Below are 287,225 nucleotides of genomic sequence, written 5' to 3'. Positions count from 1 at the left end.
ACTGACTGCCCTGTTTCCAGGGCAACTGACCGCCCTGTTTCCAGGGTAACTGACTGCCCAGTTTCCAAGGTAACTGATCACCCTGTTTCCGGGATAACTGACTGCCCGGTTTCGGGGATAACTGTCTGCCCTGTTTCCAGGGGAACTGACTGGCCTGTTTCCGGGGTAACTGATCACCCTGTTTCCGGGCTAACTGACTAACCTGTTTCCAGGGTGACTGACTGCCCTGTTTCCAGGGTAACTGACTGCCCAGTTTCATGGGTAACTGACTGCCCTGTTTCCAGGGTAACTGACTGCCCCGTTTCCGGGGTAAGTGACTGCCCTGTTTCCAGGGTAAATGACTTCCCAGTTTCCAGGGTAACTGATCACCCTTTTTCCGGGATAACTGACTGCCCTGTTTCCGGGATAACTCACTGCCCTGTTTCCAGGGTAACTGATGACCCTGTTTCCGGGATAACTGACTGCCCTGTTTCCAGGGTAACTGACTGCCCAGTTTCCAGGGTAACTGACTGCCCTGTTTCCAGGGTAACTGACTGCCCAGTTTCCAGGGTAACTGATCACCCTGTTTCCGGGATAACTGACTGCCCTGTTTCCGGGATAACTGACTGCCCTGATTCCAGGGTAACTGATCATCCTGTTTCCGGGATAACTGACTGCCCTGTTTCCGGGATAACTGACTAATCTTTTTCCAGGGTTACTGACCGCCCTGTTTCCGGGGTAAGTGACTGCCCTGTTTCCGGGGTAACTGACCCACCTGTTTCCAGGATAACTGATCACCCTGTTTCAGAGGTAACTGATCACCCTGTTTCCGGGATAACTGACTGCCCTGTTTCCGGTAAAACTGACTGCCCTGTTTCCAGGGTAACTGACTAAACTGTTTCCAGGGTTACTGACCGCCCTGTTTCCGGGGTAACTGACTGCCCTGTTTCCGGGGTAACTGACCGCCCTGTTTCCAGGGTAACTGATCACCCTGTTTCCTGGGTAACTGACTGCCCTGTTTCCAGGTTAACTGACTGCCCTGTTTCCAGGGTATCTGACTGCCCTCTTTCCAGGGTAACTGACCACCCTGTTTCCGGGGTAACTGATCTCCCTGTTTCAGGGGCAACTGAACGCCCAGTTTCCAGGATAACTGACCGACCTATTTCCGGGGTAACTGACCGCCCTGTTTCCAGGATAACTGACCGACCTATTTCCGGGGTAACTGACTGCCCTGTTTCCAGGATAGCTAACTGCCCTGTTTCCAGGGTAACTGACTGCCCTGTTTCCACGGTAACTGACCGCCCTGTTCCCGGGTTAACTGACTGCCCAGTTTACAGGATAACTGACTGCCCTGTTTCCGGGGTAACTGATCTCCCTGTTTCCGGGGTATCTGACCACCCTGTTTCCAGGATAACTGACAACCCTATATCCGTGGTAACTGACCACCCTGTTTCCAGGATAACTGTCTGCCCTGTTTCCAGGATAACTGACTGCCCTGTTTCCAGGGTAACTTACTGCCCTGTTTCCAGCGTAACTGACTGCCCAGTTTCCAGGGTAACTGATCACCCTGTTTCCAGGATAACTGACTGCCCTGTTTCCAGGGCAACTGACCGCCCTGTTTCCAGGGTAACTGACTGCCCAGTTTCCAAGGTAACTGATCACCCTGTTTCCGGGATAACTGACTGCCCGGTTTCGGGGATAACTGTCTGCCCTGTTTCCAGGGGAACTGACTGCCCTGTTTCCGGGGTAACTGATCACCCTGTTTCCGGGGTAACTGACTAACCTGTTTCCAGGGTGACTGACTGCCCTGTTTCCAGGGTAACTGACTGCCCAGTTTCATGGGTAACTGACTGCCCTGTTTCCAGGGTAACTGACTGACCAGTTTCCGGGGTAAGTGACTGCCCTGTTTCCAGGGTAACTGACTTCCCAGTTTCCAGGGTAACTGATCACCCTTTTTCCGGGATAACTGACTGCCCTGTTTCCGGGATAACTGACTGCCCTGTTTCCAGGGTAACTGATGACCCTGTTTCCGGGATAACTGACTGCCCTGTTTCCAGGGTAACTGACTGCCCAGTTTCCTGGGTAACTGACTGCCCTGTTTCCAGGGTAACTGACTGCCCAGTTTCCAGGGTAACTGATCACCCTGTTTCCGGGATAACTGACTGCCCTGTTTCCGGTAAAACTGACTGCCCTGTTTCCAGGGTAACTGACTAAACTGTTTCCAGGGTTACTGACCGCCCTGTTTCCGGGGTAACTGACTGCCCTGTTTCCGGGGTAACTGACCGCCCTGTTTCCAGGGTAACTGATCACCCTGTTTCCTGGGTAACTGACTGCCCTGTTTCCAGGTTAACTGACTGCCCTGTTTCCAGGGTATCTGACTGCCCTCTTTCCAGGGTAACTGACCACCCTGTTTCCGGGGTAACTGATCTCCCTGTTTCAGGGGCAACTGAACGCCCAGTTTCCAGGATAACTGACCGACCTACTTCCGGGGTAACTGACCGCCCTGTTTCCAGGATAACTGACCGACCTATTTCCGGGGTAACTGACTGCCCTGTTTCCAGGATAGCTAACTGCCCTGTTTCCAGGGTAACTGACTGCCCTGTTTCCACGGTAACTGACCGCCCTGTTTCCGGGTTAACTGACTGCCCAGTTTACAGGATAACTGACTGCCCTGTTTCCGGGGTAACTGATCTCCCTGTTTCCGGGGTATCTGACCACCCTGTTTCCAGGATAACTGACAACCCTATATCCGTGGTAACTGACCACCCTGTTTCCAGGATAACTGTCTGCCCTGTTTCCAGGATAACTGACTGCCCTGTTTCCAGGGTAACTTACTGCCCTGTTTCCAGCGTAACTGACTGCCCAGTTTCCAGGGTAACTGATCACCCTGTTTCCAGGATAACTGACTGCCCTGTTTCCAGGGCAACTGACCGCCCTGTTTCCAGGGTAACTGACTGCCCAGTTTCCAAGGTAACTGATCACCCTGTTTCCGGGATAACTGACTGCCCGGTTTCGGGGATAACTGTCTGCCCTGTTTCCAGGGGAACTGACTGCCCTGTTTCCGGGGTAACTGATCACCCTGTTTCCGGGGTAACTGACTAACCTGTTTCCAGGGTGACTGACTGCCCTGTTTCCAGGGTAACTGACTGCCCAGTTTCATGGGTAACTGACTGCCCTGTTTCCAGGGTAACTGACTGACCAGTTTCCGGGGTAAGTGACTGCCCTGTTTCCAGGGTAACTGACTTCCCAGTTTCCAGGGTAACTGATCACCCTTTTTCCGGGATAACTGACTGCCCTGTTTCCGGGATAACTGACTGCCCTGTTTCCAGGGTAACTGATGACCCTGTTTCCGGGATAACTGACTGCCCTGTTTCCAGGGTAACTGACTGCCCAGTTTCCAGGGTAACTGACTGCCCTGTTTCCAGGGTAACTGACTGCCAAGTTTCCAGGGTAACTGATCACCCTGTTTCCGGGATAACTGACTGCCCTGTTTCCGGGGTAACTGACTGCCCTGATTCCAGGGTAACTGATCATCCTGTTTCCGGAATAACTGACTGCCCTGTTTCCGGGATAACTGACTAATCTTTTTCCAGGGTTACTGACCGCCCTGTTACCGGGGTAAGTGACTGCCCTGTTTCTGGGGTAACTGACAGCCCTGTTTCCTGGATAACTGATCACCCTGTTTCAGAGGTAACTGACCACCCTGTTTCCAGGGTAACTGACCACCCTGTTTCCAGGATAACTGACTGCCCTGTTTCCAGGGTAACTGACTGCCCTGTTTCAGGGGTAACTGATCTCCCTGTTTCCCGGGTAACTGACCGCCCTATTTCCAGGGTAACTGACCGCCCTGTTTCCAAGATAACTTGAATGCCCTGTTTCCAGGATAACTGACTGCCCTGTTTCCAGGTTAACTGACTGCCCTGTTTCCAGGGTAACTGACTGCCCTGTTTCCAGGGTAACTAACCGCGCTGTTTCCGGTGTAACTGATCTCCCTGTTTCCGGGGTAACTGACCGCCCTGTTTCCAGGATAACTGACCGCCCTATTTCCGGGGTAACTGACCGCCTTGTTTCCAGGATAACTGACTGCCCTGTTTCCAGGATAAAAGACTGACCTGTTTCCAGGGTAACTGAATGCCCTGTTTCCACCGTAACTGACTGCCCTGTTTCCGGGATAACTGACTGCCCATTTTCCAGGGTAACTGATCACACTGTTTCCGAGGTAACTGACTGTCCTGTTTCCAGGGTAACTGACCACCCTGTTTCCGGGGTAACTGACAGCCCTGTTTCTGGGATAACTGACTGCCCTGTTTCCGGGGTAACTGACTGCCCTGTTTCCAGGATAACTGACTGCCCTGTTTCCGGGGTAACTGACTGCCCTGTTTCCAGGGTAACTGATCACGCAGTTTCCGGGATAACTGACTGCTCTGTTTCCGGGATAACTGATCACCCTGTGTCCGGGGTAACTGATTAATCTGTTTCCAGGGTTACTGACCGCCCTGTTCCGGGGTAACTGACTGCCCTGTTTCCGGGGTAACTGACCGCCCTGTTTCCAGGATAACTGATCACCCTGTTTCCGGGGTAACCGACCACCCTGTTTCCAGGGTAACTGACCACCCTGTTTCCAGGATAACTGAATGCCCTGTTTCCAGGGTAACTGACTGCCCTGTTTCAGGGGTAACTGATCTCCCTGTTTCCGGGGTAACTGACCGCCCTGTTTCCAGGATAACTGAATGCCCTGTTTCCAGGATAACTGACTGCCCTATTTCCAGGGTAACTGACCACCCTGTTTCCGTGGTAACTGACTGCCCAGTTTCCAGGGTAACTGATCACCCTGTTTCAGGGGTAACTGACGTCCCTCCTTCCAGGGTAACTGACTGGCTGTTTCCAGGGTAACTGACTGCCCAGTTTCCAGGGTAACTGATCACCCTGTTTCTGGAATAACTGACTGCCCAGTTTCCAGGGTAACTGACCACCCTGTTTCCAGGGTAACTGACTGCCCAGTTTCCAGGGTAACTGATCACCCTATTTCCGGGACAACTGACTGCCCTGTTTCTGGGATAACTGACTGCCCTGTTTCCAGGCTAACTGACTGCCCTGTTTCCAGGATAACTGATCACCCTGTTTCCGGGGTAACTGACTAATCTGTTTCCAGGGTTACTGACCGCCCTGTTTCCGGGGCAACTGACTGCCCTGTTTCCGTGGTAACTGACCGCCCTGTTTCCAGGATAACTGATCACCCTGCTTCCGGGGTAACTGACCACCCTGTTTCCAGGGTTAATGACCACCCTGTTTCCAGGATAACTGACTGCCCTGTTTCCAGGGTAACTGACTGCCCTGTTTCAGGGGTAACTGATCTCCCTGTTTCCCGGGTAACTGACCGCCCTATTTCCGGGGTAACTGACTGCCCTGTTTCCACGGTAACTGACCGCCATGTTTCCAGGGTAACTGACTGCCCAGTTTCCAGAGTAACTGATCACCCTGTTTCCGGAATAACTGACTGCCCTGTTTCCAGGTAACTGACTGCCCAGTTTCCAGGGTAACTGATCGCCCTGTTTCTGGGGTAATTAACCGCACTGTTTCCGGGGTAAGTGCATGTCCTGTTTCCGGGGTAACTGACTGCCCTGTTTCCAAGGTAACTGATCACCACGTTTCCGGGATAAATGACTGCCCTGTTTCCGGGATAACTGACTGCCCTGTTTCCGGGGTAACTGACTGCCCTGTTTCCAGGGTAACTGATCACCCAGTTTCTGGGATAACTGACTGCACTGTTTCCGGGATAACTGATCACCCTGTGTCCGGGGTAACTGACTAATCTATTTATAGGTTTACTGACCGCCCTGTTTCCGGGGTAACTGACTGCCCTGTTTCCTGGGTAACTGACCGCCCTGTATCCAGGATAACTGATGACCCTGTTTACAGGGGAACCGACCATCCTGTTTCCAGGGTAACAGATCACCCAGTTTCCGGGATAACTGACTGCCCTGTTTCCGGGATAACTGATCACCCTGTGTCCGGGGTAATTGACTATTCTGTTTCCAGGGTTACTGACCGCCCTGTTTCCAGGGTAACTGACTGCCCTGTTTCCGGGGTAACTGACCGCCCTGTTTCCAGGATAACTGATCACCCTGTTTCCGGGGTAACCGACCACCCTGTTTCCAGGGTAACTGACCACCCTGTTTCCAGGATAACTGAATGCCCTGTTTCCAGGGTAACTGACTGCCCTGTTTCAGGGGTAACTGATCTCCCTGTTTCCGGGGTAACTGACCGCCCTGTTTCCAGGATAACTGAATGCCCTGTTTCCAGGATAACTGACTGCCCTATTTCCAGGGTAACTGACCACCCTGTTTCCGTGGTAACTGACTGCCCAGTTTCCAGGGTAACTGATCACCCTGTTTCAGGGGTAACTGACGTCCCTCCTTCCAGGGTAACTGACTGGCTGTTTCCAGGGTAACTGACTGCCCAGTTTCCAGGGTAACTGATCACCCTGTTTCTGGAATAACTGACTGCCCAGTTTCCAGGGTAACTGACCACCCTGTTTCCAGGGTAACTGACTGCCCAGTTTCCAGGGTAACTGATCACCCTATTTCCGGGACAACTGACTGCCCTGTTTCTGGGATAACTGACTGCCCTGTTTCTGGGGTAACTGACTGCCCTGTTTACAGGGTAACTGATCACCCTGTTTCCGGGATAACTGACTGCCCTGTTTCCGGGATAACTGACTGCCCTGTTTCCAGGCTAACTGACTGCCCTGTTTCCAGGATAACTGATCACCCTGTTTCCGGGGTAACTGACTAATCTGTTTCCAGGGTTACTGACCGCCCTGTTTCCGGGGCAACTGACTGCCCTGTTTCCGTGGTAACTGACCGCCCTGTTTCCAGGATAACTGATCACCCTGCTTCCGGGGTAACTGACCACCCTGTTTCCAGGGTTAATGACCACCCTGTTTCCAGGATAACTGACTGCCCTGTTTCCAGGGTAACTGACTGCCCTGTTTCAGGGGTAACTGATCTCCCTGTTTCCCGGGTAACTGACCGCCCTATTTCCGGGGTAACTGACTGCCCTGTTTCCACGGTAACTGACCGCCATGTTTCCAGGGTAACTGACTGCCCAGTTTCCAGAGTAACTGATCACCCTGTTTCCGGAATAACTGACTGCCCTGTTTCCAGGTAACTGACTGCCCAGTTTCCAGGGTAACTGATCGCCCTGTTTCTGGGGTAATTAACCGCACTGTTTCCGGGGTAAGTGCATGTCCTGTTTCCGGGGTAACTGACTGCCCTGTTTCCAAGGTAACTGATCACCACGTTTCCGGGATAAATGACTGCCCTGTTTCCGGGATAACTGACTGCCCTGTTTCCGGGGTAACTGACTGCCCTGTTTCCAGGGTAACTGATCACCCAGTTTCTGGGATAACTGACTGCACTGTTTCCGGGATAACTGATCACCCTGTGTCCGGGGTAACTGACTAATCTATTTATAGGTTTACTGACCGCCCTGTTTCCGGGGTAACTGACTGCCCTGTTTCCTGGGTAACTGACCGCCCTGTATCCAGGATAACTGATGACCCTGTTTACAGGGGAACCGACCATCCTGTTTCCAGGGTAACAGATCACCCAGTTTCCGGGATAACTGACTGCCCTGTTTCCGGGATAACTGATCACCCTGTGTCCGGGGTAATTGACTAATCTGTTTCCAGGGTTACTGACCGCCCTGTTTCCAGGGTAACTGACTGCCCTGTTTCCGGGGTAACTGACCGCCCTGTTTCCAGGATAACTGATCACCCTGTTTCCGGGGTAACCGACCACCCTGTTTCCAGGGTAACTGACCACCCTGTTTCCAGGGTAACTGACTGCCCTGTTTCAGGGGTAACTGATCTCCCTGTTTCCGGGGTAACTGACCGCCCTGTTTCCAGGATAACTGAATGCCCTGTTTCCAGGATAACTGACTGCCCTATTTCCAGGGTAACTGACCACCCTGTTTCCGTGGTAACTGACTGCCCAGTTTCCAGGGTAACTGATCACCCTGTTTCAGGGATAACTGACGTCCCTCCTTCCAGGGTAACTGACTGGCTGTTTCCAGGGTAACTGACTGCCCAGTTTCCAGGGTAACTGATCACCCTGTTTCTAGAATAACTGACTGCCCAGTTTCCAGGGTAACTGACCACCCTGTTTCCAGGGTAACTGACTGCCCAGTTTCCAGGGTAACTGATCACCCTATTTCCGGGACAACTGACTGCCCTGTTTCCGGGATAACTGACTGCCCTGTTTCTGGGGTAACTGACTGCCCTGTTTACAGGGTAACTGATCACCCTGTTTCCGGGATAACTGACTGCCCTGTTTCCGGGATAACTGACTGCCCTGTTTCCAGGCTAACTGACTGCCTTGTTTCCAGGATAACTGATCACCCTGTTTCCGGGGTAACTGACTAATCTGTTTCCAGGGTTACTGACCGCCCTGTTTCCGGGGTAACTGACTGCCCTGTTTCCGTGGTAACTGACCGCCCTGTTTCCAGGATAACTGATCACCCTGCTTCCGGGGTAACTGACCACCCTGTTTCCATGGTTACTGACCACCCTGTTTCCAGGATAACTGACTGCCCTGTTTCCAGGGTAACTGACTGCCCTGTTTCAGGGGTAACTGATCTCCCTGTTTCCCGGGTAACTGACCGCCCTATTTCCGGGGTAACTGACTGCCCTGTTTCCACGGTAACTGACCGCCCTGTTTCCAGGGTAACTGACTGCCCAGTTTCCAGAGTAACTGATCACCCTGTTTCCGGAATAACTGACTGCCCTGTTTCCAGGTAACTGACTGCCCAGTTTCCAGGGTAACTGATCGCCCTGTTTCTGGGGTAATTAACCGCACTGTTTCCGGGGTAACTGCATGTCCTGTTTCCGGGGTAACTGACTGCCCTGTTTCCAAGGTAACTGATCACCACGTTTCCGGGATAACTGACTGCCCTGTTTCCGGGATAACTGACTGCCCTGTTTCCGGGGTAACTGACTGCCCTGTTTCCAGGGTAACTGATCACCCAGTTTCTGGGATAACTGACTGCCCTGTTTCCGGGATAACTGATCACCCTGTGTCCGGGGTAACTGACTAATCTATTTATAGGTTTACTGACCGCCCTGTTTCCGGGGTAACTGACTGCCCTGTTTCCTGGGTAACTGACCGCCCTGTATCCAGGATAACTGATGACCCTGTTTACAGGGGAACCGACCACCCTGTTTCCAGGGTAACAGATCACCCAGTTTCCGGGATAACTGACTGCCCTGTTTCTGGGATAACTGATCACCCTGTGTCCGGGGTAATTGACTAATCTGTTTCCAGGGTTACTGACCGCCCTGTTTCCAGGGTAACTGACTGCCCTGTTTCCGGGGTAACTGACCGCCCTGTTTCCAGGATAATTGATCACCCTGTTTCCGGGGTAACCGACCACCCTGTTTCCGGGGAAACTGAATGTCCTGTTTCCGGGGTAACTGACTGCCCTGTTTCCTGGGTAACTGACCGCACTGTTTCCAGGATAACTGATGACCCTGTTTCCAGGATAACCGACCACCCTGTTTCCAGGGTAACTGACCACCCTGTTTCCAGGATAACTGACTGCCCTGTTTCCAGGGTAACTGAACGCCCTATTCCCGGGGTAACTGACCGCCCTGTTTCCGTGGTAACTGACTGCCCAGTTTCCAGGGTAACTGATTACACTGTTTCCGAGGTAACTGACTGCCCTGTTTCCAGGGTAACTGATCACCCTGTTTCCGGAATAACTGACTGCCCTGTTTCCAGGGTAACTGACTGCCCAGTTTCCAGGGTAACTGATCAGCCTGTTTCCGGGGTAACTGACTGCCCTGTTTCCAGGGTAACTGATCACGAAGTTGCCTGGATAACTGACTGCCCTGTTTCCGGGTTAACTGATCGCCCTGTGTCCGGGGTAACTGACTAATCTGTTTCCAGGGTTACTGACCGCCCTGTTTCCAGGGTAACTGACTGCCCTGTTTCCGGGGTAACTGACCGCCCTGTTTCCAGGATAACTGATCACCCTGTTTCCGGGGCAACCGACCTCCCTATTTCCGGGGTAACTGACCACCCTGTTTCCAGGATAACGGACTGCCCTGTTTCCAGGGTAACTGACCGCCCTATTTCCGGGGTAACTGACCGCCCTGTTTCCAGGATAACTGAATGCCCTGTTTCCAGGATAACTGACTGCCCTGTTTCCAGGGTAACTGACCACCCTGTTTCCGTGGTAACTGACTGCCCTGTTTACAGGGTAACTGATCACCCTGTTTCCGGGATAACTGACGTCCCTCTTTCCAGGGTAACTGACTGGCTGTTTCCAGGGTAACTGACTGCCCAGTTTCCAGGGTAACTGATCACCCTGTTTCCGGAATAACTGACTGCCCTGTTTCCAGGGTAACTGACCGCCCAGTTTCCAGGGTAACTGATCACCCTGTTTCCAGGGTAACTGACTGCCCAGTTTCCAGGGTAACTGATCACCCTGTTTCCGGGAGAACTGACTGCCCTGTTTCCGGGATAACTGACTGCCCTCTTTCCGGGGTAACTGACTGTCCAGTTTCCAGGGTAACTGATCACCCTGTTTCCGGGAGAACTGACTGCCCTGTTTCCGGGATAACTGACTGCCCTGTTTCCGGGATAACTGACTGCCCTGTTTCCAGGCTAACTGACTGCCCTGTTTCCAGGATAACCGATCACCCTGTTTCCGGGGTAACTGACTAATCTGTTTCCAGGGTAACTGACCGCCCTGTTTCCAGGGTAGCTGATCAACCTGTTTCCGGGATAACTGACTGCCCTGTTTCCGGGGTAACTGACTGCCCTGTTTCCAGGATAACTGACTGCCCTGTTTCCGGGGTAACTGACTGCCCTGTTTCCAGGGTAACTGATCACCCAGTTTCCGGGATAACTGACTGCTCTGTTTCCGGGATAACTGATCACCCTGTGTCCGGGGTAACTGATTAATCTGTTTCCAGGGTTACTGACCGCCCTGTTCCGGGGTAACTGACTGCCCTGTTTCCGGGGTAACTGACCGCCCTGTTTCCAGGATAACTGATCACCCTGTTTCCGGGGTAACCGACCACCCTGTTTCCAGGGTAACTGACCACCCTGTTTCCAGGATAACTGAATGCCCTGTTTCCAGGGTAACTGACTGCCCTGTTTCAGGGGTAACTGATCTCCCTGTTTCCGGGGTAACTGACCGCCCTGTTTCCAGGATAACTGAATGCCCTGTTTCCAGGATAACTGACTGCCCTATTTCCAGGGTAACTGACCACCCTGTTTCCGTGGTAACTGACTGCCCAGTTTCCAGGGTAACTGATCACCCTGTTTCAGGGATAACTGACGTCCCTCCTTCCAGGGTAACTGACTGGCTGTTTCCAGGGTAACTGACTGCCCAGTTTCCAGGGTAACTGATCACCCTGTTTCTGGAATAACTGACTGCCCAGTTTCCAGGGTAACTGACCACCCTGTTTCCAGGGTAACTGACTGCCCAGTTTCCAGGGTAACTGATCACCCTATTTCCGGGACAACTGACTGCCCTGTTTCCGGGATAACTGACTTCCCTGTTTCTGGGGTAACTGACTGCCCTGTTTACAGGGTAACTGATCACCCTGTTTCCGGGATAACTGACTGCCCTGTTTCCGGGATAACTGACTGCCCTGTTTCCAGGCTAACTGACTGCCCTGTTTCCAGGATAACTGATCACCCTGTTTCCGGGGTAACTGACTAATCTGTTTCCAGGGTTACTGACCGCCCTGTTTCCGGGGCAACTGACTGCCCTGTTTCCGTGGTAACTGACCGCCCTGTTTCCAGGATAACTGATCACCCTGCTTCCGGGGTAACTGACCACCCTGTTTCCAGGGTTACTGACCACCCTGTTTCCAGGATAACTGACTGCCCTGTTTCCAGGGTAACTGACTGCCCTGTTTCAGGGGTAACTGATCTCCCTGTTTCCCGGGTAACTGACCGCCCTATTTCCGGGGTAACTGACTGCCCTGTTTCCACGGTAACTGACCGCCATGTTTCCAGGGTAACTGACTGCCCAGTTTCCAGAGTAACTGATCACCCTGTTTCCGGAATAACTGACTGCCCTGTTTCCAGGTAACTGACTGCCCAGTTTCCAGGGTAACTGATCGCCCTGTTTCTGGGGTAATTAACCGCACTGTTTCCGGGGTAACTGCATGTCCTGTTTCCGGGGTAACTGACTGCCCTGTTTCCAAGGTAACTGATCACCACGTTTCCGGGATAAATGACTGCCCTGTTTCCGGGATAACTGACTGCCCTGTTTCCGGGGTAACTGACTGCCCTGTTTCCAGGGTAACTGATCACCCAGTTTCTGGGATAACTGACTGCCCTGTTTCCGGGATAACTGATCACCCTGTGTCCGGGGTAACTGACTAATCTATTTATAGGTTTACTGACCGCCCTGTTTCCGGGGTAACTGACTGCCCTGTTTCCTGGGTAACTGACCGCCCTGTATCCAGGATAACTGATGACCCTGTTTACAGGGGAACCGACCACCCTGTTTCCAGGGTAACAGATCACCCAGTTTCCGGGATAACTGACTGCCCTGTTTCCGGGATAACTGATCACCCTGTGTCCGGGGTAATTGACTAATCTGTTTCCAGGGTTACTGACCGCCCTGTTTCCAGGGTAACTGACTGCCCTGTTTCCGGGGTAACTGACCGCCCTGTTTCCAGGATAACTGATCACCCTGTTTCCGGGGTAACCGACCACCCTGTTTCCAGGGTAACTGACCACCCTGTTTCCAGGGTAACTGACTGCCCTGTTTCAGGGGTAACTGATCTCCCTGTTTCCGGGGTAACTGACCGCCCTGTTTCCAGGATAACTGAATGCCCTGTTTCCAGGATAACTGACTGCCCTATTTCCAGGGTAACTGACCACCCTGTTTCCGTGGTAACTGACTGCCCAGTTTCCAGGGTAACTGATCACCCTGTTTCAGGGATAACTGACGTCCCTCCTTCCAGGGTAACTGACTGGCTGTTTCCAGGGTAACTGACTGCCCAGTTTCCAGGGTAACTGATCACCCTGTTTCTAGAATAACTGACTGCCCAGTTTCCAGGGTAACTGACCACCCTGTTTCCAGGGTAACTGACTGCCCAGTTTCCAGGGTAACTGATCACCCTATTTCCGGGACAACTGACTGCCCTGTTTCCGGGATAACTGACTGCCCTGTTTCTGGGGTAACTGACTGCCCTGTTTACAGGGTAACTGATCACCCTGTTTCCGGGATAACTGACTGCCCTGTTTCCGGGATAACTGACTGCCCTGTTTCCAGGCTAACTGACTGCCCTGTTTCCAGGATAACTGATCACCCTGTTTCCGGGGTAACTGACTAATCTGTTTCCAGGGTTACTGACCGCCCTGTTTCCGGGGTAACTGACTGCCCTGTTTCCGTGGTAACTGACCGCCCTGTTTCCAGGATAACTGATCACCCTGCTTCCGGGGTAACTGACCACCCTGTTTCCATGGTTACTGACCACCCTGTTTCCAGGATAACTGACTGCCCTGTTTCCAGGGTAACTGACTGCCCTGTTTCAGGGGTAACTGATCTCCCTGTTTCCCGGGTAACTGACCGCCCTATTTCCGGGGTAACTGACTGCCCTGTTTCCACGGTAACTGACCGCCCTGTTTCCAGGGTAACTGACTGCCCAGTTTCCAGAGTAACTGATCACCCTGTTTCCGGAATAACTGACTGCCCTGTTTCCAGGTAACTGACTGCCCAGTTTCCAGGGTAACTGATCGCCCTGTTTCTGGGGTAATTAACCGCACTGTTTCCGGGGTAACTGCATGTCCTGTTTCCGGGGTAACTGACTGCCCTGTTTCCAAGGTAACTGATCACCACGTTTCCTGGATAACTGACTGCCCTGTTTCCGGGATAACTGACTGCCCTGTTTCCGGGGTAACTGACTGCCCTGTTTCCAGGGTAACTGATCACCCAGTTTCTGGGATAACTGACTGCCCTGTTTCCGGGATAACTGATCACCCTGTGTCCGGGGTAACTGACTAATCTATTTATAGGTTTACTGACCGCCCTGTTTCCGGGGTAACTGACTGCCCTGTTTCCTGGGTAACTGACCGCCCTGTATCCAGGATAACTGATGACCCTGTTTACAGGGGAACCGACCACCCTGTTTCCAGGGTAACAGATCACCCAGTTTCCGGGATAACTGACTGCCCTGTTTCTGGGATAACTGATCACCCTGTGTCCGGGGTAATTGACTAATCTGTTTCCAGGGTTACTGACCGCCCTGTTTCCAGGGTAACTGACTGCCCTGTTTCCGGGGTAACTGACCGCCCTGTTTCCAGGATAATTGATCACCCTGTTTCCGGGGTAACCGACCACCCTGTTTCCAGGGAAACTGACCACCCTGTTTCCAGGGTAACTGATCGCCCTGTTTCTGGGGTAATTAACCGCCCTGTTTCCGGGGAAACTGAATGTCCTGTTTCCGGGGTAACTGACTGCCCTGTTTCCTGGGTAACTGACCGCACTGTTTCCAGGATAACTGATGACCCTGTTTCCAGGATAACCGACCACCCTGTTTCCAGGGTAACTGACCACCCTGTTTCCAGGATAACTGACTGCCCTGTTTCCAGGGTAACTGAACGCCCTATTCCCGGGGTAACTGACCGCCCTGTTTCCGTGGTAACTGACTGCCCAGTTTCCAGGGTAACTGATTACACTGTTTCCGTGGTAACTGACTGCCCTGTTTCCAGGGTAACTGATCACCCTGTTTCCGGAATAACTGACTGCCCTGTTTCCAGGGTAACTGACTGCCCAGTTTCCAGGGTAACTGATCAGCCTGTTTCCGGGGTAACTGACTGCCCTGTTTCCAGGGTAACTGATCACCCAGTTGCCTGGATAACTGACTGCCCTGTTTCCGGGTTAACTGATCATCCTGTGTCCGGGGTAACTGACTAATCTGTTTCCAGGGTTACTGACCGCCCTGTTTCCAGGGTAACTGACTGCCCTGTTTCCGGGGTAACTGACCGCCCTGTTTCCAGGATAACTGATCACCCTGTTTCCGGGGCAACCGACCTCCCTATTTCCGGGGTAACTGACCACCCTGTTTCCAGGATAACGGACTGCCCTGTTTCCAGGGTAACTGACCGCCCTATTTCCGGGGTAACTGACCGCCCTGTTTCCAGGATAACTGAATGCCCTGTTTCCAGGATAACTGACTGCCCTGTTTCCAGGGTAACTGACCACCCTGTTTCCGTGGTAACTGACTGCCCTGTTTCCAGGGTAACTGATCACCCTGTTTCCGGGATAACTGACGTCCCTCTTTCCAGGGTAACTGACTGGCTGTTTCCAGGGTAACTGACTGCCCAGTTTCCAGGGTAACTGATCACCCTGTTTCCGGAATAACTGACTGCCCTGTTTCCAGGGTAACTGACCGCCCAGTTTCCAGGGTAACTGATCACCCTGTTTCCAGGGTAACTGACTGCCCACTTTCCAGGGTAACTGATCACCCTGTTTCCGGGAGAACTGACTGCCCTGTTTCCGGGATAACTGACTGCCCTCTTTCCGGGGTAACTGACTGCCCAGTTTCCAGGGTAACTGATCACCCTGTTTCCGGGAGAACTGACTGCCCTGTTTCCGGGATAACTGACTGCCCTGTTTCCGGGATAACTGACTGCCCTGTTTCCAGGCTAACTGGCTGCCCTGTTTCCAGGATAACTGATCACCCTGTTTCCGGGGTAACTGACTAATCTGTTTCCAGGGTTACAGACCGCCCTGTTTCCGGGGTAACTGACTGCCCTGTTTCCGGGGTAACTGACCGCCCTGTTTCCAGGGTAGCTGATCAACCTGTTTCCGGGAGAACTGACTGCCCTGTTTCCGGGATAACTGACTGCCCTTTTTCCGGGATAACTGACTGCCCTGTTTCCAGGCTAACTGACCGCCCTGTTTCCAGGATAATTGATCACCCTGTTTCCGGGGTAACCGACCACCCTGTTTCCAGGGAAACTGACCACCCTGTTTCCAGGGTAACTGATCGCCCTGTTTCTGGGGTAATTAACCGCCCTGTTTCCGGGGAAACTGAATGTCCTGTTTCTGGGGTAACTGACTGCCCTGTTTCCAAGATAACTGATCACCACGTTTCCGGGATAACTGACTGCCCTGTTTCCGGGATAACTGTCTGCCCTGTTTCCGGGGTAACAGACTGCCCTGTTTCCAGGGTAACTGATCGCCCAGTTTCCAGGATAACTGACTGCCCTGTTTCCGGGATAACTGATCACCCTGTGTCCGGGGTAAGTGACTAATCTGTTTCCAGGTTTACTGACCGCCCTGTTTCCGGGGTAACTGATCAACCTGTTTCCGGGAGAACTGACTGCCCTGTTTCCGGGATAACTGACTGCCCTGTTTCCGGGATAACTGACTGCCCTGTTTCCAGGCTAACTGACCGCCCTGTTTCCAGGATAATTGATCACCCTGTTTCCGGGGTAACCGACCACCCTGTTTCCAGGGAAACTGACCACCCTGTTTCCAGGGTAACTGATCGCCCTGTTTCTGGGGTAATTAACCGCCCTGTTTCCGGGGAAATTGAATGTCCTGTTTCTGGGGTAACTGACTGCCCTGTTTCCAAGGTAACTGATCACCACGTTTCCGGGATAACTGACTGCCCTGTTTCCGGGATAACTGTCTGCCCTGTTTCCGGGGTAACAGACTGCCCTGTTTCCAGGGTAACTGATCGCCCAGTTTCCAGGATAACTGACTGCCCTGTTTCCGGGATAACTGATCACCCTGTGTCCGGGGTAAGTGACTAATCTGTTTCCAGGTTTACTGACCGCCCTGTTTCCGGGGTAACTGACTGCCCTGTTTCCTGGGTAACTGACCGCACTGTTTCCAGGATAACTGATGACCCTGTTTCCAGAATAACCGACCACCCTGTTTCCAGGGTAACTGACCACCCTGTTTCCAGGATAACTGACTGCCCTGTTTCCAGGGTAACTGACTGCCCTGTTTCCGGGGTAACTGACTGCCCTGTTTCCGGGGTAACTGACCGCCCTGTTTCCAGGATAACTGATCACCCTGTTTCCGGGGTAACTGACCACCCTGTTTCCAGTGTAACTGACCACCCTGTTTCCAGGATAACTGACTGCCCTGTTTCCAGGGTAACTGACTGCCCTGTTTCAGGGATAACTGATCTCCCTGTTTCCCGGGTAACTGACCGCCCTATTTCCAGGGTAACTGACCGCCCTGTTTCCAGGATAACTTGAATGCCCTGTTTCCAGGATAACTGACTGCCCTGTTTCCAGGTTAACTGACTGCCCTGTTTCCAGGGTAACTGACTGCCCTGTTTCCAGGGTAACTAACCGCCCTGTTTCCGGTGTAACTGATCTCCCTGTTTCCGGGGTAACTGACCGCCCTGATTCCAGGATAACTGACCGCCCTATTTCCGGGGTAACTGACCGCCCTGTTTCTAGGATAACTGACTGCCCTGTTTCCGGGATAACTGACTGCCCATTTTCCAGGGTAACTGATCACACTGTTTCCGAGGTAACTGACTGTCCTGTTTCCAGGGTAACTGACCACCCTGTTTCCGTGGTAACTGACTGCCCTGTTTACAGGGTAACTGACCACCCTGTTTCCGGGATAACTGACGTCCCTCTTTCCAGGGTAACTGACTGGCTGTTTCCAGGGTAACTGACTGCCCAGTTTCCAGGGTAACTGATCACCCTGTTTCCGGAATACCTGACTGCCCTGTTTCCAGGGTAACTGACCGCCCAGTTTCTAGGGTAACTGATCACCCTGTTTCCAGGGTAACTGACTGCCCAGTTTCCAGGGTAACTGATCACCCTGTTTCCGGGAGAATTGACTGCCCTGTTTCCGGGATAACTGACTGCCCTCTTTCCGGGGTAACTGACTGCCCAGTTTCCAGGGTAACTGATCACCCTGTTTCCGGGAGAACTGACTGCCCTGTTTCCGGGATAACTGACTGCCCTGTTTCCGGGATAACTGACTGCCCTGTTTCCAGGCTAACTGACTGCCCTGTTTCCAGGATAACTGATCACCCTGTTTCCGGGGTAACTGACTAATCTGTTTCCAGGGTTCCTGACCGCCCTGTTTCCGGGGTAACCTACTGCCCTGTTTCCGGGGTGACTGACCGCCCTGTTTCCAGGATAACTGATCACCCTGTTTCCGGGGTAACTGACCACCCTGTTTCCATGGTAACTGACCACCCTGTTTCCAGGATAACTGACTGCCCTGTTTCCAGGGTAACTGACTGCCCTGTTTCAGGGATAACGGATCTCCCTGTTTCCCGGGTAACTGACCGCCCTATTTCCAGGGTAACTGACCGCCCTGTTTCCAGGATAACTTGAATGCCCTGTTTCCAGGATAACTGACTGACCTGTTTCCAGGGTAACTGACTGCCCTATTTCCACGGTAACTGACCGCCCTGTTTCCGGGATAACTGACTGCCCATTTTCCAGGGTAACTGATCACACTGTTTACGAGGTAACTGACTGTCCTGTTTCCAGGGTAACTGACCACCCTGTTTCCGGGGTAACTGACTGCCCTATTTCCAGGGTAACTGACCACCCTGTTTCCGTGGTAACTGACTGCCCAGTTTCCAGGTTAACTGATCACCCTGTTTCCGGGATAACTGACGTCCCTCTTTCCAGGGTAACTGACTGGCTGTTTCCAGGGTAACTGACTGCCCAGTTTCCAGGGTAACTGATCAGCCTGTTTCCGGAATAACTGACTGCCCTGTTTCCAGGGTAACTGACTGCCCAGTTTCCAGGGTAACTGATCACCCTGTTTCCAGGGTAACTGACTGCCCAGTTTCCAGGGTAACTGATCACCTTGTTTCCGGGAGAACTGACTGCCCTGTTTCCGGGATAACTGACTGCCCTGTTTCCAGGGTAACTGACTGCCCTGTTTCCAAGGTAACTGATCACCCTGTTTCCGGGATAATTGACTGCCCTGTTTCCGGGATAACTGACTGCCCGATTTCCAGGCTAACTGACTGCCCTGTTTCCAGGGTTACTGACCGCCCTGTTTCCGGGGTAACTGACTGCCCTGTTTCCGGGGTAACTGACCGCCCTGTTTCCAGGATAACTGATCACCCTGTTTCTGGGGTAACTGACCACCCTGTTTCCAGGGTAACTGACCACCCTGTTTCCAGGATAACTGACTGCCCTGTTTCCAGGGTACTGACTGCCCTGTTTCCACGTTAACTGACCGCCCTGTTTCCGGGATAACTGACTGCCCAGTTTCCAGGGTAACTGATCACACTGTTTCCGAGGTAACTGACTGACCTGTTTCCAGGGTAACTGACCACCCTGTTTCAAGGGTAACTGACTGCCCAGTTTCCAGGGTAACTGACCACCCTGTTTACGTGGTATCTGACTGCCCAGTTTCCAGGGTAACTAATCACCCTGTTTCCGGAATAACTGACGTCCCTCTTTCCAGGGTAACTGACTGGCTGTTTCCAGGGTAACTGACTGCCCAGTTTCCAGGGTAACTGATCACCCTGTTTCCAGGGTAACTGATCGCCCTGTTTCTGGGGTAATTAACCGCCCTGTTTCCGGGGTAACTGAATGTCCTGTTTCCGGGGTAACTGACTGCCCTGTTTCCAGGGTAACTGATCACCCTGTTTCCGGGATAACTGACGTCCCTCTTTCCAGGGTAACTGACTGGCTGTTTCCAGGGTAACTGACTGCCCAGTTTCCAGGGTAACTGACTGCCCAGTTTCCAGGGTAACTGATCACCCTGTTTCCGGGAGAACTGACTGCCCTGTTTCCGGGATAACTGACTGCCCAGTTTCCAGGGTAACTAATCACCCTGTTTCCGGGATAACTGACGTCCCTCTTTCCAGGGTAACTGACTGGCTGTTTCCAGGGTAACTGACTGCCCAGTTTCCAGGGTAACTGATCACCCTGTTTCCAGGGTAACTGATCGCCCTGTTTCTGGGGTAATTAACCGCCCTGTTTCCGGGGTAACTGAATGTCCTGTTTCCGGGGTAACTGACTGCCCTGTTTCCAGGGTAACTGATCACCCTGTTTCCGGGATAACTGACGTCCCTCTTTCCAGGGTAACTGACTGGCTGTTTCCAGGGTAACTGACTGCCCAGTTTCCAGGGTAACTGACTGCCCAGTTTCCAGGGTAACTGATCACCCTGTTTCCGGAATAACTGACTGCCCTGTTTCCAGGGTAACTGACTGCCCAGTTTCCAGGGTAACTGATCACCCTGTTTCCAGGGTAACTGACTGCCCAGTTTCCAGGGTAACTGATCACCCTGTTTCTGGGAGAACTGACTGCCCTGTTTCCGGGATAACTGACTGCCCTGTTTCCGGGGTAACTGACTGCCCTGTTTCCAGGGTAACTGATCACCCTGTTTCCGGGATAACTGACTGCCCTGTTTCCGGGATAACTGACTGTCCTGTTTCCAGGCTAACTGACTGCCCTGTTTCCAGGATAACTGATCACCCTGTTTCCGGGGTAACTGACTAAACTGTTTCCAGGGTTACTAACCGCCCTGTTTCCGGGGTAACTGACTGCCCTGTTTCCGGGGTAACTGACCGCCCTGTTTCCAGGATAACTGATCACCCTGTTTCCGGGGTAACTGACCACCCTGTTTTCAGGGTAACTGACCACCCTGTTTCCAGGATAACTGACTGCCCTGTTTCCAGGGTAACTGACTGCCCAGTTTCCCGGATAACTGATCACCCTGTTTCCGGTGTAACTGACTGCCCTGTTTCCAGGGTAACTGATCACCCAGTTTCCGGGATAACTGACTGCCCTGTTTCCGGGATAACTGATCACCCTGTGTCCGGGGTAACAGACTAATCTGTTTCCAGGATTACTGACCGCCCTGTTTCCAGGGTAACTGACTGCCCTGTTTCCGGGGTAACTGACCGCCCTGTTTCCAGGATAACTGATCACCCTGTTTCCGGGGTAACCGACCACCCTGTTCCCAGGGTAACTGACCATCCTGTTTCCAGGATAACTGACTGTCCTGTTTCCAGGGTAACTGACCACCCTGTTTCCGGGGTAACTGACTGCCCTATTTCCAGGGTAACTGACCACCCTGTTTCCGTGGTAACTGACTGCCCAGTTTCCAGGGTAACTGATCACCCTGTTTCCGGGATAACTGACGTCCCTCTTTCCAGGGTAACTGACTGGCTGTTTCCAGGGTAACTGACTGCCCAGTTTCCAGGGTAACTGATCAGCCTGTTTCCGGAATAACTGACTGCCCTGTTTCCAGGGTAACTGACTGCCCAGTTTCCAGGGTAACTGATCACCCTGTTTCCAGGGTAACTGACTGCCCAGTTTCCAGGGTAACTGATCACCTTGTTTCCGGGAGAACTGACTGCCCTGTTTCCGGGATAACTGACTGCCCTGTTTCCGGGGTAACTGACTGCCCTGTTTCCAGGGTAACTGATCACCCTGTTTCCGGGATAATTGACTGCCCTGTTTCCGGGATAACTGACTGCCCGATTTCCAGGCTAACTGACTGCCCTGTTTCCAGGATAACTGATCACCCTGTTTCTGGCGAACTGACTAATCTGTTTCCAGGGTTACTGACCGCCCTGTTTCCGGGGTAACTGACTGCCCTGTTTCCGTGGTAACTGACCGCCCTGTTTCCAGGATAACTGATCACCCTGTTTCTGGGGTAACTGACCACCCTGTTTCCAGGGTAACTGACCACCCTGTTTCCAGGATAACTGACTGCCCTGTTTCCAGGGTAACTGACTGCCCTGTTTCCACGGTAACTGACCGCCCTGTTTCCAGGGTAACTGATCACACTCTTTCCGAGGTAACTGACTGACCTGTTTCCAGGGTAACTGACCACCCTGTTTCCAGGGTAACTGACTGCCCAGTTTCCAGGGTAACTGACCACCCTGTTTACGTGGTATCTGACTGCCCAGTTTCCAGTGGTAACTAATCACCCTGTTTCCGGAATAACTGACGTCCCTCTTTCCAGGGTAACTGACTGGCTGTTTCCAGGGTAACTGACTGCCCAGTTTCCAGGGTAACTGATCACCCTGTTTCCAGGGTAACTGATCGCCCTGTTTCTGGGGTAATTAACCGCCCTGTTTCCGGGGTAACTGAATGTCCTGTTTCCGGGGTAACTGACTGCCCTGTTTCCAGGGTAACTGATCACCCTGTTTCCGGGATAACTGACGTCCCTCTTTCCAGGGTAACTGACTGGCTGTTTCCAGGGTAACTGACTGCCCAGTTTCCAGGGTAACTGACTGCCCAGTTTCCAGGGTAACTGATCACCCTGTTTCCGGGAGAACTGACTGCCCTGTTTCCGGGATAACTGACTGCCCAGTTTCCAGGGTAACTAATCACCCTGTTTCCGGGATAACTGACGTCCCTCTTTCCAGGGTAACTGACTGGCTGTTTCCAGGGTAACTGACTGCCCAGTTTCCAGGGTAACTGATCACCCTGTTTCCAGGGTAACTGATCGCCCTGTTTCTGGGGTAATTAACCGCCCTGTTTCCGGGGTAACTGAATGTCCTGTTTCCGGGGTAACTGACTGCCCTGTTTCCAGGGTAACTGATCACCCTGTTTCCGGGATAACTGACGTCCCTCTTTCCAGGGTAACTGACTGGCTGTTTCCAGGGTAACTGACTGCCCAGTTTCCAGGGTAACTGACTGCCCAGTTTCCAGGGTAACTGATCACCCTGTTTCCGGAATAACTGACTGCCCTGTTTCCAGGGTAACTGACTGCCCAGTTTCCAGGGTAACTGATCACCCTGTTTCCAGGGTAACTGACTGCCCAGTTTCCAGGGTAACTGATCACCCTGTTTCCGGGAGAACTGACTGCCCTGTTTCCGGGATAACTGACTGCCCTGTTTCCGGGGTAACTGACTGCCCTGTTTCCAGGGTAACTGATCACCCTGTTTCCGGGATAACTGACTGCCCTGTTTCCGGGATAACTGACTGCCCTGTTTCCGAGGTAACTGACTGCCCTGTTTCCAGGATAACTGATCACCCTGTTTCCGGGGTAACTGACTAATCTGTTTCCAGGGTTACTAACCGCCCTGTTTCCGGGGTAACTGACTGCCCTGTTTCCGGGGTAACTGACCGCCCTGTTTCCAGGATAACAGATCACCCTGTTTCCGGGGTAACTGACCACCCTGTTTTCAGGGTAACTGACCACCCTGTTTCCAGGATAACTGACTGCCCTGTTTCCAGGGTAACTGACTGCCCAGTTTCCCGGATAACTGATCACCCTGTTTCCGGTGTAACTGACTGCCCTGTTTCCAGGGTAACTGATCACCCAGTTTCCGGGATAAATGACTGCCCTGTTTCCGGGATAACTGATCACCCTGTGTCCGGGGTAACAGACTAATCTGTTTCCAGGATTACTGACCGCCCTGTTTCCAGGGTAACTGACTGCCCTGTTTCCGGGGTAACTGACCGCCCTGTTTCCAGGATAACTGATCACCCTGTTTCCGGGGTAACCGACCACCCTGTTCCCAGGGTAACTGACCATCCTGTTTCCAGGATAACTGACTACCCTGTTTCCAGGGTAACTGACTGCCCTGTATCAGGGGTAACTGATCTCCCTGTTTCCGGGGTAACTGACCGCCCTATTTCCGGGGTAACTGACCGCCCTGTTTCCGGAATAACTGAATGCCCTGTTGCCAGGATAACTGACTGCCCTGTTTCCAGGGTAACTGACTGCCCTATTTCCACGGTAACTGACCGCCCTGTTTCCGGGATAACTGACTGCCCATTTTCCAGGGTAACTGATCACACTGTTTCCGAGGTAACTGACTGTCCTGTTTCCAGGGTAACTGACCACCCTGTTTCCGTGGTAACTGACTGCCCTGTTTCCAGGGTAACTGACCACCCTGTTTCTGGGATAACTGACGTCCCTCTTTCCAGGGTAACTGACTGGCTGTTTCCAGGGTAACTGACTGCCCAGATTCCAGGGTAACTGATCACCCTGTTTCCGGAATAACTGACTGCCCTGTTTCCAGGGTAACTGACCGCCCTGTTTCTAGGGTAACTGATCACCCTGTTTCCAGGGTAACTGACTGCCCAGTTTCCAGGGTAACTGATCACCCTGTTTCCGGGAGAACTGACTGCCCTGTTTCCGGGATAACTGACTGCCCTCTTTCCGGGGTAACTGACTGCCCTGTTTCCAGGGTAACTGATCACACTGTTTCCGAGGTAACTGACCGCCCAGTTTCTAGTGTAACTGATCACCCTGTTTCCAGGGTAACTGACTGCCCAGTTTCCAGGGTAACTGATCACCCTGTTTCCGGGAGAGCTGACTGCCCTGTTTCCGGGATAACTGACTGCCCTCTTTCCGGGGTAACTGACTGCCCAGTTTCCAGGGTAACTGATCACCCTGTTTCCGGGAGAACTGACTGCCCTGTTTCCGAGATAACTGACTGCCCTGTTTCCGGGATAACTGACTGCCCTGTTTCCGGGGTAACTGACTGCACTGTTTCCGGGGTAACTGACCGCCCTGTTTCCATGATTACTGATCACCCTGTTTCCGGGGTAACTGACCACCCTGTTTCCAGGGTAACTGACCATCCTGTTTCCAGGATAACTGACTGCCCTGTTTCCAGGGTAACTGACTGCCCTGTTTCAGGGAGAACTGATCTCCCTGTTTCCCGGGTAACTGACCGCCATATTTCCAGCGTAACTGACCGCCCTGTTTCCAGGATAACTTGAATGCCCTGTTTCCAGGATAACTGACTGCCCTGTTTCCAGCTTAACTGACTGCCCTGTTTCCAGGGTAACTGACTGCCCTGTTTCCAGGGTAACTAACCGCCCAGTTTCCAGTGTAACTGATCTCCCTGTTTCCGGGGTAACTGACCGCCCTGTTTCCAGGATAACTGACCGCCCTTTTTCCGGGGTAAATGACCGCCCTGTTTCTAGGATAACTGACTGCCCTGTTTCCAGGATAAATGACTGACCTGTTTCCAGGGTAACTGACTGCCCTATTTCCACGGTAACTGACCGCCCTGTTTCCAGGATAACTGACTGCCCATTTTCCAGGATAACTGATCACACTGTTTCCGAGGTAACTGACTGTCCTGTTTCCAGAGTAACTGACCACCCTGTTTCCGGGGTAACTGACTGCCCTATTTCCAGGGCAACTGACCACCCTGTTTCCGTGGTGACTGACTGCCCAGTTTCCAGGGTAACTGATCACCCTTTTTCTGGGATAACTGACTGCCCTGTTTCCAGGGTAACTGACTGCCCAGTTTCCAGGGTAACTGATCACCCTGTTTCCAGGGTAACTGAATGCCCAGTTTCCAGGGTAACTGATCACCTTGTTTCCGGGAGAACTGACTGCCCTGTTTCTGGGATAACTGACTGCCCTGTTTCCGGGGTAACTGACTGCCCTGTTTCCAGGGTAACTGATCACCTTGTTTCCGGGAGAACTGACTGCCCTGTTTCCAGGGTAACTGACTGCCCAGTTTCCAGGGTAACTGATCACCCTATTTCCGGGGTAACTGACCGCCCTGTTTCCGGAATAACTGAATGCCCTGTTGCCAGGATAACTGACTGCCCTGTTTCCAGGGTAACTGACTGCCCTATTTCCACGGTAACTGACCGCCCTGTTTCCGGGATAACTGACTGCCCATTTTCCAGGGTAACTGATCACACTGTTTCCGAGGTAACTGACTGTCCTGTTTCCAGGGTAACTGACCACCCTGTTTCCGTGGTAACTGACTGCCCTGTTTCCAGGGTAACTGACCACCCTGTTTCTGGGATAACTGACGTCCCTCTTTCCAGGGTAACTGACTGGCTGTTTCCAGGGTAACTGACTGCCCAGATTCCAGGGTAACTGATCACCCTGTTTCCGGAATAACTGACTGCCCTGTTTCCAGGGTAACTGACCGCCCTGTTTCTAGGGTAACTGATCACCCTGTTTCCAGGGTAACTGACTGCCCAGTTTCCAGGGTAACTGATCACCCTGTTTCCGGGAGAACTGACTGCCCTGTTTCCGGGATAACTGACTGCCCTCTTTCCGGGGTAACTGACTGCCCTGTTTCCAGGGTAACTGATCACACTGTTTCCGAGGTAACTGACCGCCCAGTTTCTAGTGTAACTGATCACCCTGTTTCCAGGGTAACTGACTGCCCAGTTTCCAGGGTAACTGATCACCCTGTTTCCGGGAGAGCTGACTGCCCTGTTTCCGGGATAACTGACTGCCCTCTTTCCGGGGTAACTGACTGCCCAGTTTCCAGGGTAACTGATCACCCTGTTTCCGGGAGAACTGACTGCCCTGTTTCCGAGATAACTGACTGCCCTGTTTCCGGGATAACTGACTGCCCTGTTTCCGGGGTAACTGACTGCACTGTTTCCGGGGTAACTGACCGCCCTGTTTCCATGATAACTGATCACCCTGTTTCCGGGGTAACTGACCACCCTGTTTCCAGGGTAACTGACCATCCTGTTTCCAGGATAACTGACTGCCCTGTTTCCAGGGTAACTGACTGCCCTGTTTCAGGGAGAACTGATCTCCCTGTTTCCCGGGTAACTGACCGCCATATTTCCAGCGTAACTGACCGCCCTGTTTCCAGGATAACTTGAATGCCCTGTTTCCAGGATAACTGACTGCCCTGTTTCCAGCTTAACTGACTGCCCTGTTTCCAGGGTAACTGACTGCCCTGTTTCCAGGGTAACTAACCGCCCAGTTTCCAGTGTAACTGATCTCCCTGTTTCCGGGGTAACTGACCGCCCTGTTTCCAGGATAACTGACCGCCCTTTTTCCGGGGTAAATGACCGCCCTGTTTCTAGGATAACTGACTGCCCTGTTTCCAGGATAAATGACTGACCTGTTTCCAGGGTAACTGACTGCCCTATTTCCACGGTAACTGACCGCCCTGTTTCCAGGATAACTGACTGCCCATTTTCCAGGATAACTGATCACACTGTTTCCGAGGTAACTGACTGTCCTGTTTCCAGAGTAACTGACCACCCTGTTTCCGGGGTAACTGACTGCCCTATTTCCAGGGCAACTGACCACCCTGTTTCCGTGGTGACTGACTGCCCAGTTTCCAGGGTAACTGATCACCCTTTTTCTGGGATAACTGACTGCCCTGTTTCCAGGGTAACTGACTGCCCAGTTTCCAGGGTAACTGATCACCCTGTTTCCAGGGTAACTGAATGCCCAGTTTCCAGGGTAACTGATCACCTTGTTTCCGGGAGAACTGACTGCCCTGTTTCTGGGATAACTGACTGCCCTGTTTCCGGGGTAACTGACTGCCCTGTTTCCAGGGTAACTGATCACCTTGTTTCCGGGAGAACTGACTGCCCTGTTTCCAGGGTAACTGACTGCCCAGTTTCCAGGGTAACTGATCACCCTGTTTCCAGGGTAACTGACTGCCCAGTTTCCAGGGTAACTGATCACCTTGTTTCCGGGAGAACTGACTGCCCTGTTTCCGGGATAACTGACTGCCCTGTTTCCGGGATAACTGACTGCCCGATTTCCAGGCTAACTGACTGCCCTGTTTCCAGGATAACTGATCACCCTGTTTCCGGCGAACTGACTAATCTGTTTCCAGGGTTACTGACCGCCCTGTTTCCGGGGTAACTGACTGCCCTGTTTCCGGGGTAACTGACCGCCCTGTTTCCAGGATAACTGATCACCCTGTTTCTGGGGTAACTGACCACCCTGTTTCCAGGGTAACTGACCACCCTGATTCCAGGATAACTGACTGCCCTGTTTCCAGGGTAACTGACTGCCCTGTTTCAGGGGTAACTGATCTCCCTGTTTCCCGGGTAACTGACCTCCCTATTTCCAGGTTAACTGACTGCCCTGTTTCCACGGTAACTGACCGCCCTGTTTCCGGGATAACTGACTGCCCAGTTTCCAGGGTAACTGATCACACTTTTTCCGAGGTAACTGACTGCCCTGTTTCCAGGGTAACTGACCACCCTGTTTCCAGGGTAACTGACTGCCCAGTTTCCAGGGTAACTGACCACCCTATTTACGTGGTAACTGACTGCCCAGTTTCCAGGGTAACTGAACACCCTGTTTCCGGGATAACTGACGTCCCTCTTTCCAGGGTAACTGACTGGCTGTTTCCAGGGTAACTGACTGCCAAGTTTCCAGGGTAACTGATCACCCTGTTTCCAGGGTAACTGATCGTCCTGTTTCTGGGCTAATTAACCGCCCTGTTTCCGGGGTAACTGAATGTCCTGTTTCCGGGGTAACTGAGTGCCCTGTTTCCAGGGTAACTGATCACCCTGTTTCCGGGATAACTGACGTCCCTCTTTCCAGGGTAACTGACTGGCTGTTTCAAGGGTAACTGACTGCCCAGTTTCCAGGGTAACTGATCACCCTGTTTCCGGAATAACTGACTGCCCTGTTTCCAGGGTAACTGACTGCCCAGTTTCCAGGGTAACTGATCACCCTGTTTCCAGGGTAACTGACTGCCCAGTTTCCAGGGTAACTGATCACCCTGTTTCCGGGAGAACTGACTGCCCTGTTTCCAGGATAACTGACTGCCCTCTTTCCGGGGTAACTGACTGCCCTGTTTCCAGGGTAACTGATCACCCTGTTTCCGGGATAACTGACTGCCCTATTTCCGGGATAACTGACTGCCCTGTTTCCAGGCTAACTGACTGCCCTGTTTGCAGGATAACTGATCACCCTGTTTCTGGGGTAACTGACTAATCTGTTTCCAGGGTTACTAACCGCCCTGTTTCCGGGGCAACTGACTGCCCTGTTTCCGGGGTAACTGACCGCCCTGTTTCCAGGATAACTGATCACCCTGTTTCCGGGGTAACTGACCACCCTGTTTCCAGGGTAACTGACAACCCTGTTTCCAGGATAACTGACTGCCCTGTTTCCAGGGTAACTGACTGCCCAGTTTCAGGATAACTGATCACCCTGTTTCCGGGGTAACTGACTGCCCTGTTTCCAGGGTAACTGATCACCCAGTTTCAGGGATAACTGACTGCCCTGTTTCCGGGATAACTGATCACCCTGTGTCCGGGGTAACTGACTAATCTGTTTCCAGGATTACTGACCGCCCTGTTTCCAGGGTAACTGACTGCCCTGTTTCCGGGGTAACTGACCGCCCTGTTTCCAGGATAACTGATCACCCTGTTTCCGGGGTAACCGACCACCCTGTTCCCAGGGTAACTGACCACCCTGTTTCCAGGATAACTGACTGCCCTGTTTCCAGGGTAACTGACTGCCCTGTATCAGGGGTAACTGATCTCCCTGTTTCCGGGGTAACTGACCGCCCTATTTCCGGGGTAACTGACCGCCCTGTTTCCAGAATAACTGAATGCCCTGTTTCCAGGATAACTGACTGCCCTGTTTCCAGGGTAACTGACCACCCTGTTTCCGTGGTAACTGACTGCCCAGTTTCCAGGGTAACTGATCACCCTGTTTCCGGGATAACTGACGTCCCTCTTTCCAGGGTAACTGACTGGCTGTTTCCAGGGTAACTGACTGCCCTGTTTCCAGGGTAACTGATCACCCTGTTTCCGGAATAACTGACTGCCCTGTTTCCAGGGTAACTGACTGCCCAGTTTCCAGGGTAACTGATCAAACTGTTTCCAGGGTAACTGACTGCCCAGTTCCCAGGGTAACTGATCACCCTGTTTCTGGGAGAACTGACTGCCCTGTTTCCGGGATAACTGACTGCCCTCTTTCCGGGGTAACTGACTGCCCTGTTTCAGGGTAACTGATCACCCTGTTACCGGGATAACTGACTGCCCTGTTTCCGGGATAACTGACTGCCCTGTTTCCAGGCTAACTGACTGCCCTGTTTCCAGGATAACTGATCACCCTGTTTCTGGGGTAACTGACTAATCTGTTTCCAGGGTTACTGACCGCCCTGTTTCTGGGGTAGCTGACTGTCCTGTTTCCGGGGTAACTGACCGCCCTGTTTCCAGGATAACTGATCACCCTGTTTCCGGGGCAACTGACCACCCTGTTTCCAGGGTAACTGACCACCCTGTTTCCAGGATAACTGACTGCCCTGTTTCCAGGGTAACTGACTGCCCTGTTTCAGGGATAACTGATCACCCTGTTTCCGGGGTAACTGACCGCCCTGTTTCCAGGATAACTGATCACCCTGTTTCCGGGGTAACTGACCACCCTGTTTCCAGGGTAACTGACAACCCTGTTTCCAGGATAACTGACTGCCCTGTTTCCAGGGCAACTGACTGCCCAGTTTCAGGATAACTGATCACCCTGTTTCCGGGGTAACTGACTGCCCTGTTTCCAGGGTAACTGATAACCCAGTTTCAGGGATAACTGACTGCCCTGTTTCCGGGATAACTGATCACCCTGTGTCCGGTGTAACTGACTAATCTGTTTCCAGGATTACTGACCGCCCTGTTTCCAGGGTAACTGACTGCCCTGTTTCCGGGGTAACTGACCGCCCTGTTTCCAGGATAACTGATCACCCTGTTTCCGGGGTAACCGACCACCCTGTTCCCAGGGTAACAGACCACCCTGTTTCCAGGATAACTGACTGCCCTGTTTCCAGGGTAACTGACTGCCCTGTATCAGGGGTAACTGATCTCCCTGTTTCCGGGGTAACTGACCGCCCTATTTCCGGGGTAACTGACCGCCCTGTTTCCAGAATAACTGAATGCCCTGTTTCCAGGATAACTGACTGCCCTGTTTCCAGGGTAACTGACCACCCTGTTTCCGTGGTAACTGACTGCCCAGTTTCCAGGGTAACTGATCACCCTGTTTCCGGGATAACTGACGTCCCTCTTTCCAGGGTAACTGACTGGCTGTTTCCAGGGTAACTGACTGCCCTGTTTCCAGGGTAACTGATCACCCTGTTTCCGGAATAACTGACTGCCCTGTTTCCAGGGTAACTGACTGCCCAGTTTCCAGGGTAACTGATCAAACTGTTTCCAGGGTAACTGACTGCCCAGTTCCCAGGGTAACTGATCACCCTGTTTCTGGGAAAACTGACTGCCCTGTTTCCGGGATAACTGACTGCCCTCTTTACGGGGTAACTGACTGCCCTGTTTCCAGGGTAACTGATCACCCTGTTTCCGGGATAACTGACTGCCCTGTTTCCGGGATAACTGACTGCCCTGTTTCCAGGCTAACTGACTGCCCTGTTTCCAGGATAACTGATCACCCTGTTTCTGGGGTAACTGACTAATCTGTTTCCAGGGTTACTGACCGCCCTGTTTCCGGGGTAGCTGACTGTCCTGTTTACGGGGTAACTGACCGCCCTGTTTCCAGGATAACTGATCACCCTGTTTCCGGGGTAACTGACCACCCTGTTTCCAGGGTGACTGACCACCCTGTTTCCAGGATAACTGACTGCCCTGTTTCCAGGGTAACTGACTGCCCTGTTTCAGGGATAACTGATCACCCTGTTTCCCGGGTAACTGACCGCCCTATTTCCAGGGTAACTGACCACCCTGTTTCCAGGATAACTGACTGCCCTGTTTCCAGGGTAACTGACTGCCCTGTTTCAGTGATAACTGATCTCCCTGTTACCCGGGTAACTGACCGCCCTATTTCCAGGGTAACTGACCGCCCTGTTTCCAGGATAACTTGAATGCCCTGTTTCCAGGGTAACTGACTGCCCTGTTTCCAGGGAAACTAACCGCCCTGTTTCCGGTGTAACTGATCTCCCTTTTTCCGGGGTAACTGACCGCCCTGTTTCCAGGATAACTGACCGCTCTATTTCCGGGGTAACTGACCGCCCTATTTCCAGGATAACTGACTGCCCTGTTTCCAGGATAACTGACTGACCTGTTTCCAGGGCAACTGACTGCCCTGTTTCCACGGTAACTGACCGCCCTGTTTCCGGGATAACTGACTGCCCATTTTCCAGGGTAACTGATCACACTGTTTCCGAGGTAAATGACTGCCCAGTTTCCAGGGTTACTGATCACCCTGTTTCCGGGATAACTGACGTCCCTCTTTCCAGGGTAACTGACTGGCTGTTTCCAGGGTAACTGACTGCCCAGTTTCCAGGGTAACTGATCACCCTGTTTCCGGAATAACTGACTGCCCTGTTTCCAGGGTAACTGACTGCCCAGTTTCCAGGGTAACTGATCACCCTGTTTCCAGGGTAACTGACTGCCCAGTTTCCAGGGTAACTGATCACCCTGTTTCCGGGAGAACTGACTGCCCTGTTTCCGGGATAACTGACTGCCCTGTTTCCGGGGTAACTGACTGCCCTGTTTCCAGGGTAACTGATCACCCTGTTTCCGGGATAACTGACTGCCCTGTTTCCGGGATAACTGACTGCCCTATTTCCAGGATACCTGTCTGCCCTGTTTCCAGGATAACTGATCACCCTGTTTCCGGGGGAACTGACTAATCTGTTTCCAGGGTTACTGACCGCCCTGTTTCCGGGGCAACTGACCGCCCTGTTTCCAGGATAACTGACCGCCCTGTTTCCAGGATAACTGATCACCCTGTTTCTGGGGGAACTGACCACCCTGTTTCCAGGGTAAATGACCACCCTGTTTCCAGCGTAACTGACTGCCCTGTTTCAGGGGTAACTAATCTCCCGGTTTCCCGGGTAACTGACCGCCCTATTTCCAGGGTAACTGACTGCCTTGTTTCCACGGTAACTGACCGGCCTGTTTCCGGGATAACTGACTGCCCAGTTTCCAGGGTAACTGATCACACTGTTTCCAGGGTAACTGACTGCCCAGTTTCGCGGGTAACTGACCACCCTGTTTCCGTGGTAACTGACTGCCCAGTTTCCAGGGTAACTGATCACCCTGTTTCCGGGATAACTGACGTCCCTCTTTCCAGGGTAACTGACTGGCTGTTTCCAGGGTAACTGACTGCCCAGTTTCCAGGGTAACTGATCACCCTGTTTCCAGGGTAACTGACTGCCCAGTTTCCAGGGTAACTGATCGCCCTGTTTCTGGGGTAATTAACCGCCCTGTTTCCGGGGAAACTGAATGTCCTGTTTCCGGGGTAACTGAGTGCCCTGTTTCCAGGGTAACTGATCACCCTGTTTCCGGGATAACTGACGTCCCTCTTTCCAGGGTAACTGACTGGCTGTTTCCAGGGTAACTGACTGCCCTAGTTTCCAGGGTAACTGATCACCCTGTTTCCAGGGTAACTGACTGCCCAGTTTCCAGGGTAACTGATCACCCTGTTTCCGGGAGAACTGACTGCCCTGTTTCCGGGATAACTGACTGCCCTGTTTCCGGGGTAACTGACTGCCCTGTTTCCAGGGTAACTGATCACCCTGTTTCCGGGATAACTGACTGCCCTGTTTCCGGGATAACTGACTGCCCTGTTTCCAGGCTAACTGACTGCCCTGTTTCCAGGATAACTGATCACCCTGTTTCCGGGGTAACTGACTAATCTGTTTCCAGGGTTACTGACCGCCCTGTTTCCGGGGTAACTGACTGCCCTGTTTCCGGGGTAACTGACCGCCCTGTTTCCAGGATAACTGATCACCCTGTTTCCGGGGTAACTGACCACCCTGTTTCCAGGGTAACTGACCACCCTGTTTCCAGGATAACTGAATGCCCTGTTTCATGGGTAACTGACTGCCCTGTTTCAGGGGTAACTGATCTCCCTGTTTCCCGGGTAACTGACCGCCCTATTTCCAGGGTAACTGACCACCCTGTTTCCAGGATAACTGACTGCCCTGTTTCCAGGGTAACTGACTGCCCTGTTTCAGTGATAACGGATCTCCCTGTTTCCCGGGTAACTGACCGCCCTATTTCCAGGGTAACTGACCGCCCTGTTTCCAGGATAACTTGAATGCCCTGTTTCCAGGGTAACTGACTGCCCTGTTTCAGTGATAACGGATCTCCCTGTTTCCCGGGTAACTGACCGCCCTATTTCCAGGGAAACTAACCGCCCTGTTTCCGGTGTAACTGATCTCCCTGTTTCCGGGGTAACTGACCGCCCTGTTTCCAGGATAACTGACCGCCCTATTTCCGGGGTAACTGACCGCCCTGTTTCCAGGATAACTGACTGCCCTGTTTCCAGGATAACAGACTGACCTGTTTCCAGGGCAACTGACTGCCCTGTTTCCACGGTAACTGACCGCCCTGTTTCCGGGATAACTGACTGCCCATTTTCCAGGGTAACTGATCACACTGTTTCCGAGGTAACTGACTGTCCTGTTTCCAGGGTAACTACCCACCCTGTTTCCGGGGTAACTGACTGCCCTGTTTCCAGGGTAACTGACCACCCTGTTTCCGTGGTAAATGACTGCCCAGTTTCCAGGGTTACTGATCACCCTGTTTCTGGGATAACTGACGTCCCTCTTTCCAGGGTAACTGACTGGCTGTTTCCAGGGTAACTGACTGCCCAGTTTCCAGGGTAACTGATCACCCTGTTTCCAGAATAACTGACTGCCCTGTTTCCAGGGTAACTGACTGCCCAGTTTCCAGGGTAACTGATCACCCTGTTTCCAGGGTAACTGACTGCCCAGTTTCCAGGGTAACTGATCACCCTGTTTCCGGGAGAACTGACTGCCCTGTTTCCGGGATAACTGACTGCCCTGTTTCCGGGGTAACTGACTGCCCTGTTTCCAGGGTAACTGATCACCCTGTTTCCGGGATAACTGACTGCCCTGTTTCCGGGATAACTGACTGCCCTATTTCCAGGATACCTGACTGCCCTGTTTCCAGGATAACTGATCACCCTGTTTCCGGGGTAACTGACTAATCTGTTTCCAGGGTTACTGACCGCCCTGTTTCCGGGGTAACTGACCGCCCTGTTTCCAGGATAACTGACCGCCCTGTTTCCAGGATAACTGATCACCCTGTTTCTGGGGTAACTGACCACCCTGTTTCCAGGGTAAGTGACCACCCTGTTTCCAGGATAACTGACCGCCCTATTTCCAGGGTAACTGACTGCCTTGTTTCCACGGTAACTGACCGCCCTGTTTCCGGGATAACTGACTGCCCAGTTTCCAGGGTAACTGATCACACTGTTTCCAGGGTAACTGACTGCCCAGTTTCGCGGGTAACTGACCACCCTGTTTCCGTGGTAACTGACTGCCCAGTTTCCAGGGTAACTGATCACCCTGTTTCCGGGATAACTGACGTCCCTCTTTCCAGGGTAACTGACTGGCTGTTTCCAGGGTAACTGACTGCCCAGTTTCCAGGGTAACTGATAACCCTGTTTCCAGGGTAACTGATCGCCCTGTTTCTGGGGTAATTAACCGCCCTGTTTCCGGGGAAACTGAATGTCCTGTTTCCGGGGTAACTGAGTGCCCAGTTTCCAGGGTAACTGATCACCCTGTTTCCGGGATAACTGACGTCCCTCTTTCCAGGGTAACTGACTGGCTGTTTCCAAGGTAACTGACTGCCCTAGTTTCCAGGGAAACTGATCACCCTGTTTGCGGAATAACTGACTGCCCTGTTTCCAGGGTAACTGACTGCCCAGTTTCCAGGGTAACTGATCACCCTGTTTCCAGGGTAACTGACTGCCCAGTTTCCAGGGTAACTGATCACCCTGTTTCCGGGAGAACTGACTGCCCTGTTTCCGGGATAACTGACTGCCCTGTTTCCGGGGTAACTGACTGCCCTGTTTCCAGGGTAACTGATCACCCTGTTTCCGGGATAACTGACTGCCCTGTTTCAGGGATAACTGACTGCCCTGTTTCCAGGCTAACTGACTGCCCTGTTTCCAGGATAACTGATCACCCTGTTTCCGGGGTAACTGACTAATCTGTTTCCAGGGTTACTGACCGCCCTGTTTCCGGGGTAACTGACTGGCTGTTTCCAGGGTAACTGACTGCCCAGTTTCCAGGGTAACTGATCACCCTGTTTCCGGAATAACTGACTGCCCCGTTTCCAGGGTAACTGACTGCCCAGTTTCCAGGGTAACTGATCACCCTGTTTCCAGGGTAACTGACTGCCCTGTTTCCGGGGTAACTGACCGCCCTGTTTCCAGGATAACTGATCACCCTGTTTCTGGGGTAACTGACCACCCTGTTTCCAGGGTAACTGACCGCCCTTTTTCCAGGGTAACTGACTGCCTTGTTTCCACGGTAACTGACCGGCCTGTTTCCGGGATAACTGACTGCCCAGTTTCCAGGGTAACTGATCACACTGTTTCCAGGGTAACTGACCACCCTGTTTCCAGGATAACTTGAATGCCCTGTTTCCAGGGTAACTGACTGCCCTGTTTCCAGGGAAACTAACCGCCCTGTTTCCGGTGTAACTGATCTCCCTGTTTCCGGGGTAACTGACCGCCCTGTTTCCAGGATAACTGACCGCCCTATTTCCGGGGTAACTGACTGCCCTGTTTCCACGGTAACTGACCGCCCTGTTTCCGGGATAACTGACTGCCCATTTTCCAGGGTAACTGATCACACTGTTTCCGAGGTAACTGACTGTCCTGTTTCCAGGGTAACTACCCACCCTGTTTCCGGGGTAACTGACTGCCCTGTTTCCAGGGTAACTGACCACCCTGTTTCCGTGGTAAATGACTGCCCAGTTTCCAGGGTTACTGATCACCCTGTTTCTGGGATAACTGACGTCCCTCTTTCCAGGGTAACTGACTGGCTGTTTCCAGGGTAACTGACTGCCCAGTTTCCAGGGTAACTGATCACCCTGTTTCCGGAATAACTGACTGCCCTGTTTCCAGGGTAACTGACTGCCCAGTTTCCAGGGTAACTGATCACCCTGTTTCCAGGGTAACTGACTGCCCAGTTTCCAGGGTAACTGATCACCCTGTTTCCGGGAGAACTGACTGCCCTGTTTCCGGGATAACTGACTGCCCTGTTTCCGGGGTAACTGACTGCCCTGTTTCCAGGGTAACTGATCACCCTGTTTCCGGGATAACTGACTGCCCTGTTTCCGGGATAACTGACTGCCCTATTTCCAGGATACCTGACTGCCCTGTTTCCAGGATAACAGATCACCCTGTTTCCGGGGTAACTGACTAATCTGTTTCCAGGGTTACTGACCGCCCTGTTTCCGGGGTAACTGACCGCCCTGTTTCCAGGATAACTGACCGCCCTGTTTCCAGGATAACTGATCACCCTGTTTCTGGGGTAACTGACCACCCTGTTTCCAGGATAACTGACCACCCTGTTTCCCGGGTAACTGACCGCCCTATTTCCAGGGTAACTGACTGCCTTGTTTCCACGGTAACTGACCGCCCTGTTTCCGGGATAACTGACTGCCCAGTTTCCAGGGTAACTGATCACACTGTTTCCAGGGTAACTGACTGCCCAGTTTCGCGGGTAACTGACCACCCTGTTTCCGTGGTAACTGACTGCCCAGTTTCCAGGGTAACTGATCACCCTGTTTCCGGGATAACTGACGTCCCTCTTTCCAGGGTAACTGACTGGCTGTTTCCAGGGTAACTGACTGCCCAGTTTCCAGGGTAACTGATAACCCTGTTTCCAGGGTAACTGATCGCCCTGTTTCTGGGGTAATTAACCGCCCTGTTTCCGGGGAAACTGAATGTCCTGTTTCCGGGGTAACTGAGTGCCCAGTTTCCAGGGTAACTGATCACCCTGTTTCCGGGATAACTGACGTCCCTCTTTCCAGGGTAACTGACTGGCTGTTTCCAAGGTAACTGACTGCCCTAGTTTCCAGGGAAACTGATCACCCTGTTTGCGGAATAACTGACTGCCCTGTTTCCAGGGTAACTGATCACCCTGTTTCCAGGGTAACTGACTGCCCAGTTTCCAGGGTAACTGATCACCCTGTTTCCGGGAGAACTGACTGCCCTGTTTCCGGGATAACTGACTGCCCTGTTTCCGGGGTAACTGACTGCCCTGTTTCCAGGGTAACTGATCACCCTGTTTCCGGGATAACTGACTGCCCTGTTTCAGGGATAACTGACTGCCCTGTTTCCAGGCTAACTGACTGCCCTGTTTCCAGGATAACTGATCACCCTGTTTCCGGGGTAACTGACTAATCTGTTTCCAGGGTTACTGACCGCCCTGTTTCCGGGGAAACTGACTGCCCTGTTTCCGGGGTAACTGACCAGCCTGTTTCCAGGATAACTGATCACCCTGTTTCTGGGGTAACTGACCACCCTGTTTCCAGGGTAACTGACCGCCCTTTTTCCAGGGTAACTGACTGCCTTGTTTCCACGGTAACTGACCGGCCTGTTTCCGGGATAACTGACTGCCCAGTTTCCAGGGTAACTGATCACACTGTTTCCAGGGTAACTGACTGCCCAGTTTCGCGGGTAAATGACCACCCTGTTTCCGTGGTAACTGACTGCCCAGTTTCCAGGGTAACTGATCACCCTGTTTCCGGGATAACTGACGTCCCTCTTTCCAGGGTAACTGACTGGCTGTTTCCAGGGTAACTGACTGCCCAGTTTCCGGGGTAACTGATCACCCTGTTTCCAGGGTAACTGACTGCCCAGTTTCCAGGGTAACTGATCGCCCTGTTTCTGGGGTAATTAACCGCCCTGTTTCCGGGGAAACTGAATGTCCTGTTTCCGGGGTAACTGAGTGCCCAGTTTCCAGGGTAACTGATCACCCTGTTTCCGGGATAACTGACGTCCCTCTTTCCAGGGTAACTGACTGGATGTTTCCAGGGTAACTGACTGCCCTAGTTTCCAGGGTAACTGATCACCCTGTTTCCAGGGTAACTGACTGCCCAGTTTCCAGGGTAACTGATCACCCTGTTTCCAGGAGAACTGACTGCCCTGTTTCCGGGATAACTGACTGCCCTGTTTCCGGGGTAACTGACTGCCCTGTTTCCAGGGTAACTGATCACCCTGTTTCCGGGATAACTGACTGCCCTGTTTCCGGGATAACTGACTGCCCTGTTTCCAGGCATACTGACTGCCCTGTTTCCAGGATAACTGATCACCCTGTTCCCGGGGTAACTGACTAATCTGTTTCCAGGGTTACTGACCGCCCTGTTTCCGGGGTAACTGACTGCCCTGTTTCCGGGGTAACTGACCGCCCTGTTTCCAGGATAACTGATCACCCTGTTTCCGGGGTAACTGACCACCCTGTTTCCAGGGTAAGTGACCACCCTGTTTCCAGGATAACTGAATGCCCTGTTTCCAGGGTAACTGACTGCCCTGTTTCAGGGGTAACTGATCTCCCTGTTTCCCGGGTAACTGACCGCCCTATTTCCAGGGTAACTGACCACCCTGTTTCCAGGATAACTGACTGCCCTGTTTCCAGGGTAACTGACTGCCCTGTTTCAGTGATAACTGATCTCCCTGTTTCCCGGGTAACTGACCGCCCTATTTCCAGGGTAACTGACCGCCCTGTTTCCAGGATAACTTGAATGCCCTGTTTCCAGGGTAACTGACTGCCCTGTTTCCAGGGAAACTAACCGCCCTGTTTCCGGTGTAACTGATCTCCCTGTTTCCGGGGTAACTGACCGCCCTGTTTCCAGGATAACTGACCGCCCTATTTCCGGGGTAACTGACCGCCCTGTTTCCAGGATAACTGACTGCAATGTTTCCAGGATAACTGACTGACCTGTTTCCAGGGCAACTGACTGCCCTGTTTCCACGGTAACTGACCGCCCTGTTTCCGGGATAACTGACTGCCCATTTTCCAGGGTAACTGATCACACTGTTTCCGAGGTAACTGACTGTCCTTTTTCCAGGGTAACTACCCACCCTGTTTCCGGGGTAACTGACTGCCCTGTTTCCAGGGTAACTGACCACCCTGTTTCCGTGGTAAATGACTGCCCTGTTTCCAGGGTTACTGATCACCCTGTTTCCGGGATAACTGACGTCCCTCTTTCCAGGGTAACTGACTGGCTGTTTCCAGGGTAACTGACTGCCCAGATTCCAGGGTAACTGACTGCCCAGTTTCCAGGGTAACTGATCACCCTGTTTCCGGGAGAACTGACTGCCCTGTTTCCGGGATAACTGACTGCCCTGTTTCCGGGGTAACTGACTGCCCTGTTTCCAGGGTAACTGATCACCCTGTTTCCGGGATAACTGACTGCCCTGTTTCCGGGATAACTGACTGCCCTATTTCCAGGATACCTGACTGCCCTGTTTCCAGGATAACTGATCACCCTGTTTCCGGGGGAACTGACTAATCTGTTTCCAGGGTTACTGACCGCCCTGTTTCCGGGGTAACTGACCGCCCTGTTTCCAGGATAACTGACCGCCCTTTTTCCAGGATAACTGATCACCCTGTTTCTGGGGTAACTGACCACCCTGTTTCCAGGGGAACTGACCACCCTGTTTCCAGGGTAACTGACCACCCTGTTTCCCGGGTAACTGACCGCCCTATTTCCAGGGTAACTGACTGCCTTGTTTCCACGGTAACTGACCGGCCTGTTTCCGGGATAACTGACTGCCCAGTTTCCAGGGTAACTGATCACACTGTTTCCAGGGTAACTGACTGCCCAGTTTCGCGGGTAACTGACCACCCTTTTTCCGTGGTAACTGACTGCCCAGTTTCCAGGGTAACTGATCACCCTGTTTCCGGGATAACTGACGTCCCTCTTTCCAGGGTAACTGACTGGCTGTTTCCAGGGTAACTGACTGCCCAGTTTCCAGGGTAACTGATAACCCTGTTTCCAGGGTAACTGATCGCCCTGTTTCTGGGGTAATTAACTGCCCTGTTTCCGGGGAAACTGAATGTCCTGTTTCCGGGGTAACTGAGTGCCCAGTTTCCAGGGTAACTGATCACCCTGTTTCCGGGATAACTGACGTCCCTCTTTCCAGGGTAACTGAGTGGCTGTTTCCAGGGTAACTGACTGCCCTAGTTTCCAGGGTAACTGATCACCCTGTTTGCGGAATCACTGACTGCCCTGTTTCCAGGGTAACTGACTGCCCAGTTTCCAGGGTAACTGATCACCCTGTTTCCGGGAGAACTGACTGCCCTGTTTCCGGGATAACTGACTGCACTGTTTCCGGGGTAACTGAATGCCCTGTTTCCAGGGTAACTGATCACCCTGTTTCCGGGATAACTGACTGACCTGTTTCAGGGATAACTGACTGCCCTGTTTCCAGGCTAACTAACTGCCCTGTTTCCGGGATAACTGATCACCCAGTTTCCGGGGTAACTGACTAATCTGTTTCCAGGGTTACTGACCGCCCTGTTTCCGGGGTAACTGACTGCCCTGTTTCCGGGGTAATTGACCGCCCTGTTTCCAGGATAACTGATCACCCTGTTTCCGGGATAACTGACGTCCCTCTTTCCAGGGTAACTGACTGGCTGTTTCCAGGGTAACTGACTGCCCTAGTTTCCAGGGTAACTGATCACCCTGTTTGCGGAATAACTGACTGCCCTGTTTCCAGGGTAACTGACTGCCCAGTTTCCAGGGTAACTGATCACCCTGTTTCCAGGGTAACTGACTGCCCAGTTTCCAGGGTAACTGATTACCCTGTTTCCGGGAGATCTGACTGCCCTGTTTCCGGGATAACTGACTGCCCTGTTTCCGGGGTAACTGACTGCCCTGTTTCCAGGGTAACTGATCACCCTGTTTCCGGGATAACTGACTGCCCTGTTTCCGGGATAACTGACTGCCCTGTTTCCAGGCTAACTGACTGCCCTGTTTCCAGGATAACTGATCACCCTGTTTCCGGGGTAACTGACTAATCTGTTTCCAGGGTTACTGACCGCCCTGTTTCCGGGGTAACTGACTGCCCTGTTTCCGGGGTAACTGACCGCCCTGTTTCCAGGATAACTGATCACCCTGTTTCCGGGGTAACTGACCACCCTGTTTCCAGGGTAACTGACCACCCTGTTTCCAGGATAACTGACCGCGCTATTTCCAGGGTAACTGACAGCCCTGTTTCCACGGTAACTGACCGCCCTGTTTCCGGGATAACTGACTGCCCAGTTTCCAGGGTAACTGATCACACTGTTTCCGAGGTAACTGACTGCCCTGTTTCCAGGGTAACTGACCACCCTGTTTCCAGGGTAACTGACTGCCCTGTTTCCAGGGTAACTGACCACCCTGTTTCCGTGGTAACTGACTGCCCAGTTTCCAGGGTAACTGATCACCCTGTTTCCGGGATAACTGACGTCCCTCTTTCCAGGGTAACTGACTGGCTGTTTCCAGGGTAACTGACTGCCCAGTTTCCAGGGTAACTGATCACCCTGTTTCCGGAAAAACTGACTGCCCTGTTTCCAGGGATATCTGACTGCCCAGTTTCCAGGGTAACTGATCACCCTGTTTCCAGGGTAACTGATCACCCTGTTTCCGGGATTACTGACTGCCCACTTTCCAGGGTAACTGATCACACTGTTTCCGAGGTAACTGACTGCCCTGTTTCCAGGGTAACTGACCACCCTGTTTCCAGGGTAACTGACTGCCCTGTTTCCGGGGTAACTGAATGTCCTTTTTCCGGGGTAACTGACTGCCCAGTTTCCAGGGTAACTGATCACCCTGTTTCCGGGATAACTGACGTCCCTCTTTCCAGGGTAACTGACTGGCTGTTTCTAGGGTAACTGGCAGCCCAGTTTCCAGGGTAACTGACCACCCTGTTTCCAGGGTAACTGACCACCCTGTTTCCAGGAAAACTGCCTGACCTGTTTCCAGGGTAACTGACTGCCCAGTTTAAGGGTAACTGATCACCCTGTTTCCGGGGTAACTGACTGCCCTGTTTCCAGGGTAACTGATCACCCAGTTTCCGGGACAACTGACTGCCCTTTTTCCGGGATAACTGATCACCCTGTGTCCGGGGTAACTGACTAATCTGTTTCTAGGGTTACTGACCGCCCTCTTTCCAGGGTAACTGACTGCCCTGTTTCCGGGGTAACTAACCGCCCTGTTTCCAGGATAACTGATCACCATGTTTCCGGGGTAACCGACCACCCTGTTTCCAGGGTAACTGACCACCCTGTTTCCAGGATAACTGACTGCCCTGTTTCCAGGGTAACTGACTGCCCTGTATCAGGGGTAACTGATCTCCATGTTTCCGGGGTAACTGACCGCCCTATTTCCGGGGTAATTGACCGCCCAGTTTCCAGGATAACTGACTGCCCTGTTTCCAGGGTAACTGACCACCCTGTTTCCGTGGTAACTGACTGCCCAGTTTCCAGGGTAACTGATCACCCTGTTTCCGGGATAACTGACGTCCCTCTTTCCAGGGGAACTGACTGGCTGTTTCCAGGGTAACTGACTCCCCAGTTTCCAACGTAACTGATCACCCTGTCTCCGGAATAACTGACAGCCCTGTTTCCAGGGTAACTGACTGCCCAGTTTCCAGGGTAACTGATCACCCTGTTTCCAGGGTAACTGACTGCCCAGTTTCCAGGGTAACTGATCACCCTGTTTCCAGGAGAACTGACTGCCCTGTTTCCGGGATAACTGACTGCCCTCTTTCCGGGGTAACTGACTGCCCTGTATCCAGGGTAACTGATCACCCTGTTTCCGGGATAACTGACTTCCCTGTTTCCGGGATAACTGACTGCCCCGTTTCCAGGCTAACTGACTGCCCTGTTTCCAGGATAACTGATCACCCTGTTTCCGGGGTAACTGACTAATCTGTTTCCAGGGTTACTGACCGCCCAATTTCCGGGGTAACTGACTGCCCTGTTTCCGGGGTAACTGACCGCCCTGTTTCCAGGATAACTGATCACCCTGTTTCTGGGGTAACTGACCACCCTGTTTCGAGGGTAACTGACCACCCTGTTTCCAGGATAACTGACTGCCCTGTTTCAGGGGTAACTGACTGCCCTGTTTCAGGGATAACTGATCTCCCTGTTTCCGGGGTAACTGACCGCCCGGTTTCCAGGATAACTGACCGCCCTATTTCCGGGGTAACTGACCGCCCTGTTTCCAGGATAACTGACTGCCCTGTTTCCAGGATAACTGACTTACCTGTTTCCAGGGTAACTGACTGCCCTGTTTCCACGGGAACTGACCGCCCTGTTTCCGGGATAACTGACTGCCCATTTTCCAGGGTAACTGATCACACTGTTTCCGAGCTAACTGACTATCCTGTTTCCAGGGTAACTGACCACCCTGTTTCCGGGGTAACTGACTGCCCTGTTTCCAGGGTAACTGACCACCCTGTTTCCATGGTAACTGACTGCCCAGTTTCCAGGGTAACTGATCACCCTGTTTCCGGGATAACTGACGTCCCTCTTTCCAGGATAACTGACTGGCTGTTTCCAGGGTAACTGACTGCCCAGTTTCCAGGGTAACTGATCACCCTGTTTCCAGGGTAACTGACTGCCCAGTTTCCAGGGTAACTGATCACCCTGTTTCCGGGAGAACTGACTGCCCTGTTTCCGGGATAACTGACTGCCCTCTTTCCGGGGTAACTGACTGCCCTGTTTCCAGGGTAACTGATCACCCTGTTTCTGGGATAACTGACTGCCCTGTTTCCGGGATAACTGACTGCCCTGTTTCCAGGCTAACTGACTGCCCTGTTTCCAGGATAACTGATCACCCTGTTTCCGGGGTAACCAACTAATCTGTTTCCAGGGTTACTGACCGCCCTGTTTCCAGGGTAACTGACTGCCCTGTTTCCTGGGTAACTGACCGCCCTGTTTCCAGGATAACTGATCACCCTGTTTCCGGGGTAACTGACCACCCTGTTTCCAGGGTAGCTGACCACCCTGTTTCCAGGATAACTGACTGCCCTGTTTCCAGGGTAACTGACTGCCCTGTTTCAGGGATAACTGATCTCCCTGTTTCCCGGGTAACTGACCACCCTGTTTCCAGGATAACTGACCGCCCTATTTCCAGGGTAACTGACAGCCCTGTTTCCACGGTAACTGACCGCCCTGTTTCCGGGATAATTGACTGCCCAGTTTCCAGGGTAACTGATCACACTGTTTCCGAGGTAACTGACTGCCCTGTTTCCAGGGTAACTGACCACCCTGTTTCCAGGGTAACTGACTGCCCTGTTTCCAGGGTAACTGACCACCCTGTTTCCGTGGTAACTGACTGCCCAGTTTCCAGGGTAACTGATCACCCTGTTTCCGGGATAACTGACGTCCCTCTTTCCAGGGTAACTGACTGGCTGTTTCCAGGGTAACTGACTGCCCAGTTTCCAGGGTAACTGATCACCCTGTTTCCGGAATAACTGACTGCCCTGTTTCCAGGGTAACTGACTGCCCAGTTTCCAGGGTAACTGATCACCCTGTTTCCAGGGTAACTGATCACCCTGTTTCCGGGATTACTGACTGCCCACTTTCCAGGGTAACTGATCACACTGTTTCCGAGGTAACTGACTGCCCTGTTTCCAGGGTAACTGACCACCCTGTTTCCAGGGTAACTGACTGCCCTGTTTCCAGGGTAACTGACCACACTGTTTCCGTGGTAACTGACAGCCCAGTTTCCAGGGTAACTGATCACCCTGTTTACGGGATAACTGATGTCCCTCTTTCCAGGGTAACTGACTGGCTGTTTCCAGGGTAACTGACTGCCCAGTTTCCAGGGTAACTGATCACCCTGTTTCCGGAATAACTGACTGCCCTGTTTCCAGGGTAACTGATTGCCCAGTTTCCAGGGTAACTGATCACCCTGTTCCCAGGGTAACTGATCGCCCTGTTTATGGGGTAATTAACCGCCCTGTTTCCGGGGTAACTGAATGTCCTGTTTCCGGGGTAACTGACTGCCCTGTTTCCAAGGTAACTGATCACCACGTTTCCGGGATAACTGACTGCCCTATTTCCAGGCTAACTGACTGCCCTGTTTCCAGGATAACTGATCACCCTGTTTCCGGGGTAACTGACTAATCTGCTTCCAGGGTTACTGACCGCCCTGTTTCTGGGGTAACTGACTGCCCTGTTTCCGGGGTAACTGACAGCCCTGTTTCCAGGATAACTGATCACCCTGTTTCTGGGGTAACTGACCACCCTGTTTCCAGGGTAACTGACCACCCTGTTTCCAGGGTAACTGACTGCCCTGTTTCAGGGGTAACTGATCTCCCTGTTTCCAGGGTAACTGACCACCCTGTTTCCATGGTAACTGACTGCCCAGTTTCCAGGGTAACTGATCACCCTGTTTCCGGGATAACTGACGTCCCTCTTTCCAGGATAACTGACTGGCTGTTTCCAGGGTAACTGACTGCCCAGTTTCCAGGGTAACTGATCACCCTGTTTCCAGGGTAACTGACTGCCCAGTTTCCAGGGTAACTGATCACCCTGTTTCCGGGAGAACTGACTGCCCTGTTTCCGGGATAACTGACTGCCCTCTTCCCGGGGTAACTGACTGCCCTGTTTCCAGGGTAACTGATCACCCTGTTTCCGGGATAACTGACTGCCCTGTTTCCGGGATAACTGACTGCCCTGTTTCCAGGCTAACTGACTGCCCTGTTTCCAGGATAACTGATCACCCTGTTTCCGGGGTAAACGACTAATCTGTTTCCAGGGTTACAGACCGCCCTGTTTCCAGGGTAACTGACTGCCCTGTTTCCGGGGTAACTGACCGCCCTGTTTCCAGGATAACTGATCACCCTGTTTCCGGGGTAACTGACCACCCTGTTTCCAGGGTAACTGACCACCCTGTTTCCAGGATAACTGACTGCCCTGTTTCCAGGGTAACTGACTGCCCTGTTTCAGGGATAACTGATCTCCCTGTTTCCCGGGTAACTGACCGCCCTATTTCCAGGGTAACTGACCGCCCTGTTTCCAGGATAACTTGAATGCCCTGTTTCCAGGATAACTGACTGCCCTGTTTCCAGGTTAACTGACTGCCCTGTTTCCAGGGTAACTGACTGCCCTGTTTCCAGGGTAACTAACCGCCCTGTTTCCGGTGTAACTGATCTCCCTGTTTCCGGGGTAACTGACCGCCCTGTTTCCAGGATAACTGACCGCCCTATTTCCGGGGTAACTGACCGCCCTGTTTCCAGGATAACTGACTGCCCTGTTTCCAGGATAACTGACTGACCTGTTTCCAGGGTAACTGACTGCCCTGTTTCCACGGGAACTGACCGCCCTGTTTCCGGGATAACTGACTGCCCATTTTCCAGGGTAACTGATCACACTGTTTCCGAGGTAACTGACTGTCCTGTTTCCAGGGTAACTGACCACCCTGTTTCCGGGGTAACTGACTGCCCTGTTTCCAGGGTAACTGACCACCCTGTTTCCGTGGTAACTGACCGCCCAGTTTCCAGGGTAACTGATCACCCTGTTTCCGGGATAACTGACGTCCCTCTTTCCAGGGTAACTGACTGGCTGCTTCCAGGGTAACTGACTGCCCAGTTTCCAGGGTAACTGATCACCCTGTTTCCGGAATAACTGACTGCACTGTTTCCAGGCTAACTGACTGCCCAGTTTCCAGGGTAACTGATCACCCTGTTTCCAGGGTAACTGACTGCCCAGTTTCCAGGGTAACTGATCACCCTGTTTCCGGGATAACTGACTGCCCTGTTTCCGGGATAACTGACTGCCCTGTTTCCGGGGTAACTGACTGCCCTGTTTCCAGGGTAACTGATCACCATGTTTCCGGGATAACTGACTGCCCTGTTTCCGGGATAACTGGCTGCCCTATTTCCAGGCTAACTGACTGCCCTGTTTCCAGGATAACTGATCACCCTGTTTCCGGGGGAACTGACTAATCTGTTTCCAGGGTTACTGACCGCCCTGTTTCCGGGGTAACTGAACGCCCTGTTTCCGGGATAACTGACCGCCCCGTTTCAGGATAACTGATCACCCTGTTTCTGGGGTAACTGACCACCCTGTTTCCAGGGTAACTGACCACCCAGTTTCCAGGGTAACTGACTGCCCTGTTTCAGGGGTAACTGATCTCCCTGTTTCCAGGGTAACTGACCGCCCTATTTCCAGGGTAACTGACTGCCCTGTTTCCACGGTAACTGACCGCCCTGTTTCCGGGATAACTGACTGCCCAGTTTCCAGGGTAACTGATCACACTGTTTCCGAGGTAACTGACTGCCCTGTTTCCAGGGTAACTGACCACCCAGTTTCTAGGGTAACTGACTGCCCAGTTTCCAGGGTAACTGACCACCCTGTTTCCGTGGTAACTGACTGCCCAGTTTCCAGGGTAACTGATCACCCTGTTTCCGGGATAACTGACGTCCCTCTTTCCAGGGTAACTGACTGGCTGTTTCCAGGGTAACTGACTGCCCAGTTTCCAGGGTAACTGATAACCCTTTTTCCAGGGTAACTGATCGCCCTGTTTCTGGGGTAATTAACCGCCCTGTTTCCGGGTTAACTGAATGTCCTGTTTCCGGGGTAACTGAATGCCCAGTTTCCAGGGTAACTGACTGGCTGTTTCCAGGGTAACTGACTGCCCAGTTTCCAGGGTAACTGATCACCCTGTTTCCGGGATAACTGACATCCCTCTTTCCAGGGTAACTGACTGGCTGTTTCCAGGGTAACTGACTGCCCAGTTTCCAGGGTAACAGATCACCCTGTTTCCGGAATAACTGACTGCCCTGTTTCCAGGGTAACTGACTGCCCAGTTTCCAGGGTAACTGATCACCCTGTTTCCAGGGTAACTGACTGCCCAGTTTCCAGGGTAACTGATCACCCTGTTTCCGGGAGAACTGACTGCCCTGTTTCCGGGATAACTGACTGCCCTGTTTCCAGGCAAACTGACTGCCCTGTTTCCAGGATAACTGATCACCCCGTTTCCGGGGTAACTGACTAATCTGTTTCCAGGGTTACTGACCGCCCTGTTTCTGGGGTAACTGACTGCCCTGTTTCCGGGGTAACTGACCGCCCTGTTTCCAGGATAACTGATCACCCTGTTTCCGGGGGAACTGAACACCCTGTTTCGAGGGTAAATGACCACCCTGTTTCCAGGATAACTGACTGCCCTGTTTCCAGGGTAACTGACTGCCCTGTTTCAGGGGTAACTGATCTCCCTGTTTCCCGGGTAACTGACCGCCCTATTTCCAGGGTAACTGACTGCCCTGTTTCCACGGTAACTGACCGCCCTGTTTCTGGGATAACTGACTGCCCAGTTTCCAGGGTAACTGATCACACTGTTTCCGAGGTAACTGACTGCCCTGTTTCCAGGGTAACTGACCACCCTTTTTCCGTGGTAACTGACTGCCCAGTTTCCAGGGTAACTGATCACCCTGTTTCCGGGATAACTGACTGCCCTGTTTCCAGGGTAACTGACCACCCTGTTTCCGGGATAACTGACGTCCCTCTTTCCAGGCTAACTGACTGCCCTGTTTCCAGGATAACTGATCACCCTGTTTCCGGGGTAACCGACTAATCTGTTTCCAGGGTTACTGACCGCCCTGTTTCCAGGGTAACTGACTGCCCTGTTTCCGGGGTGACTGACCACCCTGTTTCCAGGATAACTGATCACCCTGTTTCCGGGGTAACTGACCACCCTGTTTCCAGGGTAACTGACCACCCTGTTTCCAGGATAACTGACTGCCCTGTTTCCAGGGTAACTGACTGCCCTGTTTCAGGGATAACTGATCTCCCTGTTTCCCGGGTAACTGACCGCCCTATTTCCAGGGTAACTGACCGCCCTGTTTCCAGGATAACTTGAATGCCCTGTTTCCAGGATAACTGACTGCCCTGTTTCCAGGTTAACTGACTGCCCTGTTTCCAGGGTAACTGACTGCCCTGTTTCCAGGGTAACTAACCGCCCTGTTTCCGGTGTAACTGATCTCCCTGTTTCCGGGGTAACTGACCGCCCTGTTTCCAGGATAACTGACCGCCCTATTTCCGGGGTAACTGACCGCCCTGTTTCCAGGATAACTGACTGCCCTGTTTCCAGGATAACTGACTGACCTGTTTCCAGGGTAACTGACTGCCCTGTTTCCACGGGAACTGACCGCCCTGTTTCCGGGATAACTGACTGCCCATTTTCCAGGGAAACTGATCACACTGTTTCCGAGGTAACTGACTGCCCTGTTTCCAGGGTAACCGACCACCCTGTTTCCGTGGTAACTGACCGCCCAGTTTCCAGGGTAACTGATCACCCTGTTTCCGGGATAACTGACGTCCCTCTTTCCAGGGTAACTGACTGGCTGCTTCCAGGGTAACTGACTGCCCAGTTTCCAGGGTAACTGATCACCCTGTTTCCGGAGTAACTGACTGGCTGCTTCCAGGGTAACTGACTGCCCAGTTTCCAGGGTAACTGATCACCCTGTTTCCGGAATAACTGACTGCACTGTTTCCAGGGTAACTGACTGCCCAGTTTCCAGGGTAACTGATCACCCAGTTTCCAGGGTAACTGATCACCCTGTTTCCGGGATAACTGACTGCCCTGTTTCCGGGATAACTGACTGCCCTGTTTCCGGGGTAACTGACTGCCCTGTTTCCAGGGTAACTGATCACCATGTTTCCGGGATAACTGACTGCCCTGTTTCCGGGATAACTGGCTGCCCTATTTCCAGGCTAACTGACTGCCCTGTTTCCAGGTTAACTGATCACCCTGTTTCCGGGGGAACTGACTAATCTGTTTCCAGGGTTACTGACCGCCCTGTTTCCGGGGTAACTGACCGCCCTGTTTCCAGGATAACTGACCGCCCCGTTTCAGGATAACTGATCACCCTGTTTCTGGGGTAACTGACCACCCTGTTTCCAGGGTAACTGACCACCCAGTTTCCAGGGTAACTGACTGCCCTGTTTCAGGGGTAACTGATCTCCCTGTTTCCAGGGTAACTGACCGCCCTATTTCCAGGGTAACTGACTGCCCTGTTTCCACGGTAACTGACCGCCCTGTTTCCGGGATAACTGACTGCCCAGTTTCCAGGGTAACTGATCACACTGTTTCCGAGGTAACTGACTGCCCTGTTTCCAGGGTAACTGACCACCCAGTTTCTAGGGTAACTGACTGCCCAGTTTCCAGGGTAACTGACCACCCTGTTTCAGTGGTAACTGACTGCCCAGTTTCCAGGGTAACTGATCACCCTGTTTCCGGGATAACTGACGTCCCTCTTTCCAGGGTAACTGACTGGCTGTTTCCAGGGTAACTGACTGCCCAGTTTCCAGGGTAACTGATAACCCTGTTTCCAGGGTAACTGATCGCCCTGTTTCTGGGGTAATTAACCGCCCTGTTTCCGGGTTAACTGAATGTCCTGTTTCCGGGGTAACTGAATGCCCAGTTTCCAGGGTAACTGACTGGCTGTTTCCAGGGTAACTGACTGCCCAGTTTCCAGGGTAACTGATCACCCTGTTTCCGGGATAACTGACGTCCCTCTTTCCAGGGTAACTGACTGGCTGTTTCCAGGGTAACTGACTGCCCAGTTTCCAGGGTAACAGATCACCCTGTTTCCGGAATAACTGACTGCCCTGTTTCCAGGGTAACTGACTGCCCAGTTTCCAGGGTAACTGATCACCCTGTTTCCAGGGTAACTGACTGCCCAGTTTCCAGGGTAACTGATCACCCTGTTTCCGGGAGAACTGACTGCCCTGTTTCCGGGATAACTGACTGCCCTGTTTCCAGGATAACTGACTGCCCTGTTTCCAGGATAACTGATCACCCTGTTTCCGGGGTAACTGACTAATCTGTCTCCAGGGTAACTGACCGCCCTGTTTCCAGGATAACTGATCACCCTGTTTCCGGGGGAACTGAACACCCTGTTTCGAGGGTAAATGACCACCCTGTTTCCAGGATAACTGACTGCCCTGTTTCCAGGGTAACTGACTGCCCTGTTTCAGGGGTAACTGATCTCCCGGTTTCCCGGGTAACTGACCGCTCTATTTCCAGGGTAACTGACTGCCCTGTTTCCACGGTAACTGACCGCCCTGTTTCTGGGATAACTGACTGCCCAGTTTCCAGGGTAACTGATCACACTGTTTCCGAGGTAACTGACTGCCCTGTTTCCAGGGTAACTGACCACCCTGTTTCCGTGGTAACTGACTGCCCAGTTTCCAGGGTAACTGATCACCCTGTTTCCGGGATAACTGACGTCCCTCTTTCCAGGGTAACTGACTGGCTGTTTCCAGGGTAACTGACTGCTCAGTTTCCAGGGTAACTGATCACCCTGTTTCCGGAATAACTGACTGCACTGTTTCCAGGGTAACTGACTGCCCAGTTTCCAGGGTAACTGACTGGCTGTTTCCAGGGTAACTGACTGCCCAGTTTCCAGGGTAACTGATCACCCTGTTTCCGGGATAACTGACGTCCCTCTTTCCAGGGTAACTGACTGGCTGTTTCCAGGGTAACTGACTGCCCAGTTTCCAGGGTAACAGATCACCCTGTTTCCGGAATAACTGACTGCCCTGTTTCCAGTGTAACTGACTGCCCAGTTTCCAGGGTAACTGATCACCCTGTTTCCAGGGTAACTGACTGCCCAGTTTCCAGGGTAACTGATAACCCTGTTTCCGGGAGAACTGACTGCCCTGTTTCCGGGATAACTGACTGCCCTGTTTCCAGGCTAACTGACTGCCCTGTTTCCAGGATAAGTGATCACCCTGTTTCCGGGGTAACTGACTAATCTGTTTCCAGGGTTACTGACCACCCTGTTTCCGGGGTAACTGACTGCCCTGTTTCCGGGATAACTGACCGCCCTGTTTCCAGGATAACTGATCACCCTGTTTCCGGGGTAACTGACCACCATGTTTCGAGGGTAACTGACCACCCTGTTTCCAGGATAACTGACTGCCCTGTTTCCAGGGTAACTGACTGCCCTGTTTCAGGGGTAACTGATCTCCCTGTTTCCCGGGTAACTGACCGCCCTATTTCCAGGGTAACTGACTGCCCTGTTTCCACGGTAACTGACCGCCCTGTTTCCGGGATAACTGGTGCCCAGTTTCCAGGGTAGCTGATCACACTGTTTCCGAGGTAACTGACTGCCCTGTTTCCTGGGTAACTGACCACCCTGTTTCCAGGGTAACTGACTGCCCTGTTTCCAGGGTAACTGACAACCCTGTTTCCGTGGTAACTGACTGCCCAGTTTCCAGGGTAACTGATCACCCTGTTTCCGGGATAACTGACGTCCCTCTTTCCAGGGTAACTGACTGGCTGTTTCCAGGGTAACTGACTGCCCAGTTTCCAGGGTAACAGATCACCCTGTTTCCGGAATAACTGACTGCCCTGTTTCCAGTGTAACTGACTGCCCAGTTTCCAGGGTAACTGATCACCCTGTTTCCAGGGTAACTGACTGCCCAGTTTCCAGGGTAACTGATAACCCTGTTTCCGGGAGAACTGACTGCCCTGTTTCCGGGATAACTGACTGCCCTGTTTCCAGGCTAACTGACTGCCCTGTTTCCAGGATAAGTGATCACCCTGTTTCCGGGGTAACTGACTAATCTGTTTCCAGGGTTACTGACCACCCTGTTTCCGGGGTAACTGACTGCCCTGTTTCCGGGATAACTGACCGCCCTGTTTCCAGGATAACTGATCACCCTGTTTCCGGGGTAACTGACCACCATGTTTCGAGGGTAACTGACCACCCTGTTTCCAGGATAACTGACTGCCCTGTTTCCAGGGTAACTGACTGCCCTGTTTCAGGGGTAACTGATCTCCCTGTTTCCCGGGTAACTGACCGCCCTATTTCCAGGGTAACTGACTGCCCTGTTTCCACGGTAACTGACCGCCCTGTTTCCGGGATAACTGGTGCCCAGTTTCCAGGGTAGCTGATCACACTGTTTCCGAGGTAACTGACTGCCCTGTTTCCTGGGTAACTGACCACCCTGTTTCCAGGGTAACTGACTGCCCTGTTTCCAGGGTAACTGACAACCCTGTTTCCGTGGTAACTGACTGCCCAGTTTCCAGGGTAACTGATCACCCTGTTTCCGGGATAACTGACGTCCCTCTTTCCAGGGTAACTGACTGGCTGTTTCCAGGGTAACTGACTGCCCAGTTTCCAGGGTAACTGATCACCCTGTTTCAGGAATAACTGACTGCCTTGTTTCCAGGGTAACTGACTGCCCAGTTTCCAGGGTAACTGATCACCCGGATTCCAGGGTAAGTGATCACCCTGTTTCCGGGATTACTGACTGCCCAGTTTCCAGGGGAACTGATCACACTGTTTCCGAGGTAACTGACTGCCCTGTTTCCAGGGTAACTGACCACCCTGTTTCCAGGGTAACTGACTGCCCTGTTTCCGGGGTAACTGACCACCCTGTTTCCGTGGTAACTGACTCCCAGTTTCCTGGGTAACTGATCACCCTGTTTACGGGATAACTGATGTCCCTCTTTCCAGGGTAACTGACTGGCTGTTTCCAGGGTAACTGACTGCCCAGTTTCCAGGGTAACTGATCACCCTGTTTCCGGGATAACTGACGTCCCTCTTTCCAGGGTAACTGACTGGCTGCTTCCAGGGTAACTGACTGCCCAGTTTCCAGGGTAACTGATCACCCTGTTTCCGGAATAACTGACTGCCCTGTTTCCAGGGTAACTGACTGCCCAGTTTCCAGGGTAACTGATCACCCTGTTTCCAGGGTAACTGACTGCCCAGTTTCCAGGGTAACTGATCACCCTTTTTCCAGGAGAACTGACTGCTCTGTTTCCAGGATAACTGACTGCCCTGTTTCCGGGATAACTGACTGCCCTGTTTCCAGGCTAACTGACTGCCCTGTTTCCAGGATAACTGAAAACCCTGTGTCCGGGGTAACTGACTAATCTGTTTCCAGGGTTACTGACCGCCCTGTTTCCGGGGTAAATGACTGCCCTGTTTCCGGGGTTACTGACCGCCCTGTTTCCAGGATAACTGATCACCCTGTTTGCGGGGTAACCGACCACCCTGTTTCCAGGGTAACTGACCACCCTGTTTCCAGGATAACTGACTGCCCTGTTTCCAGGGTAACTGACTGCCCTGTTTCAGGTGTAACTGATCTCCCTGTTTCCGGGGTAACTGACCGCCCTATTTGCGCGGTAACTGACCGCCCTGTTTCCAGGATAACTGAATGCCCTGTTTCCAGGATAACTGACTGCCCTGTTTCCAGGGTAACTGACCACCCTGCTTCCGTGGTAACTGAATGCCCAGTTTCCAGGGTAACTGATCACCCTGTTTCCAGGATAACTGACGTCCCTCTTTCCAGGGTAACTGACTGGCTGTTTCCAGGGTAACTGACTGCCCCAGTTTCCAGGGTAACTTACTGCCCAGTTTCCAGGGTAACTGATCACCCTGTTTCCAGGGTATCTGACTGCCCAGTTTCCAGGGTAACTGATCAGCCTGTTTCCGGGAGAACTGACTGCCCTGTTTCCGGGATAACTGACTGCCCTGTTTCCGGGGTAACTGACGGCCCTGTTTCCAGGGTAACTGATCACCCTGTTTCCGGGATAACTGCCTGCCCTGTTTCCGGGATAACTGACTAATCTGTTTCCAGGCTAACTTACTGCCCTGTTTCCAGGATAACTGATCACCCTGTTTCCGGGGTAACTGACTAATCTGTTTCCAGGGTTACTGACCGCCCTGTTTCCGGGGTAACTGACTGCCCTGTTTCCGGGGTAACTGACCGCCCTGTTTCCAGGATAACTGATCACCCTGTTTCCATAGTAACTGACTGCCCTGTTTCCAGGTTAACTGACTGCCCTTTTTCCAGGGTAACTGACTAATCTGTTTCCAGGGTAACTGACCGCCCTGTTTCCAGGATAACTGATCACCCTGTTTCCATGGTAACTGACTGCCCTGTTTCCAGGTTAACTGACCACCCTGTTTCCAGGGTAACTGACTGCCCTGTTTCCAGGGTAACTGACCACCCTGTTTCCGGGGTAACTGATCTCCCTGTTTCCGGGGTAACTGACCACCCTGTTTCCAGGATAACTGACCGACCTATTTCCGGGTAACTGACTGCCCTGTTTCCAGGATAGCTGACTGCCCTGTTTCCAGGGTAACTGACTGCCCTATTTCCACGGTAACTGACTGCCCTATTTCCGGGGTAACTGACTGCCCAGTTTACAGGATAACTGACTGCCCTGTTTCCGGGATAGCTGACTGCCCTGTTTCCGGGATAACTGACCGCCCTGTTTCCGGGGTAACTGACTGCCCTGTTTCCGGGGTTACTGACCGCCCTGTTTCCAGGATAACAGATCACCCTGTTTCCGGGGTAACCGACCACCCTGTTTCCAGGGTAACTGACTGCCCTGTTTCCAGGATAACTGACTGCCCTGTTTCCAGTGTAACTGACTGCCCTGTTTCCAGGATAACTGACTGCCCTGTTTCCAGGATAACTGACTGCCCTGTTTCCGGGATAACTGACTGCCCTGTTTCCAGGCTAACTGACTGCCCTGTTTCCAGGATAACTGATCACCCTGTTTCCGGGGTAAACGACTAATCTGTTTCCAGGGTTACTGACCGCCCTGTTTCCAGGGTAACTGACTGCCCTGTTTCCGGGGTAACTGACCGCCCTGTTTCCAGGATAACTGATCACCCTGTTTCCGGGGTAACTGACCACCCTGTTTCCAGGGTAACTGACCACCCTGTTTCCAGGATAACTGACTGCCCTGTTTCCAGGGTAACTGACTGCCCTGTTTCCAGGATAACTGATCTCCCTGTTTCCCGGGTAACTGACCGCCCTATTTCCAGGGTAACTGACCGCCCTGTTTCCAGGATAACTTGAATGCCCTGTTTCCAGGATAACTGACTGCCCTGTTTCCAGGTTAACTGACTGCCCTGTTTCCAGGGTAACTGACTGCCCTGTTTCCAGGGTAACTAACCGCCCTGTTTCCGGTGTAACTGATCTCCCTGTTTCCGGGGTAACTGACCGCCCTGTTTCCAGGATAACTGACCGCCCTATTTCCGGGGTAACTGACCGCCCTGTTTCCAGGATAACTGACTGCCCTGTTTCCAGGATAACTGACTGACCTGTTTCCAGGGTAACTGACTGCCCTGTTTCCACGGGAACTGACCGCCCTGTTTCCGGGATAACTGACTGCCCATTTTCCAGGGTAACTGATCACACTGTTTCCGAGGTAACTGACTGTCCTGTTTCCAGGGTAACTGACCACCCTGTTTCCGGGGTAACTGACTGCCCTGTTTCCAGGGTAACTGACCACCCTGTTTCCGTGGTAACTGACCGCCCAGTTTCCAGGGTAACTGATCACCCTGTTTCCGGGATAACTGACGTCCCTCTTTCCAGGGTAACTGACTGGCTGCTTCCAGGGTAACTGACTGCCCAGTTTCCAGGGTAACTGATCACCCTGTTTCCGGAATAACTGACTGCACTGTTTCCAGGCTAACTGACTGCCCAGTTTCCAGGGTAACTGATCACCCTGTTTCCAGGGTAACTGACTGCCCAGTTTCCAGGGTAACTGATCACCCTGTTTCCGGGATAACTGACTGCCCTGTTTCCGGGATAACTGACTGCCCTGTTTCCGGGGTAACTGACTGCCCTGTTTCCAGGGTAACTGATCACCATGTTTCCGGGATAACTGACTGCCCTGTTTCCGGGATAACTGGCTGCCCTATTTCCAGGCTAACTGACTGCCCTGTTTCCAGGATAACTGATCACCCTGTTTCCGGGGGAACTGACTAATCTGTTTCCAGGGTTACTGACCGCCCTGTTTCCGGGGTAACTGAACGCCCTGTTTCCGGGATAACTGACCGCCCCGTTTCAGGATAACTGATCACCCTGTTTCTGGGGTAACTGACCACCCTGTTTCCAGGGTAACTGACCACCCAGTTTCCAGGGTAACTGACTGCCCTGTTTCAGGGGTAACTGATCTCCCTGTTTCCAGGGTAACTGACCGCCCTATTTCCAGGGTAACTGACTGCCCTGTTTCCACGGTAACTGACCGCCCTGTTTCCGGGATAACTGACTGCCCAGTTTCCAGGGTAACTGATCACACTGTTTACGAGGTAACTGACTGCCCTGTTTCCAGGGTAACTGACCACCCAGTTTCTAGGGTAACTGACTGCCCAGTTTCCAGGGTAACTGACCACCCTGTTTCCGTGGTAACTGACTGCCCAGTTTCCAGGGTAACTGATCACCCTGTTTCCGGGATAACTGACGTCCCTCTTTCCAGGGTAACTGACTGGCTGTTTCCAGGGTAACTGACTGCCCAGTTTCCAGGGTAACTGATAACCCTTTTTCCAGGGTAACTGATCGCCCTGTTTCTGGGGTAATTAACCGCCCTGTTTCCGGGTTAACTGAATGTCCTGTTTCCGGGGTAACTGAATGCCCAGTTTCCAGGGTAACTGACTGGCTGTTTCCAGGGTAACTGACTGCCCAGTTTCCAGGGTAACTGATCACCCTGTTTCCGGGATAACTGACATCCCTCTTTCCAGGGTAACTGACTGGCTGTTTCCAGGGTAACTGACTGCCCAGTTTCCAGGGTAACAGATCACCCTGTTTCCGGAATAACTGACTGCCCTGTTTCCAGGGTAACTGACTGCCCAGTTTCCAGGGTAACTGATCACCCTGTTTCCAGGGTAACTGACTGCCCAGTTTCCAGGGTAACTGATCACCCTGTTTCCGGGAGAACTGACTGCCCTGTTTCCGGGATAACTGACTGCCCTGTTTCCAGGCAAACTGACTGCCCTGTTTCCAGGATAACTGATCACCCCGTTTCCGGGGTAACTGACTAATCTGTTTCCAGGGTTACTGACCGCCCTGTTTCTGGGGTAACTGACTGCCCTGTTTCCGGGGTAACTGACCGCCCTGTTTCCAGGATAACTGATCACCCTGTTTCCGGGGGAACTGAACACCCTGTTTCGAGGGTAAATGACCACCCTGTTTCCAGGATAACTGACTGCCCTGTTTCCAGGGTAACTGACTGCCCTGTTTCAGGGGTAACTGATCTCCCTGTTTCCCGGGTAACTGACCGCCCTATTTCCAGGGTAACTGACTGCCCTGTTTCCACGGTAACTGACCGCCCTGTTTCTGGGATAACTGACTGCCCAGTTTCCAGGGTAACTGATCACACTGTTTCCGAGGTAACTGACTGCCCTGTTTCCAGGGTAACTGACCACCCTTTTTCCGTGGTAACTGACTGCCCAGTTTCCAGGGTAACTGATCACCCTGTTTCCGGGATAACTGACTGCCCTGTTTCCAGGGTAACTGACCACCCTGTTTCCGGGATAACTGACGTCCCTCTTTCCAGGCTAACTGACTGCCCTGTTTCCAGGATAACTGATCACCCTGTTTCCGGGGTAACCGACTAATCTGTTTCCAGGGTTACTGACCGCCCTGTTTCCAGGGTAACTGACTGCCCTGTTTCCGGGGTGACTGACCACCCTGTTTCCAGGATAACTGATCACCCTGTTTCCGGGGTAACTGACCACCCTGTTTCCAGGGTAACTGACCACCCTGTTTCCAGGATAACTGACTGCCCTGTTTCCAGGGTAACTGACTGCCCTGTTTCAGGGATAACTGATCTCCCTGTTTCCCGGGTAACTGACCGCCCTATTTCCAGGGTAACTGACCGCCCTGTTTCCAGGATAACTTGAATGCCCTGTTTCCAGGATAACTGACTGCCCTGTTTCCAGGTTAACTGACTGCCCTGTTTCCAGGGTAACTGACTGCCCTGTTTCCAGGGTAACTAACCGCCCTGTTTCCGGTGTAACTGATCTCCCTGTTTCCGGGGTAACTGACCGCCCTGTTTCCAGGATAACTGACCGCCCTATTTCCGGGGTAACTGACCGCCCTGTTTCCAGGATAACTGACTGCCCTGTTTCCAGGATAACTGACTGACCTGTTTCCAGGGTAACTGACTGCCCTGTTTCCACGGGAACTGACCGCCCTGTTTCCGGGATAACTGACTGCCCATTTTCCAGGGAAACTGATCACACTGTTTCCGAGGTAACTGACTGCCCTGTTTCCAGGGTAACCGACCACCCTGTTTCCGTGGTAACTGACCGCCCAGTTTCCAGGGTAACTGATCACCCTGTTTCCGGGATAACTGACGTCCCTCTTTCCAGGGTAACTGACTGGCTGCTTCCAGGGTAACTGACTGCCCAGTTTCCAGGGTAACTGATCACCCTGTTTCCGGAATAACTGACTGCACTGTTTCCAGGGTAACTGACTGCCCAGTTTCCAGGGTAACTGATCACCCTGTTTCCAGGGTAACTGACTGCCCAGTTTCCAGGGTAACTGATCACCCTGTTTCCGGGATAACTGACTGCCCTGTTTCCGGGATAACTGACTGCCCTGTTTCCGGGGTAACTGACTGCCCTGTTTCCAGGGTAACTGATCACCATGTTTCCGGGATAACTGACTGCCCTGTTTCCGGGATAACTGGCTGCCCTATTTCCAGGCTAACTGACTGCCCTGTTTCCAGGTTAACTGATCACCCTGTTTCCGGGGGAACTGACTAATCTGTTTCCAGGGTTACTGACCGCCCTGTTTCGGGGTAACTGACCGCCCTGTTTCCAGGATAACTGACCGCCCCGTTTCAGGATAACTGATCACCCTGTTTCTGGGGTAACTGACCACCCTGTTTCCAGGGTAACTGACCACCCAGTTTCCAGGGTAACTGACTGCCCTGTTTCAGGGGTAACTGATCTCCCTGTTTCCAGGGTAACTGACCGCCCTATTTCCAGGGTAACTGACTGCCCTGTTTCCACGGTAACTGACCGCCCTGTTTCCGGGATAACTGACTGCCCAGTTTCCAGGGTAACTGATCACACTGTTTCCGAGGTAACTGACTGCCCTGTTTCCAGGGTAACTGACCACCCAGTTTCTAGGGTAACTGACTGCCCAGTTTCCAGGGTAACTGACCACCCTGTTTCAGTGGTAACTGACTGCCCAGTTTCCAGGGTAACTGATCACCCTGTTTCCGGGATAACTGACGTCCCTCTTTCCAGGGTAACTGACTGGCTGTTTCCAGGGTAACTGACTGCCCAGTTTCCAGGGTAACTGATAACCCTGTTTCCAGGGTAACTGATCGCCCTGTTTCTGGGGTAATTAACCGCCCTGTTTCCGGGTTAACTGAATGTCCTGTTTCCGGGGTAACTGAATGCCCAGTTTCCAGGGTAACTGACTGGCTGTTTCCAGGGTAACTGACTGCCCAGTTTCCAGGGTAACTGATCACCCTGTTTCCGGGATAACTGACGTCCCTCTTTCCAGGGTAACTGACTGGCTGTTTCCAGGGTAACTGACTGCCCAGTTTCCAGGGTAACAGATCACCCTGTTTCCGGAATAACTGACTGCCCTGTTTCCAGGGTAACTGACTGCCCAGTTTCCAGGGTAACTGATCACCCTGTTTCCAGGGTAACTGACTGCCCAGTTTCCAGGGTAACTGATCACCCTGTTTCCGGGAGAACTGACTGCCCTGTTTCCGGGATAACTGACTGCCCTGTTTCCAGGATAACTGACTGCCCTGTTTCCAGGATAACTGATCACCCTGTTTCCGGGGTAACTGACTAATCTGTTTCCAGGGTAACTGACCGCCCTGTTTCCAGGATAACTGATCACCCTGTTTCCGGGGGAACTGAACACCCTGTTTCGAGGGTAAATGACCACCCTGTTTCCAGGATAACTGACTGCCCTGTTTCCAGGGTAACTGACTGCCCTGTTTCAGGGGTAACTGATCTCCCTGTTTCCCGGGTAACTGACCGCTCTATTTCCAGGGTAACTGACTGCCCTGTTTCCACGGTAACTGACCGCCCTGTTTCTGGGATAACTGACTGCCCAGTTTCCAGGGTAACTGATCACACTGTTTCCGAGGTAACTGACTGCCCTGTTTCCAGGGTAACTGACCACCCTGTTTCCGTGGTAACTGACTGCCCAGTTTCCAGGGTAACTGATCACCCTGTTTCCGGGATAACTGACGTCCCTCTTTCCAGGGTAACTGACTGGCTGTTTCCAGGGTAACTGACTGCCCAGTTTCCAGGGTAACTGATCACCCTGTTTCCGGGATAACTGACGTCCCTCTTTCCAGGGTAACTGACTGGCTGTTTCCAGGGTAACTGACTGCCCAGTTTCCAGGGTAACAGATCACCCTGTTTCCGGAATAACTGACTGCCCTGTTTCCAGTGTAACTGACTGCCCAGTTTCCAGGGTAACTGATCACCCTGTTTCCAGGGTAACTGACTGCCCAGTTTCCAGGGTAACTGATAACCCTGTTTCCGGGAGAACTGACTGCCCTGTTTCCGGGATAACTGACTGCCCTGTTTCCAGGCTAACTGACTGCCCTGTTTCCAGGGTTACTGACCACCCTGTTTCCGGGGTAACTGACTGCCCTGTTTCCGGGATAACTGACCGCCCTGTTTCCAGGATAACTGATCACCCTGTTTCCGGGGTAACTGACCACCATGTTTCGAGGGTAACTGACCACCCTGTTTCCAGGATAACTGACTGCCCTGTTTCCAGGGTAACTGACTGCCCTGTTTCAGGGGTAACTGATCTCCCTGTTTCCCGGGTAACTGACCGCCCTATTTCCAGGGTAACTGACTGCCCTGTTTCCACGGTAACTGACCGCCCTGTTTCCGGGATAACTGGTGCCCAGTTTCCAGGGTAGCTGATCACACTGTTTCCGAGGTAACTGACTGCCCTGTTTCCTGGGTAACTGACCACCCTGTTTCCAGGGTAACTGACTGCCCTGTTTCCAGGGTAACTGACAACCCTGTTTCCGTGGTAACTGACTGCCCAGTTTCCAGGGTAACTGATCACCCTGTTTCCGGGATAACTGACGTCCCTCTTTCCAGGGTAACTGACTGGCTGTTTCCAGGGTAACTGACTGCCCAGTTTCCAGGGTAACTGATCACCCTGTTTCAGGAATAACTGACTGCCTTGTTTCCAGGGTAACTGACTGCCCAGTTTCCAGGGTAACTGATCACCCGGATTCCAGGGTAAGTGATCACCCTGTTTCCGGGATTACTGACTGCCCAGTTTCCAGGGGAACTGATCACACTGTTTCCGAGGTAACTGACTGCCCTGTTTCCAGGGTAACTGACCACCCTGTTTCCAGGGTAACTGACTGCCCTGTTTCCGGGGTAACTGACCACCCTGTTTCCGTGGTAACTGACTCCCAGTTTCCTGGGTAACTGATCACCCTGTTTACGGGATAACTGATGTCCCTCTTTCCAGGGTAACTGACTGGCTGTTTCCAGGGTAACTGACTGCCCAGTTTCCAGGGTAACTGATCACCCTGTTTCCGGGATAACTGACGTCCCTCTTTCCAGGGTAACTGACTGGCTGCTTCCAGGGTAACTGACTGCCCAGTTTCCAGGGTAACTGATCACCCTGTTTCCGGAATAACTGACTGCCCTGTTTCCAGGGTAACTGACTGCCCAGTTTCCAGGGTAACTGATCACCCTGTTTCCAGGGTAACTGACTGCCCAGTTTCCAGGGTAACTGATCACCCTTTTTCCAGGAGAACTGACTGCTCTGTTTCCAGGATAACTGACTGCCCTGTTTCCGGGATAACTGGCTGCCCTGTTTCCAGGCTAACTGACTGCCCTGTTTCCAGGATAACTGAAAACCCTGTGTCCGGGGTAACTGACTAATCTGTTTCCAGGGTTACTGACCGCCCTGTTTCCGGGGTAAATGACTGCCCTGTTTCCGGGGTTACTGACCGCCCTGTTTCCAGGATAACTGATCACCCTGTTTGCGGGGTAACCGACCACCCTGTTTCCAGGGTAACTGACCACCCTGTTTCCAGGATAACTGACTGCCCTGTTTCCAGGGTAACTGACTGCCCTGTTTCAGGTGTAACTGATCTCCCTGTTTCCGGGGTAACTGACCGCCCTATTTGCGCGGTAACTGACCGCCCTGTTTCCAGGATAACTGAATGCCCTGTTTCCAGGATAACTGACTGCCCTGTTTCCAGGGTAACTGACCACCCTGCTTCCGTGGTAACTGAATGCCCAGTTTCCAGGGTAACTGATCACCCTGTTTCCAGGATAACTGACGTCCCTCTTTCCAGGGTAACTGACTGGCTGTTTCCAGGGTAACTGACTGCCCCAGTTTCCAGGGTAACTTACTGCCCAGTTTCCAGGGTAACTGATCACCCTGTTTCCAGGGTATCTGACTGCCCAGTTTCCAGGGTAACTGATCAGCCTGTTTCCGGGAGAACTGACTGCCCTGTTTCCGGGATAACTGACTGCCCTGTTTCCGGGGTAACTGACGGCCCTGTTTCCAGGGTAACTGATCACCCTGTTTCCGGGATAACTGCCTGCCCTGTTTCCGGGATAACTGACTAATCTGTTTCCAGGCTAACTGACTGCCCTGTTTCCAGGATAACTGATCACCCTGTTTCCGGGGTAACTGACTAATCTGTTTCCAGGGTTACTGACCGCCCTGTTTCCGGGGTAACTGACTGCCCTGTTTCCGGGGTAACTGACCGCCCTGTTTCCAGGATAACTGATCACCCTGTTTCCATAGTAACTGACTGCCCTGTTTCCAGGTTAACTGACTGCCCTTTTTCCAGGGTAACTGACTAATCTGTTTCCAGGGTAACTGACCGCCCTGTTTCCAGGATAACTGATCACCCTGTTTCCATGGTAACTGACTGCCCTGTTTCCAGGTTAACTGACCACCCTGTTTCCAGGGTAACTGACTGCCCTGTTTCCAGGGTAACTGACCACCCTGTTTCCGGGGTAACTGATCTCCCTGTTTCCGGGGTAACTGACCACCCTGTTTCCAGGATAACTGACCGACCTATTTCCGGGTAACTGACTGCCCTGTTTCCAGGATAGCTGACTGCCCTGTTTCCAGGGTAACTGACTGCCCTATTTCCACGGTAACTGACTGCCCTATTTCCGGGGTAACTGACTGCCCAGTTTACAGGATAACTGACTGCCCTGTTTCCGGGATAACTGACTGCCCTGTTTCCGGGATAACTGACCGCCCTGTTTCCGGGGTAACTGACTGCCCTGTTTCCGGGGTTACTGACCGCCCTGTTTCCAGGATAACAGATCACCCTGTTTCCGGGGTAACCGACCACCCTGTTTCCAGGGTAACTGACTGCCCTGTTTCCAGGATAACTGACTGCCCTGTTTCCAGTGTAACTGACTGCCCTGTTTCCAGGATAACTGACTGCCCTGTTTCCAGGATAACTGACTGCCCTGTTTCCGTGGTAACTGACTGCCCACTTTCCAGGGTAACTGATCACCCTGTTTCCGGGATAACTGTCGTCCCTCTTTCCAGGGTAACTGACTGGCTGTTTACAGGGTAACTGACTGCCCAGTTTCCAGGGTAACTGATAACCCTGTTTCCGGAATAACTGACTGCCCTGTTTCCAGGGTAACTAACTGCCCAGTTTCCAGGGTAACTGATCACCCTGTTTCCAGGGTAACTGACTGCCCAGTTTCCAGGGTAACTGATCACCCTGTTCCCAGGGTAACTGACTGCCCTGTTTCCAGGGTAACTGACCACCCTGTTTCCGTGGTAACTGACTGCCCAGTTTCCAGGGTAACTGATCACCCTGTTTCAGGGATAACTGACTGCCTTGTTTCCAGGGTAACTGACTGCCCTGTTTCAGGGGTAACTGATCTCCCTGTTTCCCGGGTAACTGACCGCCCTATTTCCAGGGTTACTGACTGCCCTGTTTCCACGGTAACTGACTGCCCAGTTTCCAGGGTAACTGATCACCCTGTTTCCAGGGTAACTGACTGCCCAGTTTCCAGGGTAACTGATCACCCTTTTTCCAGGAGAACTGACTGCTCTGTTTCCAGGATAACTGAGTGCCCTGTTTCCGGGATAACTGACTGCCCTGTTTCCAGGCTAACTGACTGCCCTGTTTCCAGGATAACTGAAAACCCTGTGTCCGGGGTAACTGACTAATCTGTTTCCAGGGTTACTGACCGCCCTGTTTCCGGGGTAAATGACTGCCCTGTTTCCGGGGTTACTGACCGCCCTGTTTCCAGGATAACTGATCACCCTGTTTGCGGGGTAACCGACCACCCTGTTTCCAGGGTAACTGACCACCGTGTTTCCAGGATAACTGACTGCCCTGTTTCCAGGGTAACTGACTGCCCTGTTTCAGGTGTAACTGATCTCCCTGTTTCCGGGGTAACTGACCGCCCTATTTGCGCGGTAACTGACCGCCCTGTTTCCAGGATAACTGAATGCCCTGTTTCCAGGATAACTGACTGCCCTGTTTCCAGGGTAACTGACCACCCTGCTTCCGTGGTAACTGAATGCCCAGTTTCCAGGGTAACTGATCACCCTGTTTCCAGGATAACTGACGTCCCTCTTTCCAGGGTAACTGACTGGCTGTTTCCAGGGTAACTGACTGCCCCAGTTTCCAGGGTAACTTACTGCCCAGTTTCCAGGGTAACTGATCACCCTGTTTCCAGGGTATCTGACTGCCCAGTTTCCAGGGTAACTGATCAGCCTGTTTCCGGGAGAACTGACTGCCCTGTTTCCGGGATAACTGACTGCCCTGTTTCCGGGGTAACTGACGGCCCTGTTTCCAGGGTAACTGATCACCCTGTTTCCGGGATAACTGCCTGCCCTGTTTCCGGGATAACTGACTAATCTGTTTCCAGGCTAACTGACTGCCCTGTTTCCAGGATAACTGATCACCCTGTTTCCGGGGTAACTGACTAATCTATTTCCAGGGTTACTGACCGCCCTGTTTCCGGGGTAACTGACTGCCCTGTTTCCGGGGTAACTGACCGCCCTGTTTCCAGGATAACTGATCACCCTGTTTCCATAGTAACTGACTGCCCTGTTTCCAGGTTAACTGACTGCCCTTTTTCCAGGGTAACTGACTAATCTGTTTCCAGGGTTACTGACCGCCCTGTTTCCGGGGTAAATGACTGCCCTGTTTCCGGGGTTACTGACCGCCCTGTTTCCAGGATAACTGATCACCCTGTTTGCGGGGTAACCGACCACCCTGTTTCCAGGGTAACTGACCACCGTGTTTCCAGGATAACTGACTGCCCTGTTTCCAGGGTAACTGACTGCCCTGTTTCAGGTGTAACTGATCTCCCTGTTTCCGGGGTAACTGACCGCCCTATTTGCGCGGTAACTGACCGCCCTGTTTCCAGGATAACTGAATGCCCTGTTTCCAGGATAACTGACTGCCCTGTTTCCAGGGTAACTGACCACCCTGCTTCCGTGGTAACTGAATGCCCAGTTTCCAGGGTAACTGATCACCCTGTTTCCAGGATAACTGACGTCCCTCTTTCCAGGGTAACTGACTGGCTGTTTCCAGGGTAACTGACTGCCCCAGTTTCCAGGGTAACTTACTGCCCAGTTTCCAGGGTAACTGATCACCCTGTTTCCAGGGTATCTGACTGCCCAGTTTCCAGGGTAACTGATCAGCCTGTTTCCGGGAGAACTGACTGCCCTGTTTCCGGGATAACTGACTGCCCTGTTTCCGGGGTAACTGACGGCCCTGTTTCCAGGGTAACTGATCACCCTGTTTCCGGGATAACTGCCTGCCCTGTTTCCGGGATAACTGACTAATCTGTTTCCAGGCTAACTGACTGCCCTGTTTCCAGGATAACTGATCACCCTGTTTCCGGGGTAACTGACTAATCTGTTTCCAGGGTTACTGACCGCCCTGTTTCCGGGGTAACTGACTGCCCTGTTTCCGGGGTAACTGACCGCCCTGTTTCCAGGATAACTGATCACCCTGTTTCCATAGTAACTGACTGCCCTGTTTCCAGGTTAACTGACTGCCCTTTTTCCAGGGTAACTGACTAATCTGTTTCCAGGGTAACTGACCGCCCTGTTTCCAGGATAACTGATCACCCTGTTTCCATGGTAACTGACTGCCCTGTTTCCAGGTTAACTGACCACCCTGTTTCCAGGGTAACTGACTGCCCTGTTTCCAGGGTAACTGACCACCCTGTTTCCGGGGTAACTGATCTCCCTGTTTCCGGGGTAACTGACCACCCTGTTTCCAGGATAACTGACCGACCTATTTCCGGGTAACTGACTGCCCTGTTTCCAGGATAGCTGACTGCCCTGTTTCCAGGGTAACTGACTGCCCTATTTCCACGGTAACTGACTGCCCTATTTCCGGGGTAACTGACTGCCCAGTTTACAGGATAACTGACTGCCCTGTTTCCGGGATAACTGACTGCCCTGTTTCCGGGATAACTGACCGCCCTGTTTCCGGGGTAACTGACTGCCCTGTTTCCGGGGTTACTGACCGCCCTGTTTCCAGGATAACAGATCACCCTGTTTCCGGGGTAACCGACCACCCTGTTTCCAGGGTAACTGACTGCCCTGTTTCCAGGATAACTGACTGCCCTGTTTCCAGTGTAACTGACTGCCCTGTTTCCAGGATAACTGACTGCCCTGTTTCCAGGATAACTGACTGCCCTGTTTCCGTGGTAACTGACTGCCCACTTTCCAGGGTAACTGATCACCCTGTTTCCGGGATAACTGTCGTCCCTCTTTCCAGGGTAACTGACTGGCTGTTTCCAGGGTAACTGACTGCCCCAGTTTCCAGGGTAACTGATAACCCTGTTTCCGGAATAACTGACTGCCCTGTTTCCAGGGTAACTAACTGCCCAGTTTCCAGGGTAACTGATCACCCTGTTTCCAGGGTAACTGACTGCCCAGTTTCCAGGGTAACTGATCACCCTGTTCCCAGGGTAACTGACTGCCCTGTTTCCAGGGTAACTGACCACCCTGTTTCCGTGGTAACTGACTGCCCAGTTTCCAGGGTAACTGATCACCCTGTTTCAGGGATAACTGACTGCCTTGTTTGCAGGGTAACTGACTGCCCTGTTTCAGGGGTAACTGATCTCCCTGTTTCCCGGGTAACTGACCGCCCTATTTCCAGGGTTACTGACTGCCCTGTTTCCACGGTAACTGACTGCCCTGTTTCCAGGGTAACTGACTGCCCTGTTTCCGGGGTAACTGATCACCCTGTTTCCGGGGTAACTGACTAACCTGTTTCCAGGGTGACTGACTGCCCTGTTTCCAGGGTAACTGACTGCCCAGTTTCATGGGTAACTGACTGCCCTGTTTCCAGGGTAACTGTCTGCCCTGTTTCCGGGGTAACTGACTGTCCTGTTTCCAGGGTAACTGACTTCCCAGTTTCCAGGGTAACTGATCACCCTTTTTCCGGGATAAATGACTGCCCTGTTTCCGGGATAACTGACTGCCCTGTTTCCAGGGTAACTGATCACCCTGTTTCCGGGATAGCTGACTGCCCTGTTTCCAGATTAACTGACTGCCCAGTTTCCAGGCAAACTGACTGCCCTGTTTCCAGGGTAACTGATCGCCCTATTTCTGGGGTAATTAACCGCTCTGTTTCCGGGGTCACTGAATGTCCTGTTTCCGGGGTAACTGACTGCCCTGTTTCCAAGGTAACTGATCACCACGTTTCCGGGATAACTGACTGCCCTGTTTCCGGGATAACTGACTGCCCTGTTTCCGGGGTAACTGACTGCCCTGTTTCCAGCATAACTGATCACCCAGTTTCCGGGATAACTGACTGCCCTGTTTCCGGGATAACTGATCACCCTGTTTCCGGGGTAACTGACTAATCTGTTTCCAAGGTTACTGACCGCCCTGTTTCCGGGGTAACTGACTGCCCTGTTTCTGGGGTAACTGACCGCCCTGTTTCCAGGATAACTGATCACCCTGTTTCCGGGGTAACCGACCACCCTGTTTCCATGGTAACTGACTGCCCTGTTTCCAGGATAACTGACTGCCCTGTTTCCAGGGTAACTGACTGCCCTGTTTCAGGGGTAACTGATCTCCCTGTTTCCGGGGTAACTGACCGCCCTATTTCCGGGGTAACTGACCGCGCTGTTTCCAGGATAACTGAATGCCCTGTTTCCGGGATAACTGACTGCCCAGTTTCCAGGGTAACTGATCACCCTGTTTCCGGAATAACTGACTGCCCTGTTTCCAGGGTAACTGACTGCCCAGTTTCCAGGGTAACTGATCACCCTGTTTCCAGGGTAACTGATCGCCCTGTTTCTGGGGTAATTAACCGCCCTGTTTCCGGGGTAACTGAACGTCCTGTTTGCGGTGTTACTGACTGCCCTGTTTCCAAGGTAACTGATCACCCTGTTTCCGGGATAACTGACTGCCCTGTTTCCGGGATAACTGACTGCCCTGTTTCCAGGGTAACTGACTAATCTGTTTCCAGGGTTACTGACCGCCCTGTTTCCGGGGTATCTGACTGCCCTGTTTCCGGGGTAACTGACCGCCCTGTTTCCAGGATAACTGATCACCCTGTTTCCATGGTAACTGACTGCCCTGTTTCCATGTTAACTGACTGCCCTGTTTCCAGGGTAACTGACCACCCTGTTTCCGGGGTAACTGATCTCCCTGTTTCCGGGGTAACTGAAGACCCTGTTTCCAGGATAACTGACAGACCTATTTCCGGGGTAACAGACCGCCCTTTTTCCAGGATAACTGACCGACCTATTTCCGTGGTAACTGACTGCCCTGTTTCCAGGATAGCTGACTGCCCTGTTTCCATGGTAACTGACTGCCCTATTTCCACGGTAACTGACTGCCCTGTTTCCGGGGTAACAGACCGCCCTTTTTCCAGGATAACTGACCGCCCTATATCCGGGGTAACTGACCACCCTGTTTCCAGGATAACTGTCTGCCCTGTTTCCACGGTAACTGACTGCCCTGTTTCCGGGATAGCTGAATGCCCAGTTTCCAGGGTAACTGATCTCCCTGTTTCCGAGGTAACTGAATGCCCTGTTTCCAGTGTAACTGACCACCCTGTTTCCGGGGTAACTGACTGCCCTGTTTCCAGGTTAACTGACCACCCTGTTTCTGTGGTAACTGACTGCCCAGTTTCCAGGGTAACTGATCACCCTGTTTCCGGGATAACTGACGTCCCTCTTTCCAGGGTGACTGACTGGCTGTTTCCAGGGTAACTGACTGCCCAATTTCCAGGGTATCTGATCACCCTGTTTCCGGAATAACTGACTGCCCTGTTTCCAGGGTAACTGACTGCCCAGTTTCCAGGGTAACTGATCACCCTGTTTCCAGGGTAACTGATCGCCCTGTTTCTGGGGTAATTAACCGCTCTGTTTCCGGGGTCACTGTATGTCCTGTTTCCGGGGTAACTGACTGCCCTGTTTCCAAGGTACCTGATCACCACGTTTCCGGGATAACTGACTGCCCTGTTTCCGGGATAACTGACTGCCCTGTTTCCGGGGTAACTGACTGCCCTGTTTCCAGGCTAACTGACCGCCCTGTTTCCAGGATAACTGATCACCCTGTTTCCATGGTAACTGACTGCCCTGTTTCCAGGTTAACTGACTGCCCTGTTTCCAGGGTAACTGACTGCCCTGTTTCCAGGGTAACTGACCACCCTGTTTCCAGGATAACTGACCGACCTGTTTCCAGGGTAACTGACCACCCTGTTTCCAGGATAACTGACCGACCTATTTCCGGGGTAACTGACTGCCCTGTTTCCAGGATAGCTGACTGCCCTGTTTCCAGGGTAACTGACTGCCCTATTTCCACGGTAACTGACTGCCCTGTTTCCGGGGTAACTGACTGCCCAGTTTACAGGATAACTGACTGCCCTGTTTCCGGGATAACTGACTGCCCTGTTTCTGGGATAACTGACCGCCCTGTTTCCGGGGTAACTGACTGCCCTGTTTCCGGGGTTACTGACCGCCCTGTTTCCAGGATAACTGATCACCCTGTTTCCGGTGTAACCGACCACCCTGTTTCCAGGGTAACTGACCACCCTGTTTCCAGGATAACTGACTGCCCTGTTTCCAGTGTAACTGACTGCCCTGTTTCCAGGATAACTGACTGCCCTGTTTCCGTGGTAACTGACTGCCCAGTTTCCAGGGTAACTGATCACCCTGTTTCCGGGATAACTGTCGTCCCTCTTTCCAGGGTAACTGACTGGCTGTTTCCAGGGTAACTGACTGCACCAGTTTCAAGGGTAACTGATAACCCTGTTTCCGGAATAACTGACTGCCCTGTTTCCAGGGTAACTAACTGCCCAGTTTCCAGGGTAACTGATCACCCTGTTTCCAGGGTAACTGACTGCCCAGTTTCCAGGGTAACTGATCACCCTGTTTCCGGGAGAACTGACTGCCCTGTTTCCGGGATAACTGACTGCCCTGTTTCCGGGGTAACTGACTGCCCTGTTTCCAGGGTAACTGATTACCCTGTTTCCGGGATAACTGACTGCCCTATTTCCGGGATAACTGACTGCCCTGTTTCCAGGCTAACTGACTGCCCTGCTTCCAGGATAACTGATCACACTGTTTCCGGGGTAACTGACTAATCTGTTTCCAGGGTTACTGACCGCCCTGTTTCCGGGGAAACTGACTGCCCTGTTTCCGCGGTAACTGACCGCCCTGTTTCCTGGATAACTGATCACCCTGTTCCCGGGGTAACTGACAACCCTGTTTCCAGGGTAGCTGACCACCCTGTTTCCAGGATAACTGACTGCCCTGTTTCCAGGGTAAATGATTGCCCTGTTTCAGTGGTAACTGATCTCCCTGTTTCCCGGGTAACTGACCGCCCTATTTCCACGGTAACTGATCGGCCTGTTCCCGGGATAACTGACTGCCCAGTTTCCAGGATAACTGATCACACTGTTTCCGAGGTAACTGACTGCCCTTTTTCCAGGGTAACTGACCACCCTGTTTCCAGGGTAACTGACTGCCCTGTTTCCAGGGTAACTGACCACCCTGTTTCCGTGGTAACTGACTGCCCAGTTTCCAGGGTAACTGATCACCCTGTTTCAGGGATAACTGACTGCCTTGTTTCCAGGGTAACTGACTGCCCTGTTTCAGGGGTAACTGATCTCCCTGTTTCCCGGGTAACTGACCGCCCTATTTCCAGGGTAACTGACTGCCCTGTTTCCACGGTAACTGACTGCCCTGTTTCCGGGATAGCTGAATGCCCAGTTTCCAGGGTAACTGATCTCCCTGTTTCCGAGGTAACTGAATGCCCTGTTTCCAGGGTAACTGACCACCCTGTTTCTGGGGTAATTAACCGCCCTGTTTCCGGGGTAACTGAACGTCCTGTTTGCGGTGTAACTGACTGCCCTGTTTCCAAGGTAACTGATCACCCTGCTTCCGGGATAACTGACTGCCCTGTTTCCGGGATAACTGACTGCCCTGTTTCCAGGGTAACTGACTAATCTGTTTCCAGGGTTACTGACCGCCCTGTTTCCGGGGTATCTGACTGCCCTGTTTCCGGGGTAAATGACCGCCCTGTTTCCAGGATAACTGATCACCCTGTTTCCATGGTAACTGACTGCCCTGTTTCCAGGTTAACTGACTGCCCTGTTTCAAGGGTAACTGACCACCCTGTTTCCGGGGTAACTGATATCCCTGTTTCCGGGTTAACTGACCACCCTGTTTCCAGGATAACTGACCGACCTATTTCCGGGGTAACAGACCGCCCTTTTTCCAGGCTAACTGACCGACCTATTTCCGGGGTAACTGACTGCCCTGTTTCCAGGATAGCTGACTGCCCTGTTTCCAGGGTAACTGACTGCCCTATTTCCACGGTAACTGACTGCCCTGTTTCCGGGGTAACTGACTGCCCAGTTTACAGGATAACTGACTGCCCTGTTTCCGGGGTAACTGATCTCCCTGTTTCCGGGGTATCTGACCGCCCTGTTTCCAGGATAACTGACCGCCCTATATCCGGGGTAACTGATCACCCTGTTTCCAGGATAACTGTCTGCCCTGTTTCCAGGATAACTGACTGCCCTGTTTCCAGGGTAACTGACTGCCCTGTTTCCAGTGTAACTAACTGCCCAGTTTCCAGGGTAACTGATCACCCTGTTTCCAGGATAACTGACTGCCCTGTTTCCAGGGTAACTGTCCGCCCTGTTTCCAGGGTAACTGACAGTCCAGTTTCCAGGGTAACTGATCACCCTGTTTCCGGGATAACTGACTGCCCGGTTTCGGGTATAACTGACTGCCCTGTTTCCAGGGTAACTGACTGCCCTGTTTCCAGGGTAACTGACTGCCCTGTTTCCGGGGTAACTGATCACCCTGTTTCCGGGGTAACTGACTAACCTGTTTCCAGGGTGACTGACTGCCCTGTTTCCAGGGTAACTGACTGCCCAGTTTCATGGGTAACTGACTGCCCTGTTTCCAGGGTAACTGTCTGCCCTGTTTCCGGGGTAACTGACTGTCCTGTTTCCAGGGTAACTGACTTCCCAGTTTCCAGGGTAACTGATCACCCTTTTTCCGGGATAAATGACTGCCCTGTTTCCGGGATAACTGACTGCCCTGTTTCCAGGGTAACTGATCACCCTGTTTCCGGGATAGCTGACTGCCCTGTTTCCAGATTAACTGACTGCCCAGTTTCCAGGCAAACTGACTGCCCTGTTTCCAGGGTAACTGATCGCCCTATTTCTGGGGTAATTAACCGCTCTGTTTCCGGGGTCACTGAATGTCCTGTTTCCGGGGTAACTGACTGCCCTGTTTCCAAGGTAACTGATCACCACGTTTCCGGGATAACTGACTGCCCTGTTTCCGGGATAACTGACTGCCCTGTTTCCGGGGTAACTGACTGCCCTGTTTCCAGCATAACTGATCACCCAGTTTCCGGGATAACTGACTGCCCTGTTTCCGGGATAACTGATCACCCTGTTTCCGGGGTAACTGACTAATCTGTTTCCAAGGTTACTGACCGCCCTGTTTCCGGGGTAACTGACTGCCCTGTTTCTGGGGTAACTGACCGCCCTGTTTCCAGGATAACTGATCACCCTGTTTCCGGGGTAACCGACCACCCTGTTTCCAGGGTAACTGACTGCCCTGTTTCCAGGATAACTGACTGCCCTGTTTCCAGGGTAACTGACTGCCCTGTTTCAGGGGTAACTGATCTCCCTGTTTCCGGGGTAACTGACCGCCCTATTTCCGGGGTAACTGACCGCGCTGTTTCCAGGATAACTGAATGCCCTGTTTCCGGGATAACTGACTGCCCAGTTTCCAGGGTAACTGATCACCCTGTTTCCGGAATAACTGACTGCCCTGTTTCCAGGGTAACTGACTGCCCAGTTTCCAGGGTAACTGATCACCCTGTTTCCAGGGTAACTGATCGCCCTGTTTCTGGGGTAATTAACCGCCCTGTTTCCGGGGTAACTGAACGTCCTGTTTGCGGTGTTACTGACTGCCCTGTTTCCAAGGTAACTGATCACCCTGTTTCCGGGATAACTGACTGCCCTGTTTCCGGGATAACTGACTGCCCTGTTTCCAGGGTAACTGACTAATCTGTTTCCAGGGTTACTGACCGCCCTGTTTCCGGGGTATCTGACTGCCCTGTTTCCGGGGTAACTGACCGCCCTGTTTCCAGGATAACTGATCACCCTGTTTCCATGGTAACTGACTGCCCTGTTTCCAGGTTAACTGACTGCCCTGTTTCCAGGGTAACTGACCACCCTGTTTCCGGGGTAACTGATCTCCCTGTTTCCGGGGTAACTGAAGACCCTGTTTCCAGGATAACTGACAGACCTATTTCCGGGGTAACAGACCGCCCTTTTTCCAGGATAACTGACCGACCTATTTCCGTGGTAACTGACTGCCCTGTTTCCAGGATAGCTGACTGCCCTGTTTCCATGGTAACTGACTGCCCTATTTCCACGGTAACTGACTGCCCTGTTTCCGGGGTAACAGACCGCCCTTTTTCCAGGATAACTGACCGCCCTATATCCGGGGTAACTGACCACCCTGTTTCCAGGATAACTGTCTGCCCTGTTTCCACGGTAACTGACTGCCCTGTTTCCGGGATAGCTGAATGCCCAGTTTCCAGGGTAACTGATCTCCCTGTTTCCGAGGTAACTGAATGCCCTGTTTCCAGTGTAACTGACCACCCTGTTTCCGGGGTAACTGACTGCCCTGTTTCCAGGTTAACTGACCACCCTGTTTCCGTGGTAACTGACTGCCCAGTTTCCAGGGTAACTGATCACCCTGTTTCCGGGATAACTGACGTCCCTCTTTCCAGGGTGACTGACTGGCTGTTTCCAGGGTAACTGACTGCCCAATTTCCAGGGTATCTGATCACCCTGTTTCCGGAATAACTGACTGCCCTGTTTCCAGGGTAACTGACTGCCCAGTTTCCAGGGTAACTGATCACCCTGTTTCCAGGGTAACTGATCGCCCTGTTTCTGGGGTAATTAACCGCTCTGTTTCCGGGGTCACTGTATGTCCTGTTTCCGGGGTAACTGACTACCCTGTTTCCAAGGTACCTGATCACCACGTTTCCGGGATAACTGACTGCCCTGTTTCCGGGATAACTGACTGCCCTGTTTCCGGGGTAACTGACTGCCCTGTTTCCAGGCTAACTGACCGCCCTGTTTCCAGGATAACTGATCACCCTGTTTCCATGGTAACTGACTGCCCTGTTTCCAGGTTAACTGACTGCCCTGTTTCCAGGGTAACTGACTGCCCTGTTTCCAGGGTAACTGACCACCCTGTTTCCAGGATAACTGACCGACCTGTTTCCGGGGTAACTGACCACCCTGTTTCCAGGATAACTGACCGACCTATTTCCGGGGTAACTGACTGCCCTGTTTCCAGGATAGCTGACTGCCCTGTTTCCAGGGTAACTGACTGCCCTATTTCCACGGTAACTGACTGCCCTGTTTCCGGGGTAACAGACCGCCCTTTTTCCAGGATAACTGACCGCCCTATATCCGGGGTAACTGACCACCCTGTTTCCAGGATAACTGTCTGCCCTGTTTCCACGGTAACTGACTGCCCTGTTTCCGGGATAGCTGAATGCCCAGTTTCCAGGGTAACTGATCTCCCTGTTTCCGAGGTAACTGAATGCCCTGTTTCCAGTGTAACTGACCACCCTGTTTCCGGGGTAACTGACTGCCCTGTTTCCAGGTTAACTGACCACCCTGTTTCCGTGGTAACTGACTGCCCAGTTTCCAGGGTAACTGATCACCCTGTTTCCGGGATAACTGACGTCCCTCTTTCCAGGGTGACTGACTGGCTGTTTCCAGGGTAACTGACTGCCCAATTTCCAGGGTATCTGATCACCCTGTTTCCGGAATAACTGACTGCCCTGTTTCCAGGGTAACTGACTGCCCAGTTTCCAGGGTAACTGATCACCCTGTTTCCAGGGTAACTGATCGCCCTGTTTCTGGGGTAATTAACCGCTCTGTTTCCGGGGTCACTGTATGTCCTGTTTCCGGGGTAACTGACTGCCCTGTTTCCAAGGTACCTGATCACCACGTTTCCGGGATAACTGACTGCCCTGTTTCCGGGATAACTGACTGCCCTGTTTCCGGGGTAACTGACTGCCCTGTTTCCAGGCTAACTGACCGCCCTGTTTCCAGGATAACTGATCACCCTGTTTCCATGGTAACTGACTGCCCTGTTTCCAGGTTAACTGACTGCCCTGTTTCCAGGGTAACTGACTGCCCTGTTTCCAGGGTAACTGACCACCCTGTTTCCAGGATAACTGACCGACCTGTTTCCGGGGTAACTGACCACCCTGTTTCCAGGATAACTGACCGACCTATTTCCGGGGTAACTGACTGCCCTGTTTCCAGGATAGCTGACTGCCCTGTTTCCAGGGTAACTGACTGCCCTATTTCCACGGTAACTGACTGCCCTGTTTCCGGGGTAACTGACTGCCCAGTTTACAGGATAACTGACTGCCCTGTTTCCGGGATAACTGACTGCCCTGTTTCTGGGATAACTGACCGCCCTGTTTCCGGGGTAACTGACTGCCCTGTTTCCGGGGTTACTGACCGCCCTGTTTCCAGGATAACTGATCACCCTGTTTCCGGTGTAACCGACCACCCTGTTTCCAGGGTAACTGACCACCCTGTTTCCAGGATAACTGACTGCCCTGTTTCCAGTGTAACTGACTGCCCTGTTTCCAGGATAACTGACTGCCCTGTTTCCGTGGTAACTGACTGCCCAGTTTCCAGGGTAACTGATCACCCTGTTTCCGGGATAACTGTCGTCCCTCTTTCCAGGGTAACTGACTGGCTGTTTCCAGGGTAACTGACTGCCCCAGTTTCAAGGGTAACTGATAACCCTGTTTCCGGAATAACTGACTGCCCTGTTTCCAGGGTAACTAACTGCCCAGTTTCCAGGGTAACTGATCACCCTGTTTCCAGGGTAACTGACTGCCCAGTTTCCAGGGTAACTGATCACCCTGTTTCCGGGAGAACTGACTGCCCTGTTTCCGGGATAACTGACTGCCCTGTTTCCGGGGTAACTGACTGCCCTGTTTCCAGGGTAACTGATTACCCTGTTTCCGGGATAACTGACTGCCCTATTTCCGGGATAACTGACTGCCCTGTTTCCAGGCTAACTGACTGCCCTGTTTCCAGGATAACTGATCACACTGTTTCCGGGGTAACTGACTAATCTGTTTCCAGGGTTACTGACCGCCCTGTTTCCGGGGTAACTGACTGCCCTGTTTCCGCGGTAACTGACCGCCCTGTTTCCTGGATAACTGATCACCCTGTTCCCGGGGTAACTGACCACCCTGTTTCCAGGGTAGCTGACCACCCTGTTTCCAGGATAACTGACTGCCCTGTTTCCAGGGTAACTGATTGCCCTGTTTCAGTGGTAACTGATCTCCCTGTTTCCCGGGTAACTGACCGCCCTATTTCCACGGTAACTGATCGGCCTGTTCCCGGGATAACTGACTGCCCAGTTTCCAGGATAACTGATCACACTGTTTCCGAGGTAACTGACTGCCCTTTTCACAGGGTAACTGACCACCCTGTTTCCAGGGTAACTGACTGCCCTGTTTCCAGGGTAACTGACCACCCTGTTTCCATGGTAACTGACTGCCCAGTTTCCAGGGTAACTGATCACCCTGTTTCAGGGATAACTGACTGCCTTGTTTCCAGGGTAACTGACTGCCCTGTTTCAGGGGTAACTGATCTCCCTGTTTCCCGGGTAACTGACCGCCCTATTTCCAGGGTAACTGACTGCCCTGTTTCCACGGTAACTGACTGCCCTGTTTCCGGGATAGCTGAATGCCCAGTTTCCAGGGTAACTGATCTCCCTGTTTCCGAGGTAACTGAATGCCCTGTTTCCAGGGTAACTGACCACCCTGTTTCCGGGGTAACTGATATCCCTGTTTCCGGGTTAACTGACCACCCTGTTTCCAGGATAACTGACCGACCTATTTCCGGGGTAACAGACCGCCCTTTTTCCAGGATAACTGACCGACCTATTTCCGGGGTAACTGACTGCCCTGTTTCCAGGATAGCTGACTGCCCTGTTTCCAGGGTAACTGACTGCCCTATTTCCACGGTAACTGACTGCCCTGTTTCCGGGGTAACTGACTGCCCAGTTTACAGGATAACTGACTGCCCTGTTTCCGGGGTAACTGATCTCCCTGTTTCCGGGGTATCTGACCGCCCTGTTTACAGGATAACTGACCGCCCTATATCCGGGGTAACTGATCACCCTGTTTCCAGGATAACTGTCTGCCCTGTTTCCAGGATAACTGACTGCCCTGTTTCCAGGGTAACTGACTGCCCTGTTTCCAGTGTAACTAACTGCCCAGTTTCCAGGGTAACTGATCACCCTGTTTCCAGGATAACTGACTGCCTTGTTTCCAGGGTAACTGACTGCCCTGTTTCAGGGGTAACTGATCTCCCTGTTTCCCGGGTAACTGACCGCCCTATTTCCAGGGTAACTGACTGCCCTGTTTCCACGGTAACTGACTGCCCTGTTTCCGGGATAGCTGAATGCCCAGTTTCCAGGGTAACTGATCTCCCTGTTTCCGAGGTAACTGAATGCCCTGTTTCCAGGGTAACTGACCACCCTGTTTCTGGGGTAATTAACCGCCCTGTTTCCGGGGTAACTGAACGTCCTGTTTGCGGTGTAACTGACTGCCCTGTTTCCAAGGTAACTGATCACCCTGCTTCCGGGATAACTGACTGCCCTGTTTCCGGGATAACTGACTGCCCTGTTTCCAGGGTAACTGACTAATCTGTTTCCAGGGTTACTGACCGCCCTGTTTCCGGGGTATCTGACTGCCCTGTTTCCGGGGTAAATGACCGCCCTGTTTCCAGGATAACTGATCACCCTGTTTCCATGGTAACTGACTGCCCTGTTTCCAGGTTAACTGACTGCCCTGTTTCAAGGGTAACTGACCACCCTGTTTCCGGGGTAACTGATATCCCTGTTTCCGGGTTAACTGACCACCCTGTTTCCAGGATAACTGACCGACCTATTTCCGGGGTAACAGACCGCCCTTTTTCCAGGATAACTGACCGACCTATTTCCGGGGTAACTGACTGCCCTGTTTCCAGGATAGCTGACTGCCCTGTTTCCAGGGTAACTGACTGCCCTATTTCCACGGTAACTGACTGCCCTGCTTCCGGGGTAACTGACTGCCCAGTTTACAGGATAACTGACTGCCCTGTTTCCGGGGTAACTGATCTCCCTGTTTCCGGGGTATCTGACCGCCCTGTTTCCAGGATAACTGACCGCCCTATATCCGGGGTAACTGATCACCCTGTTTCCAGGATAACTGTCTGCCCTGTTTCCAGGATAACTGACTGCCCTGTTTCCAGGGTAACTGACTGCCCTGTTTCCAGTGTAACTAACTGCCCAGTTTCCAGGGTAACTGATCACCCTGTTTCCAGGATAACTGACTGCCCTGTTTCCAGGGTAACTGTCCGCCCTGTTTCCAGGGTAACTGACAGTCCAGTTTCCAGGGTAACTGATCACCCTGTTTCCGGGATAACTGACTGCCCGGTTTCGGGTATAACTGACTGCCCTGTTTCCAGGGTAACTGACTGCCCTGTTTCCAGGGTAACTGACTGCCCTGTTTCCGGGGTAACTTATCACCCTGTTTCCGGGGTAACTGACTAACCTGTTTCCAGGGTGACTGACTGCCCTGTTTCCAGGGTAACTGACTGCCCAGTTTCATGGGTAACTGACTGCCCTGTTTCCAGGGTAACTGTCAGCCCTGTTTCCGGGGTAACTGACTGTCCTGTTTCCAGGGTAACTGACTTCCCAGTTTCCAGGGTAACTGATCACCCTTTTTCCGGGATAAATGACTGCCCAGTTTCCGGGATAACTGACTGCCCTGTTTCCAGGGTAACTGATCACCCTGTTTCCGGGATAGCTGACTGCCCTGTTTCCAGATTAACTGACTGCCCAGTTTCCAGGCAAACTGACTGCCCTGTTTCCAGGGTAACTGATCGCCCTATTTCTGGGGTAATTAACCGCTCTGTTTCCGGGGTCACTGAATGTCCTGTTTCCGGGGTAACTGACTGCCCTGTTTCCAAGGTAACTGATCACCACGTTTCCGGGATAACTGACTGCCCTGTTTCCGGGATAACTGACTGCCCTGTTTCCGGGGTAACTGACTGCCCTGTTTCCAGCATAACTGATCACCCAGTTTCCGGGATAACTGACTGCCCTGTTTCCGGGATAACTGATCACCCTGTTTCCGGGGTAACTGACTAATCTGTTTCCAAGGTTACTGACCGCCCTGTTTCCGGGGTAACTGACTGCCCTGTTTCTGGGGTAACTGACCGCCCTGTTTCCAGGATAACTGATCACCCTGTTTCCGGGGTAACCGACCACCCTGTTTCCAGGGTAACTGACTGCCCTGTTTCCAGGATAACAGACTGCCCTGTTTCCAGGGTAACTGACTGCCCTGTTTCAGGGGTAACTGATCTCCCTGTTTCCGGGGTAACTGACCGCCCTATTTCCGGGGTAACTGACCGCGCTGTTTCCAGGATAACTGAATGCCCTGTTTCTGGGATAACTGACTGCCCTGTTTCCAGGGTAACTGATCACCCTGTTTCCGGAATAACTGACTGCCCTGTTTCCAGGGTAACTGACTGCCCAGTTTCCAGGGTAACTGATCACCCTGTTTCCAGGGTAACTGATCGCCCTGTTTCTGGGGTAATTAACCGCCCTGTTTCCGGGGTAACTGAACGTCCTGTTTGACGTGTTACTGACTGCCCTGTTTCCAAGGTAACTGATCACCCTGTTTCCGGGATAACTGACTGCCCTGTTTCCGGGATAACTGACTGCCCTGTTTCCAGGGTAACTGACTAATCAGTTTCCAGGGTTACTGACCGCCCTGTTTCCGGGGTATCTGACTGCCCTGTTTCCGGGGTAACTGACCGCCCTGTTTCCAGGATAACTGATCACCCTGTTTCCATGGTAACTGACTGCCCTGTTTCCAGGTTAACTGACTGCCCTGTTTCCAGGGTAACTGACCACCCTGTTTCCGGGGTAACTGATCTCCCTGTTTCCGGGGTAACTGAAGACCCTGTTTCCAGGATAACTGACAGACCTATTTCCGGGGTAACAGATCGCCCTTTTTCCAGGATAACTGACCGACCTATTTCCGTGGTAACTGACTGCCCTGTTTCCAGGATAGCTGACTGCCCTGTTTCCATGGTAACTGACTGCCCTATTTCCACGGTAACTGACTGCCCTGTTTCCGGGGTAACAGACCGCCCTTTTTCCAGGATAACTGACCGCCCTATATCCGGGGTAACTGACCACCCTGTTTCCAGGATAACTGTCTGCCCTGTTTCCAGGATAAATGACTGCCCTGTTTCCAGGGTAACTGACTGCCCTGTTTCCAGTGTAACTAACTGCCCAGTTTCCAGGGTAACTGATCACCCTGTTTCCAGTAAAACTGACTGCCCTGTTTCCAGGGTAACTGACCGCCCTGTTTCCTGGGTAACTGACTGCCCAGTTTCCAGGGTAACTGATCACCCTGTTTCTGGGATAACTGACTGCCCGGTTTCGGGGATAACTGACTGCCCTGTTTCCAGGGTAACTGACTGCCCTGTTTCCAGGGTAACTGATCACACTGTTTCCGAGGTAACTGACTGCCCTGTTTCCAGGGTAACTGACCACCCTGTTTCCAGGGTAACTGACTGCCCTGTTTCCAGGGTAACTGACCACCCTGTTTCCGTGGTAACTGACTGCCCAGTTTCCAGGGTAACTGATCACCCTGTTTCAGTGATAACTGACTGCCTTGTTTCCAGGGTAACTGACTGCCCTGTTTCAGGGGTAACTGATCTCCCTGTTTCCCGGGTAACTGACCGCCCTATTTCCAGGGTAACTGACTGCCCTGTTTCCACGGTAACTGACTGCCCTGTTTCCGGGATAGCTGAATGCCCAGTTTCCAGGGTAACTGATCTCCCTGTTTCCGAGGTAACTGAATGCCCTGTTTCCAGGGTAACTGACCACCCTGTTTCTGGGGTAATTAACCGCCCTGTTTCCGGGGTAACTGAACGTCCTGTTTGCGGTGTAACTGACTGCCCTGTTTCCAAGGTAACTGATCACCCTGCTTCCGGGATAACTGACTGCCCTGTTTCCGGGATAACTGACTGCCCTGTTTCCAGGGTAACTGACTAATCTGTTTCCAGGGTTACTGACCGCCCTGTTTCCGGGGTATCTGACTGCCCTGTTTCCGGGGTAAATGACCGCCCTGTTTCCAGGATAACTGATCACCCTGTTTCCATGGTAACTGACTGCCCTGTTTCCAGGTTAACTGACTGCCCTGCTTCAAGGGTAACTGACCACCCTGTTTCCGGGGTAACTGATATCCCTGTTTCCGGGTTAACTGACCACCCTGTTTCCAGGATAACTGACCGACCTATTTCCGGGGTAACAGACCGCCCTTTTTCCAGGATAACTGACCGACCTATTTCCGGGGTAACTGACTGCCCTGTTTCCAGGATAGCTGACTGCCCTGTTTCCAGGGTAACTGACTGCCCTATTTCCACGGTAACTGACTGCCCTGCTTCCGGGGTAACTGACTGCCCAGTTTACAGGATAACTGACTGCCCTGTTTCCGGGGTAACTGATCTCCCTGTTTCCGGGGTATCTGACCGCCCTGTTTCCAGGATAACTGACCGCCCTATATCCGGGGTAACTGATCACCCTGTTTCCAGGATAACTGTCTGCCCTGTTTCCAGGATAACTGACTGCCCTGTTTCCAGGGTAACTGACTGCCCTGTTTCCAGTGTAACTAACTGCCCAGTTTCCAGGGTAACTGATCACCCTGTTTCCAGGATAACTGACTGCCCTGTTTCCAGGGTAACTGTCCGCCCTGTTTCCAGGGTAACTGACAGTCCAGTTTCCAGGGTAACTGATCACCCTGTTTCCGGGATAACTGACTGCCCGGTTTCGGGTATAACTGACTGCCCTGTTTCCAGGGTAACTGACTGCCCTGTTTCCAGGGTAACTGACTGCCCTGTTTCCGGGGTAACTGATCACCCTGTTTCCGGGGTAACTGACTAACCTGTTTCCAGGGTGACTGACTGCCCTGTTTCCAGGGTAACTGACTGCCCAGTTTCATGGGTAACTGACTGCCCTGTTTCCAGGGTAACTGTCAGCCCTGTTTCCGGGGTAACTGACTGTCCTGTTTCCAGGGTAACTGACTTCCCAGTTTCCAGGGTAACTGATCACCCTTTTTCCGGGATAAATGACTGCCCAGTTTCCGGGATAACTGACTGCCCTGTTTCCAGGGTAACTGATCACCCTGTTTCCGGGATAGCTGACTGCCCTGTTTCCAGATTAACTGACTGCCCAGTTTCCAGGCAAACTGACTGCCCTGTTTCCAGGGTAACTGATCGCCCTATTTCTGGGGTAATTAACCGCTCTGTTTCCGGGGTCACTGAATGTCCTGTTTCCGGGGTAACTGACTGCCCTGTTTCCAAGGTAACTGATCACCACGTTTCCGGGATAACTGACTGCCCTGTTTCCGGGATAACTGACTGCCCTGTTTCCGGGGTAACTGACTGCCCTGTTTCCAGCATAACTGATCACCCAGTTTCCGGGATAACTGACTGCCCTGTTTCCGGGATAACTGATCACCCTGTTTCCGGGGTAACTGACTAATCTGTTTCCAAGGTTACTGACCGCCCTGTTTCCGGGGTAACTGACTGCCCTGTTTCTGGGGTAACTGACCGCCCTGTTTCCAGGATAACTGATCACCCTGTTTCCGGGGTAACCGACCACCCAGTTTCCAGGGTAACTGACTGCCCTGTTTCCAGGATAACTGACTGCCCTGTTTCCAGGGTAACTGACTGCCCTGTTTCAGGGGTAACTGATCTCCCTGTTTCCGGGGTAACTGACCGCCCTATTTCCGGGGTAACTGACCGCGCTGTTTCCAGGATAACTGAATGCCCTGTTTCTGGGATAACTGACTGCCCTGTTTCCAGGGTAACTGATCACCCTGTTTCCGGAATAACTGACTGCCCTGTTTCCAGGGTAACTGACTGCCCAGTTTCCAGGGTAACTGATCACCCTGTTTCCAGGGTAACTGATCGCCCTGTTTCTGGGGTAATTAACCGCCCTGTTTCCGGGGTAACTGAACGTCCTGTTTGCGGTGTTACTGACTGCCCTGTTTCCAAGGTAACTGATCACCCTGTTTCCGGGATAACTGACTGCCCTGTTTCCGGGATAACTGACTGCCCTGTTTCCAGGGTAACTGACTAATCTGTTTCCAGGGTTACTGACCGCCCTGTTTCCGGGGTATCTGACTGCCCTGTTTCCGGGGTAACTGACCGCCCTGTTTCCAGGATAACTGATCACCCTGTTTCCATGGTAACTGACTGCCCTGTTTCCAGGTTAACTGACTGCCCTGTTTCCAGGGTAACTGACCACCCTGTTTCCGGGGTAACTGATCTCCCTGTTTCCGGGGTAACTGAAGACCCTGTTTCCAGGATAACTGACAGACCTATTTCCGGGGTAACAGATCGCCCTTTTTCCAGGATAACTGACCGACCTATTTCCGTGGTAACTGACTGCCCTGTTTCCAGGATAGCTGACTGCCCTGTTTCCATGGTAACTGACTGCCCTATTTCCACGGTAACTGACTGCCCTGTTTCCGGGGTAACAGACCGCCCTTTTTCCAGGATAACTGACCGCCCTATATCCGGGGTAACTGACCACCCTGTTTCCAGGATAACTGTCTGCCCTGTTTCCAGGATAAATGACTGCCCTGTTTCCAGGGTAACTGACTGCCCTGTTTCCAGTGTAACTAACTGCCCAGTTTCCAGGGTAACTGATCACCCTGTTTCCAGGATAACTGACTGCCCTGTTTCCAGGGTAACTGACCGCCCTGTTTCCTGGGTAACTGACTGCCCAGTTTCCAGGGTAACTGATCACCCTGTTTCTGGGATAACTGACTGCCCGGTTTCGGGGATAACTGACTGCCCTGTTTCCAGGGTAACTGACTGCCCTGTTTCCAGGGTAACTGATCACACTGTTTCCGAGGTAACTGACTGCCCTGTTTCCAGGGTAACTGACCACCCTGTTTCCAGGGTAACTGACTGCCCTGTTTCCAGGGTAACTGACCACCCTGTTTCCGTGGTAACTGACTGCCCAGTTTCCAGGGTAACTGATCACCCTGTTTCAGTGATAACTGACTGCCTTGTTTCCAGGGTAACTGACTGCCCTGTTTCAGGGGTAACTGATCTCCCTGTTTCCCGGGTAACTGACCGCCCTATTTCCAGGGTAACTGACTGCCCTGTTTCCACGGTAACTGACTGCCCTGTTTCCGGGATAGCTGAATGCCCAGTTTCCAGGGTAACTGATCTCCCTGTTTCCGAGGTAACTGAATGCCCTGTTTCCAGGGTAACTGACCACCCTGTTTCTGGGGTAATTAACCGCCCTGTTTCCGGGGTAACTGAACGTCCTGTTTGCGGTGTAACTGACTGCCCTGTTTCCAAGGTAACTGATCACCCTGCTTCCGGGATAACTGACTGCCCTGTTTCCGGGATAACTGACTGCCCTGTTTCCAGGGTAACTGACTAATCTGTTTCCAGGGTTACTGACCGCCCTGTTTCCGGGGTATCTGACTGCCCTGTTTCCGGGGTAAATGACCGCCCTGTTTCCAGGATAACTGATCACCCTGTTTCCATGGTAACTGACTGCCCTGTTTCCAGGTTAACTGACTGCCCTGTTTCCAGGGTAACTGACCACCCTGTTTCCGGGGTAACTGATATCCCTGTTTCCGGGTTAACTGACCACCCTGTTTCCAGGATAACTGACCGACCTATTTCCGGGGTAACAGACCGCCCTTTTTCCAGGATAACTGACCGACCTATTTCCGGGGTAACTGACTGCCCTGTTTCCAGGATAGCTGACTGCCCTGTTTCCAGGGTAACTGACTGCCCTATTTCCACGGTAACTGACTGCCCTGTTTCCGGGGTAACTGACTGCCCAGTTTACAGGATAACTGACTGCCCTGTTTCCGGGGTAACTGATCTCCCTGTTTCCGGGGTATCTGACCGCCCTGTTTCCAGGATAACTGACCGCCCTATATCCGGGGTAACTGATCACCCTGTTTCCAGGATAACTGTCTGCCCTGTTTCCAGGATAACTGACTGCCCTGTTTCCAGGGTAACTGACTGCCCTGTTTCCAGTGTAACTAAATGCCCAGTTTCCAGGGTAACTGATCACCCTGTTTCCAGGATAACTGACTGCCCTGTTTCCAGGGTAACTGACCGCCCTGTTTCCAGGGTAACTGACAGTCCAGTTTCCAGGGTAACTGATCACCCTGTTTCCGGGATAACTGACTGCCCGGTTTCGGGTATAACTGACTGCCCTGTTTCCAGGGTAACTGACTGCGCTGTTTCCAGGGTAACTGACTGCCCTGTTTCCGGGGTAACTGATCACCCTGTTTCCGGGGTAACTGACTAACCTGTTTCCAGGGTGACTGACTGCCCTGTTTCCAGGGTAACTGACTGCCCAGTTTCATGGGTAACTGACTGCCCTGTTTCCAGGGTAACTGTCTGCCCTGTTTCCTGGGTAACTGACTGCCCTGTTTCCAGGGTAACTGACTTCCCAGTTTCCAGGGTAACTGATCACCCTTTTTCCGGGATAAATGACTGCCCTGTTTCCGGGATAACTGACTGCCCTGTTTCCAGGGTAACTGATCACCCTGTTTCCGGGATAGCTGACTGCCCTGTTTCCAGATTAACTGACTGCCCAGTTTCCAGGCAAACTGACTGCCCTGTTTCCAGGGTAACTGATCGCCCTATTTCTGGGGTAATTAACCGCTCTGTTTCCGGGGTCACTGAATGTCCTGTTTCCGGTGTAACTGACTGCCCTGTTTCCAAGGTAACTGATCACCACGTTTCCGGGGTAACCGACCACCCTGTTTCCAGGGTAACTGACTGCCCTGTTTCCAGGATAACTGACTGCCCTGTTTCCAGGGTAACTGACTGCCCTGTTTCAGGGGTAACTGATCTCCCTGTTTCCGGGGTAACTGACCGCCCTATTTCCGGGGTAACTGACCGCGCTGTTTCCAGGATAACTGAATGCCCTGTTTCCGGGATAACTGACTGCCCAGTTTCCAGGGTAACTGATCACCCTGTTTCCGGAATAACTGACTGCCCTGTTTCCAGGGTAACTGACTGCCCAGTTTCCAGGGTAACTGATCACCCTGTTTCCAGGGTAACTGATCGCCCTGTTTCTGGGGTAATTAACCGCCCTGTTTCCGGGGTAACTGAACGTCCTGTTTGCGGTGTTACTGACTGCCCTGTTTCCAAGGTAACTGATCACCCTGTTTCCGGGATAACTGACTGCCCTGTTTCCGGGATAACTGACTGCCCTGTTTCCAGGGTAACTGACTAATCTGTTTCCAGGGTTACTGACCGCCCTGTTTCCGGGGTATCTGACTGCCCTGTTTCCGGGGTAACTGACCGCCCTGTTTCCAGGATAACTGATCACCCTGTTTCCATGGTAACTGACTGCCCTGTTTCCAGGTTAACTGACTGCCCTGTTTCCAGGGTAACTGACCACCCTGTTTCCGAGGTAACTGATCTCCCTGTTTCCGGGGTAACTGAAGACCCTGTTTCCAGGATAACTGACAGACCTATTTCCGGGGTAACAGACCGCCCTTTTTCCAGCATAACTGACCGACCTATTTCCGTGGTAACTGACTGCCCTGTTTCCAGGATAGCTGACTGCCCTGTTTCCATGGTAACTGACTGCACTATTTCCACGGTAACTGACTGCCCTGTTTCCGGGGTAACAGACCGCCCTTTTTCCAGGATAACTGACCGCCCTATATCCGGGGTAACTGACCACCCTGTTTCCAGGATAACTGTCTGCCCTGTTTCCAGGATAAATGACTGCCCTGTTTCCAGGGTAACTGACTGCCCTGTTTCCAGTGTAACTAACTGCCCAGTTTCCAGGGTAACTGATCACCCTGTTTCCAGGATAACTGACTGCCCTGTTTCCAGGGTAACTGACCGCCCTGTTTCCTGGGTAACTGACTGCCCAGTTTCCAGGGTAACTGATCACCCTGTTTCTGGGATAACTGACTGCCCGGTTTCGGGGATAACTGACTGCCCTGTTTCCAGGGTAACTGACTGCCCTGTTTCCAGGGTAACTGACTGCCCTGTTTCCGGGGTAACTGATCACCCTGTTTCTGGGGTAACTGACTAACCTGTTTCCAGGGTGACTGACTGCCCTGTTTCCAGGGTAACTGACTGCCCAGTTTCATGGGTAACTGACTGCCCTGTTTCCAGGGTAACTGACTGCCCTGTTTCCGGGGTAACTGACTGCCCTGTTTCCAGGGTAACTGACTTCCCAGTTTCCAGGGTAACTGATCACCCTTTTTCCGGGATAACTGACTGACCTGTTTCCAGATTAACTGACTGCCCAGTTTCCAGGGTAACTGACTGCCCTGTTTCCAGGGTAACTGACTGCCCAGTTTCCAGGGTAACTGATCACCCTGTTTCCGGGATTACTGACTGTCCTATTTCCGGTGTAACTGACTGCGCTGTTTCCAGGGTAACTGATCACTCTGTTTCCGGGATAACTGACTGCCCTGTTTCCGGGATAACTGACTGCCCTGTTTCCAGGCTAAGTGACTGCCCTGTTTCCAGGATAACTGATCACCCTGTTTCCGGGGTAACTGACTAATCTGTTTCCAGGGTTACTGCCCGCCCTGTTTCCGGGGGAACTGACTGCCCTGTTTCCGGGGTAACTGACCGCCCTGTTTCCAGGATAACTGATCACCCTGTTTCCGGCGTAACTGACCACATTGTTTCCAGGGTAACTGACCACCCTGTTTCCAGGATAACTGACTGCCCTGTTTCAGGGGTAACAGATCTCCCTGTTGCCCGGGTAACTGACCGCCCTATTTCCAAGGTAACTGACCGCCCTGTTTCCAGGAATACGTGAATGCCCTGTTTCCAGGATAACTGACTGCCCTGTTTCCAGGTTAACTGACTGCCCTGTTTCCAGGGTAACTGACTGCCCTGTTTCCAGGGTAACTAACCGCACTGTTTCCGGTGTAACTGATCTCCCTGTTTCTGGGGTAACTGAACGCCCTGTATCCAGGATAACTGACCGCCCCATTTCCGGGGTAACTGACCGCCCTGTTTCTAGGATAACTGACTGCCCTGTTTCCAGGATAACTGACTGACCTGTTTCCAGGGTAACTGACTGCCCTATTTCCAGGGTAACTGACTGCCCTGTTTCAGGGGTAACTGATCTCCCTGTTTCCCGGGTAACTGACCGCCCTATTTCCAGGGTAACTGACCGCCCTGTTTCCAGGATAACTTGAATGCCCTGTTTCCAGGATAACTGACTGCCCTGTTTCCAGGTTAACTGACTGCCCTGTTTCCAGGGTAACTAACCGCCCTGTTTCCGGTGTAACTGATCTCCCTGTTTCCGGGGTAACTGACCGCCCTGTTTCCAGGATAACTGACCGCCCCATTTCCGGGGTAACTGACCGCCCTGTTTCTAGGATAACTGACTGCCCTGTTTCCAGGATAACAGACTGACCTGTTTCCAGGGTAACTGACTGCCCTGTATCCACGGTAACTGTCCGCCCTGTTTCCGGGATAACTGACTGCCCATTTTCCAGGGTAACTGATCACACTGTTTCCGAGGTAGCTGACTGTCCTGTTTCCAGTGTAACTGACCACCCTGTTTCCGGGGTAACTGACTGCCCTGTTTCCGGGATAACTAACTGCCCTGTTTCCGGGGTAACTGACTGCCCTGTTTCCAGGGTAACTGATCACCCTGTTTCCGGGATAGCTGACTGCCCTGTTTCCGGGATAACTGACTGCCCTGTTTCCAGGCTTACTGACTGCCCTGTTTCCAGGATAAACGATCACCCTGTTTCCGGGGTAACTGACTGATCTGTTTCCAGGGTTACTGACCGTCCTGTTTCCGGGGTAACTGACTGCCCAGTTTCCAGGGTAACTGATCACCCTGTTTCCAGGATAACTGACTGCCCGGTTTCCAGGGTAACTGACCGCCCTGTTTCCTGGGTAACTGAGTGCCCAGTTTCCAGGGTAACTGATCACCCTGTTTCTGGGATAACTGACTGCCCGGTTTCGGGGATAACTGACTGCCCTGTTTCCAGGGTAACTGACTGCCCTGTTTCCAGGGTAACTGACTGCCCTGTTTCCGGGGTAACTGATCACCCTGTTTCCGGGGTAACTGACTAACCTGTTTCCAGGGTGACTGACTGCCCTGTTTCCAGGGTAACTGACTGCCCAGTTTCATGGGTAACTGACTGCCCTGTTTCCAGGGTAACTGACTGCCCTGTTTCCGGGGTAACTGACTGCCCTGTTTCCAGGGTAACTGACTTCCCAGTTTCCAGGGTAACTGATCACCCTTTTTCCGGGATAACTGACTGCCCTATTTCCAGATTAACTGACTGCCCAGTTTCCAGGGTAACTGACTGCCCTGTTTCCAGGGTAACTGACTGCCCAGTTTCCAGGGTAACTGATCACCCTGTTTCCGGGATTACTGACTGTCCTATTTCCGGTGTAACTGACTGCGCTGTTTCCAGGATAACTGACTGCCCTGTTTCCAGGCTAAGTGACTGCCCTGTTTCCAGGATAACTGATCACCCTGTTTCCGGGGTAACTGACTAATCTGTTTCCAGGGTTACTGCCCGCCCTGTTTCCGGGGTAACTGACTGCCCTGTTTCCGGGGTAACTGACCGCCCTGTTTCCAGGATAACTGACTGCCCTGTTTCCAGGGTAACTGACTGCCCTGTTTCAGGGGTAACAGATCTCCCTGTTGCCCGGGTAACTGACCGCCCTATTTCCAGGGTAACTGACCGCCCTGTTTCCAGGATAACGTGAATGCCCTGTTTCCAGGATAACTGACTGCCCTGTTTCCAGGTTAACTGACTGCCCTGTTTCCAGGGTAACTGACTGCCCTGTTTCCAGGGTAACTAACCGCACTGTTTCCGGTGTAACTGATCTCCCTGTTTCTGGGGTAACTGACCGCCCTGTATCCAGGATAACTGACCGCCCCATTTCCGGGGTAACTGACCGCCCTGTTTCTGGGATAACTGACTGCCCTGTTTCCAGGATAACTGACTGACCTGTTTCCAGGGTAACTGACTGCCCTATTTCCAGGGTAACTGACTGCCCTGTTTCAGGGGTAACTGATCTCCCTGTTTCCCGGGTAACTGACCGCCCTATTTCCAGGGTAACTGACCGCCCTGTTTCCAGGATAACTTGAATGCCCTGTTTCCAGGATAACTGACTGCCCTGTTTCCAGGTTAACTGACTGCCCTGTTTCCAGGGTAACTAACCGCCCTGTTTCTAGGATAACTGACTGCCCTCTTTCCAGGATAACTGACTGCCCTGTTTCCAGGGTAACTGACCACCCTGTTTCCAGGATAACTGACTGCCCTGTTTCCAGGGTAACTGACTGTCCTGTTAAAGGGGTAACTGATCTCCCTGTTTCCAGGGTAACTGACCGCCCTTTTTCCGGGGTAGCTGACCGCCCTGTTTCTAGGATAACTGACTGCCCTGTTTCCAGGATAACAGACTGACCTGTTTCCAGGGTAACTGACTGCCCTGTTTCCACGGTAACTGACCGCCCTGTTTCCGGGATAACTGACTGCCCATTTTCCAGGGTAACTGATCACACTGTTTCCGAGGTAACTGACTGTCCTATTTCCAGGGTAACTGACCACCCTGTTTCCAGGATAACTGATTGCCCTGTTTCCAGGATAACTTGAATGCCCTGTTTCCAGGATAACTGACTGCCCTGTTTCCAGGATAACTTGAATGCCCTGTTTCCAGGATAACTGATCACCCTGTTTCCAGGATAACTGACCGCCCTATTTCCAGGGTAACTGACCACCCTGTTTCCAGGATAACTGACTGCCCTGTTTCCAGGATAACTTGAATGCCCTGTTTCCAGGATAACTGACTGCCCTGTTCCCAGGTTTACTGACCGCCCTGTATCCAGGGTAACTGACTGCCCTGTTTCCAGGGTATCTGACCGCACTGTTTCGCTGTAACTGATCTCCCTGTTTCCAGGATATCTGACCGCCCTATTTCCGGGGTAACTGACCGCCCTGTTTCTAGGATAACTGACTGCCCTCTTTCCAGGATAACTGACTGCCCTGTTTCCAGGGTAACTGACTGCCCTGTTTCCACGGTAACTGACCGCCCTGTTTCCGGGATAACTGACTGCCCAGTTTCCAGGGTAACTGATCACACTGTTTCCGAGGTAACTGACTGTCCTACTTCCAGGGTAACTGACCACCCTGTTTCCAGGATAACTGATTGCCCTGTTTCCAGGATAACTTGAATGCCCTGTTTCCAGGATAACTGACTGCCCTGTTTCCAGGATAACTTGAATGCCCTGTTTCCAGGATAACTGATCACCCTGTTTCCAGGATAACTGACCGCCCTATTTCCAGGGTAACTGACCACCCTGTTTCCAGGATAACTGACTGCCCTGTTTCCAGGATAACTTGAATGCCCTGTTTCCAGGATAACTGACTGCCCTGTTCCCAGGTTTACTGACCGCCCTGTATCCAGGGTAACTGACTGCCCTGTTTCCAGGGTATCTGACCGCACTGTTTCCGCTGTAACTGATCTCCCTGTTTCCAGGATATCTGACCGCCCTATTTCCGGGGTAACTGACCGCCCTGTTTCTAGGATAACTGACTGCCCTCTTTCCAGGATAACTGACTGCCCTGTTTCCAGGGTAACTGACTGCCCTGTTTCCACGGTAACTGACCGCCCTGTTTCCGGGATAACTGACTGCCCAGTTTCCAGGGTAACTGATCACACTGTTTCCAAGGTAACTGACTGCCCTGTTTCCGGGGTAACTGACCACCCTGTTTCCGGGGTAACTGACTGCCCTGTTTCCAGGGTAACTGACCACCCTGTTTCCGTGGTAACTGACTGCCCAGTTTCCAGGGTAACTGATCACCCTGTTTCCGTGGTAACTGACTGCCCAGTTTCCAGGGTAACTGATCACCCTGTTTCCGGGATAACTGACGTCCCTCTTTCCAGGCTAACTGACTGCCCAGTTTCCAGGGTAACTGATCACCCAGTTTCCGGGATAACTGACTGCCCTGTTTCCAGGATAACTGACTGCCCTGTTTCCGGGGTAACTGACCGCCCTGTTTCCAGGATAACTGACTGCCCGGTTTCGGGGATAACTGACCGCTCTGTTTCCAGGATAACTGATCACCCTGTTTCCGGGGTAACTGACCACCCTGTTTCCAGGGTAACTGATCACCCTGTTTCCGGGATAGCTGACTGCCCTGTTTCCGGGATAACTGACTGCCCTGTTTCCAGGCTAACTGACTGCCCTGTTTCCAGGATAAACGATCACCCTGTTTCCGGGGTAACTGACCGTCCTGTTTCCGGGGTAACTGACTGCCCTGTTTCCGGGGTAACTGACCGCTCTGTTTCCAGGATAACTGATCACCCTGTTTCCGGGGTAACTGACCACCCTGTTTCCAGGGTAACTGACCACCCTGTTTCCAGGATAACTGACTGCCCTGTTTCCAGGGTAACTGACTGCCCTGTTAAAGGGGTAACTGATCTCCCTGTTTCCCGGGTAACTGACCGCCCGATTTCCGGGGTAACTGACCGCCCTGTTTCTAGGATAACTGACTGCCCTGTTTCCAGGATAACAGACTGACCTGTTTCCAGGGTAACTGACTGCTCTGTTTCCACGGAAACAGACCGCCCTGTTTCCGGGATAACTGACTGCCCATTTTCCAGGGTAACTGATCACACTGTTTCTGAGGTAACTGACTGTCCTATTTCCAGGGTAACTGACCACCCTGTTTCCAGGATAACTGACTTCCCTGTTTCCAGGATAACTTGAATGCCCTGTTTCCAGGATAACTGACTGCCCTGTTTCCAGGATAACTTGAATGCCCTGTTTCCAGGATAACTGATCACCCTGTTTCCAGGATGACTGACCGCCCTATTTCCAGGGTAACTGACCACCCTGTTTCCAGGATAACTGACTGCCCTGTTTCCAGGATAACTTGAATGCAATGTTTCCAGGATAACTGACTGCCCTGTTTCCAGGTTAACTGACTGCCCTGTATCCAGGGTAACTGACTGCCCTGTTTCCAGGGTATCTGACCGCCCTGTTTCTGCTGTAACTGATCTCCCTGTTTCCAGGATATCTGACCGCCCTATTTCCGGGGTAACTGACCGCCCTGTTTCTAGGATAACTGACTGCCCTCTTTCCAGGATAACTGACTGCCCTGTTTCCAGGGTAACTGACCACCCTGTTTCCAGGATAACTGACTGCCCTGTTTCCAGGGTAACTGACTGTCCTGTTAAAGGGGTAACTGATCTCCCTGTTTCCCGGGTAACTGACCGCCCTTTTTCCGGGGTAGCTGACCGCCCTGTTTCTAGGATAACTGACTGCCCTGTTTCCAGGATAACAGACTGACCTGTTTCCAGGGTAACTGACTGCCCTGTTTCCACGGTAACTGACCGCCCTGTTTCCGGGATAACTGACTGCCCATTTTCCAGGGTAACTGATCACACTGTTTCCGAGGTAACTGACTGTCCTATTTCCAGGGTAACTGACCACCCTGTTTCCAGGATAACTGATTGCCCTGTTTCCAGGATAACTTGAATGCCCTGTTTCCAGGATAACTGACTGCCCTGTTTCCAGGATAACTTGAATGCCCTGTTTCCAGGATAACTGATCACCCTGTTTCCAGGATAACTGACCGCCCTATTACCAGGGTAACTGACCACCTGTTTCCAGGATAACTGACTGCCCTGTTTCCAGGATAACTTGAATGCCCTGTTTCCAGGATAACTGACTGCCCTGTTTCCAGGGTAACTGACCACCCTGTTTCCGGGGTAACTGATCTCCCTGTTTCCGGGGTAACTGAAGACCCTGTTTCCAGGATAACTGACAGACCTATTTCCGGGGTAACAGACCGCCCTTTTTCCAGGATAACTGACCGACCTATTTCCGTGGTAACTGACTGCCCTGTTTCCAGGATAGCTGACTGCCCTGTTTCCATGGTAACTGACTGCCCTATTTCCACGGTAACTGACTGCCCTGTTTCCGGGGTAACAGACCGCCCTTTTTCCAGGATAACTGACCGCCCTATATCCGGGGTAACTGACCACCCTGTTTCCAGGATAACTGTCTGCCCTGTTTCCAGGATAAATGACTGCCCTGTTTCCAGGGTAACTGACTGCCCTGTTTCCAGTGTAACTAACTGCCCAGTTTCCAGGGTAACTGATCACCCTGTTTCCAGGATAACTGACTGCCCTGTTTCCAGGGTAACTGACCGCCATGTTTCCTGGGTAACTGACTGCCCAGTTTCCAGGGTAACTGATCACCCTGTTTCTGGGATAACTGACTGCCCTGTTTCCAGGGTAACTGACCACCCTGTTTCCAGGGTAACTGACTGCCCTGTTTCCAGGGTAACTGACCACCCTGTTTCCGTGGTAACTGACTGCCCAGTTTCCAGGGTAACTGATCACCCTGTTTCAGTGATAACTGACTGCCTTGTTTCCAGGGTAACTGACTGCCCTGTTTCAGGGGTAACTGATCTCCCTGTTTCCCGGGTAACTGACCGCCCTATTTCCAGGGTAACTGACTGCCCTGTTTCCACGGTAACTGACTGCCCTGTTTCCGGGATAGCTGAATGCCCAGTTTCCAGGGTAACTGATCTCCCTGTTTCCGAGGTAACTGAATGCCCTGTTTCCAGGGTAACTGACCACCCTGTTTCTGGGGTAATTAACCGCCCTGTTTCCGGGGTAACTGAACGTCCTGTTTGCGGTGTAACTGACTGCCCTGTTTCCAAGGTAACTGACCACCCTGTTTCCAGGATAACTGATTGCCCTGTTTCCAGGATAACTTGAATGCCCTGTTTCCAGGATAACTGACTGCCCTGTTTCCAGGATAACTTGAATGCCCTGTTTCCAGGATAACTGATCACCCTGTTTCCAGGATAACTGACCGCCCTATTTCCAGGGTAACTGACCACCCTGTTTCCAGGATAACTGACTGCCCTGTTTCCAGGATAACTTGAATGCCCTGTTTCCAGGATAACTGACTGCCCTGTTCCCAGGTTTACTGACCGCCCTGTATCCAGGGTAACTGACTGCCCTGTTTCCAGGGTATCTGACCGCACTGTTTCCGCTGTAACTGATCTCCCTGTTTCCAGGATATCTGACCGCCCTATTTCCGGGGTAACTGACCGCCCTGTTTCTAGGATAACTGACTGCCCTCTTTCCAGGATAACTGACTGCCCTGTTTCCAGGGTAACTGACTGCCCTGTTTCCACGGTAACTGACCGCCCTGTTTCCGGGATAACTGACTGCCCAGTTTCCAGGGTAACTGATCACACTGTTTCCAAGGTAACTGACTGCCCTGTTTCCGGGGTAACTGACCACCCTGTTTCCGGGGTAACTGACTGCCCTGTTTCCAGGGTAACTGACCACCCTGTTTCCGTGGTAACTGACTGCCCAGTTTCCAGGGTAACTGATCACCCTGTTTCCGTGGTAACTGACTGCCCAGTTTCCAGGGTAACTGATCACCCTGTTTCCGGGATAACTGACGTCCCTCTTTCCAGGCTAACTGACTGCCCAGTTTCCAGGGTAACTGATCACCCAGTTTCCGGGATAACTGACTGCCCTGTTTCCAGGATAACTGACTGCCCTGTTTCCGGGGTAACTGACCGCCCTGTTTCCAGGATAACTGACTGCCCGGTTTCGGGGATAACTGACCGCTCTGTTTCCAGGATAACTGATCACCCTGTTTCCGGGGTAACTGACCACCCTGTTTCCAGGGTAACTGATCACCCTGTTTCCGGGATAGCTGACTGCCCTGTTTCCGGGATAACTGACTGCCCTGTTTCCAGGCTAACTGACTGCCCTGTTTCCAGGATAAACGATCACCCTGTTTCCGGGGTAACTGACCGTCCTGTTTCCGGGGTAACTGACTGCCCTGTTTCCGGGGTAACTGACCGCTCTGTTTCCAGGATAACTGATCACCCTGTTTCCGGGGTAACTGACCACCCTGTTTCCAGGGTAACTGACCACCCTGTTTCCAGGATAACTGACTGCCCTGTTTCCAGGGTAACTGACTGCCCTGTTAAAGGGGTAACTGATCTCCCTGTTTCCCGGGTAACTGACCGCCCGATTTCCGGGGTAACTGACCGCCCTGTTTCCAGGATAGCTGACTGCCCTGTTTCCATGGTAACTGACTGCCCTATTTCCACGGTAACTGACTGCCCTGTTTCCGGGGTAACAGACCGCCCTTTTTCCAGGATAACTGACCGCCCTATATCCGGGGTAACTGACCACCCTGTTTCCAGGATAACTGTCTGCCCTGTTTCCAGGATAAATGACTGCCCTGTTTCCAGGGTAACTGACTGCCCTGTTTCCAGTGTAACTAACTGCCCAGTTTCCAGGGTAACTGATCACCCTGTTTCCAGGATAACTGACTGCCCTGTTTCCAGGGTAACTGACCGCCATGTTTCCTGGGTAACTGACTGCCCAGTTTCCAGGGTAACTGATCACCCTGTTTCTGGGATAACTGACTGCCCTGTTTCCAGGGTAACTGACCACCCTGTTTCCAGGGTAACTGACTGCCCTGTTTCCAGGGTAACTGACCACCCTGTTTCCGTGGTAACTGACTGCCCAGTTTCCAGGGTAACTGATCACCCTGTTTCAGTGATAACTGACTGCCTTGTTTCCAGGGTAACTGACTGCCCTGTTTCAGGGGTAACTGATCTCCCTGTTTCCCGGGTAACTGACCGCCCTATTTCCAGGGTAACTGACTGCCCTGTTTCCACGGTAACTGACTGCCCTGTTTCCGGGATAGCTGAATGCCCAGTTTCCAGGGTAACTGATCTCCCTGTTTCCGAGGTAACTGAATGCCCTGTTTCCAGGGTAACTGACCACCCTGTTTCTGGGGTAATTAACCGCCCTGTTTCCGGGGTAACTGAACGTCCTGTTTGCGGTGTAACTGACTGCCCTGTTTCCAAGGTAACTGATCACCCTGCTTCCGGGATAACTGACTGCCCTGTTTCCGGGATAACTGACTGCCCTGTTTCCAGGGTAACTGACTAATCTGTTTCCAGGGTTACTGACCGCCCTGTTTCCGGGGTATCTGACTGCCCTGTTTCCGGGGTAAATGACCGCCCTGTTTCCAGGATAACTGATCACCCTGTTTCCATGGTAACTGACTGCCCTGTTTCCAGGTTAACTGACTGCCCTGTTTCCAGGGTAACTGACCACCCTGTTTCCGGGGTAACTGATATCCCTGTTTCCGGGTTAACTGACCACCCTGTTTCCAGGATAACTGACCGACCTATTTCCGGGGTAACAGACCGCCCTTTTTCCAGGATAACTGACCGACCTATTTCCGGGGTAACTGACTGCCCTGTTTCCAGGATAGCTGACTGCCCTGTTTCCAGGGTAACTGACTGCCCTATTTCCACGGTAACTGACTGCCCTGTTTCCGGGGTAACTGACTGCCCAGTTTACAGGATAACTGACTGCCCTGTTTCCGGGGTAACTGATCTCCCTGTTTCCGGGGTATCTGACCGCCCTGTTTCCAGGATAACTGACCGCCCTATATCCGGGGTAACTGATCACCCTGTTTCCAGGATAACTGTCTGCCCTGTTTCCAGGATAACTGACTGCCCTGTTTCCAGGGTAACTGACTGCCCTGTTTCCAGTGTAACTAAATGCCCAGTTTCCAGGGTAACTGATCACCCTGTTTCCAGGATAACTGACTGCCCTGTTTCCAGGGTAACTGACCGCCCTGTTTCCAGGGTAACTGACAGTCCAGTTTCCAGGGTAACTGATCACCCTGTTTCCGGGATAACTGACTGCCCGGTTTCGGGTATAACTGACTGCCCTGTTTCCAGGGTAACTGACTGCGCTGTTTCCAGGGTAACTGACTGCCCTGTTTCCGGGGTAACTGATCACCCTGTTTCCGGGGTAACTGACTAACCTGTTTCCAGGGTGACTGACTGCCCTGTTTCCAGGGTAACTGACTGCCCAGTTTCATGGGTAACTGACTGCCCTGTTTCCAGGGTAACTGTCTGCCCTGTTTCCGGGGTAACTGACTGCCCTGTTTCCAGGGTAACTGACTTCCCAGTTTCCAGGGTAACTGATCACCCTTTTTCCGGGATAAATGACTGCCCTGTTTCCGGGATAACTGACTGCCCTGTTTCCAGGGTAACTGATCACCCTGTTTCCGGGATAGCTGACTGCCCTGTTTCCAGATTAACTGACTGCCCAGTTTCCAGGCAAACTGACTGCCCTGTTTCCAGGGTAACTGATCGCCCTATTTCTGGGGTAATTAACCGCTCTGTTTCCGGGGTCACTGAATGTCCTGTTTCCGGTGTAACTGACTGCCCTGTTTCCAAGGTAACTGATCACCACGTTTCCGGGGTAACCGACCACCCTGTTTCCAGGGTAACTGACTGCCCTGTTTCCAGGATAACTGACTGCCCTGTTTCCAGGGTAACTGACTGCCCTGTTTCAGGGGTAACTGATCTCCCTGTTTCCGGGGTAACTGACCGCCCTATTTCCGGGGTAACTGACCGCGCTGTTTCCAGGATAACTGAATGCCCTTTTTCCGGGATAACTGACTGCCCAGTTTCCAGGGTAACTGATCACCCTGTTTCCGGAATAACTGACTGCCCTGTTTCCAGGGTAACTGACTGCCCAGTTTCCAGGGTAACTGATCACCCTGTTTCCAGGGTAACTGATCGCCCTGTTTCTGGGGTAATTAACCGCCCTGTTTCCGGGGTAACTGAACGTCCTGTTTGCGGTGTTACTGACTGCCCTGTTTCCAAGGTAACTGATCACCCTGTTTCCGGGATAACTGACTGCCCTGTTTCCGGGATAACTGACTGCCCTGTTTCCAGGGTAACTGACTAATCTGTTTCCAGGGTTACTGACCGCCCTGTTTCCGGGGTATCTGACTGCCCTGTTTCCGGGGTAACTGACCGCCCTGTTTCCAGGATAACTGATCACCCTGTTTCCAGGTTAACTGACTGCCCTGTTTCCAGGGTAACTGACCACCCTGTTTCCGAGGTAACTGATCTCCCTGTTTCCGGGGTAACTGAAGACCCTGTTTCCAGGATAACTGACAGACCTATTTCCGGGGTAACAGACCACCCTTTTTCCAGGATAACTGACCGACCTATTTCCGTGGTAACTGACTGCCCTGTTTCCAGGATAGCTGACTGCCCTGTTTCCATGGTAACTGACTGCACTATTTCCACGGTAACTGACTGCCCTGTTTCCGGGGTAACAGACCGCCCTTTTTCCAGGATAACTGACCGCCCTATATCCGGGGTAACTGACCACCCTGTTTCCAGGATAACTGTCTGCCCTGTTTCCAGGATAAATGACTGCCCTGTTTCCAGGGTAACTGACTGCCCTGTTTCCAGTGTAACTAACTGCCCAGTTTCCAGGGTAACTGATCACCCTGTTTCCAGGATAACTGACTGCCCTGTTTCCAGGGTAACTGACCGCCCTGTTTCCTGGGTAACTGACTGCCCAGTTTCCAGGGTAACTGATCACCCTGTTTCTGGGATAACTGACTGCCCGGTTTCGGGGATAACTGACTGCCCTGTTTCCAGGGTAACTGACTGCCCTGTTTCCAGGGTAACTGACTGCCCTGTTTCCGGGGTAACTGATCACCCTGTTTCTGGGGTAACTGACTAACCTGTTTCCAGGGTGACTGACTGCCCTGTTTCCAGGGTAACTGACTGCCCAGTTTCATGGGTAACTGACTGCCCTGTTTCCAGGGTAACTGACTGCCCTGTTTCCGGGGTAACTGACTGCCCTGTTGCCAGGGTAACTGACTTCCCAGTTTCCAGGGTAACTGATCACCCTTTTTCCGGGATAACTGACTGCCCTGTTTCCAGATTAACTGACTGCCCAGTTTCCAGGGTAACTGACTGCCCTGTTTCCAGGGTAACTGACTGCCCAGTTTCCAGGGTAACTGATCACCCTGTTTCCGGGATTACTGACTGTCCTATTTCCGGTGTAACTGACTGCGCTGTTTCCAGGGTAACTGATCACTCTGTTTCCGGGATAACTGACTGCCCTGTTTCCGGGATAACTGACTGCCCTGTTTCCAGGCTAAGTGACTGCCCTGTTTCCAGGATAACTGATCACCCTGTTTCCGGGGTAACTGACTAATCTGTTTCCAGGGTTACTGCCCGCCCTGTTTCCGGGGGAACTGACTGCCCTGTTTCCGGGGTAACTGACCGCCCTGTTTCCAGGATAACTGATCACCCTGTTTCCGGCGTAACTGACCACATTGTTTCCAGGGTAACTGACCACCCTGTTTCCAGGATAACTGACTGCCCTGTTTCAGGGGTAACAGATCTCCCTGTTGCCCGGGTAACTGACCGCCCTATTTCCAGGGTAACTGACCGCCCTGTTTCCAGGAATACGTGAATGCCCTGTTTCCAGGATAACTGACTGCCCTGTTTCCAGGTTAACTGACTGCCCTGTTTCCAGGGTAACTGACTGCCCTGTTTCCAGGGTAACTAACCGCACTGTTTCCGGTGTAACTGATCTCCCTGTTTCTGGGGTAACTGACCGCCCTGTATCCAGGATAACTGACCGCCCCATTTCTGGGGTAACTGACCGCCCTGTTTCTAGGATAACTGACTGCCCTGTTTCCAGGATAACTGACTGACCTGTTTCCAGGGTAACTGACTGCCCTATTTCCAGGGTAACTGACTGCCCTGTTTCAGGGGTAACTGATCTCCCTGTTTCCCGGGTAACTGACCGCCCTACTTCCAGGGTAACTGACCGCCCTGTTTCCAGGATAACTTGAATGCCCTGTTTCCAGGATAACTGACTGCCCTGTTTCCAGGTTAACTGACTGCCCTGTTTCCAGGGTAACTAACCGCCCTGTTTCCGGTGTAACTGATCTCCCTGTTTCCGGGGTAACTGACCGCCCCATTTCCGGGGTAACTGACCGCCCTGTTTCTAGGATAACTGACTGCCCTGTTTCCAGGATAACAGACTGACCTGCTTCCTGGGTAACTGACTGCCCTGTATCCACGGTAACTGACCGCCCTGTTTCCGGGATAACTGACTGCCCATTTTCCAGGGTAACTGATCACACTGTTTCCGAGGTAGCTGACTGTCCTGTTTCCAGTGTAACTGACCACCCTGTTTCCGGGGTAACTGCCTGCCCTGTTTCCGGGATAACTAACTGCCCTGTTTCCGGGGTAACTGACTGCCCTGTTTCCAGGGTAACTGATCACCCTGTTTCCGGGATAGCTGACTGCCCTGTTTCCGGGATAACTGACTGCCCTGTTTCCAGGCTAACTGACTGCCCTGTTTCCAGGATAAACGATCACCCTGCTTCCGGGGTAACTGACTGATCTGTTTCCAGGGTTACTGACCGTCCTGTTTCCGGGGTAACTGACTGCCCTGTTTCCGGGGTAACTGACCGCTCTGTTTCCAGGATAACTGATCACCCTGTTTCCGGGGTAACTGACCACCCTGTTTCCAGGATAACTGTCTGCCCTGTTTCCAGGATAACTGACTGCCCTGTTTCCAGGGTAACTGACTGCCCTGTTTCCAGTGTAACTAACTGCCCAGTTTCCAGGGTAACTGATCACCCTGTTTCCAGGATAACTGACTGCCCGGTTTCCAGGGTAACTGATCACCCTGTTTCTGGGATAACTGACTGCCCGGTTTCTTGGATAACTGACTGCCCTGTTTCCAGGGTAACTGACTGCCCTGTTTCCAGGGTAACTGACTGCCCTGTTTCCGGGGTAACTGATCACCCTGTTTCCGGGGTAACTGACTAACCTGTTTCCAGGGTGACTGACTGCCCTGTTTCCAGGGTAACTGACTGCCCAGTTTCATGGGTAACTGACTGCCCTGTTTCCAGGGTAACTGACTGCCCTGTTTCCGGGGTAACTGACTGCCCTGTTTCCAGGGTAACTGACTTCCCAGTTTCCAGGGTAACTGATCACCCTTTTTTCGGGGTAACTGACTGCCCTGTTTCCAGATTAACTGACTGCCCAGTTTCCAGGGTAACTGACTGCCCTGTTTCCAGGGTAACTGACTGCCCAGTTTCCAGGGTAACTGATCACCCTGTTTCCGGGATTACTGACTGTCCTATTTCCGGTGTAACTGACTGCCCTGTTTCCGGGATAACTGACTGCCCTGTTTCCAGGCTAAGTGACTGCCCTGTTTCCAGGATAACTGATCACCCTGTTTCCGGGGTAACTGACTAATCTGTTTCCAGGGTTACTGCCCGCCCTGTTTCCGGGGTAACTGACTGCCCTGTTTCCGGGGTAACTGACCGCCCTGTTTCCAGGATAACTGACTGCCCTGTTTCCAGGGTAACTGACTGCCCTGTTTCAGGGGTAACAGATCTCCCTGTTGCCCGGGTAACTGACCGCCCTATTTCCAGGGTAACTGACCGCCCTGTTTCCAGGATAACGTGAATGCCCTGTTTCCAGGATAACTGACTGCCCTGTTTCCAGGTTAACTGACTGCCCTGTTTCCAGGGTAACTGACTGCCCTGTTTCAAGGGTAACTAACCGCACTGTTTCCGGTGTAACTGATCTCCCTGTTTCTGGGGTAACTGACCGCCCTGTATCCAGGATAACTGACCGCCCCATTTCCGGGGTAACTGACCGCCCTGTTTCTGGGATAACTGACTGCCCTGTTTCCAGGATAACTGACTGACCTGTTTCCAGGGTAACTGACTGCCCTATTTCCAGGGTAACTGACTGCCCTGTTTTAGGGGTAACTGATCTCCCTGTTTCCCGGGTAACTGACCGCCCTATTTCCAGGGTAACTGACCGCCCTGTTTCCAGGATAACTTGAATGCCCTGTTTCCAGGATAACTGACTGCCCTGTTTCCAGGTTAACTGACTGCCCTGTTTCCAGGGTAACTAACCGCCCTGTTTCTAGGATAACTGACTGCCCTCTTTCCAGGATAACTGACTGCCCTGTTTCCAGGGTAACTGACCACCCTGTTTCCAGGATAACTGACTGCCCTGTTTCCAGGGTAACTGACTGTCCTGTTAAAGGGGTAACTGATCTCCCTGTTTCCCGGGTAACTGACCGCCCTTTTTCCGGGGTAGCTGACCGCCCTGTTTCTAGGATAACTGACTGCCCTGTTTCCAGGATAACAGACTGACCTGTTTCCAGGGTAACTGACTGCCCTGTTTCCACGGTAACTGACCGCCCTGTTTCCGGGATAACTGACTGCCCATTTTCCAGGGTAACTGATCACACTGTTTCCGAGGTAACTGACTGTCCTATTTCCAGGGTAACTGACCACCCTGTTTCCAGGATAACTGATTGCCCTGTTTCCAGGATAACTTGAATGCCCTGTTTCCAGGATAACTGACTGCCCTGTTTCCAGGATAACTTGAATGCCCTGTTTCCAGGATAACTGATCACCCTGTTTCCAGGATAACTGACCGCCCTATTTCCAGGGTAACTGACTACCCTGTTTCCAGGATAACTGACTGCCCTGTTTCCAGGATAACTTGAATGCCCTGTTTCCAGGATAACTGACTGCCCTGTTCCCAGGTTTACTGACCGCCCTGTATCCAGGGTAACTGACTGCCCTGTTTCCAGGGTATCTGACCGCACTGTTTCGCTGTAACTGATCTCCCTGTTTCCAGGATATCTGACCGCCCTATTTCCGGGGTAACTGACCGCCCTGTTTCTAGGATAACTGACTGCCCTCTTTCCAGGATAACTGACTGCCCTGTTTCCAGGGTAACTGACTGCCCTGTTTCCACGGTAACTGACCGCCCTGTTTCCGGGATAACTGACTGCCCAGTTTCCAGGGTAACTGATCACACTGTTTCCAAGGTAACTGACTGCCCTGTTTCCGGGGTAACTGACCACCCTGTTTCCGGGGTAACTGACTGCCCTGTTTCCAGGGTAACTGACCACCCTGTTTCCGTGGTAACTGACTGCCCAGTTTCCAGGGTAACTGATCACCCTGTTTCCGTGGTAACTGACTGCCCAGTTTCCAGGGTAACTGATCACCCTGTTTCCGGGATAACTGACGTCCCTCTTTCCAGGCTAACTGACTGCCCAGTTTCCAGGGTAACTGATCACCCAGTTTCCGGGATAACTGACTGCCCTGTTTCCAGGATAACTGACTGCCCTGTTTCCGGGGTAACTGACCGCCCTGTTTCCAGGATAACTGACTGCCCGGTTTCGGGGATAACTGACCGCTCTGTTTCCAGGATAACTGATCACCCTGTTTCCGGGGAAACTGACCACCCTGTTTCCAGGGTAACTGATCACCCTGTTTCCGGGATAGCTGACTGCCCTGTTTCCGGGATAACTGACTGCCCTGTTTCCAGGCTAACTGACTGCCCTGTTTCCAGGATAAACGATCACCCTGTTTCCGGGGTAACTGACTAATCTGTTTCCAGGGTTACTGACCGTCCTGTTTCCGGGGTAAATGACTGCCCTGTTTCCGGGGTAACTGACCGCTCTGTTTCCAGGATAACTGATCACCCTGTTTCCGGGGTAACTGACCACCCTGTTTCCAGGGTAACTGACCACCCTGTTTCCAGGATAACTGACTGCCCTGTTTCCAGGGTAACTGACTGCCCTGTTAAAGGGGTAACTGATCTCCCTGTTTCCCGGGTAACTGACCGCCCGATTTCCGGGGTAACTGACCGCCCTGTTTCTAGGATAGCTGACTGCCCTGTTTCCAGGATAACAGACTGACCTGTTTCCAGGGTAACTGACTGCTCTGTTTCCACGGTAACAGACCGCCCTGTTTCCGGGATAACTGACTGCCCATTTTCCAGGGTAACTGATCACACTGTTTCTGAGGTAACTGACTGTCCTATTTCCAGGGTAACTGACCACCCTGTTTCCAGGATAACTGACTTCCCTGTTTCCAGGATAACTTGAATGCCCTGTTTCCAGGATAACTGACTGCCCTGTTTCCAGGATAACTTGAATGCCCTGTTTCCAGGATAACTGATCACCCTGTTTCCAGGATGACTGACCGCCCTATTTCCAGGGTAACTGACCACCCTGTTTCCAGGATAACTGACTGCCCTGTTTCCAGGATAACTTGAATGCAATGTTTCCAGGATAACTGACTGCCCTGTTTCCAGGTTAACTGACTGCCCTGTATCCAGGGTAACTGACTGCCCTGTTTCCAGGGTATCTGACCGCCCTGTTTCTGCTGTAACTGATCTCCCTGTTTCCAGGATATCTGACCGCCCTATTTCCGGGGTAACTGACCGCCCTGTTTCTAGGATAACTGACTGCCCTCTTTCCAGGATAACTGACTGCCCTGTTTCCAGGGTAACTGACCACCCTGTTTCCAGGATAACTGACTGCCCTGTTTCCAGGGTAACTGACTGTCCTGTTAAAGGGGTAACTGATCTCCCTGTTTCCCGGGTAACTGACCGCCCTTTTTCCGGGGTAGCTGACCGCCCTGTTTCTAGGATAACTGACTGCCCTGTTTCCAGGATAACAGACTGACCTGTTTCCAGGGTAACTGACTGCCCTGTTTCCACGGTAACTGACCGCCCTGTTTCCGGGATAACTGACTGCCCATTTTCCAGGGTAACTGATCACACTGTTTCCGAGGTAACTGACTGTCCTATTTCCAGGGTAACTGACCACCCTGTTTCCAGGATAACTGATTGCCCTGTTTCCAGGATAACTTGAATGCCCTGTTTCCAGGATAACTGACTGCCCTGTTTCCAGGATAACTTGAATGCCCTGTTTCCAGGATAACTGATCACCCTGTTTCCAGGATAACTGACCGCCCTATTTCCAGGGTAACTGACCACCCTGTTTCCAGGATAACTGACTGCCCTGTTTCCAGGATAACTTGAATGCCCTGTTTCCAGGATAACTGACTGCCCTGTTCCCAGGTTTACTGACCGCCCTGTATCCAGGGTAACTGACTGCCCTGTTTCCAGGGTATCTGACCGCACTGTTTCCGCTGTAACTGATCTCCCTGTTTCCAGGATATCTGACCGCCCTATTTCCGGGGTAACTGACCGCCCTGTTTCTAGGATAACTGACTGCCCTCTTTCCAGGATAACTGACTGCCCTGTTTCCACGGTAACTGACCGCCCTGTTTCCGGGATAACTGACTGCCCAGTTTCCAGGGTAACTGATCACACTGTTTCCAAGGTAACTGACTGCCCTGTTTCCGGGGTAACTGACCACCCTGTTTCCGGGGTAACTGACTGCCCTGTTTCCAGGGTAACTGACCACCCTGTTTCCGTGGTAACTGACTGCCCAGTTTCCAGGGTAACTGATCACCCTGTTTCCGTGGTAACTGACTGCCCAGTTTCCAGGGTAACTGATCACCCTGTTTCCAGGATAACTGACGTCCCTCTTTCCAGGCTAACTGACTGCCCAGTTTCCAGGGTAACTGATCACCCAGTTTCCGGGATAACTGACTGCCCTGTTTCCAGGATAACTGACTGCCCTGTTTCCGGGGTAACTGACCGCCCTGTTTCCAGGATAACTGACTGCCCGGTTTCGGGGATAACTGACCGCTCTGTTTCCAGGATAACTGATCACCCTGTTTCCGGGGTAACTGACCACCCTGTTTCCAGGGTAACTGATCACCCTGTTTCCGGGATAGCTGACTGCCCTGTTTCCGGGATAACTGACTGCCCTGTTTCCAGGCTAACTGACTGCCCTGTTTCCAGGATAAACGATCACCCTGTTTCCGGGGTAACTGACTAATCTGTTTCCAGGGTTACTGACCGTCCTGTTTCCGGGGTAAATGACTGCCCTGTTTCCGGGGTAACTGACCGCTCTGTTTCCAGGATAACTGATCACCCTGTTTCCGGGGTAACTGACCACCCTGTTTCCAGGGTAACTGACCACCCTGTTTCCAGGATAACTGACTGCCCTGTTTCCAGGGTAACTGACTGCCCTGTTAAAGGGGTAACTGATCTCCCTGTTTCCCGGGTAACTGACCGCCCGATTTCCGGGGTAACTGACCGCCCTGTTTCTAGGATAGCTGACTGCCCTGTTTCCAGGATAACAGACTGACCTGTTTCCAGGGTAACTGACTGCTCTGTTTCCACGGTAACAGACCGCCCTGTTTCCGGGATAACTGACTGCCCATTTTCCAGGGTAACTGATCACACTGTTTCTGAGGTAACTGACTGTCCTATTTCCAGGGTAACTGACCACCCTGTTTCCAGGATAACTGACTTCCCTGTTTCCAGGATAACTTGAATGCCCTGTTTCCAGGATAACTGACTGCCCTGTTTCCAGGATAACTTGAATGCCCTGTTTCCAGGATAACTGATCACCCTGTTTCCAGGATGACTGACCGCCCTATTTCCAGGGTAACTGACCACCCTGTTTCCAGGATAACTGACTGCCCTGTTTCCAGGATAACTTGAATGCAATGTTTCCAGGATAACTGACTGCCCTGTTTCCAGGTTAACTGACTGCCCTGTATCCAGGGTAACTGACTGCCCTGTTTCCAGGGTATCTGACCGCCCTGTTTCTGCTGTAACTGATCTCCCTGTTTCCAGGATATCTGACCGCCCTATTTCCGGGGTAACTGACCGCCCTGTTTCTAGGATAACTGACTGCCCTCTTTCCAGGATAACTGACTGCCCTGTTTCCAGGGTAACTGACCACCCTGTTTCCAGGATAACTGACTGCCCTGTTTCCAGGGTAACTGACTGTCCTGTTAAAGGGGTAACTGATCTCCCTGTTTCCCGGGTAACTGACCGCCCTTTTTCCGGGGTAGCTGACCGCCCTGTTTCTAGGATAACTGACTGCCCTGTTTCCAGGATAACAGACTGACCTGTTTCCAGGGTAACTGACTGCCCTGTTTCCACGGTAACTGACCGCCCTGTTTCCGGGATAACTGACTGCCCATTTTCCAGGGTAACTGATCACACTGTTTCCGAGGTAACTGACTGTCCTATTTCCAGGGTAACTGACCACCCTGTTTCCAGGATAACTGATTGCCCTGTTTCCAGGATAACTTGAATGCCCTGTTTCCAGGATAACTGACTGCCCTGTTTCCAGGATAACTTGAATGCCCTGTTTCCAGGATAACTGATCACCCTGTTTCCAGGATAACTGACCGCCCTATTTCCAGGGTAACTGACCACCCTGTTTCCAGGATAACTGACTGCCCTGTTTCCAGGATAACTTGAATGCCCTTTTTCCAGGATAACTGACTGCCCTGTTCCCAGGTTTACTGACCGCCCTGTATCCAGGGTAACTGACTGCCCTGTTTCCAGGGTATCTGACCGCACTGTTTCCGCTGTAACTGATCTCCCTGTTTCCAGGATATCTGACCGCCCTATTTCCGGGGTAACTGACCGCCCTGTTTCTAGGATAACTGACTGCCCTCTTTCCAGGATAACTGACTGCCCTGTTTCCACGGTAACTGACCGCCCTGTTTCCGGGATAACTGACTGCCCAGTTTCCAGGGTAACTGATCACACTGTTTCCAAGGTAACTGACTGCCCTGTTTCCGGGGTAACTGACCACCCTGTTTCCGGGGTAACTGACTGCCCTGTTTCCAGGGTAACTGACCACCCTGTTTCCGTGGTAACTGACTGCCCAGTTTCCAGGGTAACTGATCACCCTGTTTCCGTGGTAACTGACTGCCCAGTTTCCAGGGTAACTGATCACCCTGTTTCCAGGATAACTGACGTCCCTCTTTCCAGGCTAACTGACTGCCCAGTTTCCAGGGTAACTGATCACCCAGTTTCCGGGATAACTGACTGCCCTGTTTCCAGGATAACTGACTGCCCTGTTTCCGGGGTAACTGACCGCCCTGTTTCCAGGATAACTGACTGCCCGGTTTCGGGGATAGCTGACTGCCCTGTTTCCAGGATAACTGACAGCCCTGTTTCCAGGGTAACTGACTGCCCTGTTTCAGGGGTAACTGATCTCCCTGTTTCCGGTGTAACTGACCGCACTATTCCCGGGGTAACTGACCGCCCTGTTTCCAGGATAACTGAATGCCCTGTTTCCAGGATAACTGACTGCCCTGTTTCCAGGTTTACTGACTGCCCTGTATCCAGGGTAACTGACTGCCCTGTTTCCAGGGTAACTAACCGCCATGTTTCCGGGGTAACTGATCTCCCTGTTTCTGGGGTAACCGACCGCCCTGTTTCCAGGATAACTGACCGCCCTATTTCCGGGGTAACTGACCGCCCTGTTTCCAGGATAACTGACTGCCCTTTTTCCAGGATAACTGACTGCCCTGTTTTCACGGTAACTGACCTCCCTGTTTCCGTGATAACTGACTGCCCAGTTTCCAGGGTAACTGATCACACTGTTTCCGAGATAACTGACTGCCCTGTTTCCAGGGTAACTGACCACACTTTTTCTGGGGTAACTGACTGCCCTGTTTCCAGGGTAACTGACCAACCTGTTTCCGGGGTAACTGACTGCCCTGTTTCCAGGGTAACTGACCACCCTGTTTCCGTGGTAACTGACTGCCCAGTTTCCAGGGTAACTGATCACCCTGTTTCCGGGATAACTGACTGCACTGTTTCCAGGGTAACTGACCGCCCTGTTTCCAGGGTAACTGACTGGCTGTTTCCAGGGTAACTGACTACCCACTTTCCAGGGTAACTGATCCCCCTGTTTCCGGAATAACTGACTGCCCTGTTTCCAGGGTAACTGATCACCCTGTTTCCAGGATAACTGATCGCCCTGTTTCCAGGGGAACTGATCACCCTGTTTCCGGGATAACTGACTGCCCTGTTTCCAGGGTAACTGACCGCCCTGTTTCCAGGGTAACTGACTGGCTGTTTCCAGGATAACTGACTGCCCTGCTTCCAGGGTAACTGACTGCCCTGTTTCAGGGGTAACTGAACTCCCTGTTTCCGGGGTAACTGACCGCCCTATTTCCGGGGTAGCTGACCGCCCTGTTTCCAGGATAACTGAATGCCCTGTTTCCAGGATTACTGACTGCCCTGTTTCCAGGTTTACTGACTGCCCTGTATCCAGGGTAACTGACTGCCCTGTTTCCAGGGTAACTAACCGCCCTGTTTCCGGGGTAACTGATCTCCCTGTTTCCGGTGTAACTGACCGCCCTGTTTCCAGGATAACTGACCGCCCTTTTTCCGGGGTAACTGACCGCCCTGCTTCCAGGTTAACTGACTGCCCTGTTTCCAGGATAACTGACTGCCCTTTTTCCACGGTAACTGGCCTCCCTGTTTCCGGGATAACTGACTGCCCAGTTTCCAGGGTAACTGATCACACTGTTTCCGAGATAACTGACTGCCCTGTCTCCTGGGTAACTGACCACACTTTTTCCAGGGTAACTGACTGCCCTGTTTCCAGGGTAACTGACTACCCTGTTTCCGGGGTAACTGACTGCCCTGTTTCTAGGTTAACTGACCACCCTGTTTCCGTGGTAACTGACTGCCCAGTTTCCAGGGTAACTGATCACCCTGTTTCCGGGAAAACTGACTGCCCTGTTTCCAGGGTAACTGACCGCCCTGTTTCCAGGGTAACTGACTGGCTTTTTCCAGGGTAACTGACTGCCCAGTTTCCAGGGTAACTGATCACCCTGTTTCCGGAATAACTGACTGCCCTGTTTCCAGGGTAACTGACTGTCCAGTTTCCAGGGTAACTGATCACCCTGTTTCCAGGGTAACTGATCGCCCTGTTTCCAGGGGATCTGATCACCCTGTTTCCGGGATAACTGACTGCCCTGTTTCCAGGGTAACTGACCGCCCTGTTTCGAGGGTAACTGACTGGCTGTTTCCAGGGTAACTGACTGCCCAGTTTCCAGTGTAACTGGTCACCCTGTTTCCAGAGTAACTGATCGCCCTGTTTCTGGGGGAATTAACCGCCCTGTTTCCGGGGTAACTGAACGTCCTGTTTCCGGGATAACTGACTGCCCTGTTTCCAGGGTAACTGACCGCCCTGTTTCCAGGGTAACTGACTGGCTGTTTCCAGGGTAACTGACTGCCCAGTTTCCAGGGTAACTGATCACCCTGTTTCCGGAATAACTGACTGCCATGTTTCCAGGGTAACTGACTGTCCAGTTTCTAGGGTAACTGATCACCCTGTTTCCAGGGTAACTGATCGCCCTGTTTCCAGGGGATCTGATCACCCTGTTTCCGGGATAACTGACTGCCCTGTTTCCAGGGTAACTGACCGCCCTGTTTCGAGGGTAACTGACTGGCTGTTTCCAGGGTAACTGACTGCCCAGTTTCCAGTGTAACTGGTCACCTTGTTTCCAGGGTAACTGATCGCCCTGTTTCTGGGGGAATTAACCGCCCTGTTTCCGGGGTAACTGAACGTCCTGTTTCCGGGCTAACTGACTGCTCTGTTTCCAGGGTAACTGATCACCCTGTTTCCGGGATAACTGACCGCCCTGTTTCCGGGGTAACTGACTGCCCTGTTTCCGGGGTAACTGACTGCCCTGTTTCCAGGGTAACTGACCGCCCTATTTCCAGGGTAACTGATCACCCTGTTTCTGGGGTAACTGATCACCCTGTTTCCGGGGTAACTGACTGCCCTGTTTTCGGGGTAACTGACCGCCCTGTTTCCGGGATAACTGATCACCCTGTTTCCGGGATAACTGATCACCCTGTTTCCGGGGTAACTGACTGCCCTGTTTCTGGGGTTACCGATGCCCTGTTTCCGGGATAACTGATTGCCCTGCTTCCAGGGTAACTGACTGCCCTGTTTCCGGGGTAACTGACTGCCCTGTTTCCGGGGTTACCGATGCCCTGTTTCCGGGATAACTGACGGCCCTGTTTCCAGGGTAACTGACTGCCCTGTTTCCGGGATAACTGACTGCCCTGTTTCCAGGGTAACTGATCACCCTGTTTCCGGGGTAACTGACCGTCCTGTTTCCGGGATAACTGACTGCCCTGTTTCCGGGGTAACTGATCACCCTGTTTCTGGGGTAAGTGACCGCCCTTTTTCTGGGATAACTGACTGCCCTGTTTCCAGTGTAACTGACTGCCCTGTTTCCGTGGTAACTGACCGCCCTGTTTCCAAGGTAATTGACCGCCCTGTTTCCCGGATAACTGAGTGCCCTGTTTCCAGGGTAACTGACCGCCCTGTTTCCGGGGTAACTGATCACCCTGTTTCCGAGGTAACTGCCCGCCCAGTTTCCAGGATAACTGTCCGCCCTGTTTCCGGGGTAACTGATCACCGTGTTTCCAGGGTAACTGACCACCCTATTTCCAGTGTAACTGACCGCCCTGTTTCCGGGGTAACTGATCACCCTGTTTCCAGGGTAACTGACCGCCCTGTTTCCCGGATAACTGACTGCCCTGTTTCCAGGGTAACTGACCGCCCTGTTTCCGGGGTAACTGAACACCCTGTTTCCGGGGTAACTGCCCACCCAGTTTCCGGGATAACTGACTGCCCAGTTTCCGGGATAACTGACTGCCCTGTTTCTGGGATAACTGACCAATGCGTTGCCCTGGCAATGTGTGTGTTTTGCAGGAATACTCTGTCGAGTTCTGCTCTCCATATATATGAAAACATGAGCAAAGCACTGGAGGTGGTGAAAAAAGATTTACAATGACAACACCAGAAGTGAGAGGTTTTTCGATGAGGAAAGATCAGCTAGATTCTTTTCTGTAGAAAAGAGAAGGCTGAGGGGTGACCAGAAAGTGGTCTTTAAATTCGGAAGACATTTGATAGGCTGATGTTGAGAAAATGTTTCCACTTGTGAGGAATCCAGAACTGGGGCAATAAATCGAAATACATCCAACAGGGAATTCAGGAGAAATGTCTTTACCCAGAGAGTGGTGAGAATGTGGAACTCACTACCCCGGAGTGGTTGAGGTGAATATTATAGATACATTTAAGTGGAAGCTAGATAAACACATGAGGGAGAAAGGAATAGGATATGTTAATGGTGTGAGATGAGATAAGGTGGGAGTTCAGCGCAGGCTTGGGGGGCCGAATGGCCTGTTCTTATGCTGTACTGTTCTTTGTTCTTTTGAGGTTTGTCTGGAGTATAAACACTGCTATATATCTGTCAGTCCAAATGGCCTGTTCCTGAGCTGTAAACTCAATGTCATTTCAACCCCATCCTCACTAACATTTGATGGAGCCCTTCTGATGTCTACGTGTCCAGAACACATACATGTAAGAAAGGACATAAAGAACATAACAAATAGGAACTGGAGTAGGACAGTCAATAAGGTCATAACTCATTATCTATCTCAACTCCACATTCCCACACTATCCCCATCTCCCTTAATTCCCTTAGTCTGCAAAATCTATCAATCTCAGTCTTGAATATCCTCAATAAATGAGAATTGACAACTCTCTGGAATAGACAATTCCAAAGCTTCACAATCTTACAAGTGAAGACATTTCTACTCATGCCAGTCCTAAATGACTGACCAATTATCCTCAGACTATGAGCCTAGACAGTTCTAGACTTGTAGTTTGAAGCACGGTGCAGGAGTGAGGGCTTCAGATTCTTGGGGCATTGGAACCAGTTCTGGGGCAGGAACCACCTATTCAAAGGGATGTGATGCATGTCAACAGGACTCGGACCAATGTCCTCATGTAGACTTTTACTCATGTGGTTGAGGGTTTTAACTGAATTGACAGGATGGCCACCAGCATATAGAAGGAACAAAGAGGAATAAGGTGCATAAGAGGGGTGGCACAGTGGCACGGTGGTTAGCACTGCAGCCTTTTAGCTCCAGCGACCCTGGTTCGGTTCTGGGTACTGCCTGTGCGGAGTTTGCAAGTTCTCCGCCGGGTGCTCTCGTTTCCTCCCACAGCCAAAGACTTGCAGGTTGATAGGTAAATTGGCCATTATAAATTGCCCCGAGTGTCGGTCGGTGGTAGGAGAATTGAGGGAAGGAGGGGATGGAGTAGGGAATATGGGATTAATGTAGGATTAGTATAAATGGGCGGTTGATGGTCGGCACAGACTCAGTGGGCCGAAGGGCCCATTTCAGTGCTGTATCTCTCTCATGTGAGAGTGTTGGATAGTACTAAAGAAGGAAGGAGTACCACATCAGACAGAAACTGACTAAGAAGTACTACGAAGAATACAAAGACAGGTTTAGAATGCATGCATGGAAATGCACAAAGTGTGGTAAATAAGGTTGGTGAGCTACAAGCACAGATATACATGTGGGAATCTGATGTAGCTGCAATAATGGAAAAGTGGCTGAAAAATGGTGAAGATTGGGTACTTAATATTGAAGAATATAAAGGGTTCAGAAAAGATAGGGAAAGAAACAAAGGGAGGTGAGGTGGCTGTACTGATTAGGGAAGATATTGTGGAGTTGAAAAGGGTGGATGTCCTGGAGAGGCAAAGCCGGAATCCATTTGTTTCGAGTTGAGAAGCAAAAAGGCGATGATCGCACGACTGGGGATATTCTATAGGCCTCCAAATTCAGAGAGAGAGCTGGAGAAGAATATCTGCAGGAAAATCACAGAGATGTGCAAGAACTATAGAGTGGTGATATTGGGGGACTTTAATTACTCAAATATAGATTGGAATAAAGATTAAGGAGAGGAGGAAATTCTGAAATGTGTTCAGGAGAACTTCCTTGACCAGTATGTTCTTGGTCCAACTAGGAAGGAGGCATTGCTGGTCAGGTGCTGGGAAATGAGGTGGATTAAATTGACCAAGTGTCTGTGGGGGGCACTTGGGTAAGAGTGATCAACATATCGTAAGGTTTAGATTTGTAATGGAGAAGAACAAGGAACAATCTAAAGTAGAAGCAAGGATAATCCAGGAAATTATAGGCTGGTGAGCCTTACGTCAGCGGTAGGGAAATTATTACAGAGGATTCTTTGGGACAGGATTTATTCCCATTTGGAAACAAATGGACTTATTAGCAAGAGGCAGCATGGTTTTGTGAAGGGGAGGTCGTGTCTCACTAATTTGAATGAGTTTTTGAGGAAGTGACAAAGATAATTGATGAAGGAAGGGCAGTGGATGTTCAGTAAAGCCTTTGACAAGGTCCCTCATGGCAGACTGATACAAAAGGTGAAGTCACATGGGATCAGAGGTGAGCTGGCAAGATGGATACAGAACTGGCTCGGTCATAGAAGACAGAGGGGAGCAGTGGAAGGGTGCTTTTCTGAATGGAGGGAGGTGACTAGTGGTGTTCCGCAGGGATCTGTGCTGGGACCTTTGCTGTTTGTAGTATATATAAATGATTTGGAGGAAAATGTAGCTGGTCTGATTAGTAAGTTTGCGGACGACACAAAGGTTGGTGGAGTTGCGGATAATGATGAGGATTGTCAGAGGATACAGCAGGATATAGATCGGTTTGGAGACTTGGGCGGAGAAATGGCAGATGGAGTTTAATCCGGACAAATGTGAGGTAATGCATTTTGGAAGATCTCATACAGGTGGGAAGTATACAGTAAATGGCAGAACCCTTAGGAGTTTGCAAGTTCTCCCTGTGTCTGCGTGGGTTTTCTCCGGGTGCTCCGGTTTCCTCCCACATGCCAAAAGACTTGCAGGTTGGTAGGTAAATTGGCCATTATAAATTGGCCCTAGTATAGGTAGGTGGCAGGGAAATATAGGGACAGGTGGGGATGTGGTAGGAATATGGGATTAGTGTAGGATTAGTATAAATGGGTGGTTGATGGTCGGCACAGACTTGGTGGGCCGAAGGGCCTGTTTCAGTGCTGTATCTCTAAACTAAACAGTATTGACAGGCAGAGAGATCTGGGCGTACAGGTCCACAGGTCACTGAAATTGGCAACGCAGGTGGATAAGGTAGTCAAGAAGGCATACGGCATGCTTGCCTTCATCGGTCGGGGTATCGAGTATAAAAATTGGCAAGTCATGTTGCATCTGTACAGAACCTTAGTTCGGCCACACTTAGAATATTGCGTGCAATTCTAATCGCCACACTACCAGACGGACGTGGAGGCTTTGGAAAGGGTACAGAGGAGGTTTACCAGGATGTTGCCTGGTCTGGAGGGTATTAGCTATGAGGAGAGGTTGGATAAATTCGGATTGTTTTAACTGGAACGACGGAGGTGGAGGGGCAACATGATAGAGGTTTACAAAGTTATAAGCGGCATGGACAGAGTGGATAGTCAGAAGCTTTTTCCCAGGGTGGAAGAGTCAGTTACTAGGGGTCATAGGTTTAAGGTGCGAGGGGCAAAGTTTAGAGGGGATGTACGAGGCAAGTTTTTTACACAGAGGGTGGTGAGTGCCTGGAACGTGCTGCCGGGGGAGGTGGTGGAAGCAGATACGATAGCGACGTTTAAGAGACATCTTGACAAATACATGAATAGGATGGGAATAGAGGGATATGGGCCCCGGAAGTGCAGAAGGTTTTAGTTTAGACAGGCATCAAGATCGGCGCAGGCTTGGAGGGCCGAATGGCCTGTTCCTGTGCTGTACTGTTCTTTGTTCTAGAACATCTAAAGTGGAAGGTGGGGTGGGTGGAATCTATCCAGGGTTAAATGGAACCCAAGACTGAGGATGAACTGTAACATGGAACAATGGGTGGTCTTTAAGGAGGAGATATTTCAGGTACAGGCTAGGTACATTCCAACAAGGGAACCAAAACCAGGGCTCCTTGGATGACGAGGGAGAATATGATGAAACACAAAAAAGGGTGTTTGATGCATGTCAGATGAATTCTTCAACAAGGACTGGGACAAATACAATAAGCTGAGGAAATGTGACGAGGAAAATATGATTGGCAAAGAGAGAATATGAGAATATAATGGCAGTTAACATAAAAGGGAATCCAAAAATCTGCCAGCATGTAAATAGTAAGCAGGTAGTAAGAGGCGGGTTGGGGGCGAGTAGGGAGAACGAGGGTGATATATGCTGAGAGGTGCAGGGCAAGGCTCGAATATTTTAGTACTTTGAATCGGTGTTTACTAAAGAAGAGGATGCTGACAAAGTATCAATCGAAGTGGAGATGGTAGAGGTAATGGATGGAGTGAAAACTGAGAGGCAGAACATCCTGGAAAGGCTGGCTATGCTTAGAGTGGATAAATCTCCTGGTCCGGTTGGCGATATTCCAGTTTGCTAAAGGAAGTGGGATTTGAGATAGTGGAAGGGCTTGTCATAATCTTACAATCTTCACAAGAAACTTGGGAGGAGGTAGAGGATTGGAGAGTGGGAAATGTGACACCCTTATTCAAGAAAGTGTATAAGGACAGTGCTAGCAACTACAGGCTGGTCACTTTAACATCAGTGTGTGTAAGGTTTTAGAAATAATAATCAGGGAAATAAATCAACAGGCACTTGGAGAGGGTTGGGTTAATTAGGGAATGCCTTGTAAAAGAGAGATTTGTAAAAGGCAGAACGTACTTGACGAATCTAATTGTGTTTTTTGATGGAGTAACTGAGAAGGTTTATGAAGGGAATGTGGTGGATGTTGTCAATATGGATTTTAAGAAAACATTTGACAAAATGCCACCTAAAAGGATGGTCAACAAAAGTGAGGCTCATGGAATAGGAGGGTCAGTGTCAGCTTGGATAAAAAGTTGTCTTCAGTACAGAAAACAGCGAGTCATGGCAAATAATTGTTTTTCAGACTGGATGATGGTAGACTGATAGTGGTGTTCCCTGACGGTCAGTGCTAGAACCACTGCTTTTGTTTTGTGATGAAAAATGACTTGTATATTGGAATACAGAGTAAAAGTTCAAATTTGCCGATTATACCAAACTTGAAGATGTGGCAGACAATGATGATGTCAATCAAATACAACAGGATATAGATAGGCTAGCAGAATGGGCAGACAGGTGACAGATGGAATTTAATACTGAGAATTGTGAGGTGATGCATTTTGGCAGAAAGAATAGGGAGAGGCAATATATACTTAATGGCACAGTTCTAAAGAGTGTAGAGGAACAGAGGAACCTGGGGGTGCATGTGCCTAGCTATTTGAAGGTGGCAGGACATATTGAGAGAGTAATTATCAAAGCGTTTTGCATCTTGGGCTTCATAAATAGAAACATTGATTACAAAAGCAGGGAGGTTCTGCTGAACCTTTGCAAAACTCTATTTGGGCCCCAACTGGAGTACTGTGTCCAGTTCTGGTCACCACACTTTAGGAAGGATGTGAGAGTCCTTGAGAATGTGCAGAGGAGATTTACCAGAATGGTTCCAGAGATGGGGGATTTTAGTTTAGTTTTTAGTTTAGTTTAGAGATACAGCACTGAAACAGGCCCTTCGGCCCACCAAGTCTGTGCCGACCACCAACCACCCATTTATACTCTCTTTGGCCTCCTTATCTCGAGAGACAATGGGTACGCGCCTGGAGGTGGTCAGTGGTGTGCGGAGCAGCGCCTGGAGTGGCTATAAAGGTCAATTCTAGAGTGACATCCTTCACCTGCTGTCTGGGTCTTGGGGACAACATGAGGCCATGAAAGGCACGATATAAATTTCCTTCTTTTCTTTCTTACTGTGCTATGGGTGAAATTCCAGTCCATCCCACAGTCCACGACTGAGATCCCAGTCCATCCCACATTCCCTGTGTGAGATCCCAGTCCATCCCACAGTCCACGACTGAGATCCCAGTCCATCCCACATTCCCTGTGTGAGATCCCAGTCTATCCCACATTCCCTGTGTGAAATCCTAGTCCATCCCACAGTCCACAAGTGAAAACCCTGTCCATCCCACATTCCCTGTGTGAGATCCGAGTCCATCCCACATTCCCTGTGTGAGATCCCAGTCTGTCCCACATTCCCTGTGTGAGATCCCAGTCCATTTCACAGTCCACGTGTGGGATCCCAGTCCATCCCACATTCCCTGTGTGAGATCCCAGTCCATCCCACATTCCCTGTGTGAGATCCCAGTCTCTCCCACATTCCCTGTGTGGGATCCCTGTCTATCCCACAGTCCACGACTGAGATCCCAGTCCATCCCACAGACCCTGTGTGAGATCCCAGTCCATTTCACAGTCCACATGTGGGATCCCAATCCATCCCACATTCCCTGTGTGAGATCCCAGTCTATCCCACATTCCCTGTGTGAAATCCTATTCCATCCCACAGTCCACAAGTGAGATCCCTGTCCATCCCACATTCCCTGTGTGAGATCCCAGACCATCCCACATTCCCTGTGTGAGATCCCAGTCCATCCCACATTCCCTGTGTGAGGTCCCAGTCCATCCCACATTCCCTGTGTGATATCCCAGTCCATCCCAAATTTTCTGTGTGATATCCCAGTCCATCCCACATTCCCTGTGTGAGGTCCCAGTCCATTCCACATTGCCTGTGTGAGATCCCAGTCCATCCGACATTTTCTGTGTGATATCCCAGTCCATCCCACATTCCCTGTGTGAGATCCCAGTCCATTCCACAGTCCCTGTGTGAGATCCCAGTCCATCCGATATTTTCTGTGTGATATACCAGTCCATCCCACATTCCCTGTGTGAGATTCCAGTCCATTCCACAGTCCCTGTGTGAGATCCCAGTCTGTCCCACATTCCCTGTGTGAGATCCCAGTCTCTCCCACATTCCCTGTGTGAGATCCCAGTCCATTTCACAGTCCACATGTGGGATCCCAATCTATCCCACATTCCCTGTGTGAGATCCCAGTCCATCCCACAGTCCACGTGTGAGATCCCCATCCATCCCACATTCCCTGTGTGAGATCCCAGTCTATCCCAGATTCCCTGTGTGAAATCCTATTCCATCCCACAGTCCACAAGTGAGATCCCTGTCCATCCCACATTCCCTGTGTGAGATCCCAGACCATCCCACATTCCCTGTGTGAGATCCCAGTCCATCCCACATTCCCTGTGTGAGATCCCAGTCCATCCCACATTTTCTGTGTGATATCCCAGTCCATCCCACATTCCCTGTGTGAGGTCCCAGTCCATCCCACATTGCCTGTGTGAGATCCCAGTCCATCCGACATTTTCTGTGTGATATCCCAGTCCATCCCACATTCCCTGTGTGAGATTCCAGACCATCCCACATTTCCTGTGTGAGATCCCAGTCCATCCCACATTCCCTGTGTGAAATCCTATTCCATCCCACAGTCTACAAGTGAGATCCCTGTCCATCGCAGTTAGTGGTGGCACAGAGGTACCGGGGAGAAATATTAAGAAGGGCCCACAAAACTTCAGTGGCTGTACATGTCGGTATACAAAAGACCAAAGCCTGCATAAGACAGACTGGCCAAAACTCCACAAAGATGTGGTGGAGTACTGCAGGAGTTGCCACATGTGCCAGTTTGAGTTGAAACCCCCACCTACAGTGAAATCTGTACCCCTAAGTCCTGTACCGGTGTTAGGCAGACCCTCCTGCAGAGGGCTGGTGAACTGTAAGGACCCCCGCTGAGAACAAAGGGGACAGGCAGGTACAAGACTGGCAAAAGTTTAGAAAGAGAAGGGGAAAGAGTGACCAAGAGTGCAGGTAAAAGGAAGTCCAGGAGGAATCCTGGATGAAAACCCCTACTGTCCGGGCAGCCAACCCTGAAAAATGTGAAAACTTAGACCCCACATCCTCCTAGGTAAATGCAGACACTAGAAGCACCCCACAAGAGTTGCTAACAGCATTTACAGGAACCTGCAGAGACAAAGAAAGACATCTGGGGAGCAGAGAAAATGTGAGGGTGATGCCTCACCGAGTCGAAGTGCCACAGGGGAGTCCAGTCAGGTCTGCACAAATACCTGCAGGCAGAAATGTCCCAGAGAACAAAGGGGAGATTAACAAAGAATCCTCCTCCACAGCCATCCCCTAAAGTCAAAAGCCTTTGCATGACTCAGCAAAGCACTGAAAGAATGTTCAGGATAGACCCGCCCACTACGAACTCTTCTGAAAAAACTGACCTCAACCATCAACCAAAGAGCCTGGGCAGTCATGGCAATGGGTAAACTGAGGAAAAACTTCCCCAAAGAACCACATGTTTACTGGGATGCCAAAAAGGGGAAATTAAAGCAGCACTAGCACCCAGAAAAAACAATTTTAATAAGCTTTAGGATTCATGAATGAATGGAAATGAATGAGAGAAATGCATGGTTTTCTGGATCTTGTATCTTATATTTCTCTCAAACCTGTTAATGAAATGTGCCTTTTTTCAAATTGCATTTCATTCCCCTGGGATGGAGGTGTCATGCAGGCCCCCACCTGCCAAGAATGAGGCACATTAATTTCACCACATGGACATGAAACTTCAAATTGTTGCTGGGAAGAAAAGAGGGCCTATTACAATGAATTGCCAGGCCCCTCACCGGAAAGACATTTTTGCATACTAGCAGACAGTGTTGGAACAAAAGAACCAGTCCCTGCTCCCAATACACGGAAGATGTGGTCAGACCAGTTTAGTCACATGACTAACAGCCTGTTGCAGAGTTTTGAACTGAGAGTTTTAAATTGGCCACAGAGAATTTGAACTCAGCAAGCTCCTTGTTGCTGGCTCCTGAATTGAGAACATCTCTCTCCTGTCTCTTCCATCTCTTTCTCACCAGCTTTGGAATCCATTGAAGACACATGAACCCCAAGAGAGAAAAGTCTTGTACAGTGAAAAGATTTAAGAAGAATACTGGGCCCCAACAAAAAGCAAGAGTTACCTGCAAGCAAGAACTACCTATTATCAGGGGCGGCACAGTGGCACAGTGGTTAGCACCGCAGCCTCACAGCTCCAGCGACCCGGGTTCAATTCTGGGCACTGCCTGTGTGGAGTTTGCAAGTCTCCCTGTGTCTGTGTGGGTTTCCTCCGGGTGCTCTGGTTTCCTCCTACATGCCAAAGACTTGCAGGTTGATAGGTAAATTGGCCATTAGCAATTGCCCCTAGTATAGGTAGGTGGTAGGGAAATATAGGGACAGGTGGGGATGTGGTAGGAATATGGAATTAGTGTAGGATTAGTATAAATGGGTGGTTGATGGGTGGCACAGACTCGGTGGGCCGAAGGGCCTGTTTCAGTGCTGCATCTCTAAACTAACTAAACTAAAAGGATTGCAGTGAACCCGAAACACAGTAACAAGAAACCCTTCAGATATTGCCTCAAACATCTTGACTTTATTTTTTCTTCTGCTCTTTTCTGTCCCCATCTGCATGCGTGTATCATGTATGCATGCTAGCATGTTAACTGAATTAGAGTTTAAGTTTTATTTTTAATAAATTTCACTTGTCTTCTTTAAACCTAAGAAAGCCTGTTTGTGCTCTGGAACAGTTCCTACAGATTGGAGGGTAGCTAATGTAACCCCACTATTTAAAAAGGGAGGTAGAGAGAAAACAGGGAATTGTAGTCCAGTCAGCCTGACGCTCGTAGTGTGGAAAATTCTGCCTTCTTGAACCGCTGCAGTCCATTTGGGGTAGGTAGACCCACAGTGTTGTTCGGAATGGAGTTCCAGGATTTTGACCCAGCGACAGTGAAGGAACGGCGATATAGTTCCAAGTCAGGATGGTGTGTGACTTGGAGGGGAATTGCGGGTGGTGGTGTTCCCATGTATTTTCTGCCCTTGTCCTTCTAGTTGGTAGAGGTCGCGGGTTTGGAAAGTGCTGTCTAAGGAGCCTTGGTGCATTGCTGCAGTGCATCTTGTAGATGGTACACACTGTTGCCACTGTGCGTCGGTGGTGGAGGGATTGAATGTTTGTATGGGGTGCCAATCAAGCGGGCTGCTTTGTCCTGGATGGTGTCGAGCTTCTTGAGTGTTGTTGGAGCTGCACCCATCCAGGCAAGTGGAGAGTATTCCATCACACTCCTGACTTGTGCCTTGTAGATGGTGGACAGGTTTTGGGGAGTCAGGTGGTGAGTTACTCGCCACAGGATTCCTGGCCTCTGACCTGCTCTTGTAGCCACGGTATTAATATGGCTACTCCAGTTCAGTTTCTGGTCAATGGTAGCCCCTGGGATGTTGATAGTGGGGGATTCAGCGATGGTAATGCCGTTGAATGTCAAGGGGAGATGGTTAGATTCTCTCTTGTTGGAGATGGTAATTGCCTGGCACTTGTGTGGTGCGAATGTTACTTGCCACTTATCAGCCGAAGCCTGGATATCGTCCAGGTCTTGCTGCATTTCTACATAAAGAACAAAGAACAAAGAACAGTACAGCACAGGAACAGGCCATTCGGCCCTCCAAGCCTGCGCCGATCTTGATGCCTGCCGAAACTAACACCTTCTGCACTTCCGAGGCCCAGATCCCTCTATTCCCATCCTATTCATATATTTGTCAAGATGTCTCTTAAACGTCGCTATTGTATCTGCTTCCACCACCTCCCCCGGCAGCAAGTTCCAGGCACTCACCATCCTCTGTGGAAAACACTTGCCTCGCACATCCCCTCTAAACTTTGCCCCTCGCACCTTAAACCTATGTCCCCTAGTAACTGACTCTTGCACCCTGGGAAAAAGCTTCTGACTATCCACTCTGTCCATGCCGCTTATAACTTTGTAAACCTCTATCATGTCGCCCCTCCACCTCCGTCGTTCCAGTGAAAACAATCTGAGTTTATCCAACCTCTCCTCATAGCTAATGCCCTCCAGACCAGGCAACATGCTGGTAAACCTCTTCTGTACCCTCTCCAAAGCCTCCACGTCCTTCTGGTAGTGTGGCGACCAGAATTGCAATCAATATTCTAAGTGTGGCCTAATAAAGGTTCTGTACAGCTGCAGCATGACTTGCCAATTTTTATACTCTCTGCCCCGACCGATGAAGGCAAGCATGCCGTATGCCTTCTTGACTACCTTATCCACCTGCGTTGCCACTTTCAGTGACCTGTGGACCTGTACGCCCAGATCTCTCTGCCTGTCAATACTCCTAAGGGTTCTGCCATTTACTGTATACTTCCCACCTGTATTAGATCTTCCAAAATGCATTACCTCACATTTGTCCGGATTAAACTCCATCTGACATTTCTCCGCTCAAGTCTCCAACCGATCTTTATCCTGTTGTATCCTCTGACAATCCTCATCATTATCCGCAACTTCACCAACCTTTGTGTCGTCCGCAAACTTACTAATCAGACCATGCTACATTTTCCTCCAAATCATTTATATATACTACAAACAGCAAAGGTCCCAGCACTGATCCCTACGGAACACCACTAGTCACATCCCTCCATTCAGAAAAACACCCATCCACTGTTCCCCTCTGTCTTCTGTGACTGAGCCAGTTCGGACTGCTTCAGTATCTGAGGAGTCACGAATGGTGCTGAACATTATGCAATCATCAGCGAACGTCCCCACTTCTGACCTTATGATTGAAGGAAGGTCATTGATGAAGCAGCTGAAGATGGTTGGGCCGAGGACACTACCCTGAGGAACTCCTGCAGTGATGTCCTGGAGCTCAGATGATTGACCTCCAATAACCACAACCATTTTATTTGCGCTAGGTATGACTCCAGCCAGCAGAGGGTTTTCCCCCTAATTCCTATTGACCTCAGTTTTGCTGGGGCTCCTTGATGCCATACTCGGTCAAATGCTGCCTTGATGTCAAGGGCAGCCACTCTCACCTCACCTCCTGAGTTCAGCTCTTTTGTCCATGTTTGAACCAAGGCTGTAATGAGGTCAGGAGCTGAGTGGCCCTGGCGGAACCCAAACTGAGCGTCACTGAGCAGGTTATTGCTAAGCAAGTGCCACTTGATGGCACTGTTGATGACACCTTCCATCACTTTACTGATGATTGAGAGTAGACTGATGGGGCGGTAATTGGCCGGGTTGGACTTGTCCTGCTTTTTGTGCACAGGACATACCTGGGCAATTTTCCACATTACAGGGTAGATGCCAGTGTCGTAGCTGTACTGTAACAGCTTGGCTAGGGGTGCGGCAAGTTCTGGAGCACGGGTCTTCCGTACTATTGCCGGAATATTGTCAGGGCCCATAGCTTTTGCAGTATCCAGTGCCTTCAGTCATTTCTTGATATCACGTGGAGTGAATCGAATTGGCTGAAGTCTGGCATCTGTGATGCTGGGGACTTCAGGAGGAGGCTGAGATGGATCATCAACTCGGCACTTCTGGCTGAAGATTGGTGCAAATGCTTCAGCCTTATCTTTTGCACTGATGTGCTGGGCTCACCCATCATTGAGGATGGGGATATTTGTGCAGCCACCTCCTCCAGTTGGTTGTTTAATTGTCCACCACCATTCACGGCTGGATGTGGCAGGACAGCAGAGCTTGGATCTGATCCGTTGGTTTTGGGATCGCTTCGCTCTGTCTATTGCATGCTGTTTACGCAGTTTGGCATGCACGTAGTCCTGGGTTGTAGCTTCACCAGGTTGACACCTCATTTTGAGGTTTGCCTGGTGCTGCTCCTAGCATGCCCTCCTGCACTCTTCATTGAACCAGGGTTGGTTTCCTGGTTTGATGGAAATGGTAGAGTGGGGGATATGCCGGGCCATGAGGTTGCAGATTGTGGTTGAGTACAATTCTGCTGCTGCTGATGGCCCACAGCGCCTCATGGATGCCCAGTTTTGCACTGCTAGATCTGTTCGGAATCTATCCCATTTAGCACGGTGATAGTGCCACACAACACGATGGATGGTATGCACAATGTGAAGGCGGGACTTCTTCTCCACAAGGACTGTGCGGTGGTCACTCCTACCAATACTGTCATGGACAGAAGCATCTGCGGCAGGCAGATTGGTGAGGACGAGGTCAAGTATGTTTTTCCCTCTTGTTGGTTCCCCCACCACCTGCCGCAGACCCAGTCTAGCAGCTATGTCCTTTGGGACTCAGCCAGCTCTGTCAGTAGTGGTGCTACCGAGCCACTCTTGGTGATGGACATTGAAGTCCCCCACCCAGAGTACATTTTGTGCCCTTGCCACCCTAAGTGCTTCCTCCAAGTGCTGTTCAACATGGAGGAGTACTGAGTCATCAGCTGAGGGAGGGCGGTAGTTGGTAATCAGTAGGTGGTTACCTTGCCCGTGTTTGACCTGATGCCATGAGACTTCATGGGGTCCAGAGTCGATGTCGACAACTCCCAGGGCAACTCCCTCCCTATTGTATGCCACTATGCCACCACCTCTGGTGGGTCTGTCCTGCTGGTGGGACAGGACATACCCGGGGATGGTGATGGCAGTGTCTCAGACATTGTCTGCAAGGTATGATTCCGTGCGTATGACTATGTCAGGCTGTTGCTTGACTAGTCTGTGGGACAGCTCTCCCAACTTTGGCACAAGCCCCCAGATATTAGTCAGGAGGAATTTGCAGGGTCGACAGGGCTGGGTTTACCGTTGTCAGTTCCGGTGCCTAGGTCGATGCCGGGTGGTCCGTCCAGTTTCATTGCTTTTTAGTGACTTCGTAGTGGTTAGGTACAACTGAGTGGCTTGCTCGGCCATTTCAGAGGGCATGTAAGAGTTAACCACATTGCTGTGGGTCTGGAGTCACATGTCGGCCAGACCAGGTAAGGACAGCAGATTTCCTTCCCGAAAGGACATTAGTGAACCAGATGGGTTTTTACAACAAGCAACAATGATTTCATGGTCATCATTAGATTAGCTTTTAATTCCAGATTTATTAGAACAAAGAACAAAAAGCAAAGAAAATTACAGCACAGGAACAGGCCCTTCGGCCCTCCAAGCCTGTGCCGATCCAGATCCTCTATCTAAACCTGTCGCCTATTTTCTAAGGGTCTGTATCTCTTTGCTTCCTGCCCATTCATGTATCTGTCTAGATACATCTTAAAAGACGCTATCGTGCCCGCATCTACCACCTCCGCTGGCAACGCGTTCCAGGCACCCACCAACCTCTGCATAAAGAACTTTCCACGCATATCCCCCCTAAACTTTTCCCCTCTCACTTTGAACTCGTGACCCCTAGTATTTGAATCCCCCACTCTGGGAAAAACCTTCTTGCGATCCTCCCTGTCTATACCTGTCATGATTTTGTACACCTCAATGAGGTCCCCCCTCAACCTCCATCTTTCTAATGAAAATAATCCTAATCTACTCAACCTCTCTTCATATCTAGTGCCCTCCATACCAGGCAACATCCTGGTGAACCTCCTCTGCACCCTCTCCAAAGCATCCACATCCTTTTGGTAATGTGGCGACCAGAACTGCACGCAGTATTCCAAATGTGGCCGAACCAAAGTCCCAGACAACTGTAACATGACCTGCCAACTCTTGTACTCAATACCCCGTCCGATGAAGGAAAGCATGCCGTATGCCTTCTTGACCACTCTATTGACCTGCGTTGCCACCTTCAGGGAACAATGGACCTGAACACCCAAATCTCTCTGTACATCAATTTTCCCCAGGACTTTTCCATTTACTGTATAGTTCACTCTTGAATTGGATCTTCCAAAATGCATCACCTCGCATTTGCCCTGATTGAACTCCATCTGCCATTTCTCTGCCCAACTCTCCAGTCTATCTATATTCTGCTGTATTCTCTGACAGTCTCCTTCACTATCTGCTACTCCACCAACCTTAGTGTCATCTGCAAACTTGCTAATCAGACCACCTATACGTACCTCCAAATCATTAATGTATATCACAAACAACAGTTTTCCCAGCACGGATCCCTGTGGAACACCACTGGTCACACGTCTCCATTTTGAGAAACTCCCTTCTACTGCTACTCTCTGTCTCCTGTTGCCCAGCCAGTTCTTTATCCAGCAAGCTAGTACACCTTGGACCCCATGCACCTTCACTTTCTCCATCAGCCTACCATGGGGAACCTTATCAAATGCCTTACTGAAGTCCATGTATATGACATCTACAGCCCTTCCCTCATCAATCAACTTTGTCACTTCCTCAAAGAATTCTATTAAGTTGGTAAGACATGACCTTCCCTGCACAAAACCATGTTGCCTATCCTGATAAGCCCATTTTCTTTCAAATGGGAATAGATCCTATCCCTCAGTATATTCTCCAGCAGCTTCCCTACCACTGACGTCAGGCTCACCGGTCTATAATTACCTGGATTATCCCTGCTACCCTTCTTAAACAAGGGAACAACATTAGCAATTCTCCAGTCCTCCGGGACCTCACCCGTGTTTAAGGATGCTGCAAAGATATCTGTTAAGGCCCCAGCTATTTCCTCTCTCACATCCCTCAGTAACCTGGGATAGATCCCATCCGGACCTGGGGACTTGTCCACCTTAATGCCCTTTAGAACACCCAATACTTCCTCCCTCCTTATGCCGTCTTGACCTAGAGTAATCAAACATCTGTTCCTAACCTCAACATCCTTCATGTCCCTCTCCTCGGTGAATACCGATGCAAAGTACTCGTTTAGAATCTCACCCATTTTCTCAGACTCCATGCATAACTTTCCTCCTTTGTCCTTGAGTGGGCCAATCCTTTCTCTAGTTACCCTCTTGCTCCTTATATATGAATAAAAGGCTTTGGGATTTTCCTTAACCCTGTTTGCTAAAGATATTTCATGACCCCTTTTAGCCCTCTTAATTCCTCGTTTCAGATTGGTCCTACATTCCCGATATACTTTCAAAGCTTCGTCTTTCTTCAGCCGCCTGGACCTTATGTATGCTTCCTTTTTCCTCTTAGCTAGTCTCACAATTTCACCTGTCATCCATGGTTCCCTAATCTTGCCATTTCTATCTCTCATTTCCACAGGAACATGTCTCTCCTGCACGCTAATCAACCTCTCTTTAAAAGCCTCCCACATATCACATGTGGATTTACCTTCAAACAGCTGTTCCCAATCTACATTTCCCAGCTCCTGCCGAATTTTTGTATAGTTGGCCTTCCCCCAATTTAGCACTCTTCCTTTAGGACCACTCTCGTCTTTGTCCATGAGTATTTTAAAGCTTATGGAATTGTGATCACTATTCCCAAAGTAGTCCCCTACTGAAACTTCAATCAGCTGGCCGGGCTCATTCCCCAACACCAGGTCCAGTATGGCCCCTTCCCGAGTTGGACTATTTACATACCGGTGTGTGGGGGAGGGAGTGGGGAGAGAGCAGTGTGTGGGGGAGAGAGTGGGGAGAGAGCGGTGTGTAGGGGAGAGAGTGGGGAGAGCGCGGTGTGTGGGGGAGAGAGTGGGGAGAGGGCGTTGTGTGGGGGAGAGAATGGGGGGGAGAGTGGTGTGTGGGGGAGAGAGCGGGAAGAGAGCGGTGTGTGGGGGAGAGAGTGGGGAGAGAGCAGTGTGTGGGGGAGGGAGTGGGGAGAGAGCAGTGTGTGGGGGAGAGAGTGGGGAGAGAGCAGTGTGTGGGGGAGGGAGTGGGGAGAGAGCGGGGTGTGGGGGAGGGAGTGGGGAGAGAGCAGTGTGTGGGGGAGAGAGTGGGGAGAGAGCGGTGTGTGTGGGAGAGAGTGGGGAGGGAGCGTATGTCGGGGAGAGAGCAGTGTGTGGGGGAGAGAGCGGGGAGAGAGCAGTGTGTGGGGGAGAGAACGGGGAGAGAATGGCAGAAGACCTTGGTTGCGGTGGGTGTGCTCTCCTCCCACCCCTGCTCACTCTCCCCATCAATTCCGCCCTCCCACCCCCGCCTCGATCTCTCCAGTTATTACCCACGCCCTTGCTCTCCGCCCATTCCAACGCCCGCCCACTCTCTCCAGCAATTCCCCCCATCCCAATCTCTCCGGCCATTCCCCCTGCCTCCGGCCATTCCCCACCCCACCCCCGCACACTCTCTCTGTCCCATCCCCCACCCCTGTCCGCTCTCCGACCATTCCAGCCTCCGCCCACTCTCTCCAGCAATTCCCCCCATCCCAATCTCTCCAGCCATTCCCCCTGCCTCCGGCCATTCCCCACCCCACCCCCGCACACTCTCTCTGTCCCATCCCCCCCCCCCCTGTCCGCTCTCCGACCATTCCAGCCCCCGCCCACTCTCTCCAGCAATTCCCCCCATCCCAATCCCTCCGGCCATTCCTCCTGCCTCCTGTTTCCGGCCATTCACCCACCCCCGCACGCTCTCTCTGGTCAATCCCCCCACTGTCTGCTCTCTCAGGCCATTCCTCATCCAGCCAATCTGTCTGGCCATGTGTTTACGTTGCCTTTGTGTGATTATTTGAGCAGCGCCATCTTTAATCCTGGCAGCTGCCTGAACGTCGCTGATTGTGACATTTAGGTTGAACAGGCTGCATTTGCGTATGTGCCAGTGCAGCGCCACCTAGTGACTGCGTTGTCAGCAAATGCAGCCCACTGGAACATTGCTCTTTTATTCAAAAAGGGAGAGAGACAAAAAGCAGGAAACTGCAGTCCAATTAGGTTAACATCTTTTTTTTAGAGATACAGCACTGAAACAGGCCCTTCGGCCCACCGAGTCTGTGCCGACCATCAACCACCCATTTATACTAATCCAACACTAATTCCATATTCTTATCACATCCCCACCTGTCTCTGTGTTTCCCTACCACCTACCTATACTTGGGGCAATTGCTAATGGCCAATTTACCTATCAACCAGCAAGTCTTTGGCATGTGGGAGGAAACCGGAGCACCCGGAGGAAACCCATGCAGACACAGGGAGAACTTGCAAACTCCACACAGGCAGTACCCAGAATTGAACCCGGGTCGCTGGAGCGGTGAGGCTGTGGTGCTAACAACTGCGCCACTGTGCCACCCATAGGGAAAATGTTAGAAACTATTGTTAAAGACATTATAGCAAGGCTATACTTAGAAAAATTCAAAGTAATAAGTTAGAGTCAACCTGGTTTTGTGAAAGGGAAATCATGTTTAACCAATTTATTGGAGTTCTTTGAAGAAGTAACAGTGCTGAGGATAAAGCAGAACCGGTGGATGTACTGTACTTAGATTTCCAGAAGGCATTTGATAAGGTGCCACATCGAGGGTTATTGTAGAAAATAAAAGCTCATGGTGTAGGGGGTAAGATATTGGCATGGATAGAAGATTGGCGAGCTAACAAGAAACAGAGAGTAGGCATAAATGGGTCATTTTCTGGTTGGCAAGATGCAATGAGTAGTATGCCACAGGGATCTGTGCTGGAGCCTCAACTTTTTACAATTTATATAAATGTTTTGGATGAAGGGATCAAAGGTCCACAGGTCACTGAAAGTGGCAACACAGGTGGATAAGACAGTCAAGAAGGCATACGCCATGCTTGCCTTCATCGGTCGGGGCATAGAGGAGAAAAATTGGCAAGCCATGTTGCAGCTGTACCGAACCTTAGTTCGGCCACACCTGGAATATTGCATACAATTCTGGTTGCCATACTGCCAGAAGAACGTGGAGGTTTTGGAGAGGGTACAGAAGAGGTTTACCAGGATGTTGCCTGGTCTGGAGGGTATTAGCTATGAGGAGAGGTTGGATAAACTTGGATTGTTTTCACTGGAACGACGGAGGTGGAGGGGCGACATGATAGAGGTTTACAAAGTTATGAGCGGCATGGACAGAGTGGATAGTCAGAAGCTTTTTCCCAGGGTGAAAGAGTCAGTTACTAGGGGACATAGGTTTAAGGTGCGAGGGGCAAAGTTTAGAGGGGATGTGCGAGGCAAGTTTTTTACACAGAGGGTGGTGAGTGCCTGGAACTTGCTGCCGGGGGAGATGGTGGAAGCAGGTACGATAGCGACGTTTAAGAGGCATCTTGACAAATACATGAATAGGATGGGAATAGAGGGATACGGTCCCCGGAAGTGCAGAAAGTTTTAGTTTAAACAGGCATCACGATCGGTGCAGGCTTGGAGGGCCGAATGGCCTGTTCCTGTGCTGTACTGTTCTTTGTTCTTTGTATGGTTGTTAAATTTGCTGATGACACAAAGATAGGTAGGAAAGTTAATTGTAAAGAGGACATAAGGAGGCTACAAAGTGATATAGATAGGTTTACTGACCTAGCAAATGTGTAAACTGTGGGAAAATGTGAAATTGTCCTATTTGGCAGGAAGAATAAAAAAGAAGCATATTATCTAAATGGTGAGAGATTACAGAGCTCTGAGATGCAGAGGGATCTCGGTGTCCGAGTGCATGAACCACAAAAGGTTAGTATGCAGGTCCAGCAAGTAATTACGAAAGCTAATAGAATGTTATCGTTTATCGCAAGGGGAATTGAATATAAAAATTGGAAGGTTAATGCAGAGCATTGGTGAGACCACATCTGGAGTACTGTGTACAGTACTGGTATCCTTATTTAAGGAAGCATTTAAAAGTGTTGGAAGCAGTACATAGAAGGTTTACTGGACTAATACCTGGAATGGGCGGGCTGTCTTCCACGGAAAGATTGGACAGGCTAGACATGCATCGGCTGGAGTTTAAGAGAGTAAGAGGCGACTTGATTGAAACATAGAAGATCCTGAGGGGTCTTGACAGGGTGGATGTGGAAAGGATGTTTCTCCTTGTGGGAGAATCTAGAACTAGGGGTCACCATTTAAAAATAAGGGGTCGCCCATTTAAGACAGAGATGAGGAGCAATATTTTTCTTTCAGAGGGTCGTGGTCTTTGGAATTCCCTTCCTCAAAAGGCAGTGGAAGCAGAGTCTTTGAATATTTTTAAGGCTGCTTCTTGATAAGCAAGGGGGTGAAATGTTATCGGGGCAGGCAGGAATGTGGAGTTGAGGTGACAATCAGTTCAGCCATGATCTTATTGAACAGCTGAGCAGGCTTGAGGGGCCGAGTGGCCTACTCCTGCTCCTAATTCGTATATTCTTATGTTCGTAAGTGTTGCCTTTGAGAAGAAAGTTTGAGTCTATAAATTCTCAATGTGGAAGCATCAGCAGAGGAAAAGTGGGAAACTGGAGTAATTCAGGATAAAAAGGCCTTACCTGGAACTTGTCAATCCCTTTCTCCACACTCAGCCTTCTGATCACTGGCTCTGTACTTTCCAAATTGATCCTGAAGCTTTCCCTGAAATCACATTCCTGCAGCTCCCAATGAGCAGGGAATAGTTACTGGAATGTGCAGTATACCAGCTCCACCCAACACACTCTAACTCCTCCCCAATTTGTAACTCTGAACATCAGCCAATTCACTGCCTAATTCCAGGCTTTGGATGTGAATAATGGGAGAATTCATTGAGAAATGACATTTTGGTAATGGGCAAGATGCTGTGATCTCAGGGATGTTAATGATCAAGTTTCAGTTCTTGAAATGGACAGAAACATTAACTAACTGTTAAACTCACTGATGTGAGGCTGAAGTTCAATCAGCCTTCTAAAGAACTCAATTCTGTTGTCAAATCTCCCCAGTCTCTCACTGAGGTTCACGTTCCCTCCTCTCCTGAAGATTCAGAGACTCGATTCGAGTGTTTGATGGCTCAGTGTAGAGGGAGTTTATTCAGTAAAGACAAACACATGGGAGATGGTATATTGTCACATTGTTCTGTAATAGTGTCAGAGGAGTTAGTAACCTGGAGAGACAGTAACATTGGAGAGAATGGCATTAACTGAGCCTGACGACAGCACTGACACTGCTCTCTGTATCTGTCCCACATTGAGGAACTTTCCATTTGTTGGGATGTAAATCCAGCTGTTGAACAAAGAGCTCAGTGATCCCATTGCTGCCTCTGTGTTACTGCTGAGACTACAGTTAATGGGCCATTAAGCACCTTCAGGTTTGAGTAAATCTCTGAAACTGAAAATCTTCCTGCTGTTTCTCTAAAGGTGAGGTCATTGGTCGGAGGAGGGAGGAGGGAGGGAATCAAATAGCAGGTGCTGTAACCCAGGTGTTCTCAGAGCATACAGGATGTTGGAGTATGGGTGCAGTGTAAAGTAAATGGTCACACTCCCCTCACACAGACCTTGCTGCACCTCTCCATGTTATCACGCCTGTTATTGGCCAGCTGGTTTTTGGAGCAAACTTTGAACTGATTTACTGACAGCATTTATTACACAACAACCTTTCTCATCATTGTCTCATATTAGCTTTTTGAGCCTGTCACTGTCCTTGATCAAAGCTTCTTTTTATTCATCCCACAACTCTATGGCTTAATTACTCTGTAGCTTAGACTATGTATCTAGATTATGATTATTATTATTTTTAATTGAGCCAGGCATCAAGATCGGCGCAGGCTTGGAGGGCTGAATGGCCTGTTCCTGTGCTGTCCTGTTCTTTCTTCTTTGAATACACTCTGACCCAAACTGTGTCTGTGATGTGACAGTTACAGATAATTATATCAAATATACAGCACAGATTCAGACCATTCAACCCAACCACTCCATGCTGGTGTTTATGCTCCACTCGTGCCTCCCCTGTCCTTCCTCATCTGCAACATTCGGCGGTGGACAACTCTTTGAGCTGGAAGACCAGCAAGTTTCGGGCAGACCAAAGGGCGTCTTTCACCGAATTGATAGTCCTCCAGCAGCAGTTGATGTTTGTCTCGGTGTGCATCCCTGGGAACAGCCCGTAGAGCACAGACTCCTGTGTTACAGAGCTGCTTGGGATGAACCTTGACAAAAACCACTGCATCTCTTTCCACACCTGCTTTGCAAAGGCACATTCCAGGAGGAGGTGGGCGACCATCTCTTCCCCACCACAGCCAATGCGGGGGCACTGTGCGGAGGGGGCGAGACTTCGGGTGTGCATGAAGGATCTGACGGGGAGGGCCCTTCTCACCACCAGCCAAGCTACGTCTTGGTGCTTGTTTGAAAGTTCTGGTGATGAGGCATTCCGCCAAATGATTTTGACGGTCTGCTCGGGGAACCATCCGACAGGATCCACCGTTTCCTTTTCCCGTCGGCCCTTGAGGACATTCCGTGCAGACCACTGCCTGATGGACCGGTGGTCAAAGGTGTTTTCCCGCAGAAACCGCTCCACGAAGGATAGGTGGTACGGCGCCGCCCAACTGCATGGAGTGTTCCTCGGCAATGTGAGCAGGCCCATCCTTCGCAACACCGGGGACAGATAGAACCTCAGCACGTAGTGACACTTGGAGTTTGCGTACTGGGGATCTACACACAGCTTGATGCAGCCACACACGAAGGTGGTCATCAGGATGAGGGCCACGTTGGGTACATTTTTCCCGCCCTTGTCATATGTGTAAAGAATCCAACAAGGGACGGTGCAGTGCTGGACCTAATTCTGGGGAATGAAGCCGGACAGGTGGTTGATGTGTTGGTTGGGGAACATTTTGGTGATAGCGACCACAACATGGTACAATTTAAGCTTATTATGGAGAAAGAAATAGACAAGTTGCAAAAAAGGGTTTTGGATTGGGGAAGAGTGAATTTTAGTAAAATAAGGCAGGATCTGGCCAAGGTAGACTGGAAAGAGTTACTTGTCGGGAAATCTACAGAAGAGCAGTGGAGGGCATTCAAAAAGGAAATGGGGAGGGTAATAGTTAGGAGCAACAAGCCCAGAGAACCATGGATGACCAGAAACATTCAGGGTACGATGAGAAGGAAAAGAGAGGCTTTCAGCAAATACAAGGAGAGCAAATCAATGGAAGCATTAGTGGAGTACAGAAAGTGTAGGATGGAGCTTAAGAAAGCAATTAGGAGAGCAAAGAGGGGACTCGAGAAAGCACTGGCTGGTAAAAGTAGGGAAAATCCCAAGATATTCCATAAGTATATCAACGGGAAGAGGATAACCAAGGAAAGAGTAGGACCCATTAGGAACCAAGGGGGAAATCTGTGGGTGGAGCCAGAGGACATTGGTAGGGTGTTGAATGAATACTTCACATCTGTCTTCACCCAAGAGAATGAGGATGTAGATATGGAACTCAGAGAGAGAGACTGTGAGGTTCTTGAGCAAATTGTCATAGGGAGTGACAAGGTATTGGAGGTTTTGGAAGGCTTAGAAGTGGACAAATCTCCAGGTCCGGACGATTTGTGTCCCAGGATGCTGTGGGAGGTGAGGGTGGAGATTGCAGGGGCTCTGACCCTAATTTTTAATTCCTCTCTGGCCACGGGGGAGGTGCCAGAGGACTGGAGAACAGCTAATGTGGTCCCACTATTTAAGAAAGGTTGTAGAGATAAGCCAGGGAACTACAGACCAGTGAGTCTCACGTCAGTGGGAGGGAAACTATGGGAGAAAATTCTGAAGGAGAGAATCTCTCTCCACTTGGAGAGGCAAAATTTGATTAGGAATAGTCAGCATGGCTTTGTCAGAGGGAGGACATGCCTAACAAATTTGATTGAATTTTTTGAGCATGTGACCAGGTGTGTAGATGAGGGTAGTGCAGTTGATGTAGTTTACATGGATTTCAGCAAAGCCTTTGACAAGGTCCCACATGGGAGACTTATCAAGAAAGCAAATGCACATGGGATACAAGGTAACTTGATAAGGTGGATTCAAAATTGGCTTTGCTGTAGGAGACAGAGAGTGATGACAGATGGCTGTTTTAGTGACTGGAAGCCAGTGTCCAGTGGCGTACCACAGGGATCTGTGCTGGGTCCCCGATTGTTTGTCATTTATATAAACGACATAGATGACTATGTGGGGGGTAGGATCAGTAAGTTCACGGATGACACAAAGATTGGTCGAGTGGTTAACAGTGAGGTGGAGTGTCTTAGGTTACAGGAAGTTATAGACGGGATGTTCAAATGGGCAGAAATGTGGCAGATGGAAATTAACCCTGAAAAGTGTGAGGTGATGCACTTTGGAAGGAGTAATGTGACATGGAAGTATTCAATGAATGGCCTGACACTGGGAAGTTCCGAGGAACAAAGGGACCTTGGCGTGTTTGTCCATAGATCTCTGAAGGCAGAAGGGCAGGTTAATAGGGTGGTGAAAAAGGGATATGGGACACTTGCCTTTATCAATCGAGGCATAGATTACAAAAGCAGGGAGGTCATGTTGGAGTTATACAGAACTTTGGTAAGGCCACAGCTGGAATACTGTGTGCAAGTCTGGTCACCACATTATAGGAAGGATGTGATTGCACTGGAGGGGGTGCAGAGGTGATTCACCAGGATGGTGCTTGGGATGGAACATTTAAGCTATGAAGAGAGGTTGGATAGGCTTGGGTTGTTTTCACTGGAGCAGAGAAGACTGAGGGGTGACCTGAATGAGGTGTACAAGATTATGAGGGGCATGGACAGGGTGGATAGGGAGCAGCTGTTCCCCTTAGCTGAAGGGTCAGTTACGAAGGGGCACAAGTTTAAGGTGAGGTGCAGGAGGTTTAAGGGGGATTTGAGGAAGAACTTTTTTACTCAGAGGGTGGTGACGGTCTGGAATGCCCTGCCTGGGAGGGTGGTAGAAGCGGGTTGCCTCACATCCTTTAAAAAGTACCTGGATGAGCACTTGGCACGTCATAACATTCAAGGCTATGGGCCAAGTGCTGGCAAATGGGATTAGGTAGACAGGTCAGGTGTCTTTAATGCATGGGTGCTGACTCGATGGGCCGAAGGGCCTCTTCTGTGCTGTATTATTCTGTGATTCTGTGACACACAGCCACTGACACACAGACACACACAAACACAGACACTGGCACACAAAGACACACGCACAGACACACACAGACACACCGACACTTACACACAGACATACACACACACAGAGACACAAACATAGACAGTGAAACATCGACACACACAGAAACACACACACACATACAGCCATTGACACACAGACACACACAGACACACAGACAAACACAGACACACACAAACACACAGACACACACAAACACAGACACTGACACAAGCACTGACACACAGACATACACACACACAGACACACTCACAGACACTGACACACAGACATACACACAGACAGACACACTCACAGACACTGACACACAGACAAAGCCACTGACACACAGACACGCAGACACTGACACACAGACACTGACACACAAACATACACACACACAGGAACACACACAGACAGACACTGACACACAGAGACACACGCACAGACACACATATACAGATACAGACACACAGACACTGACACACAGACATACACGCACACATACAGACACACATACAGACAGTGAAACATCGACACACACAGGCACATTCACAGACACACAGACACAGACACACAGACAAAGACACGCACACACAGACAAAGACATACACACAGCCACTGACACACAGACATATACACACAGACACACTCACAGACACACAGACAAAGACACACACACAGCCACTGACACACAGACATATACACACAGACACACACACACAGACATACACAAATACGCGCGCACATCCACACACACAGACATTGACACAGAGACACACAGACAGACACACACACAGCCACTGATACACAGAAACACACACAGCCAAACACACACACACAGACACTGACACACAGATGTACACACACACACAGACACACAGAGACAGTGTCACACACACACACACAGGCACTGACTCACAGTCATAGACACTGACATGGAGACACAGACACACTGACACAGACACTCTGACACACAGACACACACAGCCACTGACACACAAACACACACAGGCACACACACAGACACGACACACAGACACAGACACAAATACACACAGATCTGGAATTAAAGCTAGTCTAATGATGGCCATGAAACCATTGTCGATTGTTGCAAAAACCCATCTGGTTCACTAATGTCCTTTAGGGAAGGAAATCAGCCGTCCTTTCCTGATCTGGCCTACATGTGACTCCAGACCCACAGCAATGTGGTTAACTCTTACATGCCCTCTGAAATGGCCGAGCAAACCACTCAGTTGTACCTAACCGCTACAAAGTCAATAAAAAGGAATGAAACCGGACGGACCACCCGGCATTGACCTAGGCACCGGAAATGACTACGGCAAACCCAGCCCTGTCGACCCTGCAAAGTCCTCCTTACTAACATCTGGGGGCTTGTGCCAAAGTTGGGAGAGCTGTCCCACAGACTAGTCAAACAACAGCCTGACATAGTCATACTCACGGAATCATACCTTACAGACAATGTCTGAGACACTGCCATCACCATCCCCGGGTATGTCCTGTCCCACTGTCCTCATTGGCTACAGGTGAGGTCCCAGAGGACTGGAGAATAGCCAATGTTGATCCTTTGTTTAAGAAGGGTGGTAAGGATAATCCAGGAAATTATAGGCCGGTGAGCCTTACATCAGTGGTAGGGAAACTATTAGAGAGGATTCTTCGGGACAGGATTTACTCCCATTTGGAAACAAACGAACTTATTAGCGAGAGACAGCATGGTTTTGTGAAGGGGAGGTCGTGTCTTATAAATTTGATTGAGTTTTTTGAGGAAGTGACAAAGATGATTGATGAAGGAAGGGCAGTGGATGTTATCTATATGGACTTCAGTAAAGCCTTTGACAAGGTCCCTCATGGCAGACTGGTACAAAAGGTGGAGTCACACGGGATCAGAGGTGAGCTGGCAAGATGGATACAGAACTGGCTCTGTCATAGAAGACAGAGTGTAGCAGTGGAAGGGTGCTTTTCTGAATGGAGGGATGTGACTAGTGGTGTTCCAAAGATATCAGTGCTGGGACTTTTGCTGTTTGTAGTATATATAAATTATTTGGAGGAAAATGTAGCTGGTCTGATTAGTAAGTTTGCGGACGACACAAAGGTTGGTGGAGTTGCGGATAATGATGAGGATTGTCAGAGGATACAGCAGGATATAGATCGGTTGGAGACTTGGGCGGAGAAATGGCAGATGGAGTTTAATCCGGACAAATGTGAGGTAATGCATTTTGGAAGGTCTAATGCACGTGGGCGGTATACAGTAAATGGCAGAACCCTTAGGAGTATTGACAAGCAGAGAGATCTGGGTGTACAGGTCCACAGATCACTGAATGTGGCAACGCAGGTGGATAAGGTAGTCAAGAAGGCATACGGCATGCTTGCCTTCATCGGTCAGGGCATAGAGGAGAAAAATTGGCAAGTCATGCTGCAGCTGTACAGAACCTTAGTTAGGCCACACTTAGAATATTGCGTGCAATTCTGGTCGCCACACTACCAGAAGGACGTGGAGGTTTTGGAGAGGGTACAGAAGAGGCTTACCAGGATGTTGCCTGGTCTGGAGGGCATTAGCTATGAGGAGAGGTTGGAAAAACTCGGATTGTTTTCACTAGAACGACGGAGGTGGAGGGGCGACATGATAGAGGTTTACAAAGATATGGACAGGGTGGATAGTCAGAAGCTTTTTCCCAGGGTGGAAGAGTCAGTTACTAGGGGACATAAGTTTAAGGTGCGAGGGGCAAAGTTTAGAGGGGATGTGCGAGGCAAGTCTTTTACACAGAGGGTGGTGAGTGCCTGGAACTTGCTGCCAGGGGAGGTGGTGGAAGCAGATACGATAGCGACGTTTAAGAGACATCTTGACAAATATATGAATAGGAAGGGAATGGAGGGATATGGGCCCTCCACACGGAAGTGCAGAAGGTGTTAGTTTAGGCAGGCATCAAGATCGGCGCAGGCTTGGAAGGCCGAATGGCCTGTTCCTGTGCTGTACTGTTCGTTGTTCTTTGTTCTTTGTTCACTGGCAGGACAGACCAAGCAGAGGTGGTGGCGCGGTGGTATACAGTAGAGAGGGAGTTGCCCTGGGAGTCCTCAAAATCGACTCCGGACCCCATGAAGTCTCATGGCATCAGGTCAAACATGGGCAAGGTAACCTCATACTGATTACCACCTACCGCCCTCCCTCAGCTGATGACTCAGTACTCCTCCATGTTGAACACCACTTGGAGGAAGCACTTAGGGTGGCGAGGGCACAAAATGTACTCTGGGTGGGGGACTTCAATGTTCATCACCGAGAGTGGCTCGGTAGCACCACTACTGACCGAGCTGGCTGAGTCCTCAAGGACATATCTGCTAGACTGGGTCTGCGACAGGTGGTGGGGGAACCAACACAAGGGAAAAACATACTTGACCTCGTCCTCATGAATCTGCCTGCCACAGATGCTTCTGTCCATGACAGTATTGGTAGGAGTGACCACCGCACAGTCCTTGTGGAGATGAAGTCCCACCTTCACATTGAGGATACCGTCCATCGTGTTGTGTGGCACTATCACCGTGCTAAATGGGATAGATTTTGAATAGATCTAGCAATGCAAAACTGGGCATCCATGAGGCGCTGTGGGCCATCAGCAGCAGCAGAATTGTATTCAACCACAATCTGTAACCTCATGGCCCGGCATATCCCCCACGCTACCATTACCATCAAGCCAGGAGACCAACCCTGGTTCAATGAAGAGTGCAGGAGGGCATGCCAGGAGCAGCACCAGGCATACCTAAAAATGAGGTGTCAACCTGGTGAAGCTTCAACACAGGACTACTTACATGCCAAACTGCGTCAGCAGCATGCAATAGACAGAGCTAAGCGATCCCATAACCAACGGATCAGATCTAAGCTCTGCAGTCCTGCCACATCCAGTCAAGAATTGTGGTGGACAATTAAACAACTAACTGGAGGAAGTGGCTGCACAAATATTCCCATCCTCAATGATGGGAGAGCCCAGCACATCAGTGCGAAAGATAAGGCTGAAACTATTTGCAACAATCTTCAGCCAGAAGTGCCGAGTTGATGATCCATCTCGGCCTCCTCCTGAAGTCCCCAGCATCACAGATGCCAGACTTCAGCCAATTCGATTCACTCCTCGTGATACCAAGAAATGACTGAAGGCACTGGACACTGCAAAAGCTATGGGCTCTGACAATATTCCGGCAATAGTACTGAAGACCTGTGCTCCAGAACTTGCCGCGCCCCTAGCCAAGCTGTTCCAGTACAGCTACAACACTGGCATCTACCCTGCAATGTGGAAAATTGCCCAGGTTTGTCCTGGACACAAAAAGCAGGACAAGTCCAACCTGGCCAATTACTGCCCCTTCAGCCTACTCTCAATCATCAGTAAAGTGATGGAAGGTGTCATCGACAGTGCCATCAAGCAGCACTTGCTTAGCAATAACCTGCTCAGTGATGCTCAGTTTTGGTTCCGCCAGGGCCACTCAACTCCTGACCTCATTACAGCCTTGGTTCAAACATGGACAAAAGAGCTGAACTCAGGAGGTGAGGTGAGAGCGACTGCCCTTGACATCAAGGCAGCATTTGACTGAGTATGGCATCAAGGAGCCGGAGCAAAACTGAGGTCAATGGGAATCAGGGGAAAAACCCTCCGCTGGCTGGAGTCATACCTAGCGCAAAGGAAGATGGTTGTGGTTGTTGGAGGTCAATCGTCTGAGTTCCAGGACATCACTGCAGGAGTTCCTCAGGGTAGTGTCCTCGGCCCAACCATCATCAGCTGCTTCATCAATGACCTTCCTTCAATCATAAGGTCAGAAGTGGGGATGTTCGCACAATGTTCAGCACCATTCGTGACTCCTCAGATACTGAAGCAGTCCATGTAGAAATGCAGCAAGACCTGGACAATATCCAGTCTTGGGCTGATAAGTGGCAGGTAACATTCACGCCACTCAAGTGCCGGGCAATGACCATCTTCAACAAGAGAGAATCTAACCATCTCTCCTTGACATTCAACGGCATTACCATCGCTGAATCCCCCACTATCAACATCCTAGGGTCTACCATTGACCAGAAATTGAACTGGAGTAGCCATATAAATACCGTGGCTACAAGAGCAGGTCAGAGTCTAGGAATCCTGAGGCGAGTAACTCACCTCCTGACTCCCCAAAGCCTATCCACCATCTACAAGGCACAAGTTAGGAGTGTGATGGAATACTCTCCACTTGCCTGGATGGGTGCAGCTCCAACAACACTGAAGTAGCTCGACAACATCCAGGACAAAGCAGCCCGCTTTATTGGCACCCTATCTACAAACATTCTGGAAATTATTAGAGAGGATTCTTCGGGACAGGATTTACTCCCATTTGGGAACAAACAAACTTATTAGCAAGAGGCAACATGGTTTTGTGAAGGGGAGGTTGTGTCTCACTAACTTGATCGAGTTGTATGAGTGACAAAGATGATTGATGAAGGAAGGGCAGTGGATGTTGTCTATATGGACTTCAGTATAGCCTTTGACAAGGTCCCTCATGGCAGACTGGTACAAAAGGTGAAGTCACACGGGATCAGAGGTGAGCAGGCAAGATGGATACAGAACTGGCTCGGTCATAGAAGACAGAGGGTAGCAGTGGAAGGGTGCTTTTCTGAATGGAGGGCTGTGACTAGTGGTGTTCCGCAGGGATCTGTGCTGGGACCTTTGCTGTTTGTAGTATATATAAATGATTTGGAGGAAAATGTAGCGGGTCTGATTAGTAAGTTTGCGGACGACACAAAGGTTGGTGGAGTTGCGGATAATGATGAGGATTGTCGGAGGATACAGCAGGATATAGATCGGTTTGGAGACTTGGGCGGAGAAATGGCAGATGGAATTTAATCCATGCTTCGTGCATTCAGATATACTGCCTTTAACTTTTTTCTAATTATCCCTGATACCACCTTGGTCACGAATACCCAAATCCTGTTTTTTTTAAAATCATTCATGGGATGTGGAGGTATACAAAATTATGAGGGACATTGATAGGTTAGATAGGAAGAAACTTTTTCCCTTAGCGGAGGGGTCAATAACCAGGGGGCATAGATTTAAGATAAGGGACAGGAGATTTCGAGGGGATTTGAGGAATAATTTTTTCACCCAGAGGGTGGTTGGAATCTGGAACACACTTCCCTAAGAGGTGGTAGAGGCAGGAATCCTCACAACATTTAAGAAGTATTTAGAGGAGCACTTGAAACACCATAGCATACAAGGCTACAGGCCAAGTGCTGGAAAATGGGATTGGAATAGTTAGGTGCTTGATGGTCGGCACAAACACAATGGGCCTAAGGGCTGTTTCTGTGCTGTATAACTCTATGACTGGAAAGCCAATTTTACTATACTGAGGGTGAGGCGGCCAAATCTAGAGCCCCATGGATGTCAAGGGGCTTACAGGGTAAGATAAGGCAGAAAAGAAACGCTTATGTCCGACATTGAGAACTCAATACTACAGAAAGCCGAGAGGACTATAGAAAGTGGAGGGGTGAAATCAAAAAGGAAATTAGGAAAGCAAATAGAGGGCATGAAAGAATATTGGCAAGCAAAATCAAGGTGAACCCAAAGATGTTTTATCAATACATTATGAGTAAGACGATAACTAAGGAGAGAGTTGGGACCATAAAAGACCAAAAAGGTAAACTATGTGTAGGGGGCGGAATATGTGTAGGGGGCGGAATATATTGTCTTCACAAAAGCGGGGAATGATGCAGATATTGTAGTTAAGCAGGAGGAGTGTGAAGTATTGGTTGTGATAAACATCGGGAGAGAGGAAGTAGTAATGGGATTAGCATCCTTGAAAGTTGATAAATCACCAGGACCAGATGAAATGTACCCCTGGCTGTTAAATGAAGCCTGAGAGGAAATAGCAGAAGGTCTGACCATCATTTTCCAGTCCTCACTGGATACAGGTGTGGTGCTGGAAGATTGGAGAATTGCTAACATTGTACCCCTGTTTAAAAAGGGAGCAAAGGATAGACCGAATAATTACAGGCCAGTCAGTCTAACCTCAGTAGTGGGCAAATTATTGGAATCAATTCTGAGAGACAGGATAAACTGTCACTGAGAAAGGTGTAGGTTAATCAAGGATAGTCAGCATGGATTTGTTCAGGGAAGATCTTGTTTGACCAACTTGAATGAATTTTTTGAAGAAGTAACAGAGAAGATAGTTGAGGGTAGTGCAGTTGATGTGGTCTACATGGATATTAGCAAGGCTTTTGACAAGGTCCCACATGGCAGACTGGTTAAAAAAATAAAATCCCATGGGATCCAGGGAAATGCAGCAAGGTGGATACAAAATTGGCTCAGTGGCAGGAAACAAAGTCTCATTATTGACAGCTGTTATAGCGACTGGAGAGCTGTTTCCAGTGGCGTTCCGCAGGGCCCCGTGCTGGGTCCCCTGCTTTTTGTGGCACATATGAACGATTTGGACGTAAATGTAGGGAGCATGATCAAGAAGTTTGCAGAAAACACAAAGATTGGCCGTGTGGTAGATAGCGAGGAGGATAGCTGTAGGCTGCAGGAAGATATTGATGGTCTGGTCAAATGTGCAGAAAAGTGGCAAATGGAATTCAACCTGGAGAAGTGTGAGGTGATGTATTTGGGGAGGTCAAACTAGGAAAAGGAATAAATGATTAGTGGGAAAATACTGAGAAGTGTAGAGGAAGTGAGGGACCTTGGAGTGAATGTCCACAGATCCCTGAAGGTAGGACAGGTCGATAAAGTGGTTAAGAAGGCAGATGGAATCCTTTCCTTTATTAGCCAAGGTATAGAATATAAGAGCAGGGAGGTTATGCTGGAACTGTAGAACTCATTGGTTAGGCCACAACTTGAGTACTGTGTGCAGTTCTGGTCACCTCATTACAGAAAGGATGTAATTGCACTGGAGAGGGTACAGAGGAGATTTACGAGGATGTTGCCAGAACTGGAAAAATGCAACTATGAGGAAAGTTTGGGAAGGCTGGGGTTGTTCTCCTTGGAACAGAGAAGGCTGAGGGGAGATCTGATTAAAATGTACAAAATTGTGAGGGGCCTGGATAGAGTGGAGGTGAAGGGTCTATTCACCTTAGCAGAAAAGTCAGTGATGAGGGGGCATAGATTTAAAGTGATTGGTAGAAAAATTAGAGGACAGATGAGGAAAAACATTATCACCCAGAGGGTGGTGGGGGTCTGGAACTCACTGCCTGAAAGGGTAGTTGAGTTAGAGACCCTCAGCTCATTCAAAAGGAGTCTGGATATGCACCTCAAGTGCCGTAATCTGCAGGGCTACGAACCAAATGCTGGAAGATGGGATTAGAATAGGTGGATAATTTTTCGGCTGGTACAGACATAGAGTCATAGAGACATATACAGTACAGAAACAGGCCCTTTGGCCCATCATGTCTGTGCCGGCCATACAGCACCCAACTATTCTAATCTCATATTCCTGCACTTAGCCTGTAGCCCTGTATGCTATGGTGTTTCAAGTGCTCAGCTAAATACTTCTTAAATGTTGTGAGGGTTCCTGCCTCCACCACCTCTTCAGGCAGTGCTTTCCAAATTCCAAACACCCTCTGGGTGAAAAAATGTTTCCTCAAATCTCTCCTAAACCTTCTGCCCCTTACCCTAAATCTATGTCCCCTGGTTCTTGACCCCTCCGCTAAGGGAAAAAGTTTCCTCCTATCTAACCTATCAATGTCCCTCATAATCTTGGATATCTCAATCATGTTCCCCCTCAGCCTTCTCGGCTCTCAGGAAAACAACCCCAGCCTATCCAGTCTCTCTTCATAGCTGAAATGCTCCAGCCCAGGCAACATCCTGGTGAATCTCCTTTGCACCCTCTCCAGTGCAATCACATCCTTCCTCTAGTGTGGTGCCCAGAACTGTACACAATACTCCAGCTGTGGCCTAACTAGTGTTTTATACAGCTCCAACATAACCCACCTGCTCTTATTTTGATGGGCCAAGTGGCCTCTTTCTGTGCCTTAAACTTTCTATGTTAATTGTTAACTAGTTAGCTTAACTGGCTTGCAATTCTGTTTAACAGTTTTTAAAGTTCTAAGTCAAATTCTAAATGTTAAACTAAATTTCATCTTGAGAAACTGTTACGAGAGTTCCCATTTCCAAAAAATTCTCCAACTTCAGCACTTTGTTAACAAAGCACTCTTTCACCAACACTTTGCCCTCCACACCCTGAGTAGCATCCCAGTTCAACCCACAGCACACAAATGGGATCCCAGCACCAACTTATAGTCCATCCCTGGGATCTCACTAGAACATGTTTTTTTTCATTGATGGGATGTGGGCATCGCTGGCTAGGCAAGCATTTATTGCCCATCCCTAACTGTTCTTGAGAAGGTGGTGGTGAGCTGCCTTTTGAACCGCTGCAGTCCATGTGGGGTAGGTACACCCACGGTGCTGTTAGGAAGGGAGCTCCAGGATTTTGACCCAGCGACAGTGAAGGAACGGTGATATAGTTCCAAGTCAGGATGGCGTGTGACTTGGAGGGGAACTTGCAGGTGGTGATGTTCCCATGCGTCTGCTGCCTTTGTACATCTGTTCTTCGAGGGGGTAGAGATCACAGGTTTGGAAAGTGCTGTTGAAGAAGGCTCGGCAAGTTGCTGCAGTGCATCTTGTAGATGGTACACACTGCTGTCACTGGATGCCAGTGTTGGAGGGAGTGAATGTTTAAGTTGGTGGATGGCATGCTGATCAAGCAGACTGCTTTGTCTTGGATGGTGACAAGCTTCTTGAGTGTTGTTGGACTTGCATTCATCCAAGCAAGTAGAAAGTATTCCATCACACTCCTGACTTGTGCCTTGTGGATGGTGTACAGGCTTTGGGGAGTAAGCCTGAAGGGATGGTAGAGGCAGGAACCCTCACAACATTTAAGAAGTAATTAGATGAGCACCTGAAATGCAATAGCATACAAGGATACTGGCCAAGTGCTGGAAAATGGGATTAGAGTAGATAGGTCCTTGATGGCCAGCATGGACATGATGGGCCGAAGGGACCGTTTTTGTGCTGTATAACTCTATGCTTGCCTTCATCGGTCGGGGCATCGAGTATAAAAATTAGCAAGTCATGCTGCAGCTGTACAGAACCTTAGTTAGGCCACACTTGGAATATTGCGTGCAATTCTGGTCACCACACTACCAGAAGGACGTGGAAGCTATGGAAAGGGTGCAGAGGAGATTTACTAGGATGTTTCCTGGTATGGAGGGAAGGTCTTACGAGGAAAGGCTGAGGGACTTGAGGTTGTTTTCGTTAGAGAGAAGGAGGAGGAGAGGTGACTTAATAGAGACATATAAGATGATCAGAGGGTTAGATAGGGTGGATAGTGAGAGTCTTTTTCCTCGGATGGTGATGGCAAACACGAGGGGACATAGCTTTAAGTTGAGGGGTGATAGATATAGGACAGATGTTAGAGGTAGTTTCTTTACTCAGAGAGTAGTAAGGGCGTGGAACGCCTTGCCTGCAACAGTAGTAGATTCGCCAACTTTAAGGGCATTTAAGTGGGCATTGGATAGACATATGGTTGAAAATGGAATAGTGTAGGTCAGATGGTTTCACAGGTCGGTGCAACATCGAGGGCCGAAGGGCCTGCACTGCGCTGTAATGTTCTATGTTCTATGTTCTATGAAAGGTTGGATAAACTCGGATTGTTTTCACTGGAACAATGGAGGTAGAGGGGCGACATGATAAAAACAAAGAACAAAAAACATTACAGCACAGGAACAGGCCATTCGACCCTCCAAGCCTGCGCCAATCTTGATGCCTGCCTAAACTAGAACCTTCTGCACTTCCAGGGACTGTATCCCTCTATTCCTATCCTATTCATGTATTTGTCAAGATGTCTCTTAAACGTCTCTATGGTACCTGCCTCCACCACCTCCCCCGGCAGCAAGTTCCAGGCACTCACCATCCTCTGTGGAAAGAACCTGCCTCGCACATCCCCTCTAAACTTTGCCCCTCGCACCTGAAAGCTATGTTCCCTAGTAACTCACTCTTGGGAAACTCACTCCTGGGAAAAATCTTCTGACTATCCACTCTGTCCATGCCGCTCATAACTTTGTAAACCTCTATCATGTCGCCCCTCCACCTCTGTTGTTCCAGTGAAAACAATCCGAGTTTAACCAACCTCTCCTCATAGCTAATGCCCTCCAGACCAGGCAACATCCTGGTAAACCTCTTCTGTCCCCTCTCCAAAGCCTCCACGTCCTTCTGGTAGTGTGGCGACCAGAATTGCACATAATATTCCAAGTGTGGCATAACTAAGGTTCTGTACAGCTGCAGCATGACTTGCCAATTTTTCTCCTCTATGCCCCGACCGATGAAGGCAAGCATGCCGTATGCCTTCTTGACTACCTTATCCACCTGCGTTGCCACTTTCAGTGACCTGTGGACCTGTACGCCCAGATCTCTCTGCCTGTCAATACTCCTAAGGGTTCTGCCATTTACTGTATACTTCCCACCTGCATTAGATCTTCCAAAATGCATTACGTCACATTTTTCCGGATTAAACTCCATCTGCCATTTCTCCGCCCAAGTCTCCAACCGATCTATATCCTGCTGTATCCTCTGACAATCCTCATCATTATCCGCAACTCCACCAACCTTTGTGTCGTCCGCATACTTACTAATCAGACCAGCTACATTTTCCTCCAGATCATTTATATATACTACAAACAGCAAAGGTCCCAGCGCTAATCCCTGCGGAACACCACTAGTCACATCCCTCCATTCAGAAAAGCACCCTTCCACTGCTACCCTCTGTCTTCTATGACCGAGCCAGTTCTGTATCCATCTTGCCAGCTCCCCTCTGATCCCATCTGACTTCACCTTTTGTACCAGTCTGCCATGAGGGACTTTGTCAAAGGCTTTACTGAATTCCATATCGATAATATCCACTGCCCTTCCTTCATCAATCATCTTTGTCACTTCCTCAAAAAACTCAATCAAGTTAGTAAGACACGACCTCCCCTTCACAAAACCATGCTGCCTCTTGCTAATAAGTTCGTTTGTTTCCAAATGGGAGTAAATCCTGTCCCGAAGATAGATAGACGTTTACAAAGTTATGAGTGGCATGGACAGAGTGGATAGTCAGAAGCTTTTTCCCAGGATGGAAGAGTCAGTTACTGGGGGACATAGGCTTAAGGTGCGAGGGGCAATGTTTAGAGGGGATGTGCGAGGCAAGTTCTTTACACAGAGGGTGGTGAGTGCCTGGAACTTGCTGCCGGGGGAGGCGGTGGAAGCAGGTACAATAGCGACGTTTAAGAGGCATCTTGACAAATACATGAATAGGATGGGAATATAGGGATACGGTCCCCGGAAGTGCAGAAGGTTTTAGTTCAGACAAGCAACAAGATCGGCGCAGGCTTGGAGGGCCGAATGACCTGTTCCTGTGCTGTAGTATTCTTTGTTCTTTGTTGTCATGTGATATGTAACAGAAAACCAGTCTCAGCAGTCCTAAAGAATCGCAGAATTGTTACAGTGCAGAAGGAGGCCATTCAGCCCATTGTGTCCACACTGGCTCTCTGAAAGAGCTACTCGCTCAGTTAAATTCCCCTGCCTTCTCCCCTTAACCCTGCACATTCTTCCTTTTCATATAACTGTCTAATTCCCTTTTGAATGCTTCAATTGAACCTGCCTCCACCATACTCTCAGGCAGTGCATTCCAGACCTTAACCACTCGCTGTGTGATAAAGTTTTTCCTCATGTCACTTTTGCTTCTCTTACCAAATACTTTAAATTTGTGCCCTCTCGTTCTCAATCCTTTCACGAGTGGGAACAGTTTCTCTCTATCTACTCTGTCCAGACCCTCATGATTAAACACCTCGATCAAATCACCTCTCAGCCTTCTCTTCTCCAAGGAAAACAGTCCTAACTTCTCCAATCTATCTTCATAACTGAAATTCCTCATCCCTGAAACCATTCTTGTGAATCTTTTCTGTACTCTCTCCAATGCCCTCATGTCTTTCCTAAAGTGCAGAGCTGGACACAATACTCCAGCTGAGGCTGAACTAGTGTCTTATATAAGTTTAACATAACTTCCTTGCTCTTGTACTCTATGCCCCTATTAATAAAGCCCAGGATACTGTATGCTTTATTAACCGCTCTCTCAACCTGTTCTGCCACCTTCAATGAGTTATGCACAATACACTCAGGTCCCTCTGCTCTTGCAGCCTCTTTCGAAATGTACCCTTTATTCTATATTGTCCCTATATGTTCTTCCTACCAAAATGAATCACTTCACATTTCTCTGCATTGAACTTCATCTGCCACCTGTCTGCCCATTCCACCAACTTGTCTATGTCCCTTTTGCAGTTCTACACTATCCTCCTCACAGTTCACAATGCTTCCAAGTATCGTATCATCTGAAAATTTTGAAATTGTGTCCTGTACCAAGGTCTAGGTCATTAATATATATCAGGAAAAGCAAGGGTCCCAACACTACAAACCTTTCTTCAGCCTAAAAAATATCCATTAACCACTGCTCTCTGTTTCCTGTCACTCAGCCAATTTTGTATCCATGTTGCTACCATCCCTTTTATTCCATGAGCTACAGGTTTTCTCACAAGCAGGCAGCATGATGCCTGAACAAATAAATAAATAAAGGCTCAAGCCTTTCCAAGTTTAAAGTATGTTTATTTCTGACATCTGGGAACCAGAAAACAACAAGAAGACGTAAGGCGACCATTTTCCCTATCTTTCCTGTAGACCTGATAACCTGTTATATTTATTTCCCAGTCCTGGCCACCTTGCAGCCATGTCTGACCATCTCCACTTTACATTCAATAGCATTACCATCATTGAATACCCCACCATCAACATCCTGGGGGTCTCCATTGACCAGAAACAGAACTGGACCAGCCACATAAATACCATGGCTACAAGAGCAGGTCAGAGGCTGGGAATTCTGCAGCAAGTAACTCACCTCCTAGAGTCAAAGAACAAAGAACAAAGAACAGTACAGCACAGGAACAGGCCATTCAGCCCTCCAAGCCTGCGCCGATTATGATGCCTGTCTAAACTAACACCTTCTGCACTTCTGGGGTCCGTATCACTCTATTCCCATCCTATTCATGTATTTGTCAAGATGCCTCTTAAACGTCGCTATCGTACCAGCTTCCACCACCTCCCCCGGCAGCAAGTTCCAGGCACTCACCACCCTAGAACATAGAACATAGAGCAGTACAGCACAGTGCAGGCCCTTCAGCCCACGATGTTGTGCCGACACTTTAACATACTCTAAGATCAAACTACCTACATACCCTTCATTCTACTGTCATCCATGTACCTATCCAAGAGTTGCTTAAATGTATCTGCTTCTACTACCACCGCTGGCAGTGCATTCCACGCACCCACCACTCTCTGTGCAAAGAACCTACCTCTGACATCCCCCCGAAACCGACCTCCAATCACCTTAAAATTATGCCCCCTGGTGATAGCCCTTTCCGCCCTGGGAAAAAGACTCTGACTATCCACTCTATGCCTCTCATCATCTTGTACCCCTCTATCAAGTCACCTCTCATCCTTCTTCGCTCCAATGAGAAAAGCCCTAGCTCCCCCAACCTTTCTTTGTAAGACATGTCCTCCAGTCCAGGCAGCATCCTGGTAAATCTCCTCTGCACCCTCTCTAAAGCTTCCACATGCTTCCTATAACGAAGTGACCAGAACTGAACACAATATTCCAAGTGTGGTCGAACCAGGGCCTTATAGAGCTGCAGCATAACCTCGCGGCTCTTAAACTCAATCCCCCTGTTAATGAAAGCCAACACACAATACACCTTCTTAACAACCCTATCAACTTGGGTGGCAACTTTGAGCGGTCTATGGATGTGGACCCCAAGATCACTCTGTTCCTCCACACTGCCAAGACTCCTGTCTTTTAGCCTGTATTCCGCATTCTAATTCAACCTTCCAAAATGAATCACTTCACACTTTTCCAGGTTGAACTCCATCTGCCACTTCTCAGCCCAGCTCTGCATCCTGTCAATGTCCCGTTGCAACCTACAACAGCCTTCCACACTATCCACAACTCCAGCAACCTTCGTGTCATCGGCAAACTTGCTAACCCAGCCTTCCACTTCCTCATCCAAGTCATTCATAAAAATCACAAAGAGCAGAGGTCACAGAACAGATCCCTGCGGAACACCACTGGTCACCGAGATCCAGGCTGAATAATTTCCATCTACTACCACCCTCTGACTTCTATGGGCCAGCCAATTCTGTATCCAGACAGCCAAATTTCCCTGTATCCCATGCGTCCTTACTTTCTGAATGAGCCTACCATGGGGAACCTTATCAAACGCCTTCCATATACACCACATCCACTGCTCTTTCTTCATCAATGTGTTTTGTCACATCTTCAAAGACTTCAATAAGGCTTGTGAGGCATGACCTGCCCCTCACAAAGCCATGCTGACTATCTCTAATCAAACTATGCTTTTCCAAATAATCATAAATCCAGTCTCTCAGAATCCTCTTCAATAATTTGCCCACCACCGACGTAAGACTGACTGGTCTGTAATTCCCAGGGTTATCCCTATTCACTTTCTTGAACAATGGAATAACATTTGCCACCCTCCAATCATCTGGTACTACTCCAGTGGACAGTGAGGACGCAAAGACCATCGCCAAAGGCGCGGTAATCTCTTCCCTCGCTTCCCGTAATAACCTTGGGTATATCCCGTCTGGCCCCAGGGACTTATCCATCTTCATGTCTTTCAAAATTTACAGCACATCCTCCTTCTTAACATCAACCTGTTCGAGCATATCAGCCTGTTTCACGCTGTCCCAACAAACGTCCAGGTCCCTCCCACTGGTGAATGGTGAAGCAAAGTATTCATTTAGGACCTCCCCTACCTCCTCCGACTCCAGGCACAGGTTCCCTCCACTATCCCTGATCGGCCCTCCTCTGGCCATCCTCTTGTACCCTCACATCAGTGTAGAACGCCTTGGGATTTTCCTTAATCCTACCCGCCAAGACTTTTTCATGTCCCCTTCTAGCTCTCCTAAGTCCATTCTTCAGTTCTTTCCTGGCTACCTTGTAACCCTCGAGAGCCCTGTCTGATCCTTGCTTCCTCAACCTTAAGTAAGCTTCCTTCTTCCTTTTGACTAGCTGTTCCACATCTCTTGTCATCCAAGGTTCCTTCACCCGACCATCCCTTCCTTGCCTCGTCAGGACAAATCTATCCAGCAGTCGCAGCAAGTGCTCCCGATACAACCTCCACATTTCTGTGTCAAAAACTTGCCTCACACATCCCCTCTAAACTTTGCCCCTCGCACCAAGAAACTCGATCAAGACACGACCTTGCCTTCACAAAACCATGCTGCCTCTCGCTAATAAGTCCATTTGTTTTCAAATGGGAGTAAATCCTGTCCTGAAGAATCCTCTCCAACAATTTCCCTACCACTGACGTAAGGCTCTCTGGCCTGTAATTTCCTGGATTATCCTTGCTACCCTTCTTAAACAAGGGAACAACATTGGCTATTCTCCAGTCCTCTGGGACCTCACCTGTAGTCAATGAGGATGTAAAGATTTCTGTCAAGGCCCCAGCAATTTCCTCCCTTGCCTCCCTCAGTATTCTGGGGTAGATCCCATCAGGCCCTGGGAACTTGTCTACCTTCATGTTTTTCAAGATGCCCAACACCTCCTCCTTTTTGATATCGACATGACCCAGACTATCTACACTCCCTTCCCTAGACTCATCATCCACCAAGTCCTTCTCTTTGGTGAATACTGATGCAAAGTACTCATTTAGTACCTCGCCCATTTCCTCTGGCTCCACGCATAGATTCCCTCCTCTGTCCTTGGTGGGCCAACCCTTTCCCTGGCTACCCTCTTGCTCTTTATATACGTATAAAAAGCCTTGGGATTCTCATTAATCCTGTTTGCCAATGACTTTTCATGACCCCTTTTAGCCCTCCTAACTCTTTGCTTAAGTTCCTTCCTACTTTCTTTATATTCCTCAAGGGCTTTGTCTGTTCCTAGCCTTCTCGCCCTTATGAATGCGTCCTTTTTCTTTTTGACAAGGCTCGTTATACAAGGTTCCCAAAACTTGCCAAATTTATCCTTCTTCCTCACAGGAACATGCTGGTCCTGGAGTCTAATCAACTGACATTTGAAAGACTCCCACATGTCAGATGTTGATTTACCCTCAAACAGCCGCCCACAATCTAAATTCTTCAGTTCTTGCCTAATAATGTTAGAATTAGGCTTCCCCCAATTTAGCACCTTCACCCGAGGACTACTCTTATCCTTATCCTTAGAACTTACAGAATTATGGTCACTGTTCCCGAAATGCTCCCCTACTGAAACTTCGACCACCTGGCCGGGCTCATTCCCCAATACCAGGTCCAGTACGGCCCCTTCCCTAGTTGGACTATCTACATATTGTTTCAAGAAGCCCTCCTGGATGCTCCTCACAAATTCTGCCCCATCCAAGCCCCTAGCACTAAGTGAGTCCCAGTCAATATAGTGAAAGTTAAAATCACCCACCATTACAACCCTGTTACCTTTACATCTTTCCAAAATCTGTTGACATATTTGCTCCTCTACCTCCCGCTGGCTGTTGGGAGGCCTGTAGTAAACCCCCAACATCGTGACTGCACCCTTCCTATTCCTGAGCTCCACCCATATTGCCTCGCTGCATGAACCCTCCGAGGTGTCCTCCCACAGTACAACTGTGATATTCTCCTTAACAAGTAATGCAACTGCCTCACCCCTTTTACATCCCCCTCTATCCTGCCTGAAGCATCTAAATCCTGGAACGTTTAGCTGCCAATCCTATCCTTCCCTCAACCAAGTCTCTGTAATAGCAACAACATCATAGTTCCAAGGACTAATCCAAGCTCTAAGTTCATCTGCCTTACCTGTTATACTTCTCGCATTGAAACAAATGCACTTCAGACCACCAGTCCCGCTGTGCTCAGCAACATCTCCCTGCCTGCTCTTCCTCTTAGTCTTACTGGCCTTATTTACTAGTTCCCCCTCAGTTATTTCACCAGCTGACCTACTGCTCTGGTTCCCACCCCCCTGCCACACTAGTTTAAACCCTCCCGAGTGATGCTAGCAAACCTCGCAGCCAGGATATTTGTGCCCCTCCAGTTTAGATGCAACTCATCCTTCTTGTACAGGTCCCACCTGTCCCGGAAGAGATCCCAATGATCCAGATATCTGAACCCTCCCTCCTACATCAGCTGTTCAGCCACGTGTTTAGCTGCACTATCTTCCTATTTCTCGCCTCACTGGCACGTGGCAAAGGGAGTAATCCCGAGATTACAACCCGAGAGGTCCTGTTTTTTTAACTTACTACCCAACTCCCTGAACTCCCCCTGCAGGACCTCATCACTCTTCCTGCCTATGTCGTTGGTACCGATGTGTACCACAACGTCTGGATGTTCACCCTCCCCCTTCAGAATGCCCTCTGTCCGTTCAGAGACATCATTGACCATGGCACCAGGGAGGCAACATACCATCCTGGAGTCTCGTTCACGTCCACAGAAACACCTATCTGTGCCCCTGACTATAGAGTCCCCGATAACTATTGCTCTTCTGCGTTCTCCAGTGCAGCCGTCAATGTGGCCCCACTGGAACACTTACACATAACAACTAGTTCCTTGCACTTTACACATAGGAAAACAATATATAACATCCCTCTTTAAAACATAATGCCCCTATATCAATATAACTAAAGAAGATTATCGATCGACTTGTGGAAATAATCTGAACCCTTTGTAGAGTGTTTTGTAGCGTGTATTCTTTTTTAAAAAACATATTCACGGTATCGCTTGGGTAGTAAGATGTTGTGCCTCCATTTTGTAGATTTGGTGTTTGTTGCTCTGGGTGGTGAGTTGGCACGCTCTACAGGTGATGTTGTGTCATTTGCTGGTGATGTGTTTAATGTTGTCTCACTGGATAGTGATGTTTCCGGTGTTGTTGATATTCTTTTCTGTTGTTCCAGCTCAGGTGTAGGTTGAATATGGATTCTGTTCCTTCTCATTTGGTTACTGGTTTCAGTCTCAATGATATATGACCTTGGAGTCTTAACTTCACCAACAACTTTTACTGGGCTCCAGGTTTACATGATTGGATCCTGTACGTTTACAGTTTGTCCTTTTAACAGTTCGGGTAGGGATTTAGCATGTTTGTTGAAGTGTTGCTCTCCTCTTACCTGTGCTTCAGTGACTTGTTATCTCACTTCCTCCTCCTCACTTGAAGGATGTACTTTGCTTGGCAGAGTTGTCTGATATTTTCTTCCATTTAACAGCTCTGCAGGTGATTTCATGTCAGCCTTGAGAGGTGTGGATCGGAGTGACAATAAGGCCAGGTTTGGGTCTTCCTTCGCCTCCTGGCATTTCACAAGTGTTCCTTTGACCGTCTGGATGTGTCTTTCTATAAATCTGTGTCCCTGTGGGTAGTGTGGTGATGAGGTGATGGTGTTGAACCCGTACTGGTCAGTGAATTCCTTCAATTCTCTGGATGTGAATTGGGTCCCATTGTCACATATTAACCTTTCAGGAATCCCTTGCTCAGCGAACAGAACTCATACTGCTGAGATTATTGTTGTGGCTCTCAAGTCTTTCACCTTCCGGATAAAAGGGAATTTTAAGTAATAGTCTGCGATTATTATGCGTGAATAAATCGACTCCTACAGTATGCCATGGTCTGAGTGGTACTTCAGCAGCTATCATCACCTCTTTCTGTTGTGAGTTTCTGTACTTCTGACATACATTGCATGTAGACACCATATTTTCCATATCTTTGTCTATTCCTATCCAGTACTCAGCTGATTTGGCTCTGAGCTTACACTTCTCCATTCTCATGTGACCTTCATGTATCTTTTGGAGAAGTTCTTCCTGCATTGTTTTGGGAATAATTATTCTGGATCTGGCTAGCAGAACACCATCTTCTCGTGAGATGTCATCTCTGATAGACCAGTACTGCTGTATTGCTGGTTGTGTGTGCTGTATCTTATCAGGCCATCCCTGGATCACTTCTGAGACAGCATCTGTTTCGGTGGTGTTACGTTCACTCGGTGATGAATCTTTATGCCGAGATCTTCCATCTCATGTTTCTCCTGTGGTGACAACCGAGATAGAGTGTCTGCCAGCACCATTTTTCTCACTGGCTTATATTTCAGAGTGAAATCATAACTCTGAAACCTCAAGAGTAACCTCTGCAGTCTTGCTGATGCTTTACATAGATTTATCTTGTAGATCTGCTCCAGTGGACGATGATCACTCTCCACTGTGAACTTTCTCCCTCGGAGATATATGTGGAACTTCTCACATCCCACTCCTGACATCACCTTTTCATTAGCGAGAGGCAGCATGGTTTTGTGAAGGGGAGGTCGTGTCTCACTAATTTGATTGAGTTTTTTGAGGAAGTGACGAAGATGATTGATGAAGGAAGGGCAGTGGATGTTATCTATATGGACTTCAGTAAAGCCTTTGACAAGGTCCCTCATGGCAGACTGGTACAAAAGGTGAAGTCACATGGGATCAGAGGGGAGCTGGCAAGATGGATACAGAAATGGCTCAGTCATAGAAGACAGAGGGTAGCAGTGGAAGGGTGCTTTTCTGAATGGAGGGCTGTGACTAGTGGTGTTCCACAGAGATCAGTGCTGGGACTTTTGCTGTTTGTAGTATATATAAATGATTTGGAGGAAAATGCAGCTGGTCTGATTAGTAAGTTTGTGAACGACACAAAGGTTGGTGGAGTTGCGGACAGTGATGAGGATTGTCGGAGGATACAGCAGGATATAGATCGGTTGGAGACTTGGGCGGAGAAATGGCAGATGGAGTTTAATCCGGACAAATGTGAGGTAATGCATTTTGGAAGGTCTAATGCAGGTGGGAAGTATACAGTAAATGGCAGAACCCTTAGGAGTATTGACAGGCAGAGAGATCTGGGCGTACAGGTCGACAGGTCACTGAACGTGGCAATGCAGGTGGATACGTTAGTCAAGAAGGCATACGGCATGCTTGCCTTCATCGGTCAGGGCATAGAGTATAAAAATTGGCAAGTTATGCTGCAGGTGTACAGAACTTTAGTTAGGCCACACTTAGAATATTGCGTGCAATTCTGGTCGCCACATAACCAGAAGGACGTGGAGGCTTTGGAGAGGGTACAGAAGAGGTTTACCAGGATGTTGCCTGGTCTGGGCATTAGCTATGAGGAGAGGTTGGTTAAACTCGGATTGTTTTCACTGGAACGACGGAGGTGGAGGGGCGACATGATAGAGGTTTTCAAAGTTATAAGCGGCATGGACAGAGTGGATAGTCAGAAGCTTTTTCCCAGGGTGGAAGAGTCAGTTACTATGGGACATAGGTTTAAGGTGAGAGGGGCAAAGTTTAGAGGGGATGTGCGAGGCAAGTTCTTTACACAGAGGGTGGTGAGTGCCTGGAACTTGTTGCCGGGGGAGGTGGTGGAAGCAGGTACGATGGAGACGCTTAAGAGGCATCTTGAGAAATACATGAATAGGATGGGAAGAGAGGGATACGGACCCCGGAAGTGCAGAAGGTTTTAGTTTCGGCAGGCATCAAGATCGGCACAGGCTTGGAGGGCCGAATGGCCTATTCCTGTGCTGTACTGTTCTTTGTTCTTTTGTTCTTTGTTGACTGCCAAAAGCTCTCTCTCTCTATGTTGGCAGATCTGTTCTCAGCTGATGTTAGAGCTTTGGACGTAAATGCTATTGGCTTTCCCTCTTGTACCAGGGCTGCTCCCAGTCCTTTTGTGGAAACATCTGTTTGCAGAGTGACAGGTTTCTTTCTATCATAGTACAACAGACTTGTCTCCTTGCATACTACCTCTTTGAGTTTGTTGAAACTCCTGTCATGTGACTCTGACCACTGGTACTTTACATCTTCTTTCATTAGTTCCCATAGGATTGCCAACTCTCTCATATCTCTTGGGGCTTCCATCCCCGAGGTGGCTGAGATTCTTTCAGGACTCGGCTTAACTCCGTCAGGTCTGTACACCATTCCGAAGAACAGGTATTCTGTCACTTTCACAATGCATTTGTCTGTATTTAGCTTAATCCCAGCTTTCCTGGTTCTCTCCTTGGCTTCATGTAGATGGTTGTCATGATCTTTTCCATCTACACCATATATCTGGATATCACCAGCTATGCCGATTGCTCCTTTGCATCCCCTATTTGTCTCGTCTACTTTCTGTTGGAACACATCCTGGCTCACTTTGAGGCCAAAGGGTAGACGCAGGAATTTGTACCGTCCAAAGGGTGTGTTGAATGCTGTCAATAGTGAAGATTCTGTGTCTAGCTTCACATTCCAGTAGCCATTTCTGGCATCAAACTTGCTGAAAACATTTGCCCCTGTCAGTGCTGGTGTGATTTCTTCCAATGTTGGAATAGGGTAGTGATCCCTCTTATATAAAAGCAAAATACTGCGGATGCTGGAAATCTGAAATAAAAACAAGAAATGCTGGAATCACTCAGCAGGTCTAGCAGCATCTGTGGAAAGAGAAACAGAGTTAACGTTTCGGGTCAGTGACCCTTCCGAAGTTCCGAAGAAGGGTCACTGACCCGAAACGTTAACTCTGCTTCTCTTTCCACAGATGTTGCCAGACCTGCTGAGTGATTCCAGCATTTCTTGTTTTTATTATAATAGTGATCCCTCTTTATTGCTTGGTTAAGATCTTTGGGATCCAGGCAAATTCTTAGCCGTCCATTTGGCTTCTCTCTCACCACAATGGAATTTACCCAACCTGTAGGCCCTGTGACTCTGGCGATCACCTTTTCTTCCATTTCATGGAGCTCTCTTTCAAGATTTCCTTTTAGTTCTGCTAGTACTTTACGTGGGGGATGAATCACTGGTTTCATCGCTGGGTCAATAGTGATGTGATACTCAAAATCTTCGAAGCATCCAACCGTCAAATCAAAACACTCTGGATACATTTGTACCAGATCTCCTTAGAAAATAGGCAACATGTTTAGATAGAGGATCTGGATCGGCGCAGGCTTAGAGGGCCGAAGGGCCTGTTCCTGTGCTGTAATTTTCTTTGTTCTTTGTTCTTTGTTTCTGATCGGAGGGCGCTTTTCAATGGGTGTACTATCTTCACCTCTCATTGTCACCTCCTTCATCTCAGGGTTTACTGAGATAATCTGCAGCTCTTCAGAACTGCTCAACCCCAGGATAGCCGGACCATCTGTTTCTGTGATGTAGAACATACAGTTAACGTCTTTTCCTTTGTGTGTCCCTCTGATTTGGGTTGTTCCTCGCTGTCAAATCTCAGTTCCCCCGTATGCTGTTAGCATGATGTTGTTTGGTTTCAGAGCACCTTCCATTGGATAATCATTTTCTCCAAATTTTCAGGAAAGATCTGCTGGTATAGTCTGAGCAGGATGATGTTACTCTGCACTCCAGTATCAATCTTTACCTTCAGATTTATCATTGTGGGCTTATTTCTCAGCCTCTTCCTGATCTGAATGGTTGTGTGAATTTCTTTTCTCTGGGAACCGTCACATTCAGACATTTCATGAAATTCTATGGTTCCTATGTCTAACATGCTCTCAAACCCAGCACCATCCTCCAGGATATGGATGTTTTGGTTTCTTTCACTATTCCTTCGCCCTGTTACTCTGGTTCTGCTGACTCGTCCACAACCTTCTTGCCTTGTTCTGCACATCTTTGCCCAGCGATTGGTCTTTCCACAAGCTCTGCAGATTGATCCACATGCGAGACATTTCCTTCTGTCGGTCAATTCATGTGGTCGTCCACAGCTCCTGCACATCGTTCTCTCTGTCTGATGTACATTCTTTAGTTGTTGTTTCACTGCATCAACCCTGCTGCCTGTCTCTTGGCTTAACTGAAAGTTAGCCATTTGGAAAGTCAGTGTCTTCATCTGTCTGCTCGTGGCTTTCCTGTTCTGGCAGTGTCCACAGCCTGTGATATTGTGAGCTTGTCCTGTCCGATTAGAGCTTTCTGTACTTCAGGATGTGCAGAACCTCAAATGAGCTGATCTATCAGCCGTTCATCCGTACTGCTCTCTCTATCAGTCCCACATTGAAGAACTTTCCATTTGTTGGGATGTAAATCCAGCTGTTGAACAAAGAGCTCAGTGATCCCATTGCTGTCTCTGTGTTACTACAGAGATTACAGTTCATAAAACATGAAGATGTCCCACTAAACTCCTGTATGAAACAGAAAGTTACAGCAGCAGGAGGATATAAAACCCATCATCTCTGTGCCAGCCAAAATAGAGCAATCCAGTCTCATTCCATTTGTAATCTCTTTGTCTGTAGCTCTGCAGGTTGTGGCATCTCATTGCATATCGAAGTGTTTTTAAATGGAATGAGGGTTTCAGCCTCTTCCACCCTGTCGAGCAGTAAGTTCCAGACCCTCACCACCCTCTGGGTGAAAAAATTACTCAACTGCCCTCTAATGTTTTGCCAGTCATTTTAAATCTCTGCCCCCTGGTTATTGATCTCTCTACAGAGGGAAACAGGTCCCTCTTATCCAATCTATCTGGGCTCCTCATAAATTTATACAGCCCAATTAAATCTCTCCTTTACCTCCTCTGTTTCAAAGAAAACAATCCTAACTTATCCAATCTTTCCTCATGGCTAAAATTATCCATTCATCACTGGATCATCATAAATCTGCTCCTTACCCTCCCTAATGCAATCATCCTTCCTGCAGTGTGGTGACCTATATGCAGTGCTCCAACTGTGGCCGAACTAGATTTTAACAGTTCGGCCATAAACCCCCACCCCCCCAGCTCTTACATTCTGTGCCTCAGCCAATAAAGGAGAGTATCCCGTATGCCTTCTTAACCACCTTATCTACCAGTTCAACCACTTTCAGGGATGTGGACTTGCACTCCAAGGTCCCTCTGTTCCTCTACATTTCTCACTATCTTACCATTTATTGTGTATTCCCTTGCCTTGTTTGCCTTCCCCAAATGCATTACTTCACACTTCTCTGGATTGAACTCATTTTGCTACTTTTCGGCCCACCTATCAATTGATATCTTCCTGCAGTCTGCAGCATTCTTCATCAGCAACCACACGATTTACAATTCTCTCTATGACTTGGATGTAGGGACCGAAGGTATGGTTGCTAAATTTGATGATGACACAAAGATAGATAGGAAAATAGGTTGTGAAGAGGACATAAGGAGGTTAAAAAGAGATATAGGTAGGTTAAGTGAGTGGGCAAAGATCTGGCAAATGTACATAATGCGGGAAAGTGTGAAATTGTCCACTTTGGCAGGAAGAATAAAAAAGAAGCATATTATCAAAATGGTGAGAGATTGCAGAGCTGAGAGACGCAGAGGGATCTGGGTGTCCTCGTGCATGAATCACAAAAGGTTAGTATGCAGGTTCAGCACGTAATTGGGAAAGTTAATGGAATGTTATTGTTTATCGCGAGGGGAATTGAATACAAAAGAACAAAGAACAAAGAAAATTACAGCACATGAACAGGCCCTTCGGCCCTCCAAGCCTGCGCCGATCCAGATCCTCTACCTAAACATGTCGCCTATTTTCTAAGGGTCTGTATCTCTTTTCTTACCGCCCATTCATGTATCTGTCTAGATACATCTTAAAAGACGCCATCGTGCCCGCATCTACCACCTCCGCTGGCAACGCGTTCCAGGCACCCACCACCCTCTGCGTAAAGAACTTTCCACGCATATCCCCCCTAAACTTTTTCCCTTTCACTATGAACTCGTGTCCTCTAGTAATTGAATCCCCCACTCTGGGAAAAAGCCTCTTGCCATCCACCCTGTCTATACCTCTCATGATTTTGTCCACCTCAATCAGGTCCCCCCTCAACCTCCATCTTTCGAATGAAAATAATCCTAATCTGCTCAACCTCTCTTCATAGCTAGCGCCCTCCATACCAGGCAACATCCTGGTGAACCTCCTCTGCACCCTCTCCAAAGCATCCACATCCTTTTGGTAATGTGGCGACCAGAACAGCACGCAGTATTCCAAATGTGGCCGAACCAAAGTCCAAGACAAAAGTAGGGAGGTTATGTTTCAATTATACAGGGCATTGGTGAGACCACATCTGGAGTACTGTGTACAGTACTGGTCTCCTTATTTATGTAAATGCGCTGGAGGCAGTAGAGAGAAGGTTTACTGGACTATTACCTGGAATGGGCATGTTGTCTTATGAGGAAATATTGGACAGGCTAGGCATGCACCTCATGAGAGTCAGGAGTGAGAGCAGCGTACCCTGCGTGGAACTTACTGGAGAGAGAGTAAATCCAGACCCAGGCTCGGGCCTTCACTTACCTGGAGAGAGTCAGGAGTGACAGCGGCGGACCCGACATGGAACTTACTGGAGAGAGAGTAAATCCAGACCCAGGCTCGGGCCTTCACTTACCTGGAGAGAGTCAGGAGTGACAGCGGCGGACCCTACATGAAATCTACTGGGGAGAGAGTAAATCCAGAGCCCGGCTCGGGCCTTCACTTACCTGGAGAGAGTCAGGAGTGACAGCGGCGGACCCTACATGAAATCTACTGGGGAGAGAGTAAATCCAGAGCCCGGCTCGGGCCTTCACTTACCTGGAGAGAGTCAGGAGTGACAGCGGCGGACCCTACATGAAATCTACTGGGGAGAGAGTAAATCCAGAGCCAGGCTCGGGCCTTCACTTACCTGGAGAGAGTCGGGAGTGACGGAGGAGGACCCTGAGTGGAATCTACTGGGGAGAGAATCTGGAGTGACGGAGGAGGACCCTGAGTGGAATCTACTGGGGAGAGAGTCAGGAGTGACGGAGGAGGACCCTGAGTGGAATCTACTGGGGAGAGAGTCAGGAGTGACGGAGGAGGACCCTGAGTGGAATCTACTGGGGAGAGAATCTGGAGTGACGGAGGAGGACCCTGAGTGGAATCTACTGGGGAGAGAATCTGGAGTGAGGGAGGAGGACCCTGAGTGGAATCTACTGGGGAGAGAATCTGGAGTGACGGAGGAGGACCCTGAGTGGAATCTACTGGGGAGAGAGTCAGGAGTGACGGAGGAGGACCCTGAGTGGAATCTACTGGGGAGAGAATCTGGAGTGACGGAGGAGGACCCTGAGTGGAATCTACTGGGGAGAGAATCTGGAGTGAGGGAGGAGGACCCTGAGTGGAATCTACTGGGGAGAGAGTCGGGGGTGACGGAGGAGGACCCTGAGTGGAATCTACTGGGGAGAGAGTCGGGAGTGACGGAGGAGGACCCTGAGTGGAATCTACTGGGGAGAGAGTCGGGAGTGACGGAGGAGGACACTGAGTGGCATCTACTGGGGAGAGAGTCGGGAGTGACGGAGGAGGACCCTGAGTGGAATCTACTGGGGAGAGAGTCGGGAGTGACGGAGGAGGACCCTGAGTGGAATTTACTGGGGAGAGAGTCGGGAGTGACGGAGGAGGACCCTGAGTGGAATCTACTGGGGAGAGAGTCGGGAGTGACGGAGGAGGACCCTGAGTGGAATCTACTGGTGAGAGAGTCGGGAGTGACGGAGGAGGACCCCGAGTGGAATCTACTGGGGAGAGAGTCGGGAGTGACGGAGGAGGACCCCGAGTGGAATCTACTGGGGAGAGAGTCGGGAGTGACGGAGGAGGACCCCGAGTGGAATCTACTGGGGAGAGAGTCGGGAGTGATGGAGGAGGACCCTGAGTGGAATCTACTGGGGAGAGAGTCGGGAGTGACGGAGCAGGACCCTGAGTGGAATCTACTGGGGAGAGAGTCGGGAGTGACGGAGGAGGACCCTGAGTGGAATCTACTGGGGAGAGAGTCGGGAGTGACGGAGGAGGACCCTGAGTGGAATCTACTGGGGAGAGAGTCGGGAGTGACGGAGGAGGACCCTGAGTGGAATCTACTGGGGAGAGAGTCGGGAGTGACGGAGGAAGACCCTGAGTGGAATCTACTGGGGAGAGAGTCGGGAGTGACGGAGGAGGACCCTGAGTGGACTCTACTGGGGAGAGAGTCGGGAGTGACGGAGGAGGACCCTGAGTGGAATCTACTGGGGAGAGAGTCGGGAGTGACGGAGGAGGACCCTGAGTGGAATCTACTGGGGAGAGAGTCGGGAGTGACGGAGGAGGACCCTGAGTGGAATCTACTGGGGAGAGAGTCGGGAGTGACGGAGGAGGACCCTGAGTGGAATCTACTGGGGAGAGAGTCGGGAGTGACGGAGGAGGACCCTGAGTGGAATCTATCTTCAGGAGCCAGAGTTTGAAGTGGAGGAAAAAAATCATCAAACTTTGACATCACAGAAAAGCGGTGAGTTGATTGGCTGGTGAGTAGTTGCTGCTTAGGAAGTCAGTCTAAACAACTGGGGCTTTTGAAATGTTAAAATTATTAAGTATTAATAGCAAGTAATAAGTAGGTAGTAGATAGCTGCTGGGTGTTGTCTTTTATCTTGAAATAAGGTTTAAATAATTTTTATCAAATGATTCTTTAAATGATTTTTAAATGAGGTTTATTACTATTGGTGAGGTTATTTCTACTAATGTTCACGTTTTAGTATGGTAGGGTATATTAATAGTGGTAGAGTATATTAGTTTTGATAAAGTTTGGTATTAGCAGTAGTACAATTATTATTAGTATTGGTAAGATTTTTTACTATTGGTAGGGTTATTAATATTAGTCATAGCAGGGTTTATTAGTAGCAGGATTTAGTTGTAGTACCAAGTTACTATCTAATAGATAAAGGAACGGCAGGGCTGCTGCAACCTCTGGAGCGCACATCCTGTGCTATGTGGGAACTCCAGGATGCTTCTCAGGTGCTGGATAACCCTAGGTGCAGGAAGTGTCATCAGTTGCAGCAGTTTGAGCTCTGGGTTTGGAACTTGAGCAGCAGCTGGTGACACTGTGGTGCATTCATGAGGATGAGAGCTACGTGGATATCATGTTTATAGGTGTGGTCACCCCGCAGCTGGGAGAGAGGGATTGGATGACCACCAGGCAGTCAAAAAGAATCAGGCACGTAGTGCAGGAAATGCCTGAGTGCATCTCACTCTGCAACAGGTATTCAGTACTAAATACTGAAGAAGGTGATGGTTCATCTGGGGAGCCAAGTCCATGGCACCATGGGCGGCTCAGCTGCACAGTGGGGTACAAGGAAGACTGGAAGAGCGATAGTAATAGGAGATTCGATAGGGGAACAGACAGGCGTTTCTGCGGCCGCAGACATGAATGCAGGATGGTGTGCTGCCTCCCTGGTGTCAGGGTCAAGGATGTCACTGAGCGGCTGCAGAGCATCCTGAAGGGGGAGGGTGAACAGCCAGCAGTCGTGGTCCACATTGGAACCAACAACATAGGTAGAAAGAGGGATGTGGTCTTGCAGTCAGAATTTAGGGAGCTAGGTAAGAAATTAGCAAGCAGGACCTCAAAAGTAGTAATCTCTGGATTACTCCCAGTGCCACGCACAAGTGAGTATAGAAAAAGGATAAGACAAATGAATGCATGGCAAGAAAGATGGTGCAGGAGGGAGGGCTTCATATTCCTGGGACATTGGGTCTGGGGGAGATGGGACCTGTACAGGCTGGACGGGTTGCACCTGAACAGAGCCGGGACTGAGTTCCTTGCGGAACGTTTTGCTTATGCTGTTGGGGAGGGTTTAAACTAGTTTGGCAGGGGGATGGGGACCTGAGGGTAGACTCAGTTGGGACAAAATCAGAAATGAAAATGGAAGGCAGAAAATTAATGGAAGAGTCTGGAAGACAGAGGAAACGAGGGTTAAAAGATAAAAAAGAGTTTGGCAGTGCTCAAGGGTATCTAATTCAATGCAAGGAGTATAGCAAATAAAGCAGATGAGCTGAGGGCACAGACAGACATGTGGCAGTATGATATCATAGCTATTACAGAAACATGGCTGAAGGAGGGACAGGAATGGCAGCTCAATGTTCCTGGTTACAGGGTTTTCAGACGTGATAGGGAGGAGGATAAGAAAGGAGGGGAGTGGCAATTTTTGTCAAGGAAATGATTAGAGCTGTGAGGAGGGATGATCTGTTGGAAGGTTCATCAAATGAGGCCATATGGATTGAGCTAAGGAACAGAAAAGGGGCAATCACACTGCTGGGAGTGTACTATAGACCCCCAAACAGTCAGAGGGAGATAGAAGAGCAGATATGGAGGCAAATCTCTGAGAAGTGCGAGAATAATAGGGCAATAATAGTAGGGGATTTTAACTACCCAGATATTAACTGTAATAGTTTTAGTGTGAAAGGAATTGAGGGAACAGAATTCTTGAGGTGCATTCAGGAGAACTTTCTTGCCCAATCTGTAGCAGGTCCAACAAGAGAGGGAGCAGATTTAGACTTAGTTTTAGGAAATGAAGATGGGCAGGTGGAAGGATTGGCAGTGGGAGAGCATTTTGGTGATAGTGATCATAATTCAGTCAGCTTTAACATAATTATGGAAAAGGACAAGAATCGAACAGGAGTTAGCGTTCTCAATTGAGGCAAGGCCAATTTTACTAAACTGAGGAGTGATTCAGCGAAAGTGGACTGGAAACAGCTAGTTGAAGGTAAATCAGTGTCAGAACATTGGGAGGCTTTCAAAGGGGAGATTCAAGGGGTTCAGAGTAAACATGTTCCCACCAAGAAAAAGTGTGAAGTGGCCAAATCTCGAGCCCGATGGATGTTAAGGAGCCTACAGGGTAAGATAAGGCAGAAAAGGAAAGTTTATGTCCGACACCGAGAACTCAATACTACAGAAAGCTGAGAGGAGTATAGAAAGTGGAGGGGTGAAATCAAAAAGGAAATTAAGAAAGGAAAGAGAGGGCTTGAAAGAATATTGGCAGCAAAATCAAGGTGAACCCAAAGATGTTTCATCAATACATTAAAAGTAAGAGGATAACTAAGGAGAGAGTAGGGCCCATAAAAGACCAAAAAGATAACCTATGTGTAGGAGTGGAAGATATTGGTATGGTTCTTAATGAATACTTTGCGTTTGTCTTTACAAAGAGAGGGATGATGCAGATATTGTAGTTAAGGAGGAGGAGTGTGAAGTATTGGATGTGATAAACATAGGGAGAGAGGAAGTATTAATGGGATTAACATCCTTGAAAGTTGATAAATCACCAAGGCCAGATGAAAGGTATCCTGGGTTGTTAAAATAAGCCAGAGAGGAAATAGCTGCAGGTCTGACCATCATTTTCCAGTCCTCACTGGATATAGGTGTGGTGCTGGAGGATTGGAGAACTGTTAATGTTGTACCTCTGTTTAAAAAGGAACGAGGGATAGACCGAAAAATTACAGGCCATTCAGTCTAACCTCAGTAGTGAAATTATTGGAATCTATTCTGAGAGACAGGATAAAGTGTCACTTAGAAAGGCACAGGTTAATCAAGGATAGTCAGCATTCGTTTGTTAAAGAAGATAGGTAAGGTAGAAAGATTAGAGGGGCGATGAGGACACATATTTTCACCCAGAGGATGGTGGGGTTCTGGAACTTTCTGCCTGTAAGGGGAGTCGAAGCAGAAAACCTCAACTCATTTAAAAGGTGTCTGAATATGTACCTCATGTGCCGTAATCTGCAGGGCTATGGACCAAATGCTGGAAGGTGGGATTAGGCTGGGTGGCTTGTCTTGCGGACAGTGCAGACACGATGGGCCGAGTGGTCTCTTGCTGTGCTGAAAACTTTCTATGATTCTATGATCCCACGGAGTTTAGAAGAGTAAGAGGTGATTTGACTGAAACATATAAGATCCTGAGGGGTGCTGACAGGGTGGATTTCCCTCTCCCTATTATCACAGCCTGTTATTGGCCAGCTGGTTTTTGGAGTAAACTTTGAACTGATTTACTGACAGCATCATGCATTTATTACACAACAACCTTTCTCATCATTGTCTCATATTAACTTTATGAGCCTGTCACTGTCCTTAATCAGAGCTTCTTTTTATTCATCCCACAACTCTATGGCTTAATTAATCTGTACCTCAGCCTATGTATCTGAGATTATGATAAGGAACACACTCTGACCCCAACTGTGTCTGTGATGTGACAGTTACAGATAATTATATAAACTATGCAGCACAGATTCAGTCCATTCGGCCCAAACAGTCCATGCTGGCGTTTATGCTCCACTCGTGCCTCCTCCCATCCTTCCTCACCCAGCATAACCCTATTCCCTTCTCCTTGATTTGCTAATCTAGCTTTCCCTTAAATGCATCTATACCATTCACGTCAACCACACCCGGTGGTAGAGAGTTCCACATTCTCTCCACTCTCCGAATTCCCTATTGGATTTCTTGGTGATTATTTTATATTGACGCCCTCTAGTTCTGCTCTTCCACACAAGTAGAAACACTCTTTGTGTCTAGTCTATCAAAATGTCATAATTTTAAAGACTTCTATTAGTTCACTCCTCAGTCTTCTCTTTTCAATAGAACCTCACAGATCTGGTATCTTCCTTGTAAATCTTTTTTATACCCTCTCCAGTGTCTCTTTATCCTTTTTATGAGATGGTTACCAACAGAGTATTCCAAATATGATCGAACTAATGAAAGTTCACAGACCTGAAACATTAACTTGGTTTCTCTCACCACAGATGCTGCCAGATCTGCTGAGTATTTCCAGAATTTTCTGTTTTTATTTCACATTTCTAGCATCTGCAGTATTTTGCTTTTGTATGATCTAACCAAGGTTCGATACAGGTTTAGCATAACTTTACTTTTCAATTCTCTTCCTGTAGAAATAAACCCAGTACTTGGTTTGCCCTTTTTATGACCTTATTAAACTGCATCGCTACTCTTAATGATTTGTTTAGTTGTACTCCCCGATCCCTTTGTTCCTCTACCCCATTGAGATTCTTATTTTCCAAGTAATGTGACCTCATTTTTTTTTACTAAAATATATTACCTCACACTTAACTGTGTTAAAATTAATTTTCCAAATAAATGCCCATTCTGCAATTTTATTAATGTCTTCTTGTAATTTGTTGCAAGCATCCTCAGAATAGACTATCCCTGTCACCACCTCACCCTGTTCTACTGCTGAAAGCCAGGTGGTGAAGGATAGAACTGGAGCCAATCTTTCCATAGTTTATAAGCTTTTATTTACAGAGACACATTGTACAGCGAGCTCGCCACTGGTATCAGACCCACCGGCCGTCCATGTCTCCGTTATAAAGACGTCTGCAAACGCGACATGAAATCGTGTGACATTGATCACAAGTCGTGGGAGTCAGTTGCCAGCATTCGCCAGAGCTGGCGGGCAGCCATAAAGACAGGGCTAAATTGTGGCGAGTCGAAGAGACTTAGTAGTTGGCAGGAAAAAAGACAGAGGCGCAAGGGGAGAGCCAACTGTGCAACAGCCCCAACAAACAAATTTCTCTGCAGCACCTGTGGAAGAGCCTGTCACTCCAGAATTGGCCTTTATAGCCACTCCAGGCGCTGCTTCACAAACCACTGACCACCTCCAGGCGCGTATCCATTGTCTCTCGAGATAAGGAGGCCCAAAAGAAGATACGCATTATAAATGCGCACATTTTAAAAGTGAGATAGAAAGAGTTCAGGGCCGGCATGTTCCTGTTAGATGGAAGGGCAAGGCTGGCAAGTTTAGGGAACCTTGGTTGACGAGGGATATTGAGGGTCTGGTCAGGACAAAGAAGGAGGCATATGTCAGGTATAGGGAGCTGGGATCAGTCCCTAGATATAGGGGATATAGGAGTACACTTAAGAAGGAAATTAGGAGGGCAAAAAGGGGCCATGAGATTTCCCTGGCAGATAAGATAAAGGAGAATCCTAAAATATTCTATAAGTATATTAAGAGTAAAAGGGTAGCCAGGGAGAGAGTAGGTCCCCTTAAGGATCAGTGTGGTAATCTATGTGTGGAGTCACGGGAAATGGGCGAGGTCTTAAATGAATACTTCTCATCTGTAGTTACCGTGGAGAAGGTCATGGAAGCGAAGGAGGGAACAGTGATATCCTGGAGCAGATCAACATTACAAAGGAGGAGGTGTTGGAGGTTTTGAAGCGCATTAAGGTGGATAAATCCCCAGGGCCTGACCAGGTGTATCCTAGGATGCTATGGGAAGCAAGGGAGGAGATTGTTGGGGCCCTGGCAGAGATTTTTGTATCATCGTTAGCCACGGGTGGGGTACCGGAAGACTGGAGGAGAGCTAATGTTGTGCCTTTATTTAAGAAGGGCAGCAGGGATAAGCCAGGGAACTACAGGCCGGTGAGCCTTACATCAGTGGTGAGAAAGTTATTGGAAGGGATTCTGAGAGACACGATTTGTATGCATTTGGAAAGGCAAGGTCTGATTCGAGATAGTCAGCATGGCTTTGTGCATGGGAAATCATGTCTCACAAATTTGATTAAGTTTTTCGCGAAGGTGACCAAGAGGATTGAAGACGTTGTCTACATGGACTTTAGTGAGGCCTTTGTCAAGGTCCCACATGGTAGGCTGGTCTAGAAGGTTCAAAGACATGGGATCCAGGGTGAGCGAGCAAATTGGATACAAAATTGGCTTGGTAATAGGAGGCAGAGGGTGGTAGTTTATTTGTATATTTGTTCAGAGATACAGCACTGAAACAGGCCCTTCGGCCCACCGAATCTGTGCCGACCATCAACCACCCATTTATACTAATCCTACGCTAATCCCTTATTCCTACCACATCCCCACCTGTCTCTATATTTCCCTACCACCTACCTATACTAGTGGCAATTTATAATGGCCAATTTACCTACCAACCTGCAAGTTTTTGGCTTGTGGGAGGAAACCGGAGCACCCGGAGAAAACCCACGCAGACACAGGGAGAACTTGCAAACTCCACACAGGCAGTACCCAGAATTGAACCCGGGTCGCTGGAGCTGTGAGGCTGCGGTGCTAACCACTGCGCCACTGTGCCGTAGTGGAGGGTTGTTTTGCAGATTGGAGGCCGGTGACCAGTGGTGTGCCTCAGGGATCGGTGCTGGGCCCTCTGTTGTTTGTCATATATATTAATGACTTGGATGCGAATGTCGGGGGCATGATTAGTAATTTTGCAGATGACATCAAAATTGGTGGTATAGTGGACAGTGAAGAAGGTTGTCTGAGGTTACAACAGGATATAGATCAACTGGGAAAGTGGGCAAGGGATTGGCAAATGGAATTTAACGCAGTCAAGTGCGAAGTGATGCATTTTGGGAAGTTAAACCAGGGCGACATGTACAGTGAATGGCAGGGCCCTGGGGAGTGTTGTTGAGCAGAGAGACCTTGGGGTGCAAGTATATAGTTCCCTGAATGTGGCAACACAGGTAGACAGGGTGGTGAAGAAGGCGTATGGCATGCTTGCCTTCATCGGCCGAGGCATTGAGTACAAGAGTTGGGACGTCATGTTACAGTTGGACATAACGTTGGTTAGGCCGCATTTGGAATACTGTGTGCTGTTCTGGTTACCGCACTACAGGAAAGATGTGATTAAGCTAGAGAGGGTGCAGAAAAGATTCACAAGGATGTTGCCTGGTTTGGAGGGCTTGAGTTATAACGAGAGATTGGATAGGCTGGGTCTGTTTTCCCGAGAGTAAAGGAGGCTGAGAGGAAACATGATAGAGGTATATAAAATTATGAGAGGCATAGATAGGGTAAATAGCCAGAGTCTGTTTCCTATGGTAGGGGTGACTAAAACTAGAGGGCATGGACTTAAGGTGAGACGGAGGAGGTTTAAAGGGGATCAAAAGGGTACATTTTTCACACAAAGAATAGTGGGTATCTGGGATAAGCTGCCAGAGGATGTGGTGGAGGCAGGAACAGTAGCGACATTTAAGAGGCAACTGGACAGGGACTTGAATGAGCAAGGCATAGAGGAATATGGAATTAATGCAGGCAGATGGGATTAGTATAGATAGGCATTATAGTCGGCCTGGACGTGGTGGGACGAAGGGCCTGTTTCTATGTGACTCTATGAGAACATAGGAGCAGGAGTAGGCCATTTAGCCCATTGAGCCTGCTCCATCATTCAATATGATCAGGGCTGATCATCTACTTCAATGCCTTTTTCCCAGACTATCCCTTTATGTCATTGGTATTTAGAAATCTGTCAATTTTATATTTATTTATTTTATTTAGAGATACAGCACTGAAACAGGCCCTTCGGCCCACCAAGTCTGTGCCGACCAACAACCACCCATTCATACTAACCCGACAGTAATCCCATATTCCCTACCACCTACCTACACTAGGGGCAATTTACAACAGCCAATTTACCTATCACCTGCAAGTCTTTGGCTGTGGGAGGAAACCGGAGCACCCGGTGAAAACCCACACGGTCACAGGGAGAACTTGCAAACTCCGCACAGGCAGTACCCAAAATCGAACCCGGGTCCCTGGAGCTGTGAGGCTGCGGTGCTAACCACTGCGCCACTGTGCTGCCCTAATCGCTGCTTTAAATCTCTGCTTTAAACTCAATGACTGAGCTTCCACAGCCCTCTGGGGTAGAGAATTCCAAAGATTCACAACCCCTTGAGTAAAGAAATTTCTCTTCATCTCTGTCCTAAGTGGCTTCCCCCTTATTTTGCAATTGTGTCCCCTGGTTCTGAACTCCCCAACCAGGGGAAACATCTTAGCTGCATCTACCCTGTCTATCCCTTTAAGTATTGTGTAGGTTTCAACAAGATCACCTCTCATTCTTCGAAACAGGTCCAGTTTCCCCAATCTCTCTTCATCGGACAGTCCCGCCATCCCAGGAACAAATCTGGTGAACATTTGTTGCACTCCCTCTATGGCAATAATATCCTTCCTAGGGTACGGGGACCAAAACTGCACACAGTACTCCAAGCGCGGTCTAACCAAGGTTCTATACAATTGAAGCAAGATTTCACGATTTCTGTACTCAAATCCTCTTGTGAGGATTTCCCATTTCCCATTTTCACCCATAAGAAGCATTCTGAAACTAGCTGCATTTGAATATCCATCAGGAAGATTAGCATGTGAAGCATCACTAGAAATGAATAGTTTCATGTTCTTTGGGTCACCTAAAGATGGTAGCTTAATTGCATGTTTATCTAGATTTAATTTTTTAATATTTTATTTGCCCTTAAATCAATCTTGACTTTCAGGTGTTTCATCACATTACCTCACCCCAGTACATCAAAATTAACATCAGGTCTAATCTGTGTACCAACCAGGACAATTGACAATGAAACTTTGCAATAGCTCTGTCTCTTCTTTAGATATATCATCGTTCTGTGAAGGGACACATTCTCGAAATAGAATTGTTGATTTAAAATTATTCCAGACCTACTCTGCTCAATATCTAAATTAATATATATAAACGCCCCACAACGCCTGACTCCCAATTTTAATTTCTACTCTAATCTTATTAATAACACATTTGTCAAATTCCACAGAACCGACCCAGAAGAAATCATTAAGAGCATCATTAAGATACCTGAAAGTTTTCCTTTCTACCAATAAAACATTGCAGGATCTGCTTTTAGTTCAACACAACATATTTTCAGCAAAACAGATCTCACCAGAAAAAACTACACCCTGGAAGCATCATTCAGGCCAGAGAAGCATTTGTTTAGATTCCATAGTTTCCCTTCTGCACCTGCTGTTTCTTTGGGGTGTTTCAGAAACACTTTTCTCTGAAATGCAGCTTTTCTGTCGATTGATCTACACTCCTGTGAAGAGCTAGCAAGATTTTCAAGATTACTTTCCCAGCTGTGGGAGAGTCCACTCTAACATCAGTCTTCCCCAGTCACTCCTCAAAACCCAGACAACTAGCCTCGCTTTAGTCTGATTCATCCCATCTGCAAGAACCTTTTCAGTACAAATCCATCTATATGACAAAGCTAGTTTCCCCTTACCTGATACCTCAGAATAAACTCCAAACTCTCCAACTCTCCAATTCCCTTGGTTTTGCCTCATTATTTTATCCTCCAGTTTATTGGCAGCCACCAAAATTTCACAATCATGAGCACCTCTGCTTCCAGTTCTGTTCTGAGACTGTTCTCTGGCCTGCATTTCATTGTCTAATCTATACAAGCTCCCAGTCTCTGCTTGTGTTTTTCTGTCTGTCGGGACTATGACTGTGAGATCTCCCTCTTGCACTATCAGAGGCTCTTTCTCTGGTTTGAGATCATTTTTGAATCCAAGAGTCACTTCCAGACCCACTATCAGTACTTTACTCTCTTTCTTACTCTCCACTCTTTCACCCCATTCTGCCTGTCCATGGACCTCACTTCCTGAACAGTCAACCAATATTACAACTTGCCAGCTGCCTTTTCTTCATGTCCCACAATTGTTACATCCATTCATTAGACCCCTCTGGAATATACGTCATCCGAGTACCCTGTCTGGGCAACTGGTCTGTGGATGTAATAGCTCTGTCCTGTGCGTAATGATCACTCACATTACCACTGTCCAACCCTTGATCGACTGTATTCTGTTCCTCAGGACCTTCATCATAAAACACACGAGCATTTGAGGAACAAGGTACCTCGTTTACTTCTACCAGCTGTTCAGATTCTGAGATTTTACAGAGTCCATTGCTGAAAGGAATTTCAGCTGTAATATTCTTGACCATTATATTCATGTTTTCACACATGTCTCTGAACTCGTCATTGTCAAATTCCCCTCCATTATCAGTCAGAAAATATGCTGGTGTCCCAAGTCTGCTCCCTATCCATTTCTCCATGATTCTATCTATAATAACCCTTTTGTCCTCAGTATGGACTGCAGGGGTTCACAAAGGCAGCTCACCACCACCTTCTCAAGGTCAATGAGGGATGGGCAATAAATGGTGGCCTAGCCAGAGACACCCACATCCCATGAAATGACTGAAAATAAAGACTAAACCTGGCCAACAGGTCTGCAAAATGCAGATGAAAATATTTCTGTTTGTCCAATACCTTTAGATCCATGGCAACAGCCTTGTTAAAGTCAAATGCCAATGAAAGGCTGACAATAGGATGTTGCATTATCCACTGAAACTTTTTACAGATTTCATACTTCTCACTAATCTCTTTTAGCCTGGTAATCACACCTACATATTTTAGCAGGATGTTTAACCTGCGACAAGTAGGCTGAACAAATTGTCTGTGTAACTTTCAGACAATTTTGTTTATTCTTATCACCAGATTCCATTAATACTGGTTTAAAGCTCTGATGAGATACATCAGGTTTGATGAAGGGTGTACAATGATATAAGAACATAAGAACTAGGAGCAGGAGTAGGCAATTCAGCCCCTCGAGCCTGCTCCGCCATTCAATACGATCATGGCTGATCTCATCTCGGCTTCAACTCCACTTTCCTGCCCGTTCTCCATAACCCTTCAACCCTTTACTAGATAAAAATCTGTCCATCTCCTCCTCAAATTTACTCAATGTCCCGGCATCCACCGCACTCTGGGGTAGTGAATTCCACAGATTCACAATCCTTTGACAATAGTAATTTCTCCTCATCTCTGTTTTAAATCTGCTACCCCTGATTCGAAAACTATGACCTCTCGTTTTAGATTGCCCCACAAGAGGAAACATCCTCTCTACGTCTACTTTGTCAATCCCCTTAATCATCTTATATACCTCAATTAAATCTCCTCTCATTCTTCTAAACTCCAGAGAGTAAAGGCCTAAACTGCTCAATCTCTCTTCATAAGACAAGCCCCCCATATCTGGAATCAATCTAGTGAACCTCCTCTGAACTGCCTCCAATGCAACTACATCCCTCCTCAAGTAAGGGGACCAAAACTGTACGCAATACTCCAGGTGCGGTCTCACTAATGCCTTGTACAGTTGCAGCAACACCTCCCTACTTTAGCAGTAAATGCCAAAATTCCATTTGCCTTCCTTATCACCTTCTGTACCTGCAAACTAGTTTTCAGCGAATCATGCACAAGGACACCCAGATCCCTCTGCATTGAAACACTCTGAATAATTTGCCTTTCTATTCTTCTGACCAAAATGGATAACCTCACACTTATCCACGTTAAACTCCATCTGCCACATTTTGGCCCATTCACCTAACCGATCCATATCCATTTGTAAATTTCTTATTTCTTTATTGCAACTTACTATCCCACCTATTTTAGTGTCATCTGCATATTTGGCGATCGTACATTCTATCCCTGCATCCAAGTCATTAATATGGATTGCAAATAGTTGGGGCCCCGAGGACCGAACCCTGTGGCACCCCACTAGTTACACCTTGCCAGCCGGAAAAAGACCCATTTATCCCGACTCTCTGTTTTCTGTTGGTTAGCCAATCCTCTATCCAAGCTAATAAATTGCCCCTAATCCCATGTGATCTTACCTTGTATATTAATCTTTCGTGCGGCACCTTATCAAATGCCTTCTGGAAGTCCAGATATACTACATCTACAGGATCCCCATTATCTTTTTTTCTTTTGGGCCTCCTTATCTCGAGAGACAATGGATACGCGCCTGGAGTGGCAAAAAAGGCCAATTCTGGAGTGACAGGCTCTTCCACTTGTGCTGCAGAGAAATGTGTTTGTCGGGGCTGTTACACAGTTGGCTCTCCCCTTGCGCCTCTGCATTAGTTTGAGGGGCTGCATTAGTTTGAGGGGCTGCATTAGTTTGAGGGGCTGCATTAGTTTGAGTGGGTGCATTAGTTTGAGGGGCTGCCTTAGATTGAGGGGCTGCATTAGGTTGAGGGGCTGCATTAGGTTGAGGGGCTGCATTAGTTTGAGCGGCTGCCTTAGTTTGAGAGTCTGCATTAGTTTGAGAGTCTGCATTAGTTTGAGGGGCTGTCTTAGTTTGAGGGGCTGCCTTAGTTTGAGGGGCTGCCTTAGTTTGAGAGTCTGCCTTAGTTTGAGCGGCTGCCTTAGTTTGAGTGTCTGCCTTACTTTTAGAGGCTGCCTTAATTTGAGCGGCTGCATTAGTTTGAGGGGCTGCCTTTGGTTGAGGCGCTGCATTAGTTTGAGAGTCTGCCTTTGATTGAGGGTCTGCATTCGATTGAGGGTCTGCATTCGATTGAGGGTCTGCATTAGTTTGAGGGGCTGCCTCAGTTTGAGGGGCTGCCTCAGTTTGAGGGGCTGCCTTAGTTTGAGGGGTGAGCTTAGTTTGAGGGGCTGCCTTAGATTGAGTGGCTGCTGAATTAGTTTGAGAGTCTGCTTTAGTTGAGGGGATGCCTTAGTTTGAGGGGTTGGCTAAGTTAGAGGGGCTGCCTTAGTTTGAGGGGCTGCATTAGTTTGAGGGGTTGCATTAGAATGTGGGGCTGCCTTAGATTGAGGGGCTGCATTAGTTTGAGGGAGTGCCTTAGTTTGAGAGGCTGCCTTACTTTGAGGGGCTGCCTTACTTTGAGGGGCTGCCTTAGTTTGAGTGGCTGCCTTAATTTGAGAGGCTGCCTTAGTTTGAGCGGCTGGCTTAGTTTGAGAGGCTGCCTCAGTTTGAGAGTGCATTAGTTTGAGCGGCTGCCTTAGTTTGAGCGGCTGCCTTAGTTTGAGGGGCTGCCTTAGTTTGAGGGGCTGCCTTAGTTTGAGAGTCTTCCTTAGTTTGAGCGGCTGCCTTAGTTTGAGGGTCTGCCTTACTTTTAGAGGCTTCCTTAGTTTGAGGGGCTGCCTTAATTTGAGCGGCTGCATTAGTTTGAGGGGATGCCTTTGGTTGAGGCGCTCCCTTAGTTTCAGAGTCTGCCTTAGTTTGAGAGTCTGCCTTAGTTTCAGCGGCTGCCTTAGTTTGAGGGTCTGCCTTACTTTTTGAGGCTGCCTTATTTTGAGGGGCTGCCTTAATTTGAGCGGCTGCATTAGTTTGAGGGGCTATCTTTGGTTGAGGCGCTCCCTTAGTTTGAGGGTCTGCCTTACTTTGACAGGCTGCCTTAGTTTGAGCGGCTGCGTTAGTTTGAGAGGCTGCCTGAGTTTGAGGGGCTGCCTTAGTTTGAGGGGCTGCCTTAGTTTGAGGGGCTGCCTTAGTTTGAGAGTCTGCATTAGTTTGAGAGTCTGCCTTTGATTGAGTGGCTGCATTAGTTTGAGGGGCTGACTTAGTTTGAGGGGCTGACGTAGTTTGAGGGGCTGCATTTGTTTGATGGGCTGCCTTAGATTGAGGGGCTGCCTTAGTTTGAGGGGCTGCCTTAGTTTGAGGGGCTGCCTTAGTTTGAGGGGCTGCCTCAGATTGAGGGGCTGTATTAGTTTGAGCGGCTGCCTTAGTTTGAGCGGCTGCCTTAATTTGAGCGGCTGCCTGAGTTTGAGCGGCTGCCTTAGTTTGAGCGGCTGCCTTAGTTTGAGAGTCTGCCTTAGTTTGAGGGGCTGCCTTAGTTTGAGGGGCTGCCTCAGATTGAGGGGCTGCCTCAGATTGAGCAGCTGACTTAGTTTGAGAGGCTGCCTTAGTTTGAGAGTCTGCCTTAGTTTGAGTGGCTGCGTTAGTTTGAGTGGCTGCCTTAGTTTGAGGGGTTGCCTTAGTTTGAGAGTCTGCCTTAGTTTGAGCGGCTGCCTTAGTTTGAGCGGCTGCCTTAGTTTCAGCGGCTGCCTTAGTTTTAAGAGGCTGCGTGAGTTTGAGGGGCTGCCTTAGTTTGAGCGGCTGCATTAGTTTGAGGGGCTGCCTTTGGTTGAGGCGCTCCCTTAGTTTGTCGGGCTGCCTTACTTTAATGGGCAGCGTCAGTTTGAGAGTCTGCCTTAGTTTGAGGGGCTGCCTTAGTTTGAGGGGTTGGCTTAGTTTGAGGGGCTGCTTTTGATTGAGTGGCTGCATTAGTTTGAGAGTCTGCCTTTGATTGAGTGGCTGCATTAGTTTGAGGGGCTGCCTCAGATTGAGGGGATGCATTAGTTTGAGGGGCTGCATTAGTTTGAGGGGCTGCATTAGTTTGAGTGGGTGCATTAGTTTGAGGGGCTGCCTTAGATTGAGGGGCTGCATTAGGTTGAGGGGCTGCATTAGGTTGAGGGGCTGCATTAGTTTGAGGGGCTGCCTTATTTTGAGGGGCTGCCTTAGATAGAGTTCTGCATTAGTTTGAGAGGCTGCATTCGTTTAAGGGGCAGCCTTAGTTTGAGAGGCTGCCTAAGTTTGAGGGGCTGCCCTCGTTTGACAGTCTGCCATAGTTTGAGGGGCTGCCTCAATTAGAGCGGCTGCCTTAGTTTGAGGGGCTGCATTAGTTTGAGCGACTGTCTTAGTTTGAGGGGCTGCCTTAGTTTGAGCGGCTGCCTTAGATTGAGAGGCAGCCTGAGTTTGAGCGGCTGCTTTAGACTGAGGGGCTGCTTTAGACTGAGGGGCTGCTTTAGACTGAGGGGCTGCATTAGTTTGAGCGGCTGTCTCAGTTTGAGGGAGCACTGCACTGTCAGAGGGGCAGTACTGAGGGAGTGCTGCACTGTCAGAGGGGCAGTACTGAGGGAGTGCTGCACTGTCAGAGGGTCAGTACTGAGGGAGTGCGACACTGTCAGAGGGGTCAGTACTGAGGGAGCACTGCACTGTCAGAGGGTCAGTACTGAGGGAGTGCTGCACTGTCAGAGGGGCAGTACTGAGGGAGTGCTGCACTGTCAGAGGGACAGCACTGAGGGAGTGCTGCACTGTCTGAGGGGCAGTACTGAGGGAGTGCTGCACTGTCAGAGGGTCAGTACTGAGGGAGTGCGACACTGTCAGAGGGTCACTACTGAGGGAGTGCGACACTGTCAGAGGGGTCAGTACTGAGGGAGCACTGCACTGTCAGAGGGTCAGTACTGAGGGAGTGCTGCACTGTCAGAGGGTCAGTACTGAGGGAGCATTGCACTGTCAGAGGGTCAGTACTGAGGGAGCAAACCACTGTCAGAGGGTCAGTACTGAGGGTGTGCTGCACTGTCAGAGGGTCAGTACTGAGGGAGAGCTGAACTTTCAAAGGGCCAGTACTGTGGGAGTGCTGCACTGTCAGAGGGACAGTACTGAGGGAGTGCTGCACTGTCGAAGGGTCTGTACTGAGGGAGCAAACCACTGTCAGAGGGTCAGTACTGATGGAGTGCTGCACTGTCAGAGGGTCAGTACTGAGGGAGTGCTGCACTGTCAGAGGGTCAGTACTGAGGGAGTGCTGCACTGTCAGAGGGTCAGTACTGAGGGAGCAAACCATTGTCAGAGGGTCAGTACTGAGGGAGTGCTGCACTGTCAGAGGGTCAGTACTGAGGGAGCGCTGCACTATCAGAGAGTCAGTGGTGAGGGAGTGCGACACTGTCAGAGGGGTCAGTACTGAGGGAGAGCTGAACTTTCAAAGGGCCAGTACTGAGGGAGTGCTGCACTGTCGAAGGGTCAGTACTGAGGGAGTGCGACACTGTCAGAGTGGTCAGTACTGAGGGAGCGCTGCACTATCAGAGAGTCAGTGCTGAGGGAGTGCTGCACTGTCGAAGCGTCAGTACTGAGGGAGTGCTGCACTGTCGAAGGGTCAGTACTGAGGGAGAGCTGAACTTTCAAAGGGCCAGTACTGAGGGAGTGCTGCACTGTCGAAAGGTCTGTACTGAGGGAGCAAACCACTGTCAGAGGGTCAGTACTGACGCAGTGCTGCACTGTCGAAGGGTCAGTACTGAGGGAGCAAACCACTGTCAGAGGGTCAGTACTGAAGGAGTGCTGCACTGTCGAACGGTCAGTACTGAGGGAGTGCTGCACTGTCGAAGGGTCAGTACTGAGGGAGCGCTGCACTGTCGAAGGGTCAGTACTGTGGGAGCGCTGCCCTTTCGAAGGGTCAGTACTGAGGGAGCGCTGCACTGTCGAAGGGTCAGTACTGAGGGAGTGTTGCACTGTCAGAGGGGCAGTACTGAGGGAGTGCTGCACTGTCAGAGGGGCAGTACTGAGGGAGTGCTGCACTGTCAGAGGGGCAGTACTGAGGGAGTGCTGCACTGTCAGAGGGGCAGTACTGAGGGAGCGCTGCACTGTCAGAGGGTCAGTACTGAGGAAGCACTGCACTGTCAGAGTGTCAGTACAGAGGGAGTGCTGCACTGTCAGAGGGTCAGTACTGAGGGAGTGCTGCACTGTCATAGGGTCAGTACTGAGGGAGTGCTGCACTGTCGGAGGGTCAGTACTGAGGGAGAGCTGAACTTTCAAAGGGCCAGTACTGATGGAGTGCTGCACTGTCAGAGGGTCAGTACTGAGGGAGCACTGCACTGTCAGAGGGGCAGTACTGAGGGAGTGCTGCACTGTCAGAGGGTCAGTACTGAGGGAGTGCTGCACTGTCAGAGGGTCAGTGCTGAGGGAGCAAACCATTGTCAGAGGGTCAGTACTGAGGGAGTGCTGCACTGTCAGAGGGTCAGTACTGAGGGAGCGCTGCACTATCAGAGAGTCAGTGGTGAGGGAGTGCGACACTGTCAGAGGGGTCAGTACTGAGGGAGAGCTGAACTTTCAAAGGGCCAGTACTGAGGGAGTGCTGCACTGTCGAAGGGTCAGTACTGAGGGAGTGCGACACTGTCAGAGTGGTCAGTACTGAGGGAGCGCTGCACTATCAGAGAGTCAGTGCTGAGGGAGTGCTGCACTGTCGAAGCGTCAGTACTGAGGGAGTGCTGCACTGTCGAAGGGTCAGTACTGAGGGAGAGCTGAACTTTCAAAGGGCCAGTACTGAGGGAGTGCTGCACTGTCGAAAGGTCTGTACTGAGGGAGCAAACCACTGTCAGAGGGTCAGTACTGACGCAGTGCTGCACTGTCGAAGGGTCAGTACTGAGGGAGCAAACCACTGTCAGAGGGTCAGTACTGAAGGAGTGCTGCACTGTCGAACGGTCAGTACTGAGGGAGTGCTGCACTGTCGAAGGGTCAGTACTGAGGGAGCGCTGCACTGTCGAAGGGTCAGTACTGTGGGAGCGCTGCCCTTTCGAAGGGTCAGTACTGAGGGAGCGCTGCACTGTCGAAGGGTCAGTACTGAGGGAGTGTTGCACTGTCAGAGGGGCAGTACTGAGGGAGTGCTGCACTGTCAGAGGGGCAGTACTGAGGGAGTGCTGCACTGTCAGAGGGGCAGTACTGAGGGAGTGCTGCACTGTCAGAGGGGCAGTACTGAGGGAGCGCTGCACTGTCAGAGGGTCAGTACTGAGGAAGCACTGCACTGTCAGAGTGTCAGTACAGAGGGAGTGCTGCACTGTCAGAGGGTCAGTACTGAGGGAGTGCTGCACTGTCAGAGGGTCAGTACTGAGGGAGTGCTGCACTGTCGGAGGGTCAGTACTGAGGGAGAGCTGAACTTTCAAAGGGCCAGTACTGATGGAGTGCTGCACTGTCAGAGGGTCAGTACTGAGGGAGCACTGCACTGTCAGAGGGGCAGTACTGAGGGAGTGCTGCACTGTCAGAGTGGCAGTACTGAGGGAGTGCGACACTGTCAGAGGGGTCAGTACTGAGGGAGCACTGCACTGTCAGAGGGTCAGTACTGAGGGAGTGCTGCACTGTCAGAGGGGCAGTACTGAGGGAGTGCTGCACTGTCAGTGGGACAGTACTGAGGGAGTGCTGCACTGTCTGAGGGGCAGTACTGAGGGAGTGCTGCACTGTCAGAGGGTCAGTACTGAGGGAGTGCGACACTGTCAGAGGGTCACTACTGAGGGAGTGCGACACTGTCAGAGGGGTCAGTACTGAGGGAGCACTGCACTGTCAGAGGGTCAGTACTGAGGGAGTGCTGCACTGTCAGAGGGTCAGTACTGAGGGAGCATTGCACTGTCAGAGGGTCAGTACTGATGGAGCAAACCACTGTCAGAGGGTCAGTACTGAGGGTGTGCTGCACTGTCAGAGGGTCAGTACTGAGGGAGAGCTGAACTTTCAAAGGGCCAGAACTGTGGGAGTGCTGCACTGTCAGAGGGACAGTACTGAGGGAGTGCTGCACTGTCGAAGGGTCTGTACTGAGGGAGCAAACCACTGTCAGAGGGTCAGTACTGATGGAGTGCTGCACTGTCAGAGGGGTCAGTACTGAGGGAGTGCTGCACTGTCAGAGGGTCAGTACTGAGGGAGTGCTGCACTGTCAGAGGGTCAGTACTGAGGGAGCAAACCATTGTCAGAGGGTCAGTACTGAGGGAGTGCTGAACTGTCAGAGGGTCAGTACTGAGGGAGCGCTGCACTATCAGAGAGTCAGTGCTGAGGGAGTGCGACACTGTCAGAGGGGTCAGTACTGAGGGAGAGCTGAACTTTCAAAGGGCCAGTACTGAGGGAGTGCTGCACTGTCGAAGGGTCAGTACTGAGGGAGTGCGACACTGTCAGAGTGGTCAGTACTGAGGGAGCGCTGCACTATCAGAGAGTCAGTGCTGAGGGAGTGCTGCACTGTCGAAGCGTCAGTACTGAGGGAGTGCTGCACTGTCGAAGGGTCAGTACTGAGGGAGAGCTGAACTTTCAAAGGGCCTGTACTGAGGGAGTGCTGCACTGTCGAAAGGTCTGTACTGAGGGAGCAAACCACTGTCAGAGGGTCAGTACTGACGCAGTGCTGCACTGTCGAAGGGTCAGTACTGAGGGAGCAAACCACTGTCAGAGGGTCAGTACTGAGGGAGTGCTGCACTGTCGAACGGTCAGTACTGAGGGAGTGCTGCACTGTCGAAGGGTCAGTACTGAGGGAGCGCTGCACTGTCGAAGGGTCAGTACTGAGGGAGCGCTGCCCTGTCGAAGGGTCAGTACTGAGGGAGCGCTGCAATGTCGAAGGGTCAGTACTGAGGGAGTGTTGCACTGTCAGAGGGGCAGTACTGAGGGAGTGCTGCACTGTCAGAGGGGCTTTACTGAGGGAGTGCTGCACTGTCAGAGGGGCAGTACTGAGGGAGTGCTGCACTGTCAGAGGGGCAGTACTGAGGGAGCGCTGCACTGTCAGAGTCAGTACTGAGGGAGCGCTGCACTGTCGAAGGGTCAATACTGAGGGAGCGCTGCACTGTCGAAGGGTCAGAACTGAGGGAGTGCTGCACTGTCAGAGGGGCAGTACTGAGGGAGTGCTGCACTGTCAGAGGGGCAGTACTGAGGGAGTGCTGCAATGTCAGAGGGGCAGTACTGAGGGAGTGCTGCAATGTCAGAGGGTCAGTACTGAGGGAGTGCTGCACTGTCAGAGGGTCAGTAATGATGGAGCACTGCACTGTCAGACGGTCAGTACTGAGGCAGTGCTGCACTGTCAGAGGGTCAGTACTGAGGGAGCACTGCACTGTCAGAGGGGCAGTACTGAGGGAGTGCTGCATTGTCAGAGGGTCAGTACTGAATGAGTGCTGCACTGTCTCAGGGTCAGTACTGAGGGAGTGCTGCACTGTCGGAGTGTCAGTACTGAGGGAGCGCTGCACTGTCGTAGGGTCAGTACTGAGGGAGTGCTGCACTGTCAGAGGGTCAGTACTGAGGGAGTGCTGCACTGTCAGCGGGTCAGTACTGAGGGAGATCTGAACTTTCAAAGGGCCAGTAGTGAAGGAGTGCTGCACTGTCAGAGGGTCAGTACTGAGGGAGCACTGCACTGTCAGAGGGTCAGTACTGATGGAGTGCTGCACTGTCGAAGGGTCAGTACTCAGGGAGAGCTGCACTGTCAGAGCGTCAGTACTGAGGGAGTGCTGCAATGTCAGAGGGGCAGTACTGAGGGAGTGCTGCACTGTCAGAGGTGCAGTACTGAGGAAGCACTGCACTGTCAGAGGGTCAGTACAGAGGGAGTGCTGCACTGTCAGAGATTCAGTACTGAGGGAGTGCTGCACTGTCAAAGGGTCAGTACTGAGGGAGAGCTGAACTTTCAAAGGGCCAGTACTGAGGGAGTGCTGCACTGTCAGAGGGTCAGTACTGAGGGAGCACTGCACTGTCAGAGGGTCAGTACTGAGGGAGTGCTGCACAGTCAGAGGGGCAGTACTGAGTGACTGCGACACTGTCAGAGGGGTCAGTATTGAGTGAGTGCTGCACTGTCCAAGGGTCAGTACTGAGGGTGCGCTGCACTGTCGAAGGGTCAGTACTGAGGGAGCACTGCACTGTCAGAGGGTAAGTACTGAGGGAGTGCTGCACTGTCGAAGGGTCTGTACTGAGGGAGCACTGCACTGTCAGAGGGGCAGAACTGAGGGACTGCAGCATTGTCAGAGGGGTCAGTACTGAGGGAGCACTGTACTGTCAGAGGGTCAGTACTGAGGGAGTGCTGCACTGTCAGAGTGTCAGTACTGAGGGAGCAAACCATTGTCAGAGGGTCAGTACTGAGTGAGTGCTGCACTGTCAGAGGGGCAGTACTGAGGGAGTGCTGCACTGTCGAAAGGTCTGTACTGAGGGAGTTAACCACTGTCAGAGGGTCAGTACTGACGCAGTGCTGCACTGTCGAAGGGTCAGTACTGAGGGAGCAAACCACTGTCAGAGGGTCAGTACTGAGGGAGTTCTGCACTGTCGAAGGGTCAGTACTGAGGGAGTGCTGCACTGTCGAAGGGTCAGTACTGAGGGAGCGCTGCACTGTCGAAGGGTCAGTACTGAGGGAGCGCTGCCCTGTCGAAGGGTCAGAACTGAGGGAGTGCTGCACTGTCAGAGGGGCAGTACTGAGGGAGTGCTGCACTGTCAGAGGTGCAGTACTGAGGGAGTGCTGCAATGTCAGAGGGGCAGTACTGAGGAAGTGCTGCACTGTCAGAGGGTCAGTACTGAGGGAGTGCTGCACTGTCAGAGGGTCAGTACTGATGGAGCACTGCACTGTCAGAGGGTCAGTACTGAGGGAGTGCTGCACTGTCAGAGGGTCAGTACTGAGGGAGCACTGCACTGTCAGAGGGGCAGTACTGAGGGAGTGCTGCATTGTCAGAGGGTCAGTACTGAGGGAGTGCTGCACTGTCTCAGGGTCAGTACTGAGGGAGTGCTGCACTGTCGGAGTGTCAGTACTGAGGGAGCGCTGCACTGTCGAAGGGTCAGTACTGAGGGAGTGCTGCACTGTCAGAGGGTCAGTACTGAGGGAGTGCTGCACTGTCAGAGGGTCAGTACTGAGGGAGTGCCGCACTGTCAGCGGGTCAGTACTGAGGGAGATCTGAACTTTCAAAGGTCCAGTAGTGAGGGAGTGCTGCACTGTCAGAGGGTCAGTACTGAGGGAGCACTGCACTGTCAGAGGGTCAGTACTGAGGGAGTGCTGCACTGTCAGAGGGGCAGTACTGAGGGAGTGCTGCACTGTCAGAGGGCCAGTACTGAGGGAGTGCGACACTGTCAGAGGGGTCAGTACTGAGGGAGTGCTGCACTGTCCAAGGGTCAGTACTGAGGGAGTGCTGCACTGCCGAAGGGTCAGTACTGAGGGAGCGCTGCACTGTCCAAGGGTCAGTACTGAGGGAGTGCTGCACTTTCAGAGGGACAGTACTGAGGGAGTGCTGCACTGTCAGAGGGTCAGTACTGAGGGAGCGCTGCACTATCGAAGGGTCAGTACTGAGGGAGTGCTGCACTGTCAGAGGGACAGTACTGAGGGAGTGCTGCACTGTCAGAGGGTCAGTACTGAGGGAGTGCTGCACTGTCAGAGGGGCAGTACTGAGGGAGTGCTGCACTGTCAGAGGGGCAGTACTGAGGGAGTGCTGCACTGTCAGAGGGTAAGTACTGAGGAAGCACTGCACTGTCAGAGGGTCAGTACAGAGGGAGTGCTGCTCTGTCAGAGGGGCAGTACAGAGGGAGTGCTGCACTGTCAGAGGGTCAGTACTGAGGGAGTGCTGCACTGTCGGAGGGTCAGTACTGAGGGAGAGCTGAACTTTCAAAAGGCCAGTACTGAGGGAGTGCTGCACTGTCAGAGGGTCAGTACTGAGGGAGCACTGCACTGTCAGAGGGGCAGTACTGAGGGAGTGCTGCACTGTCAGAGGGGCAGTACTGAGGGAGTGCTGCACTGTCAGAGGGTCAGCACTGAGGGAGTGCGACACTGTCAGAGGGGTCAGTACTGAGGGAGCACTGCACTGTCAGAGGGTCAGTACTGAGGGAGTGCTGCACTGTCAGAGGGGCAGTACTGAGGGAATGCAGCACTGTCAGAGGGGCAGTACTGAGGGAGTGCTGCATTGTCAGAGGGGCAGTACTGAGGGAGTGCTGCACTGTCAGAGGGTCAGTACTGAGGGAGTGCGACACTGTCAGAGGGGTCAGTACTGAGGGAGCACTGCACTGTCAGAGGGTCAGTACTGAGGGAGTGCTGCACTGTCAGAGGGTCAGTACTGAGGGAGCATTGCACTGTCAGAGGGTCAGTACTGAGGGAGCAAACCACTGTCAGAGGGTCAGTACTGAGGGTGTGCTGCACTGTCAGAGGGTCAGTACTGAGGGCGAGCTGAACTTTCAAAGGGCCAGTACTGAGGGAGTGCTGCACTGTCAGAGGGGCAGTACTGAGGGAGTGCTGCACTTTCGAAGGGTCTGTACTGAGGGAGCAAACCACTGTCAGAGAGTCAGTACTGATGGAGTGCTGCACTGTCGAAGGGTCAGTACTGAGGGAGAGCTGCACTGTCAGAGCGTCAGTACTGAGGGAGTGAACACTGTCAGAGGGGCAGTACTGAGGGAGTGCTGCACTGTCAGAGGGTCAGTACTGAGGAAGCACTGCACTGTCAGAGGGTCAGTACAGAGGGAGTGCTGCACTGTCAGAGGGTCAGTACTGAGGGAGTGCTGCACTGTCGGAGGGTCAGTACTGAGGGAGAGCTGAACTTTCAAAGGGCCAGTTCTGAGGGGGTGCTGCACTGTCAGAGGGTCAGTACTGAGGGAGCACTGCACTGTCAGAGGGTCAGTACTGAGGGAGTGCTGCACTGTCAGAGGGGCAGTACTGAGGGAATGCTGCACTGTCAGAGGGTAAGTACTGAGGGAGTGCTGTACTGTCGAAGGGTCTGTACTGAGGGAGCACTGCACTGTCAGAGGCGCAGTACTGAGGGAGTGCTGCATTGTGAGAGGGGTCAGTACTGAGGGAGCACTGCACTGTCAGAGGGTCAGTACTGAGGGAGTGCTGCACTGTCAGAGGGTCAGTACTGAGGGAGTGCTGCAATGTCAGAGGGTCAGGACTGAGGGAGTGCTGCACTGTCAGAGGGTCAGTACTGAGGGAGATCTGAACTTTCAAAGGGCCAGTAGTGAGGGAGTGCTGCACTGTCAGAGGGTCAGTACTGAGGGAGCACTGCACTGTCAGAGGGTCAGTACTGAGGGAGTGCTGCACTGTCAGAGGGTAAGTACTGAGAGAGTGCTGCACTGTCGAAGGGTCTGTACTGAGGGAGCACTGCACTGTCAGAGGGCCAGTACTGAGGGAGTGCGACACTGTCAGAGGGGTGAGTACTGAGGGAGTGCTGCACTGTCCAAGGGTCAGTCCTGAGGGAGTGCTGCACTGTCGAAGGGTCAGTACTGAGGGAGAGCTGCACTGTCCAAGGGTCAGTACTGAGGGAGTGCTGCACTGTCAGAGGGTCAGTACTGAGGGAGTGCTGCACTGTCAGAGGGTCAGTACTGAGGGAGCGCTGCACTATCGAAGGGTCAGTACTGAGGGAGTGCTGCACTGTCAGAGGGTCAGTACTGAGGGAGTGCTGCACTGTCAGAGGGTCAGTACTGAGGGAGTGCTGCACTGTCAGAGGGGCAGTACTGAGGGAGTGCTGCACTGTCAGAGGGGCAGTACTGAGGGAGTGCTGCACTGTCAGAGGGTCAGTACTGAGGAAGCACTGCACTGTCAGAGGGTCAGTACAGAGGGAGTGCTGCACTGTCAGAGGGTCAGTGCTGAGGTAGTGCTGCACTGTCGGAGGGTCAGTACTGAGGGAGAGCTGAACTTTCAAAGGGCAAGTACTGAGGGAGTGCTGCACTGTCAGAGGGTCAGTACTGAAGGAGTGCTGCACTGTCAGAGGGTCAGTACTGAGGGAGTGCTGCACTGTCAGAGGGGCAGTACTGAGGGAGAGCTGAACTTTCAAAGGGCCAGTACTGAGGGAGTGCTGCACTGTCAGAGGGGCAGTACTGAGGGAGTGCTGCACTGTCGAAGGGTCTGTACTGAGGGATCAAACAACTGTCAGAGGATCAGTACTGATGGAGTGCTGCACTGTCGAAGGGTCAGTACTGAGGGAGAGCTGCACTGTCAGAGCGTCAGTACTGAGGGAGTGAACACTGTCAGAGGGGCAGTACTGAGGGAGTGCTGCACTGTCAGAGGGTCAGTACTGAGGAAGCACTGCACTGTCAGAGGGTCAGTACAGAGGGAGTGCTGCACTGTCAGAGGGTCAGTACTGAGAGAGTGCTGCACTGTCGGAGGGTCAGGACTGAGGGAGAGCTGAACTTTCAAAGGGCCAGTACTGAGGGAGTGCTGCACTGTCAGATGGTCAGTACTGAGGGAGCACTGCACTGTCAGAGGGTCAGTACTGAGGGAGTGCTGCACTGTAAGAGGGGCAGTACTGAGGGAGTGCTGCACTGTCAGAGGGTAAGTACTGAGGGAGTGCTGTACTGTCGAAGGGTCTGTACTGAGGGAGCACTGCACTGTCAGAGGGGCAGTACTGAGGGAGTGCTGCATTGTGAGAGGGGTCAGTACTGAGGGAGCACTGCACTGTCAGAGGGTCAGTACTGAGGGAGTGCTGCACTGTCAGAGGGTCAGTACTGAGGGAGTGCTGCAATGTCAGAGGGTCAGGACTGAGGGAGTGCTGCACTGTCAGAGGGTCAGTACTGAGGGAGAACTGAACTTTCAAAGTGCCAGTAGTGAGGGAGTGCTGCACTGTCAGAGGGTCAGTACTGAGGGAGCACTGCACTGTCAGAGGGTCAGTACTGAGGGAGTGCTGCACTGTCAGAGGGGCAGTACTGAGGGAGTGCTGCACTGTCGGAGGGTCAGTACTGAGGGAGAGCTGAACTTTCAAAAGGCCAGTACTGAGGGAGTGCTGCACTGTCAGAGGGTCAGTACTGAGGGAGCACTGCACTGTCAGAGGGGCAGTACTGAGGGAGTGCTGCACTGTCAGAGGGGCAGTACTGAGGGAGTGCTGCACTGTCAGAGGGTCAGTACTGAGGGAGTGCTGCAATGTCAGAGGGTCAGGACTGAGTGAGTGCTGCACTGTCAGAGGGTCAGTACTGAGGGAGATCTGAACTTTCAAAGGGCCAGTAGTGAGGGAGTGCTGCACTGTCAGAGGGTCAGTACTGAGGGAGCACTGCACTGTCAGAGGGTCAGTACTGAGGGAGTGCTGCACTGTCAGAGGGTCAGTACTGAGGGAGTGCTGCACTGTCGGAGGGTCAGTACTGAGGGAGAGCTGAACTTTCAAAAGGCCAGTACTGAGGGAGTGCTGCACTGTCAGAGGGTCAGTACTGAGGGAGCACTGCACTGTCAGAGGGGCAGTACTGAGGGAGTGCTGCACTGTCAGAGGGGCAGTACTGAGGGAGTGCTGCACTGTCAGAGGGTCAGTACTGAGGGAGTGCGACACTGTCAGAGGGGTCGGTACTGAGGGAGCACTGCACTGTCAGAGGGTCAGTACTGAGGGAGTGCTGCACTGTCAGAGGGGCAGTACTGAGGGAGTGCAGCACTGTCAGAGGGGCAGTACTGAGGGAGTGCTGCACTGTCAGAGGGGCAGTACTGAGGGAGTGCTGCACTGTCAGAGGGTCAGTACTGAGGGAGTGCGACACTGTCAGAGGGGTCAGTACTGAGGGAGCACTGCACTGTCAGAGGGTCAGTACTGAGGGAGTGCTGCGCTGTCAGAGGGTCAGTACTGAGGGAGCATTGCACTGGCAGAGGGTCAGTAATGAGGGAGCAAACCACTGTCAGAGGGTCAGTACTGAGGGTGTGCTGCACTGTCAGATGGTCAGTACTGAGGGAGAGCTGAACTTTCAAAGGGCCAGTACTGAGGGAGTGCTGCACTGTCAGAGGGGCAGTACTGAGGGAGTGCTGCACTGTCGAAGGGTCTGTACTGAGGGAGCAAACCACTGTCAGAGGGTCAGTACTGATGGAGTGCTGCACTGTCGAAGGGTCAGTACTGAGGGAGAGCTGCACTGTCAGAGCGTCAGTACTGAGGGAGTGAACACTGTCAGAGGGGCAGTACTGAGGCAGTGCTGCACTGTCAGAGGGTCAGTACTGAGGAAGCACTGCACTGTCAGAGGGTCAGTACAGAGGGAGTGCTGCACTGTCAGAGGGTCAGTACTGAGGGAGTCCTGCACTGTCGGAGGGTCAGTACTGAGGGAGAGCTGAACTTTCAAAGGGCCAGTACTGAGGGAGTGCTGCACTGTCAGAGGGTCAGTACTGAGGGAGCACTGCACTGTCAGAGGGTCAGTACTGAGGGAGTGCTGCACTGTCAGAGGGGCAGTACTGAGGGAGTGCTGCACTGTCAGAGGGTAAGTACTGAGGGAGTGCTGCACTGTCGAAGGGTCTGTACTGAGGGAGCACTGCACTGTCAGAGGGGCAGTACTGAGGGAGTGCTGCATTGTCAGAGGGGTCAGTACTGAGGGAGCACTGCACTGTCAGATGGTCAGTACTGAGGGAGTGCTGCACTGTCAGAGGGTCAGTACGAGGGAGTGCTGCAATGTCAGAGGGTCAGGACTGAGGGAGTGCTGCAAAATCAGAGGGTCAGTACTGAGGGAGCAAACCATTGCCAGAGGGTCAGTACTGAGGGAGTGCTGCACTGTCAGAGGGTCAGTACTGAGGGAGCGCTGCACTATCAGAAAGTCAGTGCTGAGGGAGTGCTACACTGTCAGAGGGGTCAGTACTGAGGGAGAGCTGAACTTTCAAAGGGCCAGTACTGATGGAGTGCTGCACTGTCGAAGGGTCAGTACTGAGGGAGTGCGACACTGTCAGAGGGGTCAGTACTGAGGGAGCGCTGCACTATCAGAGAGTCAGTGCTGAGGGAGTGCTGCACTGTCGAAGCATCAGTTTTGAGGGAGTGCTGCACTGTCGAAGGGTCAGTACTGAGGGAGAGCTGAACTTTCAAAGGGCCAGTACTGAGGGAGTGCTGCACTGTCGAAGTGTCTGTACTGAGGTTGCAAACCAATGTCAGAGGGTCAGTACTGATGGAGTGCTGCACTGTCAAAGGGTCAGTACTGAGGGAGAGCTGCACTGTCAGAGGGTCAGTACTGAGGGAGTGCTGCCTTGTCAGATGGGCAGTACTGAGGGAGTGCTGCATTGTCAGAGGGTCAGTACTGAGGGAGCAATGCACTGTCAGAGGGCCAGTACTGAGGGACTGCTGCACTGTCGAAGGGTCTGTACTGAGGGAGCAAACCACTGTCAGAGGGTCGGTACTGAGGGAGTGCTGCACTGTCGAAGGGTCAGTACTGAGGGAGAGCTGCACTGTCAGAGGGTCAGTACTGAGGGAGTGCTGCATTGTCAGAGAGTCAGTACTGAGGGAGCAATGCACTGTCAGAGGGTCAGTACTGAGGGAGTGCTGCACTGTCAGAGGGTCAGTACTGAGGGAGCAAACCACTGTCAGAGGGTCAGTACTGAGGGAGTGCTGCACTGTCGAAGGGTCAGTACTGAGGGAGTGCTGCACTGTCGAAGGGTCAGTACTGAGGGAGCGCTGCACTGTCGAAGGGTCAGTATTGAGGGAGCGCGGCACTGTCAGAGGGTCAGTACTGAGGGAGTGCTGCACTGTCAGAGGGTCAGTACTGAGGGAGTGCTGCACTGTCAGAGGGTCAGTACTGAAGGAGTGCTGCACTGTCAGAGGTTCAGTAATGAGGGGGCGCTGCACTGTCGGAGGGTCAGTACTGAGGGAGTGCTGCACTGTCAGAGGGTCAGTACTGAGGGAGCGCTGCTCTGTCGAAGGGTCAGTACTGAGGGAGTGCTGCACTGTCAGAGAGTCAGTACTGAGGGAGTGCTGCACTGTCAGAGGGGCAGTACTGAGGGAGTGCTGCACTGTCAGAGGGTCAGTACTAAGGAAGCACTGCACTGTCAGAGGGTCAGTACTGAGGGAGTGCTGCACTGTCAGAGGGTCAGTACTGAGGGAGTGCTGCACTGTCGGAGGGTCAGTACTGAGGGAGAGCTGAACTTTCAAAGGGCCAGTACTGAGGGAGTGCTGCACTGTCAGAGGGTCAGTATTGAGGGAGTGCTGCACTGTCAGAGGGTCAGTACTGAGGGAGTGCTGCACTGTCAGAGGGGCAGTACTGAGGGAGTGCTGCACTGTCGAAGGGTCTGTACTGAGGGAGCACTGCACTGTCAGAGGGCCAGTACTGAGGGAGTGCGACACTGTCAGAGGGGTCAGTACTGAGGGAGTGCTGCACTGTCCAAGGGTCAGTACTGAGGGAGTGCTGCACTGTCGAAGGGTCAGTACTGAGGGAGCGCTGCACTGTCCAAGGGCCAGTACTGAGGGAGTGCTGCACTGTCAGAGGGGTCAGTACTGAGGGAGCGCTGCACTATCAGAGAGTCAGTGCTGAGGGAGTGCTGCACTGTCGAAGCATCAGTACTGAGGGAGTGCTGCACTGTCAGAGGGTCAGTACTGAGGGAGTGCTACACTGTCAGAGGGTCAGTACTGAGGGAGTGCTGCACTGTCAGAGGGGCAGTACTGAGGGAGTGCTGCACTGTCAGAGGGGCAGTACTGAGGAAGCACTGCACTGTCAGAGGGTCAGTACAGAGGGAGTGCTGCACTGTCAGAGGGGCAGTACTGAGGGAGTGCTGCACTGTCAGAGGGGCAGTACTGAGGGAGTGCTGCACTGTCAGAGGGGCAGTGCTGAGGGAGTGCTGCACTGTCAGAGGGTCAGTACTGAGGGAGCATTGCACTGTCAGAGGGTCAGTACTGAGGGAGCAAACCACTGTCAGAGGGTCAGTACTGAGGGTGTGCTGCACTGTCAGAGGGTCAGTACTGAGGGAGAGCTGAACTTTCAAAGGGCCAGAACTGAGGGAGTGCTGCACTGTCAGAGGGGCAGTACTGAGGGAGTGCTGCACTGTCGAAGGGTCTGTACTGAGGGAGCAAACCACTGTCAGAGGGTCAGTACTGATGGAGTACTGCACTGCCGAAGGGTCAGTACTGAGGGAGAGCTGCACTGTCAGAGCGTCAGTACTGAGGGAGTGAACACTGTCAGAGGGGCAGTACTGAGGGAGTGCTGCACTGTCAGAGGTTCAGTACTGAGGAAGCACTGCACTGTCAGAGGGTCAGTACAGAGGGAGTGCTGCACTGTCAGAGGTTCAGTACTGAGGGAGTGCTGCACTGTCGGAGGGTCAGTACTGAGGGAGAGCTGAACTTTCAAAGGGCCAGTACTGAGGGAGTGCTGCACTGTCAGAGGGTCAGTACTGAGGGAGCACTGCACTGTCAGAGGGTCAGTACTGAGAGAGTGCTGCACTGTCAGAGGGGCAGTACTGAGGGAGTGCTGCACTGTCAGAGGGTAAGTACTGAGGGAGTGCTGCACTGTCGAAGGGTCTGTACTGAGGGAGCACTGCACTGTCAGAGGGGCAGTACTGAGGGAGTGCTGCATTGTCAGAGGGGTCAGTACTGAGGGAGCACTGCACTGTCAGAGGGTCAGTACTGAGGGAGTGCTGCACTGTCAGAGGGTCAGTACTGAGGGAGTGCTGCAATGTCAGAGGGTCAGGACTGAGGGAGTGCTGCACTGTCAGAGGGTCAGTACTGAGGGAGCAAACCATTGTCAGAGGGTCAGTACTGAGGGAGTGCTGCACTGTCAGAGGGTCAGTACTGAGGGAGCGCTGCACTATCAGAGAGTCAGTGCTGAGGGAGTGCTACACTGTCAGAGGGGTCAGTACTGAGGGAGAGCTGAACTTTCAAAGGGCCAGTACTGAGGGAGTGCTGCACTGTCGAAGGGTCAGTACTGAGGGAGTGCGACACTGTCAGAGGGGTCAGTACTGAGGGAGCGCTGCACTATCAGAGAGTCAGTGCTGAGGGAGTGCTGCACTGTCGAAGCATCAGTACTGAGGGAGTGCTGCACTGTCAGAGGGTCAGTACTGAGGGAGTGCTGTACTGTCAGAGGGTCAGTACTGAGGGAGTGCTGCACTGTCAGAGGGGCAGTACTGAGGGAGTGCTGCACTGTCAGAGGGGCAGTACTGAGGAAGCACTGCACTGTCAGAGGGTCAGTACAGAGAGAGTGCTGCACTGTCAGAGGGGCATTACTGAGGGAGTGCTGCACTGTCAGAGGGGCAGTACTGAGGGAGTGCTGCACTGTCAGAGGGGCAGTACTGAGGGAGTGCTGCACTGTCAGAGGGTCAGTACTGAGGGAGCGCTGCACTATCGAAGGGTCAGTACTGAGGGAGTGCTGCACTGTCAGAGGGTCAGTACTGAGGGAGTGCTGCAATGTCAGAGGGTCAGTACTGAGGGAGTGCTGCAGTGTCAGAGGGGCAGTACTGAGGGAGTGCTGCACTGTCAGAGGGGCTGTACTGAGGGAGTGCTGCACAGTCAGAGGGTCAGTACTGAGGAAGCACTGCACTGTCAGAGGGTCAGTACAGAGGGAGTGCTGCACTGTCAGAGGGGCAGTACTGAGGGAGTGCTGCACTGTCAGAGGGTCAGTACTGAGGGAGTGCTGCACTGTCTGAGGGTCAGTACTGAGGGAGAGCTGAACTTTCAAAAGGCCAGTACTGAGGGAGTGCTGCACTGTCAGAGGGTCAGTACTGAGGGAGCACTGCACTGTCAGAGGGGCAGTACTGAGGGAGTGCTGCACTGTCAGAGGGGCAGTACTGAGGGAGTGCTGCACTGTCAGAGGGTCAGTACTGAGGGAGTGCGACACTGTCAGATGGGTCAGTACTGAGGGAGCACTGCACTGTCAGAGGGTCAGTACTGAGGGAGTGCTGCACTGTCAGAGGGGCAGTACTGAGGGCGTGCAGCACTGTCAGAGGGGCAGTACTGAGGGAGTGCTGCACTGTCAGAGGGGCAGTACTGAGGGAGTGCTGCACTGTCAGAGGGTCAGTACTGAGGGAGTGCGACACTGTCAGAGGGGTCAGTACTGAGGGAGCACTGCACTGTCAGAGGGTCAGTACTGAGGGAGTGCTGCACTGTCAGAGGGTCAGTACTGAGGGAGCAAACCACTGTCAGAGGGTCAGTACTGAGGGTGTGCTGCACTGTCAGAGGGTCAGTACTGAGGGAGAGCTGAACTTTCAAAGGGCCAGTACTGAGGGAGTGCTGCACTGTCAGAGGGGCAGTACTGAGGGAGTGCTGCACTGTCGAAGGGTCTGTACTGAGGGAGCAAACCACTGTCAGAGGGTCAGTACTGATGGAGTGCTGCACTGTCGAAAGGTCAGTACTGAGGGAGAGCTGCACTGTCAGAGCGTCAGTACTGAGGGAGTGAACACTGTCAGAGGGGCAGTACTGAGGGAGTGCTGCACTGTCAGATGGTCAGTACTGAGGAAGCACTGCACTGTCAGAGGGTCAGTACAGAGGGAGTGCTGCAAAGTCAGAGGGTCAGTACTGAGGGAGTGCTGCACTGTCGGAGGGTCAGTACTGAGGGAGAGCTGAAATTTCAAAGGGCCAGTACTGAGTGAGTGCTGCACTGTCAGAGGGTCAGTACTGAGGGAGCACTGCACTGTCAGAGGGTCAGTACTGAGGGAGTGCTGCACTGTCAGAGGGGCAGTACTGAGGGAGTGCTGCACTGTCAGAGGGGCAGTACTGAGGGAGTGCTGCACTGTCGAAGGGTCTGTACTGAGGGAGCAAACCACTGTCAGAGGGTCAGTACTGATGGAGTGCTGCACTGTCGAAAGGTCAGTACTGAGGGAGAGCTGCACTGTCAGAGCGTCAGTACTGAGGGAGTGAACACTGTCAGAGGGGCAGTACTGAGGGAGTGCTGCACTGTCAGATGGTCCGTACTGAGGAAGCACTGCACTGTCAGAGGGTCAGTACAGAGGGAGTGCTGCAAAGTCAGTGGGTCAGTACTGAGGGAGTGCTGCACTGTCGGAGGGTCAGTACTGAGGGAGAGCTGAACTTTCAAAGGGCCAGTACTGAGGGAGTGCTGCACTGTCAGAGGGGCAGTACTGAGGGAGTGCTGCACTGTCAGAGGGTAAGTACTGAGGGAGTGCTGCACTGTCGAAGGGTCTGTACTGAGGGAGCACTGCACTGTCAGAGGGGCAGTACTGAGGGAGTGCTGCATTGTCAGAGGGGTCAGTACTGAGGGAGCACTGCACTGTCAGAGGGTCAGTACTGAGGGAGTGCTGCACTGTCAGAGGGTCAGTACTGAGGGAGTGCTGCAATGTCAGAGGGTCAGGACTGAGGGAGTGCTGCACTGTCAGAGGGTCAGTACTGAGGGAGCAAACCATTGTCAGACGGTCAGTACTGAGGGAGTGCTGCACTGTCAGAGGGTCAGTACTGAGGGAGCGCTGCACTATCAGAGAGTCAGTGCTGAGGGAGTGCTAAACTGTCAGAGGGGTCAGTACTGAGGGAGAGCTGAACTTTCAAAGGGCCAGTACTGAGGGAGTGCTGCACTGTCGAAGGGTCAGTACTGAGGGAGTGCGGCACTGTCAGAGGGGTCAGTACTGAGGGAGAGCTGCAATATCAGAGAGTCAGTGCTGAGGGAGTGCTGCACTGTCGAGCATCAGTACTGAGGGAGTGCTGCACTGTCGAAGGGTCAGTACTGAGGTAGAGCTGAACTTTCAAAGGGCCAGTACTGAGGGAGTGCTGCACTGTCGAAGGGTCTGTACTGAGGGAGCACACCACTGTCAGAGGGTCAGTACTGATGGAGTGCTGCACTGTCGAAGGGTCAGTACTGAGGGAGAGCTGCACTGTCAGAGGGTCAGTACTGAGGGAGTGCTGCACTGTCAGATGGGCAGTACTGAGGGAGTGCTGCATTGTCAGAGGGTCAGTACTGAGGGAGCAATGCACTGTCAGAGGGCCAGTACTGAGGGAGTGCTGCACTGTCGAAGGGTCTGTACTGAGGGAGCAAACCACTGTCAGAGGGTCGGTACTGAGGGAGTGCTGCACTGTCGAAGGGTCAGTACTGAGGGAGAGCTGCACTGTCAGAGGGACAGTACTGAGGGAGTGCTGCATTGTCAGAGGGTCAGTACTGAGGGAGCAATGCACTGTCAGAGAGTCAGTACTGAGGGAGTGCTGCACTGTCAGAGGGTCAGTACTGAGGGAGCAAACCACTGTCAGAGGGTCAGTACTGAGGGAGTGCTGCACTGTCGAAGGGTCAGTACTGAGGGAGTGCTGCACTGTCGAAGGGTCAGTACTGAGGAAGCGCTGCACTGTCGAAGGGTCAGTATTGAGGGAGCGCTGCACTGTCAGAGGGTCAGTACTGAGGGAGTGCTGCACTGTCAGAGGGTCAGTACTGAGGGAGTGCTGCACTGTCAGAGGGTCAGTACTGAGGGAGTGCTGCACTGTCAGAGGGTCAGCACTGAGGGAGTGCTGCACTGTCAGAGGGTCAGTACTGAGGGAGCGCTGCTCTGTCTAAGGGTCAGTACTGAGGGAGAGCTGAACTTTCAAAGGGCCAGTACTGAGGGAGTGCTGCACTGTCAGAGGGTCAGTACTGAGGGAGTTCTGCACTGTCAGAGGCTCAGTTCTGAGGGAGCGCTGCACTGTCGAAGGGTCAGTACTGAGGGAGTGCTGCACTGTCATAGGGTCAGTACTGAGGGAGTGCTGCACTGTCAGAGGGTCAGTACTGAGGGAGTGCTGCACTGTCAGAGGGGCAGTACTGAGGGAGTGCTGCACTGTCAGAGGGGCAGTACTGAGGAAGCACTGCACTGTCAGAGGGTCAGTACAGAGGGAGTGCTGCACTGTCAGAGGGGCAGTACTGAGGGAGTGCTGCACTGTCAGAGGGGCAGTACTGAGGGAGTGCTGCACTGTCAGTGGGGCAGTACTGAGGGAGTGCTGCACTGTCAGAGGGTCAGTACTGAGGAAGCACTGCACTGTCAGAGGGTCAGTACAGAGGGAGTGCTGCACTGTCAGAGGGGCAGTACTGAGGGAGTGCTGCACTGTCAGAGGGTCAGTACTGAGGGAGCGCTGCACTATCAGAGAGTCAGTGCTGAGGGAGTGCTAAACTGTCAGAGGGGTCAGTACTGAGGGAGAGCTGAACTTTCAAAGGGCCAGTACTGAGGGAGTGCTGCACTGTCGAAGGGTCAGTACTGAGGGAGTGCGACACTGTCAGAGGGATCAGTACTGAGGGAGAGCTGCAATATCAGAGAGTCAGTGCTGAGGGAGTGCTGCACTGTCGAGCATCAGTACTGAGGGAGTGCTAGACTGTCGAAGGGTCAGTACTGAGGTAGAGCTGAACTTTCAAAGGGCCAGTACTGAGGGAGTGCTGCACTGTCGAAGGGTCTGTACTGAGGGAGCAAACCACTGTCAGAGGGTCAGTACTGATGGAGTGCTGCACTGTCGAAGGGTCAGTACTGAGGGAGAGCTGCACTGTCAGAGGGTCAGTACTGAGGGAGTGCTGCACTGTCAGATGGGCAGTACTGAGGGAGTGCTGCATTGTCAGAGGGTCAGTACTGAGGGAGCAATGCACTGTCAGAGGGCCAGTACTGAGGGAGTGCTGCACTGTCGAAGGGTCTGTACTGAGGGAGCAAACCACTGTCAGAGGGTCGGTACTGAGGGAGTGCTGCACTGTCGAAGGGTCAGTACTGAGGGAGAGCTGCACTGTCAGAGGGACAGTACTGAGGGAGTGCTGCATTGTCAGAGGGTCAGTACTGAGGGAGCAATGCACTGTCAGAGAGTCAGTACTGAGGGAGTGCTGCACTGTCAGAGGGTCAGTACTGAGGGAGCAAACCACTGTCAGAGGGTCAGTACTGAGGGAGTGCTGCACTGTCGAAGGGTCAGTACTGAGGGAGTGCTGCACTGTCGAAGGGTCAGTACTGAGGGAGCGCTGCACTGTCGAAGGGTCAGTATTGAGGGAGCGCTGCACTGTCAGAGGGTCAGTACTGAGGGAGTGCTGCACTGTCAGAGGGTCAGTACTGAGGGAGTGCTGCACTGTCAGAGGGTCAGTACTGAGGGAGTGCTGCACTGTCAGAGGGTCAGCACTGAGGGAGTGCTGCACTGTCAGAGGGTCAGTACTGAGGGAGCGCTGCTCTGTCTAAGGGTCAGTACTGAGGGAGAGCTGAACTTTCAAAGGGCCAGTACTGAGGGAGTGCTGCACTGTCAGAGGGTCAGTACTGAGGGAGTTCTGCACTGTCAGAGGCCCAGTTCTGAGGGAGCGCTGCACTGTCGAAGGGTCAGTACTGAGGGAGTGCTGCACTGTCATAGGGTCAGTACTGAGGGAGTGCTGCACTGTCAGAGGGTCAGTACTGAGGGAGTGCTGCACTGTCAGAGGGGCAGTACTGAGGGAGTGCTGCACTGTCAGAGGGGCAGTACTGAGGAAGCACTGCACTGTCAGAGGGTCAGTACAGAGGGAGTGCTGCACTGTCAGAGGGGCAGTACTGAGGGAGTGCTGCACTGTCAGAGGGGCAGTACTGAGGGAGTGCTGCACTGTCAGTGGGGCAGTACTGAGGGAGTGCTGCACTGTCAGAGGGTCAGTACTGAGGAAGCACTGCACTGTCAGAGGGTCAGTACAGAGGGAGTGCTGCACTGTCAGAGGGGCAGTACTGAGGGAGTGCTGCACTGTCAGAGGGTCAGTACTGAGGGAGTGCTGCACTGTCGGAGGGTCAGTACTGAGGGAGAGCTGAACTTTCAAAGGGCCAGTACTGAGGGAGTGCTGCACTGTCAGAGGGTCAGTACTGAGGGAGCACTGCACTGTCAGAGAGTCAGTACTGAGGGAGTGCTGCACTGTCAGAGGGGCAGTACTGAGGGAGTGCTGCACTGTCAGGGGGCAGTACTGAGGGAGTGCTGCACTGTCAGAGGGTCAGTACTGAGGGAGTGCTGCACTGTCAGAGGGTCAGTACTGAAGGAGCATTGCACTGTCAGAGGGGCAGTACTGAGGGAGTGCTGCACTGTCAGAGGGTCAGTACTGAGGGAGCAAACCACTGTCAGAGCGTCAGTACTGAGGGAGTGCTGCACTGTCAGAGGGGTCAGTACTGAGGGAGAGCTGAACTTTCAAAGGGCCAGTACTGAGGGAGTGCTGCACTGTCAGAGGGGCAGTACTGAGGGAGTGCTGCACTGTCGAAGTGTCTGTACTGAGGGAGCAAACCACTGTCAGAGGGTCAGTACTGATGGAGTGCTGCACTGTCGAAGGGTCAGTACTGAGGGAGAGCTGCACTGTCAGAGCGTCAGTACTGAGGGAGTGCTGCACTGTCAGAGGGGCAGTACTGAGGGAGAGCTGCAATGTCAGAGGGGCAGTACTGAGGAAGCACTGCACTGTCAGAGGGTCAGTACAGAGGGAGTGCTGCACTGTCAGAGGGGCAGTACTGAGGGAGTGCTGCACTGTCAGAGGGTCAGTACTGAGGGAGTGCTGCACTGTCGGAGGGTCAGTACTGAGGGAGAGCTGAACTTTCAAAGGGCCAGTACTGAGGGAGTGCTGCACTGTCAGAGGGTCAGTACTGAGGGAGCACTGCACTGTCAGAGGGTCAGTACTGACGGAGTGCTGCACTGTCAGAGGGGCAGTACTGAGGGAGTACTGCACTGTCAGAGGGTAAGTACTGAGGGAGTGCTGCACTGTCGAAGGGTCTGTACTGAGGGAGCACTGCACTGTCAGAGGGGCAGTACTGAGGGAGTGCTGCACTGTCAGAGGGTCAGTACTGAGGGAGTGCGACACTGTCAGAGGTGTCAGTACTGAGGGAGCACTGCACTGTCAGAGGGTCAGTACTGAGGGAGTGCTGCACTGTCAGAAGGTCAGTACTGAGGGAGTGCTGCACTGTCAGAGGGTCAGTACTGAGGGAGTGCTGCACTGTCGAAGGGTCTGTACTGAGGGAGCATTGCACTGTCAGAGGGTCAGTACTGAGGGAGTGCTGCACTGTCAGAGGGTCAGTACTGAGGGAGCAAACCATTGTCAGAGGGTCAGTACTGAGGGTGTGCTGAACTTTCAAAGGGCCAGTACTGAGGGAGTGCTGCACTGTCGAAAGGTCAGTACTGAGGGAGTGCGACACCGTCAGAGGGGTCAGTACTGAGGGAGCGCTGCACTGTCAGAGGGTCAGTGCTGAGGGAGTGCTGCACTGTCGAAGCGTCAGTACTGAGGGAGCGCTGCAATGTCGAAGGGTCAGTACTGAGGGAGAGCTGAACTTTCAAAGGGCCAGTACTGAGGGAGTGCTGCACTGTCGAAGGGTCAGTACTGAGGGAATGCTGCACTGTCGAAGGGTCAGTACTGAGGGAGCGCTGCACTGTCAGAGGGTCAGTACTGAGGGAGTGCTGCACTGTCAGAGGGTCAGTACTGAGGGAGTGCTGCACTGTCAGAGGGTCAGTACTGAGGGAGTGCTGCACTGTCAGAGGGTCAGTACTGAGGGAGCGCTGCACTGTCGGAGGGTCAGTACTGAGGGAGTGCTGCACTGTCAGAGGGTCAGTACTGAGGGAGTGCTGCACTGTCAGACGGTCAGTACTGAGGGAGTGCTGCACTGTCAGAGGGGCAGTACTGAGGGAGTGCTGCACTGTCAGAGTGTCAGTAGTAAGGAAGCACTGCACTGTCAGAGGGTCAGTACTGAGGGAGCAAACCACTGTCAGAGGGTCAGTACTGAGGGAGTGCTGCACTGTCAGAGGGACAGTACTGAGGGAGAGCTGAACTTTCAAAGGGCCATTACTGAGGGAGTGCTGCACTGTCAGAGGGGCAGTACTGAGGGAGTGCTGCACTGTCGAAGGGTCTGTACTGAGGGAGCAAACTACTGTCAGAGGGTCAGTACTGATGGAGTGCTGCACTGTCGAAGGGTCAGTACTGAGGGAGAGCTGCACTGTCAGAGCGTCAGTACTGAGGGAGTGCTGCACTGTCAGAGGGGCAGTACTGAGGGAGTGCTGCACTGTCAGAGGGGCAGTACTGAGGAAGCACTGCACTGTCAGAGGGTCAGTACAGAGGGAGTGCTACACTGTTAGAGGGTCAGTACAGAGGGAGTGCTGCATTGTCAGAGGGGCAGTACTTAGGGAGTGCAGCACTGTCAGAGGGTCAGTACTGAGGGAGTGCTGCACTGTCGGAGGGTCAGTACTGAGGGAGTGCGACACTGTCAGAGGGGTCAGTACTGAGGGAGCGCTGCACTGTCAGAGAGTCAGTGCTGAGGGAGTGCTGCACTGTCGAAGCGTCAGTACTGAGGGAGCGCTGCACTGTCGAAGGGTCAGTACTGAGGGAGAGCTGAACTTTCAAAGGGCCAGTACTGAGGGAGTGCTGCACTGTCGAAGGGTCAGTACTGAGGGAGTGCTGCACTGTCGAAGGGTCAGTACTGAGGGAGCGCTGCACTGTCAGAGGGTCAGTACTGAGGGAGTGCTGCACTGTCAGAGGGTCAGTACTGAGGGAGTGCTGCACTGTCAGAGGGTCAGTACTGAGGGAGCGCTGCACTGTCGGAGGATCAGTACTGAGGGAGTGCTGCACTGTCAGAGGGTCAGTACTGAGGGAGTGCTGCACTGTCAGAGGGTCAGTACTGAGGGAGCACTGCACTGTCAGAGGGTCAGTTCAGAGGGAGTGCTGCACTGTCAGAGGGTCAGTACTGAGGGAGCAAACCACTGTCAGAGGGTCAGTACTGAGGGTGAGCTGAACTTTCAAAGGGCCAGAACTTAGGGAGTGCTGCACTGTCGAAGGGTCAGTACTGAGGGTGTGCGACACTGTCAGAGGGATCAGTACTGAGGGAGCGCTGCACTGTCGAAGCGTCAGTACTGAGGGAGAGCTGAACTTTCAAAGGGCCAGTACTGAGGGAGTGCTGCACTGTCGAAGGGTCAGTACTGAGGGAGTGCTGCACTGTCGAAGGGTCAGTACTGAGGGAGCGCTGCACTGTCAGAGGGTCAGTACTGAGGGAGTGCTGCACTGTCAGAGGGTCAGTACTGAGGGAGTGCTGCACTGTCAGAGGGTCAGTACTGAGGGAATGCTGCACTGTCAGAGGGGCAGTACTGAGGGAGTGCTGCACTGTCAGAGGGTCAGTACTGAGGAAGCACTGCACTGTCAGAGGGTCAGTACAGAGGGAGTGCTGCACTGTCAGAGGGGCAGTACTGAGGGAGTGCTGCACTGTCGAAGGGTCTGTACTGAGGGAGCAAACCACAGTCAGAGGATCAGTACTGATGGAGTGCTGCACTGTTGAAGGGTCAGTACTGAGGGAGATCTGCAGTGTCAGAGGGTCAGTACTGAGGGAGTGCTGCACTGTCAGAGGGTCAGTACTGAGGAAGCACTGCACTGTCAGAGGGTCAGTACAGAGCGAGTGCTGCACTGTCAGAGGGGCAGTACTGAGGGAGTGCTGCACTGTCGGAGGGTCAGTACTGAGGGAGAGCTGAACTTTCAAAGGGCCAGTACTGAGGGAGTGCTGCACTGTCGGAGGGGCAGTACTGAGGGAGTGCGACACTGTCAGAGGGGTCAGTACTGAGGGAGCACTGCAGTCAGAGGGTCAGTACTGAGGGAGTGCTGCACTGTCAGAGGGTCAGTACTGAGGGAGCATTGCACTGTCAGAGGGTCAGTACTGAGGGAGCAAACCACTGTCAGAGGGTCAGTACTGAGGGTGTCCTGCACTGTCAGAGGGGCAGTACTGAGGGAGTGCTGCACTGTCGAAGGGTCTGTACTGAGGGAGAGCTGCACTGTCAGAGCGTCAGTACAGAGGGAGTGCTGCACTGTCAGAGGGTCAGTAATGAGGAAGCACTGCACTGTCAGAGGGTCAGTACAGAGGGAGTGCTGCACTGTCGGAGGGTCAGTACTGAGGGAGAGCTGAACTTTCAAAGGGCCAGTACTGAGAGAGTGCTGCACTGTCAGAGGGTCAGTACTGAGGGAGCACTGCACTGTCAGAGGGTGAGTACTGAGGGAGTGCTGCACTGTCAGAGGGGCAGTACTGAGAGAGTGCTGCACTGTCAGACGGTAAGCATTGAGGGAGTGCTGCACTGTCGAAGGGTCTGTACTGAGGGAGCACTGCACTGTCAGAGGGGCAGTACTGAGGGAGTGCTGCATTGTCAGAGGGGTCAGTACTGAGGGAGCACTGCACTGTCAGAGGGTCAGTACTGAGGGAGTGCTGCACTGTCAGAGGGTCAGTACTGAGGGAGTGCTGCCCTGTCAGAGGGTCAGTACTGAGGGAGTGCTACACTGTTAGAGGGTCAGTACTGAGGGAGCACTGCGCTGTCAGAGGGTGAGTACTGAGGGAGTGCTGCACTGTCAGAGGGGCAGTACTGAGGGAGTGCTGCACTGTCAGAGGGGCAGCACTGAGGGAGTGCTGCACTGTCAGAGGGTCAGTAATGAGGAAGCACTGCACTGTCAGAGGGTCAGTACAGAGGGAGTGCTGCACTGTCAGAGGGATAGTACTGAGGGAGTGCTGCACTGTCGGAGGGTCAGTACTGAGGGAGAGCTGAACTTTCAAAGGGCCAGTACTGAGGGAGTGCTGCACTGTCAGAGGGTCAGTACTGAGGGAGCACTGCACTGTCAGAGGGTGAGTACTGAGGGAGTGCTGCACTGTCAGAGGGGCAGTACTGAGAGAGTGCTGCACTGTCAGATGGTAAGTACTGAGGGAGTGCTGCACTGTCGAAGGGTCTGTACTGAGGGAGCACTGCACTGTCAGAGGGGCAGTACTGATGGAGTGCAGCACTGTCAGAGGGTCAGTACTGAGGGAGTGCTGCACTGTCGGAGGGTCAGTACTGAGGGAGTGCGACACTGTCAGAGTGGTCAGTACTGAGGGAGCGCTGCACTGTCAGAGAGTCAGTGCTGAGGGAGTGCTGCACTGTCGAAGCGTCAGTACTGAGGGAGCGCTGCACTGTCGAAGTGTCAGTACTGAGGGAGAGCTGAACTTTCAAAGGGCCAGTACTGAGGGAGTGCTGCACTGTCGAAGGGTCAGTACTGAGGGAGTGCTGCACTGTCGAAGGGTCAGTACTGAGGGAGCGCTGCACTGTCAGAGGGTCAGTACTGAGGGAGTGCTGCCCTGTCAGAGGGTCAGTACTGAGGGAGCGCTGCACTGTCGGAGGTTCATTACTGAGGGAGTGCTGCACTGTCAGAGGGTCAGTACTGAGGGAGTGCTGCACTGTCAGAGGGTCAGTACTGAGGGAGCACTGCACTGTCAGAGGGTCAGTACTGAGGGAGTGCTGCACTGTCAGAGGGTCAGTACTGAGGGAGCAAACCACTGTCAGAGGGTCAGTACTGAGGGGGAGCTGAACTTTCAAAGGGCCAGTACTGAGGGAGTGCTGCACTGTCGAAGGGTCAGTACTGAGGGAGTGCGACACTGTCAGAGGGGTCAGTACTGAGGGAGCGCTGCACTGTCAGAGAGTCAGTGCTGAGGGAGTGCTGCACTGTCGAAGCGTCAGTACTGAGGGAGCGCTGCACTGTCGAAGGATCAGTACTGAGGGAGAGCTGAACTTTCAAAGGGCCAGTACTGAGGGAGTGCTGCACTGTCGAAGGGTCAGTTCTGAGGGAGTGCTGCACTGTCGAAGGGTCAGTACTGAGGAAGCGCTGCACTGTCAGAGGGTCAGTACTGAGGGAGTGCTGCACTGTCAGAGGGTCAGTACTGAGGGAGTGCTGCACTGTCAGAGGGTCAGTACTGAGGGAATGCTGCACTGTCAGAGGGGCAGTACTGAGGGAGTGCTGCACTGTCAGAGGGTCAGTACTGAGGAAGTACTGCACTGTCAGAGGGACAGTACAGAGGGAGTGCTGCACTGTCAGAGGGGCAGTACTGAGGGAGTGCTGCACTGTCGAAGGGTCTGTACTGAGGGAGCAAACTACTGTCAGAGGGTCAGTACTGAGGGAGCACTGCACTGTCAGAGGGTGAGTACTGAGGGAGTGCTGCACTGTCAGAGGGGCAGTACTGAGAGAGTGCTGCACTGTCAGACGGTAAGCACTGAGGGAGTGCTGCACTGTCGAAGGGTCTGTACTGAGGGAGCACTGCACTGTCAGAGGGGCAGTACTGAGGGAGTGCTGCATTGTCAGAGGGGTCAGTACTGAGGGAGCACTGCACTGTCAGAGGGTCAGTACTGAGGGAGTGCTGCACTGTCAGAGGGTCAGTACTGAGGGAGTGCTGCCCTGTCAGAGGGTCAGTACTGAGGGAGTGCTACACTGTTAGAGGGTCAGTACTGAGGGAGCACTGCGCTGTCAGAGGGTGAGTACTGAGGGAGTGCTGCACTGTCAGAGGGGCAGTACTGAGGGAGTGCTGCACTGTCAGAGGGGCAGCACTGAGGGAGTGCTGCACTGTCAGAGGGTCAGTAATGAGGAAGCACTGCACTGTCAGAGGGTCAGTACAGAGGGAGTGCTGCACTGTCAGAGGGATAGTACTGAGGGAGTGCTGCACTGTCGGAGGGTCAGTACTGAGGGAGAGCTGAACTTTCAAAGGGCCAGTACTGAGGGAGTGCTGCACTGTCAGAGGGTCAGTACTGAGGGAGCACTGCACTGTCAGAGGGTGAGTACTGAGGGAGTGCTGCACTGTCAGAGGGGCAGTACTGAGAGAGTGCTGCACTGTCAGAAGGTAAGTACTGAGGGAGTGCTGCACTGTCGAAGGGTCAGTACTGAGGGAGCACTGCACTGTCAGAGGGGCAGTACTGATGGAGTGCAGCACTGTCAGAGGGTCAGTACTGAGGGAGTGCTGCACTGTCGGAGGGTCAGTACTGAGGGAGTGCGACACTGTCAGAGTGGTCAGTACTGAGGGAGCGCTGCACTGTCAGAGAGTCAGTGCTGAGGGAGTGCTGCACTGTCGAAGCGTCAGTACTGAGGGAGCGCTGCACTGTCGAAGTGTCAGTACTGAGGGAGAGCTGAACTTTCAAAGGGCCAGTACTGAGGGAGTGCTGCACTGTCGAAGGGTCAGTACTGAGGGAGTGCTGCACTGTCGAAGGGTCAGTACTGAGGGAGCGCTGCACTGTCAGAGGGTCAGTACTGAGGGAGTGCTGCCCTGTCAGAGGGTCAGTACTGAGGGAGCGCTGCACTGTCGGAGGTTCATTACTGAGGGAGTGCTGCACTGTCAGAGGGTCAGTACTGAGGGAGTGCTGCACTGTCAGAGGGTCAGTACAGAGGGAGTGCTGCACTGTCAGAGGGGCAGTACTGAGGGAGTGCTGCACTGTCGAAGGGTCTGTACTGAGGGAGCAAACCACAGTCAGAGGATCAGTACTGATGGAGTGCTGCACTGTTGAAGGGTCAGTACTGAGGGAGATCTGCAGTGTCAGAGGGTCAGTACTGAGGGAGTGCTGCACTGTCAGAGGGTCAGTACTGAGGAAGCACTGCACTGTCAGAGGGTCAGTACAGAGCGAGTGCTGCACTGTCAGAGGGGCAGTACTGAGGGAGTGCTGCACTGTCGGAGGGTCAGTACTGAGGGAGAGCTGAACTTTCAAAGGGCCAGTACTGAGGGAGTGCTGCACTGTCGGAGGGGCAGTACTGAGGGAGTGCGACACTGTCAGAGGGGTCAGTACTGAGGGAGCACTGCAGTCAGAGGGTCAGTACTGAGGGAGTGCTGCACTGTCAGAGGGTCAGTACTGAGGGAGCATTGCACTGTCAGAGGGTCAGTACTGAGGGAGCAAACCACTGTCAGAGGGTCAGTACTGAGGGTGTCCTGCACTGTCAGAGCGGCAGTACTGAGGGAGTGCTGCACTGTCGAAGGGTCTGTACTGAGGGAGAGCTGCACTGTCAGAGCGTCAGTACAGAGGGAGTGCTGCACTGTCAGAGGGTCAGTAATGAGGAAGCACTGCACTGTCAGAGGGTCAGTACAGAGGGAGTGCTGCACTGTCGGAGGGTCAGTACTGAGGGAGAGCTGAACTTTCAAAGGGCCAGTATTGAGAGAGTGCTGCACTGTCAGAGGGTCAGTACTGAGGGAGCACTGCACTGTCAGAGGGTGAGTACTGAGGGAGTGCTGCACTGTCAGAGGGGCAGTACTGAGAGAGTGCTGCACTGTCAGACGGTAAGCACTGAGGGAGTGCTGCACTGTCGAAGGGTCTGTACTGAGGGAGCACTGCACTGTCAGAGGGGCAGTACTGAGGGAGTGCTGCATTGTCAGAGGGGTCAGTACTGAGGGAGCACTGCACTGTCAGAGGGTCAGTACTGAGGGAGTGCTGCACTGTCAGAGGGTCAGTACTGAGGGAGTGCTGCCCTGTCAGAGGGTCAGTACTGAGGGAGTGCTACACTGTTAGAGGGTCAGTACTGAGGGAGCACTGCGCTGTCAGAGGGTGAGTACTGAGGGAGTGCTGCACTGTCAGAGGGGCAGTACTGAGGGAGTGCTGCACTGTCAGAGGGGCAGCACTGAGGGAGTGCTGCACTGTCAGAGGGTCAGTAATGAGGAAGCACTGCACTGTCAGAGGGTCAGTACAGAGGGAGTGCTGCACTGTCAGAGGGATAGTACTGAGGGAGTGCTGCACTGTCGGAGGGTCAGTACTGAGGGAGAGCTGAACTTTCAAAGGGCCAGTACTGAGGGAGTGCTGCACTGTCAGAGGGTCAGTACTGAGGGAGCACTGCACTGTCAGAGGGTGAGTACTGAGGGAGTGCTGCACTGTCAGAGGGGCAGTACTGAGAGAGTGCTGCACTGTCAGAAGGTAAGTACTGAGGGAGTGCTGCACTGTCGAAGGGTCTGTACTGAGGGAGCACTGCACTGTCAGAGGGGCAGTACTGATGGAGTGCAGCACTGTCAGAGGGTCAGTACTGAGGGAGTGCTGCACTGTCGGAGGGTCAGTACTGAGGGAGTGCGACACTGTCAGAGTGGTCAGTACTGAGGGAGCGCTGCACTGTCAGAGAGTCAGTGCTGAGGGAGTGCTGCACTGTCGAAGCGTCAGTACTGAGGGAGCGCTGCACTGTCGAAGTGTCAGTACTGAGGGAGAGCTGAACTTTCAAAGGGCCAGTACTGAGGGAGTGCTGCACTGTCGAAGGGTCAGTACTGAGGGAGTGCTGCACTGTCGAAGGGTCAGTACTGAGGGAGCGCTGCACTGTCAGAGGGTCAGTACTGAGGGAGTGCTGCCCTGTCAGAGGGTCAGTACTGAGGGAGCGCTGCACTGTCGGAGGTTCATTACTGAGGGAGTGCTGCACTGTCAGAGGGTCAGTACTGAGGGAGTGCTGCACTGTCAGAGGGTCAGTACTGAGGGAGCACTGCACTGTCAGAGGGTCAGTACTGAGGGAGTGCTGCACTGTCAGAGGGTCAGTACTGAGGGAGCAAACCACTGTCAGAGGGTCAGTACTGAGGGGGAGCTGAACTTTCAAAGGGCCAGTACTGAGGGAGTGCTGCACTGTCGAAGGGTCAGTACTGAGGGAGTGCGACACTGTCAGAGGGGTCAGTACTGAGGGAGCGCTGCACTGTCAGAGAGTCAGTGCTGAGGGAGTGCTGCACTGTCGAAGCGTCAGTACTGAGGGAGCGCTGCACTGTCGAAGGATCAGTACTGAGGGAGAGCTGAACTTTCAAAGGGCCAGTACTGAGGGAGTGCTGCACTGTCGAAGGGTCAGTTCTGAGGGAGTGCTGCACTGTCGAAGGGTCAGTACTGAGGAAGCGCTGCACTGTCAGAGGGTCAGTACTGAGGGAGTGCTGCACTGTCAGAGGGTCAGTACTGAGGGAGTGCTGCACTGTCAGAGGGTCAGTACTGAGGGAATGCTGCACTGTCAGAGGGGCAGTACTGAGGGAGTGCTGCACTGTCAGAGGGTCAGTACTGAGGAAGTACTGCACTGTCAGAGGGACAGTACAGAGGGAGTGCTGCACTGTCAGAGGGGCAGTACTGAGGGAGTGCTGCACTGTCGAAGGGTCTGTACTGAGGGAGCAAACTACTGTCAGAGGGTCAGTACTGATGGAGTGCTGCACTGTCGAAGGGTCAGTACTGAGGGAGAGCTGCACTGTCAGAGCGTCAGTACTGAGGGAGTGCTGCACTGTCAGAGGGGCAGTACTGAGGGAGTGCTGCACTGTCAGAGGGGCAGTACTGAGGAAGCACTGCACTGTCAGAGGGTCAGTACAGAGGGAGTGCTACACTGTTAGAGGGTCAGTACAGAGGGAGTGCTGCATTGTCAGAGGGGCAGTACTTAGGGAGTGCAGCACTGTCAGAGGGTCAGTACTGAGGGAGTGCTGCACTGTCGGAGGGTCAGTACTGAGGGAGTGCGACACTGTCAGAGGGGTTAGTACTGAGGGAGCGCTGCACTGTCAGAGAGTCAGTGCTGAGGGAGTGCTGCACTGTCGAAGCGTCAGTACTGAGGGAGCGCTGCACTGTCGAAGGGTCAGTACTGAGGGAGAGCTGAACTTTCAAAGGGCCAGTACTGAGGGAGTGCTGCACTGTCGAAGGGTCAGTACTGAGGGAGTGCTGCACTGTCGAAGGGTCAGTACTGAGGGAGCGCTGCACTGTCAGAGGGTCAGTACTGAGGGAGTGCTGCACTGTCAGAGGGTCAGTACTGAGGGAGTGCTGCACTTTCAGAGGGTCAGTACTGAGGGAGCGCTGCACTGTCGGAGGGTCAGTACTGAGGGAGTACTGCACTGTCAGAGGGTCAGTACTGAGGGAGTGCTGCACTGTCAGAGGGTCAGTACTGAGGGAGCACTGCACTCTCAGAGGGTCAGTACTGAGGGAGTGCTGCACTGTCAGAGGGTCAGTACTGAGGGAGCAAACCACTGTCAGAGGGTCAGTACTGAGGGTGAGCTGAACTTTCAAAGGGCCAGAACTGAGGGAGTGCTGCACTGTCGAAGGGTCAGTACTGAGGGTGTGCGACACTGTCAGAGGGATCAGTACTGAGGGAGCGCTGCACTGTCGAAGCGTCAGTACTGAGGGAGAGCTGAACTTTCAAAGGGCCAGTACTGAGGGAGTGCTGCACTGTCGAAGGGTCAGTACTGAGGGAGTGCTGCACTGTCGAAGGGTCAGTACTGAGGGAGCGCTGCACTGTCAGAGGGTCAGTACTGAGGGAGTGCTGCACTGTCAGAGGGTCAGTACTGAGGGAGTGCTGCACTGTCAGAGGGTCAGTACTGAGGGAATGCTGCACTGTCAGAGGGGCAGTACTGAGGGAGTGCTGCACTGTCAGAGGGTCAGTACTGAGGAAGCACTGCACTGTCAGAGGGTCAGTACAGAGGGAGTGCTGCACTGTCAGAGGGGCAGTACTGAGGGAGTGCTGCACTGTCGAAGGGTCTGTACTGAGGGAGCAAACCACAGTCAGAGGATCAGTACTGATGGAGTGCTGCACTGTTGAAGGGTCAGTACTGAGGGAGATCTGCAGTGTCAGAGGGTCAGTACTGAGGGAGTGCTGCACTGTCAGAGGGTCAGTACTGAGGAAGCACTGCACTGTCAGAGGGTCAGTACAGAGCGAGTGCTGCACTGTCAGAGGGGCAGTACTGAGGGAGTGCTGCACTGTCGGAAGGTCAGTACTGAGGGAGAGCTGAACTTTCAAAGGGCCAGTACTGAGGGAGTGCTGCACTGTCGGAGGGGCAGTACTGAGGGAGTGCGACACTGTCAGAGGGGTCAGTACTGAGGGAGCACTGCACTGTCAGAGGGTCAGTACTGAGGGAGTGCTGCACTGTCAGAGGGTCAGTACTGAGGGAGCATTGCACTGTCAGAGGGTCAGTACTGAGGGAGCAAACCACTGTCAGAGGGTCAGTACTGAGGGTGTCCTGCACTGTCAGAGGGTCAGTACTGAGGGAGAGCGGAACTTTCAAAGGGCCAGTACTGAGGGAGTGCTGCACTGTCAGAGGGGCAGTACTGAGGGAGTGCTGCACTGTCGAAGGGTCTGTACTGAGGGAGAGCTGCACTGTCAGAGCGTCAGTACAGAGGGAGTGCTGCACTGTCGGAGGGTCAGTACTGAGGGAGAGCTGAACATTCAAAGGGCCAGTACTGAGAGAGTGCTGCACTGTCAGAGGGTCAGTACTGAGGGAGCACTGCACTGTCAGAGGGTGAGTACTGAGGGAGTGCTGCACTGTCAGAGGGGCAGTACTGACAGAGTGCTGCACTGTCAGACGGTAAGTACTGAGGGAGTGCTGCACTGTCGAAGGGTCTGTACTGAGGGAGCACTGCACTGTCAGAGGGGCAGTACTGAGGGAGTGCTGCATTGTCAGAGGGGTCAGTACTGAGGGAGCACTGCACTGTCAGAGGCAGTACTGAGGGAGTGCTGCACTGTCAGAGGGTCAGTACTGAGGGAGCACTGCGCTGTCAGAGGGTGAGTACTGAGGGAGTGCTGCACTGTCAGAGGGGCAGTACTGAGGGAGTGCTGCACTGTCAGAGGGGCAGCACTGAGGGAGTGCTGCACTGTCAGAGGGTCAGTAATGAGGAAGCACTGCACTGTCAGAGGGTCAGTACAGAGGGAGTGCTGCACTGTCAGAGGGATAGTACTGAGGGAGTGCTGCACTGTCGGAGGGTCAGTACTGAGGGAGAACTGAACTTTCAAAGGGCCAGTACTGAGGGAGTGCTGCACTGTCAGAGGGTCAGTACTGAGGGAGCACTGCACTGTCAGAGGGTGAGTACTGAGGGAGTGCTGCACTGTCAGAGGGGCAGTACTGAGAGAGTGCTGCACTGTCAGAAGGTAAGTACTGAGGGAGTGCTGCACTGTCGAAGGGTCTGTACTGAGGGAGCACTGCACTGTCAGATGGGCAGTACTGATGGAGTGCAGCACTGTCAGAGGGTCAGTACTGAGGGAGTGCTGCACTGTCGGAGGGTCAGTACTGAGGGAGTGCGACACTGTCAGAGTGGTCAGTACTGAGGGAGCGCTGCACTGTCAGAGAGTCAGTGCTGAGGGAGTGCTGCACTGTCGAAGCGTCAGTACTGAGGGAGCGCTGCACTGTCGAAGTGTCAGTACTGAGGGAGAGCTGAACTTTCAAAGGGCCAGTACTGAGGGAGTGCTGCACTGTCGAAGGGTCAGTACTGAGGGAGTGCTGCACTGTCGAAGGGTCAGTACTGAGGGAGCGCTGCACTGTCAGAGGGTCAGTACTGAGGGAGTGCTGCCCTGTCAGAGGGTCAGTACTGAGGGAGCGCTGCACTGTCGGAGGTTCATTACTGAGGGAGTGCTGCACTGTCAGAGGGTCAGTACTGAGGGAGTGCTGCACTGTCAGAGGGTCAGTACTGAGGGAGCACTGCACTGTCAGAGGGTCAGTACTGAGGGAGTGCTGCACTGTCAGAGGGTCAGTACTGAGGGAGCAAACCACTGTCAGAGGGTCAGTACTGAGGGGGAGCTGAACTTTCAAAGGGCCAGTACTGAGGGAGTGCTGCACTGTCGAAGGGTCAGTACTGAGGGAGTGCGACACTGTCAGAGGGGTCAGTACTGAGGGAGCGCTGCACTGTCAGAGAGTCAGTGCTGAGGGAGTGCTGCACTGTCGAAGCGTCAGTACTGAGGGAGCGCTGCACTGTCGAAGGGTCAGTACTGAGGGAGAGCTGAACTTTCAAAGGGCCAGTACTGAGGGAGTGCTGCACTGTCGAAGGGTCAGTACTGAGGGAGTGCTGCACTGTCGAAGGGTCAGTACTGAGGGAGTGCTGCACTGTCAGAGGGTCAGTACTGAGGGAGTGCTGCACTGTCAGAGTGTCAGTACTGAGGGAATGCTGCACTGTCAGAGGGGCAGTACTGAGGGAGTGCTGCACTGTCAGAGGGTCAGTACTGAGGAAGTACTGCACTGTCAGAGGGACAGTACAGAGGGAGTGCTGCACTGTCAGAGGGGCAGTACTGAGGGAGTGCTGCACTGTCGAAGGGTCTGTACTGAGGGTGCAAACCACAGTCAGAGGGTCAGTACTGATGGAGTGCTGCACTGTTGAAGGGTCAGTACTGAGGGAGATCTGCACTGTCAGAGGGTCAGTACTGAGGGAGTGCTGCACTGTCAGAAGGTCAGTACTGAGGATGCACTGCACTGTCAGAGGGTCAGTACAGAGCGAGTGCTGCACTGTCAGAGGGGCAGTACTGAGGGAGTGCTGCACTGTCGGAGGGTCAGTACTGAGGGAGAGCTGAACTTTCAAAGGGCCAGTACTGAGGGAGTGCTGCACTGTCAGAGGGGCAGTACTGAGGGAGTGCGATACTGTCAGAGGGGTCAGTACTGAGGGAGCACTGCACTGTCAGAGGGTCAGTACTGAGGGAGTGCTGCACTGTCAGAGGGTCAGTACTGAGGGAGCATTGCACTGTCAGAGGGTCAGTACTGAGGGAGCAAACCACTGTCAGAGGGTCAGTACTGAGGGTGTGCTGCACTGTCAGAGGGTCAGTACTGAGGGAGAGCTGAACTTTCAAAGGGCCAGTACTGAGGGAGTGCTGCACTGTCAGAGGGGCAGTACTGAGGGAGTGCTGCACTGTCGAAGGGTCTGTACTGAGGGAGCAAACCACTGTCAGAGGGTCAGTACTGATGGAGTGCTGCACTGTCGAAGGGTCAGTACTGAGGGAGAGCTGCACTGTCAGAGCGTCAGTACTGAGGGAGTGCTGCACTGTCATAGGGGCAGCACTGAGGGAGTGCTGCACTGTCAGAGGGTCAGTAATGAGGAAGCACTGCACTGTCAGAGGGTCAGTACAGAGGGAGTGCTGCTTGTCAGAGGGTCAGTACTGAGGGAGTGCTGCACTGTCGGAGGGTCAGTACTGAGGGAGAGCTGAACTTTCAAAAGGCCAGTACTGAGGGAGTGCTGCACTGTCAGAGGGTCAGTACTGAGGGAGCACTGCACTGTCAGAGGGTGAGTACTGAGGGAGTGCTGCACTGTCAGAGGGGCAGTACTGAGAGAGTGCTGCACTGTCAGAGGGTAAGTACTGAAGGAGTGCTGCACTGTCGAAGGGTCTGTACTGAGGGAGCACTGCACTGTCAGAGGGGCAGTACTGAGGGAGTGCTGCATTGTCAGAGGGTCAGTTCTGAGGGAGAACTGCACTGTCAGAGGGTCAGTACTGAGGGAGTGCTGCACTGTCAGAGGGTCAGTACTGAGGGAGTGCTGCACTGTCAAAGGGTCAGTACTGAGTGAGTGCTGCACTGTCAGACGGTCAGTACTGAGGGAGCACTGCACTGTCAGAGGGTGAGTACTGAGGGATTGCTGCACTGTCAGAGGGGCAGTACTGAGAGAGTGCTGCACTGTCAGAGGGTAAGTACTGAGGGAGTGCTGCACTGTCGTAGGGTCTGTATTGAGATAGCACTGCACTGTCAGAGGGTCAGTACTGAGGGAGTGCTGCACTGTCAGAGGGTCAGTACTGAGGGAGTGCTGCACTGTCAGAGGGTCAGTACTGAGGGAGCAAACCATTGTCAGAGGGTCAGTACTGAGGGAGTGCTGCACTCTCAGAGGGTCAGTACTGAGGGAGCGCTGCACTATCAGAGAGTCAGTGCTGAGGGAGTGCGACACTGTCAGAGGGGTCAGTACAGAGGGAGAGCTGAACTTTCAAAGGGCCAGTACTGAGGGAGTGCTGCACTGTCGAAGGGTCAGTACTGAGGGAGTGCGACACTGTCAGAGGGGTCAGTACTGAGGGAGCGCTGCACTATCAGAGAGTCAGTGCTGAGGGAGTGCTGCACTGTCGAAGCGTCAGTACTGAGGGAGTGCTGCACTGTCGAAGGGTCTGTACTGAGGGAGCAAACCACTGTCAGAGGGTCAGTACTGATGGAGTGCTGCACTGTCGAAGGGTCAGTACTGAGGGAGAGCTGCACTGTCAGAGGGTCAGTACTGAGGGAGTGCTGCACTGTCAGAGGGGCAGTACTGAGGGAATGCTGCATTGTCAGATGGTCAGTACTGAGGGAGCAATGCACTGTCAGAGGGCCAGTACTGAGGGAGTGCTGCATTGTCGAAGGGTCTGTACTGAGGGAGCAATGCACTGTCAGAGGGTCAGTACTGAGGGAGTGCTGCACTGTCGAAGGGTCAGTACTGAGGGAGAGCTGCACTGTCAGAGGGTCAGTACTGAGGGAGTGCTGCATTGTCAGAGGGTCAGTACTGAGGGAGCAATGCACTGTCAGAGGGTCAGTACTGAGGGTGTGCTGCACTGTCAGAGGGTCAGTACTGAGGGAGCAAACCACTGTCAGAGGGTCAGGACTGAGGGAGTGCTGCACTGTCGAAGGGTCAGTACTGAGGGAGTGCTGCACTGTCCGAGGGTCAGTACTGAGGGAGCGCTGCACTGTCGAAGGGTCAGGACTGAGGGAGCGCTGCACTGTCAGAGGGTCAGTATTGAGGGAGTGCTGCACTGTCAGAGGGTCAGTACTGAGAGAGTGCTGCACTGTCAGAGGGTCAGTACTGAGGGAGTGCTGCACTGTCAGAGGTTGAGTACTGAGGGAGTGCTGCACTGTCGGAGTTCAGTACTGAGGGAGTGCTGCACTGTCAGAGGGTCAGTACTGAGGGAGCGCTGCACTGTCTAAGGGTCAGTACTGAGGAAGTGCTGCACTGTCAGAGGGTCAGTACTGAGGGAGTGCTGCACTGTCAGAGGGGCAGTACTGAGGGAGTGCTGCACTGTCAGAGGGTCAGTACTAAGGAAGCACTGCACTGTCAGAGGGTCAGTACTGATGGAGTGTTGCACTGTCAGAGGGTCAGTACTGAGGGAGTGCTGCACTGTCGGAGGGTCAGTACTGAGGGAGAGCTGAACATTCAAAGGGCCAGTACTGAGGGAGTGCTGCACTGTCAGAGGGTCAGTACTGAGGGAGTGCTGCACTGTCAGAGGGTCAGTACTGAGGGAGCAATGCACTGTCAGAGGGCCAGTTTTGAGGGAGTGCTGCACTGTCGAAGGGTCAGTACTGAGGGAGTGCTGCACTGTCGAAGGGTCAGTACTGAGGGAGCGCTGCACTGTCAGAGGGTCAGTACTGAGGGAGTGCTGCACTGTCAGAGGGTCAGTACTGAGGGAGTGCTGCACTGTCAGAGGGTCAGTACTGAGGGATTGCTGCACTGTCAGAGGGGCAGTACTGAGGGAGTGCTGCACTGTCAGAGGGTCAGTACTGAGGAAGCATTGCACTGTCAGAGGGTCAGTACAGAGGGAGTGCTGCACTGTCAGAGGGGCAGTACTGAGGGAGTGCTGCACTGTCGAAGGGTCTGTACTGAGGGAGCAAACCACAGTCAGAGGGTCAGTACTGATGGAGTGCTGCACTGTTGAAGGGTCAGTACTGAGGGAGAGCTGCACTGTCAGAGGGTCAGTACTGAGGGAGTGCTGCACTGTCAGAGGGGCAGTACTGAGGGAATGCTGCACTGTCAGAGGGTCAGTACTGAGGAAGCACTGCACTGTCAGAGGGTCAGTACAGAGGGAGTGCTGCACTGTCAGAGGGGCAGTACTGAGGGAGTGCTGCACTGCCGGAGGGTCAGTACTGAGGGAGAGCTGAACTTTCAAAGGGCCAGTACTGAGGGAGTGCTGCACTGTCAGAGGGGCAGTACTGAGGGAGTGCTGCACTGTCAGAGGGTCAGTACTGAGGGAGCACTGCACTGTCAGAGGGTCAGTACTGACGGAGTGCTGCACTGTCAGAGTGGCAGTACTGAGGGAGTGCTGCACTGTCAGAGGCTAAGTCCTGAGGGAGTGCTGCACTGTCGAAGGGTCTGTACTGAGGGAGCACTGCACTGTCAGAGGGGCAGTACTGAGGGAGTGCTGCATTGTCAGAGGGTCAGTACTGAGGGAGCAATGCACTGTCAGAGGGTCAGTACTGAGGGAGTGCGACACTGTCAGAGGGGTCAGTACTGAGGGAACACTGCACTGTCAGAGGGTCAGTACTGAGGGAGTGCTGCACTGTCAGAGCGTCAGTACTGAGGGAGTGCTGCACTGTCAGAGGGTCAGTACTGAGGGAGTGCTGCACTGTCGAAGGGTCTGTACAGAGGGAGCATTGAACATTCAAAGGGCCAGTACTGAGGGAGTGCTGCACTGTCGAAGGGTCAGTACTGAGGGAGTGCGACACTGTCAGAGGGGTCAGTACTGAGGGAGCGCTGCACTGTCAGAGAGTCAGTGTTGAGGGAGTGCTGCACTGTCGAAGCGTCAGTACTGAGGGAGCGCTGCACTGTCGAAGGGTCAGTACTGATGCAGAGCTGAACTTTCAAAGGGCCAGTACTGAGGGAGTGCTGCACTGTCGAAGGGTCAACACTGAGGGAGTGCTGCACTGTCGAAGGGTCAGTACTGAGGGAGCGCTGCACTGTCAGAGGGTCAGTGCTGAGGGAGTGCTGCACTGTCAGAGGATCAGTACTGAGGGATTGCTGCACTGTCAGAGGGTCAGTACTGAGGGAGTGCTGCACTGTCAGAGGGTCAGTACTGAGGGAGCGCTGCACTGTCGGAGGGTCAGTACTGAGGGAGTGCTGCACTGTCAGAGGGTCAGTACTGAGGGAGTGCTGCACTGTCAGAGGGTCAGTACTGAGGGAGTGCTGCACTGTCAGAGGGGCAGTACTGAGGGAGTGCTGCACTGTCAGAGGGTCAGTACTAAGGAAGCACTGCACTGTCAGAGGGTCAGTACTGAGGGAGCAAACCACTGTCAGAGGGTCAGTACTGAGGGAGTGCTGCACTGTCAGAGGGTCAGTACTGAGGGAGCGCTGAACTTTCAAAGGGCCAGTACTGAGGGAGTGCTGCACTGTCAGAGGGGCAGTACTGAGGGAGTGCTGCACTGTCGAAGGGTCTGTACTGAGGGAGCAAACCACTGTCAGAGGGTCAGTGCTGATGGAGTGCTGCACTGTGGAAGGATCAGTACTGAGGGAGAGTTACATTGTCAGAGCGTCAGTACTGAGGGAGTGCTGCACTGTCAGAGGGGCAGTACTGAGGGAGTGCTGCACTGTCAGAGGGGCAGTACTGAGGAAGCACTGCACTGTCAGAGGGTCAGTACAGAGGGAGTGCTGCACTGTCAAAGGGTCAGTACAGAGGGAGTGCTGCACTGTCAGAGGGGCAGTACTGAGGGAGTGCAGCACTGTCAGAGGGTCTGTACTGAGGGAGTGCTGCACTGTCGGAGGGTCAGTACTGAGGGAGTGCGACACTGTCAGAGGGGTCAGTACTGAGGGAGCGCTGCACTGTCGAAGCATTAGTACTGAGGGAGCGCTGCACTGTCGAAGGGTCAGTACTGAGGGAGTGCTGAACTTTCAAAGGGCCAGTACTGAGGGAGTGCAGCACTGTCGAAGGGTCAGTACTGAGGGAGTGCTGCACTGTCGAAGGGTCAGTACTGAGGGAGCGCTGCACTGTCAGAGGGTCAGTACTGAGGGAGTGCTGCACTGTCAGAGGGTCAGTACTGAGGGAGTGCTGCACTGTCAGAGGGTCAGTACTGAGGGAGTGCTGCACTGTCGGAGGGTCAGTACTGAGGGAGTGCTGCACTGTCAGAGGGTCAGTACTGAGGGAGTGCTGCACTGTCAGAGGGTCAGTACTGAGGGAGCACTGCACTGTCAGAGGGTCAGTACTGAGGGAGTGCTGCACTGTCAGAGGGTCAGTACTGAGGGAGCAAAGCACTGTCAGAGGGTCAGTACTGAGGGAGAGCTGAACTTTCAAAGGGCCAGTACTGAGGGAGTGCTGCACTGTCGAAGGGTCAGTACTGAGGGAGCGCTGCACTGTCAGAGAGTCAGTGCTGAGGGAGTGCTGCACTGTCGAAGCGTCAGTACTGAGGGAGCGCTGCACTGTCGAAGGGCCAGTACTGAGGGAGAGCTGAACTTTCAAAGGGCCAGTACTGAGCGAGTGCTGCACTGTCGAAGAGTCAGTACTGAGGTAGTGCTGCACTGTCGAAGGGTCAGTACTGAGGGAGCGCTGCACTGTCAGAGGGTCAGTACTGAGGGAGTGCTGCACTGTCAGAGGGTCAGTACTGAGGGAGTGCTGCACTGTCAGAGGGTCAGTACTGAGGGAGTGCTGCACTGTCAGAGGGGCAGTACTGAGGGAGTGCTGCACTGTCAGAGGGTCAGTACTGAGGAAGCACTGCAGTGTCAGAGGTTCAGTACAGAGGGAGTGCTGCACTTTCAGAGGGGCAGTACTGAGGGAGTGCTGCACTGTCGAAGGCTCTGTACTGAGGGAGCAAACCACAGTCAGAGGGTCAGTACTGATGGAGTGCTGCACTGTTGAAGGGTCAGTACTGACGGAGAGCTGCACTGTCAGAGGGTCAGTACTGAGGAAGTGCTGCACTGTCAGAGGGGCAGTACTGAGGGAGTGCTGCACTGTCAGAGGGTCAGTACTGAGGAAGCACTGCACTGTCAGAGGGTCAGTACAGAGGGAATGCTGCACTGTCAGAGGGGCAGTACTGTGGGAGTGCTGCACTGTCGGAGGGTCAGCACTGTGGGAGAGCTGAACTTTCAAAGGCCAGTATTGAGGGAGTGCTGCACTGTCAGAGGGGCAGTACTGAGGGAGTGCTGCACTGTCAGAGGGTCAGTACTGAGGGAGTGCTGCACTGTCGAAGGGTCTGTACTGAGGGAGCACTGCACTGTCAGAGGGGCAGTACTGAGGGAGCAATGCACTGTCAGATGGTCAGTACTGAGGGAGTGCGACACTGTCAGAGGGGTCAGTACTGAGGGAGCACTGCACTGTCAGAGGGTCAGTACTGAGGGAGTGCTGCACTGTCAGAGGGTCAGTACTGAGGGAGCGCTGCACTGTCAGAGGGTCAGTACTGAGGGAGTGCTGCACTGTCAGAGGGTCAGTACTGAGGGAGTGCTGCACTGTCGAAGGGTCTGTACTGAGGGAGCAATGCACTGTCAGAGGGTCAGTACTGAGTGCTGCACTGTCAGAGGGTCAGTACTGAGGGAGCAAACCAATGTCAGAGGGTCAGTACTGAGGGAGTGCTGCACTTTCAGAGGGGCAGTACTGAGGGAGTGCTGCACTTTCGAAGGGTCTGTACTGAGGGAGCAAACCACAGTCAGAGGGTCAGTACTGATGGAGTGCTGCACTGTTGAAGGGTCAGTACTGAGGGAGAGCTGCACTGTCAGAGGGTCAGTACTGAGGGAGTGCTGCACTGTCAGAGGGGCGGTACTGAGGGAGTGCTGCACTGTCAGAGTGTCAGTACTGAGGAAGCACTGCACTGTCAGAGGGTCAGTACAGAGGGAATGCTGCACTGTCAGAGGGGCAGTACTGAGGGAGTGCTGTACTGTCGGAGGGTCAGCACTGTGGGAGAGCTGAACTTTCAAAGGGCCAGTACTGAGGGAGTGCTGCACTGTCAGAGGGGCAGTACTGAGGGAGTGCTGCACTGTCAGAGGGTCATAACTGAGGAAGCACTGCACTGTCAGAGGGGCAGTACTGATGGAGTGCTGCACTGTCAGAGGGGCAGTACTGAGGGAGTGCCGCACTGTCGAAGGGTCTGTACTGAGGGAGCACTGCACTGTCAGAGGGGCAGTACTGAGGGAGTGCTGCATTGTCAGAGGGTCAGTACTGAGGGAGCAATGCACTGTCAGAGGGTCAGTACTGAGGGAGTGCGACACTGTCAGAGGGGTCAGTACTGAGGGAGCACTGCACTGTCAGAGGGTCAGTACTGAGGTAGTGCTGCACTGTCAGAGGGTCAGTACTGAGGGAGTGCTGCACTGTCAGAGGGTCAGTACTGAGGGAGTGCTGCACTGTCGAAGGGTCTGTACTGAGGGAGCAATGCACTGTCAGAGGGTCAGTACTGAGTGCTGCACTGTCAGAGGGTCAGTACTGAGGGAGCAAACCAATGTCAGAGGGTCAGTACTGAGGGAGTGCTGCACTTTCAGAGGGGCAGTACTGAGGGAGTGCTGCACTTTCGAAGGGTCTGTACTGAGGGAGCAAACCACAGTCAGAGGGTCAGTACTGATGGAGTGCTGCACTGTTGAAGGGTCAGTACTGAGGGAGAGCTGCACTGTCAGAGGGTCAGTACTGAGGGAGTGCTGCACTGTCAGAGGGGCGGTACTGAGGGAGTGCTGCACTGTCAGAGTGTCAGTGCTGAGGAAGCACTGCACTGTCAGAGGGTCAGTACAGAGGGAATGCTGCACTGTCAGAGGGGCAGTACTGAGGGAGTGCTGCACTGTCGGAGGGTCAGCACTGTGGGAGAGCTGAACTTTCAAAGGGCCAGTACTGAGGGAGTGCTGCACTGTCAGAGGGGCAGTACTGAGGGAGTGATGGACTGTCAGAGGGTCATAACTGAGGAAGCACTGCACTGTCAGAGGGGCAGTACTGATGGAGTGCTGCACTGTCAGAGGGGCAGTACTGAGGGAGTGCCGCACTGTCGAAGGGTCTGTACTGAGGGAGCACTGCACTGTCAGAGGGGCAGTACTGAGGGAGTGCTGCATTGTCAGAGGGTCAGTACTGAGGGAGCAATGCACTGTCAGAGGGTCAGTACTGAGGGAGTGCGACACTGTCAGAGGGGTCAGTACTGAGGGAGCACTGCACTGTCAGAGGGTCAGTACTGAGGTAGTGCTGCACTGTCAGAGGGTCAGTACTGAGGGAGTGCTGCACTGTCAGAGGGTCAGTATTGAGGGAGTGCTGCACTGTCAGAGGGTCAGTACTGAGGGAGTGCTGCACTGTCGAAGGGTCTGTACTGAGGGAGCAATGCACTGTCAGAGGGTCAGTACTGAGTGCTGCACTCTCAGAGGGTCAGTACTGAGGGAGCAAACCAATGTCAGAGGGTCAGTACTGAGGGAGTGCTGCACTGTCATAGGGTCAGTACTGAGGGAGAGCTGAACTTTCAAAGGGCCAGTACTGAGGGAGTGCTGCACTGTCAGAGGGTCAGTATTGAGGGAGTGCTGCACTGTCAGAGGGTCAGTACTGAGGGAGTGCTGCACTGTCGAAGGGTCTGTACTGAGGGAGCAATGCACTGTCAGAGGGTCAGTACTGAGTGCTGCACTCTCAGAGGGTCAGTACTGAGGGAGCAAACCAATGTCAGAGGGTCAGTACTGAGGGAGTGCTGCACTGTCATAGGGTCAGTACTGAGGGAGAGCTGAACTTTCAAAGGGCCAGTACTGAGGGAGTGCTGCACTGTCGAAGGGTCAGTACTGAGGGAGTGCTGCACTGTCAGAGGGTCAGTACTGAGGGAGCACTGCACTGTCAGAGGGGCAGTACTGTGGGAGTGTTGCATTGTCAGAGGGGCAGTACTGAGGGAGCAATGCACTGTCAGAGGGTCAGTACTGAGGGAGCACTGCACCGTCAGATGGTCAGTGCTGAGGAAGTGCGACACTGTCAGAGGGTCAGTACTGAGGGAGTGCTGCACTGTCAGAGGGTCAGTACTGTGGGAGCAATGCACTGTCAGAGGGTCAGTACTGAGGGAGTGCTGCACTGTCAGAGGGTCAGTACTGAGGGAGCGCTGCACTGTCAGAGGGTCAGTACTGAGGGAGTGCTGCACTGTCAGAGGGTCAGTACTGAGGGAGTGCTGCACTGTCGAAGGGTCTGTACTGAGGGAGCAATGCACTGTCAGAGGGTCAGTACTGAGTGCTGCACTGTCAGAGGGTCAGTACTGAGGGAGCAAACCAATGTCAGAGGGTCAGTACTGAGGGAGTGCTGCACTTTCAGAGGGGCAGTACTGAGGGAGTGCTGCACCTTCGAAGGGTCTGTACTGAGGGAGCAAACCACAGTCAGAGGGTCAGTACTGATGGAGTGCTGCACTGTTGAAGGGTCAGTACTGAGGGAGAGCTGCACTGTCAGAGGGTCAGTACTGAGGGAGTGCTGCACTGTCAGAGGGGCGGTACTGAGGGAGTGCTGCACTGTCAGAGTGTCAGTACTGAGGAAGCACTGCACTGTCAGAGGGTCAGTACAGAGGGAATGCTGCACTGTCAGAGGGGCAGTACTGAGGGAGTGCTGCACTGTCGGAGGGTCAGCACTGTGGGAGAGCTGAACTTTCAAAGGGCCAGTACTGAGGGAGTGCTGCACTGTCAGAGGGGCAGTACTGAGGGAGTGCTGCACTGTCAGAGGGTCATAACTGAGGAAGCACTGCACTGTCAGAGGGGCAGTACTGATGGAGTGCTGCACTGTCAGAGGGGCAGTACTGAGGGAGTGCCGCACTGTCGAAGGGTCTGTACTGAGGGAGCACTGCACTGTCAGAGGGGCAGTACTGAGGGAGTGCTGCATTGTCAGAGGGTCAGTACTGAGGGAGCAATGCACTGTCAGAGGGTCAGTACTGAGGGAGTGCGACACTGTCAGAGGGGTCAGTACTGAGGGAGCACTGCACTGTCAGAGGGTCAGTACTGAGGTAGTGCTGCACTGTCAGAGGGTCAGTACTGAGGGAGTGCTGCACTGTCAGAGGGTCAGTATTGAGGGAGTGCTGCATTGTCAGAGGGTCAGTACTGAGGGAGTGCTGCACTGTCGAAGGGTCTGTACTGAGGGAGCAATGCACTGTCAGAGGGTCAGTACTGAGTGCTGCACTGTCAGAGGGTCAGTACTGAGGGAGTAAACCAATGTCAGAGGGTCAGTACTGAGGGAGTGCTGCACTGTCATAGGGTCAGTACTGAGGGAGAGCTGAACTTTCAAAGGGCCAGTACTGAGGGAGTGCTGCACTGTCGAAGGGTCAGTACTGAGGGAGAGCTGCACTGTCAGAGGGTCAGTACTGAGGGAGCACTGCACTGTCAGAGGGGCAGTACTGAGGGAGTGTTGCATTGTCAGAGGGGCAGTACTGAGGGAGCAATGCACTGTCAGAGGGTCAGTACTGAGGGAGCACTGCACTGTCAGATGGTCAGTGCTGAGGGAATGCTGCACTGTCAGAGGGGCAGTACTGAGGGAGTGCTGCACTGTCGGAGGGTCAGCACTGTGGGAGCAATGCACTGTCAGAGGGTCAGTACTGAGGGAGTGCTGCACTGTCAGAGGGTCAGTACTGAGGGAGCGCTGCACTGTCAGAGGGTCAGTACTGAGGGAGTGCTGCACTGTCAGAGGGTCAGTACTGAGTGAGTGCTGCACTGTCGAAGGGTCTGTACTGAGGGAGCAATGCACTGTCAGAGGGTCAGTACTGAGTGCTGCACTGTCAGAGGGTCAGTACTGAGGGAGCAAACCAATGTCAGAGGGTCAGTACTGAGGGAGTGCTGCACTTTCAGAGGGGCAGTACTGAGGGAGTGCTGCACTTTCGAAGGGTCTGTACTGAGGGAGCAAACCACAGTCAGAGGGTCAGTACTGATGGAGTGCTGCACTGTTGAAGGGTCAGTACTGAGGGAGAGCTGCACAGTCAGAGGGTCAGTACTGAGGGAGTGCTGCACTGTCAGAGGGGCGGTACTGAGGGAGTGCTGCACTGTCAGAGTGTCAGTACTGAGGAAGCACTGCACTGTCAGAGGGTCAGTACAGAGGGAATGCTGCACTGTCAGAGGGGCAGTACTGAGGGAGTGCTGCACTGTCGGAGGGTCAGCACTGTGGGAGAGCTGAACTTTCAAAGGGCCAGTACTGAGGGAGTGCTGCACTGTCAGAGGGGCAGTACTGAGGGAGTGCTGCACTGTCAGAGGGTCATAACTGAGGAAGCACTGCACTGTCAGAGGGGCAGTACTGATGGAGTGCTGCACTGTCAGAGGGGCAGTACTGAGGGAGTGCGCACTGTCGAAGGGTCTGTACTGAGGGAGCACTGCACTGTCAGAGGGGCAGTACTGAGGGAGTGCTGCATTGTCAGAGGGTCAGTACTGAGGGAGCAATGCACTGTCAGAGGGTCAGTACTGAGGGAGTGCGACACTGTCAGAGGGGTCAGTACTGAGGGAGCACTGCACTGTCAGAGGGTCAGTACTGAGGTAGTGCTGCACTGTCAGAGGGTCAGTACTGAGGGAGTGCTGCACTGTCAGAGGTTCAGTATTGAGGGAGTGCTGCACTGTCAGAGGGTCAGTACTGAGGTAGTGCTGCACTGTCAGAGGGTCAGTACTGAGGGAGTGCTGCACTGTCAGAGGTTCAGTATTGAGGGAGTGCTGCACTGTCAGAGGGTCAGTACTGAGGGAGTGCTGCACTGTCGAAGGGTCTGTACTGAGGGAGCAATGCACTGTCAGAGGGTCAGTACTGAGTGCTGCACTGTCAGAGGGTCAGTACTGAGGGAGCAAACCAATGTCAGAGGGTCAGTACTGAGGGAGTGCTGCACTGTCATAGGGTCAGTACTAAGGGAGAGCTGAACTTTCAAAGGGCCAGTACTGAGGGAGTGCTGAACTTTCAAAGGGCCAGTACTGAGGGAGTGCTGCACTGTCAGAGGGGCAGTACTGAGGGAGTGCTGCACTGTCAGAGGGTCATAACTGAGGAAGCACTGCACTGTCAGAGGGGCAGTACTGATGGAGTGCTGCACTGTCAGAGGGGCAGTACTGAGGGAGTGCGCACTGTCGAAGGGTCTGTACTGAGGGAGCACTGCACTGTCAGAGGGGCAGTACTGAGGGAGTGCTGCATTGTCAGAGGGTCAGTACTGAGGGAGCAATGCACTGTCAGAGGGTCAGTACTGAGGGAGTGCGACACTGTCAGAGGGGTCAGTACTGAGGGAGCACTGCACTGTCAGAGGGTCAGTACTGAGGTAGTGCTGCACTGTCAGAGGGTCAGTACTGAGGGAGTGCTGCACTGTCAGAGGTTCAGTATTGAGGGAGTGCTGCACTGTCAGAGGGTCAGTACTGAGGTAGTGCTGCACTGTCAGAGGGTCAGTACTGAGGGAGTGCTGCACTGTCAGAGGTTCAGTATTGAGGGAGTGCTGCACTGTCAGAGGGTCAGTACTGAGGGAGTGCTGCACTGTCGAAGGGTCTGTACTGAGGGAGCAATGCACTGTCAGAGGGTCAGTACTGAGTGCTGCACTGTCAGAGGGTCAGTACTGAGGGAGCAAACCAATGTCAGAGGGTCAGTACTGAGGGAGTGCTGCACTGTCATAGGGTCAGTACTAAGGGAGAGCTGAACTTTCAAAGGGCCAGTACTGAGGGAGTGCTGCACTGTCGAAGGGTCAGTACTGAGGGAGAGCTGCACTGTCAGAGGGTCAGTACTGAGGGAGCACTGCACTGTCAGAGGGGCAGTACTGAGGGAGTGTTGCATTGTCAGAGGGGCAGTACTGAGGGAGCAATGCACTGTCAGAGGGTCAGTACTGAGGGAGCACTGCACTGTCAGATGGTCAGTGCTGAGGAAGTGCGACACTGTCAGAGGGTCAGTACTGAGGGAGTGCTGCACTGTCAGAGGGTCAGTACTGTGGGAGCAATGCACTGTCAGAGGGTCAGTACTGAGGGAGTGCTGCACTGTCAGAGGGTCAGTACTGAGGGAGTGATTCACTGTCAGAGGGTCAGTACTGAGGGAGTGCTGCACTGTCAGAGAGTCAGTACTGAGGGAGTGCTGCACTGTCGAAGCGTCAGTACTGAGGGAGCGCTGCACTGTCGAAGGGTCAGTACTGAGAGAGAGCTGAAGTTTCAAAGGGCCAGTACTGAGGGAGTGCTGCACTGTCGAAGGGTCTGTACTGAGGGAGCAAACCACTGTCAGAGGGTCAGTACTGATGGAGTGCTGCACTGTCGAAGGGTCAGTACTGAGGGAGAGCTGCACTGTCAGAGCGTCAGTACTGAGGGAGTGCTGCAGTGTCAGAGGGGCAGTACTGAGGGAGTGCTGCACTGTCAGAGGGTCAGTACAGAGGGAGTGCTGCACTGTCAGAGGGTCAGTACTGAGGGAGTGCTGCACTGTCAGAGGGTCAGTACTGAGGGAGAGCTGAACTTTCAAAGGGCCATTACTGAGGGAGTGCTGCACTGTCAGAGGGTCAGTACTGAGGGAGCACTGCACTGTCAGAGGGTCAGTACTGAGGGAGTGCTGCACTGTCAGAGGGGCAGTACTGAGGGAGTGCTGCACTGTCGAAGGGTCTGTACTGAGGGAGCACTGCACTGTCAGAGGGGCAGTACTGAGGGAGTGCTGCATTGTCAGAGGGTCAGTACTGAGGGAGCAATGCACTGTCAGAGGGTCAGTACTGAGGGAGTGCGACACTGTCAGAGGGGTCAGTACTGAGGGAGCACTGCACTGTCAGAGGGTCAGTACTGAGGGAGTGCTGCACTGTCAGAGGGTCAGTAGTAAGGAACCACTGCACTGTCAGAGGGTCAGTACTGAGGGAGCAAACCACTGTCAGAGGGTAAGCACTGAGGGAGTGCTGCACTGTCAGAGGGTCAGTACTGAGGGAGAGCTGAACTTTCAAAGGGCCAGTACTGAGGGAGTGCTGCACTGTCAGATGGGCAGCACTGAGGGAGTGCTGCACTGTCGAAGGGTCTGTACTGAGGGAGCAAACCACTGTCAGAGGGTCAGTACTGATGGAGTGCTGCACTGTCGAAGGGTCAGTACTGAGGGAGAGCTGCACTGTCAGAGCGTCAGTACTGAGGGAGTGCTGCACTGTCAGAGGGGCAGTACTGAGGGAGTTCTGCACTGTCAGAGGGGCAGTACTGAGGAAGCACTGCACTGTCAGAGGGTCAGTACAGAGGGAGTGCTGCACTTTCAAAGGGCCAGTAATGAGGGAGTGCTGCACTGTCGAAGGGTCAGTACTGAGGGAGTGCGACACTGTCGAAGGGTCAGTACTGAGGGAGCGCTGCACTGTCAGAGGGTCAGTACTGAGGGAGTGCTGCACTGTCAGAAGGTCAGTACTGAGGGAGTGCTGCACTGTCAGAGGGTCAGTACTGAGGGAGCGCTGCACTGTCGGAGGGTCAGTACTGAGGGAGTGCTGCACTGTCAGAGGGTCAGTACTGAGGGAGTGCTGCACTGTCAGAGGGTCAGTACTGAGGGAGCACTGCACTGTCAGAGGGTCAGTACTGAGGGAGTGCTGCACTGTCAGAGGGTCAGTGCTGAGGGAGAAAACCACTGTCAGAGGGTCAGTACTGAGGGAGAGCTGAACTTTCAAAGGGCCAGTACTGAGGGAGTGCTGCACTGTCGAAGGGTCAGTACTGAGGGAGTGCGACACTGTCAGAGGGGTCAGTACTGAGGGAGCGCTGCACTGTCAGAGAGTCAGTGCTGAGGGAGTGCTGCACTGTCAAAGCGTCAGTACTGAGGGAGCGCTGCACTGTCGAAGGGTCAGTACTGAGGGAGAGCTGAACTTTCAAAGGGCCAGTACTGAGGGAGTGCTGTACTGTCGAAGGGTCAGTACTGAGGGAGTGCTGCACTGTCGAAGGGTCAGTACTGAGGGAGCGCTGCACTGTCAGAGGGTCAGTACTGAGGGAGTGCTGCACTGTCAGTGGGTCAGTACAGAGGTAGTGCTGCACTGTCAGAGGGTCAGTACTGAGGGAGTGCTGCTCTGTCAGAGGGTCAGTACTGAGGGAGTGCTGCACTGTCGAAGGGTCGGTACTGAGGGAGCAATGCACTGTCAGAGGGTCAGTACTGAGTGCTGCATTGTCAGAGGGTCAGTTCTGAGGGAGCAAACCACTGTCAGAGGGTCAGTACTGAGGGAGTGCTGCACTGTCAGAGGGTCAGTACTGAGGGAGAGCTGAACTTTCAAAGGGCCAGTACTGAGGGAGTGCTGCACTGTCGAAGGGTCAGTACTGAGGGAGCGCTGCACTGTCGGAGGGTCAGTACTGAGGGAGTGCTGCACTGTCAGAGGGTCAGTACTGAGGGAGTGCTGCACTGTCAGAGGGTCAGTACTGAGGGAGCACTGCATTGTCAGAGGGTCAGTACTGAGGGAGTGCTGCACTGTCAGACGGTCAGTACTGAGGGAGAAAACCACTGTCAGAGGGTCAGTACTGAGGGAGAGCTGAACTTTCAAAGGGCCAGTACTGAGGGAGTGCTGCACTGTCGAAGGGTCAGTACTGAGGGATTGCGACACTGTCAGAGGGGTCAGTACTGAGGGAGCGAGACACTGTCAGAGAGTCAGTGCTGAGGGAGTGCTGCACTGTCGAAGCGTCAGTACTGAGGCAGCGCTGCACTGTCGAAGGGTCAGTACTGAGGGAGAGCTGAACTTTCAAAGGGCCAGTACTGAGGGAGTGCTGTACTGTCGAAGGGTCAGTACTGAGGGAGTGCTGCACTGTCGAAGGGTCAGTACTGAGGGAGCGCTGCACTGTCAGAGGGTCAGTACTGAGGGAGTGCTGCACTGTCAGTGGGTCAGTACTGAGGTAGTGCTGCACTGTCAGAGGGTCAGTACTGAGGGAGAGCTGCACTGTCAGAGGGGCAGGACTGAGGGAGTGCTGCACTGTCAGAGGGTCAGTACTGAGGAAGCACTGCACTGTCAGAGGGTCAGTACAGAGGGAGTGCTGCACTGTCAGAGGGGCAGTACTGAGGGAGTGCTGCACTGTCGAAGGGTCTGTACTGAGGGAGCAAACCACAGTCAGAGGGTCAGTACTGATGGAGTGCGGCACTGTTGAAGGGTCAGTACTGAGGGAGAGCTGCACTTTCAGAGGGTCAGTACTCAGGGAGTGCTGCAATGTCAGAGGGGCAGTACTGAGGGAGTGCTGCACTGTCAGAGGGTCAGTACTGAGGAAGCACTGCACTGTTTGAGGGTCAGTACAGAGGGAGTGCTGCACTGTCAGAGGGTCAGTACTGAGGGAGTGCTGCACTGTCGGAGGATCAGTACTGTGGGGGAGCTGAACTTTCAAAGGGCCAGTACTGAGGGAGTGCTTCACTGTCAGAGGGGCAGGACTGAGGGAGTGCTGCACTGTCAGAGGGTCAGTACTGAGGAAGCACTGCACTGTCAGAGGGTCAGTACAGAGGGAGTGCTGCACTGTCAGAGGGGCAGTACTGAGGGAGTGCTGCACTGTCAGAGGGGCAGTACTGAGGGAGTGCTGCACTGTCGAAGGGTCTGTACTGAGGGAGCACTGCACTGTCAGAGGGGCAGTACTGAGGGAGTGCTGCATTGTCAGAGGGTCAGTACTGAGGGAGCAATGCACTATCAGAGGGTCAGTACTGAGGGAGTGCTGCACTGTCAGAGGGTCAGTACTGAGGGAGCGCTGCACTGTCAGAGGGTCAGTACTGAGGGAGTGCTGCACTGTCAGAGGGTCAGTACTGAGGGAGTGCTGCACTGTCGAAGGGTCGGTACTGAGGGAGCAATGCACTGTCAGAGGGTCAGTACTGAGTGCTGCACTGTCAGAGGGTCAGTACTGAGGGAGCAAACCACTGTCAGAGGGTCAGTACTGAGGGAGTGCTGCACTGTCAGAGGGTCAGTACTGAGGGAGAGCTGAACTTTCAAAGGGCCAGTACTGAGGGAGTGCTGCACTGTCGAAGGGTCAGTACTGAGGGAGAGCTGCACTGTCAGAGGGTCAGTACTGAGGGAGCACTGCACTGTCAGAGGGGCAGTACTGAGGGAGTGTTGCATTGTCAGAGGGGCAGTACTGAGGAGCAATGCACTGTCAGAGGGTCAGTACTGAGGGAGCACTGCACTGTCAGAGGGTCAGTACTGAGGGAGTGCGACACTGTCAGAGGGTCAGTACTGAGGGAGTGCTGCACTGTCAGAGGGTCAGTACTGAGGGAACAATGCACTGTCAGAGGGTCAGTACTGAGGGAGTGCTGCACTGTCAGAGGGTCAGTACTGAGGGAGTGCTGCACTGTCAGAGGATCAGTACTGAGCAAGTGCTGCACTGTCAGAGAGTCAGTACTGAGCGAGTGCTGCACTGTCGAAGCGTCAGTACTGAGGGAGCGCTGCACTGTCGAAGGGTCAGTACTGAGATAGCAAACAACTGTCAGAGGGGCAGTACTGATGGAGTGCTGCACTGTCAGAGGGTCAGTACTGAGGAAGCACTGCACTGTCAGAGGGTCAGTACAGAGGGAGTGCTGCACTGTCAGAGGGGCAGTACTGAGGGAGTGCTGCACTGTCAGAGGGGCAGTACTGAGGGAGTGCTGCACTGTCGAAGGGTCTGTACTGAGGGAGCACTGCACTGTCAGAGGGGCAGTACTGAGGGAGTGCTGCATTGTCAGAGGGTCAGTACTGAGGGAGCAATGCACTGTCAGAGGGTCAGTACTGAGGGAGTGCGACACTGTCAGAGGGGTCAGTACTGAGGGGGCACTGCACTGTCAGAGGGTCAGTACTGAGGGAGTGCTGCACTGTCAGAGGGTCAGTACTGAGGGAGCGCTGCACTGTCAGAGGGTCAGTACTGAGGGAGTGCTGCACTGTTAGAGGGTCAGTACTGAGGGTGTGCTGCACTGTCAGAGGGTCAGTACTGAGGGAGTGCTGCACTGTCGAAGGGTCGGTACTGAGGGAGCAATGCACTGTCAGAGGGTCAGTACTGAGTGCTGCACTGTCAGAGGGTCAGTACTGAGGGAGCAAACCACTGTCTGAGGGTCAGTACTGAGGGAGTGCTGCACTGTCAGAGGGTCAGTACTGAGGGAGTGCTGCACTGTCGAAGGGTCAGTACTGAGGGAGAGCAGCACTGTCAGAGGGTCAGTACTGAGGGAGCACTGCACTGTCAGAGGGGCAGTACTGAGGGAGTGTTGCATTGTCAGAGGGGCAGTACTGAGGGAGCAATGCACTGTCAGAGGGTCAGTACTGAGGGAGCACTGCACTGTCAGAGGGTCAGTACTGAGGGAGTGCGACACTGTCAGAGGGTCAGTACTGAGGGAGTGCTGCACTGTCAGAGGGTCAGTACTGAGGGAGCAATGCACTGTCAGAGGGTCAGTACTGAGGGAGTGCTGCACTGTCAGAGAGTCAGTACTGAGGGAGTGCTGCACTGTCAGAGGATCAGTACTGAGCAAGTGCTGCACTGTCAGAGAGTCAGTACTGAGGGAGTGCTGCACTGTCGAAGCGTCAGTACTGAGGGAGCGCTGCACTGTCGAAGGGTCAGTACTGAGAGAGAGCTGAACGTTCAAAGGGCCAGTACTGAGGGAGTGCTGCACTGTCGAAAGGTCTGTACTGAGATAGCAAACCACTGTCAGAGGGTCAGTACTGATGGAGTGCTGCACTGTCGAAGGGTCAGTACTGAGGGAGAGCTGCACTGTCAGAGCGTCAGCACTGAGGGAGTGCTGTACTGTCAGGGGGGCAGTACTGAGGGAGTGCTGCACTGTCAGAGGGTCAGTACTGAGGAAGCACTGCACTGTCAGAGGGTCAGTACAGAGGGAGTGCTGCACTGTCAGAGGGGCAGTACTGAGGGAGTGCTGCACTGTCAGATGGTCAGTACTGAGGGAGTGCTGCACTGTCATAGGGTCAGTACTGAGGAAGCACTGCACTGTCAGAGGGTCAGTACAGAGAGAGTGCTGCACTGTCAGAGGGGCAGTACTGAGGGAGTGCTGCACTGTCGAAGGGTCTGTACTGAGGGAGCAAACCACAGTCAGAGGGTCAGTACTGATCGAGTGCTGCACTGTTGAAGGGTCAGTACTGAGGGAGAGCTGCACTGTCAGAGGGTCAGTACTGAGGGAGTGCTGCACTGTCAGAGGAGCAGTACTGAGGGAGTGCTGCACTGTCAGACGGTCAGTACTGAGGAAGCCCTGCACTTTCAGAGGGTCAGTACAGAGGGAGGGCTGCACTGTCGGAGGGTCAGTACTGAGGGAGAGCTGAACTTTCAAAGGGCCAGTACTGAGGGAGTGCTGCACTGTCAGAGGGGCAGTACTGAGGGAGTGCTGCACTGTCAGAGGGTCAGTACTGAGGAAGCACTGCACTGTCAGAGGGTCAGTACAGAGGGAGTGCTGCACTGTCAGAGGGGCAGTACTGAGGGAGAGCTGCACTGTCAGAGGTGCAGTACTGAGGGAGTGCTGCACTGTCGAAGGGTCTGTACTGAGGGAGCACTGCACTGTCAGAGGGGCAGTACTGAGGGAGTGCTGCATTGTCAGAGGGTCAGTACTGAGGGAGCAATGCACTGTCAGAGGGTCAGTACTGAGGGAGTGCGACACTGTCAGAGGGGTCAGTACTGAGGGAGCACTGCACTGTCAGAGGGTCAGTACTGAGGGAGTGCTGCACTGTCAGAGGGTCAGTACTGAGGGAGCGCTGCACTGTCAGAGGGTCAGTACTGAGGGAGTGCTGCACTGTCAGAGGGTCAGTACTGAGGGAGTGCTGCACTGTCAGAGGGTCAGTACTGAGGGAGTGCTGCACCGTCGAAGGGTCGGTACTGAGGGAGCAATGCACTGTCAGAGGGTCAGTACTGAGTGCTGCACTGTCAGAGGGTCAGTACTGAGGGAGAAAACCACTGTCAGAGGGTCAGTACTGAGGGAGGGCTGCACTGTCAGAGGGTCAGTACTGAGGGAGAGCTGAACTTTCAAAGGGCCAGTACTGAGGGAGTGCTGCACTGTCGAAGGGTCAGTACTGAGGGAGAGCTGCACTGTCAGAGGGTCAGTACTGAGGGAGCACTGCACTGTCAGAGGGGCAGTACTGAGGGAGTGTTGCATTGTCAGAGGGGCAGTACTGAGGGAGCAATGCACTGTCAGAGGGTCAGTACTGAGCGAGCACTGCACTGTCACAGGGTCAGTACTGAGGGATTGCGACACTGTCAGAGGGTCAGTACTGAGGGAGTGCTGCACTGTCAGTGGGTCAGTACTGAGGGAGCAATGCACTGTCAGAGGGTCAGTACTGAGGGAGTGCTGCACTGTCAGAGGGTCAGTACTGAGGGAGTGCTGCACTGTCAGAGGATCAGTACTGAGCAAGTGCTGCACTGTCAGAGAGTCAGTACTGAGGGAGTGCTGCACTGTCGAAGCGTCAGTACTGAGGGAGCGCTGCACTGTCGAAGGGTCAGTACTGAGAATGAGCTGAACGTTCAAAGGGCCACTACTGAGGGAGTGCTGCACTGTCGAAAGGTCTGTACTGAGATAGCAAACCACTGTCAGAGGGTCAGTACTGATGGAGTGCTGCACTGTCGAAGGGTCAGTACTGAGGGAGAGCTGCACTGTCAGAGCGTCAGCACAGAGGGAGTGCTGTAATGTCAGGGGGGCAGTACTGAGGGAGTGCTGCACTGTCAGATGGTCAGTACTGAGGAAGCACTGCACTGTCAGAGGGTCAGTACAGAGGGAGTGCTGCACTGTCAGAGGGGCAGTACTGAGGGAGTGCTGCACTGCCAGAGGGTCAGTACTGAGGGAGTGCTGCACTGTCATAGGGTGACTACTGAGGGAGTGCTGCACTGTCAGAGGGTCAGAACTGAGGGAGAGCTGAACTTTCAAAGGACCAGTACTGAGGGAGTTCTGCACTGTCAGAGGGTCAGTACTGAGGGAGCACTGCACTGTCAGAGGGTCAGTACTGAGGGAGTGCTGCACTGTCAGAGGGGCAGTACTGAGGGAGTGCTGCACTGTCAGAGGGTAAGTACTGAGGGAGTGCTGCACTGTCAGAGGGGCAGTACTGAGGGAGTGCTGCACTGTCAGAGGGTCAGTACTGAGGAAGCATTGCACTGTCAGAGGGTCAGTACAGAGGGAGTGCTGCACTGTCAGAGGGGCAGTACTGAGGGAGTGCTGCACTGTCGAAGGGTCTGTACTGAGGGAGCAAACCACAGTCAGAGGGTCAGTACTGATCGAGTGCTGCACTGTTGAAGGGTCAGTACTGACGGAGAGCTGCACTGTCAGAGGGTCAGTACTGAGGGAGTGCTGCACTGTCAGAGGGGCAGTACTGAGGGAGTGCTGCACTGTCAGACGGTCAGTTCTGAGGAAGCACTACACTTTCAGAGGGTCAGTACAGAGGGAGGGCTGCACTGTCAGAGGGGCAGTACTGAGGGAGTGCTGCACTGTCGGAGGGTCAGTACTGAGGGAGAGCTGAACTTTCAAAGGGCCAGTACTGAGGGAGTGCTGCACTGTCAGAGGGGCAGTACTGAGGGAGTGCTGCACTGTCAGAGGATCAGTACTGAGGAAGCACTGCACTGTCAGAGGGTCAGTACAGAGGGAGTGCTGCACTGTCAGAGGGGCAGTACTGAGGGAGTGCTGCACTGTCAGAGGTGCAGTACTGAGGGAGTGCTGCACTGTCGAAGGGTCTGCACTGAGGGAGCACTGCACTGTCAGAGGGGCAGTACTGAGGGAGTGCTGCATTGTCAGAGGGTCAGTACTGAGGGAGCAATGAACTGTCAGAGGGTCAGTACTGAGGGAGTGCGACACTGTCAGAGGGTCAGTACTGAGGGAGCACTGCACTGTCAGAGGGTCAGTACTGAGGGAGTGCTGCACTGTCAGAGGGTCAGTACTGAGGGAGCGCTGCACTGTCAGAGGGTCAGCACTGAGGGAGCACTGCACTGTCAGAGGGTCAGTACTGAGGGAGTGCTGCACTGTCAGAGGGGCAGTACTGAGGGAGTGCTGCACTGTCAGAGGGTAAGTACTGAGGGAGTGCTGCACTGTCAGAGGGTCAGTACTGAGGGAGAAAACCACTGTCAGAGGGTCAGTACTGAGGAAACATTGCACTGTCAGGGGGTCAGTACAGAGGGAGTGCTGCACTGTCAGAGGGGCAGTACTGAGGGAGTGCTGCACTGTCGAAGGGTCTGTACTGAGGGAGCAAACCACAGTCAGAGGGTCAGTACTGATCGAGTGCTGCACTGTTGAAGGGTCAGTACTGAGGGAGAGCTGCACTGTCAGAGGGTCAGTACTGAGGGAGTGCTGCACTGTCAGAGGGGCAGTACTGAGGGAGTGCTGCACTGTCAGACGGTCAGTACTGAGGAAGCACTGCACTTTCAGAGGGTCAGTACAGAGGGAGGGCTGCACTGTCAGAGGGGCAGTACTGAGGGAGTGCTGCACTGTCGGAGGGTCAGTACTGAAGGAGAGCTGAACTTTCAAAGGGCCAGTACTGAGGGAGTGCTGCACTGTCAGAGGGGCAGTACTGAGGGAGTGCTGCACTGTCAGAGGGTCAGTACTGAGGAAGCACTGCACTGTCAGAGGGTCAGTACAGAGGGAGTGCTGCACTTTCAGAGGGGCAGTACTGAGGGAGTGCTGCACTTTCAGAGGTGCAGTACTGAGGGAGTGCTGCACTGTCGAAGGGTCTGTACTGAGGGAGCACTGCACTGTCAGAGGGGCAGTACTGAGGGAGTGCTGCATTGTCAGAGGGTCAGTACTGAGGGAGCAATGAACTGTCAGAGGGTCAGTACTGAGGGAGTGCGACACTGTCAGAGGGTCAGTACTGAGGGAGCACTGCACTGTCAGAGGGTCAGTACTGAGGGAGTGCTGCACTGTCAGAGGGTCAGTACTGAGGGAGCGCTGCACTGTCAGAGGGTCAGCACTGAGGGAGTGCTGCACTGACAGAGGGTCAGTACTGAGGGAGTGCTGCACTGTCAGAGGGGCAGTACTGAGGGAGTGCTGCATTGTCAGAGGGTCAGTACTGAGGGAGCAATGCACTGTCAGAGGGTCAGTACTGAGGGAGTGCGACACTGTCAGAGGGGTCAGTACTGAGGGAGCACTGCACTGTCAGAGGGTCAGTACTGAGGGGGTGCAGCACTGTCAGAGGGTCAGTACTGAGGGAGCGCTGCACTGTCAGAGGGTCAGTACTGAGGGACTGCTGCACTTTCAGAGGGTCAGTACTGAGGGAGTGCTGCACTGTCAGAGGGTCAGTACTGAGGGAGTGCTGCACTGTCGAAGGGTCGGTACTGAGGGAGCAATGCACTGTCAGAGGGTCAGTACTGAGTGCTGCACTGTCAGAGGGTCAGTACTGAGGGAGCAAACCACTGTCAGAGGGTCAGTACTGAGGGAGTGCTGCACTGTCAGAGGGTCAGTACTGAGGGAGAGCTGAACTTTCAAAGGGTCAGTACTGAGGGAGTGCTGCACTGTCGAAGGGTCAGTACTGAGGGAGAGCTGCACTGTCAGAGGGTCAGTACTGAGGGAGCACTGCACTGTCAGAGGGGCAGTACTGAGGGAGTGTTGCATTGTCAGAGGGGCAGTACTGAGGGAGCAATGCACTGTCAGAGGGTCAGTACTGAGGGAGCACTGCACTGTCAGAGCGTCAGTACTGAGGGAGTGCGACACTGTCAGAGGGTCAGTACTGAGGGAGTGCTGCACTGTCAGAGGTGCAGTACTGAGGGAGTGCTGCACTGTCGAAGGGTCTGCACTGAGGGAGCACTGCACTGTCAGAGGGGCAGTACTGAGGGAGTGCTGCATTGTCAGAGGGTCAGTACTGAGGGAGCAATGAACTGTCAGAGCGTCAGTACTGAGGGAGTGCGACACTGTCAGAGGGTCAGTACTGAGGGAGCACTGCACTGTCAGAGGGTCAGTACTGAGGGAGTGCTGCACTGTCAGAGGGTCAGTACTGAGGGAGCGCTGCACTGTCAGAGGGTCAGAACTGAGGGAGTGCTGCACTGTCAGAGGGTCAGTACTGAGGGAGTGCTGCACTGTCAGAGGGGCAGTACTGAGGGAGTGCTGCATTGTCAGAGGGTCAGTACTGAGGGAGCAATGCACTGTCAGAGGGTCAGTACTGAGGGAGTGCGACACTGTCAGAGGGGTCAGTACTGAGGGAGCACTGCACTGTCAGAGGGTCAGTACTGAGGGAGTGCAGCACTGTCAGAGGGTCAGTACTGAGGGAGCGCTGCACTGTCAGAGGGTCAGTACTGAGGGAGTGCTGCACTGTCAGAGGGTCAGTACTGAGGGAGTGCTGCACTGTCAGAGGGTCAGTACTGAGGGAATGCTGCACTGTCGAAGGGTCGGTACTGAGGGAGCAATGCACTGTCAGAGGGTCAGTACTGAGTGCTGCACTGTCAGAGGGTCAGTACTGAGGGAGCAAACCACTGTCAGAGGGTCAGTACTGAGGGAGTGCTGCACTGTCAGAGGGTCAGTACTGAGGGAGAGCTGAACTTTCAAAGGGCCAGTACTGAGGGAGTGCTGCACTGTCGAAGGGTCAGTACTGAGGGAGAGCTGCACTGTCAGAGGGTCAGTACTGAGGGAGCACTGCACTGTCAGAGGGGCAGTACTGAGGGAGTGTTGCATTGTCAGAGGGGAAGTACTGAGGGAGCAATGCACTGTCAGAGGGTCAGTACTGAGGGAGTGCTGCACTGTCAGAGGGTCAGTACTGAGGGAGTGCTGCACTGTCAGAGGATCAGTACTGAGCAAGTGCTGCACTGTCAGAGAGTCAGTACTGAGGGAGTGCTGCACTGTCGAAGCGTCAGTACTGAGGGAGCGCTGCACTGTCGAAGGGTCAGTACTGAGAATGAGCTGAACGTTCAAAGGGCCACTACTGAGGGAGTGCTGCACTGTCGAAAGGTCTGTACTGAGATAGCAAACCACTGTCAGAGGGTCAGTACTGATGGAGTGCTGCACTGTCGAAGGGTCAGTACTGAGGGAGAACTGCACAGTCAGAGCGTCAGCACAGAGGGAGTGCTGTAATGTCAGGGGGGCAGTACTGAGGGAGTGCTGCACTGTCAGATGGTCAGTACTGAGGAAGCACTGCACTGTCAGAGGGTCAGTACAGAGGGAGTGCTGCACTGTCAGAGGGGCAGTACTGAGGGAGTGCTGCACTGTCAGAGGGTCAGTACTGAGGGAGTGCTGCACTGTCATAGGGTGACTACTGAGGGAGTGCTGCACTGTCAGAGGGTCAGAACTGAGGGAGAGCTGAACTTTCAAAGGACCAGTACTGAGGGAGTTCTGCACTGTCAGCGGGTCAGTACTGAGGGAGCACTGCACTGTCAGAGGGTCAGTACTGAGGGAGTGCTGCACTGTCAGAGGGGCAGTACTGAGGGAGTGCTGCACTGTCAGAGGGTAAGTACTGAGGGAGTGCTGCACTGTCAGAGGGGCAGTACTGAGGGAGTGCTGCACTGTCAGAGGGTCAGTACTGAGGAAGGATTGCACTGTCAGAGGGTCAGTACAGAGGGAGTGCTGCACTGTCAGAGGGGCAGTACTGAGGGAGTGCTGCACTGTCGAAGGGTCTGTACTGAGGGAGCAAACCACAGTCAGAGGGTCAGTACTGATCGAGTGCTGCACTGTTGAAGGGTCAGTACTGACGGAGAGCTGCACTGTCAGAGGGTCAGTACTGAGGGAGTGCTGCACTGTCAGAGGGGCAGTACTGAGGGAGTGCTGCACTGTCAGACGGTCAGTTCTGAGGAAGCACTACACTTTCAGAGGGTCAGTACAGAGGGAGGGCTGCACTGTCAGAGGGGCAGTACTGAGGGAGTGCTGCACTGTCGGAGGGTCAGTACTGAGGGAGAGCTGAACTTTCAAAGGGCCAGTACTGAGGGAGTGCTGCACTGTCAGAGGGGCAGTACTGAGGGAGTGCTGCACTGTCAGAGGGTCAGTACTGAGGAAGCACTGCACTGTCAGAGGGTCAGTACAGAGGGAGTGCTGCACTGTCAGAGGGGCAGTACTGAGGGAGTGCTGCACTGTCAGAGGTGCAGTACTGAGGGAGTGCTACACTGTCGAAGGGTCTGCACTGAGGGAGCACTGCACTGTCAGAGGGGCAGTACTGAGGGAGTGCTGCATTGTCAGAGGGTCAGTACTGAGGGAGCAATGAACTGTCAGAGGGTCAGTACTGAGGGAGTGCGACACTGTCAGAGGGTCAGTACTGAGGGAGCACTGCACTGTCAGAGGGTCAGTACTGAGGGAGTGCTGCACTGTCAGAGGGTCAGTACTGAGGGAGCGCTGCACTGTCAGAGGGTCAGCACTGAGGGAGCACTGCACTGTCAGAGGGTCAGTACTGAGGGAGTGCTGCACTGTCAGAGGGGCAGTACTGAGGGAGTGCTGCACTGTCAGAGGGTAAGTACTGAGGGAGTGCTGCACTGTCAGAGGGGCAGTACTGAGGGAGTGCTGCACTGTCAGAGGGTCAGTACTGAGGAAACATTGCACTGTCAGGGGGTCAGTACAGAGGGAGTGCTGCACTGTCAGAGGGGCAGTACTGAGGGAGTGCTGCACTGTCGAAGGGTCTGTACTGAGGGAGCAAACCACAGTCAGAGGGTCAGTACTGATCGAGTGCTGCACTGTTGAAGGGTCAGTACTGAGGGAGAGCTGCACTGTCAGAGGGTCAGTACTGAGGGAGTGCTGCACTGTCAGAGGGGCAGTACTGAGGGAGTGCTGCACTGTCAGACGGTCAGTACTGAGGAAGCACTGCACTTTCAGAGGGTCAGTACAGAGGGAGGGCTGCACTGTCAGAGGGGCAGTACTGAGGGAGTGCTGCACTGTCGGAGGGTCAGTACTGAAGGAGAGCTGAACTTTCAAAGTGCCAGTACTGAGGGAGTGCTGCACTGTCAGAGGGGCAGTACTGAGGGAGTGCTGCACTGTCAGAGGGTCAGTACTGAGGAAGCACTGCACTGTCAGAGGGTCAGTACAGAGGGAGTGCTGAACTGTCAGAGGGGCAGTACTGAGGGAGTGCTGCACTGTCAGAGGTGCAGTACTGAGGGAGTGCTGCACTGTCGAAGGGTCTGTACTGAGGGAGCACTGCACTGTCAGAGGGGCAGTACTGAGGGAGTGCTGCATTGTCAGAGGGTCAGTACTGAGGGAGCAATGAACTGTCAGAGGGTCAGTACTGAGGGAGTGCGACACTGTCAGAGGGTCAGTACTGAGGGAGTGCTGCACTGTCAGAGGGTCAGTACTGAGGGAGCGCTGCACTGTCAGAGGGTCAGCACTGAGGGAGTGCTGCACTGACAGAGGGTCAGTACTGAGGGAGTGCTGCACTGTCAGAGGGGCAGTACTGAGGGAGTGCTGCATTGTCAGAGGGTCAGTACTGAGGGAGCAATGCACTGTCAGAGGGTCAGTACTGAGGGAGTGCGACACTGTCAGAGGGGTCAGTACTGAGGGAGCACTGCACTGTCAGAGGGTCAGTACTGAGGGGGTGCAGCACTGTCAGAGGGTCAGTACTGAGGGAGCAATGCACTGTCAGAGGGTCAGTACTGAGTGCTGCACTGTCAGAGGGTCAGTACTGAGGGAGCAAACCACTGTCAGAGGGTCAGTACTGAGGGAGTGCTGCACTGTCAGAGGGTCAGTACTGAGGGAGAGCTGAACTTTCAAAGGGTCAGTACTGAGGGAGTGCTGCACTGTCGAAGGGTCAGTACTGAGGGAGAGCTGCACTGTCAGAGGGTCAGTACTGAGGGAGCACTGCACTGTCAGAGGGGCAGTACTGAGGGAGTGTTGCATTGTCAGAGGGGCAGTACTGAGGGAGCAATGCACTGTCAGAGGGTCAGTACTGAGGGAGCACTGCACTGTCAGAGGGTCAGTACTGAGGGAGTGCGACACTGTCAGAGGGTCAGTACTGAGGGAGTGCTGCACTGTCAGAGGTGCAGTACTGAGGGAGTGCTGCACTGTCGAAGGGTCTGCACTGAGGGAGCACTGCACTGTCAGAGGGGCAGTACTGAGGGAGTGCTGCATTGTCAGAGGGTCAGTACTGAGGGAGCAATGAACTGTCAGAGCGTCAGTACTGAGGGAGTGCGACACTGTCAGAGGGTCAGTACTGAGGGAGCACTGCACTGTCAGAGGGTCAGTACTGAGGGAGTGCTGCACTGTCAGAGGGTCAGTACTGAGGGAGCGCTGCACTGTCAGAGGGTCAGAACTGAGGGAGTGCTGCACTGTCAGAGGGTCAGTACTGAGGGAGTGCTGCACTGTCAGAGGGGCAGTACTGAGGGAGTGCTGCATTGTCAGAGGGTCAGTACTGAGGGAGCAATGCACTGTCAGAGGGTCAGTACTGAGGGAGTGCGACACTGTCAGAGGGGTCAGTACTGAGGGAGCACTGCACTGTCAGAGGGTCAGTACTGAGGGAGTGCAGCACTGTCAGAGGGTCAGTACTGAGGGAGCGCTGCACTGTCAGAGGGTCAGTACTGAGGGAGTGCTGCACTGTCAGAGGGTCAGTACTGAGGGAGTGCTGCACTGTCAGAGGGTCAGTACTGAGGGAATGCTGCACTGTCGAAGGGTCGGTACTGAGGGAGCAATGCACTGTCAGAGGGTCAGTACTGAGTGCTGCACTGTCAGAGGGTCAGTACTGAGGGAGCAAACCACTGTCAGAGGGTCAGTACTGAGGGAGTGCTGCACTGTCAGAGGGTCAGTACTGAGGGAGAGCTGAACTTTCAAAGGGCCAGTACTGAGGGAGTGCTGCACTGTCGAAGGGTCAGTACTGAGGGAGAGCTGCACTGTCAGAGGGTCAGTACTGAGGGAGCACTGCACTGTCAGAGGGGCAGTACTGAGGGAGTGTTGCATTGTCAGAGGGGAAGTACTGAGGGAGCAATGCACTGTCAGAGGGTCAGTACTGAGGGAGCACTGCACTGTCAGAGGGTTAGTACTGAGGGAGTGCGACACTGTCAGAGGGTCAGTACTGAGGGAGTGCTGCACTGTCAGAGGGTCAGTACTGAGGGAGCAATGCACTGTCAGAGGGTCAGTACTGAGGGAGTGCTGCACTGTCAGAGGGTCAGTACTGAGGGAGTGCTGCACTGTCAGAGGATCAGTACTGAGCAAGTGCTGCACTGTCAGAGAGTCAGTACTGAGGGAGTGCTGCACTGTCGAAGCGTCAGTACTGAGGGAGCGCTGCACTGTCGAAGGGTCAGTACTGAGAGAGAGCTGAACGTTCAAAGGGCCAGTACTGAGGGAGTGCTGCACTGTCGAAAGGTCTGTACTGAGATAGCAAACCACTGTCAGAGGGTCAGTACTGATGGAGTGCTGCACTGTCAGAGGGGCAGTACTGAGGGAGAGCTGCACTGTCAGAGCGTCAGCACTGAGGGAGTGCTGTACTGTCAGGGGGGCAGTACTGAGGGAGTGCTGCACTGTCAGAGGGTCAGTACTGAGGAAGCACTGCACTGTCAGAGGGTCAGTACAGAGGGAGTGCTGCACTGTCAGAGGGGCAGTACTGAGGGAGTGCTGCACTGTCAGAGGGTCAGTACTGAGGGAGTGCTGCACTGTCAGAGGGTCAGTACTGAGGGAGAGCTGAACTTTCAAAGGGCCAGTACTGAGGGAGTTCTGCACTGTCAGAGGGTCAGTACTGAGGGAGCACTGCACTGTCAGAGGGTCAGTACTGAGGGAGTGCTGCACTGTCAGAGGGGCAGTACTGAGGGAGTGCTGCACTGTCAGAGGGTAAGTACTGAGGGAGTGCTGCACTGTCAGAGGGGCAGTACTGAGGGAGTGCTGCACTGTCAGAGGGTTAGTACTGAGGAAGCACTGCACTGTCAGAGGGTCAGTACAGAGGGAGTGCTGCACTGTCAGAGGGGCAGTACTGAGGGAGTGCTGCACTGTCGAAGGGTCTGTACTGAGGGAGCAAACCACAGTCAGAGGGTCAGTACTGATCGAGTGCTGCTCTGTTAAAGGGTCAGTACTGAGGGAAAGCAGCACTGTCAGACGGTCAGTACTGAGGGAGTGCTGCACTGTCAGAGGGGCAGTACTGAGGGAGTGCTGCACTGTCAGACGGTCAGTACTGAGGAAGCACTGCACTTTCAGAGGGTCAGTACAGAGGGAGGGCTGCACTGTCAGAGGGGCAGTACTGAGGGAGTGCTGCACAGTCGGAGGGTCAGTACTGAGGGAGAGCTGAACTTTAAAAGGGCCAGTACTGAGGGAGTGCTGCACTGTCAGATCGGCAGTACTGAGGGAGTGCTGCACTGTCAGAGGGTCAGTACTGAGGAAGCACTGCACTGTCAGAGGGTCAGTACAGAGGGAGTGCTGCACTGTCAGAGGGGCAGTACTGAGGGCGAGCTGCACTGTCAGAGGTGCAGTACTGAGGGAGTGCTGCACTGTCGAAGGGTCTGTACTGAGGGAGCACTGCACTGTCAGAGGGGCAGTACTGAGGGAGTGCTGCATTGTCAGAGGGTCAGTACTGAGGGAGCAATGCACTGTCAGAGGGTCCGTACTGAGGGAGTGCGGCACTGTCAGAGGGTCAGTACTGAGGGAGCACTGAACTGTCAGAGGGTCAGTACTGAGGGAGTGCTGCACTGTCAGAGGGTCAGTACTGAGGGAGCGCTGCACTGTCAGAGGGTCAGTACTGAGGGAGTGCTGCACTGTCAGAGGGTCAGTACTGAGGGTGTGCTGCACTGTCAGAGGGGCAGTACTGAGGGAGTGCTGCATTGTCAGAGGGTCAGTACTGAGGGAGCAATGCACTGTCAGAGGGTCAGTACTGAGGGAGTGCGACACTGTCAGAGGGGTCAGTACTGAGGGAGCACTGCACTGTCAGAGGGTCAGTACTGAGGGAGTGCTGCACTGTCAGAGGGTCAGTACTGAGGGAGCGCTGCACTGTCAGAGGGTCAGTACTGAGGGAGTGCTGCACTGTCAGAGAGTCAGTACTGAGGGAGTACTGCACTGTCAGATGGTCAGTACTGAGGGAGTGCTGCACTGTCGAAGGGTCGGTACTGAGGGAGCAATGCACTGTCAGAGGGTCAGTACTGAGTGCTGCACTGTCGAAGGGTCTGTACTGAGGGAGCAAACCACTGTCAGAGGGTCAGTACTGATGGAGTGCTGCACTGTCGAAGGGTCAGTACTGAGGGAGAGCTGCACTGTCAGAGCGTCAGTACTGAGGGAGTGCTGTACTGTCAGAGGGGCAGTACTGAGGGAGTGCTGCACTGTCAGAGGGTCAGTACTGAGGAAGCACTGCACTGTCAGAGGATCAGTACAGAGGGAGTGCTGCACTGTCAGAGGGTCTGTACTGAGGGAGTGCTGCACTGTCAGAGGGTCAGTACTGAGGGAGTGCTGCACTGTCAGAGGGTCAGTACTGAGGGAGAGCTGAACTTTCAAAGGGCCAGTACTGAGGGAGTGCTGCACTGTCAGAGGGTCAGTACTGAGGGAGCACTGCACTGTCAGAGGGTCAGTACTGAGGGAGTGCTGCACTGTCAGAGGGGCAGTACTGAGGGAGTGCTGCACAGTCAGAGGGTAAGTACTGAGGGAGTGCTGCACTGTCGAAGGGTAAGTACTGAGGGAGTGCTGCACTGTCAGAGGGGCAGTACTGAGGGAGAGCTGCACTGTCAGAGCGGCAGTACTGAGGGAGTGCTGAACTGTCAGAGGGGCAGTACTGAGGGAGTGCTGCACTGTCAGAGGGTCAGTACTGAGGAAGCACTGCACTGTCAGAGGTTCAGTACAGAGGGAGTGCTGCACTGTCGAAGGGTCTGTACTGAGGGAGCAAACCACTGTCAGAGGGTCAGTACTGATGGAGTGCTGCACTGTCGAAGGGTCAGTACTGAGGGAGAGCTGCACTGTAAGAGCGTCAGTACTGAGGGAGTGCTGTACTGTCAGAGGGGCAGTACTGAGGGAGTGCTGCACTGTCAGAGGGTCAGTACTGAGGAAGCACTGCACTGTCAGAGGGTCAGTACAGAGGGAGTGCTGCACTGTCAGAGGGTCAGTACTTAGGGAGTGCTGCACTGTCAGAGGGTCAGTACTGAGGGAGAGCTGAACTTTCAAAGGGCCAGTACTGAGGGAGTGCTGCACTGTCAGAGGGTCAGTACTGAGGGAGCACTGCACTGTCAGAGGGTCAGTACTGAGGGAGTGCTGCACTGTCAGAGGGGCAGTACTGAGGGAGTGCTGCACTGTCAGAGGTTAAGTACTGAGGGAGTGCTGCACTGTCGAAGGGTCTGTACTGAGGGAGCACTGCACTGTCAGAGGGTCAGTACTGAGGGAGAGCTGCACTGTCAGAGGGTCAGTAGTGAGGGAGTGCTGCCCTGTCAGAGGATCAGTACTGAGCAAGTGCTGCACTGACAGAGAGTCTGTACTGAGGGAGTGCTGCACTGTCAAAGCGTCAGTACTGAGGGAGCGCTGCACTGTCGAAGGGTCAGTACTGAGAGAGAGCTGAACGTTCAAAGGGCCAGTACTGAGGGAGTGCTGCACTGTCGAATGGTCTGTACTGAGGGAGCAAACCACTGTCAGAGGGTCAGTACTGATGGAGTGCTGCACTGTCGAAGGGTCAGTACTGAGGGAGAGCTGCACTGTCAGAGCGTCAGCACTGAGGGAGTTCTGTACTGTCAGGGGGGCAGTACTGAGGGAGTGCTGCACTGTCAGAGGGTCAGTACTGAGGAAGCACTGCACTGTCAGAGGGTCAGTACAGAGGGAGTGCTGCACTGTCAGAGGGGCAGTACTGAGGGAGTGCTGCACTGTCAGAGGGTCAGTACTGAGGGAGTGCTGCACTGTCAGAGGGTCAGTACTGAGGGAGTGCTGCACTGTCAGAGGGTCAGTACTGAGGGAGAGCTGAACTTTCAAAGGGCCAGTACTGAGGGAGTTCTGCACTGTCAGAGGGTCAGTACTGAGGGAGCACTGCACTGTCAGAGGGTCAGTACTGAGGGAGTGCTGCACTGTCAGAGGGGCAGTACTGAGGGAGTGCTGCACTGTCAGAGGGTAAGTACTGAGGGAGTGCTGCACTGTCAGAGGGGCAGTACTGAGGGAGTGCTGCACTGTCAGAGGGTCAGTTCTGAGGAAGCACTGCACTGTCAGAGGGTCAGTACAGAGGGAGTGCTGCACTGTCAGAGGGGCAGTACTGAGGGAGTGCTGCACTGTCGAAGGGTCTGTACTGAGGGAGCAAACCACAGTCAGAGGGTCAGTACTGATGGAATGCTGCAGTGTTGAAGGGTCAGTACTGAGGGAGAGCTGCACTGTCAGAGGGTCAGTACTGAGGGAGTGCTGCACTGTCAGAGGGGCAGTACTGAGGGAGTGCTGCACTGTCAGACGGTCAGTACTGAGGAAACACTGCACTGTCAGAGGGTCAGTACAGAGGGAGTGCTGCACTGTCAGAGGGTCAGTACTGGGGGAGTGCTGCACTGTCGGAGGTTCAGTACTGAGGGAGAGCTGAACTTTAAAAGGGCCAGTACTGAGGGAGTGCTGCACTGTCAGAGGGGCAGTACTGAGGGAGTGCTGCACTGTCAGAGGGTCAGTACTGAGGAAGCACAGCACTGTCAGAGGGTCAGTACAGAGGGAGTGCTGCACTGTCAGAGGGGCAGTACTGAGGGAGTGCTGCACTGTCAGAGGGGCAGTACTGAGGGAGTGCTGCACTGTCGAATGGTCTGTACTGAGGGAGCACTGCACTGTCAGAGGGGCAGTACTGAGGGAGTGCTGCATTGTCAGAGGGTCAGTACTGAGGGAGCAATGCACTGTCAGAGGGTCAGTACTGAGGGAGTGCGACACTGTCAGAGGGTCAGTACTGAGGGAGCACTGCACTGTCAGAGGGTCAGTACTGAGGGAGTGCTGCACTGTCAGAGGGTCAGTACTGAGGGAGCGCTGCACTGTCAGATCGTCAGTACTGAGGGAGTGCTGCACTGTCAGACTGGGCAGTACTGAGCGAGTGCTGCACTGTCGGAGGGTCAGTACTGAGGGAGAGCTGAACTTTAAAAGGGCCAGTACTGAGGGAGTGCTGCACTGTCAGAGGGGCAGTACTGAGGGAGTGCTGCACTGTCAGAGGGTCAGTACTGAGGAAGCACAGCACTGTCAGAGGGTCAGTACAGAGGGAGTGCTGCACTGTCAGAGGGGCAGTACTGAGGGAGTGCTGCACTGTCAGAGGGGCAGTACTGAGGGAGTGCTGCACTGTCGAAGGGTCTGTACTGAGGGAGCACTGCACTGTCAGAGGGGCAGTACTGAGGGAGTGCTGCATTGTCAGAGGGTCAGTACTGAGGGAGCAATGCACTGTCAGAGGGTCAGTACTGAGGGAGTGCGACAATGTCAGAGGGACAGTACTGAGGGAGCACTGCACTGTCAGAGGGTCAGTACTGAGGGAGTGCTGCACTGTCAGAGGGTCAGTACTGAGGGAGCGCTGCACTGTCAGATCGTCAGTACTGAGGGAGTGCTGCACTGTCAGAGGGTCAGTAGTGAGGGAGTGCTGCACTGTCAGAGGGGCAGTACTGAGGGAGTGCTGCATTGTCAGAGGGTCAGTACTGAGGGAGCAATGCACTGTCAGAGGGTCAGTACTGAGGGAGTGCGACACTGTCAGAGGGGTCAGTACTGAGGGAGAGCTGAACGTTCAAAGGGCCAGTACTGAGGGAGTGCTGCACTGTCGAATGGTCTGTACTGAGGGAGCAAACCACTGTCAGCGGGTCAGTACTGATGGAGTGCTGCACTGTCGAAGGGTCAGTACTGAGGGAGAGCTGCACTGTCAGAGCGTCAGCTCTGAGGGAGTGCTGTACTGTCAGGGGGGCAGTACTGAGGGAGTGCTGCACTGTCAGAGGGTCAGTACTGAGGAAGCACTGCACTGTCAGAGGGTCAGTACAGAGGGAGTGCTGCACTGTCAGAGGGGCAGTACTGAGGGAGTGCTGCACTGTCAGAGGGTCAGTACTGAGGGAGTGCTGCACTGTCATAGGGTCAGTACTGAGGGAGTGCTGCACTGTCAGAGGGTCAGTACTGAGGGAGAGCTGAACTTTCAAAGGGCCAGTACTGAGGGAGTTCTGCACTGTCAGAGGGTCAGTACTGAGGAAGCACTGCACTGTCAGAGGGTCAGTACAGAGGGAGTGCTGCACTGTCAGAGGGGCAGTACTGAGGGAGTGCTGCACTGTCAGAGGGTAAGTACTGAGGGAGTGCTGCACTGTCAGAGGGGCAGTACTGAGGGAGTGCTGCACAGTCAGAGGGTCAGTACTGAGGAAGCACTGCACTGTCAGAGGGTCAGTACAGAGGGAGTGCTGCACTGTCAGAGGGGCAGTACTGAGGGAGTGCTGCACTGTCGAAGGGTCTGTACTGAGGGAGCAAACCACAGTCAGAGGGTCAGTACTGATGGAGTGCTGCAGTGTTGAAGGGTCAGTACTGAGGGAGAGCTGCACTGTCAGAGGGTCAGTACTGAGGGAGTGCTGCACTGTCAGAGGGGCAGTACTGAGGGAGTGCTGCACTGTCAGACGGTCAGTACTGAGGAAGCACTGCACTGTCAGAGGGTCAGTACAGAGGGAGTGCTGCACTGTCAGAGGGGCAGTACTGAGGGAGTGCTGCACTGTCGGAGGTTCAGTACTGAGGGAGAGCTGAACTTTAAAAGGGCCAGTACTGAGGGAGTGCTGCACTGTCAGAGGGGCAGTACTGAGGGAGTGCTGCACTGTCAGAGGGTCAGTACTGAGGAAGCACAGCACTGTCAGAGGGTCAGTACAGAGGGAGTGCTGCACTGTCAGAGGGGCAGTACTGAGGGAGTGCTGCACTGTCAGAGGGGCAGTACTGAGGGAGTGCTGCACTGTCGAAGGGTCAGTACTGAGGGAGCACTGCACTGTCAGAGGGGCAGTACTGAGGGAGTGCTGCATTGTCAGAGGGTCAGTACTGAGGGAGCAATGCACTGTCAGAGGGTCAGTACTGAGGGAGTGCGACACTGTCAGAGGGTCAGTACTGAGGGAGCACTGCACTGTCAGAGGGTCAGTACTGAGGGAGTGCTGCACTGTCAGAGGGTCAGTACTGAGGGAGCGCTGCACTGTCAGATCGTCAGTACTGAGGGAGTGCTGCACTGTCAGAGGGGCAGTACTGAGGGAGTGCTGCACTGTCGGAGGGTCAGTACTGAGGGAGAGCTGAACTTTAAAAGGGCCAGTACTGAGGGAGTGCTGCACTGTCAGAGGGGCAGTACTGAGGGAGTGCTGCACTGTCAGAGGGTCAGTACCGAGGAAGCACAGCACTGTCAGAGGGTCAGTACAGAGGGAGTGCTGCACTGTCAGAGGGGCAGTACTGAGGGAGTGCTGCACTGTCAGAGGGGCAGTACTGAGGGAGTGCTGCACTGTCGAAGGGTCTGTACTGAGGGAGCACTGCACTGTCAGAGGGGCAGTACTGAGGGAGTGCTGCATTGTCAGAGGGTCAGTACTGAGGGAGCAATGCACTGTCAGAGGGTCAGTACTGAGGGAGTGCGACACTGTCAGAGGGTCAGTACTGAGGGAGCACTGCACTGTCAGAGTGTCAGTACTGAGGGAGTGCTGCACTGTCAGAGGGTCAGTACTGAGGGAGCGCTGCACTGTCAGATCGTCAGTACTGAGGGAGTGCTGCACTGTCAGAGGGGCAGTACTGAGGGAGTGCTGCACTGTCAGAGGGGCAGTACTGAGGGAGTGCTGCATTGTCAGAGGGTCAGTACTGAGGGAGCAATGCACTGTCAGAGGGTCAGTACTGAGGGAGTGCAACACTGTCAGAGGGGTCAGTACTGAGGGAGCACTGCACTGTCAGATGGTCAGTACTGAGGGAGTGCTGCACTGTCAGAGGGTCAGTACTGAGGGAGCGCTGCACTGTCAGAGGGTCAGTACTGAGGGAGTGCTGCACTGTCAGATGGTCAGTACTGAGGGAGTGCTGCACTGTCAGAGGGTCAGTACTGAGGGAGTGCTGCACTGTCGAAGGGTCGGTACTGAGGGAGCAATGCACTGTCAGAGGGTCAGTACTGAGTGCTGCACTATCAGAGGGTCAGTACTGAGGGAGCAAACCACTGTCAGAGTGACAGTACTGAGGGAGTGCTGCACTGTCAGAGGGTCAGTACTAAGGGAGAGCTGAACTTTCAAAGGGCCAGTACTGAGGGAGTGCTGCACTGTCAGAGGGGCAGTACTGAGGGAGTGCTGCACTGTCAGAGGGTCAGTACTGAGGAAGCACTGCACTGTCAGAGGGTCAGTACAGAGGCAGTGCTGCACTGTCAGAGGGTCAGTACTGAGGGAGTGCTGCACTGTCAGAGGGGCAGTACTGAGGGAGTGCTGCACTGTCATAGGGTAAGTACTGAGGGAGTGCTGCACTGTCAGAGGGGCAGTACTGAGGGAGTGCTGCACTGTCAGAGGGTCAGTACTGAGGAAGCACTGCACTGTCAGAGGGTCAGTACAGAGGGAGTGCTGCACTGTCAGAGGGGCAGTACTGAGGGAGTGCTGCACTGTCGAAGGGTCTGTACTGAGGGAGCAAACCACAGTCAGAGGGTCAGTACTGATGGAGTGCTGCAGTGTTGAAGGGTCAGTACTGAGGGAGAGCTGCACTGTCAGAGGGTCAGTACTGAGGGAGTGCTGCACTGTCAGAGGGGCAGTACTGAGGGAGTGCTGCACTGTCAGACGGTCAGTACTGAGGAAGCACTGCACTGTCAGAGGGTCAGTACAGAGGGAGTGCTGCACTGTCAGAGGGGCAGTACTGAGGGAGTGCTGCACTGTCGGAGGTTCAGTACTGAGGGAGAGCTGAACTTTAAAAGGGCCAGTACTGAGGGAGTGCTGCACTGTCAGAGGGGCAGTACTGAGGGAGTGCTGCACTGTCAGAGGGTCAGTACTGAGGAAGCACAGCACTGTCAGAGGGTCAGTACAGAGGGAGTGCTGCACTGTCAGAGGGGCAGTACTGAGGGAGTGCTGCACTGTCAGAGGGGCAGTACTGAGGGAGTGCTGCACTGTCGAAGGGTCTGTACTGAGGGAGCACTGCACTGTCAGAGGGGCAGTACTGAGGGTGTGCTGCATTGTCAGAGGGTCAGTACTGAGGGAGCAATGCACTGTCAGAGGGTCAGTACTGAGGGAGTGCGACACTGTCAGAGGGTCAGTACTGAGGGAGCACTGCACTGTCAGAGGGTCAGTACTGAGGGAGTGCTGCACTGTCAGAGGGTCAGTACTGAGGGAGCGCTGCACTGTCAGATCGTCAGTACTGAGGGAGTGCTGCACTGTCAGAGGGGCAGTACTGAGGGAGTGCTGCACTGTCGGAGGGTCAGTACTGAGGGAGAGCTGAACTTTAAAAGGGCCAGTACTGAGGGAGTGCTGCACTGTCAGAGGGGCAGTACTGAGGGAGTGCTGCACTGTCAGAGGGTCAGTACTGAGGAAGCACAGCACTGTCAGAGGGTCAGTACAGAGGGAGTGCTGCACTGTCAGAGGGGCAGTACTGAGGGAGTGCTGCACTGTCAGAGGGGCAGTACTGAGGGAGTGCTGCACTGTCGAAGGGTCTGTACTGAGGGAGCACTGCACTGTCAGAGGGGCAGTACTGAGGGAGTGCTGCATTGTCAGAGGGTCAGTACTGAGGGAGCAATGCACTGTCAGAGGGTCAGTACTGAGGGAATGCGACACTGTCAGAGGGTCAGTACTGAGGGAGCACTGCACTGTCAGAGGGTCAGTACTGAGGGAGTGCTGCACTGTCAGAGGGTCAGTACTGAGGGAGCGCTGCACTGTCAGATCGTCAGTACTGAGGGAGTGCTGCACTGTCAGAGGGTCAGTACTGAGGGAGTGCTGCACTGTCAGAGGGGCAGTACTGAGGGAGTGCTGCATTGTCAGAGGGTCAGTACTGAGGGAGCAATGCACTGTCAGAGGGTCAGTACTGAGGGAGTGCAACACTGTCAGAGGGGTCAGTACTGAGGGAGCACTGCACTGTCAGATGGTCAGTACTGAGGGAGTGCTGCACTGTCAGAGGGTCAGTACTGAGGGAGTGCTGCACTGTCAGAGGGTCAGTACTGAGGGAGTGCTGCACTGTCAGATGGTCAGTACTGAGGGAGTGCTGCACTGTCAGAGGGTCAGTACTGAGGGAGTGCTGCACTGTCGAAGGGTCGGTACTGAGGGAGCAATGCACTGTCAGAGGGTCAGTACTGAGTGCTGCACTATCAGAGGGTCAGTACTGAGGGAGCAAACCACTGTCAGAGGGTCAGTACTGAGGGAGTGCTGCACTGTCAGAGGGTCAGTACTAAGGGAGAGCTGAACTTTCAAAGGGCCAGTACTGAGGGAGTGCTGCACTGTCAGAGGGGCAGTACTGAGGGAGTGCTGCACTGTCAGAGGGTCAGTACTGAGGATCACTGCACTGTCAGAGGGTCAGTACAGAGGCAGTGCTGCACTGTCAGAGGGTCAGTACTGAGGGAGTGCTGCACTGTCAGAGGGTCAGTACTGAGGGAGTGCTGCACTGTCAAAGGGTCAGTACTGAGGGAGAGCTGAACTTTCAAAAGGCCAGTACTGAGGGAGTGCTGCAGTGTCAGAGGGTCAGTACTGAGGGAGCACTGCACTGTCAGAGGGTCAGTACTGAGGGAGTGCTGCACTGTCAGAGGGGCAGTACTGAGGGAGTGCTGCACTGTCAGAGGGTCAGTACTGAGGGAGAGCTGCACTGTCAGAGGGTCAGTACTGAGGGAGTGCTGCACTGTCAGAGGGTCAGTACTGAGGGAGTGCTGCACTGTCAGAGGGGCAGTACTGAGGGAGTGCTGCATTGTCAGAGGGTCAGTACAGAGGGAGCAATGCACTGTCAGAGGGTCAGTACTGAGGGAGTGCGACACTGTCAGAGGGGTCAGTACTGAGGGAGCACTGCACTGTCAGATGGTCAGTACTGAGGGAGTGCTGCACTGTCAGAGGGTCAGTACTGAGGGAGCGCTGCACTGTCAGAGGGTCAGTACTGAGGGAGTGCTGCACTGTCAGAGGTTCAGTACTGAGGGAGTGCTGCACTGTCAGAGGGTCATTACTGAGGGAGTGCTGCACTGTCGAAGGGTCGGTACTGAGGGAGCAATGCACTGTCAGAGGGTCAGTACTGAGTGCTGCACTATCAGAGGGTCAGTACTGAGGGAGCAAACCACTGTCAGAGGGTCAGTACTGAGGGAGTGCTGCACTGTCAGAGGGTCAGTACTGAGGGAGAGCTGAACTTTCAAAGGGCCAGTACTGAGGGAGTGCTGCACTGTCAGAGGGGCAGTACTGAGGGAGTGCTGCACTGTCAGAGGGTCAGTACTGAGGAAGCACTGCACTGTCAGAGGGTCAGTACAGAGGGAGTGCTGCACTGTCAGAGGGTCAGTACTGAGGGAGTGCTGCACTGTCAGAGGGTCAGTACTGAGGGAGTGCTGCACTGTCAGAGGGTCAGTACTGAGGGAGAGCTGAACTTTCAAAGGGCCAGTACTGAGGGAGTGCTGCAGTGTCAGAGGGTCAGTACTGAGGGAGCACTGCACTGTCAGAGGGTCAGTACTGAGGGAGTGCTGCACTGTCAGAGGGGCAGTACTGAGGGAGTGCTGCACTGTCAGAGGGTAAGTACTGAGGGAGTGCTGCACTGTCGAAGGGTAAGTACTGAGGGAGTGCTGCACTGTCAGAGGGGCAGTACTGAGGGAGAGCTGCACTGTCAGAGCGTCAGTACTGAGGGAGTGCTGTACTGTCAGAGGGGCAGTACTGAGGGAGTGCTGCACTGTCAGAGGGTCAGTACTGAGGAAGCACTGCACTGTCAGAGGGTCAGTACAGAGGGAGAGCTGCACTGTCGAAGGGTCTGTACTGAGGGAGCAAACCACTGTCAGAGGGTCAGTACTGATGGAGTGCTGCACTGTCGAATGGTCAGTACTGAGGGAGAGCTGCACTGTCAGAGCGTCAGTACTGAGGGAGTGCTGTACTGTCAGAGGGGCAGTACTGAGGGAGTGCTGCACTGTCAGAGGGTCAGTACTGAGGGAGTACTGCACTGTCAGAGGGTCAGCACTGAGGGAGTGCTGCACTGTCGAAGGGTCGGTACTGAGGGAGCAATGCACTGTCAGAGGGTCAGTACTGAGTGCTGCACTATCAGAGGGTTAGTACTGAGGGAGCAAACCACTGTCAGAGGGTCAGTACTGAGGGAGTGCTGCACTGTCAGAGGGTCAGTACTGAGGGAGAGCTGAACTTTCAAAGGGCCAGTACTGAGGGAGTGCTGCACTGTCAGAGGGGCAGTCCGGAGGGAGTGCTGCACTGTCAGAGGGTCAGTACTGAGGAAGCACTGCACTGTCAGAGGGTCAGTACAGAGGGAGTGCTGCACTGTCAGAGGGTCAGTACTGAGGGAGTGCTGCACTATCAGAGGGTCAGTACTGAGGGAGTGCTGCACTGTCAGAGGGTCAGTACTGAGGGAGAGCTGAATTTTCAAAGGGCCAGTACTGAGGGAGTGCTGCAGTGTCAGAGGGTCAGTACTGAGGGAGCACTGCACTGTCACAGGGTCAGTACTGAGGGAGTGCTGCACTGTCAGAGGGGCAGTACTGAGGGAGTGCTGCACTGTCAGAGGGTAAGTACTGAGGGAGTGCTGCACTGTCGAAGGGTAAGTACTGAGGGAGTGCTGCACTGTCAGAGGGGCAGTACTGAGGGAGAGCTGCACTGTCAGAGCGTCAGTACTGAGGGAGTGCTGTACTGTCAGAGGGGCAGTACTGAGGGAGTGCTGCACTGTCAGAGGGTCAGTACTGAGGAAGCACTGCACTGTCAGAGGGTCAGTACAGAGGGAGAGCTACACTGTCGAAGGGTCTGTACTGAGGGAGCTAACCACTGTCAGAGGGTCAGTACTGATGGAGTGCTGCACTGTCGAATGGTCAGTACTGAGGGAGAGCTGCACTGTCAGAGCGTCAGTACTGAGGGAGTGCTGTACTGTCAGAGGGGCAGTACTGAGGGAGTGCTGCACTGTCAGAGGGTCAGTACTGAGGGAGTGCTGCACTGTCAGAGGGTCAGTACTGAGGGAGAGCTGAACTTTCAAAGGGCCAGTACTGAGGGAGTGCTGCACTGTCAGAGGGTCAGTACTGAGGGAGCACTGCACTGTCAGAGGGTCAGTACTGAGGGAGTGCTGCACTGTCAGAGGGGTAGTACTGAGGGAGTGCTGCACTGTCAGAGGGTAAGTACTGAGGGAGTGCTGCACTGTCGAAGGGTCTGTACTGAGGGAGTGCTGCACTGTCAGAGGGTCAGTACTGAGGGAGTGCTGCACTGTCAGAGGATCAGTACTGAGCAAGTGCTGCACTGTCCGAGGGTTAGTACTGAGGGAGTGCTGCACTGTCGAAGCGTCAGTACTGAGGGAGAGCTGCACTCTCGAAGTGTCAGTACTGAGAGAGAGCTGAACGTTCAAAGGGCCAGTACTGAGGGATTGCTGCACTGTCGAAGGGTCTGTACTGAGTGAGCAAACCACTGTCAGAGGGTCAGTACTGATGGAGTGCTGCACTGTCAAAGGGTCAGTACTGAGGGAGAGCTGCACTGTCAGAGCGTCAGCACTGAGGGAGTGCTGTACTGTCAGGGGGGCAGTACTGAGGGAGTGCTGCACTGTCAGAGGGTCAGTACTGAGAAAGCACTGCACTGTCAGAGGGTCAGTACAGAGGGAGTGCTGCACTGTCAGAGGGGCAGTACTGAGGGAGTGCTGCACTGTCAGAGGGTCAGTACTGAGGGAGTGCTGCACTGTCAGAGGGTCAGTACTGAGGGAGTGCTGCACTGTCAGAGGGTCAGTACTGAGGGAGAGCTGAACTTTCAAAGGGCCAGTACTGAGGGAGTTCTGCACTGTCAGAGGGTCAGTACTGAGGGAGCACTGCACTGTCAGAGGGTCAGTACTGAGGGAGTGCTGCACTGTCAGAGGGGCAGTACTGAGGGAGTGCTGCACTGTCAGAGGGTACGTACTGAGGGAGTGCTGCACTGTCAGAGGGGCAGTACTGAGGGAGTGCTGCACTGTCGAAGGGTCTGTACTGAGGGAGCAAACCACAGTAAGAGGGTCAGTACTGATGGAATGCTGCAGTGTTGAAGGGTCAGTACTGAGGGAGAGCTGCACTGTCAGAGGGTCAGTACTGAGGGAGTGCTGCACTGTCAGAGGGGCAGTACTGAGGGAGTGCTGCACTGTCAGACGGTCAGTACTGAGGAAGCACTGCACTGTCAGAGGGTCAGTACAGAGGGAGTGCTGCACTGTCAGAGGGGCAGTACTGAGGCAGTGCTGCACTGTCGGAGGGTCAGTACTGAGGGAGAGCTGAACTTTAAAAGGGCCAGTACTGAGGGAGTGCTGCACTGTCAGAGGGGCAGTACTGAGGGAGTGCTGCACTGTCAGAGGGTCAGTACTGAGGAAGCACTGCACTGTAAGAGGGTCAGTACAGAGGGAGTGCTGCACTGTCAGAGGGGCAGTACTGAGGGAGTGCTGCACTGTCGAAGGGTCTGTACTGAGGGAGCACTGCACTGTCAGAGGGGCAGTACTGATGGAGTGCTGCATTGTCAGAGGGTCAGTACTGAGGGAGCAATGCACTGTCAGAGGGTCAGTACTGAGGGAGTGCGACACTGTCAGAGGGTCAGTACTGAGGGAGCACTGCACTGTCAGAGGATCAGTACTGAGGGAGTGCTGCACTGTCAGAGGGTCAGTACTGAGGGAGCGCTGCACTGTCAGAAGGTCAGTACTGAGGGAGTGCTGCACTGTCAGAGGGTCAGTACTGAGGGAGTGCTGCACTGTCAGAGGGGCAGTACTGAGGGAGTGCTGCATTGTCAGAGGGTCAGTACTGAGGGAGCAATGCACTGTCAGAGGGTCAGTACTGAGGGAGTGCGACACTGTCAGAGGGGTCAGTACTGAGGGGGCACTGCACTGTCAGAGGGTCAGTACTGAGGGAGTGCTGCACTGTCAGATGGTCAGTACTGAGGGAGCGCTGCACTGTCAGAGGGTCAGTACTGAGGGAGTGCTGCACTGTCAGAGGGTCAGTACTGAGGGAGTGCTGCACTGTCAGAGGGTCAGTACTGAGGGAGTGCTGCACTGTCGAAGGGTCGGTACTGAGGGAGCAATGCACTGTCAGAGGGTCAGTACTGAGTGCTGCACTGTCAGAGGGTCAGTACTGAGGGAGCAAACCACTGTCAGAGGGTCAGTACTGAGGGAGTGCTGAACTTTCAAAGGGCCAGTACTGAGGGAGTGCTGCACTGTCGAAGGGTCAGTACTGAGGGAGAGCTGCACTGTCAGAGGGTCAGTACTGAGGGAGCACTGCACTGTCAGAGGGGCAGTACTGAGGGAGTGTTGCATTGTCAGAGGGGCAGTACTGAGGGAGCAATGCACTGTCAGAGGGTCACTACTGAGGGAGAGCTGAACTTTCAAAGGGCCAGTACTGAGGGAGTGCTGCACTGTCGAAGGGTCAGTACTGAGGGAGAGCTGCACTGTCAGAGGGTCAGTACTGAGGGAGCACTGCACTGTCAGAGGGGCAGTACTGAGGGAGTGTTGCATTGTCAGAGAGGCAGTACTGAGGGAGCAATGCACTGTCAGAGGGTCAGTACTGAGGGAGCACTGCACTGTCAGAGGGTCAGTACTGAGGGAGTGCGACACTGTCAGAGGGTCAGTACTGAGGGAGTGCTGCACTGTCAGAGGGTCAGTACTGAGGGAGCAATGCACTGTCAGAGGGTCAGTACTGAGGGAGTGCTGCACTGTCAGAGGGTCAGTACTGAGGGAGTGCTGCACTGTCAGAGGATCAGTACTGAGCAAGTGCTGCACTGTCAGAGAGTCAGTACTGAGGGAGTGCTGCACTGTCGAAGCGTCAGTACTGAGGGAGCGCTGCACTGTCGAAGGGTCAGTACTGAGAGAGAGCTGAACTTTCAAAGGGCCAGGACTGAAGGAGTGCTGCACTGTCGAATGGTCTGTACTGAGGGAGCAAACCACTGTCAGAGGGTCAGTACTGATGGAGTGCTGCACTGTCGAAGGGTCAGTACGGAGGGCGAGCTGCACTGTCAGAGCGTCAGTACTGAGGGAGTGCTGTACTGTCAGAGGGGCAGTACTGAGGGAGTGCTGCACTGTCAGAGGGTCAGTACTGAGGAAGCACTGCACTGTCAGAGGGTCAGTACAGAGGGAGTGCTGCACTGTCAGAGGGTCAGTACTGAGGGAGTGCTGCACTGTCAGAGGGTCAGTACTGAGGGAGTGCTGCACTGTCAGAGGGTCAGTACTGAGAGAGAGCTGAACTTTCAAAGGGCCAGTACTGAGGGAGTGCTGCACTGTCGAAGGGTCTGTACTGAGGGAGCACTGCACTGTCAGAGGGGCAGTACTGAGGGAGTGCTGCATTGTCAGAGGGTCAGTACTGAGGGAGCAATGCACTGTCAGAGGGTCAGTACTGAGGGAGTGCGACACTGTCAGAGTGGTCAGTACTGAGGGAGCACTGCACTGACAGAGGGTCAGTACTGAGGGAGTGCTGCACTGTCAGAGGGTCAGTACTGAGGGAGCGCTGCACTGTCAGAGGATCTGTACTGAGGGAGCGCTGCACTGTCAGAGGGTCAGTACTGAGGGAGTGCTGCACTGTCAGAGGGTCAGTACTGATGGAGTGCTGCACTGTCGAAGGGTCAGTACTGAGGGAGAGCTGCACTGTCAGAGGGACAGTACTGAGGGAGTGCTGCACTGTCAGAGGGGCAGTACTGAGGGAGTGCTGCACTGTCAGAGGGGCAGTACTGAGGGAGTGCTGCACTGTCGAAGGGTCAGTACTGAGGGAGAGCTGCACTGTCAGAGGGTCAGTACTGAGGGAGTACTGCACTGTCGAAGGGTCAGTAGTGAGGGAGCGCTGCACTGTCAGAGGGTCAGTACTGAGCGAGTGCTGCACTGTCGAATGGTCAGATCTGAGGGAGAGCTGCACTGTCAGAGCGTCAGTACTGAGGGAGTGCTGTACTGTCAGAGGGGCAGTACTGAGGGAGTGCTGCACTGTCAGAGGGTCAGTACTGAGGGAGTGCTGCACTGTCAGAGGGTCAGCACTGAGGGAGTGCTGCACTGTCGAAGGGTCGGTACTGAGGGAGCAATGCACTGTCAGAGGGTCAGTACTGAGTGCTGCACTATCAGAGGGTTAGTACTGAGGGAGCAAACCACTGTCAGAGTGTCAGTACTGAGGGAGTGCTGCACTGTCAGAGGTTCAGTACTGAGGGAGAGCTGAACTTTCAAAGGGCCAGTACTGAGGGACTGCTGCACTGTCAGAGGGGCAGTACTGAGGGAGTGCTGCACTGTCAGAGGGTCAGTACTGAGGAAGCACTGCACTGTCAGAGGGTCAGTACAGAGGGAGTGCTGCACTGTCAGAGGGTCAGTACTGAGGGAGTGCTGCACTGTCAGAGGGTCAGTACTGAGGGAGTGCTGCACTGTCAGAGGGTCAGTACTGAGGGAGAGCTGAACTTTCAAAGGGCCCGTACTGAGGGAGTGCTGCAGTGTCAGAGGGTCAGTACTGATGGAGCACTGCACTGTCAGAGGGTCAGTACTGAGGGAGTGCTGCACTGTCAGAAGGGCAGTACTGAGGGAGTGCTGCACTGTCAGAGGGTAAGTACTGAGGGAGTGCTGCACTGTCGAAGGGTAAGTACTGAGGGAGTGCTGCACTGTCAGAGGGGCAGTACTGAGGGAGAGCTGCACTGTCAGAGCGTCAGTACTGAGGGAGTGCTGTACTGTCAGAGGGGCAGTACTGAGGGAGTGCTGCACTGTCAGAGGGTCAGTACTGAGGAAGCACTGCACTGTCAGAGGGTCAGTACAGAGGGAGAGCTGCACTGTCGAAGGTTCTGTACTGAGGGAGCAAACCACTGTCAGAGGGTCAGTACTGATGGAGTGCTGCACTGTCGAATGGTCAGTACTGAGGGAGAGCTGCACTGTCAGAGCGTCAGTACTGAGGGAGTGCTGTACTGTCAGAGGGGCAGTACTGAGGGAGTGCTGCACTGTCAGAGGGTCAGTACTGAGGGAGTGCTGCACTGTCAGAGGGTCAGTACTGAGGGAGAGCTGAACTTTCAAAGGGCCAGTACTGAGGGAGTGCTGCACTGTCTGAGGGTCAGTACTGAGGGAGCACTGCACTGTCAGAGGGTCAGTACTGAGGGAGTGCTGCACTGTCAGAGGGGCAGTACTGAGGGAGTGCTGCACTGTCGAAGGGTCTGTACTAAGGGAGTGCTGCACTGTCAGAGGGTCAGTACTGAGGGAGTGCTGCACTGTCACAGGATCAGTACTGAGCAAGTGCTGCACTGTCCGAGGGTCAGTACTGAGGGAGTGCTGCACGTTCGAAGCGTCAGTACTGAGGGAGCGCTGCACTCTCGAAGGGTCAGTACTGAGGGAGAGCTGAACTTTCAAAGGGCCAGTACTGAGGGAGTGCTGCACTGTCAGAGGGGCAGTACTGAGGGAGTGCTGCACTGTCAGAGGGTCAGTACTGAGGAAGCACTGCACTGTCAGAGGGTCAGTACAGAGGGAGTGCTGCACTGTCAGAGGGGCAGTACTGAGGGAGTGCTGCACTGTCGAAGGGTCTGTACTGAGGGAGCAAACCACAGTAAGAGGGTCAGTACTGATGGAGTGCTGCAGTGTTGAAGGGTCAGTACTGAGGGAGAGCTGCACTGTCAGAGGGTCAGTACTGAGGGAGTGCTGCACTGTCAGAGGGGCAGTACTGAGGGAGTGCTGCACTGTCAGACGGTCAGTACTGAGGAAGCACTGCACTGTCAGAGGGTCAGTACAGAGGGAGTGCTGCACTGTCAGAGGGGCAGTACTGAGGGAGTGCTGCACTGTCGGAGGGTCAGTACTGAGGGAGAGCTGAACTTTAAAAGGGCCAGTACTGAGGGAGTGCTGCACTGTCAGAGGGGCAGTACTGAGGGAGTGCTGCACTGTCAGAGGGTCAGTACTGAGGAAGCACTGCACTGTCAGAGGGTCAGTACAGAGGGAGTGCTGCACTGTCAGATGGGCAGTACTGAGGGAGTGCTGCACTGTCAGAGGGGCATTACTGAGGGAGTGCTGCACTGTCGAAGGGTCTGTACTGAGGGAGCACTGCACTGTCAGAGGGGCAGTACTGATGGAGTGCTGCATTGTCAGAGGGTCAGTACTGAGGGAGCAATGCACTGTCAGAGGGTCAGTACTGAGGGAGTGCGACACTGTCAGAGGGTCAATACTGAGGGAGCACTGCACTGTCAGAGGATCAGTACTGAGGGAGTGCTGCACTGTCAGAGGGTCAGTACTGAGGGAGCGCTGCACTGTCAGAAGGTCAGTACTGAGGGAGTGCTGCACTGTCAGAGGGTCAGTACTGAGGGAGTGCTGCACTGTCAGAGGGGCAGTACTGAGGGAGTGCTGCATTGTCAGAGGGTCAGTACTGAGGGAGCAATGCACTGTCAGAGGGTCAGTACTGAGGGAGTGCGACACTGTCAGAGGGGTCAGTACTGAGGGAGCACTGCACTGTCAGAGGGTCAGTACTGAGGGAGTGCTGCACTGTCAGATGGTCAGTACTGAGGGAGCGCTGCACTGTCAGAGGGTCAGTACTGAGGGAGTGCTGCACTGTCAGAGGGTCAGTACTGAGGGAGTGCTGCACTGTCAGAGGGTCAGTACTGAGGGAGTGCTGCACTGTCGAAGGGTCGGTACTGAGGGAGCAATGCACTGTCAGAGGGTCAGTACTGAGTGCTGCACTGTCAGTGGGTCAGTACTGAGGGAGCAAAGCACTGTCAGAGGGTCAGTACTGAGGGAGTGCTGCACTGTCAGAGGGTCAGTACTGAGGGAGAGCTGAACTTTCAAAGGGCCAGTACTGAGGGTGTGCTGCACTGTCGAAGGGTCAGTACTGAGGGAGAGCTGCACTGTCAGAGGGGCAGTACTGAGGGAGTGTTGCATTGTCAGAGGGGCAGTACTGAGGGAGCAATGCACTGTCAGAGGGTCAGTACTGAGGGAGCACTGCACTGTCAGAGGGTCAGTACTGAGGGAGTGCGACACTGTCAGAGGGTAAGTACTGAGGGAGTGCTGCACTGTCAGAGGGTCAGTACTGAGGGAGCAATGCACTGTCAGAGGGTCAGTACTGAGGGAGTGCTGCACTGTCAGAGGGTCAGTAATGAGGGAGTGCTGCACTGTCAGTGGATCAGTACTGAGCAAGTGCTGCACTGTCAGAGAGTCAGTACTGAGGGAGTGCTGCACTGTCGAAGCGTCAGTACTGAGGGAGCGCTGCACTGTCGAAGGGTCAGTACTGAGACAGAGCTGAACTTTCAAAGGGCCAGGACTGAAGGAGTGCTGCACTGTCGAAGGGTCTGTACTGAGGGAGCAAACCACTGTCAGAGGGTCAGTACTGATGGAGTGCTGCACTGTCGAAGGGTCAGTACGGAGGGAGAGCTGCACTGTCAGAGCGTCAGTACTGAGGGAGTGCTGTACTGTCAGAGGGGCAGTACTGAGGGAGTGCTGCACTGTCAGAGGGTCAGTACTGAGGAAGCACTGCACTGTCAGAGGGTCAGTACAGAGGGAGTGCTGCACTGTCAGAGGGTCAGTACTGAGGGAGTGCTGCACTGTCAGAGGGTCAGTACTGAGGGAGTGCTGCACTGTCAGAGGGTCAGTACTGAGAGAGAGCTGAACTTTCAAAGGGCCAGTACTGAGGGAGTGCTGCACTGTCGAAGGGTCTGTACTGAGGGAGCACTGCACTGTCAGAGGGTCAGTACTGAGGGAGTGCTGCATTGTCAGAGGGTCAGTACTGAGGGAGCAATGCACTGTCAGAGGGTCAGTACTGAGGGAGTGCGACACTGTCAGAGGGGTCAGTACTGAGGGAGCACTGCACTGACAGAGGGTCAGTACTGAGGGAGTGCTGCACTGTCAGAGGGTCAGTACTGAGGGAGCGCTGCACTGTCAGAGGATCTGTACTGAGGGAGCGCTGCACTGTCAGAGGGTCAGTACTGAGGGAGTGCTGCACTGTCAGAGGGTAAGTACTGATGGAGTGCTGCACTGTCGAAGGGTCAGTACTGAGGGAGAGCTGCACTGTCAGAGGGACAGTACTGAGGGAGTGCTGCACTGTCAGAGGGGCAGTACTGAGGGAGTGCTGCACTGTCGAAGGGTCAGTACTGAGGGAGAGCTGCACTGTCAGAGGGTCAGTACTGAGGGAGTTCTGCACTGTCGAAGGGTCAGTAGTGAGGGAGCGCTGCACTGTCAGAGGGTCAGTACTGAGCGAGTGCTGCACTGTCAGACGGTCAGTACTGAGGGAGTGCTGCACTGTCAGAGGGTCAGTACTGAGGGAGTGCTGCACTGTCAGAGGGTCAGTACTGAGGGAGTGCTGCACTGTCAGGGGGTCAGTACTAAGGGAGCGCTGGACTGTCGGAGGGTCAGTACTGAGGGAGTGCTGCACTGTCAGATGGTCAGTACTGAGGGAGTGCTGCACTGTCAGAGGGGCAGTACTGAGGGAGTGCTGCACTGTCAGAGGGTCAGTACTAAGGAAGCACTGCACTGTCAGAGGGTCAGTACTGAGGGAGTGCTGCACTGTCAGAGGGTCAGTACTGAGGGAGCGCTGCACTGTCGGAGGGTCAGTACTGAGGGAGAGCTGAACTTTCAAAGCGCCAGTACTGAGGGAGTGCTGCAGTGTCAGAGGGTCAGTACTGAGGGAGCACTGCACTGTCAGAGGGTCAGTACTGAGGGAGTGATGCAATGTCAGAGGGTCAGTACTGAGGGATCACTGCACTGTCAGAGGGGCAGTACTGAGGGAGTGCTGCATTGTCAGAGGGTCAGTACTGAGGGAGCAAACCACTGTCAGAGGGTCAGTACTGAGGGAGTGCTGCACTGTCAGAGGGTCAGTACTGAGGGAGAGCTGAACTTTCAAAGGGCCAGCACTGAGGGAGTGCTGCACTGTCGAAGGGTCAGTACTGAGGGAGTGCGACACTGTCAGAGGGGTCAGTACTGAGGGAGCGCTGCACTGTCAGAGAGTCAGTACTGAGGGAGCGCTGCACTGTCGAAGGGTCAGTACTGAGGGAGAGCTGAACTTTCAGAGGGTCTGTACTGAGGGAGTTCTGCACTGTCAGAGAGTCAGTACTGAGGGAGTGCTGCACTGTCAGAGGGTCAGTACTGATGGAGTGCTGCACTGTCGAAGGGTCAGTACTGAGGGAGAGCTGCACTGTCAGAGGGTCAGTACTGAGGGAGTGCTGCACTGTCAGAGGGGCAGTACTGAGTGAGTGCTGCTCTGTCAGAGGGTCAGTACTGAGGAAACACTGCACTGTCAGAGGGTCAGTACAGAGGGAGTGCTGCACTGTCAGAGGGGCAGTACAGAGGGAGTGCTGCACGGTCGGAGGTTCAGTACTGAGGGAGTGCTGCACTGTCGGAGGGTCAGTACTGAGAGAGTGCTGCACTGTCAGAGGGTCAGTACTGAGAGAGCACTGCACGGTCAGAGGGTCAGTACTGAGGGAGTGCTGCACTGTCAGAGGGGCAGTACTGAGGGAGTGCTGCACTGTCAGAGGGTAAGTACTGAGGGTGTGATGCACTGTCGAAGGGTCTGTACTGAGGGAGCACTGCACTGTCAGAGGGGCAGTACTGAGGGAGTGCTGCATTGTCAGAGGGTCAGTACTGAGAGAGCAATGCACTGTCAGAGGGTCAGTACTGAGGGAGTGCGACACTGTCAGAGGGGTCAGTACTGAGGCAGCACTGCACTGTCAGAGGGTCAGTACTGAGGGAGTGCTGCACTGTCAGAGGGTCAGTACTGAGGGAGCGCTGCACTGTCAGAGGGTCAGTACTGAGGGAGTGCTGCACTGTCAGAGGGTCAGTACTGAGGGAGTGCTGTACTGTCAGAGGGTCAGTACTGACGGAGTGCTGCACTGTCGAAGGTTCTGTACTGAGGGAGCATTGCACTGTCAGAGGGGCAGTACTGAGGGAGTGCTGCATTATCAGAGGGTCAGTACTGAGGGAGCAATGCACTGTCTGAGGGTCAGTACTGAGGGAGTGCTGCACTGTCGAAGGGTCAGTACTGAGGGAGTGCGACACTGTCAAAGGGGTCAGTACTGAGGAAGCGCTGCACTGTCAGAGGGTCAGTACTGAGGGAGTGCTGCACTGTCAGAGGGTCAGTACTGAGGGAGAGCTGAACTTTCAAAGAGCCAGTACTGAGGGAGTGCTGCACTGTTAGAGGGTCAGTACTGAGGGAGCGCTGCACTGTCAGAGGGTCAGTACTGAGGGAGTGCTGCACTGTCAGAGGGTCAGTACTGAGGGAGCACTGCACTGTCAGAGGGGCAGTACTGAGGGAGTGCTGCACTGTCGAAGGGTCTGTACTGAGGGAGCACTGCACTGTCAGAGGGGCAGTACTGATGGAGTGCTGCATTGTCAGAGGGTCAGTACTGAGGGAGCAATGCACTGTCAGAGGGTCAGTACTGAGGGAGTGCGACACTGTCAGAGGGTCAGTACTGAGGGAGCACTGCACTGTCAGAGGATCAGTACTGAGGGAGTGCTGCACTGTCAGAGGGTCAGTACTGAGGGAGCGCTGCACTGTCAGAAGGTCAGTACTGAGGGAGTGCTGCACTGTCAGAGGGTCAGTACTGAGGGAGTGCTGCACTGTCAGAGGGGCAGTACTGAGGGAGTGCTGCATTGTCAGAGGGTCAGTACTGAGGGAGCAATGCACTGTCAGAGGGTCAGTACTGAGGGAGTACGACACTGTCAGAGGGGTCAGTACTGAGGGAGCACTGCACTGTCAGAGGGTCAGTACTGAGGGAGTGCTGCACTGTCAGATGGTCAGTACTGAGGGAGCGCTGCACTGTCAGAGGGTCAGTACTGAGGGAGTGCTGCACTGTCAGAGGGTCAGTACTGAGGGAGTGCTGCACTGTCAGAGGGTCAGTACTGAGGGAGTGCTGCACTGTCGAAGGGTCGGTACTGAGGGAGCAATGCACTGTCAGAGGGTCAGTACTGAGTGCTGCACTGTCAGAGGGTCAGTACTGAGGGAGCAAACCACTGTCAGAGGGTCAGTACTGAGGGAGTGCTGCACTGTCAGAGGGTCAGTACTGAGGGAGAGCTGAACTTTCAATGGGCCAGTACTGAGGGAGTGCTGCACTGTCGAAGGGTCAGTACTGAGGGAGAGCTGCACTGTCAGATGGTCAGTACTGAGGGAGCACTGCACTGTCAGAGGGGCAGTACTGAGGGAGTGTTGCATTGTCAGAGGGGCAGTACTGAGGGAGCAATGCACTGTCAGAGGGTCAGTACTGAGGGAGCACTGCACTGTCAGAGGGTCAGTACTGAGGGAGTGCGACACTGTCAGAGGGTCAGTACTGAGGGAGTGCTGCACTGTCAGAGGGTCAGTACTGAGCGAGCGCTGCACTGTCGAAGGGTCAGTACTGAGAGAGAGCTGAACATTCAAAGGGCCAGTACTGAAGGAGTGCTGCACTGTCGAAGGGTCTGTACTGAGGGAGCAAACCACTGTCAGAGGGTCAGTACTGATGGAGTGCTGCACTGTCGAAGGGTCAGTACGGAGGGAGAGCTGCACTGTCAGAGCGTCAGTACTGAGGGAGTGCTGTACTGTCAGAGGGGCAGTACTGAGGGAGTGCTGCACTGTCAGAGGGTCAGTACTGAGGAAGCACTGCACTGTCAGAGGGTCAGTACAGAGGGAGTGCTGCACTGTCAGAGGGTCAGTACTGAGGGAGTGCTGCACTGTCAGAGGGTCAGTACTGAGGGAGTGCTGCACTATCAGAGGGTCAGTACGGAGAGAGAGCTGAACTTTCAAAGGGCCAGTACTGAGGGAGTGCTGCACTGTCGAAGGGTCTGTACTGAGGGAGCACTGCACTGTCAGAGGGGCAGTACTGAGGGAGTGCTGCATTGTCAGAGGGTCAGTACTGAGGGAGCAATGAACTGTCAGAGGGTCAGTACTGAGGGAGTGCGACACTGTCAGAGGGGTCAGTACTGAGGGAGTGCTGCACTGTCAGAGGGACAGTAGTGATGGAGTGCTGCACTGTCGAAGGGTCAGTACTGAGGGAGAGCTGCACTGTCAGAGGGACAGTACTGAGGGAGTGCTGCACTGTCAGAGGGGCAGTACTGAGGGAGTGCTGCACTGTCAGAGGGGCAGTACTGAGGGAGTGCTGCACTGTCGAAGGGTCAGTACTGAGGGAGAGCTGCACTGTCAGAGGGTCAGTACTGAGGGAGTGCTGCACTGTCGAAGGGTCAGTAGTGAGGGAGCGCTGCACTGTCAGAGGGTCAGTACTGAGCGAGTGCTGCACTGTCAGACGGTCAGTACTGAGGGAGTGCTGCACTGTCAGAGGGTCAGTAGTGAGGGAGTGCTGATCTGTCAGAGGGTCAGTACTGAGGGAGTGCTGCACTGTCAGAGGGTCAGTACTGAGGGAGCGCTGGACTGTCGGAGGGTCAGTACTGAGGGAGTGCTGCACTGTCAGATGGTCAGTACTGAGGGAGCGCTGCACTGTCGAAGGGTCAGTACTGAGGGAGTGCTGCACTGTCAGAGGGTCAGTACTGGGGGAATGCTGTACTGTCAGAGGGGCAGTACTGAGGGAGTGCTGCACTGTCAGAGGGTCAGTACTAAGGAAGCACTGCACTGTCAGAGGGTCAGTACTGAGGGAGTGCTGCACTGTCAGAGGGTCAGTACTGAGGGAGTGCTGCACTGTCGGAGGGTCAGTACTGAGGGAGAGCTGAACTTTCAAAGGGCCAGTACTGAGGGAGTGCTGCACTGTCAGAGGGTCAGTACTGAGGGAGCACTGCACTGTCAGAGGGTCAGTACTGAGGGAGTGCTGCACTGTCAGAGGGTCAGTACTGAGGGAGCACTGCACTGTCCGAGGGGCAGTATTGAGGGAGTGCTGCATTGTCAGAGGGTCAGTACTGAGGGAGCAAACCACTGTCAGAGGGTCAGTACTGAGGGAGTGCTGCACTGTCAGAGGGTCAGTACTGAGGGAGAGCTGAACTTTCAAAGGGCCAGCACTGAGGGAGTGCTGCACTGTCGAAGGGTCAGTACTGAGGGAGTGCGACACTGTCAGAGGGGTCAGTACTGAGGGGGTGCTGCACTGTCAGAGGGTCAGTACTGATGGAGTGCTGCACTGTCAGAGGGGCAGTACTGAGGGAGTGCTGCACTGTCAGAGGGGCAGTACAGAGGGAGTGCTGCACTGTCGGAGGTTCAGTACTGAGGGAGTGCTGCACTGTCGGAGGGTCAGTACTGAGAGAGTGCTGCACTGTCAGAGGGTCAGTACTGAGAGAGCACTGCACGGTCAGAGGTTCAGTACTGAGGGAGTGCTGCACTGTCAGAGGGGCAGTACTGAGGGAGTGCTGCACTGTCAGAGGGTAAGTACTGAGGAAGTGATGCACTGTCGAAGGGTCTGTACTGAGGGAGCACTGCACTGTCAGAGGGGCAGTACTGAGGGAGTGCTGCATTGTCAGAGGGTCAGTACTGAGAGAGCAATGCACTGTCAGAGGGTCAGTACTGAGGGAGTGCGACACTGTCAGAGGGGTCAGTACTGAGGCAGCACTGCACTGTCAGAGGGTCAGTACTGAGGGAGTGCTGCACTGTCAGATGGTCAGTACTGAGGGAGTGCTGCACTGTCAGAGGGTCAGTACTGAGGGAGTGCTGCACTGTCAGAGGGTCAGTACTGAGGGAGTGCTGTACTGTCAGAGGGTCAGTACTGACGGAGTGCTGCACTGTCGAAGGTTCTGTACTGAGGGAGCATTGCACTGTCAGAGGGGCAGTACTGAGGGAGTGCTGCATTATCAGAGGGTCAGTACTGAGGGAGCAATGCACTGTCAGAGGGTCAGTACTGAGGGAGTGCTGCACTGTCGAAGGGTCACTACTGAGGGAGTGCGAAACTGTCAAAGGGGTCAATACTGAGGAAGCGCTGCACTGTCAGAGGGTCAGTACTGAGGGAATGCTGCACTGTCAGAGGGTCAGTACTGAGGGAGTGCTGCACTGTCAGAGGGTCAGTACTGAGGGAGAGCTGAACTTTCAAAGAGCCAGTACTGAGGGAGTGCTGCACTGTTAGAGGGTCAGTACTGAGGGAGCGCTGCACTGTCAGAGGGTCAGTACTGAGGGAGTGCTGCACTGTCAGAGGGTCAGTACTGAGGGAGCACTGCACTGTCAGAGGGGCAGTACTGAGGGAGTGCTGCAATGTCAGAGGGGCAGTACTGAGGGAGCAATGCCCTGTCAGAGGGTCAGTACTGAGTGAGTGCTGCACTGTCAGAGGGTCAGTACTGAGGGAGCAAACCACTGTCAGAGGGTCAGTACTGAGGTAGTGCTGCACTGTCAGAGGGTCAGTACTGAGGGAGAGCTGAACTTTCAAAGGGCCAGCACTGAGGGAGTGCTGCACTGTCGAAGGGTCAGTACTGAGGGAGTGCGACACTGTCAGAGCGGTCAGTACTGAGGGAGCGCTGCACTGTCAGAGAGTCAGTACTGAGGGAGTGCTGCACTGTCGAAGCGTCAGTACTGAGGGAGCGCTGCACTGTCGAAGGGTCAGAACTGAGGGAGAGCTGAACTGTTGAAGGGTCTGTACTGAGGGAGTGCTGCACTGTCAGAGAGTCAGTACTGAGGGAGTGCTGCACTGTCAGAGGGTCAGTACTGATGGTGCTGCACTGTCGAAGGGTCAGTACTGAGGGAGAGCTGCACTGTCAGAGGGTCAGTACTGAGGGAGTGCTGCACTGTCAGAGGGGCAGTACTGAGGGAGTGCTGCACTGTCAGAGGGTCAGTACAGAGGAAGCACTGCACTGTCAGAGGGTCAGTACAGAGGGAGTGCTGCACTGTCGGATGGTCAGTACTGAGGGAGTGCTGCACTGTCGGAGGGTCAGTACTGAGAGAGTGCTGCAGTGTCAGAGGGTCAGTACTGAGAGTGCACTGCACTGTCAGAGGGTCAGTACTGAGGGAGTGCTGCACTGTCAGAGGGGCAGTACTGAGGGAGTGCTGCACTGTCAGAGGGTCAGTACTGAGAGAGTGCTGCACTGTCGAAGGGTCTGTACTGAGGGAGCACTGCACTGTCAGAGGGGCAGTACTGAGGGAGTGCTGCATTGTCAGAGGGTCAGTACTGAGGGAGCAATGCACTGTCAGAGGGTCAGTACTGAGGGAGTGCGAAACTGTCAGAGGGGTCAGTACTGAGGGAGCACTGCACTGTCAGAGGGTCAGTACTGAGGGAGTGCTGCACTGTCAGAGGGTCAGTACTCAGGGAGCACTGCACTGTCAGAGGGTCAGTACTGAGGGAGTGCTGCACTGTCAGAGGCTCAGTACTGAGGGAGTGCTGCACTGTCAGAGGGTCAGTACTGACGGAGTGCTGCACTGTCGAAGGGTCTGTACTGAGGGAGTATTGCACTGTCAGAGGGGCAGTACTGAGGGAGTGCTGCATTGTCAGAGGGTCAGTACTGAGGGAGCAATTCACTGTCAGAGGGTCAGTACTGAGGGAGTGCGACACTGTCAGAGGGGTCAGTACTGAGGGAGCACTGCACTGTCAGAGGGTCAGTACTGAGGGAGTGCTGCACTGTCAGAAGGTCAGTACTGAGGGAGCGCTGCACTGTCAGAGGGTCAGTTCTGAGGGAGTGCTGCACTGTCAGATGGTCAGTACTGAGGGAGTGCTGCACTGTCAGAGGGTCAGGACTGACGGAGTGCTGCACTGTCGAAGTGTCTGTACTGAGGGATCATTGCACTGTCAGAGGGGCAGTACTGAGGGAGTGCTGCATTGTCAGAGGGTCAGTATTGAGGGAGCAATGCACTGTCAGAGGGTCAGTACTGAGGGAGTGCTGCACTGTCAGAGGGTCAGTACTGAGGGAGCAAACCACTGTCAGAGGGTCAGTACTGAGGGAGTTATGCACTGTCAGAGGGTCAGTACTGAGGGAGAGCTGAACTTTCAAAGGGCCAGTACTGAGGGAGTGCTGCACTGTCGAAGGGTCAGTACTGAGGGAGTGCGACACTGTCAGAGGGGTCAGTACTGAGGGAGCGCTGCACTGTCAGAGAGTCAGTACAGAGGGAGTGCTGCACTGTCGAAGCGTCAGTACTGAGGGAGCGCTGCACTGTCGAAGGGTCAGTACTGAGGGGAGCTGAACTTTCAAAGGGCCAGTACTGAGGGAGTGCTGCACTGTCGAAGGGTCTGCACTGAGGGAGCAAACCACTGTCAGAGGGTCAGTACTGATGGAGTGCTGCACTGTCAGAGGGTCAGTACTGAGGGAGAGCTGCACTGTCAGATGGTCAGTACTGAGGGAGTGCTGCACTGTCAGAGGGGCAGTACTGAGGGAGTGCTGCACTGTCAGAGGGGCAGTACTGAGGGAGTGCTGCACTGTCAGAGGGTCAGTACTGAGGGAGCAATGCACTGTCAGAGGGCCAGTACTGAGGGAGTGCTGCACTGTCGAAGGGTATGTACTGAGGGAGTAAAGCACTGTTAGAGGGTCAGTACTGAGGGAGTGCTGCATTGTCAGAGGGTCAGTACTGAGGGAGCAATGCACTGTCAGAGGTTCAGTACTGAGGGAGTGCTGCACTGTCAGAGGGTCAGTACTAAGGGAGTGCTGCACTGTCAGAGCGTCAGTACTGAGGGAGAGCTGCACTGTCAGAGGGTCAGTACTGAGGGAGTGCTGCACTGTCAGAGCGTCAGTACTGAGGGAGTGCTGCACTGTCAGAGGGTCAGTACTGAGGGAGCAAACCGCTGTCAGAGGGTCAGTACTGAGGGAGTGCTGCACTGTCGAATGGTCAGTACTGAGGGTTAGATGCACTGTCAGAGGGTCAGTACTGAGGGAGTGCTGCACTGTCGAACGGTCAGTAGTGAGGGAGCGCTGCACTTTCAGAGGGTCAGTACTGAGGGAGTGCTGAACTGTCAGAAGGTCAGTGCGGAGGGAGTGCTGCACTGTCAGAGGGTCAGTACAGAGGGAGCGCTGCACTGTCGGAGGGTCAGTACTGAGGGAGTGCTGCACTCAGAGGGTCAGTACTGAGGGAGCGCTGCACTGTCGAAGGGTCAGTACTGAGGGAGTGCTGCACTGTCAGAGGGTCAGTACTGAGAGAGCACTGCACTGTCAGAGGGTCAGTACTGAGGGAGTGCTGCACTGTCAGAGGGGCAGTACTGTGGGAGTGCTGCACTGTCAGAGGGTAAGTACTGAGGGAGCAAACCACTGTCAGAGGGTCAGTACTGAGGGAGTGCTGCACTGTCAGAGGGTCAGTACTGAGGGGGAGCTGAACTTTCAAAGGGCCAGCACTGAGGGAGTGCTGCACTGTCGAAGGGTCAGTACTGAGGGAGTGCGACACTGTCAGAGGGGTCAGAACTGAGGGAGCGCTGCACTGTCAGAGAGTCAGTACTGAGGGAGTGCTGCACTGTCGAAGCGTCAGTACTGAGGGAGCGCTGCACTGTCGAAGGGTCAGAACTGAGGGAGAGCTGAACTGTCGAAGGGTCTGTACTGAGGGAGTGCTGCACTGTCAGAGAGTCAGTACTGAGGGAGTGCTGCACTGTCAGAGGGTCAGTACTGATGGTGCTGCACTGTCGAAGGGTCAGTACTGAGGGAGAGCTGCACTGTCAGAGGGTCAGTACTGAGGGAGTGCTGCACTGTCGAAGGGTCTGTACTGAGGGAGTATTGCACTGTCAGAGGGGCAGTACTGAGGGAGTGCTGCATTGTCAGAGGGTCAGTACTGAGGGAGTGCGACACTGTCAGAGGGGTCAGTACTGAGGGAGCACTGCACTGTCAGAGGGTCAGTACTGAGTGAGTGCTGCAAAGTCAGAGGGTCAGTACTGAGGGAGCTCTGCACTGTCAGAGGGTCATTACTGAGGGAGTGCTGCACTGTCAGATGGTCAGTACTGAGGGAGTGCGACACTGTCAGAGGGTCAGTACTCAGGGAGCACTGCACTGTCAGAGGGTCAGTACTGAGGGAGTGCTGCACTGTCAGAGGCTCAGTACTGAGGGAGTGCTGCACTGTCAGAGGGTCAGTACTGACGGAGTGCTGCACTGTCGAAGGGTCTGTACTGAGGGAGTATTGCACTGTCAGAGGGGCAGTACTGAGGGAGTGCTGCATTGTCAGAGGGTCAGTACTGAGGGAGCAATTCACTGTCAGAGGGTCAGTACTGAGGGAGTGCGACACTGTCAGAGGGGTCAGTACTGAGGGAGCACTGCACTGTCAGAGGGTCAGTACTGAGGGAGTGCTGCACTGTCAGAGGGTCAGTACTGAGGGAGCGCTGCACTGTCAGAGGGTCAGTTCTGAGGGAGTGCTGCACTGTCAGATGGTCAGTACTGAGGGAGTGCTGCACTGTCAGAGGGTCAGGACTGACGGAGTGCTGCACTGTCGAAGTGTCTGTACTGAGGGATCATTGCACTGTCAGAGGGGCAGTACTGAGGGAGTGCTGCATTGTCAGAGGGTCAGTACTGAGGGAGCAATGCACTGTCAGAGGGTCAGTACTGAGGGAGTGCTGCACTGTCAGAGGGTCAGTACTGAGGGAGCAAACTACTGTCAGAGGGTCAGTACTGAGGGAGTTATGCACTGTCAGAGGGTCAGTACTGAGGGAGAGCTGAACTTTCAAAGGGCCAGTACTGAGGGAGTGCTGCACTGTCGAAGGGTCAGTACTGAGGGAGTGCGACACTGTCAGAGGGGTCAGTACTGAGGGAGCGCTGCACTGTCAGAGAGTCAGTGCAGAGGGAGTGCTGCACTGTCGAAGCGTCAGTACTGAGGGAGCGCTGCACTGTCGAAGGGTCAGTACTGAGGGGAGCTGAACTTTCAAAGGGCCAGTACTGAGGGAGTGCTGCACTGTCGAAGGGTCTGCACTGAGGGAGCAAACCACTGTCAGAGGGTCAGTACTGATGGAGTGCTGCACTGTCAGAGGGTCAGTACTGAGGGAGAGCTGCACTGTCAGAGGGTCAGTACTGAGGGAGTGCTGCACTGTCAGAGGGGCAGTACTGAGGGAGTGCTGCACTGTCAGAGGGGCAGTACTGAGGGAGTGCTGCACTGTCAGAGGGTCAGTACTGAGGGAGCAATGCACTGTCAGAGGGCCAGTACTGAGGGAGTGCTGCACTGTCGAAGGGTATGTACTGAGGGAGTAAAGCACTGTTAGAGGGTCAGTACTGAGGGAGTGCTGCATTGTCAGAGGGTCAGTACTGAGGGAGCAATGCACTGTCAGAGGTTCAGTACTGAGGGAGTGCTGCACTGTCAGAGGGTCAGTACTAAGGGAGTGCTGCACTGTCAGAGCGTCAGTACTGAGGGAGAGCTGCACTGTCAGAGGGTCAGTACTGAGGGAGTGCTGCACTGTCAGAGCGTCAGTACTGAGGGAGTGCTGCACTGTCAGAGGGTCAGTACTGAGGGAGTGCTGCACTGTCAGAGGCTCAGTACTGAGGGAGTGCTGCACTGTCAGAGGGTCAGTACTGACGGAGTGCTGCACTGTCGAAGGGTCTGTACTGAGGGAGTATTGCACTGTCAGAGGGGCAGTACTGAGGGAGTGCTGCATTGTCAGAGGGTCAGTACTGAGGGAGCAATTCACTGTCAGAGGGTCAGTACTGAGGGAGTGCGACACTGTCAGAGGGGTCAGTACTGAGGGAGCACTGCACTGTCAGAGGGTCCGTACTGAGGGAGTGCTGCACTGTCAGAGGGTCAGTACTGAGGGAGCGCTGCACTGTCATAGGGCCAGTTCTGAGGGAGTGCTGCACTGTCAGATGGTCAGTACTGAGGGAGTGCTGCACTGTCAGAGGGTCAGGACTGACGGAGTGCTGCACTGTCGAAGTGTCTGTACTGAGGGATCATTGCACTGTCAGAGGGGCAGTACTGAGGGAGTGCTGCATTGTCAGAGGGTCAGTACTGAGGGAGCAATGCACTGTCAGAGGGTCAGTACTGAGGGAGTGCTGCACTGTCAGAGGGTCAGTACTGAGGGAGCAAACCACTGTCAGAGGGTCAGTACTGAGGGAGTTATGCACTGTCAGAGGGTCAGTACTGAGGGAGAGCTGAACTTTCAAAGGGCCAGTACTGAGGGAGTGCTGCAATGTCGAAGGGTCAGTACTGAGGGAGTGCGACACTGTCAGAGGGGTCAGTACTGAGGGAAGCTGAACTTTCAAAGGGCCAGTACTGAGGGAGTGCTGCACTGTCGAAGGGTCTGCACTGAGGGAGCAAACCACTGTCAGAGGGTCAGTACTGATGGAGTGCTGCACTGTCGAAGCGTCAGTACTGAGGGAGCGCTGCACTGTCGAAGGGTCAGTACTGAGGGGAGCTGAACTTTCAAAGGGCCAGTACTGAGGGAGTGCTGCACTGTCGAAGGGTCTGCACTGAGGGAGCAAACCACTGTCAGAGGGTCAGTACTGATGGAGTGCTGCACTGTCAGAGGGTCAGTACTGAGGGAGAGCTGCACTGTCAGAGGGTCAGTACTGAGGGAGTGCTGCACTGTCAGAGGGTCAGTACTGAGGGAGTGCTGCACTGTCAGAGGGGCAGTACTGAGGGAGTGCTGCACTGTCAGAGGGGCAGTACTGAGGGAGTGCTGCACTGTCAGAGGGTCAGTACTGAGGGAGCAATGCACTGTCAGAGGGCCAGTACTGAGGGAGTGCTGCACTGTCGAAGGGTATGTACTGAGGGAGTAAAGCACTGTTAGAGGGTCAGTACTGAGGGAGTGCTGCATTGTCAGAGGGTCAGTACTGAGGGAGCAATGCACTGTCAGAGGTTCAGTACTGAGGGAGTGCTGCACTTTCAGAGGGTCAGTACTAAGGGAGTGCTGCACTGTCAGAGCGTCAGTACTGAGGGAGAGCTGCACTGTCAGAGGGTCAGTACTGAGGGAGTGCTGCACTGTCAGAGCGTCAGTACTGAGGGAGTGCTGCACTGTCAGAGGGTCAGTACTGAGGGAGCAAACCGCTGTCAGAGGGTCAGTACTGAGGGAGTGCTGCACTGTCGAATGGTCAGTACTGAGGGTTAGATGCACTATCAGAGGGTCAGTACTGAGGGAGTGCTGCACTGTCGAAGGGTCAGTAGTGAGGGAGCGCTGCACTTTCAGAGGGTCAGTACTGAGGGAGTGCTGAACTGTCAGAAGGTCAGTGCGGAGGGAGTGCTGCACTGTCAGAGGGTCAGTACAGAGGGAGCGCTGCACTGTCGGAGGGTCAGTACTGAGGGAGTGCTGCACTCAGAGGGTCAGTACTGAGGGAGCGCTGCACTGTCGAAGGGTCAGTACTGAGGGAGTGCTGCACTGTCAGAGGGTCAGTACTGAGAGAGCACTGCACTGTCAGAGGGTCAGTACTGAGGGAGTGCTGCACTGTCAGAGGGGCAGTACTGTGGGAGTGCTGCACTGTCAGAGGGTAAGTACTGAGGGAGCAAACCACTGTCAGAGGGTCAGTACTGAGGGAGTGCTGCACTGTCAGAGGGTCAGTACTGAGGGGGAGCTGAACTTTCAAAGGGCCAGCACTGAGGGAGTGCTGCACTGTCGAAGGGTCAGTACTGAGGGAGTGCGACACTGCCAGAGGGGTCAGAACTGAGGGAGCGCTGCACTGTCAGAGAGTCAGTACTGAGGGAGTGCTGCACTGTCGAAGCGTCAGTACTGAGGGAGCGCTGCACTGTCGAAGGGTCAGAACTGAGGGAGAGCTGAACTGTCGAAGGGTCTGTACTGAGGGAGTGCTGCACTGTCAGAGAGTCAGTACTGAGGGAGTGCTGCACTGTCAGAGGGTCAGTACTGATGGTGCTGCACTGTCGAAGGGTCAGTACTGAGGGAGAGCTGCACTGTCAGAGGGTCAGTACTGAGGGAGTGCTGCACTGTCGAAGGGTCTGTACTGAGGGAGTATTGCAATGTCAGAGGGGCAGTACTGAGGGAGTGCTGCATTGTCAGAGGGTCAGTACTGAGGGAGTGCGACACTGTCAGAGGGGTCAGTACTGAGGGAGCACTGCACTGTCAGAGGGTCAGTACTGAGGGAGTGCTGCAAAGTCAGAGGGTCAGTACTGAGGGAGCTCTGCACTGTCAGAGGGTCATTACTGAGGGAGTGCTGCACTGTCAGATGGTCAGTACTGAGGGAGTGCTGCACTGTCAGAGGGTAAGTACTAACGGAGTGCTGCACTGCCGAACGGTCTGTACTGAGGGAGCATTGCACTGTCAGAGGGGCAGTACTGAGGGAGTGCTGCATTGTCAGAGGGTCAGTACTGAGGGAGCAATGCACTGTCAGAGGGTCAGTACTGAGGGAGTGCTGCACTGTCAGAGGGTCAGTACTGAGGGAGAAAACCACTGTCAGAGGGTCAGTACTGAGGGAGTTCTGCACTGTCAGATGGTCAGTACTGAGGGAGAGCTGATCTTTCAAAGGGCCAGTACTGAGGGAGTGCTGCACTGTCGAAGTGTCAGTACTGAGGGAGTGCGACACTGTCAGAGGGGTCAGTACTGAGGGAGTGCTGCACTGTCGAAGCGTCAGTACTGAGGGAGCGCTGCACTGTCGAAGGGTCAGTACTGAGGGAGAGCTGAACTTTCAAAGGGCCAGTACTGAGGGAGTGCTGCACTGTCGAAGGGTCTGTACTGAGGGAGCAAACTACTGTCAGAGGGTCAGTACTGATGGAGTGCTGCACTGTCAGAGGGTCAGTACTGAGGGAGAGCTACACTGTCAGAGGGTCAGTACTGAGGGAGTGCTGCACTGTCAGAGGGGCAGTACTGAGGGAGTGCTGCACTGTCAGACGGACAGTACTGAGTGAGTGCTGCACTGTCAGAGGGTCAGTACTGAGGGAGCAATGCACTGTCAGAGGGCCAGTACTGAGGGAGTGCTGCACTGTCGAAGGGTCTGTACTGAGGGAGCAAAGCACTGTTAGAGGGTCAGTACTGAGGGAGTGCTGCATTGTCAGAGGGTCAGTACTGAGGGAGCAATGCACTGACAGAGGGTCAGTACTGAGGGAGTGCTGCACTGTCAGAGGGTCAGTACTGAGGGAGTGCTGCACTGTCAGAGCGTCAGGACTGAGGGAGTGCTGCACTGTCAGAGGGTCAGTACTGAGGGAGCAAACCGCTGTCAGAGGGTCAGTACTGAGGGAGTGCTGCACTGTCGAATGGTCCGTACTGAGGGAGAGATGCACTGTCAGAGGGTCAGTACTGAGGGAGTGCTGCACTGTCGAACGGTCAGTAGTGAGGGAGCGCTGCACTTTCAGAGGGTCAGTACTCAGGGAGTGCTGAACTGTCAGAAGGTCAGTACGGAGGGAGTGCTGCACTGTCAGAGGGTCAGTACAGAGGGAGCGCTGCACTGTCGGAGGGTCAGTACTGAGGGAGTGCTGCACTCAGAGGGTCAGTACTGAGGGAGCGCTGCACTGTCGAAGGGTCAGTACTGAGGGAGTGCTGCACTGTCAGAGGGTCAGTACTGAGAGAGCACTGCACTGTCAGAGGGTCAGTACTGAGGGAGTGCTGCACTGTCAGAGGGGCAGTACTGAGGGAGTGCTGCACTGTCAGAGGGTAAGTACTGAGGGAGCAAACCACTGTCAGAGGGTCAGTACTGAGGGAGTGCTGCACTGTCAGAGGGTCAGTACTGAGGGGGAGCTGAACTTTCAAAGGGCCAGCACTGAGGGAGTGCTGCACTGTCGAAGGGTCAGTACTGAGGGAGTGCGACACTGTCAGAGGGGTCAGTACTGAGGGAGCGCTGCACTGTCAGAGAGTCAGTACTGAGGGAGTGCTGCACTTTCGAAGCGTCAGTACTGAGGGAGCGCTGCACTGTCGAAGGGTCAGAACTGAGGGAGAGCTGAACTGTCGAAGGGTCTGTACTGAGGGAGTGCTGCACTGTCAGAGAGTCAGTACTGAGGGAGTGCTGCACTGTCAGAGGGTCAGTACTGATGGTGCTGCACTGTCGAAGGGTCAGTACTGAGGGAGAGCTGCACTGTCAGAGGGTCAATACTGAGGGAGTGCTGCACTGTCGAAGGGTCTGTACTGAGGGAGTATTGCACTGTCAGAGGGGCAGTACTGAGGGAGTGCTGCATTGTCAGAGGGTCAGTACTGAGGGAGTGCGACACTGTCAGAGGGGTCAGTACTGAGGGAGCACTGCACTGTCAGAGTGTCAGTACTGAGGGAGTGCTGAACTGTCAGAAGGTCAGTACGGAGGGAGTGCTGCACTGTCAGAGGGTCAGTACTGAGGGAGCGCTGCACTGTCGGAGGGTCAGTACTGAGGGAGTGCTGCACTGTCAGAGGGTCAGTACTGAGGGAGCGCTGCACTGTCGAAGGGTCAGTACTGAGGGAGTGCTGCACTGTCAGAGGGTCAGTACTGAGAGAGCACTGCACTGTCAGAGGGTCAGTACTGAGGGAGTGCTGCACTGTCAGAGGGGCAGTACTGAGGGAGTGCTGCACTGTCAGAGGGTAAGTACTGAGGGAGCAAACCACTGTCAGAGGGTCAGTACTGAGGGAGTGCTGCACTGTCAGAGGGTCAGTACTGAGGGGGAGCTGAACTTTCAAAGGGCCAGCACTGAGGGAGTGCTGCACTGTCGAAGGGTCAGTACTGAGGGAGTGCGACACTGTCAGAGGGGTCAGTACTGAGGGAGCGCTGCACTGTCAGAGAGTCAGTACTGAGGGAGTGCTGCACTTTCGAAGCGTCAGTACTGAGGGAGCGCTGCACTGTCGAAGGGTCAGAACTGAGGGAGAGCTGAACTGTCGAAGGGTCTGTACTGAGGGAGTGCTGCACTGTCAGAGAGTCAGTACTGAGGGAGTGCTGCACTGTCAGAGGGTCAGTACTGATGGTGCTGCACTGTCGAAGGGTCAGTACTGAGGGAGAGATGCACTGTCAGAGGGTCAATACTGAGGGAGTGCTGCACTGTCGAAGGGTCTGTACTGAGGGAGTATTGCACTGTCAGAGGGGCAGTACTGAGGGAGTGCTGCATTGTCAGAGGGTCAGTACTGAGGGAGTGCGACACTGTCAGAGGGGTCAGAACTGAGGGAGCACTGCACTGTCAGAGGGTCAGTACTGAGGGAGTGCTGCACTGTCAGAGGTTCAGTACTGACGGAGCGCTGCATTGTCAGAGGGTCAGTACTGAGGGAGTGCTGCACTGTCAGATGGTCAGTACTGAGGGAGTGCTGCACTGTCAGAGGGTAAGTACTAATGGAGTGCTGCACTGTCGAAGGGTCTGTACTGAGGGAGTATTGCACTGTCAGAGGGGCAGTACTGAGGGAGTGCTGCATTGTCAGAGGGTCAGTACTGAGGGAGTGCGACACTGTCAGAGGGGTCAGTACTGAGGGAGCACTGCACTGTCAGAGGGTCAGTACTGAGGGAGTGCTGCACTGTCAGAGGGGCAGTACTGAGGGAGTGCTGCATTGTCAGAGGGTCAGTACTGAGGGAGCAATGCACTGTCAGAGGGTCAGTACTGAGGGAGTGCTGCACTGTCAGAGGGTCAGTACTGAGGGAGAAAACCACTGTCAGAGGGTCAGTACTGAGGGAGTTCTGCACTGTCAGAGGGTCAGTACTGAGGGAGAGCTGAACTTTCAAAGGGCCAGTACTGAGGGAGTGCTGCACTGTCGAAGTGTCAGTACTGAGGGAGTGCGACACTGTCAGAGGGGTCAGTACTGAGGGAGCGCTGCACTGTCAGAGAGTCAGTACAGAGGGAGTGCTGCACTGTCGAAGCGTCAGTACTGAGGGAGCGCTGCACTGTCGAAGGGTCAGTACTGAGGGAGAGCTGAACTTTCAAAGGGCCAGTACTGAGGGAGTGCTGCACTGTCGAAGGGTCTGTACTGAGGGAGCAAACCACTGTCAGAGGGTCAGTACTGATGGAGTGCTGCACTGTCAGAGGGTCAGTACTGAGGGAGAGCTACACTGTCAGAGGGTCAGTACTGAGGGTGTGCTGCACTGTCAGAGGGTCAGTACTGAGGGAGTGCTGCACTGTCAGAGGGGCAGTACTGAGGGAGTGCTGCACTGTCAGAGGGGCAGTACTGAGGGAGTGCTGCACTGTCAGAGGGACAGTACTGAGTGAGTGCTGCACTGTCAGAGGGTCAGTACTGAGGGAGCAATGCACTGTCAGAGGGCCAGTACTGAGGGAGTGCTGCATTGTCAGAGGGTCAGTACTGAGGGAGCAATGCACTGTCAGAGGGTCAGTACTGAGGGAGTGCTGCACTGTCAGAGGGTCAGTACTGAGGGAGAAAACCACTGTCAGAGGGTCAGTACTGAGGGTGTTCTGCACTGTCAGATGGTCAGTACTGAGGGAAAGCTGAACTTTCAAATGGCCAGTACTGAGGGAGTGCTGCACTGTCGAAGTGTCAGTACTGAGGGAGTGCGACACTGTCAGAGGGGTCAGTACTGAGGGAGCGCTGCACTGTCAGAGAGTCAGTACAGAGGGTGTGCTGCACTGTCGAAGCGTCAGTACTGAGGGAGCGCTGCACTGTCGAAGGGTCAGTACTGAGGGAGAGCTGAACTTTCAAAGGGCCAGTAATGAGGGAGTGCTGCACTGTCGAAGGGTCTGTACTGAGGGAGCAAACCACTGTCAGAGGGTCAGTACTGATGGAGTGCTGCACTGTCAGAGGGTCAGTACTGAGGGAGAGCTACGCTGTCAGAGGGTCAGTACTGAGGGTGTGCTGCACTGTCAGAGGGTCAGTACTGAGGGAGTGCTGCACTGTCAGAGGGGCAGTACTGAGGGATTGCTGCACTGTCAGAGGGGCAGTACTGAGGGAGTGCTGCACTGTCAGAGGGACAGTACTGAGTGAGTGCTGCACTGTCAGAGGGTCAGTACTGAGGGAGCAATGCACTGTCAGAGGGCCAGTACTGAGGGAGTGCTGCACTGTCGAAGGGTCTGTACTGAGGGAGCAAAGCACTGTTAGAGGGTCAGTACTGAGGGAGTGCTGCATTGTCAGAGGGTCAGTACTGAGGGAGCAATGCACTGTCAGAGGGTCAGTACTGAGGGAGTGCTGCACTATCAGAGGGTCAGTACTGAGGGAGTGCTGCACTGTCAGAGCGTCAGTACTGAGGGAGTGCTGCACTGTCGAAGGTTCTGTACTGAGGGAGTATTGCACTGTCAGAGGGGCAGTACTGAGGGAGTGCTGCATTGTCAGAGGGTCAGTACTGAGGGAGAAAACCACTGTCAGAGGGTCAGTACTGAGGGTGTTCTGCACTGTCAGATGGTCAGTACTGAGGGAAAGCTGAACTTTCAAATGGCCAGTACTGAGGGAGTGCTGCACTGTCGAAGTGTCAGTACTGAGGGAGTGCGACACTGTCAGAGGGGTCAGTACTGAGGGAGCGCTGCACTGTCAGAGAGTCAGTACAGAGGGTGTGCTGCACTGTCGAAGCGTCAGTACTGAGGGAGCGCTGCACTGTCGAAGGGTCAGTACTGAGGGAGAGCTGAACTTTCAAAGGGCCAGTAATGAGGGAGTGCTGCACTGTCGAAGGGTCTGTACTGAGGGAGCAAACCACTGTCAGAGGGTCAGTACTGATGGAGTGCTGCACTGTCAGAGGGTCAGTACTGAGGGAGAGCTACGCTGTCAGAGGGTCAGTACTGAGGGTGTGCTGCACTGTCAGAGGGTCAGTACTGAGGGAGTGCTGCACTGTCAGAGGGGCAGTACTGAGGGATTGCTGCACTGTCAGAGGGGCAGTACTGAGGGAGTGCTGCACTGTCAGAGGGACAGTACTGAGTGAGTGCTGCACTGTCAGAGGGTCAGTACTGAGGGAGCAATGCACTGTCAGAGGGCCAGTACTGAGGGAGTGCTGCACTGTCGAAGGGTCTGTACTGAGGGAGCAAAGCACTGTTAGAGGGTCAGTACTGAGGGAGTGCTGCATTGTCAGAGGGTCAGTACTGAGGGAGCAATGCACTGTCAGAGGGTCAGTACTGAGGGAGTGCTGCACTATCAGAGGGTCAGTACTGAGGGAGTGCTGCACTGTCAGAGCGTCAGTACTGAGGGAGTGCTGCACTGTCGAAGGTTCTGTACTGAGGGAGTATTGCACTGTCAGAGGGGCAGTACTGAGGGAGTGCTGCATTGTCAGAGGGTCAGTACTGAGGGAGTGCGACACTGTCAGAGGGGTCAGTACTGAGGGAGCACTGCACTGTCAGAGGGTCAGTACTGAGGGAGTGCTGCACTGTCAGAGGGTCAGTACTGAGGGAGCGCTGCACTGTCAGAGGGTCAGTACTGAGGGAGTGCTGCACTGTCGAAGTGTCAGTACTGAGGGAGTGCGACACTGTCAGAGGGGTCAGTACTGAGGGAGCGCTGCACTGTCAGAGAGTCAGTACAGAGGGTGTGCTGCACTGTCGAAGCGTCAGTACTGAGGGAGCGCTGCACTGTCGAAGGGTCAGTACTGAGGGAGAGCTGAACTTTCAAAGGGCCAGTAATGAGGGAGTGCTGCACTGTCGAAGGGTCTGTACTGAGGGAGCAAACCACTGTCAGAGGGTCAGTACTGATGGAGTGCTGCACTGTCAGAGGGTCAGTACTGAGGGAGAGCTACGCTGTCAGAGGGTCAGTACTGAGGGTGTGCTGCACTGTCAGAGGGTCAGTACTGAGGGAGTGCTGCACTGTCAGAGGGGCAGTACTGAGGGATTGCTGCACTGTCAGAGGGGCAGTACTGAGGGAGTGCTGCACTGTCAGAGGGACAGTACTGAGTGAGTGCTGCACTGTCAGAGGGTCAGTACTG

Source organism: Heterodontus francisci, chromosome 28, assembly GCF_036365525.1.
Source record: "Heterodontus francisci isolate sHetFra1 chromosome 28, sHetFra1.hap1, whole genome shotgun sequence".
NCBI lineage: Eukaryota > Metazoa > Chordata > Chondrichthyes > Heterodontiformes > Heterodontidae > Heterodontus > Heterodontus francisci.
The sequence above is the reverse complement of the archived record's forward strand: the minus strand, read 5'-3'. Positions refer to the sequence as shown.